Source organism: Achroia grisella, unplaced genomic scaffold (genome assembly GCF_030625045.1).
Source record: "Achroia grisella isolate CSIRO2021 unplaced genomic scaffold, CSIRO_AGI_Agris_v1 utg512, whole genome shotgun sequence".
NCBI classification, from domain to species: domain Eukaryota; kingdom Metazoa; phylum Arthropoda; class Insecta; order Lepidoptera; family Pyralidae; genus Achroia; species Achroia grisella.
Window position 1 is genome coordinate 3,501,339 of NW_026712906.1, and position 221,100 is coordinate 3,722,438.

Genomic DNA, 221,100 nt, shown 5'->3' on the forward strand with positions numbered 1-221,100 from the left:
AATTTCCATTTAAGTAGACATTCAGTAGTTCAAATAAAACATATAGAAAGTTAGATTTGAAAGTACTCTCTAAAATTATTTTTTTAATATTCAATATTTTAAATATTTCTTCTTAGAAAGCCAAATGTTTTTTGGCTAAATTATACTGTTTTTTTAAACCATAAAAAACTGTAATTCATATTTAATAAGCAACAGTAATTTCAAATTTTGATATATTAACATAGAATAATATTTTTTATCGAATGTTAAATATCGATATTTAAATTGCTTTGTATGTAGTAGCAACACTAAACAAATGATGGAAAAAGCAAATGGCTGACTACTAAACGACGTTCTAGAAATCCTAACAAAAAGAATCCGATGTAATTACATGAAATATGCGCTCTTTATGATAATGATTAGCAAAATAAGATTATAAAGGATACAAAGAATTAAAGCATTTATATATTATAGGCAAAAAATCTGCCGAAAAGCTAAAAATTGTAAAACAAAACCTAAACCTAAGCTTGCACAATTCATTATTTTGCAAAGAAAATACTTATCAAGTGTGTGTTGGAGGCACGTCCGTCGATTTGTATGGTAAGTTCTTTATTTATTTCATTACGTAGTTGGTCCTATAACACTATTTGTAGTGGCTTTTGGACATTTTGTTCTGTCAAAAATGCAAGTAGGTAACTATCTAACTATGAAAATTTGTCGTCGTGTGATTTATTTTTAGATATTATTGCAACAAATTTCTATTTTGGTCTTATATTTTTCTAAATCTATAATCTTCCTTGTTTACTTTTCAAATTTATTTTTATAATGTATGCTGTCATAGTTAACGGTACAGTCAGCAAAAAAAGTTTAAATGTCATTGTAATACTACGATTATATTATTGATTTTTTTGTTTATTCTAGTTGATGTAATGTGAAGAGTTCAACTTAGGGCGGTGCACCCCGCCCTCGTGACCATGGATAGGGGCTACGAGAAGCGACACAGTAAGCACCACAAAGAGAAGCATAAGAAGCGCTCTCACAAAAAATACCGAAGCCACAGTGGTAACCATGAACAGTCGTATGCCACAGTGAATTCTGTTAAACCCCTGGTGGAGTATTCCGATGTTAGCTCAGAAGCGCTGTCGGCGCCAGAGGCAGGTGAGATTGAGAGTGAAGCTAGTTCAATAGGCCGACACGTTGCTGATGACTTGGACAGGACGAGGAAGACACATTCAATACGAACATTTGTTGACAATAAAACCATATCAGTGACAACAACAAGTCGTAGAGTAGCAGAGGAGTATGCACTTGCACGTGAATCATCAGCATCGAGGAAAAGACGTACGCTAGATTACGTGGACGGAGATCCTGAATTTGATGAGCACAGGTACAAAAAGAAGAAAGATAAACGAAAGAAGGAGAAGAAGAAGAAGAAAAAGAAGTCTAAGCACCAATCAAGGTCAGCTAGTCTGGAGAGTTTGTCACCGGATGACAATGTACCCACAGAGACCCCAGTCAGGCCTACTACTCCACAGAGGTACCAGGTGGTGCCACCAATATGTGAGTGGGAGAAAGGGTCGTCACCAATACCGAATGGGTCATGTTCACCAGTGTCGCCATCGACGCCGCCGCCGCGGGAGCGCCATGATGTGTCACCGCGACACCATTTGCCTGTACTGCAAGAACTACCAGCCAAACATAGAAATCCGATGCCTTTCTCTCCACATCGGGATAGATCTCCACATAGGTGAGTGTCCAATATTTACTGTATAAATTACAATCCTATTCATATTATTATTAAAGTTTGTTGTTGTTTTGTAATGGAAGGGTGCTTGCACTAATGGTTTACATTGGCAGGGCATCAGTGGAGGATGATAGCATGAACATGAGGTCAGGTCAGTTAGCCCATCGCAATTAATTCACTAGGAATTTATTATGATGGTTTCCAGGGGGAACCGCATGGAGGTTAACCTGGCATGGTACATTGCTAGTAATGGATTCATAAGTCCACGTTACTAACTATCCCTTTCCCCTATTAAAGTATGTTTGTGGATGGATATTTGTGACTCTTTCTACACTTACTGATGTAATATGTTATTTATATTATATAAAATTCTCTTGTAACAATGTTAGTTACCATACTTTTCTGAAATGGTATGACCCATTTTTATTAAATTTTATATGAATGTTCAGTAGATCTGAGAATCGGCTGCTATCTATTATTCACACCCTTTAGTGATAAGGTTTGCACACAACTAAAATTTTTTATTTATTTTAAGAGCATTATTATTTTTTATTTTTTTTTATGTGGCATTGGAAAATACATACAAACCTACATTTTCTCTCTTCTATCGCCAATCTCTATTTGTTAATAATGTTTAAACGGGGTCATAAATTTGGAATGGTGCACCAAATGCATTGGTGTTCTAACGGTATTCACTAACAAATCATTAGTGGACAATGAGACGGTTTTCAAATTAATTGCAAATTAACTCCAATGGTAACTTAGAAGACAATCATTTATCTATTACAAAATATAATTAGATATAATATAAATTAAACATTTCTGATGCAATATAGTTTTAAAAATAAAATTATATTGCATCAGTAATGTTTAAAATTAACTTAATATAATAAGGTACAAAAGCGCCAAGTGCAAGTTAAATATGAGTATTTCTTAAATCATGGTCACCATGGTAATATTGACGCCCTCAATAGTAACACCTTACTTCCGATGATCGCCGATTTGATTCTTGGACGTTACAAATATTTGTGTATTTACAAGCATTATTTATTATGTTTTCTATTTATAGATTACATATGTTTTACAAGAAATTAAGTCATTTTATCAATATTTCTGACGGTTGTTTAGTACTCACAGTACATGTTAGTAACAAACTTTACCTCTTTATAATATTAGACTAGATTTCTTAACATATTAAAGTAATAAACGAACTTACTTTCCCATTTATTATTAGTTACAATTATATAAATAGCGTAACACGAAATAGAACCCAGTAAAGTAAGTATGATAGTTTTTATATACTTGTTTCCTCAAACTCAAAATTATTTATTTATATAAGACCCTTTTGGCATATGCATGTATTTTTATTATTACTATCTTTACCAATATAATGCAACATACCTATGTATATATAACTAGCACACCCGGCCACGCGTTGCTGTGGCTAAGGTTAAATAATATTGCGACTATAAATTGAGATGCATCAATTTGCACAAAATGTACAAATCAAATTTCCAATCGGTTCAGTAGTTTAGGAGTCCATCGTGGACAAACAACGTGACACGTAATTTTTATATATGAAGATTTATAGAACAAGTCTATTGAAATGGGTCGTGGTGCAAGTCACTTAAAAATACTATATACGCTTTATCTTATCTTTTGTTTGTTTGTTAACAAATAACAAGAAAATGTATGTACCAAATGTTACATAGTGTTATAAAGTTTTTATTTAGATTCTATATGCATTAATATCCCATTGAAGTAATTTCCATTAGGGTATTTAATTATTATTATTTGTATATTTCTTATCTTACTAATACTATAAATACGAAAGTTTGTGAGTATGGATGGGTGTTTGTTACTCTTTCACGCAAAAATTACTAAAAGAATTTTGATAAAACTTTACAATAATATAGCTTATACATCAGATGAACACACAGACTCATATTTAAAAATAAATGTAAATTGGGCGACTCGATTTTCTTGTCTTGAGGCTGCTTTCCAAATTAGTGGTAGATAAAAAACGTGCAACTATTCAAAGGAGCTTAAATTTAATTTGATTTGAATATATATTATATCCATTTATGGTTTCGATTCCTCGCATGGTACAAAATTTTTATTTATGAGCATGATTGTTTTTATTTTTTTCCCCTTTTGTATCTTGCAATCGATTGTTTTTATGCGTGATTTTTATATATATTAAGTATGTATTTACAAAAAAAATTATATCACCTAGTATTTTGGAGCCATAACACAAGCTCTACTTAGCTGGGGACTAGATGGCACATATGAATTAACCTGTATTATATATTAAGTATGTATTAACAAAAATATCTATATGTATTTATATCAGTTGTCTAGAACCCATAACTCAAGCTCTGCTTAGTTTAGGACTAGATGGCGCTGTAGTTGTCCTGAGATATTGTTAATATTCTATTCTATAGTAGTGTTGCATATCGTACACTTAATAATAAATTGCATTGACCCAAAAGTACCTACATCACTTGAGGACTGTGGAGAGTATAGAATGGGGTCCTTCCTTAATTGAAAGCCTGCAAGTAATTGACGATGCATCGTCGGACCGTCCATATGTATGCATGTAATAAATATGAAACCGATCGTTGTCTTTACATGGAAGGTACACTTGAAATACTATTACTGACTAGCTGTGGCCGCGGTTTCACCCGCGGAAATTTATAGCCTATATGTCATTCTGATTTATAAGCTATATTACTGTAAAGTTTCATCAAAATCCATTCTGCAGTTTTTGAGTGAAAGAGTAACAAACATCCATCCATACTCACAAATATTCGCGTTTATAATATAATATTATAATAAGGTAATAATAGTCTCAGGAAAATTCACACAGCACCCAAGTTAAGCTAGCTAAAGCTTGTGTTACAAGTACTAGACAAGTAATACAAATATATAGTTTTTTTTCGGTAAATACTTACATAGTATGCATAATAAAACACCCAGAGCAATACAATCATACTCATGAATACAAATGTTTGTACCGTGCGAGGAATCGAACCTGCGACCATCGGAAGTAAGGCGGTGTGCTGAAACCGCTAGACCACCGAGGCCGTCGATTATTATTATGATATTATTAGGAGATTTCATCACCTTGATAATATCATAAATGCGAAAGTCACTCCGTCTGTCGCGCTTTCACGCCAAAACTACTGAACCAATTAAAATGACATTTGGTACACAGGTAGTCTAGACCCTAGGAAAGGACATAGACTACTTTTTTATGCGAAAAAAGGGTTGTAAGGGGCTGAAACGGGAGATGAACGGTTGTATGGATGTATCGTCATTTTTAAAGCTTGATGATGATGATAATCTTGAAACGTAGGCTGTTAATTAAATATAAATAAGTAAGACAATCAAATTTAGGAAAAAAAATACCCTTAAGAATAGTAAGTTTGTATGGAAATTCGTAATTTTTGAGGCTAACATCCAAAATGACGGAATTCCATACCTGGTACTTTTTTCTATAACTTTTTATTTGTAGCTTGAATAATAAAAATGCAATCCAAGGCCCAGTTAGTGTAATATAAACAAAAATAATGATTAATACAATTTTCGTTCTTTTGTATGTACGTTGGTCTAATAATCTCAAAAACGACTTCATGGATTTAAGTACCTTTCTCACTAATAATTTATTATGGTATGCTTAACTTATAATTTAATATCTGTATATACCATTCAGTAAAGAAACTTAAATTTTTGAAGTCAAGTAGATTATAAATTTTGTAGTCGACCGATTTTGGTGATTCATAGTAAATGTTCAACTGTATTGTACAGTAAATTTAATCTGTTCTTTCTGCATTTATATCTTAAAAATATACATATTGACCTTATGTTTCTTTGTTTCTTATGTCTGAAAGTGGATTGTGGTAAATACATTTTTAATATTTTGTTTATCTGTATATATTCAATTTTCTTTTGTTATATATTGTTGACTAGCTTTTGATAATTTAAGATTTTTGTGGCCGCCCATTAATCACACAAAATATCAATATAAAAACCATATTGTATGAAAAAATATAAAACTATCACGTATATATTTGTTGTTTTTCTCTTATTTTTTTTTAACACTGATCATTACATAGTCTAATTAAACTCGCGGTCGCTGTCTGTCTGTTCAAAATCTTTAAAATGAGGTCGCCTATTAACGTAGAGTCGCGCGAGTCGATCGAGTCTTATCGGAAATTTGTTGATGTCTTACTACTGGTATTGAATTAGATACTTCCATACAAATCAAATAAAAAATCATTTACTCATGTGGGACCTTTCACGAACGTCATTTTTTTGTATTCCTATTTTTTCCCTACCGTCCAGTTCAGCATACAGATTCAGTTGAGAACTGGCAAGAAACTCAACTGAATTTATTTTTTTAAAGCCGGTTTTTTTACGATATGTACATAGAAAATCGCATGAACAACTATTGCCAACACAATATTAGCTAGGAAGCTTGATTTATTAAATGCAGACGTTAATTCAATTTCTTGTGTTTAAAGCAGGAGGCGACAGAAGTCTACTACCCCCCATACGCCATCGGTGCCCCCGTACCACGACACGGTCACAATTGACTCCGACAACGATCAGGAATATGAGAGAGTTAGGAGGGATTACTGGCACGACCAGAGGATCCAATCGCCAATAATGGTGCCAGGTACGTAATACTAATTATATTCTCACTAGCTGTGCGCAGCGGTTTCATCTGCTGATTAGTTTAAAAGAAATTTACGTCCCAGCCCCGCTATTACTTGGCTTAATTGTATTTTCACAAGTTACGTACCGCGGTTTTACCTGCCGATTTATTTAAAAGAAATGACGGCAAAACGATTCCGCTATTACTCAGCTTACCTCGACTCCAAAAGGTGGTATAATGTTTAATAGCCATAATTAATAATCCAGGATGAGACATGTTAAGGTGATCCTGATAGGTCAATACACCTTATTGCTAACAGTGGGGTCATTAAAAACCTGTTAGACGTCTTCTAAACCTCCACTGGCCCTTATGGACGCTGGGTACGGTCCTCGAACATGTGCTTATTACCAGTGGTACTGCCGGGGTGAACCACCCTAGCATCGTTCATTTAAGCCTATGGACGAAGCTATAATTTTGCCGCCGGCTGAAGGAATTTAATTTGAAGGGAATTAGTGTCTCTCACCGGGCCGTCTTTGATCATCGCCCTATCGCGAATGACGTGATTCCACGATGGACTGTAAGTCTGAAGTGCGCCTGGACGCAACTTTTAAACGTATGTGAATGAATCAGATTCACCAATCCACGAGACGAGGACGCGAGAGTACAGCCCGCGGCGGTCTCATCGACGCAGCAGCCGCAGTCGCCGACACCGCAGCAGGGACAAGGAACGATACAGGGAAATCCGCGGCTCACACAGGTATGTATCCCACATCGTACACGTAAACAAATTCCAAATTTTTATTTATTTTTGATCCTCCTGATTGTCTAGCGGTTTAGCATGCTACCTTCCGATGGTCGTGGGTTCGTCTAGTCCCACAGCACATCAAGATTAAAGACATATTTGGGGTTTGTGTCGTACCAACATTTAAAAAAGATGATGTAAGATCGGTTTGGCATACCGCCATACTTCCGATTCGAGACATTCAAACAATACCTATGAATGCAAATGTTTGTACCGTGCGAGGAATCGAACCTAATCACATGCTGTGTCGTATTCCCCAGTGCCCCAACAAGTGCCCCAACATTTTTTCCCGCCTATTCTCAATAATATTTATTATCTGTCTCCTTTCTTTAACCGTTTCGTATTTCTTCGTTTATTATTTTATATTTCCAGCTAATTCTTTCCATCTTTCTCTAACACCACATTTCAAAGGCTTCCAGTTTGTCCCTTTACTTTTAAGTCAATGTTCACGTCTCACAGGCATACAGGTCTACTCCCGATGTAGGTCTCGATAAGTAATTTCCGAGAAAACCTATAAGTTAACAAAAATAAGTAAAATATATGTATGTATGTCTGTGTAGATCTCACAGCCGCAGTTCGTTGAAACGCCGCCGGTCGAGCTCGCGGTGTCGTCGCCGCGATTCGAGCGCGTCCCCGCCGCGACATCGCACGCGACATCGCGACGCGCGCGACGAACGCGACTCGCGCGACATGCGCGATCGTCACAGGTAACTATTGTCAAATATATCAGTGGCGTAGTTAGGTAACTTTAGCGCCCTTGGCTCTGGGGCAAATCAAAAGATGGGGCCCCAAGTATAACTTTCGAATTTCTTTCAACTGAGTTCCCATGATTAAAGTCGGGTTGCAATTTGTCATATTTTTCGAGAAATTCTGGTAAGGGTTCGAGGGTCCCCTGAGCTTGAGAGCCCGGAGCACTGCCCCGCCTAGCCCCTAGGTAGCTACGCCACTGATATATATTCCGGGATCTTTAATTCACTACTAGAAATATATAATTGGCGAAAAGCTTAATGCCATGTGATTTTCTCTACCAGCTAGCCATTATCAAGCAAGAAGAGAAAGCGGTTTATGGGCAGTGGTGGGAAAGAATAAATCTATAATTTAAATAAGTCTTCAAAAAGAGTTATATTTTATTTATTAATATTTTTTTCCTTTATATCTTACCATCGGCTCACGAATTAGCAGATTTGTTATGGGAATCTGTTGACGGGAGAGGACTGTACCTCCAGTGAGGAAAATATTTTATTTTACTGTTATTTTTTCTCATTAGTGAATAAAATTCCATACATGACGTCTTTTAAGCCTTCTGTATTTCATTGGCTCACATAATGCTGTTGCAAAGATGCGTATGCGCCTTTATATGATCTCTATATGCTTTTGTTCTGAGTACTACTTCTCTGACAGTTCTCATTTCTGTGTACTAATGCAATTCAGTTATTCTGATGAATAGAGGTGCAGCAGTTATAGTTTTGAGAGCTTTATTCTGAAATCATTGCAAAATCTCTTCATTGGAAGTCTTTGCTGATTCCCATAACTCAAACCACTTGTAAAGCCATAATAAAACCGATCTGGTTGTATGACCTATATGTATTTATTTATGTAACATTATTCACTTACGTAGCTGGGTAGGGACTATATGGGCGGTGGGGTCAGTGCAGCCAGCGATAGTGGTGAGATAAGACTCAATAGAATTAATATCATCTATACATGTAATAAAAATATAATTTATCGCTATCTGTACGTGGAAGAAGAGGAGAAAACTATAATTGGGGGTTTTGATAGACAGCAAAACTATTGTTACAATTTATCTGTTTGTTTGTGAGTTTGTGGGCGCTAAAATCAGAAACTGTACATCGATTTCAATACCTTTTTCTTCACTAATGTATTGTAGTTGTAGTATGCTTAAATAAATTTCGGTTTGTTTACCTCTAATCATTTCGCAAACAAAGCATTGATATTTATTGAGGTATCGATCTTTTGGCAGTCTTTTAACCGCCATGATCATGGGTAAATTAATCATAATATCAAAGGAATATGGATATAAAAAAAATATATTAAAAAATACATATTCTGCCAGCCAGTGGCACAAATTCAACATCAACATCATTCAATACATCCGCCTTCGCTTAGGTGTAATTATTATAAGGACATTATATCTTTTTTAATAAAATACGACCAATGGCCGTCAAAACTTAAAAATTATGTGCCAATTGATTCTGAGTTCACTTTGATTGACGGTCTGATGGAAGCATCAATATTATACGATAATTATTTTGAGAGACGGGCATAGGCTCGCCTATTACCACGCTGACGATACCTCTGACCGTCCCATTTCACCTAATAGTCGTAAACATATACTTTAAATTAATTGTGTCCGTTTTAAAAAAGAGTGAATCCCTACATCATCACATATACATATGTTAAATAATGTCACGTCTTATTTCTGCAGGAGTAGGCACGAATCTCCAAGCCCGCCAACAACGATGTTACAACGGAAGATAGATTTCAAAGAGAAAATCAGCGACACAAGTCTGTTTGCTGAACTGGTGAAAGACAAACATAAAAGAGCTAAGGTACCTTTACCATAGTAATAAGAACTAACGTAAAAAGACTATTTTTTAGTTCAACCTATTTGAGCCGGTAAGCATTCTGCTTAGTAAGCTGTTTTGTATTATGCAATCAGACAGTCCAATTGCAGGATGACATCTTAGCCCTTCGGAATGGCAACGTAACAGTGCTATCACGTGAGTCACATGATAACGTGATGTTCGTAGTGCTGTTCATGTATATAGGCGACGATTACCGCTTACCGTCAGGTGGTGGCAGACAAGCTGAGGTAGTTTGTTTGCAATTCCATTAAAAAAAGTAATGGTATACGATATTACCTCTGAACTGGAATTTATAGATTACACCCTAATAGAAACTGAATCTATGGCAGGGATGAGAAACACGCGGCCCGTTAAATATATTTATGCGGCCCGACAATAAAATCTGAAATTTAATTTATTTTAATCTTAATTATTATATTGCTGAAATATTAATTATAGTAAAACAGTAGTACATACTAAACCGAAACAATTTTTTTCTGATGAGTTACATTTACCAGCGACTTGTTCACACATGCAATACGGACGCGCCGCGTCTGTGCCAATTTTTATATTTCATTAAAATTATATAATGTATAAGAAATCTTTACTCTTACTTTAATTGTATTTTTTATATTCTAATGTTTATTATAAAGAAAGTTTTGTAAATTATTATTAAGCGTTATTTCATGTGAGGCCCGCCAAAAAAATTGTAAAATTTTAATTGGCCCGTTGATGAAAAAGGTTGCTCATCCCTGATCTATGATATTCATTCGGCTCACCGATGGTGTCATAACTATATAATCTTATTATATTTATAGAAGCTACAAGAGATCCTGAACCAGAAAGAGGAGGAGTCACTAGGTGCTATTTCCACAAGTACATCAATCAATAACCCCGAGGTGCTTACTATTGATGAACTCTCCAACGCCACAGCCGACAGTTCTACGCAGGTCAGTACCATCTACTTAGTATTAGGTATTTTGATGGTGTAGTGATTGAATTCAGTATCGTGTTTGGTTCGATCTTCACACAATACTAATTTAGTCATTAATTAGTAGATAGTAAATTAGTCATTATTAACACTTGAAGGCTGTGTGTAAACTGGATATGTTTAATAGTTCCAATAAAAGATTATTATATCTTTATAAACAAAAATTACTTGTCACGTTGTTTGTCCGCGATGTACTCCTAAATTACTAAATCGATTGCAAATTTGATTTGCACATTGTATGCAATTTGATCCAACTTGAAAGATAGCATAGCTTACATCTCAATTTATTTTAAATTACAGTCTCAATATTATTTTATTAAAGAACCTTATCCACAGAAACGCTTGGCCGGGTCTGATAGTTAAATACTAAAATACTATATTATATAAAAGTGTTTGTTAAAAAATAAAGTTAAATTCATGATCAACAGACATAATCTATTATTATTCCTTATACGCATATTAAGTTCCCGTAACTTGATCACGGCTAATTAACAATAGTTTTAATTTAATTATATTAGGCGTCAAGAGAGAACGGCGATAACAAAGAAGGCCAGGACGTGGTCGATATCCCGATGCCGATGCAGCACGAACCTGAGGGGACTCCGCAACCAAACCAACAGATACAACCTCCACTGCAACCTCTGCAACCGTTGCAACCATTGCAACCACCACCAGACTTCGACTGCATGGCTGCCGAGCCACTGCCTAACGCCAACGGAGACACAAGCAGCACCAACGGAGCTGAGGTGAGATCAGTTATATTGTTGACGGCCTCAGTGGTCTAGCGGTTTAGCACACCGCCTTACTTCCGATGGTCGCGGGTTCGATTCCTCGCACGGTGCACACATTTGTATTTATTAGTATGATTGTTTGTATCGGTCTAGCTGTTTTCTGCGTATATTATGTTTGTATTTACAAAAAAAATCCCAAGGTACATCCTAATGTTATATATACATTTATATCAGTTGTCTAGTTGTCTACCCATAACACAAGCTCTGCTTACTGTGGGATTAGATGGTGGTGTGTTAATCGTCCAGAGATATTTATTTATTGTTAACCGGTTCTTAACACGTATAATTTTATAGTGAATAAAGGTTTTTACCTCTCTCGACGTTCTGACTACATTACACTAGCCGTGGTCTCGAGCTGTCATAAAAATAACTAGGGTGTTATTACTGACATTCTTTGTAGTTTTATATTATTGTACCGGATGATTCTGTTTGTTCTTCAGAAATTAAAGTTTACATGAAAGCGATGCAATTTCTATTAAAACAAAAATTAAATGTTACATTTTTACATGTGTTAGGTACAAAAGTTTATTTCATTGACCCTCCTCGAAATAAACAGAATGATTGTTGTAGTAGTTGTAATAATTAGTGGTTGCCCAGTGGTCAAAAATTCGACCATAATTAATTTAACATTCAGTATGCCTTAATACATCACATTAAAGGCAATAATAGTATATTCTTAATTTGACCACAGACTTTATTAAATAAACAAAAGAGTTCATATGCATGTGTGTGAAATACGTGGTAGTGTATGTATTATTTTTTGTACTGATTTTATTCTTTGTGCCTAATATTTAAAAATATTTGCATTTTGGGCACTTTTATATATGCTAAAGTGTGCGAAATATCATACTCCTCTGTTCACGCAACGTTCGTAAAACTGGTACATTTTTGCTTTACATATTAATATATAGATGACCAAGCGAAGTCACATTTATCCTACTGGTGGGCTACTATTATCTAATTCTATTATTATGTACTTGATGTGTTCCGGAAATAAGAAAAGAAACATGTGTGGTAGGTGCCGGAGACGGTGCCGGGAGCAGGTGGTCCTCAGCCGCCGCCGCTGCCGAGGGTGGGCGGCAGCGTGGTGGAGGACGTGTACCTCAACTCGCAGCAGCCCGCGCCGCCCAAGCACCGCAGTCTCACCAAGCTGCCCATGCCGCCCAACACACAGGTACCACCACAATACATCCTTTCACCGAGACTCAGCGCCATCATGAAGCTCGTTTCGTCATCAAAAACATCTGTTAAACCATATTTGCTGAGCGAGGCCTATAACTCACTAAACAATAATAATAATATATTTATTTTTCTCCACAAAAACATACATAATATAAAGTGCTGCAGAACCTTTGAGGCATGTAAAATTCTATGCTAAAATACAGACTTGTGGAGAACTGGTGCCTGTGCTAGGTATCCAAAGAATCTGTCACTAAACAATTACTTGAATGATGAGCGTGCATGGCAATAGTTGTTCATGCACGCGTTTATTAATATTAGGCATAGACACCTATATAAATATATGTAGATTGTAAATACATTGGCTTTAAAAAAAAAATGTTTTTTTTTGCCAGTTATTCTCAATTGGATCTATATAGTGAACTGGATGGTAGGGAAAAAATTATAATATAAGAACATTTGACATTCATAAGCGGCTAAAATGGTTATATGAGTAAATTAATTTTGAATATAAAAATTCGTTCCAGACTTCATCAAAGCTGAAGACTGGCTTTGATGTAGTCAATTATTGATCCATTGAGTCCTTTAGTCCCGTATTAGTCCGATGGATTACGATTTGTGGTCAGTTTTAGAGATTATGGCTTGCTCTAAACCCCATTAGCAGGGAAGAGTTTGCCCATGGAATGACTATGTGCTTCTGTTTATAACTGACCACAACATTTCAAAGAACAGTTTTCCAGCCAATGGAGATCATTTCGAATAAGCTATATATTTTTCATGTTTTATATTAATTTTTAAAGTAACACACATTTAGTAATAAATTTTATCAACATCTGATATACAAAAAAATATGATTTTTCCTTGTAACAATACGCATGGCAAGACTTGGTATGTACATACTAGTTAAACTTGATAAATTCTGATACTAACCAAACCGAATGGCAAACTGAAAATTTAGTTTTATCGTGATAAACGATCCTTAATATTTTTAGTTTAATTGTTAATGTTTGGGTGATAGAATTTTAGCCGAGTCAGGTAGTATACATTGTTTTAGAATAGTAATATATATTGCAGGTGGAAGATCTAAAAACATTAGCGAACGACAGTCCATTAAGCACGCCATCACCAAGTCCCGTGAAGAAACCTGACAAGCCCAAGAGGACGGGCATTATGAACTTACCAATGCCGCCCGGTAATTGTCTCTATTACTCTTACTAATATTATAAACGCGAAAGATTGTGAGTAGAAAGAAGAAAGAAAGAAAAATATTTTATTCAATGCAATGTAAAAAATACAATATAAATAACAAACGAAAAAAAAGAGCAAATAAAATGTACATATAAGTATATAGAGTATGGATGGATGTTTGTTACTCTGTCACGCAAAAACTACTGATCGGATTTTGGTGAAACTTTACAGTAATATAGCTTATATACATCAGAACATACAGGTTATAAATTTCACGAGAGTGAAACCGCAGGCACAGCTAGTAATATCATAAAACATAAAAAAAACAAGCTAAAAAGAACTGAGTGCAAAAATAAATACATTATCAGTTGATATTAGTTGATAATGTAGTCTGTATTATTGAATGTGGTGTGTCTCTGGAAATATTTTAAATTACTATAGTGAATATAAGTTTATACATGTTTGAGTAGCATTTGGTAAATTCTCAGTGATCCCCGGCTCCGAGGAGTTGTCAGGAGAGGAGTTGGAGGCTGTGACGCCACCACACTCTCACGCATACTCCCACGTCTTCAGCGGAAGGAAACCTCCACAGCACAATGTATGTATATAAAGTCAATCAAGCTCAGTTTTTGTTATACATAACAATGGAAACAAGATTGAAGAGCAGACAAAGACAGTTAATTTTGTTTCATACTAATTATAGATTATACGTTATTTAAATGTCCGAAATCAAAATAAAAAAAAAACAAAATAATTATAAACAAAAATTACTTAAATGGCTATTGATGTTCATCACTTAATTACATAGGCTATGTAGAATTACGTAAAAATGAAATTACTTAAGTGTTTAAAAACTCACGGTATCCAGTAAAAAAAAAAAATAAAAAATAATGACGGCAAGAAGTAAATAATGGCAACGATTTAGATCAAATCGTTACTAAGAAATATAATCTTGTTTAAGGTAGGTTTGGAGGCGGAAAGGGTAGGGTTTTGGACTGCCAAAACCCTACCACTGGGCCACTAATTAAGAATATACGTAAGTTTAATCGTTTTAATTCCAGACGGGAACAAAGCTAAAGAGGCCGCGGATACTAAAGCGGCGCGGTTCCAAAGTAGTTCCCGTAGCAACGCCCACACACCATGCCAAGGACTGGGGCGAGAAGTGTGTCGACGGCTTCCAGGTTCTATATCTCACTATCCATTATAATTTTTTACACACAAAAAAACCACACATTTTTTTTTAGCCTGCTTCATGATCATCTTGTCATCCGCAACTGATGCCTCGCCGGCGTAAGCAGTTACCGCAGGCGGAAGTTCCTTCCCCATACACGTAATACTCCCAAAGTTTTGGAACGCTACATTTCAGGAAGGCCCATAGAACCGGCACTTGGACAAACGATCCTACCAATTATGAAGCATATCAATACCAATACCAAAACCAATACCAAAACCAATAATTTCACTGTAGGCCACTATGCAAATTACGGGCTAAATTATATGGCGACTTTATCGTCAATTTATGTTTGTAACTGCAGGTAATAACCCAAATTGGCGAAGGTACCTACGGCCAAGTGTACAAAGCACGAGATAAGAATACCAACCAATTAGTGGCGCTGAAGAAGGTCCGATTGGAGAACGAGAAGGAAGGCTTCCCTATCACGGCTGTGAGAGAGATCAAGATTCTAAGACAACTCAACCACAAAAATATAGTCAATTTAAGAGAGATTGTCACGGATAAGCAGGACGCTATGGACTTTAGAAAGGTTAGTTTTGGTATTGATCAAGTAGAGTAAATTGCTATAAACAGAATATATTTGTATCTTAAATGTTATGTAATCTGACCTGGATCTATTTCTTTCCTTAGTTATTTGTATCGTATTATTCGGTATCGCGTTTGATGTGAATAATTGTATCTATGTAATTTAACTGCCTATTTAACCTATAAATACGGAATTTAGGCAAGATGTTTGGCAAATGAAAATTATTATAATGATTTTTTTTATGGGGGAAATGTCCTGATGACTGCCAATGATGAAATTGACCCCTAGGATTGTCCCGACAATTAACACAACTTCATTTGGTTCTATGCTAAACTTGTGTTTTGGGTTCTAGACAACTGATACAAATACATAGATTATTAAAATTTTTGTAAATGTAGATATAAAACCCCCAGATCAGTATTTAAATTTAGAAACGATTTTGTTTTTAATGAAAACCATTAGGTAAGACTAGTTTAAAAAAGAAAGGCGTGCTGTGCGCATCTTTCATCATCATCATAGTTTCTAATAAAATACTAATTTCATACTGATGTATTAAATTTTCTCATTTTTAGGATAAAGGCTCTTTCTACCTGGTATTTGAATATATGGACCACGATCTCATGGGCCTCCTGGAGTCGAAGATGGTGGACTTCACGGAGTCACACAACGCGTCCATAATGCGGCAGCTACTCGACGGGCTCGCGTACTGTCACAAGAAGAACTTCCTACACAGAGACATAAAGTGCAGTAATATACTGATGAACAACAAGTGAGTACATATTAAAGTAAAAAATAGGCTTAGAATACTCTAGACAGTAGGGAAAACATGTTAATACAAAAAATAATAATTTCATAGGCGGCTAAAATGTTCTACATGAATAAATGATTTTTAATTTGACTTATATTGGCGCCTACTCAGCTTTCTTTTATGGCTGCTGTTGACGGTCATGGAAGTTTAGCGGTTTATTACACCATCCTACAACCATTCCGTCGCAGGTTCGATTTCCTACACGAAACAAACATTTGTATTCAAGAGAATAACATCACCTAACAATATGATTGTTTGTATCGGCCTAAGTGTTGATTTCTCTTTTCTTTTCTTTCGTTTTTCCTTTTTTACTACTTAATGGAGTTATATTATTTTGTTGTCGATTCTCGTTGCGGTTTGATCGCTGAACAGTGAACACTAGGCTTCCGAAATACCCGATCTCTATTTAAAACCTGATGATGTCTCGTTCACAGGTGAAACACGTGTAATATGGGTGTAGACTAAATAACGGTCGGAATATGATCACTAATAATCGTAACGAAAGTGAAGTATCCGCACTAATATTTGCGATCATACAAATTGTAACGGAATTAAAAAAAAAATCCATTAAGTAGTGAAATTATACGTGTTTCTTTTCTTTTATTTCTAATGAAATTGTTTATTTTAGGGGCGAGGTGAAGCTGGGCGACTTCGGGCTGGCGCGGCTGTGGTCGGCCGAGGACCGGCAGCGTCCGTACACCAACAAGGTCATCACGCTGTGGTACCGCCCGCCCGAGCTGCTGCTGGGCGAGGAGCGCTACGGGCCCGCCGTCGACGTCTGGTCCATGGGTTGCATCCTCGGGGAGCTGTTTCTTAAACATCCGCTGTTCCAGGTCAGCTTCATCTATTGAGCTTCTCCATTGCTCAAACTTCTTTACTTATTTTGAATAACTATACTAGGTTAGCACTTTCAGACCTGATGATAGGAGCTTAAAATATTATTTATAATACTTTTAAATACAGTATTAAACTTAATTATATACAAAGTCAGCAAAGGTGGACTCTTCTCTAAAAGAGATCACTTCCAGTCAACCCAAATGCAGATAGATACCTAAAAACCCATAACACACAAAGGTCTTGCAATAACGTAATAAGTAAATGATTTAATTGTATCGCAGGCGAGCATCGAGATGATGCAGTTGGAGATGATATCCCGCGTGTGCGGCACTCCAGTACCGGGAGTGTGGCCGGGTGTTGTTCGCCTTCCGTTATGGCATACGCTTCGCCCGAAGCGCTACCACAAGCGTTGCCTTCGCGATCAGTTCGCCTTCATGCCTGCGCCGGCGTTGCATCTACTCGATCGTATGCTGGAATTAGACCCCGAACGGAGGATCACAGCCGACGATGCCCTCAAGAGTGCATGGCTCAAGAATGTCGTGCCCGACCAGTGAGTAACTTTCATATTTTAATTTCACAAAATAACTAACAATACAATGTTTTAAAATGGAGTTTGACGTTTTGCATGTAAACCACTGTTAACATATTATGAACGGGACAGGTAGTCGTTCTGCATTTTGCCATTTAAAAGCGAGGAAGATATTAGTATAAGATATTAGATAGTACCCGTTTAAAATAAGTAATTTTAAGTGACACAAGGGAAAAATATATATACATATATATATTTATTAAGACGGGTACAAATACCTGCCCTGCTCATAATGTGTTAAACCAGGGCCATGTGGAGGTCTCTTTAGACCATAGACAGTCACAGTTTAGAGATAAATTTCGTTTTGTAATAATGAATACTTTGGTCAATTGTTTATTACTAATGCTAAACAAGCTTTATCTTTTTGTAATAAGACAGTACCTGTTATTCTGATGTTATAAGCTATATTATTGTAAAGTGTAGTTTTTACATGAAACAGTAACAAACCTACATATATCTCTATCCCTTCATCTTCATGAAGTGTGTGAGAGTCATCCACACTCACACTTCCGCGTTTACAAAATTTATAAAAAGAATGGTAGACAAGCTGCCAGCAAAATTATAATATATATATATATCTATAGATAGATAGATGTTTTGATATTTAATACTAATATTACACTAGGATGCCACCACCTGAGTTGCCGACGTGGCAGGACTGCCACGAGCTCTGGTCGAAGCAGCGTCGGCGGCAGCAGCGCGAACAACAAGATCAGCAAGGGAAACCCAAACCGTACTTTGATAACCCCGAGAAGGACCCCAACTTTAAACCCAACGACCAAGAGTTCAAAAGTGAACCGTACAAAGCGGAAAGTGGTTTCAAACCCACGGAACCCAATCCAGAGACTGTGGGACAAGTGAAATAGTATATGCATTATTATTATGGGTACTATAAGTGATGGTGACATTCTAATGGTGCTACAGTGTTAGACCAATTGACTTTGTGATTATATATTTATAGGTGATGGGTGATCTGTTGTAGAAACTGGTGATAATGGATTGTGAGTTTAATTCTTATAATTTTTATTACATCACACGTCTAAGTTCCTAAGACTAGTTACAATTAGTCAAACGAGGTTAATTTGAATTCTAGATTAAACCTTAGTCAAAAACTTGAGGAATAGAAAATTATATAGTTCAAGCATAATTCATTATTGAAACTCATAGTAAACCACATTAGCTTGTATTAAAAAGTTAAAAGTCATCACCAGTTTCTACTGAGTTATAAATAGTTAAATGACGGGGCCATATTGGCCTCAACGGTAATGCTTCCGTGTTTAAATGCCAATTAAATTGGTCACAAGTGTAAATAATACGATTTACAGAAACATTAATATAGGCGTTGATCGTAAGCTCAGTTATATCACAAGGTATTTTGAATATAGCGTTTTCTTTACACTGTCGGCCAATCTGATTGGGTAGTAGTCTCGGCGTTTGTATGAACGCGTACCAAAATTATATATTGATAACCAAAGTGTCTCATAGCGCTAGTTTACTGCGAACCATTGCAGAATAAATTGTATAGATACGTATGAAGTTGTAAATATTTAAATGTAGTCTTAATTCGCAATAAGAACAATACTGTTTCCTTTTATTTTTATAGTGAACTGACTTGTCTATTATGTTAAATGTCTATGTTATAGATGCGTAATAAGTGAATGTTATTATAGTGGAGTTGATATATTTTGGTGGCGTTTGGGAGTAATGGGAGAGTTTCATAGACGCATTTCGTTTCCTTTAATTATTATTTCGGCATTTTATTATCTCGTTAACAAATGCAATCATGAACTTTATATATGTAGATCTAGTCCATGTATTACAATTAAAGACATATCTGACAATACATTTTTAATTTCGGCTGTGGTATTGATAAAAAACACTCAGGTCTTCACCGGCAAGTCCAGGATGATAAATATGTATGCTAAAATGTACCTATTAGCAGTAAAGACATAAATAAACGACAGGCAACATTTGTACGTGTTTGACGTGAGAATGGACATACTTTAAAACCATAAAAGTAGGGAATGTCTATTCTCATCGCCGACACGAGAATAACGAATAATTAAGATAAGATGGAAGGAGGTAAGAAAGTAAAACACAGTGGTAAATAAAGACACTCAATTATTTATAACATTCAAAAGTTATCGCATTTAGAAAATGAATAAAATAATGATAAATATCATGTGTAGTTATTATATGTAAGTATATAGGCAAAACCCTTATAAAATCGGCGACAAGCAATATATTTTGGTAAATTTCATAACGTAAATAAGATTATTTTGCATTTACTGCTGGAAATTCTTTATTGAAACGTAATTAAAATGAGATTTATTCGATTATAGATGTAATAAAATGTAATTGTTTTGGCAACTTTAAATGACAAAATTTTACTTGTGGTGTCATGATATGGCAGTAACATTGCGGGATAGGATCGCATAACACCTTAGACCTATATAATATCGTCGCATGAGGATTATCACGGTCGTCACAAATTGATATTGTGATGTCCATGTTACGATTATTGTATAAGTATTGCGATTTTATGGGTTGACAACTCATTGTTGATTCCTCTAATCATTCCTTTCATGTATAAAATAATTAATTTAGAAGCCTGTCTCCTTGTTGAAGCTCTAAAAAGTCACATGGTAAAGTTTTGTGATTGCACATGTTAACTGCAACCGGAATTGATTTACTTTTGATTTGTTATATGTTTAGTTTGAAGTTAACTATGACATCACAGTTAGCGATCTCTAGGTTTTGTCTGTTTCTAAGAAAAAGAACTAGTAGAATCATGGTCATAATAGCAACTGAACTAAACATTTGTTATACTTGTACTTTGGAGTTTAGTAGTGAGTTAGAACAGATCAGGTATATATTTGTTCTTTCGGAAATTGTTGTTCGTTTCGTTCGAGTCTTCGATGCTTTTTTCTATAATTATATTACAAGGAAATTATAGTATAAAAGTGTTGTTGGAATATGTTTTGTCTTGTGTGGTTAAGATTTGCAAATCCTACATGTCATATAACGGGAATTATTTACATTTCGTGTATATACAAAGAGAAAGCACAAAAGTATTGAAACTAGTGACAACCTTCGAAATTTGGAATTGGCATTTGTATATTTCATCTCTTCTAACTTTTAGTAAACTACATAAGTCGAGATGTGACAAATATATAGAAATTAAAAGCTATTTTAACCAGAGTGGGTGCCTTGGTGTTTGTTTGTGTAGTGTGGTACACAAGTTCAATATTCACAACAAGCAAAGTTTCAAATTATAGCAACGAATATTCTCATTTTTAAGTAATGCGCAAATGTTGGTATTAAGTTATCCATAGAGAAATGTACTATATATCTGTTGTTGCCTTTTTAAAAAATGTTCAATATATCTTAGTTAAAATAATCCCTTAGTTATATATATATGTATATATACTATTTCGTGAATTCATATGTTACTAGTAAAAATTCCTCTTTCACTAGCGGGAAAATGACAAAGAATGCTAAATGTTAACATTTCTATATACGTTACCATACGTAAGAAGAAACGAGACGTCAGACATGCTATCTCAATTGTTCAGTCGTGTTACAAAAATTATGGAGGAGAGAATGAAACGTCGTATGGAGATTTTACATTTTTAAATTAATACTGGATCGTAGCTAGATAAATTTATAAAGTTATTGATGCATTTTAAATATCAATAAGTTTTACACCATTTTGTTACGCTGGCGGGGTACCATAAGAGGATGAGAATAAAGTCAGGGTAGTTATCCAATCGTGTAGCCCTTTAAGACTATAGTGAGATAAATTTTTGTTTCTATTCATACTTCCTGTGTTAACGACATCGAAATTACTTGCAAAGGGACCCATATCTAACCCACAGCTATCGCTAGTTACCAAAACAAAAATTGTAAAAATTTGTTTTCATATATTTGGTAATGTAATCCCCCCTTTTTACAAAGACATCGATGACTCAAGTTGGCATTTACAAAGTGTACAGTGAATATGTAATATGTATATTTGTAAGTACGTAGCGTCAGCAATGCATAGCGTGAATTTCTAGTTGTACAATGTAAGTAATATATCATCATGTTATACTATTTCACAAATGTTTAAATAACGAATCCATAATGTACATTACACTATAATTATTTTTTTATAATACTGTAAATACATGGGTTTGTGAGTCGATTACTCTGTCTAAGGTATTTTAAGTTTCTTTTTTTCTTAATTTAACTAGCCCTATTCCATTTTTAAATAATATATTGTAACATAGCTAGGGATGTGAAGCATAAAATCGATGGTTTTTTAGGCCGTCGGTGAAAGTATAATTATTTTAATCGATTTTGTGGAATAATAAACTTGATTTATTATTTATTAAGTTATATAATCGTTTATTTCCATAATCAACTGTTTCCACATCCCTAATTAATAATGTTACGTTACATCTTCCATGGGATACGTGATTTTATGAATTGTCCACTAGTGATCGAGCATTTGTAATTACGCGTGGCCAATTATTGTTGTAGGCAGCGAAACGATATTTGTTTTCTTTTTTTTTTTCAGATTTTAGTAATGTATAATTTGTTATTTTTTTTAATGTACATATAAAATTAAATTAATGACGCTGTGACAACTCGTGAAGTAAAACTTCATGTATTTTATCTTTATTTATCTTTAGAATATTGAATAGAACTTTCTAGAATGTAAGAATTGGCATACAAACGTTTATTTAGACAGTTTCGCTCCCTACAGCATGTAAGGTCATACATGTATATATTACACGCTTGAAAGACTTAATTACTGTATTATATAGATTAAGAGTCGCCTTCAATAATCCGGAGTTTAGGAGACAGTATGTGTTTGTTTTGTTACAAGTTTGGTGTCGTTTGGAAATTGGCATTGGTAAATGTGTTTTGTTCGTTTTTTTATGTAACTAAAATTGAAAATTGCCTGACGGGCCACCTGTTTCTTTAATTCATGATAATGGAATGGTGCATTGCAATGCTTCATCTGTCTGCGCTAACGGTTTACGCAGGCGGAGAAACAGTGGTGGATGGTAAGATGAGGATAGGTCAGTTTCAATTTATCAGGAATTTATCATGATGGTTTCCAGGGGGGCCATGTGGAAGTCAATTTGACCATACATTGCTAGCAATGAAATCGTTAGTCCACATTCCTAACAATCCTATCTATTAGGAAGTGGCAACCGCCGTCTATATACCTTAATACCGGCCAACCCTGGTAGACCTTATACAATGACATTCCAGAGGACAAAGGTAACATGATTCCATATCCTGTAATTTAACTGCCATATCTCAACCTTTGACTGTTTACAAAGATAGCTACTTGTTGGAAAGTTGGATTTTGTATGTTTGAGAATTTATTAATTTGTGGGCCCCACTTTGGGAAACACTGATATAAACTAAACGCTATATAAATTACGTGACGTTAGATAAAGTGAGTTTAATGTACACTACGAATTTAAAATAGCAATTTCGTACATTGACAAAAAATGACAAGGTGCATCTGAAATTATTAATATAAAATAGAAAAATCTTTATGCACTTTTCATCATGCTCCTATTGATCTGTATCGCTCTTGACTGGAATTGAAATTTAACAAAATGATTATTGAAAATGAACAAAACATATTTCGTACTCTTTTTTTGTACTGGTTTTCTTTGTTGTACATAAAAAGAGATGCGTTAGCGTAAGTGAATAACTTTGTTTGTATATTAAGACTGAAAAGGGAGACAATTTGCGATTGTCTGTCACTGTAACTCTGGATTGTTATCACAAAATATAATTGTATAAATGTACCTAATTTTTTTAATAATTAAACTACAATGAATTATAATATAGTCTTTTATTAAAGCCTCTCTGATCCTAGTGTGATATACTGTTTTTTAATCTTTCTACAGATATAGACAAGTATATTCGGTGATCAATCATTATTAGTTAATAGTTTTAAATATACATTTACATATCTGGTCAATTAATATTGCATAAGTAATCACCAAACAAAAATGCTAAAGTGACAGCTTACATAGAAAAAGGTTTTATTGATAGAATAGAAATAATACAATAAAATTATTATAAAAACCAACTTTAGAATACTGTTCTAATTATACTTATACTTTATGACAACTTTTTTATTGTAGTGATCGTGAAGTTTTATAGTTGTCAATTCAGTGATCTATTCAAAGCACTTTGTTAATGACATTTGTTAATAATATCCCAATTATACGTTTGATTACGTTAATTACGTTATCAAAAACATATGATTATATTAAGAGAAGCCACATTACAGAAAAAATAGAGTTTCAGTCAACTAGAATGAGTAAGAAACTTGTTGCTCTTTGAATAAATATTATATTTTAAGTAAAAATATTAGTGTACACTGATTAGCATTATGGACTCTGATGTCCATAGTAGCTCTCATGCGTTGTCATTCTGGAGAACTATGATTTCAAGGCTCTGCCTTAATATATTTTGAATATTTTTTATATTGAAAGGCCAATTTTCAATATTGATATATTCATAAACCAAGGAAATAGATGAGACAAAGTTAACCAGGTAGATAATTTGTACAAAGCTTACTTTGTTAGGGAACATGTAATGGAATAAATAGTATGAAATAAATACTCAATAATATCAAAATACATTTATTTAAAAAATGACTATACAGGAACATTATTAAGTATTACAAGGCACTTTTTTTGCCTGACTAATTCATGGCCTACAACTGGAGCCCACAATAAGGCTTAGAAACAACAGCGGCAGTGATATCCTTTAGGTAAATATAATAAAATCGTAACGATGTGAAGACTACTATTCTGACAGATGAGGGACAAATAATAACATTAATTGTCCCCCTGCCAAAAGAAAATCTGAGATCCCCCACCTCTGGGCGCGAAGCAAACCTGACTTTTTTATTTCTGTGTTTTGTACATTTGCAAAATCCATCCATTGTATTCAAAGTTCCGACAAGTGTCAACAGCATAAAAATAATATAGGTTATATTTATTTTGTCTCGTATCATCTTTTTAAATATCTAAATAGAAAATTATTGTTGCTGCCGCTGTGTCAAACCTTTACTAAACGATCGTCTTCTAATCAATACTTGTTTTCAAAAACTGTATTTCAATAAACATCTAATAATTTTGTATAAAGGATGACACAATTTTCATTTCACCAACATTTCAGTGTAATCACAAATCTGAATTATGAATTACTATACAAATAGGCACCTTTGATTCAGCTAAATGTAAGTAAATAAAATTGTATTATTTTTAATTATGTTATAATAATTATTATTGCTATGGATACTAGCTCTAGGGCCACACTTTAGTTCCCTAAATATTTTACCATTCTGTTACTTATACTATTTTGCTGAGAATATTTTAATTCACTAGTTCACTATAAAAGTCTTATATAGCGAATAGGAATCTTTTAACTCTCGGTTGCTTTGTATTTTATAAATATGCATATTGAAATTTTCTTCCAAACACACAAAAATAATATAAGCAACCATTACTTAGGTACCATAAAAATATAGGGATTCCAAGTGTTCACCATTTGGAAACAAAAACATGAAACAATAATTTGAATTGACGGGAAGAGTATATTGAAGTACAGGGCCTTAATTATGTAACGATGTTAGTAATAATTCTCGATTGTAACGGATAATAATCTACATTTTGACAGTTACACTTACGAACCGTATCGTCCGTCCGCCTGAGTTGAGGTTCGAAACTTCAGTGATGTCATCAGAATATATTCATATCCGCCAGGCAGGAGTTGGTCTTGAGTCTCTCCACGAGTCCATCCGTAGGTTGTTTTATTTGTTTCACCTGACATTATTAATTGCTACGACCAACAGCAGTAGAATAAGAAAGGTTCGAAGAAAAAAGGTTAGCTCCAATCTACAACTCTAAAATGGTTCATAGAAAATTACAAATGGCCAGTTTCAATATGTCACAATTGTGAATTATTAATAATATCGTTACATAATTAGTTACTGGGTCGTTAATTTAAATTTGAATTAAAATTACTTTTGATTACGTTACCAGAAGGTACATGTGCTATTAATGTTAAAAACCTTTAATATATTTTAAATAAGTTATTGTCTATTATCTTTACGTAAGGGATGATTCCATGCCAATGTAGTTAAGGTATGTAGTTAACGGTAGTTTAAGGCGATGCACTAATTTGATATTAATAACGTATTATATAATTAATATGTCGATCGAATAAATATAAATACATAAATGATTATCTGTAAGGTACCTAAAACAAAGTACAAATAATAAACTTTGACACATTTCACCGATGTACCGTTTTATTTTATGGCATACAAAAAATACTAGGTTAGAGTACTTTGTACGAAAATCTCAATGGAATATATCACATTTCAATACAATTATCATTAATTAATACAATAAAGGGAATTATAAAAAAAGAACACGAAAAAATCTTAAAAATTGGACATTCACTTCATAATTAAATAATAATATATAAGTATAAAAATATTTATCTAACAATTAAGAAGACTTGCCATCCTTATCACTCTTTGTAATGACTGAGTGAAACAAAACATTTAAGTTTACTGTGCCATTTGATCTCTAACAACTAAGTATTACTCTTACATTATTTAAAATAAATTAGTAAAAGAAGCTATTCAGTTATATCCTGACCAAAAATAATTTATATATAAATAAAGAATTAGGTACATTTAAATATGATTTATACAATATTTTTCATTTATTCTTCATTAAACTTTTGGTTAGGATAAACTTGATCTAGATTTTAATGATTTCAATAAATTACAAATGAACTAGGTCGTTGTTAATTTTGATCGTTGTCTATGGTTGGAATGATAGCGTCTTATTTCTTATATTTCAATAGCCTTCCTCAGGGTGTTGCCACCTGGAAAATAAAAAAATAAAAAAAAAATTATGGATGATTATAGAATGACGTCCCCGTCTGCGTTAATGATTTACGCTGTTGCGGGGCATCAGTGGAGGCAGGTCAGTTGGCCCATCGTGATAAATTCGCCAGGGATTTATTACAATAGTTTCCAGGGGGAGCCGCCGCATGGATGTACCTGACTTGGTACATTGCTAGCGGTGGAGTATTAAGTTCACATTACTAACAATCGCTTTCCCCAATAAATTGTATAAATAACATTGTACAACTGAGTTGAGGATGGTCCTTCACTCAGCCAAATTTCAAATGTTTAATTTAAAAACTAAAGATGTTAGTCAAGCATATGGTCTGCCTGATAATAACCGGCTGCTGCAGTATCTTGTAACAGCACTTGTCAATAATTATTTTGTTTTTTTTTATATTTATTTTTAATTTATGTACTTCTTGGGGAAATTTCCACAGTTTTATAATAGACCGATTATCTAATTACCCAGGTGTAGTGTAGGTACCCACGTGCCTAATTAGCACATAGAAGGCGTTGTTTATAAAATGTAGGTAGATACATACAACCAGTAAGTTGCCGCTCTTGGCTCGGTGGATGGTCGGCTGGGGTCCGTTGATGACTTCAATGGTACCGCCTTGTTTACCGTTCACCAGGTTGTGGGCGATCCTGCAAATAGCAAATTTTTATATATATCACACTGGTGCAGATGAGGAAACGCTACTACACATCCTATATGGTTGTAGCTCGCTCTTGCAAAAACGAAATACATCCTATGGAAAGTATACACTCTATACTAAGGAGATAAAACTAATCGCTCCTAAGAATATCCTTCAATGCTTGTCCCTAGGCAGCGAACTGTAAAAAGGTCGAGTACAATAGATCTATTCAGGTCGCAGTGTCACAGATCTTAGCACCTGCCAATAGCCTAAAACCCCCCATAAAAAATCACATTGGTAGGTGCACCATACCGTTATCATATACAGAAGAATAGACTTACATTCTGGTGTCCACGATCTCAATCAGCGCCGGCTTCTTGATATTGTCTGTAACGATGGTCAGCGCCTCGATCAGATACGACACCGATATTATTAGATCACCCTATGAAAGAATAATTATATTATAACAAGCACTTTTTATTAAATTACTATCATTAATTGATAAAAAAAATAAAATTCTTTAAGAAAGTTCTTTTTAAAAGCACAGTTTAAATAATGACATAGCCTATTCGCCAAATTATTTTATAAATAAAAGATAGTAATTTATTATACACGCTAATAGTACCTAACTCATAATTAGCGTTTACTATTAAAAAAATCTGTATTTTATTTATAAAAGAAATATTTTTTATAAGCGCTTAATAAAGAACTGTTCAAATAATGAAATAGCCTATTCGCCAAATTATTTTATAAATAAAAGACAGTTTTAATTATATGCTCTAATCGTAAATCACAATTAGCATTTACTATTAAAATTACTGACTTTTATTTATAAAAGTACGATAATTCTTTTAAGAAAACTATTTTTAAAAGAACTGTTTAAATAAGTAAATAAAATAAAAGTAACTATTAAAACTACTGTCTTTTATTTAAATACAAATAAAATTATTTTAATAAAGGAGTCTTTAAAAGAAATGTTTATATAATAAAAAGCCTGTTCATCAAAATCTTTTATAAATAAAAGCCTTTTAAGAATGTTAATTTTATAAGAACTATTTAAATATTGAAATAGCCTATTTTTCAATTAAATAAAGTAACAAACTACTACTTGTATGCTAGTTACAGTAATTGCATCCAGCGAGTATAAAAAACCAAATGATTTTTACTTATATTTAATTTTATGATGGAGTACAGATACAGACATTTTTAGTAAATAATCTATAACGAAATTAGATATTGACAGAAGTTTGACAGACAATAATTACCACAAAAACATAGTCAGTGTTTTACAGATTAAATTTAATGGAATTAACAATATTCAAATTGAAATTGGGATACTGTTAAAACTGTCAACTACTATATTGAAATTGGGGATATTGCGGCCGCGTTTGTTCTGTGGCGCGTGCAGGTTCTGCTCTTCAACATTCTATATCTTTATGTGTTAAATAAAAGTTACATGGTATACTTGTGTGGTAATTTTGTGGTAAACTTACCTTGTCTTTCTTCAGCTCTTGTGGTATTTTAATAAGCACGAGGCTATCTGACTCGTTTGTGACGATCACACGCAGCTTGTCGAGAGGCAGTCGGTGCTTCAGTTTGTATGTCTTGCGTCCGGAAGCGTCCAGCACATAGAGAGCTTTGTTTGAAGCGAGCAGAGCCCTCTCGCGGGGCTTGTATTTACGGCGGTCGTATTTTACAGCCTCGCATGAATACTGTAGAGAAATTAAATAGATTTTCATTACATAGACATAGACACCTATACAGAAATTAGTCGCAAAGGATGTATGTACTAAGCGGCAAGGATATGAAAGTAGCCATGATAACGAATAACTTTTGTTCTACGCATTTCCCTGAAACCATTAAATTTATCGATAACATGGCTTCAAAGCTCTTATCTATACATATAAACAAAATTGGAGTGTCTGTTTGTAATGTTGAAAAAACCGTTTTTTACTACGTGCATATGAATTCAGTAGTTACTCATGGGGGGAAAGGGGATTGTTAGTAATGTGGACTGATGATCTTATTGCTAGCAATGTAGGTACTATGTCAGGTTGACCTCAATGCAGTTCCCCCTGGAAACCTTCGTGATAAATTCCTGGTGAATTTGGCACGATGGACTAACTGACCTGACCTCGTGCTCATCTTATCATCCTCCACTGGTGCCCCGCCACTGAAAACCGTTAGCGCAAGCGAGTGCAGCGTTCCAAACATCTATACATATAAATAAAATTAGAGTGTCTGTTTGTAATATTGAAATAATCCTCTTTTACTACATACATATGAATATAAATACGGCACATACACCAAAATAACATTTTTTACAATTTTTGTCTGTCTGTTTGTTCCGGCTAATCTCTGAAATGGCTGGACCGATTTTGACGGGACTTTTATTAGCTGATGTAATAAGAAGTAACTTAGGATACTTTTATTTTAGAAAAACAAAGTTTAATTCCACGCGGACGAAGTCGCGGGTATAGCTAGTATAAAATACAATAACAACAAAATACTAAGAGAGCTAGACTACCGAGATTGTTAATTATTCAGTCACAAACATATATATGTGTATATATAGACGAAGAATACTTACGATGAGCTTCTCTCCAGCAGGCCACAATGGCGATGCCATGAAGGTGTTCCTCAGAGTCTTATGATCGGAAGTGAGCCGGTCATCAATGAATTTGTGCCTGATGCTGCTCGGGTAGCTGTTCTTCTTATCTGAATAAAGATAATAGATGGTTTACATTAATGAGCAGAGATGAGGAAACTAGAAGTAGAGAGAAGAGAAGAGCAGAAAAGAGAAAGAACTGACCTTTGAACATAGTCTCAGCGAGGACCTTCAGCTCGAACTGCTTCTTCTGTTCGGGCGAGAGCGCCAGCCGGTAGCGGCGCGCCAGGTGCGCGCGGTGCAGCCGCTGGAGCTCCTTGGACGCCTCCTGGCACGTGGCGGGGCACACCGGCCACGACAGGTCCAGGACTTTGGTTGGCAGCTGGGTGGACAGCCTCTTCAACCAGTGCACCTTCGCGATGCCCAGGAACCGGCGGTTCTCTGGTGTCTCAGGCCCATTACGGGTGATGAAGCCTGTACACATTTACTCTATCATTTTTCCAAAGAATAGAATAGAAATTACTTCTGTAATTTACGTTGCGGTTGTAGAGTGCAGATTGGTCAGTGAAACTATATGATAAGAGGTATGAAGTATTGTTCTTCTGGAATGGCAACTCATGGGTGGTATCAAAGGGGTCACATGATAACGTGATATCCGTAGGTTCAGGTATGAAGACGACAGTTACCGTCTACCATCAAATATTTTTTTTAATAAAGGTTTCCTTTACCTTTAATGAAGGCTCTGACGACGAGAGCGGCTTTCTTTCTTCTCTCTTTTAACTTCTGCGCGAGGAACCGCCGCACCCACTTCTCTATAACGATGGCGGCGTTCCTCATCTTGAGGTACTCCTTCCTCTGCCGATATCCTCGCCAGCGGCTCTGGATGATGGCCGCTATATCGTTCTTCTTCACTTGGTACGCGTCTTCTGTCTCGAACAGTGTTTTCGGGAACCGGATGAAGATCTTTGAGCTAGAATAGTTTGGTAAATAAGCGTTGCGGATTAAACATTCATGTTTTTGTGGTTTTATATATATAACCTACCTAAGTTAAAGATATATATTAATTTATATGGATATATATTAACTTATAATATATTAATATATATATTTATATATATATATATATATTATATATATATATATATATATATATATATATATACATATATAATACTAGCTGTCCCGGCAAACGTTGTTTTGCCATATAAATTAATAACGCTATAAAAAAATAGGGGTTGATGATACAAGGGTGAAAATTTAGGATTGTATGTATTTTTGTATGTTGTATCATCCAAAAATAGTAACTAAAAATTTTATCTAAAATATAAAAAAAAAATATTTAGGCGTGGACTACCCCTAACATTTAGGGGGATGAAAAATAGATGTTGGCCGATTCTCAGACCTACTCACAAAATTTCATGAGAATCAGTCAAGTTGTTTCGGAGGAGTACGAACTGTGACACAAGAATTTTATACACTTGAGAGCAATGAATCCGGGTCACTTAAAAAAACCTATATATCTCGGAAACTAAGAATGCTAGCTTAATGAAATAAATTGTGTTTAATAGGCTATTAAATACTCCTTAATGTATATAAGATAGATTTTATATTTATAGAGCTTTTTTATATTTCTTTCGTTACGGATATAAAAACGCGGTAAAATTCGGTATAAATAGGGTCTTTTTTTAGTATACCAATTAGTTCTTAGAAAATTGTATACTATTTAGCATTAGAAGTGTAACTAATATAGTAATAGAATTGTTTTATTGAAATCGTTTTTTTCTCTCCTAATAAATTTTAATGAAAGTGTGAATTGATCTAGTGATTTTTATATTCAATAAATCAAGATATCTTTATTTATGTATATATTATAGACACTTATTTATTAATCATATAATATTTTTAGTTAAAGATATATTACTTACTTGCCCATCCTGTAATCTTCCTTGTCGTATTTCAGTGCTTCCACAAGCTTCTGTACGCCATCTCGGGGTTGCCCTCGGAAGTTGGGCCAAGTATCGGCGCTCAAGCACTTGTACCTTTTTAAAAAACGAGATTTTATGTTTAAGTACGTTAGACATATATACTACTTAAATGCTATGATCTTAATGTGTGTGATCTTAATGAACAGGACCTATGGGCCTGTCTACCATCCAGTTTTGTTAGCTTCTTCAGTTGACAGTTGAGAAAAACTAGCATTTTTTTAATATTAATTTTTATCATTGTGCATCCTTTTATTTCATGGGCCGTATGATATATACCTTACAGACTACCATATATATAACATCTTATTATCAAAGCGAAAATTTGTAAGTTGTGAATGTTTGTTACTCTTTCACGCAAAAAGTACTGAATGGATTTTGATGAAACTTTACAGTAATATAGCTTATGCATCAGAATAACACATGGGCTATATTTTATATTGAAATTTAATGCGGATGAAACCGCGGGCATAGCTAGTAATAACATAAATTTAAATTGTGTCTATAGTCACTGGTAAGAGAGAATTTAAAAAAAATTACCTCTCGAGGAATGCTTCGTAGGTACGCCTGTAAGCAAATCCAGCGCGACGCACGCGCAGGTTTTCCATCAGTCCGAGATACTTCACTTGGTGAGAAACCAGCTTGTCGTCGAATTGCACTGTAAGAAAATATATTTTTAAATTTCTAACACTACAACAATACACAAATAACTACAAAGAGAGAAAGAGCGAGAGGGATAATTGTTTTTGTTTTAAGGAAAGTAGAATAAAGTATAAATAAAATACAACTGTTTTCTTTTGTTACTTTTATATTTACCACCACTCATATGTCCCCGTACGGAGGACATCACTTGTTTTACCATTGCACTCGTATATCCCCGTCTGTACGGAGATATACGAGTGCATCAGTCGTTTTACCGTTGCACTCATATGTCCCCGTACGGAGGACATCACTCGTTTTACCATTGCACTCGTATATCCCCGTACAGGGGACATCAGTCGTTTTACCGTTGCACTCACATGTCCCCGTACGGAGGATATCCGTCGTTTTACCGTTGCGCTCGTATGTCCCCGTACAGGGGACATCCGTCGTTTTACCGTTGCACTCATATGTCCTCGTACAGGGGACATCCGTCGTTTTACCGTTGCACTCGTAAGTCCCCGTACAGGGGACATCAGTCGTTTTACCGTTGCGCTCGTATGTCCCCGTACGGAGGATATCCGTCGTTTTACCGTTGCGCTCGTATGTCCCCACACAAAGGACAAATTTCAAGCGGGTGAATCCGCGGGCACAGCTAGTACATTATATATTTAAAAAAAAATTTCATTCTGTATATCGTGGAGTCCTCAATTAAATGTTTAATCTACATTTCTATAATGCGATGATTTGATTATACTTACTCGACATTTTGGAGTCGTTGGGTTTAATGCACCTGATGTAGGAGGGCTCCTTGCTGCTCAGGATCTTGATGAGCTCATTCAGCGAGTTCTTGAACTGCGTGATTGCTGTCTCTGGCCGTTTCTTACTTAACAGGTTGTACTCCTAAAGATGTATTAATTAGATTTATTTTAGGTATTATTATTAAATTACAGAATGATACGCAAGACATCTTAGTCTTCTAACTGGCAACGTTATCATATGATATCCGTGATAAGCGTGTAACACGCTTATCACGGATATCACCTGATAACGTGATGTCCGTAGCGGTGTTCATGTATTTAGGTGACGGTTACCGCTTACCATCAGCTAGTTTGCCGAACTCATGGCCTCTTGGGCCTAATTAAGCGTTGTAATCTCCTGTGAGATTAAATAAAAATAATAAATTAATTATGCAAAAAACAGATACAAAATGGACTTAACTAAGTATATTTATTTCTATATATAATAAACTTATTATTATTAAGTACATTATCATCCCATCTGAAAAAAATATCTTTAGGATTTACATACTACTATATACTTTAGGTTAAGTATATACATCCAATTGAGAAAAACTGGAAAGATACTCAATTGAATTACTTTTTTTTTTAAAGCCAGTTCATTTACAATGTATGTATACATAGACCACAAACCTTGAAGCAGCTAGCCACGATACTGTTCCCACTGGACGCCATCAGGGTCTGGATATCTCTGAACAGCAGGTCGTTGTTCTTCTCAAGGAATGTCTTCACGTTGTACGTCACCTCGCCGGCATAGTGCACCAGGCAGAATTCCTGATACAAATAATATAGATATCAGTTTATTAGCATCAGGTGAGCCGTAAATATATGTAACAGATTTTGTTTGGGATATAATCTGCGTGTTTAGGATTTATTTGACAAAGATGTACTATGTTAAATACTACAAGTAGGAATGGAGGGTGCAGGGTTCCCAATAACTAAATAGAAATAATCTTTATTTAAATAAACTTAGTATAAGCACTTTTGAATTCCTTCCGAATGAGTCGTAGAATCAAAATATATGATATTTTGATTCTACGACTCATTCGGAACGCACACTTATCATAAGAAGAAAGATAAAGAAACTTGGGTGTTACTCTTTTAAATAAATGTTGTTTTAAGTAGACATGCGACAACTATCATAGAAACCGATACGCACTTTTGCAAAGACTGGCCATTTGGAAAGAAATAAAAAATGTGATGAAACCTCGTACATTAGCTCAATTTGCCTCTTTAATACTCGTACAACACAGAATTGTGACCGAAATGGTAGGTCCAAATCTCGTACAAATATGTAACGAGATTTTTGGCCTTCCTTCTTTTTTGATAGCTTTACTTCCGGTAATCGTGGATTCGTATCTGGCACGATATAAACATTTGTATTCGCAAGTATATTCGATAGTATTTATAAAAAATGTTATGTATTTATATCAATCAGTTCTCTAGTCGCCTATAAAACAAGTTCTGCTTAATTTGGGACTAAATGGCGCAGTGTGTATTGTCCAGAGATATTCTTATTAGTATATAATAATAAATTAGTATTAAAAATGATATTGTCAGACTCACATCTCGGCCCATAATTTTCTGGGTTCTAATATCAGACTTCCTGTGGGACTTGTAGTGGGGGTGCTTGTCCAAATGCTGGGTGAGACGCTCCAGTAGGCTGCTATCAGATGCATCACCAGGTCGAAGGCACTCGTCGTCCAGGATTGCAATAATACCTAAGAGTTGGGGGAATGGGAATTATTAGTTTTGTGGACTGACTATTCCTAACTACGTACTTCCAGAGGAAATCGTCCTCGTAAATTACCATTTGCTAAGATGGGTTAACTAACTTTATTATTATTTTATCATCCTCCACTGATACCCCTCACGCGTAAACCGTTATCCTTACCCTTGTGCTTGGCTTCAATGAGGTCACAAATGATGATGTTGTTGAAGTACTCGATGGGTTCCCACTCGATGCCCTCGCGCAGGTACTCTTCCTGCTCCTGCTTCAGGGTGAGCTGGATGAACAGCTGCTGCAGTTTCTCATTGCAGAAGTTGATGCAGAACTGCTCAAAGCTTGAAAACGAAAGAAAAATGGTATTATGTATATTTTATAATTCCAACACTCTGCTGGAAATGATTTGAGAGATAACGCTACTAGTTTTTGACTAGATAGCGCTGTGTGAAATGCCTTGGGTTACGCCCTTTACTGTACTAACATTAGAAAATTGATAATAAAAGTAAGTACAGAAGGAGTAAATTGATATCTATTTTATAATATTAGATTCTCTCGTTACATCTAAGCTAATATTATACAGAGGAAAGAATTCATTTGAAGTATACCTTCACCAAGAAACAAAGTGGATCAACAAAACAAATTTCGATCTTTCCAAATAAAATTGAACACGTATCAATAAGCTTGATTACCATTCCAGTTATTATACATAAAAATTGAATAACGACAGCTCATGATATCAAATAAGGCATGAAAGATGATGTAACTCACCTATTCTTGGGGAAGATTTCAAATCCGTAGATATCCAGTATGCCGATTACTGAAGACATAGCGGCCTTGTCTTTAGGCTGCAGCGAGGCGTTCAGTCTGGACACTAGCCAATTGAAGTGTTTGCCATAAATGGCCTTGGCTAGAGCGTCTCTCGCGTAGTGAGCTTGCTCCACTTCCAGGGGAGTATTGACGATGTCAGTTCTAGCTTCAATGGTCCTACTGGTCAGCACCTCACGGAGCTTCGTGACATCAACTTGAAGCAGCTGTGGAAGTAAATGTCTAGTAAGTACTGTAATTAAATTTCACAAAATAGAGAAAAAAGAATCCAAAATACGGTGGTAGGCTCGCTTCCGTTGTATTGAAAATATACCAAAGAAATGTGGGCTAATTTTGCGTTCTTCGAGAGTCTCTAACTACCTTCTCGGGGTTGTAGTAATGGTATATTTATTATAGAGTAACTGTCTTATTCATAATATTTGTAACCTTTTAAAACACAGTGTTTCATCATTTTCTATCAACTGAAAAGCTACATTGTAAGGTAAGTTTAAATCAGTTCAATAGGTAGCTCTACCAGTTTATGCTCCAATACCTGATCGGTTTTTGGGTCAAAAATGGGGACCTTTAAAAATATACAAAATAAAACAATATACCTACATCGTATGTAGGTATGAAAGGCGGTCTTATCGCTTAAGCGATTTCTTCCAGACAACCTAACAGTTTAACAGAATATTATGAATAATAATCACAATAAAGATCTTCGTATCATAATTAACTGTTAAAATATTGATATCTATAACTTAATTCCACTTTGATATTCAGGGTTAAGTTCCTTGGTTGACATTTTTGATTCTATAATTATTAGTAATGGTAAATATTCTAAGCAAACCCATTTAAAGTGATAGTAAGTAAACTGAGCGAAATGCTATATTACTTTGCTTTAAGAGTGTTAAAAATTATAATAACAAAAATGATATTATTTTCCTAGCTATTATCGTATACATACAATGCAAAAAAATACTGATAAGCAATAGCTAATGGTAAAGCTGATAAACGAATTAATTTACAATTTTTAAAGGAAATTACAACATATCCGAACATAATCACGTAAGATAAGAGATGAGGTCATCTATTAACATAAAATAGACTATACACGGCACTTTTATTTGGTAGAATTTCATTTCAGACAATGGCGTTCATAAGCGGAGTGTTAGGCATATTTACATAAACACTGTAGAACAATGGACCTAGTTACGAGCCTTGTGATACTACCATCTCAATCAATAGTCATTTATTCTGAATAAATGTATCGTTAATAGGCGTCGTGAATAGCAATTGACTAGAAGATAATTGACTGATACTTTTAGGATAGGATACAAATCATTCAATGTCTCACCAAAGAAATGTCCTAATCCAAAATTTTTACGTTTATGTACAATACATGTACAACCGTGCGAAGCCGGGGCAGGTAGATAGTACAATTGTAAATTTGAATGCGACATTATCTGTTTATTTATTATGGTACCACTATAATGACCTCAAGGTACATTATGCTTAACAAAATGAAATATGAAAATGTAACAACCGACTTTTGAAAATTATGCAGTATTACCATTCTACTGTTTTTTATGTATACTTTGAAACGCTTTGATAAAGATTTTGTATTTTGAGAAAAAATCATTACTCAAATCTACATATTTCGTACTCACTTCAGCTACATTTTCTGAGTTGGGGTCGTGTGTCAAAATCTCCGCGTATCCGTTACTGTTTTTCACGAATTTGATGTTTCCAAGGTGTAGAACGGTGGCTACGATAGAGAAGATCTCCGCCTGCTCGGCTTCACCAATTTCTATGACCTTCATAGCTTCCTGGACTATCCGGAACTGGTCGGCATCATGAGTCTTCTGAGTAGCAGGGCTGGTCTATAATAAAATTAAAACATTTAAGTATTTTACTAGCTCGTTTCGGTTAATATAGGTAAAATATAGGATTACACCTATTACAAGATTACTACTTACTATATCAGTAGTGTATTTATAGGCGTCTGGCCTGTTCTGCAGCCTCAAGCGACTCATTAACGCTGCATCCCCACCTGACAGAAGCTGATAGAATATATGGAAGTTCCTCTCTCCATCCATTTGGCTCACCACTCTAGACTTCTCTAGCAAATAGTTCAAAATATGGCCTCCCTCTGGTCCACCTTCGTAATTAAACTGGACATCCATATATTTGCCGAAACGACTTGAATTGTCATTCCTGTGAGTTTTGGCATTGCCGAAGGCCTCCAAGAGTGGGTTAGTTTGCAGAAGTTTGTCTTTGACAGTCTCAACATTTTGCAAGTGGTTGGTGCGAGCTGCAATATATTCGAGGATCTTCTTTGATGCCTCTGTTTTGCCGGAGCCCGATTCACCTGTTGAAGATAGTATAGCTTAGAACTCTTGTAATATGAGTGTATATTTCATGTGCACGTAGGCAACTATGAAATTACTAAATTCTGAAACTCAAATTATTTATTCACGTAGGACCTTTCGACCAATTTTTTATCATTAACCGTATCATCCAGTTCGGCTAGCTATTTAAGTTGAGAAAAACTGGTAAGAAACTCACCTGATACGCTTTTTATGTTATTATTAAATTTAAATTAAATTACTTGTTAGTAATGTTAAGTAATAGAGATGCACATTATAAATGGAATGTCATAAACTAACAGTAAATAATTACAAATTTAGCATCTTTATATACTGCAGGAACCGTAACTTGTATTTAGTTTATATGAGATTTGGAACACGACTGATCTAGTTTAAATTTGTCAAGTTTAGATTCACTGACTTGATTCAATTTATTAAGTACCGAATATTAATACTCATACTTAATATTAATGTAGGTGATAGAATGAGTGGACTGTATGTGTAATGTAAATCAAACAATGGATAGAAAATGGTAAATACTTATAATGAGGATAGTACGTGTACAAACGGTTGTAGGCAAAAAGTGACAATAAAAAATATATGACAATTCTAAAAGAAAATACATTTAAAATTGGTAGAAAAATAAATATATAAAAATGTGCAAAGAGTTTGCAACAATTAACATCGCAAACAACTATAACTCGCTCGTCATCCTACTGCGGCGGCGCAACGTGCAATATTGTGTATCTGTGGCGTATTATGTTTTGCGCGGGGAAAATAAAAAAAAATCTGCAGATATACTGATTAGTGGTCTTCTTGTTTTACTCTATTATATATAATGTATTGTAATAAATTTTAAAATTCATTATACTATCTATATTTATGTATGTATATATATATCTACGTATGTCAAATTATCCTGAACATAGACAATATGTCATCATCAGTCTCTTACCTGAGATCAGTATACATTGTTCTCTGTGTTCATACACTAGGGATCGATATGCATTATCTGCTATAGCGTATCTGAAAAAGAGGAAAGAATAATATAAACCACATCTTACATATAAAATTCTCGTATCACAATGTTAGTTACCATACTCCTTCGAAACGGATTTATCGATCTTTTGCGCATATATGGGATTTTTGTTAAGGGTGACCCACCCCTATAAATTTTTATTGTCCATACTCTTCAATGATATTTATTTTTACCTTTTTACCCCTATACGTTTTATTTTTTTGACATTTTTTTAATATAATATATTATGATTTGGTTTAAGAAAATTATATAACCATTTCATCGAGGTAAATATTGTAAAATGCCGTGTGACAGTATTATTTCTGACTATACTATAACAGAAATCATACAAACCATTAAGACAGTCGATCAAGTCTCGGTATCGTATTGCTAATAACTGTATCACAGATAACCAATTGATAATGTTTGATAATCAATAAAATAATAGTCTGATTGTGTAAGACCATTGTTTTTGAAGTCATTGGAATGGTAAACAAGCTGACGGTACACTTGATAGAATGTGGTGACTGACGTTTAGGTATATATATTACAAAATATATCTGTTAAATTGTATTTATTGAGCTAAACATAAAATGTATTGTAAAGGAAAAAAAAAATGTATTAAGAAGATATTTATATTAGTTGTTCAGTGCCTATATCACAAGTTCTTCTTAGCTTCGGATAGATGGCGCTGACTTAACATATAATAAGAATAACACAATCCACAGATTGTCCTGGGTTATGATTAATTACTAATATATTAATTCTAAATAAGTAACAATATGTAGAAGATGAATATAAATGATCATTGTGTATTTTACCACAATCAACTTTTCACTTCACAATCAACTTTAACAAATCTACCATAATCCTAGTTATTGTTTAGTGAAAGCATTGCAGCCCTGCCAAGATCTAGTGCAGGGTAATGCAAGGTGTCAGCCTACTAGTGTCACCAGAACATTATGTTTCAGTGTGTAGTTATGTTTGATATTTATTTATATATGGTAGTATGTCGTAAATGTTACTCTGTGTTAAGCGCCTAGATCTAAGTATGTATGTCTATTATTATTTTATTATATCTAAGAATGTATCCGCAGAATACCAGCATCGTGGCACCCCGTCACGACATATGCTGAGCGGAGACCTAATTGATACTATGAAATTAATATAAACCTATATAATGTAACTTAAAATATAAAAATTATTTTTAGTATTGCTATGTACTAAATAAACAATTTTCTTTCTTTCTTGCTTGCTTGCTTGCTTGCTTTCTTTCTTTCTTTCTAGTGAGTAAACATATGACAATTTTATAAAATCTAAATAAAATTTTAATAAAATAATAAATTTATAATATGTAACTTTTATTAAATCATATAAAGAATAATTCAAATATGTATTTGCATGTCTGTAAAGACTAAAAGTGAGAGCATCTATATAACATAGATAACTAAACAATCTATTATGTATTACTTTTATAACAAATAAATTTCATTTCATTTCTATCTTTGTATTTTGTTACAGAATTCTGAATATACTTACACATGCGGCGGTGCCTCAAAGAAGGCTTTCTTGTAATACTGCTTAATTTTCTCTTCTGTGTAGATCGGAAGGTTCTTGTACGGGTTCACTGAGATCAACACGTTACCGATGTATGTCTGGGAACAATATACAGACACATTGAGTCCATCTTTATATATAAGAACTAGCTGTACGCGCGACTTCGTCCGCGTGGACTATAACTTTATTTTTCTAAAATAAAAGTCTAAGTTACTCCTTGTTATATAAGCTATCTGCAAAAAATTGTCCCGTTAAAATCGGTGCAGCCATTTCAGAGATTAGCCGGAACAAACAGACAGACAGACAGACAAATATTGTAAAAAATGTTATTTTGGTGTAGGTACCGTATTTATATTTATATGCATGTAGTAAAAAACGGGTATTTTAATATTACAAACAGACACTCTAATTATATTTACATGTATAGATGTACAGATTACGTGTTACGTTGTTTGTCCGCGATGAACTTCTAAACTACTGAACCGATTGCAAATTTGTTTTCGCACATCGTGTGCAATTGCAATTCGATCCAACTTGAAAGATAGGATAGCTTACATCTCAATTTATGGTCGCAATATTATTTTATTGCAAATTATTTGTATATATAAAGAAACTGTTAGCCACAGCAATGCGTGGCCGGGCATGCTAGTTTGATTTAATAAACCTCTTTATATTCATTGCTCAGCGTAACTATTAAGACTGGTAGAATGACATTAGGCATTCGGTCCCCCATTAAAACAATTTTATGTCCAGAAGAATAATGAAATAAAAATATTAAAATAACTATTCAGAAGAATTCGTAATGGTTCCTTAGGTTCGTTATTTATTTGTTTTCTTACAAAGAAAACATTATATTTGGAAAAAGGAGTCGAAATTTTTTATAGTGATTGGAATGGCAAACAAGCTGAAAATATTTTTATTTTTATTTTAACTTTCGTGTTTAATATACATTATTTATATTATTAACCGGGTCTTAAGCTGAAAATGTTAAGTAGTAACAATCGCATATATATATGGACAACACAACTATGTTGCTATTTAGGAGGACTAACTAACGACTAACTCTGTAATCCACTGAATATCTCCATCAATTATTAACTTAATTCTGTTATTAATTATCTGTATTAAGTTATTAATGATTTAATATATTACGAATGTGGTACAACTGAAATACTAAGTCATAATTTGTAAATCGCGGCAACTTTTAAGTGAAACGAAACGTTAATGAAACTGTCACCAACTCCATGCTACAGCGCACATGGTATAAGTACCGTACAGAAAATGTACTTACATAAATAATGTTTTCCTTGAACCGTTTCCTAAGGTTGTCAATGAAGGCAGCTTCAGAACGGTAATCTTCAAGCAGGACGAAGTCTTGCACTCCCACTCTCTCCCTATGCTGGAGGGCGTGCTCCATGTTGCCGTAGATGGAGAGTGGTCGCTGGAGCCTGCCACAAAAGAGTCAACATTAAAAAAAATATAGACGCGTAATCTGGCCACGAGAAAATCAACTTCGAACATATTATCAAAAATAATTCAAATACTACTGATGAGATATTGATAAAATTCGTAAATGACCACATGAAAGGCATCAGCTTTCAAATAAAAAATATTTAAAATCCGTTCATCAAGAAAAAATATAATAATGCACATAAAAAATAGAGTCAAATTCAGTACTTTTTCAAGTCGGTTTAAGGGATTTACTACCTAGTCATACACTCTAATACCTGGGTAGTTTGAAACATAACAATAATGCTATAGAATGTAGAATATAGGATCAATGCTATAGAAAGTATACGAGGATTAATGTTAGGACACTTGATACGACACGATGAATTTATGAAAGTAATTATTGAGGGAAAGATTGAAGGAAAGAGGGGGAGAGGAAGACCAAGGCACAGTTACATCAAGCAAATTAAAGACAGAATTGGAGTCGTATCAAAGATTAAAGAGTATGATGGAACATCGTAGAAAGTGGCAAGAGCTCCACCGACAAGAGCGTTGTTCTTAATTTTATGAATGAATTAACATAACAATAACCTACACAGAATACCTCTTTTTCGAAGTCATTTGACAGTACAGTAAAATTAAGTTATGGGGGAATAGTTACCTACTCAAAGTTAAGGGAGATAATGGGTTTTACATGCAGAGCCGCAGGAAATGACTAATTGTATCAGCGAGTAAATAAATATGACTATGTTTTCATTTTAGGTTACCTAACGAGTGTTTAAATGCATAATATTCATAATTTTATAAATAACAAAAAAAAAGGAAAATGGTCGCTATGTTCTGATATTTCGATACTATTTGAGAAAAATAATGATATAAATATAGATAACAATAATTAATGACATATAATAATTTGTAATTATAAAATCTTTAAGAATAATCGTACCTATATATATATGTATATACTCGTATAATTACATACGTTCCTTAGTTAAGTTCATTTCTGTTATTCCTTGCTAATATAAATTTCTTAGATAACAACCGTAATATTAAAAAAAAATATATATTCTTATACTTAAATTTCCTTATGTTAAGTTTAATTTAATTTTCTATCCTGTTTATTACAAAATGTTACAACAAAATGTTAACAACAAGTACGTATATAGGCAAACAGCCTTTAGTAAACAATTTCTAAGTTTAAAGCACTAAAGTAGCTAGTGAAAAACTATATATAAAATAAGTTACAAAAGCTTACCGCAAACTCTCTATTCTGTACAACATAGCACCGTCACTTCCGTAACCCATAATTGCTATAGCTTTTAGTGTTATTTATTCTATAATATTACACCTAATCTTTTTAAGAAACACAATTCGACTGGACTAACCGTATAGCATAACTTTAAGTTATATATGCGTAGGTACCTAAGTAACTTTGATAATTATGTTCCTTTATTTATGTACTTAGTGAGCTAGGTACGTTGTGGACCATACACAACAAAGTCATTAGTCTAATGACACTTAATGTCCCAAGAAAATAAAAATACAATTAATTAAAAACGAGTAACCGAAAATAAAAGAAAGTAATAAATTTACAACAAACCTAATTAAAAGTGTAGAAATAATAGAAATATTTATGAGTTTATTAGATAATGATTATTACGTTTTTAGTATGATTATAATTTTTTAATTACTTGCTACGCGCCCCGGTTTCTCACGGTGTATACATGTATTATACATACAAGTATAAACCTTCTACTTTAATCATTCTATCTATTGCTAAAAACGGAATTAAAATCAGTTGCGTAGTTTAAAAAATCTAAGCTAATAGACAGCGGATGCTACTTCTTTTAGTAATATGTAAGTATGATATTTATTTTTTTTAATAACAACAATTATATTCACATGTCTTTTCTCCTATTTAGCCTTTTAAATATTTACGAAAAATTTTCAACCGCAGCCATTACTTGAATGAACAAGATTTAGGAAGGAAGTCGAAAAGTTAAGAAGTAGTAACGAGGAAAAGAATATAACTTGATAATAAATTTATTTTAATTCAATAAGAAAGTTTGACTCATTTCCAAAAGTATATACCAGCAGCTTTCTTTGTATTTAATGAGATAAAAGCCAATTTTGTTTTGTTTTTTATTAATGCTTACGTGTATCGAATAAACATATTTTCTTCTGCTTTCTTCCTTCTATGTCCGACCTCTCGATACAACCTACTATCATGTTTTTAATACGATTCGTTCAACCGTAAAGGTAATAAACAAAACACTTTCGTATTTATGATATTAATATATTAGTTTCAACATTACTTGACAATAATAGGTTTCTTGGTAATTGTCAAGCTAAATCCATACTACCATAGAATATATATCTATAATATATATCATATCTTACTAATATTATAAACGCTAATGTTTGTGAGTATGGATGAATGTTTGTTATTCTTTCACGCAAAAATTACTGGACGGATTTTAATGAAAGTTTACAGTAATATAGCTTATACATCAGAGTAACATACATATAAATATCATGCTGGCGAATCCGCGGTCACAGGTAGTATATCATTTATATATAGCACTATAAATTTTATTATTATCGCCCTTCCTTAGCTGTAGTAGTGGGTACTTAAGAAGATTAATATATTCTCATACAATAGTCCATTAACAGTTACCTACCGGTGCGGACATCCGCCTACGTCCATCCTTTGACTAGTGATCAGGGATGCCAATAATATTAATAATAATACCAGGACAATTCACACAACGCCATCTAGTCCCAAGTTAAGATTCCTATAGCATACGTTATATATAGCAACACCCAGACAGATACAAACAAATATAATAAGTACAAATATGAGAATGTTTTGATCCTCTTGACAAGATTTTGAATTACGAAAATCGGTCAAAATACTATGAAGAAATAGAAATACGCTGTATTCAAATAAACTTAATATAAGCAGCTTTGAATCGTCATATTTTTTTATTCTACCACTGATATGAAACGCAGATTTATCACACGAAAAATTTACATGTTGCTCTCTTAAATAAATGTTGTTCTAAATAAATACACATTCCTAAGGATTAGGACTGCGACAATCAATAAAGAAACCGCTAGGCACGCAATGTTTGTGCAATAAAATATATCACATTGATCAGCACTATGAATTTTAAGTTATTACAAAAATATTATTGTCATTTATTAATTCTTCAATTTTATAATAAATTATTCTTACAAAGAAAGTGTTTTAAAAGATATTTGAAACCTTTTTTCTGGTAGATTTAGAACCTACTTTGGTACTTTGTTGTAAAACCTTAAAATGATAATAATTTATATAACTTTACTAATACGTCTTTATTATTATTACTAGGTTGGATATTTTTAAGATTTTAGTTTAATTCTCCGTTCAAGGCTAATGGTTTAAGTTGACAACCCTGCCAGTGATTGATGCTAGCATGTATAGAAATGCACATCATAAGTGAATATAAACATTTATTTTGTCTATACTAATCTTTTTATATAAATATAAAGTTCTCGTGTCAAAGTGTTTGTAACATAACATCTCCGAAGATGAAATTTTGTGTATATTTTCAGTGGGTCTGAAAGTAGGACGTAAGCATATTTATTATACTCATAAGTGATGATTGTGATCTTATCACTTAGGAGCTGGTCCACACCAAAATTTTTGTAACATTTTTTTCACTTGCGAGGAGACAGTGGGAGATGATGTGATGATCACGACATCAGATTTTACAAGCTATGTATCGGTTCAAAGAGCGAGATATGCCTTAAGATGTTATGTCCGTTATACATATACATCTTTATTTTTGTATTTGTGTATTAAATATTTAATAAATAAATAAATATGGCAGTAATTTGAGAGCACGGATGTTTAACACTTTCACAAGGCAATGCTTGAGTTTTATCATGAACATCACACGGCGATATGGTGTCAGTACCACCGCTGAGCAAATAATAATTACGTTTAGGTATGTCTTTCTACCAAATAGACCGTCAGGTTATCATTCCAGTTACATAAAAAACCATAAACAATATTATATTTTTGAATAACGAATAAATGCCTAAGCTAAAAATGAATAATGGTTTTATCCAATCCACGACCGTGACACATTTGATATTTAGTCCCTCTGCGGCTACTAAATTGCTAAGCGTTTTGATATTTGTAGATAATGTCAACGCCGCGAAATATCACAGTATGTCGCAAGTTTCACGTAATAACAATAGGGAATATGGCGCGAAATTAGACGTAGGTGGCGCCATCTATTTATCGACGGAAGAAAGCGAAATTGTCGTTATTTGAAATAACGAACCTTACAGTTCTTATCGAGATAGAAAGTTGAACATTGTTTGAAAAAGAAATACAAATTTTCAAATTTCTATCCTGTAAGGTAACCGAAGCCAATATTTTTATTGTAATTTGTCACGAGCAAACAAAGGATTATATAAGTTACGAAACAGATTATTAATTACTGTTATACATGTGTAAGTATAAGAATCAAATTACATTGGAAATGGTGCCTTGAAGCATTGGAAAGAAGGTGCTAAGTTATCTCTAAGAGAAATCCCATCTCTATAGAGGACGGGTGACTATTTTTAATCAGACCAAAAGCTTGTTTCCCGATCCTGTACAAAAATATGATAGCACGTACATAATTCATGACCGCAAACTATTTCCACTATCACACAACTGTTTTTCCTTATAATGGACAATGTTTCTTTATGATGTCATCACTACAAATAGGCACAGACCCACACTGTATACATCCATATTCAGATAGCAGTATGACAATGGCCTTTAGTATACATGATTAAACTTTATTTAATTTATTATCTAACACGTAGGTATATTTTATTTTACTTTTAATAAGTTATATTCTATTATCTGTGCTTTTATTATATTTATTTGAGATATTTGCGATATTTATGTAAGAATTTTGCTACATGAATTTTACCGGGGAGATTACCCCTGACTCACTGATTTCAGCCGGAAAGCAGTTTTCTTTCTAATTATGTTTATGTGAAATGTGACGTGCTAAAGGCAGAAGGCAAGACTTCTTAGTATTCTGGAATATATAACACATGAGTGTACTTATATAGGCGATGGTTATTAACACAATTATCAGATGAGGCTTTAGCTTATTTGCCATGCTAGTTAAATAAAAATAAACTTTTTTAAATTTCGAATAATAGATAATTTTTGTTTATGGAGCTTTTATTTTTTAAATTCTTAATAGAAACGCGCATAGGTAAACATAACACTTGTGCGAACACTATATTGACTATTAACAATACTGATATTATAGTTCTAAAGATATTTATTTACAGCAGTAATGTAATGTAAATTGGAATCTATATTTCGCAATCAGCCTTAAAAAAATGTGATTACTATTCAAAAGTTTATTTGAATAATTATTTTCATTGTAAGTTTATTTGAATAATTTTTTTCTTATTCTATTTAGATTCAGTAGGCGTTTTGTTAATCGATGGTTTACTACTGGAATTGCTACTGCCACTGAATTTGTCACATTTTACAGCAGTAAAGCACAGGGATAGTTTTTCTAAAGACGGTCTACTTGACACAGTTTTTAAATTCGAACAATGAATCAGAAACAATAACCGCGGCTGGCGCACCGTCATAATGAAATGGTCAGGTTAAGTGATTCTTGCACGCAATCTTGTTCTGCTAGGCCTGCCTTCTACTTCACAGTGACTTAACTTATCTTGCCTCTTTTTGTATTAGACTAAAAACTATATTATCAACATATTAAATATATTAAACAATAAACACGCATTTTTAAATGTATTAAGACGATTATGTATACACTAGCTGACAGCAAAAACGTTGTTTTGCTATATACATTAAAATGGCTAATAAAAAATAGGGGTTGGTGATAGAAAGGTGAAAATTTAGGGCTGTATATATTTTTAATGCGCATATGGCATAAAAAATTGTCAAAAAATGATAGGGGTATGATAAACAGATAGTAGCCGACTTTCAGACCACTGAATATGCATATAAAATTCCATAAAAATCAATCAAGCCGTTCCGGAGGAGTATGGTATGGTAACTAACATTGTGACACGAGAATTTTATAAGATGAACAGACACAAATATAATTTTTGTTTATCATTGTTGTTTCCATCACAGGAAAGTCGACTGACTTTCCGTTTGAAATATAATTTGACGAATTTTTTTTTCCTGTCGCATTCGAAGTCACGTCCTTTATGGCGGTGTAGTCTTTACTACAGTAAACCATGAAGTCATGGCTCTTGGCTATATAGTAGTTTAACGAATAAGTAACTAAGTGTTTAAAGCCAGATCACGTATTACTTAGTCATTCGTCTTCCAATTTTGGCACAGCCTCAGCCAATAACCTCGACGGTCAGTTGTTACTGGATTTTATTTATTGTGAACAAAACCGTCGTTACATTTGTAGCTAAGTGTACAATTAAGATAATGAACGTATTAAGTAATCTATTTTTACATAATTGTCTATATACTATAACTAGCTACTCAACCCGGCTTCGTGTGTACATGTATTATATGTATAAACCTTCCTCTAAAATCACTCTATCTATATAAATAAATCAAAATCCGTTGCGTAGTTTTAAAGATTTAAGCATACATAGGGACGGACAGACAGCGACCACGACTTTGTTTTATACTATGTAATGATTATATCCGAAAAATGTACAATAAAATCTATTAAACATTAATCACAAATATCTTACTAATATTATGAAAACGAAAGTTTTTGAGTATGGATGGATGATTGTTTGAACATCTATCTGAGTTGATTTTAAACGGATTTTGATGAAATTTACAGTAATATAGCTTACATATCAGAATAACACATGGTTATAAATTTCTAGCAGGTAAAACCAAGGGCACAGCCAGTAATAACTTCAAGTCAAAATTCAAAATATCTTTATTCATGTAGGTCTATTACAGAGTCTTGTGGTATGTCAAATCTGCCGTCAGTTCGGAATGACTTCGAGATGAGACTGACAAGAAACTCAGCTCGTATTCTTTTCATATATGTAAATGTTGTACATGTTTACAATAATACAGATTCATTTTTAAATTCAAATTTGGGAGAATAGAGTGACTACCAGCTTATGCTATATTTATTTACTTATTTAAAAGTGACAGACGTTTCATATGGTGACAGCCTCAGTGGTCTAGCGGTTTAGTACATCGCATTTTAATGGTCATGGGTGCGATTCCTCGCACGGTACAAACATTTGTATCATGAGTATGATTGATAAAAAAAGTTGACATTCGTAAGTTCAAATTCAAAAATCATTTATTTTTTACTTTATAATTTAATTTTTTTCCCTGCCGTCTAGTTCAGTATATAGATCCAATTGAGAAGAACTGAGAAGAAACTCAATTGAATTACTTTTTTTTAAAAGCCAGTCTATTTACATTGCATATTTATATAGGTGCCATGCACGCTCGTCATCCAAGTAACCGTTTAGTGAGTAATTTTGCTAAGAAACCGAAATGTCCTATAAGAATGTTGACTTAAAAAAAAGTTAATCATATTAGAGTGATTGCAGACTATTATAATATACAGATATACAGATATCAATGTTACTGTATCAGTAGTGATAGTGATAATATTGTAAAACGATAAATATTTTTGTCATAATTAGGTACATATATTAAAGGAATTCGTGACCTAATGATGTAATCAATTAGATTTAAATTACTTTGTTAGCTATTTGATATAAAGTCAAAATCATATCTATTTATGAATCTATATTGTCCCTCTGTATAGTCTTGTTAATCTCTGAAATTGAACCTATTGTGACGGGACTTTCATTTGCAGATTGCTAATGTTATAAGGAGAATCTTTACTTTAGAAATTTTATTTATTTTAACACAAAAAGTTAAATTCTACGCAGACGAAATTGTGGATAATAGCTTGTTAAACTTAAATATCCATTTTAATTCAATACTTTTTAATATTATTATTTTGGAGCGTAATCAGAACTAAAACTGACTAAATCAAAAAATGTTTTGCTTTTCAATTTAGTTCATAGGTTTAAACTTTAAAACCTATTGACTTTAAATAGTTTTACATACTCATAATTCATAATTATATCTAAACTAGTCTTATAATTCCAGGAAGACTATAGACAAATAATATTAAAGACAAACAATATTGATCTATTCTCATTTTGATATGTGTGTGTTTGCAAATACATGGTATTGAATTGTAATGTTTTTTTTATATTCATATAATGTATTTTTAATATATAATTTTAAAAATATAAGCATCCTGCACTACTTCTGTATATAAATTATAAGTGTGCGAATTTTCATATTCCTTCGTCCGAGTTATTTTCGTAAAAACGGGTACAAAGTTTTTGCTTCACGTATTAAAATATAATGATATTAAATTAATAAATATGCAAACTTTTAATCAACGCTACTTGGCATTTATCTAGTGACTAATTAAATAAAAAAGTCATGTTGCGGATTGACAATTAAAAAAAATATATTTTGTCTATGGTTCAGACGTTATGTTAGGTACATTTACGCGATAACGTTAGTTAACATGTGTACAGAGCTACCTATTGAGAAGTCAAACATTGAGTTCACTGACATCTCCTGTAGCAACGAAGGATAACACAGTATTTAAATACGCACAGTGTTTGTAGACTTTGTAGTACTTTGTACTCTGTGAACCACAGATAAAAAAAACTAAACTGAATCCGGAAAGGAGGTTTTCAATCTCTATATAAATAAAATTCTCGCGTCAGTGTTAGTTTCCATACTTCTTCGAAACGGCTTAATCGATATCTATGACATTTTATGTCCTCGGAAGGTCTGGTATATAATATGGTTCGCCAAAAAAAATATATATTTACAGTTTATTCATAGTTTATTCATTATATATTTTAATAAAGAGCTCGAAGTTTAATATTTATCTATTTTTTTTTAGTAATAAGTATAGTATATGTAACGAGCCAACAGAATATCAGCGCTGCAGCATTATGCTGAGTTGGCTGTCTTTTCATTTTTGCGGCACATAAAGTCACTTATAAGTATTTCTTTTATTAATTCGTGTTTTTTCTGTATCTCATGTATGTTATGTGTCTGTAATTGCGAATAGAGAATTTATCACTACGACTGATTTAATCTTATTGTGTTTTTATATTTGAACCTAAATAAATTAGTACTGGTTGGTAGTTTGTATTCACACGTTTCGACTTGTAAAATGTGAATTTACAAGAATCTCTTTTAAACAAGGATTGTTTAAAAGAGCAACACACAAGTTTCTTGCTTATTCTTGTTGTGATGAGACAGCTTTCCGAATAAGCGGTAGATTTAAAAAAATGTTGACTATTCAAAAGTGCTTAAATTAAGTTTATTTGAATAAATGATTTTCTATTCTATTCTATCTATCTATCTATATTTATATAGAAATGAATCCCTATTTCGCTTGGTCACGGCATTACTCGTGATCGGCTGGACCGATGTCCCAAATTATTTTGTATGTTATTATCAGGAGAATTTCTCCTGAGAGAAAAAATAACCAAACTCAAGCGATTTTTCTTTATTAATTATACTAATACAAATTCAATATCCATAGTAAAGACATCATCTTTAGGGTTAGCGAGTACTAATATTATAAATTCAAAAGTGCTTAAATTAAGTTTATTTGAATAAATGATTTTCTATTCTATTCTATTCTAAATGCAAAGCTATGCCTCTCTTTGTTTGTTCTAAACTAAGCCGAACGATATTTACGAATCTTGACGTCAATATACGAATAGATCATATCACTATATGTGTCTTTTGATAAAAAAAAAGAATAAGTAGGTGGAAACAGTTTTCAAAATGTAAAAAAAAGTTTGTTCATTTGTTACAATTTAACACCATGTCAAAAATTAAGTTAGTCAAACTCTTATCATTTCATACCATGTCTTAATATAATTTTACGTGAAGATAGATTGTATCACAAGGATGGAGGCCACCTATTATCTTTAAAAAATACAGACAAAGTCCCAGGTAACAGCTAGCATATTAGAATCGCTGTACGTTGAAGAGATGGCGAAACTAACAACTAAATTATGGCATTTGGAGCGGTTACGGTACGGAGCGCAGTAAAAGGGGAGCAGAGATCTTCGTTTTGTCATATGACATTTTTTTAATTTTGCAAAATTAAGAATCTTAAAACATTTAGTTACTTACGTACGAAAATAAAAAATCTCGTCGGCTTTATTTATCTGTCTGTATAACCTCGTAAATCATCCTATTTTTGCCGATCATTTTGACCTATGTCAAAAGTCGAAGGTTTATGTATAATACATGTACACTCGTGCGAAACCGGGGTGAGTAGCTAGTATTGTGATAAAAAATGACCGCCCGATCTTCTCGGTTGGCTACTTCAATTGAGAAAATCCTGCAAGCACGTCAGGAAATAAATAAAGCTATATAAGAGATTTCTTTAGTAATTGGAAAGACTAACAACCTGATGTAACTACCGTTGTCTATATATACATGAACATCACCCTGTCATCACGTTATCATGTGGCAACCGTGTCTCATAAGGGAATATATGGTCCTTGTTGTCCAGCAAATTAGCACACCGCCTTACTTGATACAGTCGCAGGTTTGAAAGTTCTTTCCTTGCACAGTGTAGGTATAAAAATATGTCTTCATAATATAATTGTTTGCATTAATAGACGTTTTCTATGTAAGCATATTATGTCTGTATTTAAAAACAATATGTATTCCAAACTGTACAGTAACCAAACTGTGTTTAGCTTGGAACTAGATGGCGCTGTGTGAATTGTCCAGGGTTATTATTATTAAAGGCATTGCTTATTATTGTTTTTATAAAATAAACCGTACAGAAAGAGTTCGTGCATCACTTACTTGATGCATCGAAACCGGACGCCGCGTCTGTGTAAACAATGACGCGACAACAAAATAAATACATCGATGTATAGTGTGCAAATATATTTAATGTTACAGTTAATACAGTTTGTATATAGAACTTCCGTTAAAAAGGTATTATAGCATCTACGCTACAATTATTATATATTTTTAATAATAGTTTATATTATATTATAACTGTATGGAAATTAACTTTATTTTTCTAAAATAAAAGTATCCTAAGTTATTCCTTATTACAGCAGCTACCTGTCAATAAAAGTCTCGTCAAAATCGGTCCAGCCATTTCAGAATAAGCCGGAACAAACAGACAGACAAACAGACGAAAATTGTAAAAAATGTTATTTTGGTGTAGGTACCGTATCTATTCATATGCATGTAGTAAAAAACGGTTATTACAATATTACAAACAGACACTCCAATTTTATATATATGTATAGATATATGTATTTTAATAACATAAGTTGGCCCAGACGTTATCCTGTCTTAATAATGTGTATTAAATTCGCAATTACTTTTCTAATGTTTTTCGCAATTGTCTTAATTTTTTGCTTCATAACAACCTTCTGATAGGGGAAAGTGGATGTTAGTAATGTGTATAAATAATTGTTATATTGTTATTAATGTATTGTTAGTAATGTACCATGTCAGGTCGATCTACAAGCGGGTCACATGGAGACGATCATGTTAAGTTTCTGGTGAATTAACCACGATGGGCTAACTGACCTGACCTCATGCTCATCTTATCATCCTCCACTGGAGGCCGGCAGCGTAAACCGTTAGAGCAGGCGGCAGTACCATTCCATTATCATCATTAAGAAAACCTTCTCCCTAATGGGGAAACAGGTTTCTTAGTAATGTAGACTAATAACCCCATTGTTTTTTTTTTGAGAATGATAATGAAATGGTACAATCGCCTGCGCTAACGGTTTACGCTGGCGGGGCACCAGTTGACGATGATAAGATGATGTATGAGGTCAGGTCAGTTGGCCCATCGTGACAAATTCACTAGGAATTTATCACGATGGCTTCCAGGAGGAACCACGTGGAGGTTGACCTAACATGGTACATTGCTAGCAATGGGGGTTACTAGGTCCCATTACTAACAATCCCCTTCCCCTATCAGAAGGTTCATATGAAACAAAAAATTAAGACAATTGCGAGAAACATTAGAAAGGTAAGTTGTTAGCAAATACCATGTCAGATTGACTTCCACATGGTTTCTCCTGGAAACCATCATGATCAATTCATGGTGAAAATACCCGGTGGGCTAACTGACCTGAACTAGTGCCCCGCCCGCGTAAACTGTTAGCGCAGGCGAGTGCACCTTTCCATTATTATCCATAAGACCTCACGTTGCTATAAATCGTAATAGTAATCGTGAATCTACTGTACTAAAAAAAAAATACATTTTTTTTATTTCGTAGGTGACAGATAATAATAATATAATAATAATAATCTCAGGACAATACACACAGCGCCATCTATACCTAAATTAAGCTAGCTCAAGCTTGTGTTATTTGTACTAGATAACTGATCCATAGATATATTTTATTTCGTACTTACGAAAAAAATATACATATTTATGTACCTACATATTATAAGAACATCCAGATACAAACAATCATACTCATGAATACAAATGTTTGTGCCGTGCAAGGAATGGAACCCGCGACCATCGGACGTAAAGCGGTGTGCTAAACCGCTAGACCACAGAAGTATCATATGTAAATTAATAAAAACGTCTAGCCTTCGCTGACTGTAATTTGGCATTGAATTGGACTTAGATAATCTGATAACAGCACAAAATTCGCTTACTAAAGAATGTTCAACGACGATAATTATTTTTATCATGTTGTCGACTTTCGCTTGAAGAAATAGAACTAGAAATAATCTTTATTCAAATAAACACATTACAAGCACTTCTGAATAGTCATATTTTGATTCTACCACTCATTCGGAATGCAGATTCATCACAAGAAGAATGACCAAGAAACTTGTGTGTTGCTCTTTTGAATAGATGTTTTTGTTTTTGAAGTGTTCAATTTACTCTTACTTCAATTGTCAAACATAAAAATATCATACACCAGCTGTGCCTATACTTACTTAATTTAAACACAGCTTGCAGCTTGGCGGCTCAAATAGGTAAGAAAAGCTTTTAGCAATAAGGCCGCCTTATTGTATTTGTACAAATGTATTGATAAATGATTCAGTGCAATTTTTCTCTTTTCCACCTCCATTTTTTAATTTGTAATATTTATATTCCTGCATTTTTAAGTTGTAAACACTATTTCTATTTATGAAATAATATAATACTCTCAGGACAATTCACACAGCGCCATCTAGTCCCAAGTTAAGCTAGCTAAAGCTTGTGTTATGGGTACTAGATTACTGATACATATACATAGATATTTTTTTTCGTAAATACATACATATTATACATAGAAAACACCTAGATACAAATACAAACAATCATACTCATGAATACAAATGTTTGAGCCGTGCGAGGAATCGAACCCGCGATCCGCGATCGCCGTAAAGCGGTATGCTAAACCGCTAGACCACCGAGGTCGTCGAATGTATGTAATGTATATGCTATATGTTTGTAATTGGTGAATAAAACTATCTATCTTTTAAATTAACAAAAATAGTTAACGAGTAAGTTCCAATATGGAAACTATACTGTTGCACAAACCACTCTTTGTTTTAAACCCGGTTTAAATTACGTAAATGTAACAGACCTTTGTTCATACTAAAGATATCGGGTAACATGTCGTGACACCATAACATGTCATATAGAACTAGTTGTTACCCGCGACTTTGACTTTGAAAATTTACATTTTTATAATTAAACTAGCTGACCTCGTGAACTCCATTCCGCCTCAAGATTAAATATGTTAAAGGTTTTTTGAAGTTTAGTTACGCAATAAATTTCTAAACGAACCCTGTTTTACAGATATTAGCCGTTTGTATGGGAAAATATAAAATACCTGGTTCTACAGTAATGTGTTTATGTGAATATATGTTTGTGTATGTAATACACATTATAAATAAGTATTAAGTTAAGCGTTTTTGCTGCAGACAAACTGCCGAGTAGTTTTGCGGCTTAATGTTTATATTTTATTTTGTATAAATTTGTGAGTAAATAAATATATATATATAAATCTTTACCTTTATAATGTCAGTGTTTTAATGCCGCCACACAAAGAATATGCTGGGTGGGCTCTATTATCAGTTTCGAGGTGCAAATATATAATTCTTAATACAGATCGAGAGTAAGTGCATTAAGTTTTTGGTATCCACTTAACACACACAGCCACACAGGCTCAAAGTGTTGCCAGATTGAGGGTTGTACCTTAAAATTGGGGGATTATGTGGTGATTGGGGAAATTAGAGGGAAAGAAATGCATAGTGGATTTGCCGGAAGGGTAATTTAACTTGGGTGATTTTTAGCACATTTATGTAAAAAGGAATTAAAGTAAATAAGCATGGAGACTAAAACAAACAAGAACTGTAAAACAAGCGGCGGAAAAAAAGATCATCTGGATCAAAAAACTGCTGCTACAGCAGAGTTACTCATAGATTTTGAACTATTATTAGGGTTTGAAGAAAAATACGCCCTTACGAATTTTATTTCAAATCCTGAATTTAGGCACAATTTAGAACAAAATTTCGGAGAATAGCCAGATAGTCATCGGGCAATACGACAAATATCCATATATATATATAGTCACACAGACATACAAAGAAATATAGTCGATAATAGCGTCGATCTGAGAGCCATTTACTTTTAGCAGTCGCTTGAAAGATACTTGACCTATGAAGCTATACTAACTTTTACCCGTTACTTTATGTGACCATAACTAACCATGACAAAGAGTCCCAAATACTATTTTTATTAACAGATCTTTACGGAGTGATGTATCGGTATGTCCTAACGGTATATGTGTCTGAAATATCATATTTCTCCATCCGATCAATTTTTATAGACAATTCAGCGGCATCTAGGACAGGCAGAGCTTGAGTACAGACAGTTACAAATAATCATACTCACGAATAAAAATGTTTATGTAACCGTGAATTCGGTGATGGAATTTATCTATACTAGTATCATTCATAGATAATTTTCATCACCAAATTAATTTTATATTTATATTAATTATATATACTTATATATATTTAAAAAGTAACTTAATTACTACACACATAAATACACATAATACTTGTAAATGTGGAATATTAATTTTAATTTAAATAAATGCAACTTTAAAACTATATATATATATATTGTTCTAAATAACTTGGACCGCATTGTTGTCTTTGCTTAACAGCATTGGTGTTACCACATTATTATGTTTACATTCACACACGACTAACAACCGTCCGCAAATATATTTGTCGATAAACAACCATTTTCTTGGTAGTCTATTGTTTACTTTCTCCTGTTCTCGGCATTATAACCCATAGCGAATCTATAACTTAATGTTGTATTTCATCAGTTTCCACTGGTGCCCCGCCAGGGTATATTATATGCCCCATTAGCGTTGGCGGGTGTACTGTTTCTTTATCATCAACTAGCTTTTGCTTGCGGCTTCGCTCGCGTTCATTAATCCCTTTAGGGGTGGAATTTATAAAAATCCTTTCTTAGGGGATGCCTATGTCATAGTAGCTTTATACAAGTCTCAGCCCGATCCCGGTTAAAAATTGACAAAATTTCATATAAATTTTTATCCCCTATTTTATCCCCTTGGGGTTAGAATTAATCAAAATCCTTTCTTAGCGGATGCCTACTTCATAACATCTATCTGCATGCCAAATTTCAGCCAGATCCGTCCAGTGGTTTGGGCTGTGCGTTGATAGATCACTATGTCAGTCACCTTTGTGTTATATATATATTTAGATTCCAAAAAATCCTAAATTTCGTTAATCTATATTTGAAAGCACATGAGGTTATACTACAAGGTAGACCATAATTTACATAATAAAAAGTCGAAGCGAGTCCATAATTAATATAAGAATAAATGTATGTAAATCTATCTCGTTTAAACGTACTTGTCTATGACATAAACAAACAAAGACAACTCAGTATGCGCTGTCTTGTACATATGACGTGGGCAGTGAATATTCAATTCAAATGAGTCAATACATGTTGACACGGCAACGGTATCTGTGGGCACCTGCATTACGTCTATTATGAAGTAATTGAAACAAAAACCGGAACTAAACGGAAAAAACTTGGTATCGAAGTATCTTAGTTACTTACTCAACCAGTTGGTTGTGTATTTGTTAGTTTAACACTAATGAATTAGTGTTAATTGGTAGTTTAACACATTTCAACTTAAAAATGTATAGTTACATCTAAATTATTTAAAAGAGCAACACGCAAGTTTCTTACTCGTAGACAGCTTTCCAAATGAGCGGTTGATTAAAAAAATAACTAAATACTATTCATAAGTGCTTAAATATAAGTTTATTTGTTATTTATATAAATAATTTTCTATTCTTGTATGGGGAAATAATAATTTCTGCAGTGAGGTGTAAAAAAACTCATAATAAGATAGACTAATACTGGAATATAGTAATACTAAAGAGCAAAATTCTTGCTCATTCTTCATGTGATGCTTTCCAAAAGAGCAGTAGATGGAAAAAAAAAATTTTTATTCTTTTGCACACAAAAATGGCGGACTAATGGTATCCTCTACTCTATCCATCAACCATCGCGTTGATCAGGGATAATAAGGCGGTGCACTTTATGTCATAAATGTGATGACTATTGAAAAGTGCTTCAATGTAAGTTTATTATATGAATAAATTATTTTCTATTCTATTGAGTTTTACAAGTTACGGCGATTCAGCTTTCTTCCGTAATAAGCATGCATATAGGTAGAAGTTGCAACATATCCTTGCGTTATCTACGTATCCTTTCAGAAAACACTTTGGCCAACCACTTTCACTAAACAGATAAAACATCAAGTACTTATGTGAGTCATAAGAAACGCACAACGCGCTCGAAAGTTATATATTTATTGAACTTGTTAGCAAGTATTCAAAACGATGTGGTCTAGACGACTGGGCAAAAGGTTATTACCTTTCTGTTTTCTATACAAATATTATAAAGAGGAAAGATCTGATTGTTTGTGTGTTTACATTGAATTTTTGACTTTGAAGCTGCTGAACCGATGTCGAAAATTAACCGATTAATTATAATCCTATATTATGAAATAAAAAGTAATAAAGTAACATTTGAATATTCTTTATAATGTAATTTTTAGTAACCACCGAGGCAAAAATAAGAGGTACTCTTATAGGTGTGTTTTTTAATTTATATTTTTTTACATTTTTTTTAAATACGGGCTGCTATGAGAAAATCAGCCAAAACAGATTATGTAATATAATTTTTTTTCAAATTATTTCTAACTAGCCGATCTGTGCAACTTCGTCTATATTACATTTTTCTCAATTTTGCAACATTTTTTATTGCAGCTCTATACTTGAACTCTTGGTAGTCCAAATATCAAAAGATTTACCTTTTTTGTGTATGAACCGTTGGCATTAATAAGGTAATTTTCACTGGCAACACAACGCAAACACAATCATTTAATTTATATAAGAGTATGTCATCTAGATAACCTACGTACCTCTTGGTATGTGACTTGTGTCTGATGAGTGAATGCACTGTTGAAGAATATTGCCCTAAGCATGCGGTTGACAGATAACGTTCTCTATGTAGATATTATTGGACACTGTATGGAGATTATCAGGTGAATTGACGTGATATTGATTCATGGTGACTTAGAAAACCATACATACTATAAATAAGAATAATAATAACCCCGGACGATACAGCGCCATCTAGTCCCAAGCTAAGCAGAGCTTCTGTAATTGGTACTATGTAGAAAACTGATAGCCTTAGCACTTGTTGGTTAAAGATTAATAAAAAAGTATGATTGTTTAAATTCATATTGTATGTATAAAATGTTTTGTTTTGTTTATTAGGTTACTAGTAATTTTTGTATTATATCTTACTATATTATTTTTCTATACGTCGTTTTTCAATTTAGTTTTGAAGCTAATCTTAAACGGCTGCACTGATATGGATGACATGTGTGGGTATATTTCACACAACTGTAGTATAGGTGACACTGCTTATTGGAACCGGACAATGTCTGCCGGACCCAATACTTATCTTAATTATAGTAATAATCACCATTAACTTTATTTGTCTCTAATAATAGACTGTTACAATAAAGTAAAAGGTATTAATCATGGCAAAATAGCCTAGAACTCTATGGCAGTGAATTCACTCTCTCTGCTACTGATATTCTGTTATAGCGTTTATCAATGAATTATTAAAAAAAGACAACATTTAAGTTTAAAACTGTCCTATAATAAATGAATTTATTACAAGAACTTTGACTTATCTAACACTAGAGATCAGAACTGTTACATATTATTATAAAAAGCTTTTATTGTAACGATCTCTTTTGTTTTTTTTAAGATCGCGTCGAGTCGCCTTCGTACAATGTAGCTTCCTTAAGATAAAAGAGATTTTTAATAGGTTAAGTATTTTTGAAATATAAACAAAATATAAAATCTTTCTCTCTATAATGTTGCTCTATATATTCTCTTATCTGTGGTATTACAGTAAAAATTAAAAAAGCGTGGAGTAGGCGCACGACATGTGCGTTGGCGGGCTTTATTTGGCGCGCAAGTTATTGCTAGACGACATTTTGTTTTTGGTAGCCGAAGTGGTTTACCAAAATAGTCTATCGTTGGCCATGTTGCTACTGTTTAATTTTGTATCTGTCGACGGTGTGTTATTTTTGTATCTGTTTCTTTTTAAAGGCGTATTTTAATTGTAAATTTGAAAAAAGAAAAACTAGAATGATGTTTTTAGTCAGAAACGTCATGTATTCTCCCAGTAGATAATGAATTCATAATAATATGCCATTATTATTATTTATGTTAATATTTATTTATCTTTGTGTTCATAATGAAAAATTATATACATCTAAGTAAAATTAATTAGTACAGGTCAACAACTTATACTACATATTCTGTGTCACGAGGTAGTGTTGTATCGAATGAGCATTGCTTATCCTAAAGTACAGGATTTTTCCTATTTAGAGAGCAGGGTTTCACCTTATATCATAAGGATAAATGTAACACTGTATTGTACAATAAATAAATAAAAATAAAAAAAATATATAATTAATATGCCATTATTCAGGTTGAATCAAGCTGCGAATAAATAACATTTTTTAACTGACTAGGGGTTAGGCTCTGCTTTTCTTGGAATAATATTAGTATAGAGTAGTATTTTCGGTGTTTCGTTATAAAAATATACCTGACTAACACTACGGTGATCCGTAGAGTTAGTCAGAGATATAAATGACACATAATAATTTTCTTGTGTCGACTAAATTTGAACTCACGACTGTTCGATGTAAGCTTGGATAGTAAACTACCAGACTAAGATGTTCTAAAAACTGTTTTTTAATGACAATTATTCTAGTGCCATAGTGTTCTGTGATCAACGTTTGAAATCCACGTCTAAAGAAACTAGACGTAAGAGTTAGGCAACAGAAATGCAGGCATACTGCTTTATAAGGTCAAGTTATACACGATTGGTTGTCATGTGAACAACAACACTTTGTTATCTATGAGTAATAGACAACACGTATGTACGTACATAGACTCAAGATATCTATCAAAGGAGTAGATTTCCTAATGTAATTGTCCTGTTTGTAATAACAACGATATATATTATAGAATAGAAATAATCTTTATTGAAATAAGCATTTTTTAATGGTAATATTTTTTTTATGCTTCCACTCACTCGGAAGGTAGACTCATCACAAGAAGAATGAGCAAGAAACTTGCGTGTTGCTCTTTTAAATAAACATTATTCAGAATTACATATATAATCCCGCCAGCGTGAGCAATATGATTATTCTTGACAAATTAATACTAGTAATTGCACAGCTCGTCCCGAAATTAAGCAAACTTTATATTATGTGTACTAAACAACTAATAAATACGTTTTTTTTTTGTAAATTCATAGAAAACCCTCAAACCAATACAAAGAATCATTCTCATGAATACGAATGTTTGTATGGTTAAAAAATGGAATCATCGGCCATTGAAAGAAAGGTGGTGTGGTAGCGGTATCCAACCGAGGCCGTCAAACCATCTAAACCTCAGTGGTATAGAGGTTTTGCACATCGCTTTATTTCCGATGGTCGTGCGTTCGATTCCTCGCATGGTACAATCATTTGTATTCATGAGTAGGATAGTTTGTATTGGTCTAGGTGTTTATATCATAAAAAAACTTACGTATACAAAAAAAATATATACATATATAATTTGTCTAGTACCCATAGCAGCTCTGCTTAGTTTGGGACTAGATGGCGCTGTGTGACTTGTCAAGGGATGTTATATCATATTTATTGAAAATAGGCAAAGACAACTACGCATAGTTACCGAAGGTGGTAAAAAATAAATACTTTTACGTCAATTGCTGGATAGAAGGTAGATACCTACGTCTTTTATGACAACAAAGAATTATAAATTCCTCTAAAACATTTAGTTGTATATTTGAGTCATACAATGATGTCATGAGAGTGACATTAGGCGGATTACGGTCGCAGTAAAAAAAACAGTCGTTTTATAATCCTGACACGTTTCTGCATACACTCATACGTACAATGACAGCTATGGTGGTACTTTGTTATATTTATCTTACAGATATTTTCAGGTAATTGTCAAGTTATACCAATTGTTAGTTACTTCGACAAGATACCAAAATGTATCATTGTAATAATAATAATTTTTATTTTACATCCAATATTGACAATTTAAATTGTTCCCTGGTACTTAAATTAAGTAAAAACATGTATTTTAGGTACTAGTTCCCTCCTCTTACAACTAACAATTATTGGAATTACGATTTATAAAAAGACAGTCAAATAAAGTATTAAGTTAAGCTTATCATTATTTACTTGCTGTGTGTGTGTCTGTTGTGTGTTGTTATATAAGGGAATATATGTATTTTTATTATTTGATTGATGTGTTAAAAGTATAAGCTAGCGGGGCACCAGTAAAGCATGATGATGTCAGGGTTTTTTTTATTTTTATTGACGATAATGGAATGGTGCTCACCTGCGCTAACGGTTTACTCTGGCGGAGCACCAGTGGAGGATGATAAGACGAGCATGAGGTCAGGTCAGTAAACCCATAAATTCTTGGTGAATTTATCACGATGTTTTCGAAGGGAAAACGCGTGGAGGTCGACCTAACATGGCTATGGCCTAATATTGCTAGCAATGGGGACACTAGATCCCATTACTAACCACCCCCTTCCCCCCTCTGGCGGGGTTAGTTAGCACAACGTAGCGAAATTATTAAAATTAACGATGATAATTTACAGGAACGACGTGGAGGGTAGTAATATGTTAGAGAAGTAATAAATGTTAGAAAAGATACGCTCTTAGACGTTTAATATAGCAGAGCGCAGTGACAGAAGTGTATATAAAGACAATAGTAAAAAAGAACACTTCTATATAATAAGAATTCTTCCATGAATCTGCATTCCGAATGAGTGGTAGAATCAAAATATGACTATTCAAAAGTGCTTGTAATGAGTTTATTTGAATAAAGATTATTTCTATTTCTATAAAACGCGAATAAAGGAATATATAAAACTGCTAATAAAACTTACTGTAGTCTAACAGTTAGTCTAGGGAGGAAAGGGAATTGTTAGTGTTGTGGACTGATGATCCTATTGCTAGCAATGTACCATGTCAGGTTGACCTCCACGCGGTTCCCCCTGGAAACCATCGTGATAAGTTCTTGGTAGATTTGTCACGATGGGCTAACTGGCCTGACCTCATTCTCATCTTATCATCTTCCACTGGTGTCCCGCCAGCGTAAACCGCTAGCGCAGGCAGGTGCACCATTCCATTATAATCCTTAAAAAAAAACAGTTAGCCTAGTAGTTGGCACTGTATTCTGTAAATAAATGATTTTGATTTGATTTGATTATGATCCTCTCACCCTATTTTTGACGGTTATATCTATATTGGAGGTTATTGCTCATAGTTTTAGAACCATAATGGTAGATGGCAATTAAGTCCAAAAATATGGACTATGTCGCAGTGGACAGTGACAGTGTGCAGTCGTAAAATAGTAAAATGGCGGGGGCATGCGTTGCATAATGAAGACTGATATTCAGGGCTCCCACATCTCCCAAAAACAGGGAATCTCCGGAAGGGAGTGAATATTAAAAAGTTATATATTAATTAAGTGTAAGTTCTTATAGAAGAGACGGAACTTTTCAACAATTATCGCCGTAAGTAGAAAAAGATATCGTACGGTTTAAAACTTTAAGTACGATTTTGCAACTGTTTTATTTGACTTACAAATTGTGCAATACAATTGTGTTAGGGAAATTACATAAAAGAAAGTGCTTTCTTTCGTATTGTATACCTATATTATCATTTCGTCTGTTCCAGATGATAACTTCATCTGGAACAGATCACCAGATCTTTCTAATTTTATCAACGCGAAAGTTTGTGAGTATGAATGGATAGATTGATGCCTGGATGTTTGTTACTCTTTTACGCAAAAATGTATATCCATGAGAATAACAAGTTATAAATTTCATGTGGATGAATCCACGGATGAAACAGCCAGTTTATAATATGTCCATAAAAATATAATTTCGAAACAAATTAGTAAGTTTGATAATTTTGCCGGATGTCGATAGTCAGTGTTGCCAACCCTACAAACACTATAATGCCGTGAACTCTAAATTAGTGAACCTCCATGTGATACGTATAACAGTTAGCTATTGTCTACACATTCTATATGGTTTTAGTGGGCTATAACAACATAGGTCACATAGTAAAAAATTACCGCCTTAATTTTTTTACGAACTTTGTATGTCATATTTATTTACGGCTTCGCTCGCATTTTTTTTTTTAATCATTTATTCAAATAAACTTAATTTAAGCACTTTTGAATAGTCATAAGAATTTGTTTTTTATCTACCACTCGTTCGGAAAGCTGTCTCATCACAAGAAGAACGAGCAAGAAACTTGTGTGTTGCTCTTTTAAATAATCCTTGTAAGTTTACATTTACAAGTCGAAACGTGTGAATACAAACTACCAACAAGCACTAATTTTTTGGGTCAAATATAATCATGCAATAAGATTAAATCAGTCGTAGTGATAAGAGCAGACCAGTCCCTACAAGCAGCACTCGTTCACGAGTATGACGGATGAACCAGCCATCACTGCGCTCGACCATATTTTAGGGCGCCCATTGATTTGTTTTTTCTTAAATAATAAGTATCCTATGTTCAGTCTAATACCTTCCAAGAACATGTGTACAAAATTTCATGACGACCAGTTCAGTAGTTTTTGCATGAAAGCGTAACAAACATCCCTACTTTGACATTTATAATATCATTAAGGATTTTATTTTACTCCCAAATTTACATAGTTCTTAAAAATTTTACCCTAAAGATAAAATTTTAAAGAACTTTGAATATCATATTTATTTATATTTAATCAACAGCCAGAAAAGTTTGTATGGAAATTCGTCGCGGAGAAGTCGCGGGCACAGTTAGTATTTGTGTATTTGATTCGAAGGTTTTTCAATTAAGTCGATGTGACAATTAGGTCAAATGAATTAAAAACCATTAATTATCAATTATACTTCTTGTAGAGTTTATTAATTGGTAAGTATACTAATTTATCTTTGTTGGAACTTATAACAGCGCGTCATAAATATACAGTAAATGCTACGTTGTAAACGAAATATTAACTGTATTTCTAGGGTTGTCAATAGAATAATCTAATATGTAAAGATTACTATAATCTTTGTATAGTATAAACTGAATCCGCTGCATGTTTTACTTAGATTTTTTAAACTACGCAACGGATTTTACTGCAATATTTTATAAAAATAGAAATAAACTTAATATAAGTCCTTTTGAATAGGCACATTTTTTTTTTATTCTACCATTCATCCGGAACGCAGACTCATCACGAGCAAGAAACTTGTTTGTTGCTTTTTAGCAATAGTTTGAGTGATTCAAGAGGAAGGTTTATATGTATACTTCATGTGTGTTGTAGTATAGAACAAGCCGAAAAAATCAAAGATTTGTAATGCATCCGTGCGAAGCCGGGGCATACTACCCGTATTAGATATAACGACGTAAAGTTTGTAAATTTGTTATGTTGTAGGGCCTCTACTAAACCGATCATGAAAATTGTTTTAGTGCTGTATAGCTCAGTTTGAGGTACGCTATGAGCTACATAACATCATGCTACACAAGATAGGAGCGGAGCTGCTATAAAAAATGTTGGAAAAACGGCAAAAATATGAAGCAAACGGAGTTGCGAGGGCCAGTTAGTTTACATATAATACTGGGAGAAAATGCCTAATGAATTTAAATTAAATTTCATTTAATTATTTTAATAAAAATTCTTATAATATGAGTAAAATATTAATGGTATAAGATATTACATAAATATTATACTCATATTTCATTGTTACTAAGAAATAATAAGCTCAGTAATTTGAATAAAATATACTATTATTAATATATTATTTCGGTTCTGCTTATCATATACTCATGAAGACATAGGTTCTATAGAAATATGTAAAAACAAAAATACTATCCAACATCGACCATATAAAGAAATTACAAAACCTATACCTAATAAATACAAATAGTTTATTTCACAGTACAAGATACAATACACGATGTATGTGAGCATTATCCTTTTAAGTTTAATCCTGTATTAAGTATTAGGTAAATCCTAACCTAACAAATCTTTAATCAATATAATCTTGGATGACACCGGAATGGCACACTTGCCTGCACTTCTGGCGAGACCCCAATGATGATATGAAGATGATATGAAGAGCATAAAGTCAGGTCAGTGAGCCAATTGTAATCTTATATAATATATAAAATTCTCGTGTCACAATATTAGCTACCATACTTCTCCGAAACGATTTGACCGATTTTTATGAAATTTTAGATGCATATTCAGCAGATCTGAGAATCGGCTACTATCTATTTTTAGTAAGACAAATTTCAAATACCTAAATTTACAACCTTTTATCACCAACCCCTATTTTTTAACAGCGATTTTAATTTGTATAACAAAACAACGTTTGCGGAGTAATCTAGTATTAGTATATATTTTGAAATTTACTATATTTCGCCGATGTAATGTTGGAAACCCTATCGTATGGGCTATAACATCCCATGGGCCAGTGCGACTGCCGTCATAAATTGGGAACCGCGCCCTTTGGCCGCACCCTACGACCTATATCCTAAACGCGTCGCTAGATGAATGTAAACGTGAAATGTTACATTTATAGATACTTTTTTATTTTCTTTAAAATTTAGAGACTTCTGTACAATCTAAAAGTACATGCCAGTCCCAATGCACCCTAAAACTAATTACTCCATTACCTCAACAGTGAACAAATTACCTTAGCCGCAATGTCTGAAGGATCGCCTAAAACAGTTTGTATGGCACCAATATATTTATTCTATGGTCTGACGTTATTCTATGTCGTAGACTCAAGTTCGAGACACACTTCATTAGCAAATGATATATGTACATCCTCTAGTGTACCACATACTTCACAATTTTATTAATTGCTTTTTTCATCAGATTGCTGATGAATAATGTCCAGAAAGGTGTCTATGCATTTTTACAATGTAGATGTAGAATAGAAGAAAATTTATTACTGCACACATCGCCGAGTTACACTTTGTCATCATCATCTGCTTCGTCCTTATCTCATTTATTTGTGGTCGGTGTAATATGTTTTTCTCTTCCATTCATCTGTGTTCGCAGTCATTCCGTTATTTACTCCCTTTCTCACCATATCATCTTTCACACAGTCCTTCCATCTCTTTTTCGGTCTTCCTCTACCCTTATAACCATCCACATTCATATGTAACACCGTCCTTAGGATATGATCTTCATTCCTACGCATTACATGTCTATACCACAGAGTTACACTTTGTAAAAAGTCAAATTGCGCGGGTCTAAACCTTATTTCATCCGTCAAGGAGCATACTGTTTAAGTCAGTTTAAGCAGTAAAACTACAAGCTATTGAGTATGACATCTCCGAAATCACAAGCCGGTCTCGGTGGTCTAGCGGTTTAGATCCTCCATACCGCCTTACTTCCAATGGCTGGGGAATCGATTCCTCGTATAGTATAAACATTTGTATTCATTAGTATAATTGTTTGTATAGGTCTGGGCATTTTCTATGTATATAAGTATGTATTTACAAAAAACAATGTATCTAAGTATTTGTATCAGTTATTTAGTACACATAAGATCTGCTTTAGGAGTAGATGGCGCTGTGTGAATTGTTCAGACATGTTATTATTATTTATATGGGACAGCGCGGCGGGAAGCTAGCTCTTGCCTTATTGGATTCAAATTTATATATATTTGAATCCAATAAGGCAAGAGCTAGCTAGAACTAGCTAGAAATGTCAGTTTGTTTGTTGTTACGTCCATCAGAACGTCGACAATCAAAGATGACAGTTGTGGTGAAGGTATATATATATATACACTAAAAGTATTATTGTTTTCTCAAACGTCTGTCTGTCGTTAGATTAAGAACTATTCTTTATTTCTTTATTTAAAGTACCATAGATCCATACCACCTTCCTTCATAGTGTTAAATGAGAAAGTTTATACATATAATTGAATGTTTCGTAGTTAATTGCACTTAAACGGCTGAACAAATTTGAATGATGATTACTTACGTGAATAATCAGTTTTATCATGTTAACGTGGTGTAAAGGCTTTTGATTTGTTTATTTATGTATATTTATTTATATAATACACTTTTCAAATAGCTACACTAGTTGACCCGGCTACGCGTTGCTGTAATATTGCGACTATAAATTGAGATGTAAGCTATCCTTATCTTTCAAATTGCACACAATGTGCAAATCAAATTTGCAATCAGTTCAGTAGTTTAGTAGTCCATCGCGGACAAACAACGTGACACGTAATTTTTATACATAAACATTTATAATAACGGGACACCACGATCTTAAGAAATAAATTAATAAATCTCTTATTGTTCTCACAGTGTCGGCCATTAAATTGCAGAACTCATAGATTTCCTTACAAAGTTGAGATAAAACTTTATTTACAGGAAATAACTTCCTAGCGTCTATTATAATGGCGCATTTATTTACAAGATTATGTATAAAAGTATTAGTATTCTCCATTATTATTATTTTATTTACTTCTTCCTCAAAACACTTCCTTTTATGTGGGGTCGGCTTTATAAACAGTGCTTTACTTATTGAGCGATACTTCATATTCCTCTGCTTCGTAATTTTAGGCTTCCGGCATTAGAAATAGATACATTTTCTTAAAATAAAATAAATTAGGCACCTTTGAATAGTCAAATTTCTTCTTTATTCCACCACTCATTCTGAAATCAGACTCAGTATACTAGACTCTGATCTCTATCGTCAGAAGAACGATTGTTTGCTAATGCTGTTTGACCACAGCTGGCCTTTACAGCTTCACCGGACGATAGGTGCCGAATGCAGATGGCACTCCAAACCCTTGGAAGAACTTATGGAGCGGCTGATAGCTAACTCCCGCCTGGTGTATACCAGTTCGAACATAGGCTCATCCCCATTTGAATTGAACGGGTGATCAGAGAGAAAGAAGAACGAGCAAAAAGCATGATTCCTACTATTTTTAATAATTCTTGTTCTTTTTTTATACTTTAAAATTTTGCGTAAATACAAACTACCAAACAAATAGTCCTTACTTAACAATTAAACTTTCCTTAATGTTTGTTAAGGGGGTTAATAGTCGAGTGAACGTCTCTACCTCGGTTCCCGTATATCGCATAGAAAAACCGTGTCAGTTTTAACGGCCAGTTACCATTCTGTGTGAGTATTGTAAGGTGCATGCCGGTTCTGATTTGACTCGCTATTAAAATATTAAGAGAGGTATTTCCATACGAGACACAAGAAAAAACAACGCTTTATGGATTGTAAGGTCAAACAAAAATTATAATAATTGACTGAAATACGTAAATTTAGTATTAATTACTAGCGGTTACCCGCGACTTCGTCCACAAGGAACTTAAAAAATAAGATTTTTTTTTAAATTTAAATATTTAAAAAAAAATCTTAAATATAAGTAAGTTACTCCTTATAACATTAGCTATCTGCAAGTAAAATACAGTGTTATAAGAAATTGGTAAGACCAAACAGATAGATAGACATTGTCATTATAAATGAAAAACATACACTTCAATTATATTTATTTGTATAGATAAGCATTTACCCATGACCGTGCATATAATTCAATCTATAGATACATCAAATTTCATTTAGATCAACCGGTTAGTATTAAAAAGATAACAAACAGATAGACAAACGGGCATACTGTCACATTTATTATTTCACATTTTGAAATTATTATTATATAATAATATGTTGATAAAAAAACTATTTTACAAAAAAACGAAGTGGAGAACAAGACAACTGAGAACCATTTTTTTTTATATGGGAATTCAATTTGACATATTCATAGTGTCATATTCAAACTAGGTCTTGCCATCATTTACCATCAGATGAGGTATATCCAAGCGCAAACCCATTATTAATAATAAAAAAAAATAACAAAACAATAATGTTCATGTTTATAACATCTATACCTATAAATAAAATTGGAGTGTCTGTTTGTAATATTGAAATAACAGTTTTTTACTACATGCATATGAATATAAATACGGTACATACACCAAAATAACATTTTTTACAATTTTTGTCTATCTGTCTGTCTGTTTGTTCCGGCTAATCTCTGAAATGGCTGGACCTATTTTCACGGGACTTTTTTAGGAGGTAGCTGATGTAATAAGGAGTAACTTAAGTTACTTTTTTTCTGGAAAAAATATTTTATTTTAGAAAATAAATTTATACTTAAAAAAAAAAAATCTTTTAAAGTATAAAGTTAAAGCTATATAACATAGACAACTGTTAAAAGTAAAATTAATTAAATATGAAATAGTCTCTGCTTAATGTGTACGGCCTCTTAGCTAGTCTAACTGGCGTAACGTCTTACAGTGGGAAAGTAAAAACCTTTTTCCTTCAATATTCACATTATTGTGTCGTGTGAATGCGGACAATAATTAAAAAAATAATAATTCGCCGCTAACTGGTTGTGACGGTCTCGGCGGTCTAGCGCTTTACTTTCAATAGTCGCGGGTTCGATTCTCGCATACACACATTTGATTTCATTTTAATTAGATATAAATATAAGAGTATATATATATACATATATCTACATAGTAATATACCACATATTGTGTTTACTAATACGTCTTTTAACAATCCCTCTGACTACTCCATTTGGGATAACAGTCGTGAAGGAATACAATGTACCATGTTAGGTTGACACGTGGTTCCCTCAGGAAACTATTGTGATAAGTTCCTGGTGAATTTGTCAAGATGGGCTCACTGAACTGCCTCATGTTCACCCCATCATCCTCCATTGGAGCCAAGCCAGCTTAAACCGTAAGTACATATAGGTGTACCATTCCATTATCATCTTTAAAAAAATGTACTAGAGGTACCATTTCGAATGACAACATAATAGAATAATATACATAGTATATTATATAACAATATTTCAGGAAAATTCACACACCGCCATCTACTTATATGGCTAAGCAGAGCTTGTGTTATGGGTACTAAACAACTGACACAAATATATAGATATTTTTTTGTAAATGCATACATAATATATTTACATAGAAAACACCCAGACTGATACAAACAATCACACTCATGTATACAAATGTTTGTGCCGTGCGAGGATCGAACCCGCAGCCTTCATAAATAAAGCGATGTGCCAAACCGCTAGACCACCGAGGCCTTCGAATGAACTTTCAGTTTCACTGCCATGCCAGTGACAAACAAAATTACGAAACAATAATGTGAGCGAAAATCGCAATTTACAGTGTGAATAAATATTTAATCAACAGTAGACGTATATATACATATAATGTAGTATATGATTGTACAAACGTACATTTAGGACTATTATGAAGGTATTTACTTAGCTGACTAAACTGAGTGATTCATCAGTACTGTTACAAGTAAGCATATGTCAAGGGTGCCAACCGTATAACGATCCTATTCAAATACGAGATTTTTGTCCTTTAATTCGAGGACATTTTCACCTTGTAGAAGTCTGCGAAGTTTTGAGCTATGAAATTTGGTTAAATTACCACTATATACACGAGTGGAAGAGATTCAAATTCTTTATTCAGTTAGATTAACAAAGATCTTAGAAATAATAACGTTTCGCTGTCTTCACTAATTTCATTATTACTATAATTGCATTGTTTTTACATTTTTAACATATATTATTGAAAGATTACTTAAACAATTAAACTTGGACATCCAAAAACTACTGTATTAGTTCTTTTCTAATAAATATGTTTTCAAAGTTCATTCAAAATGTCTAATGTCATCAATGAGTGTTATTTTCTTAGGTATTTTATTGTAAATTGTAGGAGCCAAATTCTCAATATAAATTTACCACAATTTTATTTCGTCGCTCGAATTCTAAGTGCATAAGGTTAGCAACCCTGGCACGACGGATACGTATAAAGTATGTTACATCTTATAATATTTTATATATTCTGTTGTTTCCTTCTCTTATCTTTGTCAAAAAAGTAAATAAAGAGCGTAAGGAAATATCAGAAGAATCTTTTTGTTTGTATAATACGCTCAATTTAAAATTTCCGTTTTACTTTGTTGACGTTTAATAACTGTATAGGTACTTTGATAAAAATGTTTATAGATTCCTTCCGCATATTCACAACAAGCAAGCTCTCATTTTTTAATTCACAAAAACATTAAATATTAATAATACAATTTTAACTCTTGAACCTTTACTTTCTAATTAAAAAAAAAGTGATAGAAAACGACACAAACTATCACATTTCAACTATTATTTTCAGATTTACACTATATATCTCAATGTTTTTTATTTACTACAATTTTTTGAATTCACATGCAACCAAATTTATGAATCATAATAAAAAAAAATCAATACAGCCATCGAGTCGCCATTACGTAATCTTGGCGCCAAAATTAGGCGGGAGGATTGACAATCACCGCACCGATGAAAAAAATAAAGTGTCTTTCTAAATAGTCGGTAATATTGCAAGTGTTATTATGCTATATTATTTAGTATTTAATTTGAATATATCTGATAATGTTTTTTTTTTTTTCTTATTAAAGTCGCACGTAAATATAATAAAACACGTGCATATTGTGAAAATATGTTGTCATACATATGAACTACAAAGTAATACGTGCCTACAGATACTACTATATTTTTTTTAAATATCAACTTGTTTTAAAGGTTTTAAGCAAATTATCATCATTTATTATAGACCAGAAATAAAGTTTATTCTTGTATTTTCATACTTCATATCTTTATGATTTAAAATAATTCTAAACTCTTTCTATTCATACTAATATTAGGTATGAAGATGAAAGGCTCGATTTTAATTGTACTGGACCATTTAATATAATATTAACTATGTTACTATCTGTTGGTGAAATAATTTCAAAAAGGCGTCAATATTTTTTGAGTTTATGCATTACTAGTAAACATTAAAAAAAAGTTTCGAATGATTATTATAGGCCGGGATAAAAAATTGCCTAATTTGACCTCCATCCAACCATAAGTGTACGAAATTTTATAATGATAAAAAACTAATGCAGTTTAGCAAGTTTAAGAATAAATTGATATAATTATGATAATATATTAGATGTGATAGTGTAATAAGGCATAACATTAAGGCGGGTATTACGTATACATAATATTCATATATAGCACCAACTTAATTTATATTTGAATTTTGTAATAGTAAGTGGCAAATGATCCACTAATTCTTCGGTCTTGACCTACTTAGTGCTAGCTGACGTTTTAGAAAAACAAAATGCATATTGCATATTACTGGTAGCTGTAACCGCGATTTGCATACGTGGTATTAACTACGAGAAGCCCCGGCATCGTTCAGGTTTGTATACTCGTATAATAAATAATAATACAAGGAATATTACGTTATCGTTTATTGAGGAAGTTTCTAAAAAATAATGAATTTAAAATTGTTTTTAATGAGTCAAATAATAGGTTAAGATATTGTTTACTTTTCAAAAAAACAAAATTGAGTAGATGTATTATTTTCCATCAAAAATGGTTTGTAAAAAACATATCACATTAATCTTCGAAATAGATTTTCTCAGATCAGATACAGTGGTTCTGGAGTTATCTACATAACAAAAATCTGCTCTCTTTCTTCATAATGTTAATAGTAGTCTTACTACTATACAACTTATTTTTTTCTGAATTAATTAGACTAATTAGAAAAACCGAACCAAAAAAAATTGGACTAAATCAAAAACTAAATGTTAAACGAAGCTTGTTAGACCACAACAGTCAAAAATACATAGACAAAATTTAAAAAACTTTTTTTAGACAACTAAACATAACATATATAGATACATTTTAATAATACGACTAATTTACGACTATATTATTTATGTACAATTACATTTAGACAGACTACTTATCTGTAGACTGTACATTACTGTGAAGAATGTGTTCACTGAACCATATAATGTTTCTTTTATTCATTAAGATGTTGCCTATTACGAAATCAGCATGAATTGTTATTTATTTATAAAGTTTTTGTTGCACCAAACATCTAATACAAGAATTATACCAACAAACGAATTGCATTCAAGTGGAATGTTACATAATCTGTCAAGAATTTCATGAAGAATCTTGTCTATGGTGCACTGCTAGTTTTTATCTGCGACTTTGTCTTTGTCTGTGGGATATATTAATCGATTCAAATAGATAATATCCTGACTGATTGCTTAACGATATGACCGACTTTTGTATAAGTTAATGTATATTTATTATTTTAATTTTTTGTTCTGTATTTGGTGCAATACAGAGTGTAATAAAAATAAAATGATTGTTTCCCATGCCACACGTATATATCAGGTGTACATTCTGAATTTATCCTGTTTCAGTTTATACAATGAATAATGTTATTTTCCTGTAATTTGTCTTATTTATCAAATTACTTACGTCGTGATGTCGTAATATATGTATCAAATTAATAGTAAATAAAATATTTATTTGTAGTCACTGGAATGAAAAACATTACGCGATTTTATACAAAGTGTAAATACTCTGTTCTCAATGATGTCATACTTTAGGTATATAATCTCAATTCTTGGATAGCTCAGTATAAATTGCATTAGGTCCAGAAAAAAAAATTAAATTTTCGACCTTAAGCATTTAACTTTAAAATCGTTTTTTATGCGTGCATTGTATGTATAATACTGGCAGTACTGACACCCGTATGTTAACATACTGCACATTGATAGGTTTATCACTGGATGACGTCAGTACGTATATATGCAGGTCTTTAAACTTTGCGAGAACTTCGATGATGATAATAATAATAATAAATAACCCTGGACAATTAACACAGAGCCATCTAGTCCCACGGTTGGCAGAGCTTGTGTTGTGAGTACTAGACAACTGATATAAATACATAGATATACATTTTTTCGTAAATACATACGTAATGTACACAGAAAACACCCACACCGATACAAACAATCATACTCATGAATACAAATATTTGCATCGTGCGAGGAATCGAACCCGCCGGAAGTAAAGCGGTGTACTAAACCGCTACACCACCGAGACCGTCAAAGTTATCAATATTCATACTAAAGTTGTAAAAAAGGTAGGATTTTGAATTAAAAATAGAATTTATATAAATATTTAATATATTTATTTATATACGATTGCATGTCCGTACCTACATAGCCTATTTATTACATTATTACAGAAGATGAAAGTTATAACTGTATATCGATATTGCGGTTGGTAGGTATTGGGGACCAGTGATCCTATTTATTTTTTATGGACGGTAATGGAATGATACACCCGCCTGCGCTAAAGGGTTACGCTGGCGGGACACCAGTGGAGGATGATAAGATGAGCATGAGGTCAGGTCAGTAACCCATCGTGACAAATTCACTAAGAATTTATCACGATGGTTTCCATTGATGGAGAGCCGCGTGGAGGTCAACCTGACATGGTATCTTGCTAGCAATAAGATCATCAGTCAACATTACTAACAATCCCTTTCTACCCCTAGTGATCTTATTACTATCAATGTACCTTGCCAGGTCGACCTCCGCGTGGTCCCCTTAGCAACCTTCATGGTCAATTCCCTGTGAATTCGTCATGATGGTCTAAAAGACCTGACTTCAAGCATATCATTTTATTCTCCACTGGTGATATCATTTCACCCTCCAACGTATACCATTAGTAGCCGTGAGTACCATTCCATTATCACCCATAAACAAATCTGTAATAGTTTCACAATATTCGAAAAATAAAGCAATAACGCGGGAGAATAATGCAAAATGGTGCGGCGGGTCAAAGAACGAGGGTGGCCGCCATTTCGTTTCAAGTAAATTGTAGGTAAAACTGTGAGCCACAGCTAGTATTATATCTTCCTTTCTGTCTACAATGAAAATGTTTTATTGTTGAAACCAAAGCTTTTGTTCGTTAATTTGTATTTCACTAAGAACTAAGATCTTCATGAGGGTAGTTTCAATAAGTGTTTATTTATTACCTAATAAAACATTGACTATATATAGATAGATAACCTACACGGGAAGGGGGGGAAGAGGATTGTTAGTAATGTGGACTGATGATCTCATTGCTAGCACTATATCATGCTAGGTTGACCTCCACGCGGTTTCCCTGGAAACCGTCGTGATAACTTCTTGGTGATCTTATCATCCTCCACCGGTGCCCCACCAACGTAAACCTACATGGGTGCACCATTCCATTATCATCCATAAAAAAAAACCTACAAAGGAACGTCTTTAACTACACCATTTAGTTTGATAGATCTATGCAGGTTACAGATCTTAGCACCTGTAATACTGTAATAGCCCAAATCCCTCTATAAAAAAAATATATACATATATACCTATATACCCCACCTATGATTGAAGCGTGAGTGTTTAATATATATTCATACCCTGTTCAAAATATTTAAGTAGGTAGGTACTTAAATAAAAATATTTAAAAAAGTACTAAATAGGTACCTACTTAACTAGGTACTTAAGTGGGCACTTATGGGTTACAATACCAATAATCATTACTACAAGAAAAAAATCAAAACATTGATGCATTGACGTGACGTTATCAGTAAAATAAATCGATATTTCATAATCGAGATCATTCTGCCAAAGTTAAGTCAACGACCGCGTTTACAGATTCAAAAAAAGAACACTCTTGGATGTTCATGGAACACTCACCTCGCTCAGCTAAAAAACTCGATTATATTTTGGAACTCGACTGGATACACCCCTCAGAATGCATCACTATACACCACACAAATTATATTGCACTCAACTTCAATTTCAGCGAAACTGACAATACATGCCCTATCGATTCTCTTATCACTGTTATCTATCACTAATAAAACCTGGTTCACATCCGATTTTTCCCAGACCTATATATTACAGGTAAAACAAAAATCACTACAAGTTGATGATTTTTTTTAATATTTAAGATTGGAACGCACGCGCTTCGGTATTCAAAGTTTTTGTTTCGTTAACGGCCTGCGCTGCACGAAGCGACATGGAGTCTATACAAACGTTGGCGTTGAACTGGCATTGCAGACCGGTCAAGTGAGAGCTCGCGTTGTGTCATCGTTTGAACTATACGTTTTCCAATTAAAAACACAGTGCGACAATGTTCCTCAATATTATCTTGATCATAATGACACAGTTTTTACGGCAGTTCCTCGAATTCAACCTGCATTTGTATTTAAAAAATATGTGGTAAATAAACAATTTGCCCATTGGTGTAATAAATACATGAATAACCTTTCACATGCCAGAGTGTATACACTGCGTACATTCCTTTGTAAGTAAAGAAAATTATGCAGTTTTATGTCAAAGGTAGGTTAAACGAATAGTTCATGCACTGTAATAACATGGTGAGGTTATCTGTATACATATCTATACATTTTATACATATAAATATAATTGGAGTGTCTGTTTGAATATTGAAATAACTGTTTTTTACTACATGCATATGACTATAACTATGGTACATACACCAAAATATTTTTTTTTTACAATTTTTGTCTGTCTGTCTGTCTGTTTGTTCCGGCTAATCTCTGAAATGGCTGATCCGATTTTGACGAGACTTTTCTTGACTGGTAGCTGATGTAATAGGAGTAACTTAGGCTACTTTTATTTTAGAAAAATAAAATAAAATTCCACGCAGACGAAGTCGCGGGAATAGCTAGTCTGTACTAATACTAGCAGACCAGGTCACGCGTGGCTGTGGCTAAGGTTCTTGAATAAAATAATATTATGGCACAATTTACAGTAATATACTAGTACTAGCTAATCTGCCTTCATGCTCATCATATTATCCTCCACCAGTGTCCCGCCATCATATAGCCTTTGAGAATGTAACTTTAGCGCAAGCGGATGAAATTTGTAATAGGTAGAAATTTCATCAACATTCATTAAAAAAATGACGTTTGTAACTGGCCAATTCTATTACACATGGCTGTTAAAGCGAAATGTCTTTTACTTGAACTGGCAATTATTATCTGTGGTTTAAAAGTAAAATTTCGACAGATAAAAATAGCGGGAAATGTGTTATAACACTATATGGTAAATGTGATTACAACAGCAATTAATATTATGACATACTTTTTATTGCAAAATACGACTCTTTTATATCTTGTAGATAATATTTATAAATAGGATATTTATAAGTTATAACGTACTTATAACGTTTATATGTATATATACATATATATTATTTTCTTTCAGTTGAGTGAATTGTATACCACACTAATTTATACCTACTACTTTTTCTGATTGCAAAGTAAATTTAATTATGTTATAATTTAGTATATTATGTTATAATATATATTTAATATGCGTAAAAAATACCAAAGCCTACATTTTTCGTATATTCTGAAACTATGACAGATTTATATAAAAAAAACTATAATTCAAATAATAAGTATGTATGTTAAAAGTCTACCTGCCAAAAAAAATCCCGTCAAAATCTGTCCAGCCATTTCAGAGATTAGCCGGAACAAACAGACCGACAGACAGACAGACAAAAATGATAAAAAATGTTATTTTAGTATATGTACCATATAACCGTTTTTATGATATATTCATATGCATGTAGTAAAAAACGGTTATTTCAATATTACAAACGGACACTGCAATTTTATTTATATGTATAGGTTGGTAGCAATGACGTCACTAGTCTCCATTATTCCCTATCCCTTCCACTTCTATAACAGTACTAAGTATAAACAAGTCATCAATCGGTATAATGACAACTGGTTATGATAATTAGAAGGGCTTGTAGTATGTACTTTCAAGATGGATATGGACAGAACGACGTGGGGCGGTAGCACCCCCTTGACCTTGGAGTTGCAGGTGAGCGCTCCCTATTACGACCCTATACAATTGCGTTTCTTTATTTTAAACGTACTAACATTTGCTTTCTTGCCTGTATTTTATACAAGCTGTGCCTGCGGTTTCACTCGCATGTAATTTATAGACTATATGTTTTAAACATGACAATTGTTAGATGATAAAGTTATCTATACTAATATTATAAAATTAAACATTACGCTTCGACCAATAGAAGCGAAGTATCAGTGAAAAATGTTGCAAAAACGGAGAAAATTATTCACATTTGAGGGCTTCCGTTGTGTGCGCTGCGTAATCGGTTCAAAGTACCCAAAAATATATATGAAAGAATTATTCCTCTTTAAATGGTCTAAAAAGTTCCGGAACAGTATATGTCTATCTTTTAAGATTGACTCACTATAACTTTTTTATGGTAATCAAATTTGGTATCAAAAGATAATCGCGATAATATTTTTGATAACCATGCGAACGAAGTCGCGGGCAGAGCTAGTAGATAATAAATATACAGAGTTGAATAGTACATATATTTATAACATAAGCTATTCACGCGACTTCGTCCCCGTGGAATTTAACTTTATTTTTCTAAAATAAAAGTAGCCTAAGTTACTCCTTATTACATCAGCTACCTGCCAAAGAAAGTCCCGTCAAAATCGGTCCAGCCATTTCAGAAATTAGCCGGAACAAACAGACCTACAGACAGACAGACAAAAATTGTAAAAAATGTTATTTTGGTATCTGTACCGCATTTATATTCATAAATGCATGTAGTAAAAAACAATTATTTCAATATTACAAACAGATACTCTAATTTTATTTATATGCTAGAAAACTTCTATTTAGCTATACAATCTTATTTTTTTTTTTATTTTTAGTGAAACATTCCATCTGTTTCCTTGATTTGTTACTACACTTAGCACTACTCACCTAGTGCTATCAGTACGATGTAGATATGATAACATTATCATTAAGTATTAAACAGTAGGTTTTTAATTTTCCACTTTAATTGCATATCTATTAAGTAAATTAAATTCTGATTTTATATTTATTTATTATGTTAAATTATTATGTTTATGTTAAATTACTAAATATTATTAATTTAAATTCTTTTACGAAGTGGGTAGCGTCATTGGGTTCCCTAAAATATGATTGAGCGCAGTGATGGCTGACTCATTCATTATACTCGTGAATGACTAATTTGTAACTATTTATTTATTTGGTTTAGCTTACTACCGATGGTCGCGGTCGATTCCTCGCTCGGTACAAACATTTGTATTCAAGACTATGATTGTTTATATCGGTCTGGGTGTTTCTATATATATTATGTATGTATTTACAAAAAAAAAGTTACTGACAACTGATATACATTATCAGTTGTCTTGTACCCAAAACACAAGCTCTGCTTAGCTTGGGACTAGACGATGCTGTGTGAATTGTCCTAAAATAGTATTATTTCTATTATTAGTGGTAGCTTGTATTTACACAAAATCTTAAATATGTAACGCTGAACAAAATTTAATTAAAAAAACAACACGCAAGTTTTGGTTTCGCTCTTCTTGTGATGACTCTGCTTTCCAAATGAGTGGTGGTAGTAAAATCAATTTGACTATTCAAAAGTGCTTAATTTAAGTTTATTTAAATAAAGATGTGTCTTGTATTCTAAATCTTAGTATTAATATTGTAAGTAATATATAATTCTATAATTATACACCTATATGTAGTAGGCAAAGATATATATATTTAATTAAATATCCTAAAGATAGGTACTACTTCGTCACAATTAATTAGAATAAAAAATGACGTCTGTTGAATTTGTTTGTATTAATTTTATCATAAATTAAAATTCCAAGATAACTTGTGTTAACTATCGTGTGAAACACCATTAATTAAAAATAGTAAAGTCAATAATCATGTTTCTTTATCTAAGGCATTCAGAGTAACCTGAAACGAAACGGCAGAGGCCAGAGTCTAAATAATTGTGACATTGACAAGTAGATTGACGGATGGATGGAACTGACGTAGCGGGAGTTTGGAGCGAAAAGGTTTGAGTGTTTATATTATTATAAAAACAAATAAGAGATAGGTAATTGTGAACATTGTAGGCATGGGGCCGTTTATTAGTTGCGACTGGGAGGATACCACAAGTAATGAAGGCGAGTGTTAATGCATTCTAAAAGGGCCCTTTAAACCTACACCCATGTCTCAAGTCTCGGTCACTACTTGAGGTTCTGTCCCTGAACCATCGGTGACCTGTATCAGGCAAGAACGGATCCAGCTATGACTCCAGGAGGGGGTCACATTTCCGTGGTCAATACAAGAACTTATAATTTAATTTTGATAACAATAGATACAAGTAAAAAGTAGGTATTTTATTAATGTAGGTAAATACTGTACTTAAAAATATTAATAAAATATGTATGGTGACAAAATATATAAATAAAATCATTATGTTCAATTAGTGGTCTACCTAAGTCCTGGGCTTAGGGGGAGGTCATGACCCCCATGACCCTACCCCCCTGGATCCGCCGTTGGTATCAAGGTCCAAGTCGTCATCATAACTATTTTTTTTTATTTTATTTTTCGGATTACTCTAATGCTGTTGGCCGCAGCTGGCCTTTACATCTTTACCTGACGATAGGGGGCGAGTGCAGATGGCACTCCAAACCCGCGGAAGACTTATGGAGCGGCTGAAGGCCAACTCCTGCCTGACGGATACGACTTTAGTCTGAGGGCACCACTAGGGGTTCGAACCTCGGCTCAGGCCGTCGTAATTTCGATCCCCGTTTGAATTGTACGGGGGATCGATTGGAGGGGTCATTATAACTAGTGGTTGTAAAACTTGCTATGTTACATACATTTGTATGTGAGGAAAATTAACAATGTTAATCATATAAAGATACTTATTGTATAGCGTGAATATACATACAAATCAAGTTACTTTAAATTTTAAGTTAACTAATACTTTCAGTCGGATAGGTATTTAATATATTTCGACGGTATCTGTAGTTTAGCGGATTAGTACACGGCCTTATTTCCGATGATCGCGCGTTCGATTCTAGCAATGTATAAACATTTGTGTTCATGAGTATGACAGTTGTATTGGTTTGGGTGTCTGCAATGTATGTATATTACGTATATATTTACAAGAATAAAATTATTTAAGTATTTATATCAGTTGTCTAGTACCCATAACCCAAGCTCTGCTTAACGTGGGACTAGATGGCGCTGTGTTATTTGTCCAAGGTTATTTATTTAATTACCAATACGTTTATATTTAAAACTGGGTGTATTTTATGTACATAAGTCAAGCTCTGCATGCTTGGAACTAGATGGCGCTGTCTTAGGTTATTAATATTATTGATACCGATAGTAGCTTCATGTTTGTATATGTACGACGGCGAAGGTTACAACCAGGTGGGCCAAAAGCTCGTTTGCCAAATCAGTAACATAAAAAAACAATACTTTATTTATTATACTGACAATATGATATAATTAGTAATGTACGTTTACTTTTGAAATAAATAACACGGTAACTTCAAAGGTATTCTAATAACAGGATTAATATTTTAAAATGATTAGTCATATAAAATTTATTCTGTTCAATTTCCTCACACAAACTTCGTGTAACAAGTATTTTTACAAATGGGAGGAAAATAATGCAAAATATACGTTTTCCTGGATGGACTTAGGTCAAGAGCAAATTATTTATTTTCATTTTGTTTACTGTATTATTTTATACATTATCTATATCACAGATTAGACAATATTACATGTCTATACTAATATTAATAATTATATATATAATGTAGCATTCGCACCAATCCGAAATAGCGGTGGCTTTATGCTACATAGGGACTATTACGTATACGAATAAATCGATGTTCTAAAAACTCGTTGACAATAGCAAATATAATGCACACACGTGCCTTGTTCTGCTAATGCCTTCGATGAACATCCACCTTCGGTAGATCCGGTCTTTGAAGACGTGAGGTGAGGTTGAATGCAGAGATAATTTTCGAAACGATAGACATACACTCGCGCCGTAGTCACAGATACAACTGGGCGTGGTGCATGGCAGCTTGTACGACTGCTATTGCTATGCGTTGCGAGTAATAAACATCGATATTGAGGGTATATAAAAAAAAACGAACGATAAAATTAATCTAGAAAGTTCGCGACGAAACATCCCGCCTACCAAAATGCGTATGGTATTTTCTGGTTAATTAAAAAAAAAAATGTAACATTGTTAAACAGACATCTTAGAAACGAAATGACGATGAAAGAAACTATAACTATAAATAAAATAAAGATATAAAAAAAAATAGAAATCTAGAAGACAACGATTTTGGTTAATCCTCTATAGGTAAAGGACATAACTTAACTAGTGGTCGTTGCATTGTATGATTGTTCGCGGTTCGGATTATGGCAATCCGAGCGATTCCGTCGGCTCCTGGTAATAGATTAACAACTCGAGCTAGAGGCCAATGCAACGGAGTACGATTATCGTCTTTGATAATCACCATCGAACCGATACTTAACGGTTTAGAATCTTTGGTCCATTTGGCTCGTTGCGTTAAAGAATTAAGATATTCGTGCTTCCATCTGAACCAAAAATGTTGATGAAAAGATTGTAACAATTGCCATCGATGAAGCTGAGTAACTTTAGTATTTGATAGATCTTCATCAGGAACAGCTGTTAGAGGTTCTAAAGTGAGAAAATGTCCAGGTGTTAAAACTGATAAATCGTTAGGGTCAGAGCTAATGGGACATAATGGTCGTGAATTCAATACTGATTCAATTTGTATAAAAAGAGTAGATAACTCTTCGTTAAAACTTGATTACCGACCACACGATATAAATGAGATTTGGTTGCCCGAATTTGAATCTCCCACACCCCGCCGAAGTGCGGAGCTGATGGTGGATTGAATTTGAATTCAATTTTTTGTGCACTAGACGCTTGCTCCATTAAAGTTGACAATTGGTTTCTAGCACCAACGAAATTAACATTACATCTACCACGACGTCCTATGAAACGACGCAAAGCAGCTACAAAGCCTTCAGTGGAGAGTGTCGACACCACCTCGAGGTGTACCGCTTTAGTGGCCAGACAGATAAACAAGCAGAGATATGCTTTATCTATCTTAGCACCCCGATGAGAACCAAGCTTTATTCGAAAAGGCCCACCAAAATCCACACCGACGACCGAGAAGGGTTTCACTTGGTTAACACGGTAAGATGGAAGATTGCTCATAAAAGGTTGTAGAGGTCGTGGATTAGTTCGGTAACATTGTATACATTTCGCTAATTGACGACGTATGATACGTTTTGCGGAAACGATCCAAAACTGTTGCAGTAATAAAAAATTTGTAGTATTTATACCTGGATGTAAATAGTTACGATGAATAAAATCTATAATCAATGACGTTAACTGATGATTGGATGGTAGAAAAGCAGGGTGTCTTTGTTCATATTCTAAACCAGATCGCGATATTCTTCCGCCCACCCTGAGGATACCTTGATTATCGATAAACGGATTGAGTTTCCGAAACGGTTTAGGTAACGATTTTTGAGATTTAAGGCATAAAATTTCATTAACAAACGATTCATTTTGTACGTGTTTAACAATACGCATTAATGCATTATGTCTTTCGACGTTATTCAGGTAACAATTACGATTGGCCTGATTAGGGTTGCGAGTATTATTGATAAATCGATAAATATAGGTAAAAACGTTAATAAGTTTTGACAATGATGAGAAACGATTTAGCGAGCTATTGATTATATCTTCAGACTGTGTAGGATTAATGATAGTGTTTGACGTTAAAGCAATGGATTTTCGTGTTTCAGTTTCCATAACACTTTTATCTTCATATGTTATTGTAATTGATGAAGGAGGCCAGAATGTGTAATGCTTCGATAACCATGAAGGTCCCGCTCACCATAACTCATTGCCGACAATTTCACTGGGAAACTGTCCACGGGAACATATGTCCGCTGGATTATCTCCAGAGGACACATGGTGCCAACATTCAGCAGGTGTAATATCTTGAATATGACTGACACGGTTAGCTACAAACGTGGCCCAACGAGAAGAATGAGAGCGCAACCAAGAAAGAACGACTATTGAGTCAGGCCAAAAATAGGTAGCATCAATTTTTATATTAATTATGGACGCGTCATGTACGAATTTATATAAGTCCGACAGAAGTACAGCTGCACAGAGTTCCAGTCGAGGTAACGAGGTACGTTTTAAAGGTACTACACGAGCTTTAGAACAGACAAGAAATACATTGATTTTGCCTTTTGAATCAGAAACACGTAGATAAATAACTGTTCCATAAGCCGCCTCTGAACTGTCACAGAAGCCGTGCAGTTCACATGATCTCGCATCAGTACATGTAAATCGCCGTGGAATCTTGAGTGCACCTAACAATGGTAATTGCTCGCGATAGGTATTCCAGGAGTTAACAACTTCAACAGGTGGAGTTTCGTCCCAACTGACGCCGAGAACCCAAAGTTTCTGAATCAAGCATTTAGCTTGGATCGTAACAGGAGAAAGAAAGCCTAAGGGGTCAAAAATACGAGCAAGCTCGCCAAGAATCGAACGTTTGGTACATGGTCGATCTAAAGACTGTATTTCAAAAAGGAAACTGTCAGACGAGGGATCCCATTTGAGACCTAAAACTTTAAAAATGCCACTTTCTGTGTTGTCAAGCGATACGGAACCCATTAAACAATCTTCTTTAGGAATATCCGACAGTAATCCCATATCATTACTTATCCACTTCCTAAGTTGAAAACATCCATGACTAAAAAGAGCAATGAGTTGTGATTTTGCTTCTTGAGCAGCTTCCAGTGATTGAAATCCAGTAGCAACATCGTCAATATAAATATCCGATAAAATTATTTGTTTAGGCAAGCGGGTATGAGTTTCCCCAGTCTTTAGCCAACTGTCGTAAAGTACGGCATGCGAGATATGGAGACGAAGCAAGCCCATAAGTGACTGTGTTCAAACGATACTCTTGAAGTGTCTCATTCGGCGTATTTCTCCAAAAAATGCGTTGATAGTCACGGTGGTCAGGGGATATAAGAATTTGTCGATACATTTGTCGAGCGTCAGCCATGAAAACTATTTTATGTTCCCGGAGATGCAAAAGAATTGATACAATATTCGGTTGTAGTTTAGGCCCGATGAGTTGAGTGTCATTCAAGGACCGATGATTTAAATCCTTTGCCGAAGCGTCGAAAACAACTCGAAGACGAGTAGTGGTAGAATCAGGACGTAAAACGCAATGATGAGGGATGTAGTATTTCCCTAAACCTACTTCGTTTGCTGGGACAAGTGACATGTGTCCACTATCAATGTAATCGCTCATAAAGTCTGTGTATTGAGAACGCAAGTTGGAATCTCGAGAAAGTCTTCGTTCGATTGCATAAAATCTTCGCAAAGCGAGATTTCGAGAACCTTCAAAAATAGGTTCCGTATTTTCCTTGAAAGGGATGCGAACCATGTATCGTACAGAGATGTCTCGAGTGTGATCATTAATAAACTTCTTTTCGCATAACTCGTCGTCTGGAGTCAATCTTGAAGAAGACGGTAAGGAATCCAGCTCCCAGAAGCGTTGAACGAGAGAATTTAAATCGATATCTATATTTGGAACTGAATGCAAAAGCGTATGAGATGACAATAAAGTTTTACCTAACAGTAACCACCCAAAAATAGAATTAAACGCCGTAGGTTGATTAACACCGCCCTTGATGTGTTGATCGAGAAGCGAATCTACAAATACGTTCGCAGCAAACAAGATATCGATTGGTCCTGGAATATCGAAACCAGGATCGGCTAACGGCAGCGATTGAATGTGTGACCAATTTGATGTATTTAAATGAGCGATTGGTTGATCACCGCAAATTTTTCGAATCACGTACATGTCAGTATCAAATACAACACGATCGTTAGTAGCTATGGAACACGTGATACCTCCAGTTATAGAAGTTTCTGCTTCTCCCAGTCCAGAAACGCTCACGTTTGAATGACGTGGTTTTAGCTTTAACTGATTCATGGCCGATTCCGTTATGAAATTGCTTTGACTTCCCGTATCGAATAAGGCTCGAAACGATTGCAGATTACCTGAAGCATCTCTAACCTGAACGATTGCAGTTGCCAGTAATACAGTTGTATTTGATTCAGACCTTGAAACCAAAGATGAGATAGGATTTGATTCGATAGTTTTATCGCGATGGAGTAAGGTATGGTGTTTACGTTTGCAAGTGCGGCACGAGAAAATAGAAGTACAGTTTTTTAATTGATGAGAGGGCTTCAGACAATTAAAGCACCAATGTTTGTCATTGGCTATTTTCATACGTTCCTCAAGTGATTTTTGAAGGAAGTCGGGACATGATGATATAGAATGTGTCTCATTGCAATATGAACATTTTGCATAGTACAAACCGCTTTTGTTGTCAGCGGGTATGGCATCAGTTGCGGCGATAAGTGTATGTGACACGTTCATCCGTTTGGGCTGAAACTGCATAGGCGTACCGGTTTTGAGAAAAGATTTATTTGTTTGATGCAAGTTCAAAAAATGAGTATTGCGCAGTAATGCTTCGCATTTAGATCGCAAAAACCTTTTGAGCTGATCATATGATGTTAATTCGATGTCAGAGTATTTTTCTTCAAAACTTCGGCGTAGGTCTTTATCTAATTTCGACAAAATGTGATAAACTAGAACGAAATCCCAATGTGCAGTTGGCAAGTCAAGTGTTTTTAAAATACTTAAATTCTCCTCAAACTGATCTAATGATTTTTGAAATTCATAGGCGTTAGTATATTTAAAGTGGATACTGAGAATATCTCTCCAACACGTGAAAGCTAAGGTCCGTTTACACTTATAACGGGCAACAAGTGCTTCATACGCATCCCGATAATATTCGTGAGACATAGGAAAAGTCTTCACTACAGCCAATGCATCGCCGCTCAGAGAAGATATCAAATAATGAAACTTTTTGGTATCCGAAAGAGAAGTAGAATTGTGTATCAATGCGTTATATGTATCAATATACTCGGGAAATAATTTAATATTGCCCGAGTAATTCGGGAGGACGAGTTTAGGTAAACGAATATTTGATGATGAGCCTTTTGGGATATGGGACGAGTCATTTTTAGTTAAAGAACGATGTATTGACAACACCTGAAAATATATATCATCAAAAGATTCTTGTATTTCGTTATCATCGATTTCCTCGTCATCCAATAAACGAATAATTACAAAATGAGCGTCTTCGAAGTTTGATGCGATTTGTTTAACTTCCTGATGATATGATAAAAACAAATCAAGCTGAGAATTATCACTTAAAGCCAATTTACCGATTTCCAATGCCTTAGACAACCGTTTATAAGCAATAGTCCGTTTTCTGCGCAATGACGCTAAGTCCTGTACAGTATAATCATTATCGATAGATTTCGATTTCGATTTTTTCAAAGTACCTACTTTACGAGAAGTGTGCTTCGTTAAAAGTGACATGATTATTTGTATTATATAAAAGAGTTAATTAATAAAAAAAAAAAACACGATTTAATTAAACACGATAAAAAATTAAAAAAAAAATGATTTTTGAAGTCTCTGTCAACCCCAATCTATTAGGCGTGAATTTAAAATTGTTATAATATCCCAAATAAAACAGTTAATTTATTTGTCCGCTCCGAAATAAAATAAGCGTGATATTATAATATTAATTATAATTAGTTAGCGCCTCGGTCTATCTCTAGAGTATGAGCGTGAATATAAAACGATAAATAATAATTGTAAGATATACTCATACGAAATGATAAGTAAAAAAAAAAGAAATTAAATACGATAAATTGTTAGATGAACAATAGAACAAATACCGGTTTTCGTGCTCACACCGCTTTGAAGGTAGGGTGAAGATAGGATAGGTATCGATTAGAAAATAAACACAAATTAATTATCTATTTGTGTAAACACAAAGAACACGGTTTATACCTAACCTGTGCGGTAGTATATACGAGCGTATAAATTGATCACAGGATATTTATATCGATATATATATATTTACTTTTATAGCGATTATATGCCTGTAAGATTAAAACCTACACTTTAACCAGAAAATACCACAACAACCCGAATAGGCGGAATGTCCCGGGTTTCGGCACCAGAAAGATGTAGCATTCGCACCAATCCGAAATAGCGGTGGCTTTATGCTACATAGGGACTATTACGTATACGAATAAATCGATGTTCTAAAAACTCGTTGACAATAGCAAATATAATGCACACACGTACCTTGTTCTGCTAATGCCTTCGATGAACATCCACCTTCGGTAGATCCGGTCTTTGAAGACGTGAGGTGAGGTTGAATGCAGAGATAATTTTCGAAACGATAGACATACACTCGCGCCGTAGTCACAGATACAACTGGGCGTGGTGCATGGCAGCTTGTACGACTGCTATTGCTATGCGTTGCGAGTAATAAACATCGATATTGAGGGTATATAAAAAAAAAACTAACGATAAAATTAATCTAGAAAGTTCGCGACGAAACATATAATATAATATATATATAATTATATAATAATTAATATAAAGAGGAATTATTTCAGTGTTTGTTTGTTTGCATTGAATAGGCTCCGAAACTACAGGGCCAGTTTGAAAAATTCTTTTACGATTTGAATCCTATATTATATCTGATGAATATGTAAATACATACATAATATACGTTTAAAACACCTAGACCAATATCAACTATCACATATAACATTATAAATACAAATGTTTGTACCACGCGAGAATTCGAACCTGCGACCATCGGAAGTAAAGCGGCGTACTTAACCTACCAATGTGCCAAACCAACCTCTAGACCACCAAGGATGTAAAATTATTAATTATTAAAAAAAATCTCTCTATTTTAAGAGTACCTAAGCGAGCTATTAAAAATAAGTATTTATGATCGTAAAACATAAGTAATACTGATTGTATTGATTATATGATATATTGATAAGTTTAAAAAAGTTAGTTTACTGAGCCTTTATACGACTGGCAACATTCATGTTTTTAAGTTATTCCTTTACTTCAAAATGACTGTGCATATATTAATTATATTTATGGCAACACTTAAAGAAAATTGACTTTCTATTGTGAAGGTTTTACGATATTTTTCTTTTTTTCTTTTGTTAATATTTAAGCTGTGAATATGCTTAGTATCAGTTCTTTACACAAAGTTTAAATAAAAATGAAAGTGAACATTCTTATAGGACATTTCAGTCTCTTACTTATCTGATTGCACTAAGTATGAGTGCGTAGTGGTTTCTATATTGATTATCGCATGCCTCTTACTTGTTATTGTGTAATTATTTATATAAAAAAGACATCTATTCAAAAGAGCAACACACAAGTTTCTTGCTCATTCTTCTTGTGATGAATCTGCGTCCCGAATGAGTGGTAGAATCAAAATATGACTATTCAAAAATGCTTGTATTGAGTTTATTTGAATAAAGATTATTTGTATTTCTATTTACGAACGTTAACCTTTCTTTATCAATATCTCTATTTGGGTAGCTACTTACTTGAGAAGAAGTACGAGAAAATGTTTTTTTTTTAATATTTTTTGTTATTTAGTATTTTACTGTATACAGAATTAGTGGGATGGGGTAAAGATATGAAGCCGCAGAGATATGAAAGTACCAATGGTAACGAACAACTTTTGTTCGACAACTGAAATCATATAAATTTTTCTAGAATAATCTCGTGGAGGTCAATCAATATCTCTCTCTATTCGGGTAGCTACTTACTTGAGAAGAAGTACGAGAAAATGTTTTTTTTTTATTATTTTTTGTTATTTAGTATTTTAATGTATACAGAATTAGTGGGACGGGGTAAAGATATGAAGCCGCAAGTATATGAAAGTACCAATGGTAACGAACAACTTTTGTTCGACAACTGAAATCATATAAATTTTTCTAGAATAATCTCGTGGAGGTCAATCAATATCTCTCTCTATTCGGGTAGCTACTTACTTGAGAAGAAGTACGAGAAAATGTTTTTTTTTTATTATTTTTTGTTATTTAGTATTTTAATGTATACAGAATTAGTGGGACGGGGTAAAGATATGAAGCCGCAAGTATATGAAAGTACCAATGGTAACGAACAACTTTTGTTACCAATGGTAATGATCAACTTTTGTTCGACAACATTCCCTGAAATCATATAATTTTTTCGAGAAAAATCTCATGGAGGGTAACCTAACGTGGTACATTGCTAGCAATTGGGTAATTAGTTTATAATACAACGATCCCCTTTCCCCCACTAGCCCTGTATTATATATACATTCAAAATAATGTGTCAAAACAACTAACACGGCCGCCTCCTAAGTAATTATTTACATTGTAATACATTTTTATTATACTACGATAGTGGCAAGCCAGCATGCGGCCCATCTGATGGTAAATGGTTACCGCCTATGGACGCCTAAAACACCAGGGGTATCACGTGCGTGTTGCCGACCTTTAAGAAACCTTAATATACCCTTCTTGAAACCCCATGCTGTAGTCTCGTGGGAAAACCTCGGCAGGAAGTTCATTACACAATCTAAGTGTAGATTTTACTTAATAAAACTTCCTTAAACTTTAAATACACGCGTATTTATTTTGTAATAAATACATATAAAATAAAATATATGTTAGATGACACATGAGAGTCACTAGCTGTTTTGTAGGTATATTTGTTTATCCATATTTAAAATATGAGTATTGTTTTCATATATAATGTTTTGTTATTTACTTCTGTTACTGCGCTTTATTTATTTTATTCATTTATAAACTCTTTATTGCACCAAACATCTTACACAAGAATTATACAGAAAAGTGATATATATGTACAAAAGGCGGTCTTATCGCAAGAAGCAATCTCTTCCAGACAACATATAGGTAGAGAAAAACAACAAAAGTGGTAAGTGGCGCTTGAATTGCACGAAATAATATATATATATATAAAGGCAATAATAGAGGTAAAATAAAAATAGAAATACATATTAAAAAATAGCACACATTACTTTATTAAACGTCTATAAGATTAGCTTTTTTATAATTTACTAGCTGTTCCCGCGACTTCGTCCGCGTGGTTTTCTAAAATAAAAGTAGTTTAAGTTACTCCTTATTTCATCAGCTACCTGCCAAAAAAGTCCCGTTAAAATCGGTCCAGCCATTTCAGAGATTAGCCGGAACAAACAGACAGACAGACAAAAATTGTAGAAAATGTTATTTTGGTGTATGTACCGTATTTGTATTCATATGCATGTAGTAAAAAACGGTTATTTCAATATTACAAACAGGCACTCAAATTTTATTTATATGTATATTATTACTATAGTACCGTAGCATAGCTACGGTCAACGACAAAGTGCAAATGTTTGTACAAATGTGAACACATGTTCAAATAAAAAACATCTACACTTTGTTTACTCCATCTCTATATTTGACGCTGGTTCTATATTATACACATAATTATCTATGTCCAGTTAGACATATATATAAATAAATTAAATTGAAGTGTCCGTTTTAATTTCAAATTAGCAGCTTTTCACTAAATGCATATGAGAATATAACGGTACTTACATCAAAAAAAATATTTTGTCTGCCATATTGTTTTGAGGTTAGCACCTCTGAAACGGCTGGTCGGATTTTGACAGGACTTACACACGTAAATAGCTAATCTTATAAGGAGTAACTTATATAAGTAGTTACTTGAGTAACAAAATGTATCAGTCGTAATTATTAAAACAGATGAATCTTACAAACATTCTCACTAGAAACCATCAAATTAAATTCCTGGTGCATTTGTCACGAAAGGCTAACTGACCTGACTTTCATTATCATACATTAAAAAAACAAGACAACAAGATTACAAGCCTCTCTCAAGTTCATCTTATCATCCTCCACTGGTTCACTGCCAACATAATTCTCAGTTTGTTATGTTGTAACTAATCCTGAATAATGTTTAGATTATATATATTTATGTTTGTTATTGTCCAATCTTATTAGTTTGTAATCTTGTTATTGTCAATTTTTATGTTTACTTTGTTAGTTGTAGTTTAAAACTTAACTTAATATGCTATCGTCGTCGTTGATCTCATATTGTATTATTTTACTGTTAAAGGCTATGACAGAATAGCAGAGAGGGTGGACTCACTGCCCTCACTGAGTTATAGACCGTTTTGTCTCATTCATTAGTTTTAAATTATATTATTGTATAGGCAACAGTTGTATTGTGTGAAAAGTTTTTGATTGAGACAAGTAAAGAATATTATTATTATAAACTGTTAGTACAAGCGGGTGTACCATTATCATCAATTTAAAAATAACCTACAAGCACTGTTGCACAATAATAAAAAAATGATTGAATGTTATCATTCACTCATTCAAAGAAACCATAAACTTCACTTTCACTAATAGACCTGTCACGGATACGTATCGAAATTGTATCACTATAGACTATCCATTTCGATTCCAATATGAACCTTATAGTTTATAAAATAAATGCTAAATTACAAAACACAAGTCATTGGTGTACTTACGCGTACATGATATCAATAACGCCAATAAAAACTATTGTTTCTTAATTAAAATCAATTAAAATGTGTATTTTTATTCACTTTCAATAAGCCACTTTACAGTCGCGCTCGTTAGTTAATATCACAGGCATACATAATACTACGAGGGTCATGACTAATATTTTATATATGTTCATATTTTGGTTCGAATCCATAGGGGAAAGTTAGGAATATTGGTATATTACCTGTATTACATATGTACTAATAAATGTATTATGGACAGACAGACAGATACTGTTAGTTGTTTACAAAAATATTTTATTCTGGGTATCAGATAACTGATAGACACTTGAATAGGTCTGTCACTAGTCATTTGACTAGGTCTAATATTCTTAATACAAGCTTTGCTGTCTTTATAAAATTGTATAAATGTATATAAATTAATCAGGATAGAAAAGAAAAGGAAGGACAAGCAGACGAGAAGAAGGATCTGTGCAATCCAGCATCCTATATGATGATTAATAACGTCTGAATAACCCAACACGATTTACAAACAGTGTAGATCTTTTTTCAATGAATTATAATGGAATGGTACACTCGCCGGCGCTAACGGTATATGCTGGCGGGGCACCAGTTGCTGATGCTAAGATATATAAGATAAGTTATCCCATCTTGATAAATTCACCAGGAATTTATCATTAGGTCATTTGCTAGCAATCTATATATATATATATATCTTAGTATTTTGCTAGCAATTGTGTTAATAGTCCAAGGTACTAATAATCCTTTTGCTCCTAATTATATGGTGCTTGTATTATGGGCAACAAAAAAATTTTACTGAAAAATAGATAAATTCTTTATTCACCATCTCATTCAAATACCTTATTGCTATATGTATGTACAATATGTACATATAGTATTAAGGTACGGAAATAAATAATATACAATTGAAAGAAATGAAGGTAGCTGTGCCTCTAAGGTGAATAGGCAACCAACTAAGCATAAAGCTACAGATAAAACCTGCAGCGCTTTTTTATCTGTAGCTTTATTTTTGGCTTCTAATGAATAAGTAATAGATATTAATATTGTATCTTATAATTATTTGGTATAAAGTAAAATTGTGTTTATATTGTATTTGAATGCATATAATCGAAAATGTGTTAATATGTGAGATAATTATCAAAGATAATTATTATAAATTTTTCTAAGTATTTGATTACGCTAGATTATAAGTTTACGCAAGCGACAGCTACAGATAAAATATTTACCTATTGATTATAATATATATTATAATCAACACAATCACATATTGATGTATTATTGGTATGGAATTACAAGGTTTCAGTAGGTCTAATATGTATTCCAATCTCAATATCGATTTCAATACAATTTGGGAACTTTTCTTTCGTAACGTAATCGAAACTAAAGAGTATAAAATCTATATCTTTTTTTAATGAATATAAAGTTGATGTTTTATAAATAAATAAAGTTGATATTAATAAGTTAATAAGTTGAATTTCAGATGATAATAATAAGGTCTCGGCGATATCCAATGTCATTAGATTAGAATTAGTATTATTAATCATTACTAATCTTATAGAGTGTATTTTGAAATGAAATGAAATTAATATTTATTGCTTATAAATGTGGTACATAAGTGATTGTTATGGACTATTAGTTTCACACATTTTGTCATTTCTGACATGCAACAAACAAAACAAATTTATTAATTCTCGTAATTATAATTATAATTAATATATAATTTTGTTACAAGAAAAATAAATTTTGCAACCACTGCACCTGTTTTAGAAATTCTTTCACTATCTAAACACCACATTAATCCCGAGTGATAAGCTATATGTATGTTATGTTAACATAAACAAAACTTTAAAAGTGGAGCAAGAGAGAAGAAAACAGCGAATTTGATTTAAACTTAGCTCTTTTAAAGAAACAACATACCTACCGTTTTGTGATGAATGTACTGAGAGTAGTATTCTCTGGAGAAACTTATTGTGATATCATATGAAATGGTACTTTACTAATATTATAAACACGAATGTTTGTGAGTATGGATGGATGGATGGATATGTTTGTTACTCTTTCACGCAAAAACTAATCAACGGATTTTGATAAAACTTTACAGTAATATAGCTTATAGATGAGATACACTTAGGCTATAAATTACACGCGGTTGAAACTGTGGGTACATCTAGTGTTATATATTTAATTATAATGTCTCATAAGATGAAAAAAATGTGTGAATGATATTTTTTTACACGTAAAAATATATGTAATAAATGCTAATAATTCCACGTTGACCTATTTTCCCCGTTCTACTACATTGCTTACGGAAAAACAGGGACATGTAATCCTGATTAATACGGTAAGTAAATAATATATATTTGTCACATTTCGACATATATATTTACTAGGGAGTAATAAGGGATAGCATATGCTAATGTCGATTCGGAATTTCGGGAACTGTCTTTCTAATAATTCATATTAGGAGAGTATTCAAGACAGACAGAGTTCGTATGTAATGTTCTTAGTGAAAATGAATACTTATCAACAAGATCGATTTATTATCTCTGTTTGTAACATTGAAAATTACATCCGGGATTAATGTTGTTTTCATTTACTGAAATATCAGAGAACAATTGTATAAATCTTTTAAAATAACTTTAGACAATCGTTGAATTACTCGATTATAATAATTACAGTTACTTATCAATGTTCTGTGCCTACGTGCAGATTGATTAATCCATGATTCATCAATTAAAATTGTTTAAAGTAAATAAAACCATATGAAATATGTTTAATGGATTGATAATAAATATTAGAACAAAATGTACTCACTCTTTAGGAGGCACTTGCAGCGAATTACTACTGTTATTTTCCACCACATTTACCCCACCGCCACTGGAGTTTTGTGCCACACTCACTGAATTTTGTTCCGTCATTTTAACAAAAGTCACTTAGCTGTATACAATCACTCTGAAATTTAAAAAAAAATCTGTTCTTTTTTCACAACTCTGTCGTGTAATAAAGAACAGACTCTTTTTAGTATCGTTCTATATTTGAAATAACAATTTTGGTGTGTTAATTAAAAAAAACTGTTAGGTATTATATAATTAATATTGTGAGGTGCGTTATTTACTTACAAGGATCTCTTGCTAAATGACCAAGTATATCCCTTTATCAGATATAAAGTTATTGTTATCATATCATTAATTGCTTGATCGCTTTAATATTCGAATTTTTGCCTTCACAAACGATTAGATACCTATATATTATTAGTACTTTATTGCTTGCATACTTAATCAAACGCAGCTCGAGGAAAAGTGAGTATTTAGCGATTGATAATTTGTGATTACCTGTGTATAGTATTATGTTATCTGTAGATAAGTAGTATAAAAAAAATACCTTTCTCTCGCTACAAATAGTATGGAATCGACTCAAATATATGCAGAGTGTATATAGTACCTATATAGTTATTAATATGTAAGAACAGTTCAGAATAAATCCATACTATTGTAATTTTGTAAATTCAAAAATGCTTCTGCTTTTACTGTACTAAATCGACGGATCAAATTGTGAAAATAGACAATGTTTTCAGGGCGAACATAGGCTAATCATCCATCAAAAATTTTTTTTTCTCTTTATTTATTTAGGAGCTTAGGATTACAATAGGTAGGATGTTTGCTCCGTCTTAGCTTCTAAAATAATTACATACTTGCATATTTTATATTTATATTACATCTAAACTACTCTAAACACAAATATTACTTATTTAAACTTTTATCCACTAATTTATAAATTACTAGCTACTCGCCCCGGCTTCACCCGGGGTACATGTATTATACATATAAACCTTCCTCTTGAAGATAGAGTGTCTATCTATTAAAAGAAACCGCTTCAAAATCCGTTGTGTAGATTTAAGCCAACATAAGGACGGACAGACAGCGTCAGCAACTTTGTTTTATACTATGTAACTAGCTACTCGCTCCGGCTTCGCCCGGTTGTACATGTATTATACATATAAACCTTCCTCTTGAATCACTCTATCTATTAAAAAAATCGCTTCAAAATTCGTTGCGTAGTTTTAAAGATTTAAGCATACATAGGGACGGACAGACAGAGACAGCGATTTTGTTTTATACTATGTAATGAAGTTAGATTGTTTTGGCTCATGTTATATGCAATGATGTCAATGATTATTCTATTAACATTATGTATACATTGTACAAAGTGGTCGGCGTAGAAATCTATGTCCCCTCCGATCGATCCTCCGTCCAATTCAACGGGGATCAATGTTACGACGGCCTGAGCCGTGGTTCGAATCCCTAGTGGTGCCCTCAGACTAAAGTCGTATCCGGCAGGCGGGAGTTGCCTTTCAGCCGCTCCATAAGTCTTTCCGCGGGTTTGGAGTGCCATCTGCCACTCGCCCCCTATCGTCCGGTGAAGCTGTAAAGGCCAGCTGCGGCCAACAGCATTAGAGTACCCCGAAAAAAAAAAACAAATCTATGAGTCCTAGTATACTGACTCCAAGCGGTTTAGTGTCATATGGCAGTGCGATTACACAGTAAGGGAGCATGACACTTCAGTCCTCAGAAATGGTAATGAGACCTGATGGTAACCGTCCCCTATGTATTTCTATGCATAGGGGACGGTTACCATCAGGTGGGTCGTAAGTTTCTTTCCCATGTCAGTTACATTAAAAGAACATATGTGTGGTACTGCTAAATTTGTAATGCTGTAAAATATTTTCTCAATTTATTTATATGACTAGCTGTATATAAATAAATTTTCTAAAAAAAGTTACTCCTTATGACATTAGCTATATGCGAGTAAAAGTCCCGTCAAAATCGGTCCACACGTTTCGGAAATTTGTAAATTTTATTAAATAAACAAAAATTTACTAAATATTTTTTAGTGAAATGCTGTTAATTCGAAATTACAAACAAACACCTTATAATAATTTGTAACAACGACATCTAATCCGAAATCGTGTAATTAAAAATAGAAACTTTAATCTCTATGCTTTACAGAGACGTACTTAATACTGTTAGTTCTACAAAAATATAAGAGATGGCGCTGTTAGTAATTTAAGGACGGTTATTAATGTTTAATGTCGAATCTGTACGTGCATACGTGAACACCAATCCGAATATAACTTTAACATATGATAATGTGTGACAACTTTAACATGACTTATTTTTTTATTTGGTCGAGCGCAGTGATGGCTGGCTCATCCGTCATACTCGTGAACGGGTGCTGCTTGTAGGGACTGGTCTGTTCTAATCACTATGACTGATTTCCTCTTATTAATTGTTTAACCAGTTGGTTATGTATTCAATATTTTTTCTTTTTGAGTATTTAATTGAATTAGTGCTAATTGGTGGTTTGTATTCACACACTTAAACTTAAAAATGTAAAGTAATAATAAAATTATTTAAAAGAGCAACACGCAAGTTTCTTGCTCATTCTTCTTGTGATGAGACAGCTTTCCGAACGAGCGGTAGATTAAAAAAAATGTAATGACTATTCAAAAGTGCTTCAATGTAAGTTTATTTGAATAAATGATTTTCTATTCTATTCTATTCTATTCTATTTGGAGAAAATCCCTCATTGCGACTCGCTAGCCCTGGGGGTGGCGAACAGGTATTTTGAGACTCCTACCCACTAAAAACTCTAAGGTATCCCGACGAAGCGCCTATTGCCGAAGTCACAGGATCATAATGACATTCCAATGTGACTCCAGCGGCAATATGTCATGTTTGTCTCTGTAATTTCACTGCCTTACTTCGCCCATCAACGAATAGTGCAAAATGCCCACAAAATGGCTTTGTACATACTCTACTTAGATAATAATGTTAGACAATAACTATTTAATTTCTGTTTTACAAAAGAGAATTTTGACAACTGAATTCGATTAGAAAAAATATATAACAAAAACAGTTTGATAAAATTTTGTATGTTATGTTTTACTTGAATTAAATGTTTGTCTTTTTTATTCCATGTTATTTATTGTACTATATTAGGTAGGAGAGCTTAATGCCATAGGGCTTTCTCCTCTACCTTTATCTAGAAATAGAAGACGACGTAGTAATAGCGAAACTCTTTATTAGATTTTTTTTAATTTTAATTTTTTTTTTTATAACACAGGGGACAAACGAACGTGTGGATCACCTGATGGTAAGTGATTACTGCCGCCCATGAGCACCCGCAACACCAGGGGAATTGCAAGTACTTTGTCGGCCTTTTAAAAAGGAATAAGCTCTTTTCTTGAAGGTTTCAATATCGTATCGGTTCGGAAATACCATTACTGGAAGGTGATTCCACAATGTGGTTGTTGGCAAAAAGTTTCTAGAAAACTGTAATGTGGAAGACCGCCATTCATCCAGATGATCAGGATGGTATTTCAGTTTCTGGCGGGTGGTAGGTACGGTGGTGAAACTCAGCAGCTGGTATTAATCCGAACAATTCCTCAGAACACTCCCCGTGATGTATGTGGTAGAAAATGCACAGAGATGCAATATCTCGCTGCAAAGCCAATGGGTCGAGTCTGTCACATAGACGTTGATTACTAATGATTCTGGCTACTCGGTTCTGAATGTGGTCAAATGGAAGTAGCTGGTATTGTGGTGCTCCCGCCCAGAGATGAGAACAGTATTCCATATGCGGCCGGATCTGTGCCTTGTATAATTGCAAGCGATGGGCCGCCGTGAAATACCGTTTCACTCTACTGAGCACACCAAGCTCTTTTGAGGCTATTTTAGCCTTGTCTTCCAAATGACCGCAAAACTGAACATCACTGGATATATCAACGCCAAGCACCTCGAGATTGGGCTTCACATTAAGGAGAGTGTCTTGAAACTGAGGAGATACGATAAATGGAATCTTTTTAGCGGTAATTCTTCTAATTCTTGTCGGTACTCTTTTGTAGACTCTACCTTTGTATTACCCATGCAGTGAGTTTGGTTTCAGGCTGCACCAAATATTTGTGCATTAGTTTAAATGTTCCAATAAGTTCAGTGACGGAAATCATCCATGTTTTTCACAAACTAAATTAAGCTGAGAAGCATATACACAGAACGGTTATTTTTTTTTATAATGTGCCATTAATACAACCCTAAATTTTTGCCCTTCTTGCGTCAAGTCCAATTTAGACCATTTTACACTTACATTGTTAAGGAAGGAAGGTAGGTGCAAATTATACAACAATTTATTTTTTATTATATAATATATATAAGATAAAATAGTAAAAATATATGAATAGACATCTACCTACTTTGTCTGTACCACAGATCAAATATATCTGTGTATAATTTACAAATGGTACATATATTTTACCTTATGGCAATACTACCTACAAAGGTCGACATTGTAAAAGTAAGTGGACGGATTTAGTGAACATTATACATTCTTATTACTTTTTACTCAATTATTCTAATCTCTTATAGCTCTAACAATGTAATACTGTAAATCTAATACTACTGGGTGTTTAAAAACAATTTTCTAATTATAAAAGTAACACATTTCAGTGTTTTCGGGAACGAAAACAGAGCTCTTTATGTCATACAGCGTTTCCATCAAAATAATTAGTATAGTGTGTGTATAAATTACGTAAAAATCTTTTTGTATACGTATACAAACAGATTTAGTACTATGTCAGGCCTCTCTACCTAATAATTACGTAATTATTAGGTAGCGAAACACCGTATTCCTCTAGAATGACAACGCCTTAATGTCACGGATGATGTGATGACCATAGTGCTGTTCACGCCTATAGGCGATAGTTACGTCCCAACACCAGGTACTCCATCAGCTTGTTGGCCATTCTAATTGTTAATACTTAAATGCGAAAATCTTACTATAATATTCATACTAAAATAGATGTCATGAACACTGCATTTTAAGAACTGTCTCTTGTGATGCAAAACTTTTTTTTTATTATACTATGATGATGGCAAACAAGCATATTGCCCAACTGATAGTAATACCGTAGCTTATGGACGCCTGTAACACCAGGGGTGTCACGTAACCGTTGCCGATTCTAAACTAATCTAGGCAACATACATACATGGATATACAGTGTCATACAAGGATTTTTTTAACTAACACGGGCCTGTATTTATTTTAATGGAAACGAGGTTTTACGAAGCATTAAAAAAATATTCAAAATATGAACATAGACCTTTTATTTTTATTTTTTTAAAGACTTTGGCTACTGAGCCTTTAGTTTAAAAAATTAAAGAAAAAAATAATGACCATAAAATCATAGTCTACAGAAAAATAACAAACTAAGATGGCGCTTTGGTGGTTTCATCAGCTGATTTCGTAGTCACCCTTTCGTCTTCTCTTTGGAATAGGTAACTAGTGCTTGGTGTAGTACTGCTGCTTTGTCCATAACCAGTTGCTATATTGCTGGATTGATATGTGTTTTGTTGTCCATAATTGCTTGGTTGCCTGTTGGTTTGACCGTAACCAGTGTTTTGGGTATCGCGTTGACCGTACCCAGAACTTTGGGTATCGCGTTGACCGTATCCAGAACTTTGGGTATCCCGGGACGGGTAGGTGTTGCGGTCATCAAGATGCGCCACGCCACTGAAATAAACATTGCATTTTGTGTTAACAATATATAAAACCATTAATATATACTATACTAAGCCACTAACATGTAACATTGCTAATGAATTGATCATGCTTAATTTTATTTCTGTAAGCGATTACTTATTTTCCTTTTAGTTACAAAAATAAACATGTATTAATTGGTACAAAGAATCGGCAACACTTTTTTTGGTATTAATCAAAACAGCCGACTTTCTTGATTAGTAGAATGGTAAGTAGGAAGTCTAACCGAAAAAGCCCTCCGATTTTGATTTGATTTGAATAAATGATTTGATTTGATCATCTGATGGTAAGCGACATTCGTGGCATATATACACCACTACGTGCAGATTACGTCAGCACGTGACCTGCTATCTGTTCCAGAGGTCTAAAATATTATGATTACGTATTCTTTAATTGGCCTCAGAGATCTACCGAAACCGCCGTTATATATTTTGTATATATTACATACAAGTTGACCCGCGGAACTTCGTTTGCATCACACTTGGTATTTGTCATTATATTTCGCCCAATTTACATAATATCTTTCTAAATTGTAACCTAAGTGGTCCCGAACAGTGCGGTTTCAGAGGAGTTTCCTCACGCGTACACTTGAATTGTGGAATGAACTTCCTGCCGAGGTTTTCCCACGAGACTACAGCATGGGGTTTTTCAAGAAGGGTATATTAAGGTTTCTTAAGGGTCGGCAACGCGCAAGTGATACCCTTGGTGTTTCAGGCGTTCATAGGCTACGGTAACCATTTACCATCAGATGGGCCGTATGCTTAATTGCCACCATAGTAGTATAAAAAAAAAAGCCTATATGTTATTCAGATGTATAAGCTATATTACTGTATAGTTTCATGAATATCCGTACAATAGTTTTTGCGTGACAGAGTATCAAACATCCATCCATAATAAGATAACAAATAGTGCCATATAGGGTGAAGGGTAGGTGGTTAGTAATGTGGACTAGTTTACTAGCAATAGGGTCACTATTGCTAGCAATGTCAACTCCACCCGGTTCTCCCTGGAAACCATCGTGATAAATCCCTGTTACATTTGAAAAAGACACAGCCCTAAGAATCTTTTAATTGAGCCTTTATACCTTAAGAATATTTAAAGTTAATGGACATCAAAATTTACAATAAGATACCGAAGGATATACTGGAATTACCTATAATTAAATTCAAAACATCTGTTTAGTCAGATTTATCGAGCAAAGCCTAACGTACCACTAAACGATTACTTCAATAACGAACGTGCAATAGTACTTCATGCACGAGATTTTCACTTAAAGTTATCATATAATAGACACCTACATAAGTTCACAATGTATAAATATACTAACTTTAAAAAAAAGAAATTAAAAAATGTCCTACATGAATATTTTTTTATTTTTTTTAAACTAATATTAATGTATATATAAGACCCACCTCTGATCCCTATAAGGTCTCCTCTCGCCGACATTTTGCCAGCCGCTGACCTGTCCGTATCCGGTGCTGACGTCCTGCCGGTAGCCGCCATCCAGTCCGTATCCCAACGAGCCTCGGTACTCCAGTGGGTCGCGGTATCCACCTCCATTGTAACCCACATTCTGCCAACCGCTTTCTTGTGGTCTGTAAATAAATAATAATAATAACCCTGGACAATTCACACAACGCCATCTAGTCCCAAGCTAAGCAGAGCTTGTGTTATGTATGTAGGTACTAGACGACTGATACAACTTGAAATTTATTGGTGACAATATTATAAAAAAAGTCATATTTTAAAAAATTGTCACCAACACAGTTCACCACAAATTACAAAATATTTATTCTTTACTTTGAAATGCATTTATAACGCTAGCTTCTGAAGTACAAATAAATAAATAATCCTGGATAATTAACCCAGCGCCATTATCCCACGGTAAGAAGAGCTTGTGTTATAGGTAATAGATACATCAGGTACATCATCTTGACGGTTCACTTGATATATGGTAGCAATAATACAGAAAAAAATAAAGTTGGTTTAAGAACTGACAAATGAAAATCGTACCTAGCATATCCTGGTCTGTCCCAGGCTGTAGCGGGAGCGGAGTCAGGCCGGCCGGATGCGAAGTAGTATCCCCTGCCGCCGGCGTCCCATCCCGCTTGTCCTCGGTACGTCTCGTCCCAAGGCCTGAAACTGATAGTTGGTATACGCTGACTGTCATTACAATATAGTGGTAGAGGATGGAAGATGGAAGGGTTATTAGTAATGGGACAGTGCGGTTTCAGAGGAGCTTTCTCCCGCGTACAATTAGATTGTGGTATGAACTACCTGCCGACGCTTTCTCAAGAGATTACAGCATTGAGTTTTTCAAGACGGGTATATGAAGGGTTGGCAACGCGCATGTGACACCTCTGGTCTTTCAGGTGTCCATAGGCTACGGTAACCGTTTACCATCGGATGGGGCGTATGCTTGTTTGCCATGTATAAAAAATGGGTCTAGCATAATCTTTCAACGACCGCTCAGCGGTTACCCCTCTGGCAACTTCTGACGTCAGAGGGGTGACGAGGGGATGTGTGGGATTCTTATTCACTATAAGACCGTACAGTGTACCTATGAGCGTTATTGTCGGAGTCCCAAAGTCACATTAGCATTCGGCCACGACTCTGACTCCAGGGGCGACCCTATTGCTAGCAACCTACTATGTCCATTCGACCTCCACGAGTTCCCTTGGAAATCGTTACTATTAATATATAGTCAATTCGCCATAATGTGCTAACAGAACTGATCATGCTTATCCTTCTCATCCCTCACTGGAGCCCTAACAGCGTAATACGGAGGAGAGCGTAAGCGGTAATACCGAGCAGGCTGCTGTATTAAAAAAAAATATAGTCCTTTGGTTCTTTAAAGTACCATATAAGTCAGACTCTAAGTGGGTCTGACTTATCTGGTAACCTATAAAAAAGTTATTTATGTATATTAGAAAAATGTAAAGATTTTTAGAATACCTAATAATACATTAATCACGTGAGTGACAGCTATTTATTTAATCTCTGCCTAGGACATTCATTTTTCATGTATATTTTTGTATCAGTCAATTCAATAAATATAAATGATGTATGGAATATTCATTTTTAGACATCAACAAATCTAAATAAAACTGTTTTTGTTTATCGCTAATTAAATCGAAATTAGAACAACGAAAAAACGTTATCTTCAGTTCTATGACCTCTATTTGAATTTCGATCACCCAGGAAGCAAGTTCAGTGCCCGCGTTTTGCCTAGGGGTACTCAACCGGTGGTCAGCCAACGGGAAAACAAGATGGCGGAAAAAATAAATACCGGTTCGCGAATTAATCCGAACAATCCAAAAGGTATTTTAAGTAGCGGTATCTTTATACCTCGTAATGTGTCTAAACGTGTCAAGATTGCATTACAAATTGGATAATTGTATAGAATTATTGTTGCTATTTTGATGGAGATAATCTCGTCTATGGTCGTTAGTTAACACTTTGTCCGTATAATGTATTTTTAAGAACTTCTCGATTACGTCTGAATATAGGTATCTTTAGACCTAATAATTATTTTAAATATGTCTCTTTTGTAAAACGTACAATATTATTATTTAGTCTACTAAGCAAGATACAAAATACAATTTTTAGCAATAGTGATTCAAGAGGAAGGTTTATACATATATGTAATACAAGGACACCCATGTGAAACCAAGCTAGTACCTATATAATAATTATAATTTAATATTATTCACAATAAGAAACTTAAATAATACATTGATGAATAAATATTGTTGTAAAGTTGTTTGTTGATTGTTTTATTGCAATTTGAAATATAATTATCAAATACTTAAATTTTGCCATAAATTAGGGACCGGGCCCGTTTACACACGAGCGGTATTATTGTAGAGATCTTTAATACTTTTGAAAATAGAATTCAGCCATATTTTACATGCTGATATCTTAGTTTGTATATGTAAATAGTACTGAGCAAGTTATCACTATAATTTGGTGACAGTATTTTTTATATAATTCTTATTTAGTTTTTTCCCTAAAATTAATATTCTATTCGATCTAACATCACACCAGATTTAAGGTAGAGAGTATTTTTTTATTATATACTGATTCATTTCCACAATGGCGTCAGTGTGGTGCAATAATGGCGCGAAAATAATTGGCCATCTCCGATGACCGTTGGGTTGATCTAATTTACAATAGTTATACCATTATCCGAGTATTGAGCACGTGTGATATACAATTTTAGGTGAAAGCGTATGTTCATTGATGTTCGACATTATTTAGATGTAACGGTAGGTATTGTCGATTTTACGGGCGTTGAACTTTGTATATGACTACTCTGTACTAATGTTGCAGCCAACTTGCAGAATATGTATCACCACAAAACACTGCGACTAACCGTTTTTTTCCCGAATTTTTTGTGCATGTCAGAACAAGGTTTAACCGATCAATTTTTGTAATACCTTTGCGCCAATCATATTTGATTGTTTACCTACCTAAATCTGCACTTTTAAATTGCTTGTAGTAATAGAAATGATGGAGTATGAATGTAATCTATAACCGTTTCTTTTTAAGTGATGAGAGGCCAAGATAATAATAAAGGACATATGTAAATACAAATGAAAGATTTAACATAATGAGTATTATAGAGATTTATAATTATAGAGTTATAAAAAGCTATAGCCATAACAATAGAATAGAATAGAAAATCATTTATTCAAATAAACTTACATTGAAGCACTTTTGAATAGTCATTACATTTTTTTAATTTACCGCTCATTCGGAAACCTAGCTCATCAATATAAGAAATACCTACGTTATATATTGCATAAACCAATCATAATGTATCAATATGTAATTGAAATAATTTCTAAATGAAACATAGTTGTATAAAGTCTTGCTTTTATCTCAATTCTAATGCAAAAAAAAAAAATTATGCTCTATGATTAGGTTCTGTAAAGACAATAGTGAACTACTTTCTGACAAGGATATTGATTTATCGATTACTAAAAAACAAAAGTATTAATTTCAGTACATAGGTAGACAGGTACTTAGTTTTTCTCTTCTAATGACTAAGTGCGTTTTATACCAAGCGGAAATATAACTGAACACAACACGAAATGAATATCAGATTTTTTTTGTTTATCTTTACATAAAACGTCGATCGACCATTATATTATTAAGTTCTATAGTTCCGACTATATGACATTCATTGGTGGTGAAGTGTAAACATTAGCGGAGTAGGATAATGCTTACAAGACTGGACAGTAGGTACAGGACCCCTCGCATTAGGGGCTTCTAGTCCAAAAAATACTGCATAGATTTATTAATAATAAAACTAATGTAACAACTATACTAACTGTATAATAAAACTATATATAACTGATCATTGTCTTTACATGATAGATTGAAAGATAATAATAATAATCTCAGAACAATTCACACAGCGCCATCTAGACCCAAGTTAAGACTTTGTGTTATGGGTACTAGATAACTGATACAAATACATAAATATTTTTTTTCATAAATATATACATAATATACCCAGATCGATACAAACAATCATAATCATGAATACAAATGTTCGTGCTGTGCGAGGAATCGAACCCGCGACCATCGGACGTAAAGCGGTGTGCTAGACCGCTAGACCCCCGAGGTCGTCAAATATAGATAAGATACATGAGAAAACGGACTATTATTATATTATATACTACAATAAAGTGCCTAACTTTATTAACCACTAAACAAACACTTTATATATGTGTGTAGTTAACATCTTTTGCGCAATTGCGCCCGCTATTCCTAATAAAGGATTATATAATTTAAGTGCGATTTTCACTAATATATTTACATACCGTAAGGTTTATTTTATTCCAATCGGTTTACAAATAAAAAAGGTATAGGTCGCGGACTCAGCTAGAACAGATCCATAAATATTGGAAAGCATATGTTACTAAGTTAACTCTAATGATACGTTAAGTGTACCATAAATTATAGACAGCCAGGATCGAGATATTACAATTAAATTAAGTAGTTATATTGATTTTGTCAGACTACAAAATTAATGTTATTCTGAAAGTCATTGTTTGATGAAGAAATATATTTAAATCTGTGCTTTATACGAAATATTTAAGGGCATCGTGTAGATATTTAGTAGAAATAGAAAAGAATATTTTAATTTTTTTTTTTTTTTGTTTATTAAGTTCATATTTTAATTAATAATTAGTCGGAATTAAATAATTTATTAGTTGACATACTATCAGTTACCTTTTTCCGACTAAACATCTGACTATATTTTAATTAAAGACCTAAACATGGACTTGACTGTCTCATAAATCGGGTGACATAAATGAATGAATGAATGAATATTGTTTATAAAACAAAAAAATCTAATGAATTCGTAGATAAAAAAAGATAACATAAATACATGGTACAAATATAAGATGCTAGTAGCTATAGATTTTTAAAGAAGCTTCACTTACCTATCGTGAGGTCCCCGGCCAGCACTGGGCCCATAACCTCCATAACCATCATCGTATCCTCTGTCATACCCTTCATAAATTGGTCTTCTATAACTAGGGTAAGCAGCACCATCATATCTGTTTGCGTACCCATCATATCTACTGGCATATCCGTCGTAATCCCTCTCATATATCGGCCTTCTCTCTCTATATATGTCATCATAATACGGTCTCTCATTCCTATCTCTATCTCTTGAGGGATCTCTCAAGAACCTGTCGTAATAATCTGGCCTATATCTATCTCTGTCATCGTATCTATTTCTATTCCTATCCCTATCACCCCTCTTGCTCCCACTCGGTCTATTATCCTTATCATCATAAGGCCTTTTCTTATCCGAATCGTTATCATCGTCAGTTCCGTTTTTGTTTCCGTTGTTTCTATCGGTGTCGTATCTTCTGTCGTCGTCATTATCGCTTTTGTTCCTGTCATATCGGTTACCGTATGTCGGCCTGTGGTTTACACGCCGGTCATCATCGTATCGGTCGCGTCTCCGATCGTTGTCATCATCTCTATCATCGTATCTATCATCACAACGACCGCAGCGTGGTCGATCGTAGTCTAATCGACCGCTATCGTAATATCGGTCATAGGGTCGTGGATCGTAAAGACGACCGAGATCGTACGGTCGGCCTACGCCGTATCGAGGGTCGTAGTAGCTCCGACTTTGACGGCTAAGGAGCTTCTCGTCAGGTGTTAAGACAGCTGATAGAACTGTCTCTGCAGCGTTGATCGATGACTGGAGGTGGAAAATTGTCAGAAAAATCTGGAACAAGAGAAGTTAATCAATTGATTAATAATTTTAATAAAAAATAATCTACGTTTATCTAGGAATTATGATTAGGATATTAGGTAGATAGGGAGTCTATTTCGATCAATATCCACAAATACATAGAGAGGACTGATTAAAAATATCCTTGTTGTAATTTTTTATTTTATCAATGAAATAATAAGAATACAATTCCTGTGTTATAAGTTACAAGTAAATATACATAGAATAGATTAATATTAATTTTTACTAATAAGATTGATAATAATCTTTAGCAACACACAAGTTTCTTGCTCATTTGTCTTGTGATGAGTCTGCATTCCGAATGAGCGGTAGAATCAAAAAACTTGACTATTCAAAAGTGCTTATATTAAGTTTATTTGAATAAAGATTATTTCTTTTTCTATTTTATTCAAATAAACTTAAATTTAAGCACATTTGTATTCATTGTTTTTTAATAGTATTTTGTAGTAAGAAGATATTTGCCTGTTGTTTATTTAGAATAACGAAATAGCAAGAATTATGCTATGCTACGTGCTAGAGTTTACCTGACTAAAAAAATAATATTCAGTCATGCCCTTGCTGAGGCTGCATTCCTTGTCCGCGTCTTTCTGATATTATTGTCCATTATTCTATCAATTGTGCTTAAGACATGCGTATTTCTCATATAAATGTCACCATTAGGTGTTTGAGTGAACTTAATGTGTGAATTGCTGATGCTGATAGTGATATCAGCACGAGTTATTTTTTTGTACGGTGTGAATTTGTTTGTTATTGTATTTTTTATTACATTTTATTTTATTTATTATTATAAGTGCGTAGACATTAAATAATAACTCTGGTATTTTTCAAGAAACTAAGAATTTTTTTAGAATATAAATTTGTATCAACGAATTACATGATAATGAGAGTTTCTGCTTTGGTGTTACAAGTTTCTTCTCTCGTAAGGCTTGTGACACATTGTGTGGGTGAAAAGGATTGTGACAAACGTCCTTTATTGTCACTGAATTTGGTTGTTACGAATTTACACATCAGCATTATGCTGATTTTATAATTTGTTTTTATTTTATTTATATATGTAATAGAAGATACAGAGGTTTTATATTGGTGAATACCAATGTACATATTTGTTTAACTACTTTATTATTTTAATCACAATTGAACTACAAGCCCTATAATATGGATCTATTGTTACTTATTAACCACTCTCTCACTCTCTTATTTTTTTTTCAATAGCCATCTTTTTAGTTTAGGATTTAATATGAAGATGGACATATGTCCAGAGGAAACCTTCCTCTTGAATATGCATAATCCGTACATAGTATGTATAGCAGAGGCACAGATAACATAATATTACATAGCAAAGGCAAGAAATTCTAAAATTTGTAATACAGTAATTGCGAAGCACTGGCAAGTCGCTAGCAAATTATAAATTCTTTGGTTTGAGTTCAAATGACTTTTTTGTAACTATATTTCCGCAGCTATTGTTATTGTATTGTACTTTTGCTAGAATATCTTAACGAATTTACATTTGTATTATAATTATTACACATGTAAATAATTGACTACGTAACGTTTATAAAAAGATATGAACAAATGAAGTAATTAATGATGTAAACGAGTTTGACTCGTGTTTAATTATGTTTTTTTTACATAATTAATAACTTGATGTTTCTATTTTTGCAGTTTCCGTGTTAGCGAGCGGCCTGTCTAATATGACGATGGGAAATTGCATGTGATAATTTATTTCCAGATAAATAAATAAACATACTTGGACTCCTACAATTGTAGCGTGAATTTTGTATTGTTTTATAAAAAACTAGCTGTACTCGCGACTTCGTCCGCGTGGGAATATAATTATTTTTCTAAAATAAAAGTAGTCTAAATTACACCTTATTACATCAGCTACCTGCCAAAAAAAGTCCCTTCAAAATCGGTCCGTGATTTTTTCGTGAAATTTCAGATATTAGCCGGAACAAACAGCTTTGTAAAAAATGTTATTTTGGTATATGTTCCGTATTTATATTCACATGCATGTAGTAAAAAACTGTTATTTTAATATTACAAACAGACACTCCAATTTTATTTATATGTATAAATTAATTACCCATTGGTAATAGAGACAAACACTGTGGTAATAGAGAAATAAATGACTGACGAACTGTGGTTAATTTCTACCATTCGTTTTTTCTGTAATTTATTCTTGTCATTCTCTTAGTACGTGTCATTTCTGTATACATTTTTTTATCATTTTCAAATAGCAAGTTTTTAAGATATATGTGTTTTTAAGTTTATGTTTTTGATCTAGTCCTATGGTTCACACCCAGTCCATGTACCTCCGTATTGTTTTATTATTATCATTACCTTGAAAGTTAATATTCATAGTACAGACAATATTATCTAACTGGACAAAGAATAGTGTAGCGGTTTCCATGTTGATTGTCGCGTGCCTAATCCTTATTAATGTGGATTTATTTAAAACAGCAACAGGCTCAGACAGTGTGAACTATGGAATTAGATCTAAAACGATAACAATGTAAATCTTAAAAAAAAAACTATGAAAATGATAAAATATATAACGACTACCAAGAGAATGACATGAAAATTCACAGAAAAAAAAACAAATATAGCCATAATTCGTCAATCTTTTGTCAAGAGTTTGTATATATACAAACTCTTCAGCTTTATAATATTAGTACCAAAAATTGAAGAATTATGGCTATATTCGTTTTTTTTCTGGGAATTTTCATGTCATTCTCTTAGTAGTCGTTATATATTTTATCATTTTCATAGTTTTTTTTTAAGATTTACATTGTTATCGTTTTAGATCTAATTCCACAGTTCACACCCAATATATGTACCTCTGTATTGTTCTTTAAAAATGAACTGACGTGCTGAAAGTAATTTATGGGGCCATTGAGAACTGTGTACTCACAAATCTGTACTGAGTAAGGTGTAGGAAGAATGAATGAGCAAGTTGGTCATGGACATTATAAGAACGTATATAGTTATTAATTGAAGTAAGAGTTCGCGACATTGTTATGCATCGTTAATGACAATACTTTAATACAATACTTTTTTTAATTTTACTCCTTCCCTTGCTCGCTTGGGTCTTGTCTTATTTTATTTTGTTATTTAACTTTAATGCACACAGTATACAAAATATAGTAAAGTACATTTGGCAGACTTAACACCATGCGGCATTTTCTATCAGTCAACCATAGGTTATATTATAGTATATAGTAAAACTCGCCTGCTTATTTGTAAATTATATATATAATTATATACTAGCTGACCCCCAAACGTTGTTGCCATATAAATTAAAATCGCTATTAATAAATAGGGGTTGGTGATAGAAGGGTGAAAATTATGGGTGTTATAATTTTCTCTCATCAAAAAAAAACAAAAAATTAGGTTTGGACAATCCTTATCACTTAGGGGTGTGAAAAATAGATAGTAGCCGATTCTCAGATATTCTCAGGTCAAACCGTTTCTGAGACGAATAGTAACTAACATTGTGACACGAGAATTATATAAATAAGATTAATTGAAGTAAGAGTTCGCGATATTGTTTATAAGAGCTTGATAATTTATTATTGAAAATATTTTAATATACATAATTTTTTTTTTATTATTAGTGGCCCGTCACTATCTTGACAGAGCTTTGAGTTTTTATATATTATCACTATACTAATACGTGAATAAAAAACGTTACAGTTATCGTTGATAAAGGAATATGAAATTTCCTTCACTTATAGATTATATAGGGAAAAAATAATAAAATAATAAAAAAATACAACAACACAGACTACCAAGTATTTGACACATATATTCTTTTGTTTATTTTTTGTCTGTGGTCAAATTAAGAATAGATTATTATTGTTTGGCTTTAATATTATTTCTCTATAGTTAGCAGTAGAACCGTAATATTACTCTTATAAAAACTTATAATTTAAATGAACTATGCTCGAATTTCGATTACTAGTTAAAATAAATTCGGGATGCTACAAAATTGTGCGCGTCATGTTATTATTCATACAGTTTTTATAAATTTGGTATAAATCTGCTACTATAATTATTATAATCTACCAAGCTTTGATGTACCTAATATAATATAAAAAACAATAGTGACATTACTGAACTTGACTGTAACAAGAGATCAAGTACACATAATTGGGGTGCCCCATAAAATGATTACCTTCCTGTAGTACTAATACAATAGTAATTAGACCTCTGTAGCCTTCACATCAGACGAATTTTGCTCCTCGTTTTGTTCTACCAGCTGTGACGTCATCCCATTGTATTTAGAGGTCGTGATAGTATTAGATTTTGGATTTACATGCATGTGATATGTTAATTTGATGACGTTTATATTGTTTATAATATTATCATTAATGTATGAAATGAAAAAACCAGGAAATGAATACGGTCATGGATCTTTTCATTATACTTCCTTGCCGCATATTTAGGTATTTTTGAAGCATGACACTGGAATGGTACAGCTCGATCGTCCGTCCAATCCAAACGGACATCGAAATTACGACGGCCTGAGCCGAGGTTCGAACCCTTACGGTGCACTCAGACTCAAGTCGTATCCGTCACGCTGGAGCTGGCTTTCAGCCGTTCCATAATTCCTTCTGTAGGTGTGGAGTACCACTGCACTCGCCTACTATCGTCTGGTGAAGCTGTCAAAGCCAGCTGCGGACAACAGCAATATGGCAGAAAAAAACAACTGCCTGTGTTAAGGGGCTGTATAATATACTCTAGCCAATCATCATTGGAGGATGAAAGGCCATCAGTGACAATCACAATTGATTTATCTTTTTCTTAGAGCAACACACAAGTTTCTTGCTCATTCTTCGTGATGAGTCTGCATTCCGAATGAGCGGTAGAAAAAAACTTGACTTCAAAAGTGCTTATATTAAGTTTATTTGAATAAAGGTTATTTCTATTTCTATTTCTTTCTTATTCATGTAGGTCTATTACAGACTCTTATGATATGTCAAATCTACCGTCAGTTCAGGTTGCTTTCGAACCAAGAAGAACTAACAGAAAACTCGGCAATTATTCATTTCAAATGAATTTGTACATGATTACAAAAATACAGATTCATTTTTAATGCCCCCTGATTTAGGGCGAATGAAATGACCACTAGCATATATTATTGCATTATTATCAAAAGGAAATATTTAATGAGTGTCCGTAACCGCAAGAGACCAGTCTCCACAAATAGTACCCGTTCACTAGTATGACAGACGAGTCAACCATCATTGCACTCAACCGTATTAAGGGGCACATTAACCCGACCCATTACAAAATAAACTCAGTTTACATAGCCCTTCGTGACCAATTCGCCAGCGAATTCTATTTTTGTTTCAGCTATTGACGGATTCTTTAACAATGTTCAAATGTGATTGATCGAATTAGGTGCAGTCAGTTTTATGAATACTAGTGGTCGCACAGTGGTCGAAATTCGACCATAATTAAAGTAAATTATAAGTTTGAACATTATTAAGGTTCTATTGTCAAAGACAACATACATGTATACACCACATACACGCACAGTGTATGTGGTGAATACATGTGTATGTTGTTTTTTATTGTTTTTATGTATTTTTTACGTATACCTAATTAAAAATTAAAAAAAAATGTATTATGATTCTGCATTCCTTCTTTATATAAATTATATGCGAAATTTCATACTCCTCAAAAGGGGTGTTAAGTTTTTACTTTACGTGTTAATATAATGATATACTTTTTTAAACCGATGAAAAAAGTTCCAAATATATCAGATCGTTTAAATTCATAAATTTTTGTAAAAAAGTAACGCTCAGTTAATAACTTGAGTAAAAATACTTATAAAAATGTACGTGCATACGTGCGTTCTGTTACGTCCTTAAAATATTCGATAAGAATAAATTATTTCGACTTTAGATTTCATACACAGAAAGCTTTTTCAGCAGAACTGGACGGTAGGGATAATCTTAAAAAATTATGACATGCACAAGAGATCCTATGCGAATATTTTTTTTTAAGTTAGAAATTTCATACTAAAGACGTGTATCTAAAGGTGCACTAGCAGGCCCCCACCAGACTTTTCTGGGCAAGGAGAGAAACAAGAGTGATGTAGGTGAGTGTGGCTATACGTCGGCAAAGAGCCCCATAAACATACACTCGCGTCACAAGTCTCAGGAACTGCTCTGAGAGACGGGTCAACCATTTGGCAGAGAGGGATCTCTACCAAATGATTGACCTGTCTCTCGCACGGTGAATTTAAAGAAATCTAAGAAGCTTGTTCTCTTCTTCGACCAAAACCCAGAAGTTTCGAAGTAAAGAAAGATACGTATTTAAAATTGTCTTATTAAATAAGACAATTTTAAATTGTTATTTTTACTTTTATATTTTCATAGGAGTTAGACTATCCATTACAAAAAAAGGCACTACTTCATAAATAGTTTAATTCAATTGAGTTTCTTGCCAGTTCTTGTCAATTGGATCTATATACTGAACTGGACGGTAGGGAAAAAATTATAATATTAAAAATTTGACGTTCATAAGCGGTTAAAGTGTCCGACACGAATAAATGATTTTTGAATAACGTTTTTATCTGTAAAATAATTCACAATTTAAATTAATTCACCCTACTACGCTGGTAAAGTCAAATACACAAGTTTGTTCACAATTATGTAAATTGGATAGTTTAGCTACGAATGCATGCAATATATTTATATTGTTTATGTTAACTAATGTACATACATCCGTTACTTATAATCACTTTATAATTGCGCAACCATAAACAATAGATGAAAGATTATGGGAATATTGCCATTAACAGGTCGTACGTGGCAGGTTTAAAAATAAATTTTATTGCTCTATGAGTCCCACATTTATTAATAAACATTAGAAACGTGCAATTTTTATTGTCAATTACATATGTAGATTATTTTTGTTATTAAAATGGAAACACAAAGTGAGTTACCATTAATGATCAATTAGATCTGTCTACCTGAATTCAAAAATACCTATTAAGGTATACTTTTTGAATAATAATTATAACAGTTGACGCCATCTAGTTCCAAGTTAAGCAGAGCTTGCGTTATGGGTATTGGATAACGGATAGAAATACAAAATTTTTTTTGTAAATCCATACATATTATACACATAGAAAACATGCAAACCAATACAAACACGTACTCTGTATACAAATGTTTGTACTGTGCGTAGGAATCAAACCTGCGTCTACCGAAAGTAAGGCGATGTGTTGAACCGATCGACCTCCGAGGACGTCCTATATTTATTAGCAGATTTTCTTCACGTTTTTTATGAAACTATTCAATATCATTAATAAAACATGCCTTTCCTTTAGCTTTGTATTTCCTTTATTAGATGTAGTGGATATCTGTAAACCCAAAATTCATCCATACCTTACAGAAACATCTTCCATATTGTTTTTATTTTAAATTAGATTGGCACACTAGCTGAGGACCAATCTGATGGTAAGTGATAACCATCCTCTATATATTATACACTAGCCGTGCCCGCTGCTTCACTTGCATGATCTTTATAGCCTGTTTTATTCTGATGTATAAGCTATATTATTGAAATTATGTGAAAAAGTAACAATTCATCCATCCAAACACTAACTTCCGCGTTTATAGTACGAGTATTAGTAAGATGAACAGCACTATGGACATCACGTTATCATGTGACGCCTGTATACCACTCTTGGTGTATCATTCTGGAGGACTAATTATCATACCTCTTATCATCTAATATTGATCTATTTCACACTTCAACCGAAGCACAGCTTACAAGGTAAAATAGGTAGTAGTATAGACGAAGGTACTCACGCAGACTATGTTATACAGTCTACCTCAGTATCGTGATAATCTTAAACAATTATGAACTTTGAATAGCAATAAATATTGACAATGTACTGAAATTTGTAATTTAATAAATATATAAAAACAAATATACACACACTTACCAAAGCACATTGTTTTTCCATAACGAACAAATTCTATTGAAACAATGCTATAAATTATAGTCCATCATTTGCTAAAAATAAAGCACTGTTATCAAACCAGTTTTATTAAGAAAAAATTGATAATCGAAAACGTACTAAAATTACATTCTATATAGTTTATGATATTAACACAAAAAAAGTAAAATGACAAAAGACTGGTGTTTAAATTTTTGAATATAGAACAATGCGCGGGTTGCGCGATGCACGGATGCCTATGGTGGACTGACCACTTGCGCATGCGCCCTCCGCTTATAATAATTACAGTAATTGTTTGTTTTTTGTCTGTCCATCCGTCTATATGCCGAGGGCTACAAAGTTGAACATATTAAAGCCTTCTGCTACATCTGATGCTCTGTGTTTTTCCTTTTTTTGTTGTCTGGATCAACGGTAAAATATAAGGTGTGTTGAACTTATGTTATTACTTTAGAAGAAATGTAATGAGAGTGAATGTACGATTTTGTAATGTACCGTACGGTATTTCCGTCTACTAAATAATCTTTCTTTTATACATGAATAACAAACATGTATACGACCTACCTGATGGACACTGGCAACCATTGCCAAGAACAGTACCACCACAGACATCACGCTGTCATCTGTTGCCTGTTATCACATGCCGCAATGCATGGGGATTAAACATCAGGGGATTCAAGGGACTAATGTGTCAGTCGTCCTTACCTTATAATTTCACTTTTATATCTTTCTCACTGACAACCATTACCATTAACAAATCTACTATAGACATCACGCTGTCATGTGTCGGCTATAGTATTGCTCATGCTGACAACGCGTGGGGATAAGACATCAAGGAGATTAAGGGAACTAATGTGTCAGTCATCCTTACCTTATAATTTCAGTTTTATATCTCACCACTGTGACAACCATTGTCATTAACAACTCTACTATAAATATCTCGCTGTCATGTGTCACCTCTGGGACCGATCACATGCTGACAACGCGTGGGGATAAGACATCAAGGAGATTCAAGGGAACTAATGTGTCAGTCATCCTTACCTTATAATTTTACTTTTATATCTCACCTCACTGACAACTATTGCCATTAATAGCTCTACCACAGACATCACGCTGTCATGTGTCGCCTGTTGACCCGACCACTTATGCTGACAATGCGTGGGGATAACACAACAGGGACGGGGGATTCAAGGGGACTAATGTGTCAGTCATCCTTACCTTGTAATTTCATTTGTATGTCTCACCTTCCAAACCAAAACACTGCTTACAAGGCAGGGTGTTTGATGGCAGAAGTATGTGTAAAAATGACTAGCTCTCAAAAATAGTTTTCCCTCAAAAATACACGATTTTCAACAGGCATACATGAGACTATGCAATTTAATTGGCGGAACTTTGTAATCTATTTCACCACCAGTACCACTGTGAGTCACAGTTCCTAGAATGTTTTTTATGTACACGATGGTAAGTGATAACTGACACCTATATACACGAGAACATGGACATCACGTAATTATTTGACGCTTCTGATAACACTCATTTTTTTATACTACGACGTTGGCAAACAAGTATACGACCCATATGATAGTTACCTGTAATTTTATGTAAGAAAGCCTATTACAGGATAGACGAATTCATAGATGACAACATATCAAGTAAATAATTAGTTTATTAGCATACAACGTTATAATTTTATTTTCTCATTGCTTTCTTGATTTAATTGATTGATTTTAGAAATATGAAAGCGTAGCGGTTTTTGTATTAATTGCCGCATGCATTCTTATGTAAAATGTGAATACTATAACTATCAGATGGCAATTGTGAGTAGCTTTGACGTGGTCTAGTGTTTTGAGTAGTCATGCTCACTAAAATGTCCAGACTTGTGGCGGCGTGGTGGGCCGGGTCATTGGGCTCCCTAAAATATGGTCGAGCGCAGTGATGGCTGGCTCATCCGTCATACTCGTGAACGGGTGCTGCTTGTAGGGACTGGTCTGTTCTAATCACTGTGACTGATTTCCTCTTATTAATTGTTTAACCAGTTGGTTATGTATTCAATATTTTTTCTTTTTGAGTATTTAATTGAATTAGTGCTAATTGGTGGTTTGTATTCACACACTTAAACTTAAAAATGTAAAGTAATAATAAAATTATTTAAAAGAGCAACACGCAAGTTTCTTGCTCGTTCTTCTTGTGATGAGACAGCTTTCCGAACGAGCGGTAGATTAAAAAAAACGTAATGACTATTCAAAAGTGCTTCAATGTAAGTTTATTTGAATAAATGATTTTCTATTCTATTCTATTCTTTACTGCTTTATCTCGACTCTTCAACGTACAAAGGAACCTGTTTCGCGACTGAAATTGGTGAGACAGGAGGTTTTGGAAAATCTACTTAGTGTTACAAATATAGACTGTACTATGATATAATATAGGTACCATTTTATGTACCACGGAATATAACTGAACAGTTTAGGTCTCCAGTCTTAGGGTGGAACTTATGTATGATGTGGACTGAATTCCAACTTCTGCCTCACGTATACGACTTTAGCCTGAGGGCACCGCTAGTGGTTCGAACTTCGATTCGGCCGTTATAATTTCCATCCCCGAGATTCGAGATTCCAGTTAAATATTAGACGGGGGTTCGATCTGAAGAGGGGTCTCCGTTCTATGACTAACTCAATGTACATTATTATTCTCTCTACATAAAAATGTCGGATATTTTTACTCGCGAGCAACCAAATCGACTCAAACGCTACCTCTATATTCAAACATTGTTTCTAAATAAAGTATATAACATTTAAATAAAAATTATATGTCACTTGACAGCTTGAAACCTAAGCTTTAAAAAAACATCAACACCATTAAATAAAACAAGTACCAACATGTTAATTTGCACAATTAGGGCGTATGGGACAAATTACTCACTACGCTACCTGCGAGTTGCGCTACCCTGTACCCCTATAAAAATCCCCGTGGCCCTTTAACCCTTATCAGTTGCATAATAGTATGTCATATGACATATTATTTTTATTTAAATGTTGTACACTTTTATTTAGAACAATGTTTGATGTAGGCGTAGCGCTTGAGTCGATTTGGTTGCTCGCGAGTGTAGTTTGTTCTTTCTTTAGAACCATTTACATGTAAGAACGGGAGAAAATACTTATTGAAAAATTAAACGATTATCTACATTAATTATCGAGCGCTAGCATTTACCTTATAAGTATCTAAGTATCTATCTATATGTAGGTATAAATTTTATTTAAATAATATATTTGTATTATTAACTTATCAACAAATAAAATATACACAAAAAATACTATTAGATTAAAATGTCGCTAAACAAAAAACACTGTTATAAATCAATTAACAGTATAAAAACCATCTATAATTATATCCTTTAATGGAAGTGTAATCAATTAATCTCGTCAAGTATTCACTAATAAGACAATTTTCTGTTTTTTTTTTTGGTTACAAATTATAGCTAATAGCAGCAATAATAACTACTTATTTAATTCTAATTAACTTATAAATAACGCATAATGCGTCACATGTAATTATTTTGTTCTTCGATTATATATACAATAATAAGAATTTTTATGAGAATCCTATTTCAAAAATACGCACTAAACTTGACTATAAGACTTTAAAATTAGGAGTTATTTAAAATTTTAATACATAAAAACATGAATCGCTAAATACTTTGCTAAAAACGGCGAAACAGGAGCAGCTATTTTGTTTAATGTTTCTTGAAGTTAAAGGATCCTTGTGATCCTTGAAAATTTCCCAGACAAATTGGTGAAATTTGTATTTTCTTTTTCCCATATAGCTAAAAATTTAAATTTCACAGACTAATATAACAGAACGGAGCAGAATGGAATAGACAAATGCATGAAGAATTACAGAAAAACTAAACAACTATTTAAGGTGATGATAATACGGAGTTAGAGCTCCTAACTAGATGACTTACATCTAGTAAAAAATAAAAAAGGTTTTTGAGAGCCGAGAAGAACAAAAAATAGAAGAAAGTTTTGAAATAAATATGCATAGATACTAGTTATTGTAATCACAGTATAAAATTTTGTATATTGTTACCAATAGCTTATATACACATATTATACAATTCTACGAGTAGCTTTTTTATACTGTGATTACAATAAGTAGTACCTATGCATATTTATTTCAAAACTTCACTAACTCGCCAGTAAATAAACACAATAGACGCATACTTTTTGTCGTCTATTATTAAATCAGATATGCTAAGTGGACGGATTGAAAAAAATCTGAAACCATAATGTTAACATAATTTGAGGAGCCTACGAACTTTAGCAAGGAGGAAGAGGAAACCCTATTGTTACAAATACTGTTTCCATTGTTCTTGTAATGTCGCAAAATAATGAGATTATATTTTATTTGGATAGCGGTTTTAGAGAATTGGTTAAAGAGAGACTAAATAAACAACAATCACAAAGTTATGTGAATTCGGTTGAAGCTTAGACTGTAATATCTAAGTATTCCGGTGTAATGCCACAGGTAATACTAATAGTATAGGTTGACATACATATGAAATAATAATAAAATATAATACCAACAGCTTCACCGACGTCTCATAATACTTTGACGACCGTAGTCTAATCTTTTATGCATTGTTATTTTAATTTTTTTTCACTGTTTAATACATTGATTAATCCAAAATGACTATACGAAACTCATAAAGTTATAAGCCCCCGAATGAAGATTGGGCGGACCATTAGTACTATATTTTAATACTGTAAATTAAGTGAGATCAGTAAATATTCTTTCCTTTGTTCTTTCTTTAAATATCTATAAAAGTGATAATGACAGAGGAATAAAGAAAACTATAAAGAAAAAGGTTTGCAACAAGGTAATTTTATTACAGTACGTAATATTCGTATCACGATCCCTTCTAAATGGTTAATTTGTATGCAGACGTGGGAGCGAGAAGTATACCAGCGACATTTCTCTACAATCTTCTAATTTTAGAAGATTCTAGAGGGATGTCGCTCGTATATCAGGGCCTGTCTCTAACTGCAGTGGATTCTATACTGCAACGTATCTAAAGAATCTATTCGGAGTATCCCTCCCTGCCACACGATAGACCCTGCACCCGCACGCCGCGCCGATTCGTTTGTACGCTAAGAAGTACGAATCTCTCACGTATCGTATCGTACCGTATGACAAGTAAACAGAAGCCGCGGCCCGTGGCCGAAAACAGTTGCGCGAGGGAGCGTGTCCAACACGTCATTATGTGCTTTGATAGCCAGCGAACCGTGGCACGCGGTTCAACTATCAATTAAATATTAGGAAGGTGCGTAAGCACACACGTTCTGTTATGCTTTACAACATTTTTGTTTCTTTATCTCATTCAATAGATCTACTATTGAATGAGATAAAGAAACTTAATAATCATTAGTTAACTTCTCGTGAGTTAATCTGCTTTTTTAAATATCACTGGTAGCAGCAGCATAGGGTGGATTATATATATATATATCTATATATATACAAACATTCATCTTAAATCATTCCGTCTTATGTTAAAAACTGCATAAAAATTCGTTGCATAATTTAAAAGATATAAGCGAACAGACAGCGGCGGCCATTTTGTTTTGCACTATCCGAAGATTAAGGTCGATCCTGTCATCTTAGTCGTGAAAAACTAACGGACATACAGAAATACACATTACATTTACAGATTAATACGGTACAGAAGCAATTGATGCTATATCACGCTATATCAGCACATACGATAAAATATTCTAATGAATTAGCAATAAGTCTAGATAAAGATCTAAAAATAGACAAAGAAGAAAGAAATAATTGTCATAACGCAAACATCTTTCTCGCTCTTGTCTATCATATATACTACAGTCACCACTTACTTACTATTACATATTATACCGTTCCAATATCACAGAGACAGTAATCATAATATGAATAAGTATATTTTTTAACCTGTAATACAGACTTCACAAAATTATATTAATTTTACTCTACAATGGGTTTCAAATTATTTTCTTTATCTACCGCTACACCGTGTATAGACATGTCATCCATCAGACAACTATGATTATAGGAACATTAAATAAATTTAAAATGAATTATTTATGGTCCTATGACAAAATGTAGTAAGTAATGTACCTACCTGTCTTGAAATCATGTCCATCTATAAATCAAAACCATTATTATAGTGACAATACTGACTATATGTAGGTATATAATTTGTAGTGTAAGCGGATGGTGCCCGCCCCACGGCTGATGGCGACGGGTCGTGTGAACACCGTGACGGCCGTCGTACTCTGTGCGCTCTTCGCCTATGCCTAATAAATAAAAAAAAATACGGAATGACATTTATTTTGGCGGCAAAAATATTTGCATAGACAATAAATATTTCTATTTTTTTAATTCTACGTTAACGCCTCTATTCACTTGGAACAAAATATTTTTATATCAAATCATAAATCCCCATTTTTTTTAGGATTTACAAGTTTTATAGATTAGGATTAAAGGTCATCCTTATAAACAGGTCAGATAATTTTCTTTTCTTTTTGGTTAAAGTGTTTATCACTGAGCAAATAATTGTTAAGACGTCTTTTTCTACGTATATATTAATTTTAGGCCTATTCTTCTTTGACAATCTTTTTAACTATAGCAATTATTATGAGTTAGTTTTTCTGTTAAAAATATATATATACCTATCGAATAGTCAAAATGTCCCACCGAGAAAATGACTTCTTTAAGAAGCCAGGTACTTATTTCGATATTAAGTAAGGTAACTTACGTATTGACGCGATGATTTTATGAATATTATTATTGAAAGAACAATAAGGAGAAAAGAGGGTAAAGGGAAGACCAAGTTATATCAAGCAGATTAAGAACAAAATTGGAGTAGTTTTGTCTCAACATTTCAAGAGCATGATCGAAAACCGTGAGAAATGGCAAGAGCTATACAGACGAGTGCGCAACTCTTAAATTAAAAATGAAACAATATCTATGTCAAACTGGTTTTATTTACTAATTTAAGGGCCGACTATACAGCCTCAGGGTCGACCCACAGATATTATTGTTCTGACATTGATCCTCCACTTATTATAGTAGTAACCATAGAGAATAATAGTTCTGACCTTAAATATTACATACAGTTATTATTTCTACTTATTCTTCGTACTGATTGATATAGTTAATAGATGTCCCTGAGGGTATAAAAAAGTAAATATAAATTATTTATGCCTATCTAGTTAGCGCTATTATATTTAATATAAAATTAATATTATATATATAATAAAGATGACCATAAAAACCTCAGTAGTCAGGTGGCAGTATTGCAAGGAAGAGTTTCGTGACCCGAGAATTTTATATATTAGTTTAAATTGAAACAATATAAATTATGTAATTTATATTGTTTCAATTTATATCTTTAGTTTTATAAGACATAACACCATCTAACCAATATCGAATCTTACCTAGATTGTAATGATAATTTGCAAAGGGTCTAAAATATAAGGACTTGCGAAATTAATATATTTTTTTAAATGCACATAAAACCATCAATATGAGTCTCTGCAAACAAACACATAGTGTGTTTGTTATTGGACACCTCTGCAACTCCAATTTTTTGAGGGTACATTTAGTAGGTCTGAGAATATGCATTGTTTTATACTCGTAGGTGATAAAGATACAGACAGACATAACAGCTCTTCTTAGCTTGGGACTAAGTGGCGTGTGAGTATCTGCAGATTCTGCCAAACTGAAGAGGAAACGCCGCTTCACATCCTATGTGGTTGTAGCCCACTCATGCATAAACGAAATATCTCCTTTGGAAAGTTTACACTCTTTCCCGAGGAGATAAAAACGATCGCTCCTAAGAATATCCTTCAATTCTTGTCCCTGACGGGTCTAGGTAGCGAACTCTGAAAAGGGCGAGCACAATAGATCTATGTAGGTCGCAGTGCTACAGGTGCTACACATCTGACAATAGCCCAAACAACCCAATAAAAAAAAAAAAAAGTGGCGTGTGATTATCCGGAGAAATTATTGTTATCTTCATTACATATGTATGCTCAAATCTTTAAAATTACGCAACGGATTTTGAGGCGCTTTTTATAATTGATAGGGTGACTCTAAAGGGAGATTTATATATATAACCGTGCGAAGTCGGAACGAGTAGTTAGTTACATATAAAACAAAGTCTCGGCCGCTGTCTGTTGGCTTACATATTTTAAACTACGCAACTGATTTTAATACAGTTTTCAGCAATAGATAGAGTTCTTCGAGAGGAATATATATATGTATAATACATGCGTGTTATAATATAGAACTTGGCGAGAAATTCAAATATATGTAACACATCCGTGCGAATCCAGGACGGGTCTCTAGTTATTATTTTTTTTTTATTTATTATTCTTCATTGCACCATAATAACAAAAAAACAAATATACAAAAGAAAACAATATTTAGTATATGGGTACAAATGGCGGTCTTATCGCTTATGCGATCTCTTCCAGACAACCTTTGGGGTAGAGGAGAAAAGACAGAAGGTGGTGGATGGCGCATGATGGAGTAGAAGCATTAATCATATTAATATATAAAATAAACATATACATTCTACATAATATATAAATAAATAACTTATAAAATAAATATGCAATAACATAATACAAATAATATAGAAATATATACGATGAGATTGTTATACAAGTATGAATAAAGTAGAACGAGTTATTCAGCCTTAAACTTTAAGTTCACCCTTACGTAACCCCGTGTGACCTGTAATATGTTTTGACAAATCGGCGTCGAATCGACCAAGTCCATTGTCCGACGTACACACCAGCGACTACTGATTGACAATCGATCGATATTTTAATAGGAGCGTGGAGTGACATACATTTTATATACCGACACAGGGAATTCGGTATGTGATTTTTAAACTAGCCGTCCCAACTTGGGTTTAACTGTAGAATGTATTTGTAATTCTAATAACAATAATTATATCAGAGAATTCACACGTGCCATTTAGTCCCAAGCTAAGCAGAGCTTGTGTTTGTTTATACCGGATAAATGATAAATATAGTTACCTTTTCTTTTTATTATAACATCCAGACCTATATAAACAATCATACTCATGAATACAAATGTTTATACCCTGCGAGGAATCGAAATCGAGGCAATTGTTACTAATATGGACTAATAACCCCATTAATAGCATGTACCAAGTCAGGTTGACCTCCACATGGTTCCCCCTGGAAACCATCATGATAAGTTCATAGCGAATTTGTCATGATGGGCTGCCTGACCATTACATACATTTAGCGCAAGCGGCTGCGCTATTCCATTATCAGCCTTTAAAAAATAGATAGAACGGTGAATAAAATGTGTAGGTCTATTAAAATACTCAGCAAATAAATATAAAACGTGGTAAGATCCCGTGATTTTTACTAATTATACGTATAAATAATGACCGCGTCAAGTTTAAAACAGTATACTCACAAAAATATTTTAAAATACTTAATACCACTCAAGCAGACATAAGATGTCAAACTATAGAAACCTTTATAACACTATGTACAGTTTTCAAGATTCTGAATGATTAAAACGTTAATAAATATTATAGAACAGTTTGGATATTAATTAGACATCACTATAAAGTCTTTCAGTACAATAATAAATTGTGTTTAGCGTGCGTGGCACATCGCAGTTTCATCCACTTCATTCAAAAGAAACCAATATTAGCAACATGTTGCGAAGATCGCTAGTTGGTGAAATGGATTAATCATACATATCTCTCTAGATTAATAAATGGATTAATCACATCTCTCTATATGATGAAATCATTTAAACACATCCCTCGAGATAATGAAATGGATTAAGCACATCCCTCTAGATGATAAAATGGATTAAACACATCTCTCTAGATGATGAAATGGATTAAACACATCCCTCCAGATGACGAAATGGATTAAGCAGATCCCTCCAGATCATGAAATGGATTAAGCACATCTCTCTAGATGATGAAATGGATTAAGGTTACACTCCACATTAGAGAATCCGGTTTAGTCTGGAGTACATTCATCAGAACAGTGTTTTTTACACTACAAAGGTGTAATGTAGTGTAAAGAAACACTATCACGGGGATGTATATATCAATACCGAATTGGAAGCAATTTGCACACACAATGCCTAAGTCATTTATCATACAGATGGACACTGAACTCGCGATGGCAATGAACTATATACATGAAAGGGTTCCGTGAAATATTTTCTGGTCCATTTTTTTTTGTAATGCTTCATTGCAACGATATTAAAACAAGATACGAGGAAAAAATAAAGCAATATAGATTGAAAAATTTAATGCCGTTATTTAATAGATAGAGTGATTTCAGAAGGAGGTTTATATGTATAATATATGTGTCTTCTAGTATAATGTATGTAATTTAAATTTAAAAATTATTTTTTATTCTTGTTTCGTACCAAATAAACTATTTTCTTTCTTTTTCTTTCTTTGATACAAACTATAGTACAAGCCGAGAAATTAAAAGATTTGTAATCCATCCGTATGAAGCCGAGGCGGGTATCTAATATATAATAAAATATAACATAAGTAATTGCGGTAAAATTACAAAAAACATATTTTTAAGACTATTCATATCCACTAAGATAAATTGTTACGAATACGTGTAATTGTTACAAATAAGAATGTTATGAAGAAAAAAAATACATATATATTTTGGAATACAAAATAAAAAAATGTATAAACGGCACAAAAAAATTACATGTATAGATATGGTGACGTTTATAATGTGGGCCCTTAGCTTGTATATCACTCGCAGTTGCAAATAAAAATGTTACTTTTTTTTCGGACTACTCTAATGCTGTTAGCCACAGCTGGCCTTTACAGCTTCACCGGACGATAGGGGGCAAGTGCAGATAGCACTCCAAACCCGCGGAAGGACTTATGGAGCGGCTGAAGGCCAACTCCCGCCTGACGGATATGACTTTATTCTGAGGGCACCGCTAGGGTTTCGAACCTCAGCTCAGGCAGTCGTAATTTCGATCTCCGTTTGAATTGAATGGGAGACCGCTCGGAGGGTATCAGAAATATACCTCCAGAATATATATGTATGTATGTACGTAAATACGATTTATGGAACCCTAAAAACTGAAAATAAATAATAGGGGCAAGGGCACATGCCGTAGCGAGAAATAGCTGTATATGAAATTATCCGATAGAATGTATTTTATTGTAGCCTTAATTCAATCATGTTTTAGTATTGGATGTACTGTTTGATTTATTATATGTGTAACTAGAGCGAGAGTAATATTTTAATATTAAAAAAAAAGCGAGAAACAATTATTCTTATAGATCTCAAAACGAATATAAAAAGAAGGGTATTTATAAAAAAGATGCAAGGCAAGCTGCCAGCAACAAAATGAAACATTAATCTACTAATTATTTTGTTTTAATTTACATTTTCACATCTTTTCTTTATGGAACAGACAATGACCTATATTTCCTCAATCTATACATATAAATAAAATTGGGCGTCTGTTTGTAATATTGAAATAACCGTTTTTTACTACGTGCATATGAATATAAATATAGTACATACACCAAAATAACATTTTTAAAATTTTTGTCCGTCTGTCTGTCTATTTGTTAGTTCCAGCTAATCTCAGAAATGGTTGAGCTGATTTTGATGGGACTTTTTTGTGGCAGGTAGCTGATGTAATAAGGAATAACTTAAACTACATTTATTTTACAAAAATTCTTTTATTTTAGAAAACTAAAGTTAAATTTCACGCAGACGAAGTCGCGAGTACAGCTAGTCTTATATAAAAGTACCATCTTAAATCTATACTAATATTATAATTACGAGTCTATCTGTCCGTTACTTTTTCACAACTGACCGGATGAAAGAATGAAACGAACGATCAACGAAATGATTTTTTTTGACTAGTCTAATGCTGTTGGCCGCTGCTAGCCTTTACAGCTTCACTTGACGATAGGGGCGAGTGCAGATGGCACTTCCAACCCGGGGAATGACTTATGGAGCGGCTGAAGGGTAACTCCTGCCTGACGGATGCGACTTTAGTCTGTGCACCGTTAGGGATTCGAACCTCGGCTCAGGTTTGTAATTTCGATCACTGTTTGAATTGGACGGGAAATCGATCGGAGACGTATAATGAAATTTAACACGAAGATTGTATATATGATATTTATTATCACTAGGACGGGCTAAGGCTCATAAAATGTATAAAAAGTAAGAAATCGCGTCTAACAACTAGTGTCCTATATGAACAAATCATTTTTAATTGTTTGAATTTCATTATTACGTAGGTATGTAATTTCGTTATGGGTTACTCAATCAAGAAAATCGAGAAGATCATGAAGGCGAGGTCTGGGTACAGGTAGTATAAATGAAGTATTAATTTTATTCCCTGTTAAATGGTAAGGTGGAGGAGACCAGGCAAATTGCGGTCACTGACCCCACTCCACGAAACCTTAGCTGTCGGTCAATTTTCCTATAAATATTAAATACACGTAAACATCGAAAAACTCGACGTCCCTATAAGCATCGATGGCATTCCATGGACTTTCAATTTAGTTTCGTGTAATTACTGGCAGTGAGGAAGGCCGTGCCTCCGTTAATAATTTTTTTTTGTATATTTTTAATTTTTTAGAATGGTTAAGAAATTATCCAACACTGCCTTGAGAGGTTTTTTACTACTCTGTATATGTAAAAACCAGATTTGTTTTGTGCAAAAATAGAACAGATGATAAAAAAAAAATAAGTAATAAATATTTGCAATAAACCAAGTGAATAAAATTTTGTTATTGGTATGGTGAAGACCATAAATTCAAGTTTGATTACAATAAAAATATTTTTTCGATTTGAGATGTATGTAAATAGGCTATCTGCTAGATATAATTACATCAAGTAATGTCAATTACCTATGGACGTTACAGTTTGTTTATGATGATTATCAATTTCATTTCCTATCAGATTACAACAGGTTTGCCACTGAGTTCAATTCAATACAATTGAGCAAGGAATCACTACGTTTCTAATATCATCAATAACAATACAGTACATGAACAGGACTAAGATGGTTCTAGTTTCCCCACCCTTCAAGTGACACACAAATTACAAATTCAAATTCAAATTAAAAAATCATTGATTCATGTAGGACATTTTAACCGGTTATGAACGTCAAATTTTTACACTATAATTTTAAATTTTTCCCTACCGTCCAGTTCAGACGTAGATGTGTAGATCCAATTGAGAAGAAGCAAGTAACTTGGCAGTTGAAATAGATGAGACTGAAGGAGCTGACGTAGACGACTTTTTACAGTCTACATCTGATACCGTATATTTCTTGTCCTTCCTTTCCTGGATGTACCTACGTATCTTATCTAAAATCTCTAAAAGTACAAAATTTATTCATTTTTTGTTATACACATTCGAAATAGGTAATATTTATAAGTTAAATGTACATAATTTCAAATGATGTATTGTTTTGAAAATTAGTAAGGAGAATGACCTATGGCTTTTAAAATTTAATAACATTTAAAATAGGCTTTTTCTATATAATACAACGCCAATCATGTAGCAATAGTGGTCTAATATAAACGTTTACCACTATAACATAAACGATTAAACCAAAAAGTCCAATAGAAATATTTTTCTATAACCCACCCCGGTTGAAACCAATTAATATTTAGTTTGTGCTACACGCGCGCCCGAGACACCCGCGCTGACCTACTGAAAAAAAAAACAATCTCCGATTTTCCCGCCTTTTCTCTATGAATCAATTCAACAATTAAAATTAAAAATATTGTTGAATTAATTTAAAACCGAGTGTATATTTGTTTTATCGAAGTGAAGTGTGTTATTTTATATGTTCTGTATTTTAAATATAACACATGTACGTTCACATGGAAATAAAGCGACATAGATTGTTAATATAAGAACATACCACTGCTTCAAAGGCTGATTACTTATTGGTCTAATTTAAATAAGTTATCAGGTGACAAAGTTGAAAGACAATCGAGTTAATAATATATTGAAATTGACAATTATTTTAAGAACCGATTTTTTATGTATACTTTGGGCACCTCTACTTACAGTTTCTAGTTTAGCTATTAATAGGTAAATTAGTGTACGCCCGCATAATCTCTATGTGATACAAACATAAATTGACTTTGGCTTGTTAAGTTTTATTACCGTCGATAACACTTTCACTACTAGTATATAGTTCATTTCTCAGTATTTTATTGTTTTAACCACACATAGCGTGTGTTTATTTAATTCAAAATATCTTTATTCGTGTAAACTTGGTAACTGAAACTTATTCTAAGTCAAATCAACTCTAATCTACAGTCAGTTCGGAATATAAAATAGTTATATATATATACTTTATTGCACTTATTACATTAATAGACATAGTTTCAACTGAGAAGAGATTACTCTTTCAAATAAGACTTTCCATGGTTATATAATACAATAGGTATATTATAATAATAAATTTTCACCAAAAGACACAAAAAGAAAAAAAATATAATTAAGTAATTCGAATTTTGAATTTTGAATTAACTTACCGCTGCTTAAAGAAATAAGTTAAAAAAAATAGTGTAAAAAATAAATCATGGTAAAAAATGATGTTCGAAATTTAATTTAATTGAATGAAAGATGAAGAAAAAAAGAGTAGACCAAAAGATACTTAAAAAGAACAAGCGAAAATGCCGTTAAAGTTATATGATGGCATTGAAGAACTTGCAGTTATTTCAACCGCGAACACAAGACATGTATCAACGGCAAGCGACGCCCATGCGTGCACCACCGACCGCGCTCAGTAGGAGCATATCCAAGTCTGCAGAAACCCTGGTTGCTGCTACCAGAGCTGGTGAGTACCCAGAGGTAGTACATTATGAAAATGGATTAAACCGGGTTTTTGGGTTGCATAACACTAATAAAGATATTGGACAAATACACGATAGACGGGTACTAGTCTATCAAACACTAGTGACCCATCACTCATTTTCACTCTTGTACTCAGTAGTTTATGAGTTTCACATATACGTAACTAGATACTCACCCCGGGTTCACACGGATGTATTATACATATAAACCTTCCTCTAGAATCACTCTATCTATTAAAAGAAATCGCTTCAAAATCCGTTGCGTACATTTAAAGATTTAAGCATACATAGGGCCGGACAGACAGCGACCGCGACTTTGTTTTATACTATGTAATGATGCCACTCTGCAGTAATGCATATTTCAAACAACAAAAGAATTTAATTATATTATCAAATTAGATATTATTTTGCGGAAGTCCATTTCACTACGTAATAGATTTATATTATTTCGTTGAATTCTGCTGTCACTATCATGTGTGAAACACAAGTATTCAGTGTGGACACCTGACTACCGATACATGTTTCTCTACTATAAGTTACTAACTTGTAAGTTTGCAGGCATGGTTTGCTTTGCATTAAATTTTTTGACTACTACTGTACCCTTCAATGGAAACATAGGTTATAAAGCATTCTTGGCGTCTGAAATACTATGAAACTGAGGTACCCAAGTAGATGACATTTTACAGTCTAGCTCTATAACAAATAATTTTACTTGATCTGTTCGTATAGGTAAAGAAGTAAGGGCCCGAAAAGCCCGAAGCACGGAGCAACCTGGAGTTGGCCTGATAAAAGCCTCCGGTTTATCAGGACTACCCAGTATTGGCAAAGGATGGGGTAGAGATGACGACAGCTTGCACTCTCGATCCAGGAACGGCAGGTGAGTAGTATAGTAAATTGGTTATTGAGGAATAACTGATTTCTTTATTAAATAAATGAATGAATGGCAAACCAGATGGGCCACCAGATGGAAAATTGTTGGACTTTCTCGTTACCCTAAAAATATCACCTACAAAAACGTAACAAACACGCTAACAGCTCACTAATGGAAAGCGATAACTACTTAGTGGACTTATATTATTTGTTTAATTCCGTTACTATTAGCATGTGTCAGACCACAAAGATTCAGTGTAGAAACTTGACTACCGTTGCAACCTCCTCTAGTGGCGATCAAATTCCGACCGTTATTGAGTCTACAACCATATAGCGACACGTGTATCGCCTCTGAACGAAGCATCATCAGGCATTGAATAGAGTTCGGATATAGCTAGGAAGCCTAGTGTTGACTGTTTGTTCAGGCGCGCTTTGGTCGCCGAATAACACCTAATTCGACTAAAAGTGTAATTGTCATCTTAACTAATAAAATCGAAAGGGAATTGTTAGTAATGTGGACTGACGACCCCGTTGCTAGCAAAGTACCATTTCAGGTTGATCTCACCGTTTCTCCTAGAAACCATCATGTTAAATTGCCGTTTAGGTCAGTTAGCCCATCATGACAAATGCCTGGTGCATTATTGCATAACCTCATGTAGGTACCTCTTATCATCCTCCACTGATGCCACGCCAACGTAAACCGTTAGTTTAGGCGGATACACCATTACATCCTAGAAGTTAGACTATATATGCAGCTTATGGGCATCACATGTGTGCATGTGCATTCATTGAGATACCCGTTGTAACTCTCGTACAAAGCTTGTTTGAGGGTTAATTTATTATTTCGTCCTCTGTTATATCAACTTAATTTGTAATGCAATATACACAATCGATTAGGTTGTGGACATGTTTTGGTAGACCTATGTCTAGTGGCGAGGCCTATAAATACCGGCCGATGAAAGTCTAGGTCATCAGTAAATTACCTTAATTGTCTGAATTACATATTAATTTGACGACCTCGATGGGCTAGCGGTTTAGTACACCGTCTTACTACCAAATATCGCGGGTTCGATTCCTCGCACGTAATTACAACAAATATTAAAATTAATTATTAAACGTTAACATTTGTATTCATAAGTATGATAATTTGTATCGGTCTGGGTGTTTTCTAGGTATATATATGTATTTACAAAAATAATATCTATGAATTTATATCTAGTACTATTATCTAGTACCCATAACACTAGCTCCCTTAACTTGGATTTAGAGGGCGCTATGTGGTTTATTCGGTCCAGTCTTTATGAATAAATAAAGTAAAATGTTGAAATATCAGTACAAAACTGTATTGTTTTGAAATCGATATTGAGATTAATCTTTAGAGTAAACCTGCCAACAGAATATAGTTGTGTTCTTATTCATTCCTTCAACTTTTTAAAACTAGTAGGTATGGCAAAGGCACAAGAGTGAGAATGCTTTGACCGGCTATAGGGTAGCTGTTTCACACAAAATTACATTAGCTTTACCATACCTACCGGCCACTGAAAGCTGTCCATTATGCGATGTCAGTCCTCATAATTGCTGACCCTGACTGAGGTTGACCGGTGAGATTCGATATTCCTTTGCACGCGATCATATTTAGGAAAGATTTGTTATTATCATGACATTATTATAAAATAATTTCATATCGCTTTCGTGACATTTTCATAGATATAAAAGTATGATTAACGGTATTAATGTATGTAAATCATGGTATTTTTAAAACGTTATGTTTCATTTTTGCAACTAATGTTTTATAACTATACTAGCTGACTCCGCCTCAGAATTAAATATATATAATAGCTTAAAAGTTTAGTATCGCAATTTTCTGAAAATAAAACAACAATAAAATTGTTGATTTTACTTGCAATTTCTTCATATTTTATCACCGTTTAAACCTTCCCTGGACTTCCACGAATATTTCTAAAATTACCCAAATCGGTTCGGTCGTTCTCGAGTTTCAGCGAGACTGACGAACAGCGCTTCATCTTCTAAATATATATAACTCAAAGGTGACTGACAAAGGTGACTATCAACGCACAGCCCAAACCACTGAACGGATCGGGCTGAAATTTGGCATGCAGGTACATGTTATGACGTAGGCATCCGCTAAGAAAGGATTTTGATTAATTCTACCCCAAGGGGACAAAATAGGGGATGAAATTTTGTATGAAACTTTGTCAATTTTAAACCGATCGGGCTGTGACTTTGCATGCATAAAGCTACTATGACGTAGGCATCTCCTAAGAAAGGATTTTGATAAATTCCACCCTTAAGGGGATAAATTAACGCGAGCGAAGCCGCGGGTAAAAGCTAGTATTTATATATATAGGAAGATGAGTTAATTTAATGAACTTACGTATCTTGTCGTCTTTCGCAACACGACTACCGAATGAAACAATTGTCGCCATAGACGCAAGAGATGAACTTCTTAGTATTCCATTTATTTAGAGTGCGGGTGCCGGGTCCATCGTGTGACCGAGAAGGAAACTCCGAGCAGTTCTCGGAACTTGTGACCCGGTTGTAGGTTTGATAGGCCCCTTTGCCGACGTCAATATTCCCCTTTACGACTCGTGTTTCTCTCCCTGCCCAGACAAATTTGGTCTGTTTTGTTTGGATCCAGCGTAGCTGCGAAAGAGTCTACAACCTCCTCACAGATTAGTTTAGTTATCAATGTTCCCAGAGTTTATATTTCTACAAAATTGACTCACATAGTCTTTAGTCTTGGCGAGATCTGAACACTCGTACTTAAGGTCTAAATCAAAATAGTAAACAACTACAATTATACCGCTTTATTGACCACTAAAATTGGTACAAAAGGACTTAATGCTATAGCATTCATTCCCAGTCAACAATTTTATTAATTACTAGCTGATCCCGCGACTTCGTCTACGTGGAATTTAACATTATTTTTCTAAAATAAAAGTAGTCTAAGTAACTCCTTATTACATCAGCTACCTGCCAATAAAAGCCCCGTCAAAATCGGTCCAGCCATTTCAGAGATTAGCCGGAACAAACAGACCGACAGACAGACGGACAAAAATTTTAAAAAGGGGTTTTTTGGTATATGTGCCGTATTTATATTCATATGCATGTAGTAAAAAACGGTTATTTCAATATTACAAACAGACACTCCAATTTTATTTATATGTATAGATTATAAATGCGAAAGAGTCTCTGTCTTTACATTTTCACTACTAAACATCTTAACGGATCGGACACATGAAAATGTGCTATAAAGGTATATAGTAACAGACATAGGTTGTTGTTTGTTTAAAATAAAAGCAGACGTACGCGCAGGATACAGCTATGTTATTATAACTATGAAAAAATTGTCATTATTTGCTCAAATTGTATCAAAACGCCCAACAGGGGGAGAAAACTGACCTTGGAGGGAAATACTCAATTTGCATAAGTATTACAAAGAAGCGAAGTGGAATTACACACCCTATGAGTCAATGGAGAATCAATTCACGCAACACTTCGGCCGAAGTCGTGAATCACTATTACCGCACACGCCATCGGTACTTGTAATCATTTCAGGGAAATTGCTAAGTTGTTGCATGAATGGGCTGAAAATTAAGAGCCCTTACAGACCTTTGTAGGTACATAAGTAGTTAAGAAATATACTACTTGCTACTAAGAATTAGGATTCTTAGTATTACTAGGGTGGTGTCATCCTACCCTAAAGTAGCTACATACTAGGGCAGATTCGTAAAGTAGAATTCTTGGTATTCACTCCACAGTTAGTATCAGGTACATAAGTACTATGTACTATAGTGTTACTAAGAATTAAAATTCTTAGTGTTATTAGAGTGGGTGATCCTACCCTAAAGTAGCTACATACTAGGGTACGTTCTAAAGTAGGATTCTTAGTATTCAAACCACAGTTAGTATTAGGTACATAAGTATGTACTATACTGTTACTAAGAATTAAAATTCTTAGTATTATTAGAGTGGGTGATCCTATCCTAAAGTAGCTACATACTAGGGTAGGTTCTAAGTAGAATTCTTAGTATTCAATCCAAACTTACAAGTATAATATTACACTAGCTAATTCTATAGTCCAAGTTAGTATCACATAATACAAAAGAAGCCCTCAAAAAGAATAAATATTCCCCATTTTTTCATATTTTTTTATTGGTGCTCGGGTCCAATTGATAGTACATAGCTTATATAATATGTAATAGCCTTCCTCGATAAATGCTCCATGCCACACATAAATAATTTATAAATTCGAACCTATATAGTTCCTAAAATTGGCGAGTTCAACCAAGCGATAAATATATTACATATGCAGTGCACAGCCCTACTGAAAAGTGTTGAAGAGCAAAACTTGCACGCAAGAATGAACGAACGAACGAACGAACGAACGAATGAACAACGAAGAATTAACGAAGCCGCAATATCCTAATTTCAATATATATTTATTTTATTTTATTTTTTATTTATTTATTTATTTCAGGCAACTAGGCCCATATTATAAATACCTTATAGACTAACATACATATAATATAATATTTAAAAACTAATACAATAATATTGTCTGTGTGATCACGGTACTAATATATAGTTGTATAGTTTTAATTGGAATATTTTTATATCATATTAAAATTGTAAAATACTCTCTATGTTCTTATTGCCACAATGGTTTGCGTTACAAGTTCTGAGATACATTCTTTCAAATATATAACGGTGTCTCAACTATTTTAGTTATAGTTTTAGTAGTAGTACTAAAAATGTAGTATTTTAATATAAAATTAAATTTAAGTTAAAAATCATTTTGTTTTTTATTCCCGCTGGATGAGATTACTGTAATTGCATTTATAAGATTTCTATAGAATTAAAGATTTTTTATGTTTAATCATACAGGTACATTGTTATGTTTATGATTAACACTACAGTGCTATGCCAGGTCAACTTCCTCATGATCCCTCCTGAATATCATTTTGGTTAATTTCTAGTGAAGTCGTCACGGTAACCTAATATGCATTCTTATCATCCTCTACTGGTGCCCCGTCAGCGTATACCGTTAACGCAGGCGGGTAAAAAACATTATATATTCATAACGAACTGTAGATTGAACTGATTGACTGAGAAGATATCGTTTTCGCGTGTTGTTTACCTCTAACAATATGTACAATCTGACTACGACCCTTATGTTAGCTGGACTAATTATACTAATTACTACACTTAAAAAACAAACTCGTATTTTATTCATGATTTAGTAATGAATGGGATTTTAATCGACATTCGGGTCTTAATGTTTACCATGATAAATACCATGTTTCCGTTGATGAAGGTGTAAGAATTTTTTTCTAGACATGCGTAGCCCTATCACTAACTTATATTTTTAAAAATAAATATGACTTTTACTTACTCCTACTAAATATGTTCCCGTTTCGCAAGGATGCATTATAAATCTTATAATTTCTCGTCTTGTTCTATACTATAACACGCATATCTTATACACATAAACCTTTCTCTTGAATCACTCTGTCTATTGCTGAAAACTAAATTAAAATCCGTTGCGTAAGTTCAAAAAATAAGAGAGAGATGTATGTATGTAGAGATAAATTTTATACTAGGTAGAGATGTATATTGTACAACCCCATCTTTGTAGTGTGAGCAGTACATAAAACCAGTTAAAATTATTTTTCAAAATAAATACTGAAAATTCATGAAATGAAATTTATAGTGCATAAAGTCTATATTTATATATTTTTAATATTTGTGAGGGTCCTGCTCCTCAACCCACCCTCGACGCCGCAGCTGACAATCACTAGGCTTCATAATGCAACTCTCTTCATTATTTTAGAAGTTTCCAGCTAAGAAAAATTATTAACTACATTAGACTCGAGGAATGGTAGATGTTTGCTATTATCTTAACCATTTTAGAAGTTTTTAGCCAAGACGTATTGATTGACGAAATTAAACTCGGGAAATATGTTGTCTAGTAGATGTTTAGCGTTTTTATAACTACGTAGTTACTTTTAAATATTAACACTGTAATACCTACTTACCTGCTATAGCTTTAGAATTGGATTTTGTTCAACGTTACTAGATTTCTTTACCTTTTACAGGAGTAAAATGTATTGAAGTTCACTGGCACCATTCTAATTTTCCCCACCGTCATCCACATTGATGTAGCAATTACTAAATAATCACACCACTATACATACGTTCATTGATGTTTCTAATGATATTTATTGATAGACGAACCTTGATCTAATATCTGAATTTATTCAACCTTTTTTTCTGTTTCCACCAAAAGACGATATATACTTTTGTTGTGTGCCTAATTGGAAAGGTAAACAATCTAATAGCCGACTTAATAAGAAGTGGTAATAGTTGAATGTATAAATAACTAGCACCACGGATGAAACTTCACGGTATGCTGTCCGTGATACCACTCATCCTTGGTATTCTAGAGGACTAAAGAGTCATGCGTCCGTACTTAATTTTACTGCTCTATATCTTCCTTTAACTGCAACACAACTTACACAGCAATATTCCTGGCCGCAAAAACAAATAAGACAAAGGTACTTTAAAGTCAGACAGACAATTTTGTACCAAATATCCCTCAGACTATGATCTTCTTTCCATTATTCAAAGTATATCATTCATGAGGTTTTCATTAAATCGTTATAGAATGCAAACTCGACGCTCCAACTAAGGCAATGATATACTTATAGGTACACTGTGTGGTTTTTAGTGAGTAAGAATCCCCACAAACAAAAAATCCCCCGGCGGCTGAACAGATTTTTCAACACTATAAAAATTGTTATTAATATAAAAAATTGGTATATCATTTGGGGTCGGAATAATATGTTTTTTAATTCATTTTAATTCACAATCATATTATTATATACACCCTTACTTGTTATATAATATTTCACACAATCCATCACTCTTTAGTCCTTTGTAACCCTTATAACTACCCTGATTTATTCATTATCTGTATTTATTCATCTTACTTCTTAATTCTCTTACTCATTCTTCTTGTGATCAATTTGCGTTCCGAATGAGTGGTAGAATAAAAAATATGACTATTCAAAAGTGCTTTATATTAAGTTTATTTGAATAAAGAATATTTCTATTTCTGTTTTATTTTCTGTCTCGAAACCTAAAAAACGAATACTGTATGTTGGGAGAGCCTTTTATAATAAGTTATATCATTAGGGCGGGAGTCCTTGACATTTGCCGCCATCTTGTTTTGTACGTCACGTGACGTCACCTGTCAATCTCCCAAGACCCGGGAAAACCCATTGAATATTCATTGCTCTATTTGAAACAGGGCTTTAACTTTAATGGTCTACACCACAACACGGTCAACCTACAATCAGCATTATTATTTTATGCAAGAAATATCCCTTTAAAATTTGTTATTGGTATTCAATTGCAGGAACAAATTCATAGCATAATAATAAATAACCGTAGAAGAGCGTGATGTCCTATCACAAGTATTTAATTATACTTACAAGGAGGTCTCAGAACCGGCTTAAAAAAAATATAAATAGTAATGCAATACTAATGTGAAACAATTTGGTTAAAAAATACATTTATTATTATTATTATTAAAGTATATTTAACTAAACGTATTTAATACAAAATATATTCTAATATGCTATTCATGAACCATCTACCATTTTTTTATCGTTTTTGCTTTACCTAAAGGTTATCTGGAAGAGATTGCTTGCTTGCGGTACACTGCATTTTGTGCATTAAAATCTCCTGTTAGTACAATTCTTGTATTATATCTTTGGTACAATAAGAGACTTTATAAATAAAGTCATTCGTCAAATGGGATAAAAATGCGACGTTCTTATCATCATTGCCTTGCCTTTATCCCATTATTTATGGTAGGCGTAGTATATCATCTTCCACTGATCTCTACCAAATCTGAGCTCACTTTCCTTTAATACATATAATTTTTCACGCAATCTATCCATCGTTCTGCAGTACAAAAATAAATTGTTGTTAGCTTTAAAAATATTTGTATTTTTTTATTGTACACTAATTTTTATTTATATGTGTTCTATATAGAACACTTGAGAGTGGATGATGATTGATAAGATGAGCGTGAAGTAGGGCAGTCCACCAACAAATTAATATTTATGTAGAACTAGTGTTTGACTATCTAAGAACCACGATGTCCAGCTATTAGACCGTTGCAGAAAAACACTTTTCTATTACTACCTGCAAAAAACATGTTAGTTACTTTAAGTAACTACAGTGTTTTAGTAACTATATTCTTACACGTGGTGTTATTATTATAATTAATACAATATTGTCCTTCCTTATATGTGTTGGAATATTAACGTAGTACTACGGCCGATGTTCATTAATTTCTGTTTGTGTAGTTGTCATGTGGATAGAAAGCATATTGTAATCAAAACCCCATTAAACAAAATTCAACAAAAAATAACCTTGTCAAAAATGTATTTACTTTCGACGTACTTGGACGTTTCTTTGTTTAGATTGGACAGTAGGGTTTAGTTATAGCTTAATTTTACTATACTATTCTTATTACGTATAATCTCATTTTATAAGAGATAGAACAAAGTTTGTCAGTTCTTCTCGCCTCGTACTATATTCTATATAGAATCTATATGATGATCTCTCATCAAGAGAATAGTTATAAAAAATAACAGGCCACTGCTAACACAATTCCTAATACGTGAATGACTAATAAGCAAATCTGTTTCCTAAGTATATAAAAGATGAAAAGGTGCCAATACTCCAACTATACCTAAAATGCAAATTGCTAAGAAAAATACTTTATTAGGACTATAACTACGACGAAAACTTTGTACACCTTTTTACGGAAATTGAAGACGGAAGAGTATGAAATTTCGCACAGTTATATTTTATATCTATAAAAAAGGAATGCAGAATGCTAATATTCTTTTTATTATACCTAAAAATACATTAAATCAATAAATAAAACATTACACAAACTACCATTTATTTCACACACACACGCATACCGTTATTAGGTATACCGTTTTGTTTATTGTTAAAGTCTGTGGTCAAATTTCGACATCTGGGCGACCACTAGTCAAAACAGATAATTAAATATGTGGGACCAAATTTAGAGCATGATTTTATTTACGTATTATATGAAATAAAAATATGAAACAATGTATAAATATAAATTAAAATATTTAACAATGGTAAGGCTAGAGTCAGGGCACGTCTTAAATAAAACATTACACACAATACTATGTATTTCACACACACGCATATATACTGTTTTGTTTATTGTTAGTCTGTGGTCAAATTTCGATCGCTGGGCGACTACTAAGCAAAACAGATAATTGAATGTGTGGAACCAAATTTAGAGTATGATTTGATTAAGATATTCCATGAAATTAGAATAGGAAACAATGTATAGGTAAGGCTATAGAGTCACGGCACTTCAAACAAATTTTTTCCATGCCTAAAAATTTCATTAAATCAATAAATAAAACATACACATAACTAACATGTATTTCACACACACACGTAAACATACTCTTTCGTTTATTGTTAGTTTTAGGTCGAATGTTGACCATAGGGCTACCACTAGTAAATATAAATAGCTAAATATGTGGCACCAAAATTAGAGTCTTAAGTATTTAGTACATCTATTACATGAAATTAAAATAGGAAACAATGTATAGATAAGGCAATATAGCCACGGCACCTCCAACAATACGTAACAAGTTGAACTATCGATTGCACCTTGGCTTGGATGTAGATAAGTGCATAAACTATGCTACATTCATAATGACAAATAGCGTTATAAATATTTAATGCCATGATGTGTTATCATGGAATCAATGACGCCATTAACTGCTGTTTGTGCACCATTATCTTACAATTTTTTTTATAATATCGGATCATGTATGGAATACACATGGTTTTGTATTTTTTTATTATCTAACAGATAAGAAATAAGTAAATAGGCTACTAATCCATCCTATTATAAGAGCAAAGATATTTACATTCATATCTAAACGACTGAAGTAATCTTAATGAAATTTAACATGAATAGAGATTCTATCCTCGGAACAAATATAGGCTATGTTTTATCTCAAAAAGTAGATGAAATACATAGAGGATCTTCCTAACTTTCTATGAATTCACCGCCGTGTCTATCATGTGGCTAAGAGGAAATCTTCGAACAGTATTCAGGACTTCTGATGCTTGTGTGGTGTATGTTTAAGGGCCCCCTGGGTCGACGTATGTCAGTTCACCGATTCACCGATTGTGTTTCCGTCCCTCCCCAGCCAAATCTAGTATGAACACGCTAGTGCAGCTTAAGATACACGTTTTAGCATAGAACTTACTGCAATTCTCAACAGGTCAAGATCTTTTAGAAAATTATAGAGATATTTAGCTGGTATAGCTCCTACTTCGACCGCATATAAATTAAACATTTAGACATTTTTAGTTAATTCGTTGATTGGTTTGTAATATTTATTTGTTTTCATTGCATGGTCTTTAGGTGTATTCGTTTCACATGGTACAGTGAGGTCTGACAGTATTACACCTTTGGTTTTTTCGAAAATAGGCAAACAAACTAAACATTGTGTACAATTTGTGCGTCTACAAAACTAATTGAAATTTTCAAGAAGAGCTTCTTTTTAAACCCTGACTCGGATGTGCTTACTTCTGTTACAGTGGAAGCAGCAGAGCAGGAAGCCTAGACAGAAGTACACGAGGATCTAGTACCACTCTCAATTCGGATGAAGACAACATCAACGTGGTTGTCAGGTAAGTAAAGTCTCTTGAAAAGTAGAAGTATATGTAGAAGAAGCCGCTGTAACATAAGAAAAGAGTTCTGCCCTACAAGAGATCTTTTGGTCGGATTTTCACCGCAGTGTGAAATGCTAACTTGACCTCTTGAATTTGTTCATGTCTCTAGGTTTTTTAATAGATGACAATGGCATGGTGCACCCGCCTACATTGACAGTTGCACTTGCGGATAACCAATTAGAACTGATAAAATGAGAATGATATCAAGTCAGACCATCATGATGAAATCACCAGGAATTAACCACGATTGTTCCTAGGGGGAACCACGTGGAGGTCTATGTGACATGGTAAATTGCTAGGTGTTAACAGTTCCCATTAGTAACAATCATTACCCCTATAGTTTTACTATTACCTTACTACATAAAGTACAAAACACTTTTTAGAAAATATTTCAAGCAATTAAACAATTAACTTTATAAATACAGTAATAAAAGTGTTAACCGTTTGGCAACAACTCGTTACTTTAGTGTGAGGTTGTTGACAGAACTTTTCTTTGAATATTGATTTTCATTTGAATAAACCATTTTAATTTCCACCATAATATTTGAGGGCCAAGGTTTAAGATCTCGCGGATCCAATTTCGTTGCCCAATTAATATTGGTCGATTTATTTAAATTCTTAATTTCATGTAATATTTCTTTGTTCAAAAACGAACTTTAATACCTCTATAATAGTAATAAAAATCTATTACATTAATAATGGGAAACCAAAACCATGTACTTCTTATTACGGAAAATACGCTATTGGAGAAGAATGGAAGGTGCAGTTAAAGTTATATAAAACGAATAGTTTTTTCATTAACACCTAAAAAAATGTTAAAATTTAGAAAAGTTAACTTTAAGATACATTAATAACATGTAAGACAATTTATATTCAGTTTGCATTTCTCCTATAAATAATAAATATTTAAAGAAAGAAAGAAGAAGAAGAAAGAATTATATATATATAGAATAATAAATATTTAAAATATTATTTATAATTATATTTGCCACAGCTTGATTAATAAATTCTCTATAACTCTTATCTCTTGTAATTTGTACCAAAGACTAAGGGTGACAATCATTTAAATGTGACTTTGTCAATGAGTTGTCACCATTATTTAGCTGTATGATAATAGGAAAACGTAGGTTTTTCAATAAATATACGAACTTCGAACTTTATTGCTAAGTAACAATACATTTTTACTCGACTACGGCGAAGCAAAAAGAAGAGTTGTGATGTTGACCCGTATGTACCTAATAATTTATACTGTAATATATAACTATATTTATATTCATAAAATTATTTGTTCTAACTAACTATTAAGTATTAAGGCACAATCAAAACTACTAAAAGAAATATCGGGGCAGGCATGACATTTTAGTCCTCTAGAATTGTAACGCATGGGTGGTATCACCAGTGTCACATGATAACGTAATATCACTACTGTTTATGTATATACGCGACAGTTACTGTTTACTATCAAGTACGCAGTCAGCAGAATAAAAGTCAAACAGTTGAAGTTTAGTTGTTCGAATTCCCTCCTCCGATCGATCCCCCGTCCAATTCAAACGGGGATCGAAATTACGACGGCCTGAGCCGAGGTTTGGACCCCTAGCGGTGCCCTCAGAATAAACTGCGGCCAACATCATTAGAGTAGTCTGAAAAAATAAACTGTTCAAAATATTTTGCTCAAATTATCAATGCTTTGCTTTAGAATATGCTTATAGAAGCATCTGTAAGGAAAGTATTGGAAATTTCCACTTACCATTACTACGCGTGCTGATTGCAAGCGAAACCATAGTTTATAATAATTATACAATGATTCTACAAGCTTTAATATAGAAGGAAGTAAATAATGAATATTTAATAACACTGGATACTAAACTGTTTATTTGCTTACAGAAAATAAACACATAAAAGTCCCATATTAATCTAGATCTATGTCAGCCACAGAATATAGATTACAAACATAAAAATAATATGGATAACCATATGAGTACAGTTATTTGCTACCATAAAATTATATTGTTAATAGATGAGTACTTTTATGTTAATTGAAAATATTGGATATGGAATCGTATGCCATATTCAAATTACTTTATGTTGCTATATTTTGGTTACTTTGTAAGATGTAAATTGAAGTACCAATATATATTTTTTATTACGAGCGCGTTTGACCGTAATCTCACTTGATGTTAAGTAATGATGTGGTCTAAGCTGTTACACGCAAGCTCAAATAGTGCCTATTCACTCTTGACTCGAAAAACTCAATGTTGTAAGACGCAGGAAACCCTGATGCTGGGAGAGAGGTCCATTCCATATGCTGCTCGCTAAGGAAAGATGTTGCTATATTGTTTTCTGTCTTATTAGTGACTCTACGAAATTAATTTAAGTTTCGAATAAAAAAATAATAAGGATTGGTTATATGACGGATCGCGGGTTCGATTCCTCGCACGATACAAACATTTGTATGATTGTTTGTATCGGTTTGGGTGTTTTATATGTAATATTATGTATGTATTTACAAAAAATATATCTATGTATTTATATCTGTTATTTATTTCCCATAACATAATCTTTGCTTAGCTTGCGACTAAATGGCACTGTGTGAATTGTGCTAGGATATTATTATTATTCACTTTTGACGTGAAAGAGTCAATATTCTTAAGAGGCAGGAAACATTGACGCTGGGAGAGAGTTGCACTCCTTAGCAGCTCGCATAATGAAAGATGATGCAATATTGTTCTCATAGAAGTCGTATCTGTGAGTTTACGAAATTAATTTAAATTTCGAATGTAAAAAACGAATGGTCACATTAACAACTATATTCTGTCAAATAACAAATTATTTTAAAGTAAGAACAAGAAATATCTATTTTCTGGGTGTTGTAAATTCTGGGAATTAATCATAGAATTTTGGAAAGAACTAAAGCGTTAGTCATTATTTTATTACATATATTAGTCATTATTACAACTAATTAATAATAAATGTACCTATTACATATCTATGTATATGTTTTTAAATTATTTTTATTTCATCAGATAAGGTAGGTACTTCTTCGCTGTAATATCTACATAGTTGAATATTTACTATGCAATGAAACATAAAACAGTATATTTTTATTGGTACTTACATTGTATTTTTATCCATTAGTATACATTTTTATTTACATAATTGATTTGGGTGTACTTGAAAATGAACTATTCACATTTCTAAAAGCAGACTTGTGTTCATTAATAATTTACAGAAAATTGTCTTTGAAATATGACTTTAATTAGAATGATATAATTATTAAAAGGTCAGGTAATAATTTTGTAATTAAGCTACGTAATTATTTAGATATAAAATCATGGTTATAACGGTTCATACATAATAAATAATTAAATTATAAATAGATGCGTTAAATATAAAATCTTTTATAATATGTACTGCTAGGGAAACAAAGTGGAAGCGTGTGAGGTTATATATGTCAGTAGTACCACAGATAATATAATATTACATAGTAGTACCTTTCGATGCTCCGAGTGCTTAAATGTTCTCCAGCATGTATCAGGGGTCCAGGGTATTTATTAGTATCACTGGTTAAGCACTTAGTTTCACCACTCCTTTTTAATTATGTGTTAGGAACGTCCCGCGCGCGTGTCGGGTCGTAAGGTGATCTTTGCAACGTCATGATAGGGAAAAAAAAGGAAAAAGAGGGTATGCAAAAGGTAGGTAGGCATTACTTACATTTTTGAACTTGTACAATATACTGTATTGCTTGAGTGACTGAAAATAAGAATTATTGTGAATAACTACTGTTTGTTACCTTTTCACGACTCTGAGTTAAAGGCGTGAAAATAAATTACATTACGAGGATAAACTATAAAAAAAACGTTACTTTATGTTTATTTTACTGTATGCGTGTGTTCTTTTACACAAACAAAAGTTGTATATCTAAATTATATGTACGAAGAGGTAGTTTAATTATAAATTCGTATATTAAATGTGTATATAAAAAGAGGTGCGTTGTATAGAAGTCTTCAGTTTATTCGTTTAGGTAATTTCTTCCTACTATTTGGTCATAGTTCCTTCATAATCATTATATTGTTTTAATCGCATTATATCGGATCAGGGCAGTTTGTCATTGTCGTCCCCTACTGATCCCTATGAACCATCAGCTCATATTCAACCATAGCTCAATAAACTAACTATATAAAATTTATGTTATATATAAAATTCTCTTGTCACAATGTTAGTTGGTAACTAACATTGTGTACTCCTCCTAAACTGCTTGACCGAGTTTTATGAAATTTTATATGCACATTCAGTAGGTCTGAGAATCTACTTTTCAGACCTCTAAGTTATAAGGGTTGTCCACCCCTAACATATATTATTTATTTTTTGGACAATTTTTTTTTATAATGTGTTGTTAAAAAATACATACAACCCAAAATGTATATATATATATACATATACATTTTGGATTATATAAATCTACTATGGCCTACGCATCCCCTAAGAAAGGATTCTGATAAGTTCCACCCCTAAGGTGATAAATTATATAAAATACCTATATATAATAACGCGAGCGAAGTCGCGAGCAAAAGCTAGTAAAGTAATATTTTTATCAGAATTCGTCCGCTGAACGAAAAGGAGCGTTCGTGTGGTGACCGCGAGATTCTGGAGTTTCCTGGCAAGGGTCAGGTGATCTGCGACACCGGCACGCCTGGTCAAAAACCTAAGGTCTTCTCATACAACGTTGTCTTCGAGCCAGCGGCCACGCAGGTACCTTGGTTAGATAGTCCATCCAAAGGTTGTGAGTTCAATTTGCAAAAAAAGTGTCTCAAATTATAACTTGTGACTGAATCTTCGATGTTAGAAATACAGATACAAATTAAATTAAACTAATGATAGGCTACATATAGATATACGTTGGACTCAAAATATTTCTGATCAATATATGAATAAGGAACACAGCTGATTTTGTTATGAGGAGAGTAAATTCTGAATTTACTACACCGATTTGAGGTTTTTTCACCATTTGATCCTACATGATTCCAATGAAATCGACTATAATATGAGCACCCAGGCATAGCTGGGGTAGGCTACTACGCTACGAGTCATTACACAGTATAAAACAAAGTCGCTGTCACTGTCTGTCTATCCCTATGAATGTTTAAATCTTTTAAAGTACGCGACGGATTTTGAAGCGGTTTATTTTAATAGATAGAGTAATTCAAGAGGAAGGTTCATATATATAACACATGTATATCCGTGCGAAGCCAGGGCGAGTAGCTAGTATATAATAAAACTTTGTCATATACTGCGTTTAGAGTTTAACAAATACGACACCGAATATCATAGCACGTGAATTGTATATTTCTTAATCTAAACTACCTAATTGTATTTACAGGAGGACGTTCTAGAATTTTCTGGAGTAAAGAGGCTTCTAGAAATGGCAATAGAGGGCTTCTCATGCACTGCATTCTGCTACGGGCAGACTGGGAGCGGGAAGACTCACACTCTTACAGGACCACCGGGATTGGTAAGAGAAATTTACTCTAATTTAGATAAATCAGTATGTCGTGGTAACATTAGTAATCTTTCTTTGATAGCAATCTCCGAACAGATCGACTTCGACTCAAGTTGCCACTGAAGATTGAAGATGATTTCGCCACAATCAGCTAACTAATGTCTTATTACCCTTCGTCCACTTATAAAAACCCACATTTATACTAATATACATATAAAATAAGGATTTTATTTGTATACTAGCTGTACCCGCGACTTTGTCCGCGTGGAATTGAACTTTATTTTTCTAAAATAAAAGTAGCCTAAATTACTCCTTATTACATCAGCTACCTGCCAAAAAAAGTCCCGTTAAAATCGGTCCAGCCATTTCAGAGATTAGCCGGAACAGACAGACAGACATAAATTGTAAAAAGTGGCTTTTTGGTGTATGTACCATATTTATATTCATATGCATGTAGTAAGAAACGGATATTTCATTATCAATATTACAAACAGACACTCCAATTTTATTTATATGTATAGATATGTAAAGGAAATTTCATGAAATGTTTAACCGATTTTTTTATTGTTTTACCGAATTCGAAAATATTTTTAATTGTAGAACATATAAGAGAATTGTATGGACATGTAATGCGTAGGAACGAGGATAATATTTTAAGAAAGGTGTTACATATGAATGTGGATGGTTATAAGGGCAGAGGAAGGCCGAAAAAGAGATGGATGGACTGTGTGAAAGATGATATGGTAAGAAAGGAAGTAAATAAAGCGATGACTGCGAACAGGGATGAATGGAAGCGAAAAACGTATTACGCCGACCCCAAATAAATGGAATAAGGAAGATGAAAGAAGATGAACATATAAGAAAATATTCCATAGGCACTATGTGAGTAATATATATGTATACAAGCAAGTAATATAAGCCCAACCTCAAAATATTTAACATATTTAATACGAAGCAATAATAAATCTGATACAATTACGTACAATGAGTCGAATTGGCTCTCTAACCTCGTACTTCAGGGTGTGGACTAAAGATCCCATTACTACCAATGTACTAAGTCAGATTGACCTCCACGCGGTTTTCCTGGACACCATCGTGATAAATTCCTAACAAATTTGTCACTATTAGCTAACTGACCTAACCTCGTGTTCATTTTGTCATCTTCCACTGGTGCCCCGCCAGCGTAAACCTGTAGCGCAGGCGGGCGCGCTGTTCTTTTATCTTATATATAAAATTCTCGTGTCACAGTTTTCGTTCCCATACTCCTCCGAAACGGCTTGACCGATTCTCATGAAATTTTGTGAGCGTATTGAGTAGGTCTGAGAATCGGCCAACATCTATTTTTCATCCCCCTAAATGTTAGGGGTAGTCCAACCCCAATTTTTTTTTTATTTTAAGGCAAAACAACGTTGCCAAGACAGCTAGTTATCCATAAAAAACCTCTTACTGCATAGTATTTTGAGTAGTGCATTAAGGTGAGGAGGATGATATTGCGGCGACCACAAATAATGGAAATCCAAGGCAATAATGCTGATCAATTAATATTATACTCGGACGACATAAATAGTGAACAGAAATAGCTTCAAAACTAAACAAGTTGAAACAAAATTACATAGATTTCAGATATTGGTTATATTAACAATAGAAGCCTCTAGAGCTATTAAACAGTAAATTATAGTTTGTATTCGTTGGTAACGAATGATTAACGATCCTGTACAAAGCCAAATGACAGTGGCCACAAACTTGATGGTCAATCCAATCTGTTTGATGATTTGATTTAATGTTTACATTATCACTATGTGCTAGCCAGCTTATTATATTGAAGAATTTTTAAATTACCTATATTTTTTAAATCACTATGTTGGCAAACAAACATACGGCTCATCTGATGGTAAACGGTTACCGTAGACTAGTGCTAGCGAGTTTCTTTTATGGAAGATTTTTTTTATACTACTTGGTGGCAAATAAGCATACGGTCCATCGTTACCGTAGTCTATGGAGGCCAGAAACACCAGGGTGTCACGTGCATGTAGAAGCTTTCGATCTTTTGTGTTCGTATTATTTTTTATCAATCCATCTTTGTGTATGTATAACACATATTGCAAAAACATATTTATAAGTAGCTATTATCTGCGATTTCGTCCACGTGGAATTTTACTTTTTTATTAATATATAGATAAATAAAATTCCTAAAATAATGATAGCCTGAGTTACTCCTTATAACATTAGCTATCTCCAAATGAAAGTCCCATCAAAGTCGGTCCACCCGTTTCAGATATTAGCAAGAACAAGCAGAAAGACAGACAGATTTTTTTTTAATTTATTTTATTTAAATGCCGTGGATATACTTTTGTATGCATTTAGTGAAACGCTGTTAATTTTAAATTACACACAGACACAATACAATTTTATTTATTTGTATAGTAGTATAACCCATGTCTGAATGATTAATGCCATCCAAACTCATCTCGTATATAATTGTTTACAAAGTTGTATTCTTCTATTTAATAAGTATTTATAAATAAGTTTTTCTTATACATTTATAAGTTTTATTATTTATTTAGTAGTTTTATTTATAAATTCATTAAAAGGTAGATCCAAAGTATTGTTGTAGTAGTATTTTCATGTCATATGGTAAAATTTAATGCACTACCCACAAAATACATATTAACTTTAGCTAAATTATGTTCTATTCGAATAATCATCATCACCTCAGCCCGGAAGACGTCCACTGCTGAACAAAAGGCCTCCCTCAAAGATCTCGACGATCAGTCCTGCGCTGCTCGGATCCAATGCCTTCCAGCGATCTTGACCAGATCGTCGGTCTACCTTGTTATTAATGAAAACAAAAAATGCTTAAAACTTTAGCTGTATAGAAGACATTCCTGAACCTTTCCTAAAAAAAGTTAATTAGCGCGCGAAATATGCCCACATGGTTAAGTTATAAACAATACAAATATTTCTAGATTAGTCTGTCACGACACGAATGTACATTGAAATCCCCACGGTCTAGTTAAAAAGCATGTGATTTGAAACTAAATATTTATCGACCGCGTGTAACATTTACACCATCACGATTCATAATGTCGCATGCCCTCATGCCGTGACTATTAACATTTTGTAGTTATCTATCTATATCTACAGACAGATAACTATACATAAACATAGTAATATAGTTATTCCAGAATTTACACGCCTATAATATGTAAACATATATTTATAGTTTCATTATTGTTTTGAGACAATGAGTGACGTAAAATTTTCTGACAATGTCGTTATAATAATCATAAATCGACACAGTGGAAGTATTAATAGAATAGCAATTGTTTCCTTTAAATCATATGTACCTACATTTTTGCACTTATATATTTACTACTCGCCCCAGCTTCGCACGGGTATACATGTGTTATAATAAACTTTCCTCTTGAATCACTCTATCTATTAAAAAAACCATTGCATAGTTTCAAAGGTTTAGGTAAGTCCCTATGTAAGGTAAGCATACATAGGGATAGACAGCGACTGGGACTTCATTTTATATTATGTGATTACTATATTCGAGTATATGCTTATTTAATTAACACAGTCCGTGTTCCCATGAATTGTTCGACATGATGCCCACGGCTACCTTTGACCATCTCACCGCTCGCTATCGACAGGGAATTCATCCACAGACTCTGGAACCTAAGTGGTCTCGGCCTGTACAGTTTCAGAGGAGCTTGTGGTGTAAACTGCCTGCCGACGTTTTCTCGAGTGATTATAGCTATTTTTCAAGAAGGGTATTTTAAGATCTCTTATGAGTCAGTAAAGAGCACTTCCCTGGTGTATCAGGCGTCTATAGACGTCCGTTTCCATCAGAGGGCCGTAAGAATGTCTGAAAACGTCGTAGTATAAAGTATAAATAAAAGAAATGTAGAATTATATACTGTTCTGCAGGTGGAAAGTGGAGCGAGTCCATATGCCCCAAACCACGGGCTGGTGGTGCGCTCTTTCGTGTACCTGTTCCAGCTGATAAAGGAGAGGCCGGAATGTCATTTCATATTGAAGGCGTCATTTTTAGAAATATACAATGAGAAGGTAAGGTCATTTCTATTTTCTTTAATTTTTTTTATACCACTTAGGTGGCAAACAAGCATACGGCCCATCTGATGGTAAACGGCTACCGTAGCCTATGGACGCCTGAAACACCAGGGGTGTCACATACGCGTTGCCGACCCTTAAGAAACCTTAATATACCCTTCTTGAAAACCCCCATGCTGTAGTCTCTCGAGAAAACCTCGGCAGGTAGTTCATTCCACAATATAAGTGTGCCTTCGTATTGAAATCTCACATTGTTTGTAGTCAGTAATAATTATAATCTCGGGACAACTCACGCCATCTAGACCCAAGTTAAGCTAGGGGTACTAGATAACTGATGCAAATACATAGATTTTTTTTTTTGTAAATATATACATATACCCAGACCAATACAAACAATCATACTCATGAATATAAATGTTTATGCCGTGCGAGGAATCGAAACCGCGACCATCGGTCGTAAAGCGGTGTGCTAGACCGCTAGACCACCGAGATCATCGTCAGTGTTTCCATCACCGGAGTCTGTCAGAAATATATCTATATATTAATGCGTGAAGCAAAAACTTCGTACATCTTTTTACGAAAATTGTGCGAGGAGTATGAAATTCAACACACTTTTAGTTTGTATGGAGAAGGAGTGCAGAATATATTTTTTTATGATGCATAAATAATACATTATTTTAAATCAATAAAAAAACATTACACAATATTTGACACACACATCTAGCTTCAAAGATTGTATTTTTTTATTATAGTCAAATTTCGAAGCTTTCTTGAACGATGAGCGTCCACTCGTATTACATAAATAGACAAAGTTTTTTGGTTTGGCAGATTCAAACTCACGACATTTCGGTATAAGTCAAGCTGTTAAATCATAAGCCACGACAATTAGTAATTTAGTTACTATAAGCAATTAAAAATAACAGACGTAACAAATTATAGAATTTTTGATAACACGGATTGAACACGAAGTTTTCCCAAAGCCCGTAATATCCATATGCCTAAAACATTGTTGCACCATGTGAATATATTATAAAAAAACAATTTGCAATATTACTCAATTACAATTACAGGTGATCGATCTTCTCAACCCAGGCACAGCTAGGAAGCCTCTCCAAGTGCGTTGGTCTAAAGAGAGTAGAAGTTTTTATGTTGAAAATCTTTTTATGGTAGACTGCGAAGAATTGGACGATCTTTTTGCTGTATTAGAAGAAGGTAAGCTGACTGTAGATAATGAAATATCTATATGATGGTTATTTTATGTTTAGATGTAAATCTAAAAGATGATGAATAACATTTTAAGTCATTAAGAATTAATGGCATATAAAAAAATATGGATGGATTGTGTGAAAGATGATATGTATAAAAGAAGAGTAACATTAGATATGGCGGCTGATAGAGATCAGTGGAAAAGAAAGAGCGACGTTACAGTAAGGCAATGATGATGATGATGCCATTAAGATATAAGCAATGAAGGGAGAAAATATAAGAATAGAAGGTTTAAATATCTTTCAGAACACAAAACTTAAAAAAAAAAAAATTAAATAAAGTTACAACTTATTTCCACTCATGTGCCCCCTGCACATGAGTGGAAATAAGTTGTGAAAATAAAATTATTACACGTGTGTTTATAAGCTTATAAAACACGTGTCATGATATATAAAGCAGCTTGCTTTATATATCTAAAATCAGTGAAATTAGATCTATTTTACGAGCAAATGTGTTGAAATTTACATTTATTTTTATTTATCACTTCACAGGAATGCGCAATAGGTCAGTAGGGTCCCATGCCATGAACACAAACTCTTCCCGCTCGCACACCGTCCTCTGCATCAGAGTGCGGCGGGACCTACGCGCCACCACAGACATCTCGTGCTCCACTCACGGCAAAATCAATTTTGTGGACCTGGCAGGCAGCGAAATGACCAAGAAGACGCAGAGCAGCGGCAAGACATTAGAAGAGGCGAATAATATTAATAGAAGTCTTATGGTGCTAGGTGAGTTGTTCATGTCATTTTTTTAAAAACGTTTTTAAAGGTTCCGAAACTGTTTTAATGCTACAGATTTTTTACGAGAAAAACCCAAGAAATCATATATAAGTGTTAAATATCTGAATAATATTCGATAACTGACTTGTTTTATTACGATAACTGGCCTGTACTAGACAACTGATAGAAATACTTAATGCATAATATGGTTACAAATACAAATGGTTGTACGCAGCGGGGAATCGATTCCGCGACCATCGGCAGTTAAGCGGTGTGACCACTAGACCACCGAGACCGTCAATGCTTCGGTGATCCCGCGTTCCGATTTCGCTACTCGGCGAAGGAACGTTGGGGTTCTTCATGAGCCTCACAGTACTCCTTCGTCCAACCCCTGGGGCGAGCGGATCTAAATGAAGGATTTTTTCCCTAATTTTTTCCCCACAGGAAATCCAAATATTGTTTGTATCAGTCATAAGTGTTTTCTATGTATATTCACAGAAAATGTACTTTAAGTATTTCTGTCAGTTGTCTGGTACAAGTAATTTATCGAATATTATTCAGATATAATGATTGTCATCACAGGATACTGCATAGCGCAACTAAGTGACGGCAAGAAGAGAGGCCACATACCATACAGAGACAGCAAGCTCACCAAACTGTTGGCGGACAGTCTCGCTGGTAACGGGGTCACTTTGATGGTGAGTGTCTCAAACTTAAGTTTAGTTATCTCAATCTAAATTATAAGGAGGAATGATTTTATTTTGTTACTAGTCGTACCCGCGACTTCATCCGCGTGGAATTTAACTTTATGCTTCTAAAATAAAAGTGCCTAAGTTACTCCTTATTACATTAGCTACAGGCAAAAAAAAGTCCCGTCAAAATCGGTCCAGCCTTTTTAGAGTTTAGCCGGAACAAACAGACACACAGACAGACAGACAAAAATTGTAAAAAATGTTATTTTGGTGTATGTACCGTATTTATATTCATATGCATGTAGTAAAAAACGATTATTTCTATATTACAAACAGATACTCCATTTTATTTATGTGTATAGATTTATAATACATTAACTACAAAAGTATTTGACAAGAAGACACCCGTTTCAAAAAATTATTATATTCACCCAGTGAAAGAAGGTTATCAACGTGCGTTTTATATTCAATAAATTTATGATCTCTAAATAATTTGCCTCATATCTTTAATCTCTCTTGATGAAATTACTATGACGTTCTCAAACATAGTATCCAAGGGAACGTGGATTTTTCAAATATCCAAGTGTTTTAGTAGTCCATACCTACTGGACGGTAGGGATAGCGATGAAAGTGTTCTGTTTGCTGGAGGAATATTGCAATGTTTAATTTGTTGTATTATTGAAATAAATATATTGTATACTGAATTTATTAGTGACGCCACGGAATGTTCGAGAGGAAGTGCAAAATGTATATAAAATAACATCGATGTTCTATGCCTGACGTTCCAAATTTGAATTTTGATAATTTTATTTTTAAATATATTAAATGGCTATTTGCGATCGCAAACATGTTCTATATGAATAAATAATTTTAACATAGACATTTGGATCATCTCATTTTTATTATTATTAAAATTTACTTTTACGTTACTTTGACTTTCCAAATTATAAAACAAAAACATTTATTTAGAATTTTGCAAAATAAGTTTACAAACAATAAAGTTTTTGTTTAAAGTTATAGCTGCCTGGAGATAAAATGATATTTCATTGTTTTAATATTATTCTAGTACGACATTTCCGGGATAAATGCCTAAAATTACTTATTTTTTTATATTATTTGTAACTCGTTCTAATATTCAAATTTAGTTATACAGTTATCAGAGTAAGTAAAAGGATTATTAAATCAGTTTTATTTGCGTGATTAATAGAAATTATGAAATACCTACAACATTAAAGGTGGTTACAAATTAATTTGTTTACAGATTGCCTGTATAGCACCCACGAGATCAAATGTTAGCGAAACTATTAACACACTGCGATACGCCGCGCGGGCGAAAAAGATTAAATCAAAACCTATTGTGAAAATGGTGAGCTTTTCTTACGTTCTCTATATTTGAAATGTACATTGAAAGGAAGTTTTGAAAGGTTATTAAGAAAGGATCAAATTAAATTATCTTTAGGTATTCATGTAAGTCAGTTCGGAGTGCATTCGATCCAAGAAGAACTGACAAGAAACTCAGCCCTTATTCTTTTCAAATGATGAATTCAATTAGGGAGACATTATCCCTAATTGAATTTAAAATTGGATCTATATTTTTACCTATACCAACATATAGGTCAGTAAAGGAAGGTCTGAAAGAAGAGACACTTCCCATCACGTCAGCTAGACTTGATGGCAAATGTCAACCACGAGGTGAGAAGTGTTGACGTAAATTGGCAAAGGGACCATATACATACACCTGGGTCACAAGTCCCGGGAACTGCTAGGAGTTCCCCTCTCTGCTACACAATAGACCCGACTCCACGGTCATTCATGGAATACTCTAAAAGAAGGAAAAGAAGTTGCCACACTCTATTTGTTCCAGGATGCAAGAGATGCTCTTATAATGAGTCTGAAAAGAGAAGTTGAAGCATTGCAGGCGGAGAATCAACACCTAAGGACGGCGTTACATGTACAAACTGATTACAACATTGATTACAGTGAGTATTTTAGACAGCCTCGATGGTCCTGCGGAGTTTAGCACTCCGCTGTAATTCCGATAGTTTCGGGTTCGAATCGTAATACAGTACAAACATTTGTATTCATGAGTACGATTGGTTGTATCGGTCTGGGTGTTTTATGTATCAATGTATTTATATCTGTTGTCTAGTACCCATAACACAAGCTTACCTTGGGACTAGATGACGCTATGTTATTATTATTATTGTCCTGAGATATTATTATTTTCAACAACAAAGTTAGTAAATTTTTAAACAACGATAACAATCCTGAATAATTCACACAGCGCCGTCTAGTCCCGAGCTAAGCAGACTTTATGTTATGGGTACTAGACAATTGATATAAATACGCAAATAACTGAACTAAAACCAATTGAATTTACTTCAGATCAACGAAATCGCACTCCAACCCGCATTGAACCCAACAAATTGTATCAACTGCCACAATCGGAGTTGGTCGACCTGGTACAACTACATATGGAAGAGAACTCCGCGCTGAGAACGGAAAACTCTGAATTATTCGGTGTTAGGGACCAACTACTGAAAGACCAGGAGTTATTAAGTCGAGAGAACGAGAGGCTGCTGAAGAAATTAGAAGATGTCAATTCGTAAGTTTCGCCTTTGTTTTTACACTATTTAAACAAATAATGCACATATTAATGTTTCCAAAAAATAATGAGTTTAGTCCAAAATTTAAAGTCCAAAAATTGTAATGGATGAAAATAGATAACAGTCGAAGATTTGACTCATCGTGAAATTCTGAAGTAGTTATATATATATATTAACCATAACTGAGGATATTTCTAGCACTTTCTCAAGCTTTTTTTCAAAATTGTGATATATATTACGGCGTGAAGTTATTCTATCCTTCTTTTCTACATTTCGCATCTTCGCATCTAATAATATTGTTACAAGTAAAACCTATGATGTGCTTTTGTTCATTATGAATTGATTATCCCGCCTGCTAACACGGGTAACATATGTTGACGTTAATCATGGCGAATTAGGAATAATTCAAAATGAATATCTTCAATTATATATTTATAAGCATCCTATACATTCATATCATGAAATTATACGCTTTCAGTAGTCAGTCTACTTTATAATATATCATTTAATATTTTATAATTGTATACGGTAAATTAATAAATATGCTATATTTTCGTCTCTCGCGACAATTGTTAAGGACGAGCAGCACTCATCCTAAAGAAGTCTTCTGGGTGAAGCCGAAACAATTCGTCAAAACCGCAGTTTAGTCGCCTAAAAGTCTACACTAGACTTCCAAGCTATGTCCGAACTCTATTCAATGGCTGATAATGCCTCATTTAGAAGCGAAACACGTCGCAATACCGGTGTAAACTCAATGTCGATCGGAATTTGATCTTCAATAAAGAAGGTGATAACGCTTCCAGCAGCGGTGATCAGGTTTCCGCTCTAAATATTTGTGGGTAGAGTAATTAAACAAAATAATATATATCTATTAAATATCGAAATAACTGTCCGACAGATGAAAACATAGTAAATTCTTTAAATTACATAATTATAATAAATAATAATAGTTCAAAATAAACATATGTAAGTATTAAAAATATTTAGCAAATAGTGCAGTATTTAATACAAGATGCATAACATATAACTACAGGTAATATATATGAGGATTTACATAAACATATATTAAGTAATATACAATATAGTGTATGTATACATGCTACGACTACTACTCTCCAACGGGGACTTTGTGATTCACAGTTTTTTAATATGGATGATAATGGTATAGTGCATCCTTCGCTAACGGTTAACGTTAGCGGGGTGTCATTCCCAGTAGGTGCTAAATTAATATATAATTTGGTGCTGTTCGTAGGACAATGTTTGGACTGAGCTGATATTCTAAGACACGGAGGTCAGTGGCACAGCATCATTGCTGAACGCTGCATGATTATCACAAACCACATGCTATGGAAATAAATAAGTTTCAATAAATGATCTCTTGAACATGCAAGTTCAATTTAATTCTCATATTAATCCATTTGAGCAGAATTTCTTAAATTATTTCTGGTAGCCCGTTACTGCGAATTTAAGTAATTAAATCGATCTCTAGGAGTAATTAACTAATTAACTCGGTTAATAGTCGACCTTACTTTCCGATGGTCGTGGGTTCGAGTCCTCGCACGGCACACAACATTTGTTTTCATGAGTACCATTATTTGTATTGGCTGGATGTTTTCTATGTCTATAATGTATGTTTACCAAAAAATATTAAGTATTTATAAGAGTTGTCTTGTATCCTTTACTCAAAGTTTTGCTTAACTTGGGACTTGATGGCTCTTTGTTAATTATTTGGGGTTATTATTACTGTAAGGTCACTATTTATCAGGAAAAAAGGTACAATCCAATTGATTGTATAATTTAAATATTTATGGACGCACAATTTTTTTTTACCTAATCATAAATACAGTCTGTAACATATTAATCTGTTCAAATAAATAAAATATAATAAAATTGAAATGTCCGTTTGTAATTTCAAATTAACAGTTTTTTTTATTTTAATTTAAAAAAACTGTTATCCATTTGCTCTTGCTAATCTCGGAAACGGCTGGACCGATTTGTACGGACTTTCTCTCGCAGATAGATAATGTTATAAGGACTAACTTAGCCTAGCTTGTATTTAGATATAATTGTATTAGGTATCTACTTAACGTTCGAAATATAGTACCTACGTAGTATAACAATAGTCTTTTGTAAACAGAATTAATGTGTATAATAAATTATGCTCAGATGGATTTATATATTAGCTTTTATATATATAAATACTTTAATAATAAAAAGCACTAAGATTCACGTGTGAATTAGAATAATAGATATACCTATTTTTATATCTTTTATTTTCTGATATTATGAAGAAAATAGTTCTGTATTTATTAATGTCGCTAAAAATATAATGCCGCTATATTACAGAGACGCTAAGGTAATACCAAGATTAAAGTGTTATTTTATACTTGCATATTGGTAGTTTAGGGGTAATTGGTTGGCATACAGTATCTGGTGGCGGGGTTCCGTCATATATTTGGACCGAATCATGCCAGTAAAAAAAATCTGTTAGATATTAATTTATTGTAAATTTTGTTATTATAACAAAGTTTACAATAAATTGTCAAGTTTTTTATATTGCACTAGTAGAGATAGGTCCAAGTCAGTCAACTCATTGCGAACAATGGGGTCACATGGAAGACGACCGGACATAAAACACTGCAGCCAATATGGCCACTAGTCGCCTATAGAATTTCTCATACTTTATTATTTACAGAATTTATGACTAGATAGGGGTGTAGTAATAAATTAATAATACTCTTAATGCAATAATTGATTTAATTACAATTATATAATTAAATAAATTATTGTATACATAACTAGCTTATATTTTATAAATTTTAATTACTAAATTATCGAAATATAATTATATTTACTAATATATCATATCTTTTTAATGACGAATATCCGCCATCTTGGATTTAAGATTATGATACAGGATGACGCTTATTAATTTGAACAATTTTCTTTGGAATTGTTTTTGAGAATTTGCTATTTTAAAGATATATATAATTACATAAACAATAAAATATAATATATATTGATTTGATAATATAAGTCCAAGAGGTATTTAATTTTATATGCAATATTAAGTGTTAGGCTAAATTGACTTCAATTTACAGTGTTTGTATTAGATCACCAATAATTCCCGCTCGGCCGGCATACTCCGAGGCCAGTTCTAGCGAGGCCAACATTTGGACCAATCCTGCCGCGTCGACGGCCAGCAGCAACGCCAGTAGGGACAGCTAGAACCAACATCTCTTATCTACAATGATCTCGAACACTTCTACATCAATTCAAATTATTAACGTCGGAAATTTAAAATCATGAATTGGTCAAATTTCTAAGAAAATATAATATAATCTCCTGATGGTAAGTGGTTGCAGGGTATGAATGCTTGTAATGCCAGTGATATGACGGGAATGTTGCCATTGCATGACAGCTTGTCATGACAGCATTATTTGAAAATGAAATATATATATCATATTTTTCTTATATTTCTTTGCAACATTCTTATATAATACGAATGTATGTATTACTTTACAAAAAGGAAATCGAAATAAGTATGTAAAATAGCACAATTTAAATAAATTGTAAATATTGCATTCATATAGATCATATAGATTAATGTAATTAGAAATTTTGTGACAATAATATTATTTTCCTAGTAATTTAATATTGTAGATATTTACTATTGCATTTCCTAAGTAAACTAGTTATACTATATATACATAGATATCTTTATATAAAATTATTTATTTTTTGTATAGTCATAGAATTTAAAAATGTGAAATTAAATAAATATGAGTGTAGTTAAGAGGTTATTCATTATTTTATTTATACTCAACGTAGAACTTACCCATTGTCCATCTTCCGTATAGATATTCCCATTTCTTGCGTCAATGGTCGTCTAAGGTGACCCCGCGACATCGTCATAGGATTGTATGAACTTCATGTAGTTTTATTGTAAGAATCTGACACACCCGTTACCCCATTGCTCCGACATGCGACGACGTCGGAACGATTCGTGAAGATTTTTCCACACGTCATAAAAATGGTGGTCAGTGTGTAATCATCATCAGCCCACTGCAGTCCACTGCTGGACATAGGCCTCTCCCAAGGCATGCCACTGGGCACGATCTTCAGCCCTTCTCATCCAGTTACTATCCGCAACCCTACGTATGTCATCGCGCAACCTAACTTCGGGGCGTCCTACACTGTGTGTGTAATATTTTTTTTTATTAATTTAATGTATTTATTATAAAATATTTGCATTCTGCACTCCTTCGCCATATAAACTATAAGTGTCCGAAATCACATACTCCTCCGTCCGCAATTTTCTTAAAAAAAATAAGCTATTTTGCCTTCCAATGGTCACGGATTCGGAGCACACTACAAATATTTGTATGCCTCTTTCACTCTTTGACTATTATATCCTCTGCCAACAAAATTATGTACGTGTAGACTTTTAATACTATATAGAGCGATCCAAAGTATTTTTATGAAGTTGTTTTAAACAATATATACATATAGTCTCAATATACCTATTTATTTAAACTTTAATGCACAAATATAAGACATAAATGTACATATGGCGAAGTTAACACCTAAGGGCGTTCTCCACCAGTCAACCATAAGGCAAATTGAAAATTAGTAAACGGCGCATTATAGTTTATAAACATTCCTACGTATGTATACATAGGAATGTGTATAAACTATATATTATAAGTAATTCATAATGTAAACTAAAATAATATTTTTAATGAAATAACATTTATTTGCATTAAACAGTATTGACAATAATATTGCAAATTATATTTAGACATTCAATTATAATCAACAAGTACATTTAAAATAGAAAAATATATACTTCGTGTTATTTCAATTCATATATCTTATTTATTGGACGAGGCATTCATAATACTACTTAATGGATTTATATTATTTTTAATTCACATCACAATTAAGATCACAATTATTCAGTGCTGAAACTACGACAACTTTTATGACTTTCTGTAATTTATTCTTATTTCTGATATGTTTATTAAAACCCACTATATCACCGTCATCAGAATTAAATTGATGTTTGCAGTCATTGGAAAATAAATACTTCCCTCTATCTAGTAAATGTAATTGTAAATATTACCGTAACATTATATGTAAAAGAACAAGACAGGTCCTAGGTAACTGCCTTGTGGCACTCCACATCTTCAACACAACATGTTACAAATATTAACATTGTTACGTATAAATTAACTAATAAATTTATTTTATTCTATTGTTGATATTATGTTTTTAATATTACTACCATATATTCACTTATATTATATGTACTATGTTAAAATTTATTTTAAATACATTATAATTTAAAGTTAATAACGGACGCTTTGTAATCAGTTTACATTATTATCTATAATACGTCAACAGGTACATTTTAATAAATTCCCACAATTTCGAGCAAACACCTTAGAATCATTTTAAACTAGCCATTCAAGCAGTTTTCTTCTTAAAGATATTCCAGAGAGAGTCAGTGTGAAATATGAATAAAAACTTATTTGTATTTTTCGTGTAGTAGGCAGTTTTGATAACTTACAAACTAAAAAAGAAATACATACAATGTAATATATACATTGTATGTATTTCTTTTTTAATTAAACAATGTTTATATTATTATATAGATTTGAATCTAAAAAAACAAATAACCCTTGATTTATATTTTTTTTTACCAAACATCTTATTTAAGTCTATATTAGCTATTATATAGTTTTGTCATATTTTCTCTTTGTGAATATCCTGTCATTTTCTTTTAGTTGAATCTACCAAGAATGAATTAAGTCAAAAGAAATAAGAAGCATTAGATTTTGCTCATTATGTCTGGTGGTTATGATGTATCATTAGAATGTGGTGCCATGGGCGTCAGAGGACTTTGTTATTTTTATGATATTAGTTCTATAGGTAACATTTGTCAGTTTTTATCATGTGAGAGTTAAAATTCTCTAAAAACACTAAAATAGTGTTCAAGTTGTACTTTACTTGGACCCTGTCAAAAATAAAAAATAACTTACAATTAATAATAACATTTATAACTAAAATGAATTATTTCTGCTAATGTTTCTTAAATCCATATTTCTTCCGTTCATAGAACAGATCAGTCTTTGAACTGCCCAAATTAACAATCTTCGGACAGCCATCTCTCTGAAACAATTAATATAAACATATAAAATAATCTGTTAAGGAATCATAAAATGTAGTTTGTAATATACCTACATGAATATAGATATTTTGATTTGATTTGTTTTGAGTCAATATAGAATCATAGTGGATATTATTTGCTTTGAGACAGTTGTTCTCTTTAAAGTAATGTGAGGACTTAAGTGGATGTCTTCTGGGCTGAAATGATGGTGATGACGATGATGATGATGATAATTATGATGGTGATGATGATGATGAGAACTTGAGCAAATTAAAATACTCAGTTATCAAATTCTATTCTATAGCTCTACCAAACTATATATTTGGGTATATATATTGAAACTCATCGTTAGAGTTCAGAGAAATCTTAATTCTTTTGTTCTTGTCAACATTGTTATATCAGTTTAATTTACATAACATTTGCGAACATATTTTACAATACTTAATACATTTTTTAATAGATTCTCTATTGAAGTATGATTGATAAAGTACAATAGAATAGAATAAATCTTAATTGTATTATTTCATAGTTTCATTGCTTATTATTAAACAATTTAATATTGCTTAATCATATGAAAAAGCCTCTTCATAAAGTTACCCCATAATATTAAAAAAAATATAATATCATATTATTATGCAACAATCTTTTGACAATATGCAAGCCATTGTAACTAGTAAATTACTGATAATATAGGGTATAGAGACATGACATCTCGATTCTCTGTATAGGCAACACACAAGGGGTACTTCAGATGTCACATAATGGTGTAATGTTTGGGGTATTGTTTGCGGTATATAAGCAACTATTGGCATTTGTCAGGAGAGTCCATATCTACTTAACCATTCCAATTACCTTAAAAATATTTTTTTAAGGTAATTGTATTATATTAATATTAGTATTATATTGACAGCCTATGGTCTAGCAGTTTAGCATATTTCCTTACTTCCGATGGTTGCAGGTTTATTCCTTATATAGTACAAATATTTATATTCATGAGTATTATTATTTGTATTAATCTGAGTGTACACTATACATATTATGTCTATATTTACAAGAAATATCTATCAATTGTTTCATACTTATAACACAAGCTCTGCTTAGCTTGGGACGAGATGGTGCTTGTTGAATTGTGAAGTCAATATTATTATGTTAAGTGAAGTTTATCATCTCTGTATTAATACTCACATCTTTCTCCTGAATAGTACATCCCTTGCAGTAATATGCATCCGATATACCAGGGCCACCACATGTGACACATCTCCCTTGGTAAGAGCCGTAATTACACTCATCGCATATCCGCACCAGGGTGCAAGGTCGCACAAATGAGTCACATATTACACATCTACCATCGCATTTCTCGCAGACACGGCCCACAGCTGAAAAAAACATAGCTGATAAGTATTTTAGTTGTATTTTTTTTGACATACAAATTTTTTAGATATACATTAACAGCATTGGTGATCTAGCAGTTTAGCACACCCCTTTACATCCGATGGTCGCTGGTTTGTTTCCTCATATGGTACAAACATTTGTATTCATGAGTATGATTGTTTGCAACAGTCTGAGTGTATGTATATTAAGTATGTATTTATAAAATAACATATCTATGTATTTATATCAGTTGTCTAAACGAACCGTCATCTATATACATAAACAGGACCACAGATGTTACATGGCATTGATTGCCATTCCGAAGGGCTACGATATCATGCCCTTCTGTACCCTGTAACTTCACTGGTAAATTTCACCCTCAAACCGAAACAGGTTACAGAGCAAGCTGCTTGGCTGCTCAGATATGTAGAATAGAGGTCACCCACTGAAATTACTTTATACAAAGTTTATATCAATAGTACGGGTTGGTTATACCGATTAATTACAAAGATAAAACGATTGAAAAAAAAATTATTTACCTACGCCTGGTTGTTTCCTGCAGAAAATGAGATCTGGATGATGTCTAGCCATTTTCTAGTGCACTGTATACAAATGTAGACTCACAAAACAACCTGCACTACTTATGATATTTTGAAACTTAAAAACAAAATAAATAAAATGAAACTGCTTAAAACAAATTAAGGTAACGTCACAATATTATTATGAATGAAATATTGAAGATGAATGAATGAAAGTCAATAATGCAGTAGTAGCACAGACAACTATGGAAGTTGTAGATAATAAATCGGTGTTGACAGATTAAAATAAAATGTAGCGCTTTTAAGTAAACCGGAGAATATTTTGATATACTTGTGTTTGTTGATTTATTATTTTAGACATATTTAAAAATGTAAATGATAAGTTTAGTGTTATAAAATAAAAATTTATTTTTAATAGACGAAATTGAAATTTTGAGACTTACTCCTATGGAAGTTATCATGTTGGTAGCGGGTTCGATTTTTTTTTAAAGGATTATAATGGAATGGTGCACTCACCTACGCTGGCGGGGCACCAGTGGAGGATGATAGGAGGAACATGAAGTCAGATCAGCTAGCCCAACGTGACAAATTTACCGGGAATGTATCATGATGGTTTCCAGGGGGAACCGTGTGGAGGTCGATCTGACATGGTACATTGCTAGCAATGGGGTCATTAGTCCACATTACTAACAATCCCCTTCCCCCCAGCGGGTTCGATTACACAATACTATTGACGACCTCGGTATTCTAAACCGTACACAAACATAAAATCATAAGCATGATTGCTTGTATTCTTCTGGGTGTAACGTTATTTAAAAAAATATATTCATTATTTATATTTTGTCTCATACTCACAACACAAGCGCCGCTGAACATAACAATAGATGGCGCTGTGTATTGTCCACGATTATTAAAAGAAAAAAAAATTAACAGTATGACTGTATCGCGTTTTTGGGGATGATTTAATAAAACCGCTTTATAGGTACTTCTATTTATTACTGCACTAGGTAAATACACTGATCGTACACTCAAAAAAAAACAGTAACAGGTGTTAGAGAGCGTAAAATATTAAAAGGATTAATAACAGTTTACAAAATATCATGTTTTCACTTTCAAACAAGGCTAACAGTCACATGTATAGCCAGATACTGTGCAACTGAGTGTGACTCTCTTAACACCCTCGTTCCTAACCCCTGATCTTTAGGTACCACCTAAAAAACTACAATATCCAACATACCAAGGTAATGTTTATTTTTATACTAATTACAATATATATAGGAAAATAATATTATTACCAGATCTAATATATCTGAATCCAATATTTTTTAATGTAGTAGGCTACAGCTGCTACATCCTCCTGGGACTAGAAAAATCAGTGTAAACCTTTAATATTACAAAAAGTTCTCATCAATTTGGTTTAAGAATTACAACTGATTTATGTACAAATATAAAATTATCATTTTGTACTATAGACAGTATAAAATACACCAACTAATAATGTTTCGTTGATACACAATAATAGGAACAATCTATAGTATAAGCAATTTTTTTTATACATTTCAATTGTTATACTTAAAAATTATAATTAACAAGTTTTAAGGTTACAAGACAATGGTATTAATTTTAGTTCATGAAATAATAGTAAATCCAGAACTACTTTTAATTTTTCAGAAAGTAAATGATGTATATTTTTACTTAAGTCAATTTAACTCGTGAGATTATACATGTACATATTATATTTTACATGTTACATATATTATTTTAAATTAACTTGGACAAGAAATTAATCCTACCCATTTCTGTTATTTAGCAACAATGCCTGTACTTTTTAATCTTGAAATCTAAACTGGTGTCCATAGGCTATGGTTAATGATTTACCAGATGGGTCATGTGCTTGACTGGTACCTTCATCGTATAAAAAAACAAGAAGACATCATAACAGTCAAGAATAGCATTACTATTCTCGAGTGTAACACATTTTGTAACATGTCAAATAATCCTATTTTTTTTTGTAATTGGAATAGCACTTAATCCCTCACACATACAAACAGTATGTGTTATTAATATTATTATATAGATGATAGTTGACTTTAAATGAACCCTCAAATTATGTACTATTTCAAGTGAACTAAAGCAGTTTCAAATGTTTCCTTGGACCCAATCAAATTTCTTATAAAAAATAACTTAAAACTAAAAATGTATGTCTATAGCTAATGTCTTCTAAATCCATATTTCTTCCGTTCATAGAACAGATCAGTCTTTGAACTGCCTAAGTTCACAATCTTTGGACAGCCATCTCTCTGAAAAAAAATCATTACATTAATATGAAAAAAAAAATTATATGTTGTACAAAAAATGTGTTGTTCTTTTTTTAAATATTTTATTTATTTCTGTATGTTAAAATGTCAAATGTAGATTAAAGTCTATTTATCCTATTACCTATATGACTATTCAAAAAACGCTTTAATGAGTTTATTTGAATAAAGATTATTTCTATTTCCTTGCACCTTGTCATTCCAATGTCTTAAATAATCATCTTTAAAGCACATACATAAGTATTTGAAATGGAGATGAGCACACATTCCAGTGACTTGAACAAAGATGCAAACTGAATGTAGTATATTTTGTTTTTGTACAAACCAAATCTGAATGTGGATTATAAACTATTTTGATAACATATGTTTACTCGAGCTCAGGCGTCTTGAGGGTAACCAGTGCTGTGCTAAACTGGTCCAATTTAGCACTCAATCAGATGATAGTAACAAGTAACAAGAAATGTGAAATAAGAAAACAGTGTTTACTGCTACATAATACTATATTACATGTTTTTTTATTATCTAAATAGATTTTGGGACTTTTATTAAACAAACAAACAAACAAACAACATTTCAATCCCATTAAATCAAAACCAATTCAGGTTTGATTCTACTACTGAAATTAAATTATTGTAATGTGATTGTTTGTTTTCCTCTGTATTTTTCTTTTATGTTTTTAATATTATAAACACGAAAGTTTGTGAGTATCTAGGAATAGATAGATGGATGTTTGTTGTCTTTTATCAGAAATGTAAAAAAAACGATATTACTGACTGAGAGGATTCTATTTATGAAATGGCTTTTGTAAACGCACATATAAACGGGACAATTTCAGCAGTTTTAGTAAATAGTTCCCGATATTCCATATTTAATTTTATCTTTGAATACTGTTCTTTGGTGGTTTGAACTCAGTGTATATACTTACGTCTTTCTCCTGAATGGTGCATTCTTTGCAGTAATATGCGTCGGATACTCCAGGACCGCCGCAAATAACACATCTCCCTTGGTAGGAGCCGTAATTACACTCATCGCATATTCGCACCAATGTACATGGTCGTACGTATGAATCGCAAATTACGCATTTACCATCACATTTCTCGCACAGACGACCAATAGCTATAGAATAAAATAAATTAGGAATACATTATTTATTATGGTTAATTAATAAGATGAGATAATTAAAAAAAAACAATATTCATTACCTACGCCTGGCTGTTTTCTACAGAAAATAAGATCTGGATGATGCTTAGCCATATTCTAAAGGGAACCCCTGTTGTTTGTATACAAATATACCCTACCTGCCTTTACACTATTAATTTACTATAATAAATTGAAACTTAAAAATAATACTATTACAATTAGGCGGTATAATATAACCTAAATGTTTAGTTTGCAAAAACTTGAGGCAATGCTATTTACGACTGCGATGTGGTGTTGACAGATAAAATTTTTAGATTACTGAAAGTGTAGCAATTAAAAAATTGCGGGTAAAATATAGTATATATATATTTTCTTAATAATTATGAACAGACATCATCGCTGCTAATGAAATAAAATATTATAAAATAACAAGGAGGAGAATATCCGGAATTTTTTTATTTGACGGTGAGTATGCCCGAGCCGTAAAATGTAAAAATTAATTACTATCAATCTAACTGTCAACAGCATCATCATTCTACTTGTCATAGTTTTTAAAGTTATAAGTTTATATTGCATAAATAACACATGTTGCCTCAAAGTTTATCTCAACAAAAACGTATTAATTATTAATATGACGGAAGAAAACGAGAATAGTGATGAAAGCCATAATGAAGAAGAACAAGAACAAGAGTCGGAGCCAGTGAATGAAAATAATGAAGAAACAGCAGTATCTTTTAAAGACTTGGTTAGTCATTCGAATCAATACAGTACAAGTTTTCTTTTTATTTCCTTTGATACTCTATAAATATAGTATTGTTATCTTTTTAATGGACAACATACACACTATAAAATAATATAATTATGTTATAATTGCGTTTTTAAAGATGATCGAGAAAGTTTATAGGTTATATTTTCTCATACATACAAAAAAATCGTCTTACCCCTCTTAATTGATTTCAGGGAGTCGTTGATGTACTATGTGAAGCCTGTCAAGAATTAAAATGGAAGAATCCATCAAAAATCCAAAAGGAGGCAATACCAGTAGCATTACAGGGCAAAGATATAATTGGCTTAGCAGAGACGGGTTCAGGGAAAACAGGGGCATTCGCGTTGCCGATTCTACAAGCACTATTGGAGAGCCCACAGAGATACTTTGCACTTATCCTGACACCTACTAGAGAGTTGGCATTTCAAATATCGGAACAATTTGAAGCACTAGGTAAGAATTATAAAAACTTCACTTCTTTTAACATTGACAGATTTGGTACAAGCATACCATTGTTGTTGTATAGAACGCATACAATAAAAGATAATATAATGATCCCAACAGCGAAGTAAGATTAAATTTAAATAGTTAAATACATAATAATATATGTTTCCATTATATTTGCTTTTTTATCCTTTTTATAAGTAGACTATTGACATGTAGTGTGTGTATTTATGTTCATTTACACATTTTATTTAAACTAAAATTTTAGACATTGTATATAAATTTGTGAACCACCTGTAACATTTAAGTAAAAAATACCTTTTATAGACTCATTTATCTTGGATATCATCAGAAAGTTTATTTTAGAATAATATATTATAATGTATGTTAAATTTGTTGAATTTTATATAAATAATTTTAAATTTGTACATTTAAACATTCTACTGTATAGCTAGCAGTGAGTGCGTAACACTAGTGCAACTACACCAGTGTTACCCACTCACTGCTAGCTATGCTAGGTTGTGTCGATTGACTGGTAGAGATCTCTTTTAGGGAGAAGTCCACCTTTGCTCTAATCATCCATAATTAAAATTGTTACTGTAATTCAAAGTGGAAAAAAGTATATATATCTATTTTTGCAGGAGCCAGCATAGGAGTGAAATGTGCAGTCATAGTGGGTGGAATGGATATGGTTGCACAGGCTCTCACATTGTCTAAGAAACCTCACATCATCATTGCAACCCCAGGAAGATTGGTGGACCATCTTGAGAATACAAAGGGATTTAATTTGAAAGCACTGAAATATCTGGCAAGTACAAAATATTTATTTATTTAACCCTCACTGCTGAGGATTGCGACTCTATACTATCTTGTTGATCAGCTGTCGCCATTGATTCCGTGCGTGGTATACTGTGGTAATATTCTATTCAATTCAAAGCCTTTATTAATTGACACATAATTACACAATCTAACAGAAATATTTACTTAATAATTTAATAATATTCTTTTAAACATCTTAAGTGTTATTTTAATCAAACTTTTGACTACTTTGCAATATAATGTCACATTTTGTGTACCCTACATGTGTTATCTAATTTACAGATGACTTCAAAACGATAATCATTTAATTTTTAATTTCTTATCTGTGTATGTAAAGGTGATGGATGAAGCTGACCGTATACTAAACATGGACTTTGAAGTGGAGGTGGATAAGATCCTGCGTGTGATACCTCGGGAGCGCCGCACCTACTTGTTCTCCGCAACCATGACGAAGAAAGTACAAAAGCTGCAGCGAGCGTCCCTCCAGGACCCGGTCAAAGTGGAGGTCTCCACTAAATATCAGACAGTGGATAAGCTTCAGCAGTACTACGTTTTTATACCTGTAAAGTACAAGGTATGTCATAGTTTAATTGAAATTACGATCTGTGGTATAGTGGTTTAGCACACTACTTTATTTCTGATAATTACGGTTTCGATTCCTCGCATGGTACAAAGTTATAATTTTTTTTTTGTTTCTAGTATATCTGTCAGTCAGATATAATCCAATCGGTTCGTAAATGGTAATGAGAGTCGCAGTCTAAAGTTTTATTAATGAGTATAATTCTTTGTATTGGTCTGTAAACAGAGCGAGCTGCGTATGCTAGAAACAGGCGAAATAGAGATAACATATGTAATAAAGAAGTACAATATTGTGTCCCAACAGGACGTATACCTGGTGCATATACTAAACGAGATGGCCGGTAATTCGTTCATCGTGTTCGTGGCGACGTGCGCGAACGCACTCCGCTGCGCGCTGCTGCTGCGTCAGCTCGGGCTGCCTGCAGTGCCACTCCACGGGCAAATGTCGCAGAACAAGCGGCTGGCTGCACTCAACAAGTTCAAGAATAAGAGCAGATCTCTACTCATCTGTACGGACGTGGCTTCCAGGTGATTATAATAATCATTATGTTAATACGTGAAGCAAAAACTTTGTACCACTTTTTACGAAAATTATGCCGACGGGAATTATTAATATGAAATTTCGAACACCTATGTTATTAATATTATAAACGCCAAAGTTTGTGAGTATGGAGGGATGTCTTTTACTCTTTCGCGCAATAACAACTGAATAAATTTTGATGAAACTACAGTACTATAGCTACATCAAAATAACGCGTAGACTATAATTTAAAAAGATATTATGTAAATCGGGTGAAATATAATGATAAATGTCAAGTAAGTGTGATGCAGACGAAGTTATGCTGGTCAGCTAGTAGTTTATATAGAGAAGGCGCGCCGAATGCAATTTTTTTTTCAATTTTGCATAGAAATACATTATATCAATAAAAAAACATTACACACACTACTATAAATTTGCACGCATATGTATTTTATTTATTGTTAAAGTATGTAGTCAAATTGAGGATATTAATATTATTTGTCTACTGTCATACATAACCATAATAAATTCAATATTAATAAGTTATTTTTTATATACTGCTCGCTCAATATACAAATATAAAATCTCAATATTAAAAGAAGTAATTTGAATTAGAACCATAATTCATTGAAATTAATTATGGCGACTTTCTACCACTACTACTAATAATTTTGTTAATATATCTCTCTCAATGTACAGAGGTCTGGACATACCTCACGTGGACGTTGTGATCAACCTGGACATTCCCCTGCACAGCAAGGACTACATCCACCGCGTGGGAAGAACGGCACGCGCCGGCCGCGCGGGAAAATCCATCACATTTGTCTCACAGGTATTTTAGTAATGAAATTAAATTAATTTACTTGCAGAAAACAGATAATGGAAATATGTACAGACACACTTGATACGGCACGATGAGTTCATGAATAATATTATTGAGGGGAAAACAACAAAAGAGGGGGAGGGAAAGACAAAGATACATCAATAAATTAAAGATAAAATTGTAGTCGTGTCGTATCAACATTTAAAGAGCATGATAGAAGGAAAGTGGCAAGACAAGAGTGTGGCTCTTAAATTATGAATAAATGTTTTTACTGGCAATAGTTCAATTGTCCCAATTTATGAGTACGCATATTTTAAATATATTACAATTTAAAAATATAAATGGTGACCTCGTCGTGATGCAGGATATTCTTACCCAAAGATTAAATTAACATCTATACGCTGCTTATACACGACACATTCTTTAACGCGCGATTTTGGTTGCGCGGGAAAGTCAGCGCGCACAATCGTGTGTAATTCCATTTTACTATTTATTGTAATCATTTCACTTTCTTTTAAAATTTTATTTTTTACATTCCATAGATTTTATTTTCCAAAGACACGTTTAAGATTTATAAATTAACAATAACTATAATTATGTATGTGCTCCATTTTGCAATGATAATTAATTATTATAAAAAGACGCTAAAGCACTCACGATTGAAGAACGTGTGAATGTGCGTGTCTTTCTTGTTTTCTTTGTCTACATTTACATGCACATTGCTTCCTGTGTGAAAGCTTATTCCCGCGTTAAAGAGCGTACGTGTAAAGACAGCTACGAGTATTGAACCGTTTAGTAGTGAAATGGTAACAGAAAGATACGACGCTTTTGCATTTATATGGATTTTGTATATATGTATGATGTATGTAACAATAATTGATACAGTACGACGTGGAGCTGTACCAGCGTATCGAGCAGTTGATTGGCAAGCAATTGCCGCTATACAAGACAGACGAGAGCGAAGTGATGGTGCTGCAAGAGCGCGTCGCGGAGGCGCAGCGGTTAACAAACATTGTAAGTACTTATCTCTACTACGGCCTTTTTCTTCGGACTACTCTTATGCTCAATCCTTAAAACTTTTCGGCATAAATTTTACGTAAGACCTTTGAATAAAAATTTAGTTAGAGGAGCATTTCTTACCAGTTATTTGTGTTGTCCCGACTAACCTAACTTTTCCAATTGTCAATTTGTCAAGATTGTACTAAGGGCCGGAAACGACTTGTATGAGTCCACCGATAGGGGTTCGTAATTTCGATTCCCCTTTGCATTGAATGGGGATCAATCTGAGGGCTCTACTGCTGGCGTCTAAATGGGTTCTTTATTTGATTACATTTTTTTTACATCAATCTATCACAAATCAATCTATTTATATAGATATTGAATATGCTTTAATAATTAAATATAAAAAAAATAAGACTACTTCTCTAAGATCATAAATTGAAATAGTATTTATTTCGTAGGAGATGAAAGAGTTAACTGACAAGAAAAATATAAAGGGCAAGAAACGGGGCGGCGGCGGGGACTCCGACGACGACACGGAGGAAGCGGCCGGAGTGAGACGACGCATCAAGGGCAAACCCAACAAACACGCGGCCAAAAAGAGAAAGCGATAATGAAAATTTTAATTATATTTAGTGTTTTATTTCTAAATTAGTAGTAAGTTGTTAGACTCGGTTCCTGTAAATTTGAATATGCTATAAGCAATTTTCCAAGTTGCTTATAGCATATTCATATGCATAAACAAATAAATGCAGCAAGTGACTCTCTGGTATCCTAGAGACGGGATCAGAAGACAGGGTCGCCAAAGAACATGCTGGAAAGATGACATCAACCTGATTCTGGCACCGTTCTGGAACAGGGTTGCGGAAGACAAGAGTTCAGTGGAGAGAGCTGGAGGAGGCCTATGCCAAAAGGCAACGAGTTGCGGGATATTTTGTAAACATCAAAATGTAACCCAACTTTCGGAACAAAGGGCTATATATTATTATTATAGCATATTCATGCGTTGCCATTCTTGTGGACTAATTTCCATATCATCCTAATCTTTCTGTTTCTCTGCTTCTTTAACAACGCAACAAATTTTGATGCCGATTCACTATAATTTAGATCCTAAATTATATTGAAAACAGCAGAAAAACTTTGCGGAAGGAATTCTCAAAATTTTAATTTCAAGCGTAAAGGGGAAATAGGGGAAACATGGTTCATCTTTTTAGTAAGTAACCATTGAACGTCTTCGAGTGCGTTGATCACTTAATCGCAATAGAAAACACAGCGTATTTAAAATTTTTTAATCATTATTTATTATTTCTATACAAATAGAACTGTACAGATAATTTTTTAAATTAATATTTACGACAATTCATCTCCTCACGACTTTTTACAAAAGTGGAAACTATTCAACATCACGCACGTAATTAACGAGATCGCGCGCTGTTCGCGAGCTGGCGGCCGCCGCCGTCGCTGCGTCGCGCGACCACGCGGCAACTCCTACACGGACACGGCAAAATATCGATACTACTTCGTATATACTATCAATATCGATACTTTCGTACTCGATACTTTTACTCGTATACTTCTTCGCAGGTATTGAAAAGTATCTAGTACTAAGTATCAATATAACAAGTAGCTAATATTTTCAAATTTGACACTGGTTTTTAGGCCACCAGATATTTTGAGTATGCAATAATTGAATTAACGTAAATATGATGTGTAAAATGTAACGAAATTTTACTTAAATACTATTAAGTATCGATAGTTATTATTCGACACCGTGCCCGGGGTCCGCGTGTCGCGCGACTCGGCGACTGCTTGCCGCGCGACCGCGCGACCACGCGACGCCGCGTCGGCCGCGCGACATCCGTGCAACAATTCTGGCCATCGTCTATTACACTATGGTCGCACAAAATTGGAAAACTTGTTTGGTGTTTCACTGTTTGTACAATGAAGGCATTACCGTCTGGCAGTATAGCTATTGCGGACACGTTTCGCGAACAATAATAGACTCTTTCACCCCGTAACAAGAGCGGACGCTCGCCGTACAATAATTTATCACAAATAAATAAGTACAATTTATATCGACGTAATTCTAATTAACCACATATAATACAAACAGCGTGGCAGTGATCTATACATGCGCTTACATAATTTATGTTTTGTTCAACAAATGCTCTTGTTTAAATAAATGTACACAACATGTTGAAATTATTTCTTTCAAGCGGAGGTGAAAAAGTGTATTACTTAGCACTATCAATGACATTACACTGTAACTCCTACATGCAGCTAGAGTCCAACGCGCGCACACCGCGACCACGCGCCGGTGGTCGACGCTAACCGAATACACTGAACCAGATGCTAACTTCTCTAACATGGGGCGAGATATAAAAATATTTGATCCTTATCAATACAGCTTCTCTTAAGATTTTAATTTTACACTCGTCGGGCACGACAAACGTATGTACTATGAGCATACCCATACATTTACCAGTCTGCCAGTCAGTAAATTTATTGGTGTAAAAAACATTTTATACGTTCAATAATTTCATTGTATTATATTATTATATAATATAACAAAATTATATAAAAATCACTATGTACTATTATATCACTAATGTTTCCGTCATTTCACATTCTGGTGTCGCATCAGACCGGCGGTATGCGCAAGTCGGCAATAAAACAATACCATACTATCCCGAACTATACAAAAGTTAAAACAAAGCCGGCCGCCCTCGGCACCTACTTGTGACTTATATTAGACACGCGCTATGAGATACTAGGACTAGCAAAGATCGCTGGATTGTACGCATACTATACGACACTGCGTACTCACTTGTATATTATTAAAAAAAAATGGCATATAATTTACATTAGTGTTAGTAAAATAAATTAGTATGAAATAGAATAACTAAGTTAGATTCGTTGTTTGTTATTCTATTCCCAGTGATTTCACGTACCTAGAGGTACGTTTGACATGGCACAGTGTCGACACAGTGTGCGTACAGCGCCAGTAGTTTTCATGCTCTTATAGAACGGTCCACGAGCCGACATGTTGCTTGTGATGTCCAACATTGTGTACAAAATACGTCCGTAACAATCTTACAGCTAGCTTACAACATCTACTCTCCAGCTGCGTTTCTTAATCTATTTCAGCCATTCGCTCGGAAGCCCTGCTTCTCTAGGACCCCTTAACAAAGAACAGCGATTACCTGGTATTAAAACCTGGTTGCATTTTCTTGTTATTGTCAAATTGCTTTAAACTCGCCGTTTAAAAATTGGATACAAATATAGCCAGCGAAAAGTCGACGTGTCAAGTGTTGCGTTCACCACGTCGAAAATAACCAATGTCTTACTGGATAACAACGTTTGGATAACAATTATCAATTTATTATATTATATCGGCCCATAGATAAGACTACGAGCTCGATAGACCTACAGCGATCCGCTGACCATAGATTAAGAAACACTGCTGTACAACATGTCTGTGAATTAGACATAAAAATAATATTCATAAACTAATCAACATGAATGCAACATGCCGACCGGCGGACATCACTAGTGATGGATAAACAATGTAGTACTTACTCGATGCTGAGTAAATACTCAATACTTGCCAAGTTATTTATGCTGAGTATTTAGTTATAAATACTACACTATTTAGCTATCACTAGACAGCATACGTGAGATGCCCGCCCCGACCGCTACTCATGTGATCAATAGGAATATGAGTGTAAAACGCACAGCGGTCGGGCCGGATGCCTCACCGCCGAGGGCGGCCGATACTACATCAATATCACATTGGTTTTTATTACAACCGATATAGTTGACAACTCACATCACACTATAAAACATTGCATTAATGTAATGACGGTATTGTAGAACTAACCATATCATTACATAGTCAGCTGTATCGTAAAATTGACGCATTGAACATACGATAGTCTTCACTATATCACTGTAGTGATTGTTTCATGATAAACAACTAAATATACGATTATTTTGTAATATAACTAAATATTGTAAGGTCATATCGGAAAATAATTTCATTATTCACCACTAGAGGCACCGTCATCGCATTATTTTCCTACATATTGACATGTTGTATATACGATACAAAATAGTGGCGGTAAACAATGGCGGGTGCCTTAGCAGTGAATAATAATGCGATAACTATAAGGATTTTTTATTGTCTGCATTTCTATGGACTTACTTTAAACGATATATGAATCAACAAACGTTGAACACGACTATAGTCAGCAATACTCGACTATATCATGTCAACTATCATCAAACATCAGCAACAGTTGACTATAACAAATGACAATCGACCGAATGAAACGTCTAATTCTACAATTCCGTGGCGACATTAACAAACTGCCAGAGAAATTCGAAGATTTTTACAATAGTAGTGACACTAAATCACAGTACTGCACTGCACTGATTAAATTAAGAATACTGTCATCAACGGAATGGATTCATGTTCACTTGGTAAGCCTCGTGGGTACACACACTCCCAAAACTATTGCACAGCGGCACCTGCGTCCTCCGTACACAGTGCGGGCGCACACTCACTACACACTGCTCGCTCAGTTCAAGTCACGGTCCTCTAAGTACTTGTACTCGAATGTGAAGCCCTCCTTTTTACGTTGGCCCCACTTCTCATAGTCAAAGTATATATAAGTGCCCTGGAAAAAAGAAACGGTAATATTGAAACAAACATTCTTAATTAATAATATACTAACTCTGTTTGTTTTTAAACACAGAGACTAAATTGACAGGTGTAAATGTCAAATTTTCAAATAATAGCTATAGTTTTGTAGTGCTGTACCGACGACACCTATTTATTAAATAAAATTATCGATTTTTTCAATGTATCTGTAAGTTCGAGGTGCTTTCGAGTTGAGAAGAACTGACAAGAAACTCAGCTCACACACACTGTATGACAATTATAAAAAAATATGTATCTAAATATATATAACTCAAACGTGACTGACGTAGTGATCTATCAAAGCACAGCCCAAACCACTGGACGGATCAGGCTGAAATTTGACATGCAGGTAGATGTTACGATGTAGGCATCCGCTAAGAAAGGATTCTGATAAATTCCACCTCTAAGGGGATAAATTAACGCGAGCCAAGCCGCGGGCAAAAGCTAGTTTGACATATATTTCATTTTCATATCACAACCCTATATTTAATAACACCAATACTTTATTTTGTGTTAATGGTTTTTAAATAAACACCCACACATTATTTCTGAATAACCTATAAAATGGGTAATTAATATTAATTTCTGATAGTGACACAACCCTATTTAAAAAATACAAAAGCCTGGCGACATCGGAAATGTCAAATTTGTCTGTGGGATTAAAAAACAGACCATGAATATATATGTATATTATAAGACATAGAGGTTATATTTACCTGTTCATATTCCTCATTAATGACCTTCGGCTCCTCGTGCCTCTGAAACCACATCATGTATTTGGTGTGGAACCGCCAGCTCTGCTTCTTGAGCGCTTTAGCTGCTAGGTACTGTGCTTTGGTGCCCTCCATGTAGTAGAAAACGAAGAACAGTGTCTCTGTCGACAGCCGCTGGAAGAATTCTACGGAATCCGAGTGCGGTAGTAGCACCTGCAACACGGTTACCAACTATTCAACATTTTTTAGGATATAAAACAAAACATATCGTTACTAATATAATTTAACACGCATAATTTTATATCAAACCGCTGTGTCCGCGACTTCGTGCGCGTGGAATAGAGACCTTAACCAAATAAAGAAAAACTATTGAACTAATATATCTAATTAATTTTTAAAGCTAGATACTAGAAAAATATTTTATTTTTCAACCTTTAAAAATTACGAGCATTCCTCAGAACTCATATCCCTGTGATTGTAGATGGATAGAAGGATGGGTGGATGATTATCTTTTACGCAAACACTACTGAATGGATTTTTATCAACATCAGAATAATAAATTTAATAGACTATAAATTTCATGCGGATGAAGCCGCAGCCACAGCTAGTATAATATAAATAATTAGGGACAATTCGAAATATAAAAATGGTAATAAATATAAACTAAATGAAATTTAATCTTATATAACTTAAAGCACAGATACCTTGTGGCACTTTCCACCATATATATTAAAATAAATAAAAACGGCTTTGTTTTTTATAGATAGCTTATGTGTGCCCTCGCGATGTAATCTATTTTCACGCCTTTTATTAGGAGTCGTGAAAAAGTAACAGCAGTAAGCAGGTGTTATATTTTGTGGATAGGAATAATATTTGAGAACCTAATATCCTAGGACAATTCACATCTTCATTTCATCTAGTCCCATGGTAAGCAGAGCTTGTGTTATGGGTACTAGACAACTGATATAAATACATACAATATTTTTTGTAAATACATACATATTATACATAACTCTGACCACTACCAAATATTTGTACCGTGCGAGGAATCGAAACTGTGTCCATAGGAAATAAAGCGGTGTGCTAAACGGCTAGACTACCGAGGCCGTCTAGATTTCGTAAGGGTATTTTGAATGTATCCATTGAAAGGGTTCCTACCCTACAAGATAGGGAAATCTTAAAATGCAGATGTATTAACCATTTACCTGGTTGTAGTATAACGGCGTTTGACAAATATTCCTCGGTAGGTATACACGCGTCCGTTCTGAGTCGGACGGGTGCGGCATATGGTAGAACGATGACTCCATCATCTGGAACTGCATTTGATGTTCCTGGAAACACAATTGGTATAATTATTACCGCCGCCCGAAGCTATTAATACTAGCTGTGCCCGCGACTACGTTCGGGCCCCGCACGCAATAGAAGCCCTCAAATATTAATAATTTTCCCCGTTTTTATATAATAATTTCCCCGTTTTTATAAAATATTAAATACCGTTTGTATATATATAATAATAAATATACATGAACTAAAGGTGATCGCCAATTAACCAAACAACTTCGGAGAAGTACATACATTAACAAATACTATGACATGAAATTTCTATGTCTATACTAGTATCATAAAGCTGAAGAGTTTGTTTGTTTCTTTGAACGCGCTAATCTCAGAAACTACTGGTTCGATTTGAAATATTTTTTTGTGTAGGATAATCCATTTGTCAGGGAAGGCTTTAAGGTATACAACATTACGCTACGACCAATAGAAGCATTAATGAAAAATGGCGTATGTGGTATGTGTGTGTGTGTGTGTATGTGTGTGTGTGTGTGTGTGTGTGTGTCTGTGTGCGTGTGCGTGCGTGCGTGTGTGTGTGTGTGTGTGTCTGTGTGCGTGCGCGTGCGTGCGTGTGTGTGTGTGTGTGTGTCTGTGTGCGTGCGTGTGCGCGTGTGTGTGCATGCGTGTGTGTGTGTGCGAGTCTGTGTGTGTGTGTGTGTGGGTGTGTGTGTGCGTGTGTGTGTGTGCGGTACTCACCGAGTTGAGGGGGAGCGGTCCGAGCGGCGCGACGCCCAGCAGCGGCGGGATGGTGGCCGTCGCTAGAGCCGCAGGTCGCCTTGGACCCGCCGTCGTGCCGCCCGCCTGCACAAACAACATGTAATGTAATTTGGACTCTATTCTCTTAATATATTAGTGCTAGATTGTTAGTGACCACACATTTAAAATTTTAAATCTAAAGTTACGACTAGATTCCACCGTGTGGCGGCACTGACCGTGTGGTGCGCGTGGAGCCCCGCGCGCTGCACGGCCTCCTGCGCCATGCTCTTGAGGGAGGCGGTGCCGCTGGGCGCGACCGATGCTGGGATGCTCGCCGCCACGCTCGCCGCGCTCAGGGCGGATAACAATGACGTTTCGCTCACTCGTCCACTGCGCAGATGAAACAAACAGTTAGTAATTTTATTTATTACTTGCAACACCGAATACGGTAACGTCATGAACATTACGCCAATGATAGATACATCGACTACATCCGGACACAATAAAAAAAAAAACAATTATTCATGTAGGACATTTAGCTAAAATATCATCATCATCAATCACTACTCACTTATGAACATTAAAAATGAGTATACCGTTCTATATTTAAAAAAACTCTATGGTCCCACCATCAATCAGTACTCATTTATTAACATTAACAATGAGTACACCATTCTATATTTTAAAAATTCTCTATGGTTCCACATTCAATGGTACTCACTTATTAACTACATGTTGCGGCGTGAGATGTGGAGAGGGTTGCGTGGGACCGTTGACCGTTAGTGGTGACGGCGCTTCGCTCACCACCGCACCGGAGACCGAACTCGTGACCACACCGGGAGCTGAACTTGTGACCGCGCCTGACCCCACACCTGGTGGTACTGAGGAACTCTTCGACGTCTACAATTTAATGAAGAATTATTCGTTTTTTTTAAAGTATGAATAATGTGAACCATAAAAAGATGGACGTACTAAAATATGAATATATAGAAAAGAGAGTAAGCTCATAGGTAAATAATAAATAAATAACCCTGGACAATTAACAAAGCGCCATCAAGTCCCACGGTAAGCATTGCTTGTGTTATGGACACTAGACCAGTTGTTTAGTGCCCATAAATACATAGATATATATTTTTTGTAAATACATACATAATAAACTTAGAAAACACCCAGACCGATACAAACAATCTTACTCATAAATAAACAGTACCGTGCGAGAAATGGAACCCGCGACCACTGAAAGTAAACCGGCGTGCTAAACCTCTAGACTACCGAGGTCATCAAAGGTAATAAATATAAATATTTATTACCTTTGATGATTTGATATAATTGATGAACAAACATCTATTGAAGTATTTGTGCATTAAAGCTTATAATAGTTTTAATGCACAAATACATTGTTTAATCTATACATATAAATAAAATTGGAGTGTCTGTTTGTAATATTGAAATAAACATTTTTTACTACATTCATATGAATATAAATACGGTACATACACAAAAATAACATTTTTTATAATTTTTGTCTGTCTGTCTGTCTGTCTGTTTGTTCCGGCTAATCTCTGAAATGGTTGGACCGATTTTGACGGGATTTTTATTGGCAAGTTGCTGATGTAATAAGGAGTAACTTAGGCTATTGTTATTTCAGAAAAGTTAGTGCAGTTAGTGTATAAATATAATTTAACAGGTGAATAAATAAATAAAACATACCGGCACGGTCTGAGTGGTGGGCGGTAGATGCGTGGTGTTGTGCACCGGCGCAATTGATACCGGACCATTCTCCACTACTTCTGTAACAAACCAACACTACATTACTCCTAAGCTGGCGGAATATCGACTGAGTAACAACTTTTAGTAAATAGATATAATATTTATTCAAATAAACTTAATATAAGCACTTTTGAATAGTCTTATTTTGATTTCACCACTCATTAAGCACGACATTCATTTCACAAATCACTAGAAGACTGTACAAGAAACTTGCGTGTTGCTCTTTTAAATAAATGTTGTTTTAAGTAGTAGATTAATTTAGGTTAGGTCGTAAAAGATAAGAAAGGCAGGTGTAACTTTTGAATAGTCATATATTTTATATCCTACAACTCATTTAGAACGCAGACTCGTCACAAGAAGAATGATCAAGAAATTTGCGTGTTGTTCTATTAATACATTTTGTTTTAAGTAGAACATTATTTGAGACTGTACAGGGTTATGTCGTAAAAGATAAGAAAGGCAGGTGTAACTTTTGAATAGTCTTATTTTGGTTCTACCTCAATCTTTAAACGAACTTAATATCAACATCTTTGAATAGTCATTTTTTTAATATTCTACTCACTCATTTAGAACGCAGACTCGTCACTAGAAGAATGAGCAAGAAATTTGCGCGTTACTCTTTTAAATAAATATTGTTTTAAGTAGTAGATTATTTTAGACTATATAGGGTTAGGTCGTAAAGGGTAAGAAAGTAAAGTAATACACATAAAACTGAACCATACGCACCCAGAAACAAAGTGGGAATCTCTAAATACATTTTAAACCTCACATACAAAATGGTTGACGTGACAGCGAAGTTTCTTTTTATTTTTGCACAAACCAAATTAATGTACTATATGTTAATAAAACTTTAATATTATCACATATATTATTGTAAATACAAATATTAAAGCCGATGGTTTGAAATAAAATAAAATAGATAAGCTATCCACTGTTCAAACTTATACAAAAATCCTTTTATATGTACACCGCCATGATCACGGGTAAACTGAAGAGAAGCGGGTAGATGGTTCAATACGTTAGGTATGATGTTTTAATAGTAGCAACAAACGAAGACATGTGAAGGTAGACGTATACGTCTGTCTATAAAAAATATTTTATTTACATCTACCCGCTGCTCTTCAGTTTACCTGTGATCATGGCGGTTGAAACACTACACTAATGTGGCTGTTATCGTTACACTACCCTACTTTGTAAAATATTATATATTTTTATGTTTTTAGTTCCTATAAAAAGAACCTAAAAACCGGGAACTCAATAAAATAAAACGTGATTTTTAATAATATACGTATAAATAATGACCGCATCAAATTTAAAATTGTATTTAGCACTTTGGTAACAGTAAATTACTACTAGAGAAAGAGAGTGGCCTAGTGGCTTGCTACCTAGATATAAACCTCACTTTTCAGATGGTCGCTATTCGATGCCCAACAATAGAAACATTCGTATTCATGAATATGACTTGAAATATGTAGGAATCATTTTCCAAAATTAACTTTGGTCATACTTGTGTACTGTTTTACAGGTATAAATCCACCGTTCCGTGATAATGTAATAATATCTCCTCATTTTTGTACACATATGTATGGCTGATCTAGTTAACACACTATTCTACTACTAATATACCATTTTCTATGTTTGCTGGAAGAAATGTCTTTCGAGATAGGGTCGCCCTTGTACATTACATTTATTTTATCACTGTTCTTTTTTCCTATGTGTGTGTACAATAAAGAATAATGATACTAATTCATTGATTGATTGATGAGGGATGTCTCAGTCTCGTTAATATCAGTCGCCAAGCATCTTTGTAAGCTGTGTTTTAGTATAACAGTGGAGATAGAAGGAATTGAAATTACAGAATTACAGGATATGGAGGCATATCATCTTAGTTCACAGGAATGGCAACACATTAGCAGTATGAGGGCGTCACATGATAACGTGATAGTGGTGCTTCTCATATAGGAGACTGTTACCTCTTCCCATCAAATGAGCAGACAGCTTGTTTGACATTTCAATTAGATTAAAAAAAAATGTTATTGATTAAAATGTTTCATATACCACATGCCTAATTATTTTTATCTAATTAAATTTCTCCACTACCCAAAAGTTGTCTCGAGAGATCGCTTAAGCGATAAAACCTTTTGTGACTACATACTATGTATATTCTGTTTTATTTGATATTTATTAAGAAGATTCAATAGAGTTACAAAAAAAAATCAGTTGTTATATATGTACCACCGTACAAAAGTATTTACTGATGTTAGTCATTGGAATGAAGATCATATCTTAAGGAGGATGTTATATATGATAATGGATAGATAAGGGCAGAGGAAGACCGAAAAATAGTTGGATGGACTGTGTGAATACTGTGTATATGGTAAGAAAGGGAGTAAATAACGAGATGACTGCGAACAGAGATGAATGTAAGAGAAAAACATATTACGCCGACCACGATTAAATGGAATAAGGAAGAAGCAGATGATGATATTAAAAGTCTAAGTCGTGTTTAGTATATAACTAGATGGCACTGTGACAGACAGGTCGATAAATAACCCTTATTTATTTATATCAATCTTAAACATTATTGATATGAATAAATAGAAAGTAAATAGATTATTAAAGAAAATTATTAAGAAAATTAAAAAATCTTTATCTTGTAAATTATAAAAAACACAAACACAAACTGACGTCACCAGTTTATGACAATGAAAACCAACACGCAATCATCATTCCCAACGTCATTCCTCAAAACAATTACATAAGCGACTTTGAACTTCACATTGGGACTACGTACCGTGTGAATTCACAAATTGCACACGCATGCACACACAGAACGCGTTTTACCATCGTCCATGTTATTATCCTTTGTTTACTGGACTCATTGTTTGTTTTGGGTTGCGCAGACGCAACCAAGACTGTGCGCAGAAGGCGACTGAGGGCGGGATTGGTGCGAGTTGGGCAGTCGCCAGTGCGATTGGCGATATGCCAGCCCGCCAGCGCAGAGGCGGAGTGATCGCGCGTTCATTCATTGCACCGATAACCGTTTGTTTATTTTGTAAACAACGCCGTACGTTATCGGCGTGTGGGGTCGATAGCAAATAAACTAGACCCTCAACAAACAATGAGTATATTGAGAGCAATATAATATTAACAATAAATTGTCTTAAAGATAATGTATATATAGACGGCCTCGGTGGTCTAGCGGTCTAGCACACCGCTTTACGTCCGATGGTCGCGGGTTCGATTCCTCGCACGGCACAAACATTTGTATTCATGAGTATGATTGTTTGTATCGGTCTGGGTATTTTCTATGTATGTATTTACGAAAAAAAAAATTATCTATGTATATGTATCAGTTGTCTAGTACCCATAACACAAGCTTTAGTTAGCTTAACTTGGGTCTAGATGGCACTGTGTGAATTGTCCTGAGATTATTATTATTATATAGAATTATAGCTGAGAATGATGAGAATTTTTATAGTAGTTTTTATGTATGAGAATATTTTATAGGTGAAAGTAGTAATAGAGTATTTTATACACAAATGGATAGGCAAAGGTACGAGACCATACAGCCTAATCTTCAATAATATTTCCATGAGAGATTCTAAATTCTTCAAGGCGCCTATATGGAACGTGTCTGTCTTGTCTATAAGCGGTCAGTCGTCATTAAAAGAGGTAATGATGTGAAATGATTATTATACAAATATATACAGTACCTACATCATAGCCGGCTATAGTTACACAACGCCGTGCGTGACTTGACAGATTATTTTGTTTTATTTCAACACTTACTTTGACAGTTCTAAGACAGTTTGTTAGTGTGATTATTGACCTAGTTTTCTTATCACGGCGTTACGCGGAAATAGATAAAACAACGTATGTTAATGAGTGATATTGTAATTATAATATCTAAAAATAACATATGAATAAATGATTAGTTATTCATTGAATTTACATTTTAATAACATATTAAAATAACCGTTTTTTACTACACGCATATGAATATAGTGTAATAAGGAGTAACTTGGCTACGTTTATTTTAGAATAATAATGTTAAATTCCACGCGGACGGAGTCGCGGGTGCAGCTAGTCTGTCATATATTGCATAACAAGCCCAGGTCTGGTATGGGCATTTCAATTAATTTATACAAAACCTTAAGATGTTATACCAAACCATGCTCAGTAATCACTCTGTTAGTGTAGAAAACGGCATGAAAATATTTTCAATACTTTTGAAGACTCGCAAACACGCAGACAGACGCGGCAGAGGACTTTGTTTTATAATATGTACAGATTTACTAAACTGTAAATATTAACTGTTACTCATTTGCGTCTCGCCTCGTCCGTATGGAATTTGAGGTTTTTTTAATTGTGATTTAGTTTGTTTTATTGATATTCTATTGGGTTTTAATATATCTAATATTAAATTATTCTAAGATACAATGCGGAAATATGAAAAATAATTTAACAGATTTCTTGAAATCCTTGTGATAAAGGCGTTATATTAACCCTTTCCACTCAGGGGGAGAGGAATTGTTAGTAATGTGGACTCTTGACCTCATTACTAACAATGTACTATATCAGGTTGACCTCCACGCGGTTCCCCCTGGAAACCATCGTGATAAATTCCTGGTAAATTTGTCACGATGGGCTAACTGACCTGACCACATGTTCATCTTATCATCCTTCACTGGTGCCCCGTCAGCGTAAGCCGTTAGCGCAGGCGGGTGCATCATTCCATTATCATACACATAAAAAACCCTTTCCACTCCAATGTCGAGAGGGTCACATGACATTGATTTTATTCCACCAGCTCCACTGTCCAGTGACACTCAACATAGTGTAATACTTCTGTTTACGGTCAATTTTAAAAAAGGTAAGATTTTTTTACCATAATTTTTGTTGAAGCCATCTCACACTTACTACGAAACGTGGCATCAGCACTGATTTCTACAACTGTCACCGATTGCACTGTTATAATAAGAAAGCAGAAAGAAAGAAAGAAAAAATATTTATTCAGTGCTTTTCAACAATGTTACAATATAAAAAAAAGCAAACGAAAAAATAACCCCTAAAAATTTAAAAACGCAATTTTAGCGTGGAGCTGGTGGAATAAAAAGAAAAAAGGCTTGGATTGGAAAGGGTTATCTATTAAACTATCGAGGTAAAATATCAAAACTACTTGTCGTGCACTCACCGGGAGCGATACGTGGCGGCGGATATTGGTGTGCATACATAATATGTTTGTACTGTGCGAAGAATCGAACCCGCGACCATCGGAAGTATATTTAACTCCTAATCCATAGCCGAATTTCAAACACATTTCGCGCACTCACCAGTCCCGTTAGGCGGCCGTACAAGTAGTTGGGGCGTTCATAACATGTGTGTACTGCGCGAGGAATCGAACCTGTGACCGTCTAAGTGTTTAACTCCTAAACCACACATAACATGGTTGTACTGTACGAGAATCGAACGTGCTCCATTGTAAGTTTATTTGAATAATAGATTTTCTATTCTATTCTATTCTGAACCCGCGACCATCGGAAGTGTTTAACTGCTAAGCCACCAAGGTCGAATTTCAAATACATACCAGTCGCGTTAGGCGGCCGCACGAGTAGGTGCGGCGGATGTTGGTGATGCTGTACCGCGTGCTGGAGTGGAGTGTGCTGCTGATGCTGCTGGTGCGGAGGACTCGGCGCCGGCTGTTTGCTCGGCGTCGACGCTCCCGACACCACATTGTTTATACTGCAATCGTATACACGTTCAATCCACTGGTTTGTTACAAGCTGGACGGATACTATGTAAAATAATCACTCGCGTGTTCACAGTCTATGTTTTGATATAGACTGTGAATTATATAAAATATATAATAAATATGCATCTTACTAATATTATATAATCGGAAGTTTATAATAATAATGCATGGCTATTAAATTGGGCTGATATTGTAAAAATATTAACATATACTCAATTTGAAAGGAAATCGTTTAAATATTTAATTAATAATTTTATTCTGTTGAAGATTTTATATCTAACTGTAATTTATGAGAAATTAATATATTTATCTAATAATCTAATTAAATTAAAATTAAAAAGTAATGTATATTATAGTAGTTTAAATAATTTTATGGTTTTAAATGTAACATAATTTAAACACCTTGAATGGTAAATATTGCTGAACATTTTATTAATTATTATGTAAGATATGCTCTGTGCAATTACCAGTATTTTGTAAATAAACATTACTTTCATTTCATTTCATTATTTTTCATTTTTACACATTTTAAATGGTAAATATTGCTGAACATTTTAATAATTCTTATATAAGATCTGCTCTGTGCAATTACCAGTATTTTGTAAATAGACATTAATTTCATTCATTATTTTTAATTTTCACACATCTTGAATGGTAAATATAGCTGAACATTTTAATAATTATTATATAAAATCTGCTCTGTGCAATTATCAGTATTTTGTATATAAATATTCATTTCATTTCATGACATGGCTCACAAGATCTGTTTATAGGACCGTATAAACATTTATTGAGGATTAAACTACTATATCTATTAATTAATGTATGGACATGTCTAGCTAGAACTGATCCTTTGTCCATGTTGTTATTTACAAATTATATTCAAATATTATGTCGCAGTACTTATCTAAAGTTTTCCTTATATTCACCACCACAATTAGATTTTTACATAATTTTTGTATTTTATTCAAATTAAATATATTAAAGTTTGTGAAAGTTATTCTTTCAAAAACTACTCAATGAATTCTAATCAAGTTACAATAATATAGTTTATATACATTAGAATAACGTATAGGTTATAAATTTCACGCGAGTGAAACCACGCGCACAGCTAGTAAGCTATATTATTGTAAAGTTTCATTAAAATCCATTTAGTACTTATTGCTTGAAAGCGTAACAAACATCCATACTCATAAACTTCCACATTTATAATATTATTAAGATAGTATCCTATATTTTAGTCAATTATCCTATATTAATAGATAAACAATATAATATGAATTGTACTATAATATTGTTGGTAATATAATTAATAATAGTAATATTTATATAATTGTTTATAGTAAGCTTGTATACACCCATAATGAGTTGTGAAGAATATCAAAACGAAATTGAAGACGCTGATTTGTTATGTTTGTCACACTTTTCAATTGTCATAACAGGGGATTGTCAGACTGTGGACTAATTACCACATTGTTAGCAATGTACTGTCAGGTTGACCTCCAAGCGGTTCCCCTGGAAACCATCATGAATAATTCCTTTTGTATATGTCCTGATAGGCTAACTAACCTGACCTCGCGCTCATCCTATCACCTCTGCCAGGATAAACCGTTAGCGCAAGCAGATGCGGTATTCCATTATCACCCATAAAAAAATTATCATAACTAAAATTTTTTTTTACTATTTTCGCAAAACTTTTCCCAACAGTACTATATTTTTATAATAAAACAAATATTTATTTTCTTAAAGGTGGCAACCCTACTTGTACTGTAAGCCTATAGTCACCGTCTTAGGATGTCATAGCGCCTATAATGAAGTTAGAATTTGTATTATTGTAGAATAACGGTATTTTAACATTGTACGATGAACGTTGTGACCTAGTGGTGTAATACGCTGGTTTAGATAGAAAGGAAAATGACATCAAAGCTGTTGAACATAAAAAAAACTGATTACTATTTATATTACCGTTCCGCTCATACTCGTGAACTAGTGTTGCCTGCAGAGATTGGTCTGCTCTAATCACTACTATTGATTTAATCTTATTTAATTACTCAACCAGTTGATTGTGTATTTAATATTTTGACTCAAATTAATTAATGCTAGTTGGTAGTTTGTATCTACACATTTTAATTTAAAAATGTAGTTACTACAATTATTTAAAAGAGCAACACGCAAGTTCCTAGCTTGTTCTTCTTGTGATGAGACAGCTTTCCGAAGTTGCTTGAATTTAAGTTTATTTCAATAAAGAATTTTCTATTTTATTGACGAGCGAGCATGGCAATAGTTGTTCATTCATGGCATTTTCATTTAACGTTAGATCTAGACACCTACATAAGTAAATTACTGTTTAAATCATTAGAGTCTTGCCAGTGCCTCTCAATTGAGTCTGTATATTGAACTGGTTAATAGGGTAAAAAAATATAATACTACTTGACTTTATGCGTCTAAAATGTCCTACAGAAATAAATGATTGTTGATTTAATTTACTCTATTCTGTGTGTGACAATTTACGTATCTGTGATAGACACTCATAACAAATCACATAAATCGGAGAGACGGCGGCAGGTTCATCCGTAACAGATATTGTATTCGAATCAACACTACGAAATGTGGCATGTTGCGTTCACCACGACACCATCATTTTCTTCTTTAATATTGCGTGTAAGTAACGTCCACATCAATCATCATTTAATATTAATATATAAAAATCTCGTGTCATTTTCTTTGTTCGCGATTAAATCCTAAACAGCAGAACCAATTTTGATGAAATTTTATAAAAATAGGTTGATATTTATTTGTTTATATCCCAAGTGATAATGGCCTACCGTCGTATTTATCGCCCATCCAAGAGATTATCTTTATTTTTGACGAATCGACATTAAAAAATACATTCAACTCTACATTTTCACCCTTCTACCATCAACCCCTATTTTTTAATAGCGATATTATTTTATATGACAAAGCAATGTTTGCCAGTTCAGCTAGTACAACTATAAAATAAAATAAAGTTATATAACAAATGTATAAATGCCTAAACTACGATTTTGAACAAGCATAGCGTTGAGTGTGTACATAAAATACAAAATTCGTATATGCTATTATTTCATATATAATGAAATTAATATTTAAAATTCTTACTTACTAAAAATTCAAGTGTATACTCGTAAGGCTGCAAAACAGTATAATTTCAATATTAAAATATACAATTTCCAGACGGAGACACATGTATAAAATTACAAGTAGATAGGCGTGACGTTGTGACGAATTCACTATTTTCATTTTATTTATTTTTTTATTGGAGTTTTGAGCTATTGTCAGGTGCTAAGACCTGTCAAAGATCTATTGTGCTCGGCCTTTTCCAAAGCTCTCTACCTAGACCCGTGAGGGACAAGAATTGAAGGATATTCTTAGGAGCGATAGTTCTTATCTCCTCAGGATACAATGTATACTTTCCAAAGGAGATATTTCGTTTATGCACAAGTGGGCTACAACCACATAAGATGTGTAGTGGCGTTTCTTCTGTTTGGTAAAATCTGCAGATTGTTGTTAAGCAGCATATATGTAGTTACGAATGTAATTTTGATATTTAATTATGATTTGATTTAAATCGCCCTAAAGATGACTTCCAGGTAGTCAAAATAAAGCCCATTAAATTAGTAGTACCGTACATAGTTATAACTAGAGACCGGATTATATGCATTGGCATATTTTAGCCATTCTCAGAGGTAATACCATAGTTGCATTCATTCGATATCTTTTAACAATTAAGATCTGCAAGCATTTGGCAAAAATTAAGTCGCAATGCTTATAGGCTTACAGTACAAAAACTAATAAATGATATTCCATTTTTAACAAAATCTATAATGCAAATTTTAGTCTCTGCGCAACGATTCTAATGGCCCTATTACACGAGCGTTATTGAACTGGATAATTCTTTACATAGTACAATTTCAGTTACGATACCGCGGCAGTGTATGTTACATTATAAGTATGTGTTTAATAATATACCAGTCTTGTTTCTTGTCGGTTCTTCTCAGTTAAAGCAGCCAGGAGGATGGTAGGATTATAAATAGTGATAAAAATTGATGTGCATAAGTGGCAAAAAATGTTTTTTCTATATGAATAAATGCTTTTGATTTTGACTTTATGCATGTATACTGTATGCAATTGTATGAAAAGCATTTGGGCATTATAAAACAATTATATATATAGCACGTACCGCTCTCGCATTGAGGTTAGAAATGTTAGTGGGCTCCAATTTTATAATTTTATTAATATAGTTTCTCAGGTTTCAACACGAATCGGGTTATAACATCATGTTCGCGTTTCAAGTACGTTGCATAAGGTTGCTGATATACAGTTGTTTAGCGAATACTGTTCATCTCTAAAAAAAGGGCGGAAGATTCGAATACGCCAATCGTACTGTATCGGAACGTTAGTCGAATTCTGGCAACATTACTAACCGACTGTATATCGGTTGCCTTAGCACAATTTCGTGTTAATACCCGACAAACTATATTAATAACGTGTGGTACACGCAAAAAGTAACAATTTGACTTATATTCAAAATACAATTAGAGAGAGAAGGTACCACCTCTTGACAAACATTGTCTGTATAAAATTTAGATTATTCTATCATTCTATCTCTCTCTAACTTGAGGTCAATTGCATACTGTAAAATAACGCTCGCGTGAATAACGGCCTGGTTGTGTATTGTGTTAAAAAATAATCCCTTAAAAAAATTAAACTGAAACAAAAAGAACAGTTGAAAAAAATTAGATCCAATTTTAAAATCATCTGATTTTGTATAGCATAAATAATAATTGTAATTGAACAAACGTATTAGAATCTTTTGCGTAGAAACCAAGGATAAATTACAAATTTCATTTAAGAAATATACATGCGATAAAAAAAATGAGCGGAGCGTGCAATGGATGAGAATAATAAGAACCACGTCGTATTATTCCCATTTGTATGTGAATCAATTTTGTATATCTACTCAGTGTCAGGGAACAATGTACTGTAATATATATGTCACTAAATTACATTTTTATATACAACATTGATTTACTCTCATTCTCATTTCAAACTATTGTACAAAGGGTCCTCCATGTCCCATGATGATTTCATAATAGATATGGGACACAGCTACTTCGATACATCAATATAATACTTGCAATTAATTATGACTAGCAAGATAAACTCAATGTTGTCTACTAAACACAGCCTCTAAACTGTCTCACCCCACCTTAGATTTTTATTACTGTTATTTAGTATATAAGATCAATATTTTTATGTATATTTTATGAGTCCATTCTCATTTGTAATATACATCGTATCAACCGATAACATCGTATTACCCGCAACAATGTAGACTAAATATTACAATAGTAATTGATGATTAAACAGCGAAGTATCAAGTATACCAGATGCTGGCGTCAGCTGGCGAACACTGTTTACGATGTTATTAACAATTATCATTTGAATCAGATTAAAATCTACAATCTTACATTTACGAACTATTTCACATTTGAAATTGCATTTGCAACTCTCAAATGATTGATAGGTAATTTTTATATATATATTTTTTTACACTCCAGTAAATAATTGGTACATTTAAACTAAATCGCAATTGATTGGAAGTGGGAAAATTTAACATTCATTTTCTACATTTGAGAAATTTCAAAATTGTTTCGTTTTGGTAAAAAAATCTGTAAACTATATTTCTAAAATTCCTTTGGTACGGTGTTTATATGCCAGATTAGTTACTTAATTAAATTTCTTTTGTAGTTTCGATTTCGTTGAAATACAAATAATTCGTTACAAAAATAACTTTTGTAAGGGAGAGACCGAAAGTCTCTCCTTTCTTTATAAAAGAAAGGCCGAGCCTACTATTATGACGGTGGCCATTAGGTACAGGATTTTCTTTCCTGTTTAGATATAATATAATATAAACAATATGAAGACAAATAAGAGTAAATCAATAAATTATTATACCTCATAAATATTAAAAAATATGATCATTACAATAAATTGTTCCCGACCGTTAGCCGACGCAAAAGAAAAAATGGGGAGAAAATAAAAAAATCGTATCAAAATACAGGTGTCAGAGGGGACTGACCTATTGGTGGATGCTGCGGAGTTATTGAGCAAGGAACAAACGTTAGACGTGCTATTACCGACCAGGCTGGTGTTCACCGCTCGAAGCGGCAGTGGTTTAACCGGCTGCAAAGTTAACACAACATCATTTACCACTTTCAAAGTCGGCTAAATTAGTTTTGGGTTCGTTTGGGAAGTAGGAACGGCAATGGGTCAGGCCGCAGCTCTGTAACACGTGTTCTGGCACATTTAGTATTCGACTCAAAAGTATTACAGAGCGAAAAAATCATAGTTTAAACATTAATAATAGATAAACAGGGTCAGTTGTAGTTATACCAAGTCGAAAATTAGATAAAATACTCATGAAAAACTGAATTACTTTAATCGAACTTATTAAAACAAAGCGTAAATATGTATGAAAGTATATTTTAATTTAAACTCTCATGTAAATATTTTAACCATAATATTATGGCAAATAAAGATATCCTCTCTCGACGTTTCGACTTAGTTGCACTAGAGTCACGAGCCGACTGACGTTTCATCAATTTTAATACTACAGTTATCATGTAACCTTACAGTTTGAAGGATTTAAAAAAACATCAATATTCCACATCTTTGGGGAATTTAAGATTCATGAGTGTATCAGTGCAATTCGGGTCGGTACATTCTTTACAACTGAGCCTGTAGACTACATACATAGTTAGACGTAAAAGTATAGGTACAGACATTAAATAAATTTATTATCCATTAATAAATATGCGTATAAAAGTAAAAACAGTAAAGAAAGCTCTAGAATAGCCGCTAATTGGAAGCAAATAGAAATTATAAATTTGAACCCAAAACTAATTGATAAGTAATTTGGAAAATTCACATCAAAACTCCACATAACTAGATTGTATATAATTCAAGTTATCAATGGACAACTGATGTGTAATGGATGATTGTGGGACTGTCAATGTTTGTACTTACTTTCGCTATGACTTCTTCTTTCTTCTTCTTCTCCAGCTCTGTGGAGTCTGTTGAGTGATTGTGCATTTCTAACGTTGGTGATGGGATTGGACTTGTACCTAGAATACATACAGAGTAATGATATTAATAACTAGCCATTATCAGGCCCGTGACGTCGGAGAGGAGCTTTGCTGACTAGTTTAATAGTCTCAGCTCTACACGCACAACAGCCTAGATGAGAGACTAAATGCCGAGAATAGAGTTCATATTACATTATCACTACGACTGATTTAATCTTATTGCATGATTATATTTGACCCAAAAAATTAGTGCTTACTGGTAGTTTGTATTCACACGTTTCGACTTGTAAATGTAAACTTACAAGGATTATTTAAAAGAGCAACACACAAGTTTCTTGCTCGTTCTTCTTGTGATGAGACAGCTTTCCGAATGAGGGGTAAATAAAAAACAAATTGTTATGACTATTCAAAAGTGCTTAAATTAAGTTTATTTGAATAAATGATTTTCTATTCTATTTTATTCTATTCTATTACAAACTAGCAATCTCGGGTTTTATATTGTGTAATTATAGGATCTTTAATTTATTTAACCCTGAACAATTAATACAGCACCATCTAGTCCCACTATGTCCCAATGAGCAGAATAGTGTTATAGATGCTTGACAACTGATATAAATATCTAAGATATATTTTTGTAAACACATACCTAATATACATAAAAAATAACCAGAGTATGGCGTGTGTGTGAATGTGGGTACTTATTATGAGCCTTTTCATTTATGTGATGATTATTATTATTATGAGTAGTGCAACAGTATAGTGGCTGTACCAACCTGAAAGTATACTGGTGGGTGACCCCGGTGAGTGGTTGCTGTTATTACTGTCGGTGGTAGCTGAGGACGGCAGTCCCACGGCGCTCAGATCAATGTCGTCTAACCCTCTGATGTCGTCGTATATATACTCGTTCTCCTCAAATTCTGGATCTAGGCATGAGTCTATATAGTATTCGACATCTTCTTTTATCCTTTTTATCTGTAACATTTAATTTTTTTACCTGTAGACTTTCATATATTCATACAATTTTTATACATGTAATTGGAGAAGGAAACTTACTGATGGCTGACCTTATGAAATATGTTAAAAATGTCATCTATAGCAATAATATAACAGTTTATTGTGCACGGATATATATTTACAAAAAAAGAACTACACATAAATGTGGTAATTAAAAGGCGGCCTTATCGCTTAAAGCGATCTGTTAAAGGTATATATATTACAGTATATCTTACAGCCTATATACATGATCAGCAACACGATATCAAGTCGTAATGTTACGTCTTTGGACCCAATGGCAGTCCTGGATCAAAGATATTATTAAGGGACTAGATGGCGCTGTTGGATTGTCATGAGATATTATTAATCATCAAATTGCCCCAAAGTTTGTATACACTTCGATTGGCGTATTTGGTTGCTACGCCGCAGCTAATACGCGTGATACGCCTATTAGCCGCGGCGTATTAGACTATTTTTTTTATTGGGTTGTTTGGGCTAATGTCAGGTGCCTGTAGCACTGCGACCTACATAGATCTATTGTGCACGCCCTTTTTCAGAGTTCACCTAGACCCATCAGGGACAAAAATTGAAGGATATTCTTAGAAGCAATGGTTTATAACTACTCAGGAAAGAGTGTAAACTTTCCATAGGAGTTATTTCGTTTATGCATGAGTAGGCTACAACCACATAGGATGTGTAGTGGCGTTTCCTCTTCAGTATGGCAAAATCTGCAGATTTTTGTTGTGCACAGTTTTGTAGCATTGTAGCAGACTAACCGACTGTATATTAGCAGACTAACCGACTGTATATTAGCAGCCTTATAAACATTTTAATAGTTGAGAATATAGTCTGATAACAATGAATAAATGTAGATAATATATAAACACACCTGTTCTACCTCAACAGACATATTGTCAAGCATTCGTAATAGGGTTTCAAGTTTTTTTATGTGGAACCTGTGCTTCTCCAATTTCACCTTCAACTCCTCCATTCGGTCTTGTTTCTCTTTGTCCAGTCGTTTCTTCTTACCAACTAACAGTGATTCTACTTCAGACTCAAATTGATCAACCTGCAAAACCCATAGAGATCTTATTTAATAGTAAGAATAAATTATAATGACCTAAATAGTCTGTTATGGATGATATATAAATACAATATACACATAATTTAAACATATATAACTCAAAGGTGACTGACTTAGTGATCTATCAACGCACAGCCCAAACCACTGGACCGATCGGGCTGAAATTTGGCATGCAGGTATATATTATGACGTAGGCATCCGCTAAGAAAGCATTTTGATTAATTCTACCCCCAAAGGGATAAAATAGGGGATGAAAGTTTATATGAAACTTTGTCAATTTTAAACGGATTGGGTTTCTCAGCTTTGCAAGCATAAAGCTACTATAATGTAGGCATCCCCTAAGAAAGGATTTTGATAAATTCCACCCCTAAGGGGATAAATTAACGCGAGCGAAGCCGCGGGCAAAAGCTAGTGTGAATATATAGTGGCATATTGGCAGTATAACAAATAGACTAGCATAGAAAGTTAAATATATGTTTTGGTCGACAAAATATAATTATTAATTTCAACTGACTATGAGGTCTAGTAGTTCAGCACACCACTTTACTTCTGATGGGATTGATTCCTTGCACTTTTGTAATCGTGATTGTGATTCTTTGTAGATCTATTTTCTCTGTATATTATGTATTTAAAAAGATATATATATGTAAGATGATCATGGGATGGATTGTCTGTGTTAGTTTGGGTAAATTCCATGTATACTGTGTATGTACAAAAAATACATATTTAAGTATTTCTATCAATGGTGTGGTACTCATAACAGCTCTGTTTAGCCTGGCACTAGACGGGACTGTATGAATTATCCAGGGTTATTATTATTATTATTACGATCATTATATCCCTTCTGTTATGAACTGATCCTAATATAAAAAATACAAATCACGATAATAGAGATAAATAAAATTAATAAGATCATTTTTTAAGGGATTTTTTTTAATATTAGGATATAATATGACAGTTTTAGTTATCAGAATATAGACTAGACTAGACTATATGACTATAATAGACTTATGGAGCGACTGAAGGCCAACTCCCGCCTGACAGATACTACCTTAATCTGAGGGCACCGCTAGGGGGTTCGAACCTCAGCTCAGGCCGTCGTAATTTCGATCCCCCTTTAAATTGGATTGGGGATCAATCGAAGAGGAAGATACAAGTGAGACAAGAAATTCTGTTACTGACCTGTAAATTAAGTGCGTCGATAGACGAGACAAGCCACGAAGCCATCTCCTCCCGTTCCTTTTGCGCGGGGTCGAGCTTCTGCGCCGCCCCGAGCCCTTCCTTGGAGTATGCCTTCGTTTTTGTCTCCCTTTCGACTACTTTAAACCTCTCCATTTGCTGTAAATATAAAGTAGTGCATATTTATATAATTTATTCATACTTTAATACATTTTACATTCTATACAGTCATACAAACAGTTTCAAATGGATCACAAAATAAATTTAAACAAATATTATTTATATTTGACTCCATCAGATTTTTCTATCCATTAATGTAATATATGTTAGGATTGCATTATAACATGGGGTGGTATTTAAAAAGGGTTTATTAAAGTTTTAGGCATCCTGGTGTTTTAGATGTCTATACAACACAGTTATTGTTTAGCAACAGTTGGTCCTGTGCTCATCTGTTATGATTGTACGGTAAAAAAGTATATTTCTATATTATTCCAATAGAGAAATTGCTTAGGACTCAATATAATAGTCTATCAGTGTCGTAAAATACGATAGAACTAAGTAGAAAACTATGCAAGAGGCATACGTCCAGCACTGGACTACTTTATGCTGAAAGAGAGAGAGAAGAGAGTCGTAAAATGTTATTATACTCCACTGTTGGGTACAGTTCTCTACTAATTAGGAAGAGAATTAGCCTACTGTTACAATAATAACATATTTAGGTTTGTCACTGGTACAAAAAAAAGAACAAGATGATAACCAGCTCCATAATATATTTAGGCTGGTTATGTTATTATTCTTTTTTCAAATTTTCCTTCTCTTAAAAGTTTTCTGGTTTAAATACATAATCGCTAATTATTAGTGACAGAATGAGACTACTACAAATCATATTCTAATTTTGTCACCACTAGAAATTATATTCTTAATTTTTTATGCTGTTACAATCATGTTTATTAGGATTAAGCACATTTATAAATAACTAAGACTAAGATGTATCAATGTTTACTTTAGAGCAAATAATAAATGTGACCTGATAAGTTAATTATATTTCATGAATATATGATTAGTTAACTCATAACTTTGGGTGAAAGAGTTCTCAAGCAATTAACTCATAATTAAGGTATGTGGAGTGCAGTAATTAATATTATAAACATAAAATTAATAGATGATACCTATCGGCTTAACGGAATCTGTATATAAATATTCCTGTATAATTAACACAGCACCATCTAGTCCGCTAAGCAGAGCTTGTTTTATGGGTACTAGACAATTGATTATAGATATTTGATACTAGATAATTGATACTTAAGATTTATTTTATAAATACATACATAAGTAAATTATAGAAAACACCCAGACTGATACAAACAATCATATTCATGAATAAAAATGTTTGCAGGGTGCGAGGAATGGAAACCTCAACCATCAAAAGTAAAGCGGTGGGCTAAACCACTAGACCATCGAGGCCTTCGTAAATATATTACTAATCATGTTTATATATATGAAAAGTGGAACCATAATTACAAATTTTATATATCACAATCTTAGAAGAAAAATGCATTATAAATGATTGTTTGTTACTGTAATATCCAAAATTCATATTTCTTGATATTTTAATAGATTCTGAAACCGAGAATTGTCAACATAAATATTCAGAGCAATACAAACAGACAGCAACATGTTTGGATTATGTGGGGATAGAATCCACTATTATTACCAAGTGACTTGTATTTATCACGCAAAGACTAAAAACATGTTGACAATAAACATACATACACAAGTTGAATTTTGGCGAGAAAACATATAACATAGATATAGTGTTATCTTAATAACATTATAAATGCGAAAATTTGTGAGTATGAATGTTTGTTACTCTTTCATGCAAAAACTAATGAACAGATTTTGATGAAATACAATAATAAAGCTCATGCATCAGAATAACATATATACTATAAGTATTTTATATTGAAATTTAACACTGGTCAAACCATGGGTACAGCTAGTTTACTAATAAAACATCATTCATTTCTGTATAGTTCTTCACATAATGCTATGAAAATTTTGTCCTCAATGTTTTTGAAACATTTGATATCATGCTAGTCTGTCTGAATTTAAATTGTTTACACCTAAATCTTTGTAGGTAGCTAGGTACCTAAAGATTTGTAGGATCATGGCTTTATACTCATTATTGCTACATAGCTTTATACAGGGCATGGAGGCATGACTTCTTAGTACTCTAGAATAGGGGGGATGGGGATTGGCAGTATAAATTCATGGTGACTCTACCGCAATGGGCTAACTGACCTGACCTCATACTCATTTTATCATCGTCCACTGGTGCCCCGCCAGCGTAAACTGTTAGTGCAGGCGGGCACACCATACCATTGTCAACCATATTAAAAAGTACTCTGGAATTACAGTAAATGAGTAGTACACAGTCTTACATGGTATGCACTGTGTTGTTCCTGTATAAAGAGAACAGATGCCAGTTTCCATGAGCTTATTTGCCATTCAGTTGGAGAAAAAGGCAATTAAAACAGATTACTGCATACTGATTGCTTCTTTAATACAATTTTTGGTTGTTTTATGTCTCTAAAAAGATTTAACACAAATACTTCATAGTATAAATATATACTCAGTTGAGTTTCTTGACACTTCTTTTCAATTGAATCTGTATACTGAACTGGACAGTAGGGATAAATCATTAATACAATAAAATTGAGAACTATTAGCAGTTAAAATGATGGACATGAATCAATTATTTCTGATTTGATTTAGAAGTTGAGCATATTTATGAGAAGACATATTAAAGTGATTAAAAGGAAGGACTATGACACCAGAGAGCCAGAGAAGAGGCCCAGGACAGTAATGAATTATATTTTTTCTGCAATAAACGAAATCAACTTCAGTCAATCATAATCTTAATAATATTATAAACACAAAAGTTTGTGAGTATGGATGTTTGTTATTCTTTCGCATAAAAACTACTGAATGATTTTGATGAAACTTTACAGTAATATAGCTTATGCATCAGAATAACATATAAACTATATTTTTTATTGAAATTTAACATGGGTATAGCTAGTATTGTATAAAGAATTATGTACAAATTAGATACTTTTTATTATAGAATATATATAAAAGAATACAATTGAAATCAGAATGTATTCCAACTTATATGAACTAGTGTCTAATTAAAAAGTTCAAAAATTAATGACAATCAAATAAATTAAGAGCATTTGCAAGTTATAATGTATATATTTGTATTCTATCTATATCTCTAAGCATATTGGTAGAGTATAGATACATATACATTAGGGTATGAGTAGTAGTCCGAGTCCCCTAATCAGTGTATAAGAGAGAACTGAGAAAAGTATTTTATGTGGTGTTATAAAGATCATAAATCGTCCTTTAAACCCATACAGAAATGTTCAACATTAATTTCTAGTTTGTGTATTAATATATTTTCACTACATCAGATTAATTAAGACTAAAAAAAATATAACCTCACTAACCGTTTCAATTAGTTTCCTATATTCTAAAAGTGTGCTCTTATCCTTAATTTCTCCAGAGGCGATCCAAGATTTGATCTGATCTCGTAGCCTCTGAAGCTTCTTAATCTCCTTTTTGAGATCTGCCTCATACTTCTCCTTCTGATTACTGTTCGTCGCATTGTGTACCTTCTGCCAGATGTCCTCAAACGTCTCCACCCCTTCTGTTACCTTTTTTAAACACCTGTCTATTTCACCTGCAAGCAAGACTGACATTGTCACTCATAGACACCTGTTTCCTTAACATATTGTTTTAATAACAACATTGTTTTTGTCAATAAGAGAACAAATGTACATAATGCCGGTACATTCTAGTCACAGCAGACACTTAGATTAAGTTTATAGTAAGAAATTTGAAGGGTAATAAAACTAAACCAGCATCAACGTGCAAACAGGCTGTGTAACAGATACATCGTAACTTCTATATTGTAGGATTGAAATTGATAGCTAATACTAATCGAGGTTGTGTATTAATTGCCGCTTTCAGTAAATCAAATAAGAATGAGGTGGTCGTCAACGACAACAAACGTATCGTGCTCTAGAACACGCAACAAGATCGGTTGGGGTCAGTCTCTAACCTGATAACATGACAGATTACCTTGTAATTTCCTTGTCGCAGCCATAGCTATTTACACATATGGACGAACGTTCCGTACATATCCTAAACATACAAACTATTTACAAGAAAATGCACAAAAATTATTGATAAACAGACAAACTACACATCTGAAGCTTTGTTCGATTCCAAGATGGCTACCGTAGACCGCTCGAACAAAATAATAGTGACTGAACGCATCCAGGCGGACTGCTACTGAATAACCAGCCGCTCGCCTGGAATGGTAATTAACAGGTCGCTTTCATATATAATTATGAATTTTATGTTGTCACTAATAACAACAAACTTCAAATTTTCCACAAAATGATTTTATATACGTCGCGTAGACCATCAAGTGCGCAGGCGCAAAAAAAATAATAGAAATGTCATAGACTGAATGAAACAGACAATAAATTATATAGAATATTTTTCTTTGGTAGTTTACAGAATTTGTAATACCTATTTTAAAACAAATTATTTTAAGTTTATAATTTTTAATAAAAGATTATAACTAAATCATTTGCAAAATAATATTAGATCACTCTTTCTAATACATGATGTTAGAAAGAGAAAAGCATATTATCGAAATACAATGGGTTCATTTATAATCTATTCAATTCATGAATACAGATTATACAGTATCTTGTGGTATCTACATGAGAATAATAGAAAACATTGTATTAGCATTGTTTATGGTATAACTAAATAACTCTGGAATTATTCGAAAGATGGCGTTAGTCACTGTATAAAATAATAAATGTGGTCTACAGTATACGGTCCAGATGGCAGTACTATAATATAAATTTTAATTTTAAGTTATGGATAGTATTGATATATTTGGACATAAAATTTTTAAAATATACTATAAAGCGCACATACCAATTCTTTATTTCATAGTCAGTGACATTGTAGCCGATTTATTCGCCACAATGACATTAAAAAAACAGTTCAAAAATGTATTTTATTGAATTTAGACTGCCTAGTAAAGCTGCTAGGCACTAAACTTAATGGAAAACAGTGCCTACTACAATAACTTACAGAGCGATGATTTTACAACTTAGTTATAAACTGAAATTTTATTGCACCGGGTGTGGTTCCAGTATATATGTACATGTAGGTGCTTTGATTTAAACTTATATTATGACGTAATTACGATGATTATAGTATTTATGAATTTACCCTTACCCCGTGATTATATCGTCTAATTTGCTCTACGGTCCGGGGCTCCAAGATATTCCGATACTTTGTACAAATTCGGGCATGGGTACATGTGCCTCACCTATTTATTACTGTCAACCTGCAGCTTGCAGTGTTTCGGTTGAATGATGAGCGAAATTATGTGCTATTTCGTGGTACGGAGGATTGAAGACTTAGTCCTCTGGAAAATCTATGCTGCTCTTCAAGTATAGGTATAGACCATGGTTACCATGAGAAATAAGTTTAATAGTAAGGTTTGGAGTGCCATCTGCACTCGCACCCTATCGTCCGGTGAAGCGGTTTAAAAGCCAGCTGCGGCAAAAAGCATTGAAGTAGTCCGAAAAAAAAATAAACATGATAGCTCATAAAATAATTATCTCCTTTACCTCAAATTATGTATACCTACATAATCTACTTATAATAATTATAGTTATATTTCATTATTTACAGCCGTACCAAATTTTAAACATTCTTTGTAACTGTACATACGTAAATTTATTCTAAAAAACGAAAATTTTATGTTTGAGATATTTTCAATAAGTATCTCTATGAATATTTAATATATGTAGACAAATTCTTTCAACAGCATCTCATCAAATAAGAATCAGTTTTGTTATGATTTATAGAACCAATACTCATAAATCTTGTATACCGTGAGATGATAACATCTCTATATTTTTGGATAAGTGATCTGTACAAAATAGAAATGGACTTTATCCTTTTATCAGTGCCTCTACTATAAATACTACAATATGAGAGAGTCGTGACCAACTCATTTACTTATTTATTCTTATTATTTTACTTATTTATGGTTATTTTTATTACTAGGGGTCGCCCAGTCGGTGTAATTCGGACAATAATTAATTTGAATTATAAGTTTGAACATTATTAAGGTTTTATTATCAAAGACTTGCTTCACATATTAATACATATATATATTACTTTGATTGACTTTCGTGAACAGCACAGAAACAAACCTCGCTGATTGGACAATAAACTATTGGTATTACATATTATACTGGTTCTTGTATTGATTTAGAGCAATTTGTATGCATAGTTTTAAAAAAAATATATACATATTCAGCATTCCTTCACTGTATAAACTACAAGTGTGCAAAATTTCTTACTACTTACCATCCGCGTAATTTTCTTAATAAGGGTACAATGGTTTGGCTTCACGTATTAATATATAATAGGACCTTTATATAATTTGTACAATTAAAATATTAAACATGCAATTAGAAATGGGTTACAAAAGAACCCCCAAAAAGGTTTAATTTCGTCGCTAACAAAGAATCCACGCCTTAGTAGGTGGGTTCTACATCAAGGGATATTGTTTACACAATGGCCCTGCAGGTAATAGCGTCGTAATGTAGTTATAAAGCCGCTTTACGATCCATCCATCCATTACACCACTCGTAAAGTGTATGAAGCAGGAAATTTATTGTATTTTCAATTTGTTCCCTTTGACCGATTTTATGTTACGTTTTTTTATCTACTTCAAAAAAGAACAGCTTTCTTTTTGATTTTACCCAACTGTTGACTGATCAAATAAGAAGGAAATAACTGTAGGCATATAACTTCAAAAAATACTGCAAAATAATAAACACTATACGTTTTTTAAGTTACCAAACTTGAATCTAAGTAGTAATTTAAGTGCTAACATTTTTTTTATGGAAATGATTACCGACGCCCATGAGCACCCGCAACGCCAGGGGAATTGCAGTTGCCGGCCTTTTAAGAAGGAATAAGCTCTTTTCTTGAAGTTTTCAATATCGTATCTGTTCGGATATACCATTCCTGGCAGGTGATTTCACAATGTGGTTGTACATGGCAAAAAGTTTGTAGAAAACCGCAATTCATACAGATGATCTGGATGGTATTTTAGCTTATGGTAGGTGATACGGTAGCGAAACTCAGCACCTGGTAAAAGAACCTAATAAGATCCTGAGAAGTTGAAGAACGATTCCAAGTATGCTAGATTTTTATCGGAATACCTAGGCAGTTAGTTGCTTATTCCGCCTATTGGTTAATCCAACCCTGCCTACATCCTTTTCGACTTTCCCTGCAATATAGCTATATATCTATAGCTAATTGCATATAAGTAGATATCTTAAAATAATATATTGTAAACATGAATAACATTAATTTGAAAAGAATACAAGCTGAGTTTCTGGTCAGTTCTTCTCATCTCGAAATCATTCCGAACTGACGGTAGATTTGACATATCATAAGAGTATATAGACCTACATGAATAAAGATATTTTGAATTTATGAATTGTGAATACCTAAAAGAAAAATTTATTAAATAATATTCAGTTTACTCACCTATCATCTTTAAATACTAATTTCGTCACGATTTTCTCCAAAAAAAATTAAACAATCTGTTTAAATAACTTATATCTTATAAATAAATCTAAATCATCATATTTATTAAGGTTATTTTGTCCTTAGCAGTAAACACATGGTTTTTTAAACAATCTGTGGTTAAATAGTATATCTACCATTTCAATCGCTTCTAAACTCTCTAAATATTCCCACACAGAAGTCTCTATTTCGTGAAATAATTATTAACACGCAGGATTTGGTTCGAAATCACAAAATAACTGACAGTTATTAGTTATTACCTAAGAGTTAGGGAGTGAAATATAGAGCTTCTAAAAAATAAATAGTTGAAGGCCTCGGTGGTCTAGCACACCAACGGTTTAGCACACCGTTGTACTGCCGATAGTCGCGGGTTCGATTCCTCGCACGGTACCAACATTACAAATGTTGGTACCGTGCATATGATTCATGAGTATGATTGTTTGTATTCATATCATGAGTATGATTGTTTGTATCGGTCTGGGTGTTTTCTATGTATAATTGGTACATAGTTACAAAAAAATATCAATCTATTTTTATCAGTTGTCTAGTGTCCATAACACAAGCTCTGCTTAGCTTGGGACCAGATGGCGCTATGTGAGTTGTCTAGGGATATATTATATTACAAGGGACCCCTAAGGACTTAGGAGTAACCAAAAGTGTATGAAAATGAATTTCATGCTTGCGGGGTACAGTAAACTAAACTGACATTAAGTGGCCCCTGAACTTAGGTAGACGTTGGTAAAAACGGGCATTAATACACTTACTATATATACATATATATATCATAATGGACAGTGGACTATGTGACAAATATTTACCGCCCGCTGTTTGCCAACTGTAATTGGTTTAGGTTCAGTTCCTGTTGATGTTTCATTATAGAGTCGTATATAGTGTACTACGTTTCCGTGTTGTTTTGACGTATTCACCTAGTTGTTTTGTAACTCTATTTAAAATCTAACTCGTATACGATATATATGTATATCTCTCTATCTTTACCTTAAATTTCATTAAATTTGTTACAGACTTTTAGTCGTGAAATTGAATCAAACTGACAGACAGATGTACCTAATAGTAATAACCCTGGCTAATCAAATCATGTTTATAAATACTTACTTTTTTTTGTAAATACATATATACATAATATACATCGAATACACTCAGATACAAACAATCGTACTCATGAATGTTTGCACTGTGCGAGGAAACGAATCCGCGACTGATTTCAATGATTCTTTTAAATTGTTATGGTATAGTCCGTTATTGTTTACTAATTATGTAATTAATAGGTATAATATATTTTATCTGCTATATATACAGTGACTGCTATATTATAAAGCTGAAGAGTTTGTATGTTTGTTGGAACCCGCTAATCTCTGGAACTACGGGTTCGAATTGAAAAATTCTTTTTGTGTTGGATAGTCCTCGAAGAATGCTCATTACGCTACGACCAATAGGAGCGGAGCTGCATTGAAAAATATTGCAAAAGGTGGGGAAATTAAACGCAGACGAAGTTGCGTGGGTTAGCTAGTGCAATATATAATTACAATTACGCATTTCATCATCATCATCATCATCGCAGCCCGGAAGACGTCCACTGCTGGACATAGGCCTCCCCCAAAGATCTCCACGACGATCGGTCCTGCGCTGCTCGCATCCAACGCCTTCCCGCGATCTCGACCAGATCGTCGGTCCACCTTGCTGGAGGCCTTCCCACGCTGCATCTTCAGGTTTGTAACTAAATAACCCTATATATATAATTAGTTCAAAATATATCTAGGTAGATGTTGTTGTTACGATTTGTTGAATTGGATTATTGCGTTTTACGATAAAGCCCGTATCATATTTAAACTATTAAGTACGAATATTAATTAGGTAGAACACCTTTTTAAAACGAAAACACAAAATAAATTGTATATCACTATCAATAGTCCATACCTACTGGTATTGTTTAATTCAGTGAATTGATTACGAATAGATTTATACCAAGAAGAAATACATAAATTAGCTCGTTGTTTATGTAGTAGAATTATATATTACAGGTATCATATATTAAAGGATATTTTTGTCGGTTTCGAATCGATTTTAACGATTTATTTTGAAATCGGTCTTATTTACCCCCGTGTTGGACATTACTAATTTTATGACGTTTGAAGTAGAGTCCATTTCACATTGATTAGGTATTAAAGTTATTACTTTTGTTTCCTTTTTTATTATTATAACTATTAAGTTATTACAATAATATAATTACATTTTTTAATAACTACTTGCGCCCGCGTCTTCCTAATTCGGCAATCTCTTGGATCAATTCAAGGATCGAATTTACGACAGCCTGAGCCGAGGTTTAAATATCTAGTGGTGTCCTCAGACTAAAATCGTATCCGTCAGGCAGGAGTTGGCTTTCACCCGCACCATAAGTCCTCTTGATTGTGGTTGTCCGCTGGCTCTTACGAGCTGTAGGGTACGGGCCTTGACCGTGAGCTCCTTAGGGGCCGTTCAAGTATTACGTAAGCACTATAGGGGGGCGGGGGGGTCTTTTCTTTGCTTATTTTGGATGACATGGGGGTGGGGGAGTCTGTATGATGATTACGTCATCGGTCGTAATTTACTTTTTTACACGAATGGCAACCCTCACATTGTCTTTGCTAAAAAAAACAATACATTAATTGAGAGATGTTTACGTAAGCATGGGTGGAGGGGGTAAGAGCTTTGCTTACTTTTGCTGACAACGGGGGATGGGGGGTAAATAATTGTGATAAATCTGCTTACGTAATACTTGAACAGCCCCTTACCGGGGCGTACTGCTGGGGCAAGGAGCATAATACTTGCTGGAGTAAACCACTGCAGGGTCGTTCATTTTCGATCACCATAAGTCCTTCCCCGGGGGGGAAAGGGATTGTTAGTAATGTGGATTGATAACCCCATTGCTAGCAATGTAACAAGTCAGGTCGACCTCCACGCGGTTCCCCCTGGAAACCATCGTGTTAAATTCCTGGTGAATTTGTCACGATGGGCTAACTGACCTGACCTCATGCTCATCTTATCATCCTCCACTGGTGCCCCGCCAGCGTAAACCGTTAGCGCAGGCGAGTGCACCATTCCATTATCATCCACAAAAAAAAAAGTCCTTCCCCGGGTTTGGAGTACCATCTGCACTTGCCCTTATCGTGCGGCGAAACTGTAAAGGCCAGCTGCAGTCAACAGCATTAGAATAGTTCGAAAAAAAGGGTGCACCATTCCATAATCATCACTTATATATGTATATATTCTGTACGGAGAGAAGATACTTTATAGAGAGGACTGTACTAACATTTATAATATTAAAGTTGCAGAGATATGCGTCTAAACACACAGTCACGTCTCCGGATGTGTTAAATGTTATTTAAATAAAACAACCGCGCTCAACAATAGTAGCCCACAAAATAAACATGATTTTCAGGTGTAGGTATCTTTAATAATTCATACATATAGTTATTTATTTATTGCTTCTCACATGGTACATTATAGATATTATTAATATAAAGTACATAAGACATGTGATAGAAGTTATAGTTATATAACTACATATTATTTCAATAATTAGTTAAGTTCACAATTAATTAAGTAATTTATACAATGTCAATAAAATTCTAAATAATTTAAAAAATATGTCGAACAATGTATTAAATCAAATAAAATATACAGTCACATATAAATATATCAAATTCCAATAAAATTATTATATATTTTATACATTAAATGCTCATCTGTTAATATGTCATTGTGTTTTTGTATAGACATGTATGTACAAAAACACATCTGCTGTTTAGTATGTATTAGACATTTCTAAAATAGTATTCTGTACCTAAAATAGAGAATTATCTATACTATATACATATAAATAAAATTGGAGTGTCTGTTTGTAATATTGAAATAACCGTTTTTTATTACACGCATATGAATATGAATATAAATACGGTACATACAACAAAATATTTTTTTTACAATTTTTGTCTGTTTGTCGGTCTGTTTGTACCGGCTAAACTCTGAAATGGCTGGACCGATTATTGGCAGGTAGCTGATGTAATAAGGAGTAACTTAGGCTACTTTGATTGTAGATAAATAAAGTTAAATTCCACGCGGACGAAGTCGCTGGTACAGGTAGTTAATTTATAAGTATAATAATGTTATAGGACTATCGTATTTTTCAATTACGAAAACCTAAAATATATATTTCTTGAAAACCTAAACCAGATAATGCCGACTGTATTCTTTTAGATTAAAGAAAACAGTCGCCATTTTTAAGTTAGAATTTGCACAAAATTGCAAGGAAAGGAAAGGAAAAAAATCTGAAGAGTTTCTTGCCAGTTCTTCTCAATTGAATCTGTATACTGACTGAAATGTATACAAAAAAAATCTTCTCGTTGATAAGCGGCTAAAATGTCCTACGTGAATAAATGATTCGATTTATTTGATTTTCGTGTTTGAACTCACCTACGTCAGCCGTCAAGTAACTTGCTTTAGCATGAGAGCAATCGAACCCGCGATCATCGGAAGTAAGGCTAAACCGCTAGATCCAAGCGGGCGTTAAATTCAGTCAAATTAAGCAAAAGTTGTCTGTGAATGAAGATAGATAGATAGATAGATGTAAGTAAAAGAAATAAAAGTTGTTGAGCTCCACACCCAGGCGCACCCGCTTCCTGAAGATTGCGTGAGGGATAGCGTGACTGTTGTTAATAAAATTGTCAGCTTTTGTTGTATTGAAATGTTTACTTTGTTAGTAACTACTTGTTACCGCTAATTTATATGCTTTTTAAGACAAAACATAGTATATGTCCGTCCTTTTAATATAATCCATTTTCCAAGGTCCGAACACCTAGCTGTGCCTCTGATTAAAGTTGTATGTATTCGTCTGCCAGGATTTGGCCGTTAGGTGCTTCATAAGTTCTTCCGTAGGTTTAAAGTGTTCTTTGAACTCGCCCCCATTTTTCGGTGTACCTCTAAAGGAGCTACTGCTAACTTCAGTAAACAACAACATTTCTATTGAAACGTTTTAAGATATTTAGATATTTGCTCCAAAATTGAGTTACAAGGTGCCACCACAACAACATATGCAATACAAGTTAAATAAAATGTGAAATGACATTAAGACCCGTTTAGCCGTATCAATAAACATGTAGTAACAAATAAACAGTCATATTTTCCATTTTGTAAATTAGTATGGACTCGATTATTATTGTCATAACAAGTATGATTTTTTCCTGATGGTAAAAAATAAGTAAGTACTACTATAGTAATACAATGGTACTACGTACTTACCTATACAACATATATATAGTGCAATTTCTCTTGGATTCTTTTTTATCGCAAACGTATATATATCAATTCACGTTTTTTTGGTACTAGCAATTTGTATTGTAATATATAAATTTTAATAGTTTCACTGCAGAAGTAAACTTATTATTCTCTTATTTTCATCCCTAAAGAAAAGGGCTTATTCCTTCTTAAAAGGCCGGCAACACACTTGCAAATCAACAACACTTGCAATTGCGGGTACTCACGGCGGTAATCATTTACCATCAGGCGCACCCCAAGCTCGTTTGCCCCTTATGCCATAAAAAAATTGAGCCATAGATAACAAAAATCTAAATTGATTCAAACAACTCATAAAAATATTGTTCTTTTTGAAATCGCTAAAAAACAGTGCGTAATTTCATATCAAGTGGTATCCACTGACGATTGTCAACACAATGTGCAATCTAATAGGAAAGTGTGGCCATATATAGAACTTTTTTGCTAGTTTGGTATGATTTTTATATTGCAATGATTCATGATTATGAAATGTTACACAGTATTAGTATATACAAACTTGACAGAATATTGCCCATTTCTCGTAAAACAAGATTTTTAATTTCAAAATGGCGATATAAGATAACATAAGTTCACATTTGACATAAGCTCACTTTGTTTATAATTAAGTTTACGACTGTATTTCAAAGTACTATAAAATATATGTATAAGTAACTTTTGGCGGAATTTTGCACAGTTCTCGGCAAAGTTAATGTTAAGTTTCATAATGACTACGGATATCGGAGAGGATTAACCCATTTCTCGTCAAAGACAAGCATTTCTAAATGGCGACTTGTGTCGCCATTTTGGAAACAAACATTTTGGCGGGATTGCGTACATTTCGCAAACAATATAAAGATTTTCGGCAATGTAGTTTGATTATGGCTACACAGCTGATGTTGGTTGGTCATTAATCATGGTGGTGTATCCACGAGCAGGGCGTCATCAGGGTGGCACCATTGATTCTCAATTACGCGGCTCACAAACACCGGTGTACGCTTACACGAGTGTTAAGTTGTTGTTTTTTGCGTGATGGATGGAGGATTTTGGAGATTGTTTTCTTTTCGTGTGTAGGTACGGCCGCGTGACGGACAGGCAAATGTGAGTGCACGAAATCTAATAGACATTTGCCTGTCCGTTTAAGGCTTCTTAAAGGTCGGCAACGCGCCCGTGACACCCCTGGCGTTTCAGGCGTCCATAGGCTACGGTAATCGTTTACCATCACATGGGCTGCATGCTTGTTTGCCACCTACGATTACGTGAATGTGATTAGGAAAAAAATATTAGGGACTGTTGTCCATTTTTGGTACGTCAGTCCCATCGTAGCTTAATCAATACAAACAAAAAAACAAGTCGGCGCTGGAAATAATAAGTAACTTTAACTTTTGTTTTTAGGACGTTTTAATCAAAAATAAAATTTATTGTCTACTAACTACCCGCACTGCCTTCTCATGTATTATACATATACACCTTCCTCTTGAAACACTCTATCTATTGCTGAAAACTGCATTGCGTAGTTTAACAGATCTAGACGAACAGACAGCGGAAGCAATTTCATTTATTATGAAAATATTACTAGCACTATTACGCGGCTTCATTGGGTTGTTTTTGGAATAACGATAGCATATGTGCATACAATCCATTTAGCAGTTTAACCGTGAAAAGATGCAAACTGAGAGGCATACTCACCTTCAAATTTATAAATTTAGTATGAATATTTTATAGTCTTTGTTGTACTTTATTGCTCTGAACAATCTTTGTTCAACAGTGGGATATTATTCATAATCCCATTCCCATACTCTTTATTTACCATTTCACTCTATTCTGCATCACGATGAACCAACCGTTGCATATAGCATTTAGTCACATCATCGCTTGTGTACAATAATACCAAAGATTATTCAATATAAAATTACTTTATTAGCATTATATCCGCTTTTTATATCCAATTCGAACTCACGACCTTTGGCCTATGATAAGTTGATAGTAAACCACTAAGCCATAAGTTTCACCCTTAGATAGGCTAAATGTCATCAGTATCATTGACACTTTGTTTATAAAAAAATATTATTGATATCGGTATAATATACTTCTATAAATGATTAGACATATAAGTTATTTATAACTCGCGGCTTATAAATAACATCGTATGTACAATATATTTAAAATGCAATTTTATCAGTACATAGAAATTATGATAAGTTGATATCAATTATTTATTGATATGATTCACCACATTTTTAACCGACTTATCTATCTATATATATAAAATTCTCGTGTCACAGTTTTCGTTCCCATACTCCTCCGAAACGGCTTGGCCGATTCTCATGAAATTTTGTGAGCTTATTGAGTAGGTCTGAGAATCGGCCAACATCTATTTTTCATCTCCCTAAATGTTAGGGATAGTCCACCCCAAAATTTATTTTTTATGATAGAGTCACGTAGGGCAAGTGTACGCACTTAAGGTTTGAAGTATCATATAATAAAATATTTGAAGTTAACTGGAACAAAACAAGGTTTATTATATAAAATATTTAATAATCAACAACTTAAACGCAAAATAAATAATTATCATTTACACAAATTCTTTGGAAATCAACAAAATCAAAACTGTTTAAATGCGTACACTTACCCAAGTATAGGGGTAAGTGTGCGCAGTAGTGCGGGTAAGTGTACGCAACATGTAACATACAGTAAATAGAGTCAGACTCATACGAGAAACCAGAAAATAGATATCCTCAACCTAATAATACATAAGTTCAAATATTTCCTTTTCAAAGTTATTGCATTGTTCATGCCACCAGCTCTTACAGATGCTGTATTGGATCCAGTCTTCATTCGGTGGAAATATGTATTTTTCTCCACACAGTGGGCAAAATAATTCCTGCTCATCATTTTATTTATTTTCAGATCAGGTCGTATCTTCCTTTTTGGCAATTTATTCTTCCTCTTGATTATTCTTATTTCCAATTCTACTTTATAAGAATTTACAGTATCAATGATTGACTTTTTGCCTTTCTTTCGCCGATTTTGAATTACAGTCATCCATCCAAGAAATGCCTAAGGCCAACTTCGGCATTTCTTGGATGGATGACAGTCGTACATATTCATTCCTAGACGAAGGTACACTCATTATTGCGGGTGCCACACTGTTGTTTGCTGCCAACCTCGGAAATTAATCTTTTAACAGCTTCTAGTTGTTCCTCTGTGACAACACTTCTATTCGGCATATTTCTTTTATAATCGAGGCATTTTTTATGTATAATTAAATCCTGAAATAACAAATTGCATCATAAATACAAAGCCAAAGCGGAGAGGGGTAAGTATTCGCATGCGCACACTTACCCGACATTCGTATTACACTTGCCCCAAACCATCAAAATAAAATTTAACCAGAACTGAGCAATATTACGTAATCGTCATCACCAAAAGATTAAACACGGCTTATATTACATAAAATGTACTGTTCGATGGTATAAAGCATAATTTCAAAATATAAATATATTACAAAGGAATGAGTCTCTCATTTAAGACAAAAATCGCAATAATTCAAGCAAAAAACAATACTCACTTACGGAAACAAAATGGTTCACCGGCGGACAGTGAAAAAGTTGCACTAAGTATAGCCTTTTGTGCGCTAATGAGGAGGGGTGTTATTAGTTCGTACCTATAAACCGTTTTTGAAATACATACTTCGAGTGCGTACACTTACTCGCTGCGCACACTTGCCCCACGTGACTCTACAACATACAAAAATACATACAATCCTAAATTTTCACCCTTCTATCATCAACCCCTATTTTTTTATAGCGTTTGCCGGGACAGCTAGTATATATATATATAAATATATAGATGATCAGGATAGCCAGAATTTCGTGCGCAGAACAAAGCGTATAATTTTCAATTTGTAACCGTTTTCTGTACTGGTTATTTCAGTTTGCGGCATTTTGTTTGTTTATGATGATGGTATTATGAACATGCCTGCGCTAAGGTGGCTGAATCTAGTAAAAAATTAAAGGACAGGCAGATTGATATATTCATTATGATTTTAGTGAGTTTTGTAATAGTTACTTTAAATAAATTGTTCGTTGTTTTACTGAATACTAATAATAAATAAAAAACCCTGTACAATTAACATAACGCCATCTTATCCCACGATAGGCAGAGCTTGCGTTATGGGTACTAGACAACTGATATAAATGCTTAAATATTTTTTTTGTGCTGTGTATTTTAATGGCAGCCAACATTCTTTCGATATATGTATATTCGAGATAAAATATACATATTCACACGATCTGTATTCACGTCAAACATTAAGATCCGTTCTGCTGTGAAAAGGTAACAAATAGACAAACAAACACACGTCTGTCTGTCTGTTATTCACATAATATTAGTATGAATAAAAAGATGAAATTGGCAGCCAACTGTGGAATTATACCAAGAAACAGTAAGGCGGTTAAAACAACACCAACACTGTTCGCGAATCTCAGATATTTATGGTTTGTTTAAACGAGGATTGGGAAATAAGTGCTTCTAAATCTGTTTCTATTATTAATTAAAAAAACCAAATTGAGAGTCGGAGTCGCGAACTAAGGGTTCCGTACAGATAATTCAAAAGAGCAACACGCAAGTTTCTTGCTCATTCTTCTTGTGTTGAGTCTGCGTTCCGAATGAGTGGTAGAATAAAAAAATATGACTATTGAAAAGTGCTTGTATTGAGTTTATTTGAATAAAGAATTTTTATATTAAATAGGATTTTGTATATAGACTATAAATATAATAAACCATACTAATACCATAAATAATAATGACCTGGACAATTCACACAGCGTCATTTAGTTTCAACTGAGCAGAGCCTGTGTTATTGGGTACTAGACAAGTAATTTAAATTGTTATATTTTATTTGGACTCATTGAATTTTGGACTCGTACTGAAATATCATTTTTCAATAAGGCAAAGTCAAAATTATTTATTTATATGGGACACTTTCGGCCACTTATATATATTAATTTTACGTCAGTTGATAAGAACCAGCAAGAAACTAAACAGCTAACAGCGTGAAATTTATTGCCTACGTGTTATTCTGATGTATGAGCTATATTATCGTAAAGTTTTATTAAAATCCATTCCGTAGTCTTTGCGTGAAAGAGTAACAAACATACATTCTTCCGTCCATCCACACTCACAAACTTCCGTGTTTATAATATTAGTAAGAATTAAGATTATGTTTAATAAGTTCAAAAAATATATATAATCGTTTGTTTAAAACTATATTGTAATTCAGTTCAATAGCATTTAACATTTCTGAAGTGAATTTATGTAGTTGTAGTTGTAGGTGTTAACAGATAGAATACCAAAATCGCACCTTGATGAGATGTTTTTTCTCTTTCTCTTTCGCAACCCTAAAATTTATTATACTTATGATTTATATGGGGGTTTTGATTTATGTGTTTGTGTAGAAAGTTGGGTTAATTCATTGTCCAAACAATATGTGTTTTTATTAGTTTTTATTTATGATAATGGAATGGTGCATTCGCCTGAGCTAAAGGTATAGGCTGGCGAGGCAGTAGTGTAGGATGTTAGGGCGAACATGAGGTCAGGTTAGTTAGCCCATTGTGACAAATTCGTTAGGAATTTATCATGGTCTCCATGAACCGCAACCGAACCGAACAAGGTAGGTAGAAGGTATCAATCTGACATGGTGCATTGTTAGCAACGGGGTCATCAGTACGTATTAGTATGTAATATTATATTATCTGTGATATTAGTAACAATCGCTTTTCTCCTATGTATTTGTTAGGAGTATGAATTAATTACAATTGACTAAGTAAGAAATTAAGAATAATATAAATGCATATATTTCTACTTTCGTAGTTTTTAACTTAAGAGTCAACAACGTGCGTGTGACACACCTAGTATTTAATTAAAAACTCGAATATTATCTAGTTATTATTTATTGTTAAACTACTAATATTGGCTTGTTGATAATAGAAGGAGTGAGAGTAATGAAAAATTCAATATAAAAAGACGAAGTATGTAATATCGATAATATACAGAATAAAATAACAAACAAAAATAATCGAAAACAACTTCCTAGATCAATAATTTGTAGGCGAATAAATGACGTTTATAATAAAAAAAAACTATATACTTTTTAGTAAATTTATTCTGTCACTATCTGTGACTGCGGTTCACCATGGATGACCATTCAAAAGTGCTTAAATTAAGTTTATTTGAATAAATGATTTTCTATTCTATT

The 221,100-nt window shown here is 33.5% G+C and overlaps 8 protein-coding genes across 12 annotated transcripts; 3 read left to right on the plus strand and 5 right to left on the minus strand.

Moving 5' to 3' along the window:
• Positions 1 to 308: 308 nt before the first annotated feature.
• Positions 309 to 20,823, plus strand: LOC131846711 (cyclin-dependent kinase 12). 2 transcript variants are annotated; one of them, XM_059196086.1, is made up of 17 exons: positions 309 to 579; positions 901 to 1,726; positions 6,250 to 6,404; positions 7,014 to 7,140; positions 7,746 to 7,892; positions 9,632 to 9,755; positions 10,589 to 10,720; positions 11,280 to 11,507; positions 12,571 to 12,726; positions 13,806 to 13,923; positions 14,408 to 14,517; positions 14,981 to 15,100; positions 15,455 to 15,682; positions 16,252 to 16,448; positions 17,116 to 17,320; positions 17,606 to 17,874; positions 18,539 to 20,823. In XM_059196086.1, exons 2-17 carry the CDS (start codon positions 954 to 956, stop codon positions 18,777 to 18,779), a joined length of 3,330 nt encoding a protein of 1,109 aa, XP_059052069.1. In that variant the 5' UTR covers positions 309 to 579; positions 901 to 953; the 3' UTR covers positions 18,780 to 20,823. The 2 variants fall into 2 exon arrangements, with proteins under 2 accessions (XP_059052069.1, XP_059052070.1); XM_059196087.1 differs by having other exon boundaries at positions 6,253 to 6,404.
• A 4,080-nt stretch (positions 20,824 to 24,903) lies between these two features.
• Positions 24,904 to 97,625, minus strand: LOC131846702 (unconventional myosin IC). Of its 2 annotated transcripts, none has more exons than XM_059196073.1 (20): positions 97,439 to 97,625; positions 42,293 to 42,449; positions 40,984 to 41,099; positions 39,382 to 39,452; positions 38,037 to 38,428; positions 37,728 to 37,940; positions 36,022 to 36,284; positions 35,422 to 35,591; positions 35,094 to 35,248; positions 34,161 to 34,301; positions 33,489 to 33,630; positions 32,629 to 32,746; positions 32,032 to 32,145; positions 30,835 to 31,076; positions 30,311 to 30,580; positions 30,089 to 30,216; positions 28,992 to 29,210; positions 27,840 to 27,940; positions 27,406 to 27,508; positions 24,904 to 26,838 (listed from the first exon to the last, which is right to left on the minus strand). In XM_059196073.1, the coding sequence occupies exons 1-20, from the start codon at positions 97,540 to 97,542 to the stop codon at positions 26,824 to 26,826; spliced, it is 3,234 nt and encodes a 1,077-aa protein (XP_059052056.1). In that variant the 5' UTR covers positions 97,543 to 97,625; the 3' UTR covers positions 24,904 to 26,823. The 2 variants fall into 2 exon arrangements, with proteins under 2 accessions (XP_059052056.1, XP_059052057.1); XM_059196074.1 differs by lacking the exon at positions 97,439 to 97,625 and adding an exon at positions 77,858 to 78,194.
• Positions 97,626 to 102,801: 5,176 nt separating this feature from the next.
• Positions 102,802 to 118,718, minus strand: LOC131846729 (uncharacterized protein DDB_G0283697). 2 transcript variants are annotated; one of them, XM_059196112.1, is made up of 5 exons: positions 118,468 to 118,718; positions 109,675 to 110,477; positions 105,230 to 105,352; positions 104,629 to 104,811; positions 102,802 to 103,189 (listed from the first exon to the last, which is right to left on the minus strand). In XM_059196112.1, exons 1-5 carry the CDS (start codon positions 118,486 to 118,488, stop codon positions 102,886 to 102,888), a joined length of 1,434 nt encoding a protein of 477 aa, XP_059052095.1. In that variant the 5' UTR covers positions 118,489 to 118,718; the 3' UTR covers positions 102,802 to 102,885. The 2 variants fall into 2 exon arrangements, with proteins under 2 accessions (XP_059052095.1, XP_059052094.1); XM_059196111.1 differs by having other exon boundaries at positions 105,230 to 105,358.
• A 14,526-nt stretch (positions 118,719 to 133,244) lies between these two features.
• Positions 133,245 to 163,199, plus strand: LOC131846815 (kinesin-like protein KIF12). The gene is made up of 13 exons (XM_059196225.1): positions 133,245 to 133,389; positions 134,135 to 134,282; positions 144,980 to 145,072; positions 149,710 to 149,863; positions 150,492 to 150,623; positions 154,545 to 154,685; positions 155,759 to 155,900; positions 156,446 to 156,682; positions 157,256 to 157,371; positions 158,627 to 158,731; positions 159,230 to 159,344; positions 159,751 to 159,970; positions 163,073 to 163,199. Exons 1-13 carry the CDS (start codon positions 133,245 to 133,247, stop codon positions 163,197 to 163,199), a joined length of 1,875 nt encoding a protein of 624 aa, XP_059052208.1.
• A 1,547-nt stretch (positions 163,200 to 164,746) lies between these two features.
• LOC131846728 (PHD finger-like domain-containing protein 5A) lies at positions 164,747 to 168,176 on the minus strand. The gene is made up of 3 exons (XM_059196110.1): positions 168,054 to 168,176; positions 167,329 to 167,519; positions 164,747 to 166,145 (listed from the first exon to the last, which is right to left on the minus strand). Exons 1-3 carry the CDS (start codon positions 168,103 to 168,105, stop codon positions 166,056 to 166,058), a joined length of 333 nt encoding a protein of 110 aa, XP_059052093.1. The 5' UTR covers positions 168,106 to 168,176; the 3' UTR covers positions 164,747 to 166,055.
• Positions 168,177 to 169,045: 869 nt separating this feature from the next.
• LOC131846734 (PHD finger-like domain-containing protein 5A) lies at positions 169,046 to 171,782 on the minus strand. Its single transcript, XM_059196116.1, has 3 exons — positions 171,571 to 171,782; positions 171,294 to 171,484; positions 169,046 to 170,353 (listed from the first exon to the last, which is right to left on the minus strand). Exons 1-3 carry the CDS (start codon positions 171,620 to 171,622, stop codon positions 170,264 to 170,266), a joined length of 333 nt encoding a protein of 110 aa, XP_059052099.1. The 5' UTR covers positions 171,623 to 171,782; the 3' UTR covers positions 169,046 to 170,263.
• Positions 171,783 to 172,071: 289 nt separating this feature from the next.
• On the plus strand, positions 172,072 to 177,072 carry LOC131846781 (ATP-dependent RNA helicase DDX47). Its single transcript, XM_059196178.1, has 8 exons — positions 172,072 to 172,253; positions 172,469 to 172,727; positions 173,360 to 173,526; positions 173,875 to 174,111; positions 174,421 to 174,644; positions 175,336 to 175,468; positions 176,345 to 176,473; positions 176,920 to 177,072. Exons 1-8 carry the CDS (start codon positions 172,140 to 172,142, stop codon positions 177,070 to 177,072), a joined length of 1,416 nt encoding a protein of 471 aa, XP_059052161.1. The 5' UTR covers positions 172,072 to 172,139.
• Positions 177,073 to 180,386: 3,314 nt separating this feature from the next.
• On the minus strand, positions 180,387 to 206,304 carry LOC131846779 (CCR4-NOT transcription complex subunit 3). Of its 2 annotated transcripts, none has more exons than XM_059196176.1 (15): positions 205,956 to 206,304; positions 205,322 to 205,554; positions 201,813 to 201,968; positions 200,436 to 200,615; positions 199,327 to 199,525; positions 198,495 to 198,592; positions 197,548 to 197,651; positions 191,262 to 191,416; positions 185,612 to 185,688; positions 184,623 to 184,801; positions 184,138 to 184,291; positions 183,902 to 184,006; positions 183,079 to 183,204; positions 181,877 to 182,086; positions 180,387 to 181,137 (listed from the first exon to the last, which is right to left on the minus strand). In XM_059196176.1, exons 1-15 carry the CDS (start codon positions 205,978 to 205,980, stop codon positions 181,039 to 181,041), a joined length of 2,100 nt encoding a protein of 699 aa, XP_059052159.1. In that variant the 5' UTR covers positions 205,981 to 206,304; the 3' UTR covers positions 180,387 to 181,038. The 2 variants fall into 2 exon arrangements, with proteins under 2 accessions (XP_059052159.1, XP_059052158.1); XM_059196175.1 differs by having other exon boundaries at positions 185,612 to 185,691.
• Positions 206,305 to 221,100: the final 14,796 nt, after the last annotated feature.

Coding starts and splice junctions, on each gene's coding strand:
- LOC131846711 (XM_059196086.1), top strand. CDS start 954: ATGGATAGGGGCTACGAGAAGCGACACAGTAAGCACCACAAAGAGAAG. Junction 11,508..12,570: donor GCAGCACCAACGGAGCTGAG/GTGAGATCAGTT, acceptor CATGTGTGGTAG/GTGCCGGAGACGGTGCCGGG. Junction 13,924..14,407: donor GAACTTACCAATGCCGCCCG/GTAATTGTCTCT, acceptor GTAAATTCTCAG/TGATCCCCGGCTCCGAGGAG.
- LOC131846702 (XM_059196073.1), bottom strand. CDS start 97,542: ATGACGGAACAAAATTCAGTGAGTGTGGCACAAAACTCCAGTGGCGGT. Junction 38,429..39,381: donor ACAATGTATACTGATCTCAG/GTAAGAGACTGA, acceptor TATCTTCAACAG/GTGAATCGGGCTCCGGCAAA. Junction 37,941..38,036: donor ATAAATACACTACTGATATA/GTAAGTAGTAAT, acceptor ATTTTATTATAG/ACCAGCCCTGCTACTCAGAA.
- LOC131846729 (XM_059196111.1), bottom strand. CDS start 118,488: ATGGAAAAACAATGTGCTTTG. Junction 104,812..105,229: donor GACAGACCAGGATATGCTAG/GTACGATTTTCA, acceptor ATTTATTTACAG/ACCACAAGAAAGCGGTTGGC. Junction 103,190..104,628: donor AGACCTTATAGGGATCAGAG/GTGGGTCTTATA, acceptor TGTTTATTTCAG/TGGCGTGGCGCATCTTGATG.
- LOC131846815 (XM_059196225.1), top strand. CDS start 133,245: ATGGCATTGAAGAACTTGCAGTTATTTCAACCGCGAACACAAGACATG. Junction 133,390..134,134: donor GGTTGCTGCTACCAGAGCTG/GTGAGTACCCAG, acceptor CTGTTCGTATAG/GTAAAGAAGTAAGGGCCCGA. Junction 155,901..156,445: donor TTTTGCTGTATTAGAAGAAG/GTAAGCTGACTG, acceptor ATCACTTCACAG/GAATGCGCAATAGGTCAGTA.
- LOC131846728 (XM_059196110.1), bottom strand. CDS start 168,105: ATGGCTAGACATCATCCAGATCTCATTTTCTGCAGGAAACAACCAGGC. Junction 167,520..168,053: donor CAGGAAACAACCAGGCGTAG/GTAAATAATTTT, acceptor TGTTTTTTTCAG/CTGTGGGCCGTGTCTGCGAG. Junction 166,146..167,328: donor GTACTATTCAGGAGAAAGAT/GTGAGTATTAAT, acceptor TAATTGTTTCAG/AGAGATGGCTGTCCGAAGAT.
- LOC131846734 (XM_059196116.1), bottom strand. CDS start 171,622: ATGGCTAAGCATCATCCAGATCTTATTTTCTGTAGAAAACAGCCAGGC. Junction 171,485..171,570: donor TAGAAAACAGCCAGGCGTAG/GTAATGAATATT, acceptor TTTATTCTATAG/CTATTGGTCGTCTGTGCGAG. Junction 170,354..171,293: donor GCACCATTCAGGAGAAAGAC/GTAAGTATATAC, acceptor ATTTTTTTTCAG/AGAGATGGCTGTCCAAAGAT.
- LOC131846781 (XM_059196178.1), top strand. CDS start 172,140: ATGACGGAAGAAAACGAGAATAGTGATGAAAGCCATAATGAAGAAGAA. Junction 172,728..173,359: donor GGAACAATTTGAAGCACTAG/GTAAGAATTATA, acceptor CTATTTTTGCAG/GAGCCAGCATAGGAGTGAAA. Junction 173,527..173,874: donor TGAAAGCACTGAAATATCTG/GCAAGTACAAAA, acceptor GTGTATGTAAAG/GTGATGGATGAAGCTGACCG.
- LOC131846779 (XM_059196175.1), bottom strand. CDS start 205,980: ATGGCTGCGACAAGGAAATTACAAG. Junction 197,652..198,494: donor AAGAAGAAGTCATAGCGAAA/GTAAGTACAAAC, acceptor TTAACTTTGCAG/CCGGTTAAACCACTGCCGCT. Junction 191,417..197,547: donor TCCGCAGCATCCACCAATAG/GTCAGTCCCCTC, acceptor ATACGATTGCAG/TATAAACAATGTGGTGTCGG.